Raw genomic sequence first — 278,493 nt, 5'->3', positions numbered from 1 at the left:
ATCGGTGAATTGGAGTCTCTTCATCCTCTTCACATTTCCTGCATCTATTGGTGTTTTCCACTTCCAATATCTGCATGTGTCTCCTGAGATGGCAGTGTCCCGTTAGTAGTCCTACCAACTCCCTCAGTGAGTTTCTGTCCATATCGAGTAGTTTCTTGGTTCGTCTAGGGTCTGGTCCTTTTATGAGTACTTTGGATTGTCTCATTCGTTTGAGAATCGCTAATATTGTGTATACCTTTAAAAAGTGATATATTCAGTTCTATGACATACCTGGTCACGCTTCCACTCACTGAACAGATGAATCAATAGAAATTTGTTGTGAGCAAATTTGGTTAAAGTTCAATTATACCTTACTTCTGGTGAAATGGATTGGACAGTTAGTTAAGCATGTTATATATATATATTTTTAATAATTCTGTCATTGATGAAAGGTCAATAATATCCAACCTGATGACCTCCAACCTTAGACAAGATTTTTACATCAGTTAATCATTATCTCCTCAATGAACATGGAATAAAAATTACACACACAAAATTACATAGAGGATGTGTTACATTTTTTTTGCATTTATGATAAACTAGATTCGCAGTGTGGGTTGTTATGAAGCGGTGTTAAGTCTTATTTAAAAGTAATTATTTAAAACACCTCTTCAGAACAAGTACCATTCATAGCATTAATTTTGATTAAAATTATAGAGAGCACGGTCTGGCAACAAATAGACCGCCGGGCAGTCTATTGTTTGTTTCCGTTTCCTTTCGCGGGGGACTCTGGAATTGTTACACGAGCGGGACGGCCGTGTAATGATCGCACAGTCAATTAGATTATAATTCATTTTTACCCTGGATGGGCGATCGTATTAAAAAAGTGTACATCAGTATTCCTGATGCGGGTTATTCGGTTCTTTTTTTACAAAAACCAAGTCGGTGCAGGCTCTATTAAATAAACGTCCGTATAATGGATGACCGTGTGTGTGTTCGTGAAGATCACAAATAATGTTCTACTGAAGTTTATATACGCGATCCCTTGCAAATCGTTATTCCGCGGACTCCGGGAAATGAAGCATTCACCTCAAGTGGCACGATACAAGCCGTATTTTTCTTAATAAGATACGGATAATAAAATCACAAGCCCGGACGGCACCCGCTCAAGTAATCTGCCGATCAGCTCAATGGATGGATTCGCTCCATTAATGTTACATAAACGATAGACCCGATACGCTCCAGAACCGCTTATCAGCCACCTTGTCGGAGACGCTGGACCCGTCTCCTGGACCAAAGCCCTGATGGTGCCAGCTCGATCTGTCTGGGACAGACCACCGCCGGCCGTATGGAAGCTCCCCGCTCACTTTCCGTAATTAAGTGGTTAATCAGTTTTAGATAGAATTAAGAACCAATTTTTGATCCCTGGGGGTAAGTGCCGAGTCATAATATGTAACATGTTTACTTAAATATATTCTCCATGTTTTATAATGTGCAAAAACAAAACTACTGCTTTCATTTCACTACAATCAGTAGAACCTGTAATCCTTTGTGTGCCCATGCCTTGGCGACAGTTTCATGCTCTGCCCATCCCGAACATTACTCGAGGACCGAGTATTGGCGCGCAGCAAATCTGCAAAGTTCGGGATGGCATTTAATATAAAATATGGCCGGTAACAATTGGCGCCTCAACGTGTTTTGGCTCGTGGTGATTGCATGTTGTGCTGATTTTGGTGAAATGTTTCATGATTAATTGACATAATATTGTATCACATATGTCAAGTGATTTGAATATTGTTTCATAACCTCAAATACACTCAGTATTCTTGTAACGATAATTCATAATTTGCGTTATTCTATGGTAAAATCTTGCGTAAACTTTCATCTTTCATGAAATCTATGATTTATCTATGCTTTTGTAGCTGTCAAATTTTATGTCAACACTAATTGGTAAACAAGATGATTATATGGGAGGTTATGTCAAACTGTCTAATTCATAATTATTTACGATTATTTTACGATGTCATTCACTTGTTTGATCAAGGCATATTTGCGTTTTATAATATTATTAGATTTTTACGCTAATATACATAATATTAAAAACATTTATGTCGGCGTTCTACAATACAAATTGTAAGTCCACATTACAATCGATATGCGTTTTAATTACTCGTAAGTCAACAAACACTCAATATTATTTATATACATACCTACGTCATTTTTTTTCGCCCAAATTAAATGATATCTTTGATTGACAATTACATTAGGCCGACGTTTAATAACGTTTCACAATATAATAGGGTGGTCCATTTTTCGCAATTCTCATTAGGGTGGAGCATATTTTTTTTAACAATTTTTTTTTGTTTTTTTTCACAATTGTACAATAGAAGTTGAGCTAATATTACGTCTAATGATACTACAGCCGTCAATGAAGAGTTTCTTTTGTTTTATAAACAAAAAAAATTAAATATTTATTTTTCTCTTCTTTTACTTCTTTCTTTCTATCTGAACATCAAAGAACGTAATCATGTCTTCACCAATACCAATACCAAATATCAATGGGGCTTCGAAGGAGGTTCTCATTAAAGAACTTAAAGACAGGAATATTGATCCATCGTCGACTTCTCATGAGTTACGTTTACAGGCGCGCGCTTATAATAAAGAGATTAAAATACCTGCTATAAGTGAAGTGAATTCTGAATCATCGGATTCTGAATTAGACGACACAACCATTAAGAAAGCCCACATAATTAAACAAACGAAGATTATTTATAGGGACTCACACTCAAATAACGTAGACGGTTGGAAACTGAAATATGACGGAAAAAGTAGTGTAAGGGAATTCTTACTATTAATTGAGGAGAAATGTAGGACAAAAAATTTTAACCAGGATCATCTTGTACGCGTTTTTCCTGATCTTTTAGAAGGTTTAGCACTCCTGTGGTTCAGGTCTATTTACACTCAGGATTTGAAATGGGACGATCTTTCAAAACTTTTGATAAGACAATTTGAAGCAAACGACCTTCAAACAGATCTTAAGGTAAAACTATTTAACATGACACAACCTAAAGGTATGTCAGTGCTAGAATTCACTCTCAGAATGAAATCATTAAACAATATGCTTGAAGCTAAACTACCGGAATTAGAACTTTTGCGGTTGGCAAAAAAAGCTTTATTGCCTATGTATACAAATTTACTAGTCTCAAGAGATATATCGACATTCGAGCAATTGACTACTCATGCAGGCAACTTGGAATCTTATGCATCACTGTCGGATGATTTCGTATCTTTCAACGTTTCTCAACCAAAAGTAGACTTACCTGTCACTAATAAACCGGAGAAATTTGATAGTACTGCTAGACAAACACCTAATTTTAATAATAATAATATGCATAGACACCAAGGTTATAACCAAAATCAGTACAGAAAACCAAATAACAACAATTATTCCAACAACTATACTAAAGTTAGTCTTGGAAACAGAGATAATAATTATAAATACAATAAACCGTCTTCTTCTACTTCTAACACATATACAAAAACTGCACACGAAAATTCTAGAACGTTTTACAATAAACCATTCTGTTCATATTGTAAACTATCGGGACACGTTATAGAAGATTGCAGGAAGAAAAATTCAAGGTCTAACAATCCTAAAGTGGGAGCTATCAATGACAAAGCTCATAAAAAGTCAAAAAACTAGGTCGGAGTCTCTCTTGCTACAAGCCGTCCTTGGCGCAGAGGAAAAGCGAGTGGGAGAGTTGGCTCCGAATAGTTGATAAATTTCTTTCATCCCCATCAACCGGAACAGTGGGCCCGCTGCCACGGGAGATGGCTATTGAAAATGATAACCGTCCTTATACTTATGTACATATTATAAATAATTTCTACAGTGGAATGCTAGACAGCGGCGCTTCATTGTCATGTCTAGGAGGCAATAGTTATAAAATTTTTAAGGAATTAGGTATTAAGTTAGTTAAAGTTAAGTTTAGTGTTTATACAGCGGACGGTTCAAACCAACCAGTCTTAGGGACAATGTCATTGCCGGTCACGTATAAATCATCCACAAAGGAAATTCTTTTCTACGTCATCCCGACATTGTCGCCTTCAATTATTCTAGGAGTTAACTTTTGGAAGGAGTTCCACATCGCACCGGAACTGTTTTCGAAAGCTACTCTTCCTGTTTCGGAAGGAAATATTAGTGGGTTGCGGGCTATTCGGCCAGCCTCATCCCTAACTATTGAAGAGAACAGGGAACTCTCTAAAATAGTTAAAAAATTCGAGTCAATTTCTTTTGAAAAAAAGGGGTTAGGTCTAACACACTTAGTTAAACACAAAATAATTACAACAGGACCACCCATCAAACAGCGGTATTACCCTCTTTCACCCGCACGGCAGAAACAATTAGAAACAGAAGTTGATGAAATGCTAAAATTAGGGGTTATTCAACCTTCTCGTTCACCATGGTCCAGTCCAGTAATAATTGTAACAAAAAAAGACGGAACAGCTAGATTCTGCCTTGATTCTCGAAAAATTAATAACGTCACGGTACGTGATAGTTACCCTCTTCCCTATATTGCGCGTATCCTAGATAAACTGGGCGGTGCCAGATATGTTTCCTCGATTGACCTCTCCAAGGCATTTTGGCAAATAGCCTTGGACAAAAAATCATGTGAAAAGACAGCATTTGTTGTTCCTGGGCGGGGCCTCTTTGAGTTCACTCGCATGCCGTTTGGTTTGAAAAATGCTCCTAGCGAATTACAAAGACTAGCGGATGCATTGTTTGGACCTGATTTCGATGATAATGTTTTTTGCTATTTAGATGACCTTATATTAGTATCGGAAGACTTGAAATCACATTTAAACTTGTTAAATCGGGTGTACGAACGTCTACGAGACGCGGGTCTCACCATTAACTTAAAAAAGTCAGAATTTTGTAAAGCCGAGCTTAAATACTTGGGCTATATGGTGGATTCCAAGGGACTTCGCACTGATCCAAGTAAGATAGATAGTATTAAAGATTTTCCTATACCGAAAAATGCTAAACAAATTCGGGCATTTGTTGGCCTGTGCGGTTACTTTAGACGGTTTATCAAGGGATTTTCAAGCATTGCAGCTCCTTTAACAAGTATTACTGGTTCAAATAAGGGAATTAGTAATTTTAAATGGTCACCGGAAGCTGAATCCGCATTTATTGCACTAAAGCAAGCACTTACTTCTGCCCCAGTCTTAAGTTGTCCAGATTTTTCGAAACCCTTCGCTATACACTGTGACGCAAGCTCCGTAGGCATTGGGGGGGTATTAATTCAAACTATAGATGGACAGGAGCACCCTATTGCTTATTTTTCGAGATGCTTAAACGTTCACGAACGTAATTATGGAATAACTGAGCGTGAACTTTTAGCCGTACTAGACTCCGTTACACACTTTAGACCATACATTGAAGGAACTCATTTTACAGTTGTAACCGACCACTCAAGCCTAAAATGGTTAGGTTCTCTGTCCAACCCCAGCGGTCGTCTCGCGCGTTGGAGTTCACGCCTATCCCAATTCTCGTTTGACGTAATCCATCGTAAAGGTACTCAACACATAGTCCCAGATGTCCTTTCGCGAATGGATCTTGCCGAAATCTCCATTATAGATTCAGGAAATATTCAAGATGAGTGGTATCAAAATATTTGGAAGGGTTGTCAAGAATTTCCCCAACGTTTTCAGAACTTCCAAATTCGGGAAAACGAACTATTTCGTCACACGAAAACTCGTTTAGCACTGTGTGAAGACACTGCGTGGAAAAAAGTAATTCCTCAAGAAAAAAGATTAGACATTTTAAGTAGTGTTCACGAGTCTATTCGATCTTGTCACCCCGGCGTTTTTAAAACTTATAAAAAAGCACAATTACGGTATTTTTGGCCAAATATGTACAGAGACATTAAACAATTTGTAAATCGCTGTACGGTCTGTAAGGCCCACAAAATCAGTACGGCCTCACCTAACGGTATTTCATCACATCCAAAAAAAGTTACACGTCCAATGCAAATGTTATCGTTGGATTTGGTAGGTCCATTACCGAGAAGTTACTCTGGTTTTACCGTTATTTTATCCTGTGTCGATGTTTTTTCAAAGTTTACCTGGCTGTTCCCGTTGCGCAAAGGTACCGCGCGAAGCATTGTGAAGAGTTTAGAAGAAAGTATCTTTCTTGTACATGGCGTACCGCGCACCATTGTTTGTGATAACGGCCGTCAGTTTGTATCCAAAGAATTTAAGGACTTATTAAATAATTATAATATACCTCCTCCGTTTTATAACTCTTATTATACCCCTCAAAATAATGTGGTAGAGAGATATAACCAAACTTTGGGCACCGCATTATCGATATTAGTTGAATCAGACCACCGTAATTGGTCAAAATTTTTACCACAAATACAATCAGCTATGAACAATTCCGTAAATTGCGCTACGGGTTTTACACCTTATTTTCTAATGCATGGTCGGGAGCAAATATTAGACGGTGATTTGCATCGTAACCCTATAGCTGATACGGAATCTAATTCACAAAATTGTACTAGTCAGAGAATCTACGCACAAAAATTAGAAGAACTGTCATCAGTTTATGAGCAAGTCTCAGATGCTTTACTAAAAGCTTATCAAAAAGGAGCAAACCATTATAACCTGCGGAGAAAACATGTTAGTTTTCAAGTCGGAGACAGGGTTTGGCGTAGAAATTTCGTCCAATCAAACGCTTTAAATTACTTTGCACAGAAACTAGCTCCACGCTTTGTGCAAAATATAGTCGTGAAGAAAAAATCAGACTTAATCTATACATTAGCAGACCTCAAAGGTAAGGAAACTGGTAACTTTCACGTGAAAGACATCGTCAAGTCAGAAAATATACCGGATTAATATGTTTCTGATAGTGCTTTGGTGGGTCTGGCCACCCTACCAAGTACTCTCAATTAATTAATATTTCAAATATTTTTCAATGCACGGGAGCACAAAGCGGCTTGATCACCCGAGTTGGAGCGACCCAGCATTATGACAGTCCTTAGTCCTGTCCTAGTTAATTTTCTTTTAGAAAATATAGAAATTTCGTAAAATGGTTAGTATAATCGGTAAATAATAGAAAGAAACATAATAAATTTAGTATAACACTCTAGTATCCTACTCGAGTTTGTTACACGACAATGATGTTGTTCAGATAAGCTTATAAGACAATAATTAAAAAAAAAAAAAAAAAAAAACGACGTGAAATATGGCTTTGACTAAACAAGTGAAAGTTAGGTAGCATGGGATATATAAACTGCCCAAATCTTGGAATGCACGGTGATACTTTCCCACTATCCCCGTATATTCTAGGTTTCTTAATATATACTTATGTGCATATTGTATACGTTCGCCCGTTACTTAGAAAGTGAAGATGTACCGGTCCAGTACATCTTTGTTTTCTAAGCAGTTTTAAAAATTTTATTATTAAGAATTGAATTTTACCAAATATATTTTTGTTTACTTTATTATAATTATCTTGTCATGTTTGGAAATGGTATACTTATGTTAGTACTCTTGATATTTTGTTTAATAATTTCATAGTAATTAATGATACAATTATAAGAGCTGGTTCAGCATATGTCTTTTCCTTAAATTCCTTCTATAACTTTAGTTATATTTAGTAAAAGTAAGTTTTATCTATAAATTAGTACAATAATACAATTTTCTACCAATTGCACCATTTACAACAATGGATGTATACAATTTTCGACCAATGGCTCCATTTACAACAATGGATGTATACAATCTTCGACCAATGACTCCATTTACAACAATGGATGTATACTACTACTAATTGCACCACATCTATAAGATTGGTTGTTGACAGTTCCACTCGATTAAACCACCTTACACACCTGCGTGTGTGTAAAGGTTAAAAGTTTTTTCTACTATTACGAAATAATGCTTTCCAAGGATGATTATTTTGTCTTATTGTATAAATTCTCTTCGAAAGACTTACCCAATAACCAGGTCAGGTAGAGTAGATAGAATTTCTTCGAAGTGTGTTTTATCTCCAACGGAGAAGTAGACTCAGTGAAAAGTGAGGGTTGGTTTACCTCCCTAAAAAAAAAAGTGTTGCCTGAGTGGCTTATCGCCCTATTAAAGGGCCAGTGAAGCTTTAACGCTTAAGTTGTTTAGATGTGTTGAGAAGAACAATAATATTTTTTTATATACCTACAGGTTTACCTACAATTTTGTTTAAGAATATTTTCCGTCACAGATGTAACGCTAACGGCAGTCTTCGACAATCGTCAATTTATCATCACCCGGTATTCCGATACTGTGGGTGCTTGCAGACTCCGTTCACGTAATATCTTCTAAAATTTGTAATTAAGTTACATTAATCTTAAGTTATCTTTAAGTTCTAGAATGGATGAATCGCAGGCTCAACCATCCGGCTGCACGCTCGATGGGTGCGATTGAAGCTGCGGCACACCCATTCATCATAAGTTTTGCTATCCAAATCGTAGATTTTGTCTTATTCCTTACTTATCTTACAAATTATGATGCTCATGTATAATTGTTGATTGTTTTTTTAGAAACCCAGAGGATCTTTTCAAGCTTAGTTATTGCAGTTGTAGTTTTTTTTAGAGTTGTATTAATGTTTGGGGACAAACATTTGTGTGGCGCGGGGGGTAATGTTATGAAGCGGTGTTAAGTCTTATTTAAAAGTAATTATTTAAAACACCTCTTCAGAACAAGTACCATTCATAGCATTAATTTTGATTAAAATTATAGAGAGCACGGTCTGGCAACAAATAGACCGCCGGGCAGTCTATTGTTTGTTTCCGTTTCCTTTCGCTGGGGACTCTGGAATTGTTACACGAGCGGGACGGCCGTGTAATGATCGCACAGTCAATTAGATTATAATTCATTTTTACCCTGAATGGGCGATCGGATTAAAAAGTGTACATCAGTATTCCTGATGCGGGTTATTCGGTTCTTTTTACAAAAACCAAGTCGGTGCAGGCTCTATTAAATAAACGTCCGTATAATGGATGACCGTGTGTGTGTTCGTGAAGATCACAAATAATGTTCTACTGAAGTTTATATACGCGATCCCTTGCAAATCGTTATTCCGCGGACTCCGGGAAATGAAGCATTCACCTCAAGTGGCGCGATACAAGCCGTATTTTTCTTAATAAGATACGGATAATAAAATCACAAGCCCGGACGGCACCCGCTCAAGTAATCTGCCGATCAGCTCAATGGATGGATTCGCTCCATTAATGTTACATAAACGATAGACCCGATACGCTCCAGAACCGCTTATCAGCCACCTTGTCGGAGACGCTGGACCCGTCTCCTGGACCAAAGCCCTGATGGTGCCAGCTCGATCTGTCTGGGACAGACCACCGCCGGCCGTATGGAAGCTCCCCGCTCACTTTCCGTAATTAAGTGGTTAATCAGTTTTAGATAGAATTAAGAACCAATTTTTGATCCCTGGGGGTAAGTGCCGAGTCATAATATGTAACATGTTTACTTAAATATATTCTCCATGTTTTATAATGTGCAAAAACAAAACTACTGCTTTCATTTCACTACAATCAGTAGAACCTGTAATCCTTTGTGTGCCCATGCCTTGGCGACAGTTTCATGCTCTGCCCATCCCGAACATTACTCGAGGACCGAGTATTGGCGCGCAGCAAATCTGCAAAGTTCGGGATGGCATTTAATATAAAATATGGCCGGTAACAGGGTCTTTGACAACAGGTGGATCTTTGACAAACCTCGATTTACAAAAGTTGTTAATAAAAGGAGTACACTAATGATATGCGATGAACGTTGAAGAATACTCTGCTATTCAGATCTAGTCACTAAATAAAGCAAAGATTGTTAAAGTGATGTTGTTATGATTGATACTTTTTACTTTTACAAGAAGGCTATAATAACATAACTGCCTATTAATAACAATTAAGATTGGCACAATACTTTTCTTCTGTAAAATTTTAAAATAATATTTTTTTATTACTTTTCCACTGAAATATCATCTCGCATGTTTGTGATAGCCCATATTGGCGTATAATATATATATATATATATATATATATATATATATATATATATATAAATAAATAATTGTTGCAATGCTGAAGGGGTAGAGGAAGGTTAGGATGTGCCCAGCTGTTCATACCCAGTCGCTAACTGGCGGCGATACTGAGTAAAGTCGTAAGGAAAAAAAAAATAAAAAAACGTAAGTAAAATAATAATAATTTTTTTTAATATCTCAGTATCTTAAATATTATGTTGCAAATAGAAAATAATTGCCATGATATGGAGGCATTCCAGGCAAGGAGGGTTGTTGCAAATTTCACTACGACACAGCTCAGTGGAGAAATTTTTGGCTTTCACATTAATATTTCAAAGCTTGATAGCTCATGATGGAAGGAATGAAAGTGATTTTGCAAGGCGAAAGTAGTAACAATGGCTCTGAATTTCCAAACAGAAATAGCAGCGCAAATTTCGCAAAGCTAGAACTCACGGTTCAAGGTTGTTTTTTTTAATTAAAAGCATATTTTCTGATTCAAAATAAACATTATACAAGTTTTCTTGTATTCAGGCTGAAACAGCAGTGCAAATTTCACTTTGCCGGAGCTCACTGCTGAACAGTTTTTTGCTGCTTCAAGTTTTCTTGTATTGAAACAAATATATCAGGCATAATTTCACTATGCCAGAGCTCAGTGATCAACTTTTTTTTTCCTCTTCAAATATCACACAAACACATGTTCTGGTATATTGTCAAAATTATAATATTTAATAAAGTTCTATTACATTCAGACAGAAATAGCTGGGCTAATTTCACAACGCCAGAGTCCTTTTTTTTACAATAACTCCACACAGGCAACCCTTAGGAAAAAAAATTCCTTTAGGACCTATATAATCTCTGGGGATGCTGTGTGGAGGCAATTTTTGAGGAGAGGAAAGAGTTAAAATGGGTCTTGACGAGACCCATGTTGTAGGAGGGATGAAACACAGAGGCCGGCAAATCGTTTCACAAGAACGAGTTGTAGAAGCGACCCGTTTTCATGTGACAAATGTCAATCATGTGTCCGATTATATCAAATGAGTCCATTTCATGTAACACTTCTCATTTTCTGCTATATTTATCAACATTAAACAAATTTCTGGGATTCAGATGAAAATTTCATGACCCCAGAGCTCGCTGTTTAATAGTTTTTCCTTCTCTATATAGCTCAAACAAATTTTCTTCTTCACAGTAATTGATTATGTATAATGGTTTGGATTATGTAAGTACTTATGTAAAATAGTACTTGTTAAAAATAAATAGGAGAATTGATATCACTAAAGTAATTAAAATTAGAACACTTTAAGAGAATTATTTGAACATTAAAACTAAAATATTGTTAGGAAGATTAATCTGTTATCATATAATATATATTGTCATTATTATTTGTGTGACAATTTGTTTTGTCAGTTAATAAAGGTCAGAATCGAAGTTCAGAGGAGGCATGTGGAAAACAAAACAAAAGCGTTTAATTATTGAAAAAATATTGAGTAGAAACAATTTTCTTATTATATTATATCTTTGGTCAAACTTTTTTGCCCAGTAGACCACTTGCCAAATATATTTTTTTCCGTAGACCCCCTGCCTGCCGAATATTGAATTTTCCTAAAACTATTAACGTCCCATGAGATAATCATTTATTTTTTTAGTAAAAAGATTCCTTTCCCTTGCCTGTCCAACAACCGGGTGGCGGTATAGTTCCTCTGTCTTTACACTGTGCAGACAGGGGCACCCTTGTGAAGTATTACACCAAATGAAAATGAAGCAGGATAAGCAACAGAATTTCTTTCTGTAACTGGCCCTACAGAACTGCCCCTTAAGTTCTTTGTCAGTGCTTATTTCGGTCAGTTTTTCTTGTCACATGATATCCGATTCTTCGACGTTCTATTTCCATAGTCTAAATGTCCTCAAACTTAGTTTTGAAGTCTGTGTGAAGTGCATTTAAATGTTGGACGTCATTATTACCCTGGACGTTTTTCAAAAACAAGTTGGGGAACTAGGAAAATTTGCGGCTTCCAATGTGCAATGTTTTACTTGAATATATTAATTCTGACGAGGAAAGGAACGTAGACTCTGTTTATGAAAAATAAAAATACAAATATCAAATAAGTAATTTCTCAGTCTATTATACTTGTGTTAGGTCTATTGTATCATTTACGGAACTCCTAAATGTTGACTTGAGGTAAATGGGAGTCCGCTCGTATGTACCCCCATTTGAATCTTGTGGACCCCAAATTTTTTTCTCACTGACATAGACCCCCAGCATGCCGATATCGATCCCTGGGGGTCCATATAGACCACTTTGGGAACCTCTGGCCTAGATCAAATCATGTAAGTCACACTTCTAATTAGTGCGCTTAATAAAAAGATATAAGTTCTTGAATTAAGTACTTATAGCATTGGGTAAAGCACTGTAATAAAAGTAATTTATTCATTTGTAATATTACATTGTGTGCGAACTTATGCGAATAAACATTTTTCTGGTCTGTTCACCGCTTTTAATATGAACACCACTCAAGAGACTCAAATCAATTGGACTATGCCATTCTCACTATGGTATGTTGTGAGGAAGGAGATGGGAAGAGAAAGGTGAGGAAGTGCCCTGCTATTCAGATCCAGTCACCAAGATCAACAGCCAACAAACTTTGGATATGCAAAATTACTCTTTAACTGTGTTTTTGGCAGAACTCAGCCACTAAAATACTGTTAAACTGTGTTTTTGGCAGAATTCAACCACTGCAATACTGTTCAACTGTGCTCTTGGTAGAATTCAGGCAATTAAAATACTGTTAAACTGTGTTTTTGGCAGAATTCAGCCACTAAAATACTGTTAAACTGTGTTTTTGGCAGAATTCAGCCACTAAAATACTGTTAAACTGTGTTTTTGGCAGAATTTAGCCACTAAAATCTAGGTTTTCAACAGCATCTGATGATTGTGTTAAGAGATAAAAAATAAAATTAATTGTAGGTATACCAGAAATCGTACGCCACTGATATCTTATTCTTCTCGGAACACAGTGGTACAAGTACAACCTTATCACCAAGTTGGTACAGGGAAGCCAGTCTCGCGTAGTGCTGTCAAAGGTCGGCAGTGACAAAGCCGTACCAATCTAACACCCGCAGTACGGTACAGTTCTATATCCGTATCTCGTTTAATAAATGTGCTTCAAACCGTTGTGTTCAATGTTGGTTGTTTTGTGAATATTTGCAAATGAGAATGGCAGAAAATGTGTTGACTTCATTCTGTTTAGTTTATAATAATAATACTAGTTGAAATATCACCTCATATGATTTTAAAGGAAAACGTTAGTTACCTACTATTTACGGCTAAGGTCAAATGCCAATTTGTTCAAAGTTATACTGTGTCAAAATTGATGTCTATATTAGAATATTCGGTTATACTATCTTGAAAGTGATATTCATATAATAGTGTTACATTATACAGTATTGAAAGTGATGTTCACATTAGAATGTTATGCTACGTATCGTATAATACTATGCTACATATCGCATAACTTATGGAAAGGAATGAAGCAACCGCAAGCGGCGTTTCGCTCGATTTACGGTTGCTTTGTTCCTTTCCTATAAGTTGTAGTTCAGCTTGGAAGTTCGGCTAGCCTTTTTATTGTATTTTATATAGGAAATAAATAGTCATTTATATATTTAGCATAAACAGCAATTATTTACAATATTAGACCAATAATGTTCCATTAATTCTAGTCGTTTATTCAATATTTGCACCTAAATGAGTATTTATAAATGACAACGAAATATAAAAGAAAAACATTATAAGGGATTACAAAATGTTATAAAAACAATTAAGGCGATGCACTACGTCGCGTAATATTTTAAATTGAGCCGCTATCAATAATAACCCTTACGTAGATGGCGATAAGGTTTAAATTCCCGCTTAACACCATCCGCCTGTTTTGATTTATGCAAGAAAAAAACATGGCCAAAAAGTACCTTTTATTTTATTTTGTGGATGTTCAGGCATAAATATTTAATTTTTTTTCGATCATTTTATAAATAACTCAATTTGTCACATTATACAATAAAATCATAACCGAAAATGGGTTCGTAAGTAGGAGATTTTGAACTTTAAAGCAGTTTTCATTAACCTTTACATAATTTTTTTCTGGGCTTATCTAAAATTATTTAAAAAATACTTGATTATTTCAAAGGCCAAGATGTATTCTACTCGCAGTATTTAATTAAAGCATCTGAAACATTTCTAGGCGACCAAATTTTCAAACCAAAAATACATGATTTTGCATTACTACGTAGTGCATCGCCTTAAATACAGTTAGTAGAAATACAATTTTCGCATGATTATAATAAAAACAATAAAATAAACTAAGATGATAGGATTATTTCACAAAATAAAAAAAGAAGTTATCAGTTTAGTAAGTTGCATTTTATATGTTTTCAAGTTACAGTTGAAAATGTGTACATCTCTAGAGGCATTGTGAGTTTTACGCACCCTTAGGTTATACTGTCTAGAAAGTGATCTTCATGTTATAATGTTAGGTTATACAATGGAAGATGCTCTGAGGAACTAGCGTCATTGATCCCTTCGGCACCGGTGCGTAGTCGGGATACACGCCAAACGCGCGCCCAACATTTGTACACGGTTGACATTTGTCACATGAGAACGGGTCGCTTCTACGATTCGTTCTTAAGTTCAACAGCTCGGCTGTGGAACGAACTGCCGGCCTCTGTGTTTCCTCCCTCCTACAACATGAGACTCTTCAAGACCCATGTTCACTCCTTCCTCTCCACAAAAAGACCCTCCACACAGCATCCCCAAAGATGACATAGGCCCTGAGGTAAATTATTTTCTTCAATGCCTCCTGTGTGGAGTTAATATATTTAAAAAAAAATGGTGCTATTTTTATAAAATATCTCCTGATAAAAATGAGTAACCGTTCAACTTAGCCGAGTTACGGTCTACCGGGAGTCGTATGAAGACTCATCCCTTCTGCAGACTGTTGGGAGCTGTTAGGATTGTTATTCGGACATTATTCACATTTAAAAAAAATATATAATATTTATTTACCTAAAGGTTGGAAGTTAAACAATGTGTTTTGAAGTAATTTCAGTCAACTTTCCGATATTTCATGTACATAAGTTTTCAATTATGAAATGACTAAAATTATGGAATATTTTTTTTATTTCTTGTTGTGATTCTCTTACCGTAGCTATGTTGGAAATCATTACAAGATAATTATTATTTTAGCATTATCTAGAAAACAGTTTAAAGTTTATACAAATAAAACACAGTATTATCTCATTTCAAGTCCAAAGTCATGATATCGAAGAGAAAGTATATATGAGAACAGCGTGCAATATAGTTTGTTGTGAATGAGGAATACTTGGAGCAGATGAGTTTGTGTATTTGGGAAGTTCTTGAGAGATGGGAAGGCTGATAGAGATATAAATGCAGGAAACTCTATTGATTGCAAAATAATTTGATTTTTGTTTCATTGAAAAATGGAATTTGATCACCTACAAATATTTTAAATGCTTTAATTAAATACTGTGAGTAGAGTACTGAGTGTTCCATGATAACTTCTCAAAATGACAATTCAACACACTTATACAAAGTGCTATAAAAACTAGGTTAAATAGTTAAATATATGTACCTAACCTATATAACCTAGTTTTTGTTTCAATATCATATACAATTACAATATTTGTAGGTACAGTTGACAGGTAAAAACATTTTTTGTTTTTAATGAGTTTTTATTATTCACAATGTACATTTGTTACGTATAATTTTTTTTATAAAATTAGCGACCGGTTTCGACACGTCCGTGTCATTAACTAGCTATTTTAAAACTAAATTTTTTTAAGTGCAGAAATATGGGGTTTTATTTAGTTTGGTTCTTTGGTGGGAGGGATTTGAGGGAGGGGGAGGTGGTTGAGGGGGAAACGGAGGGAGGAGTCACAATAACGGGGAACATTGTCAATAGAGGTGATTTGCAAGGTGCTATTATTTTATTTACTATATTAATGATTGAATTAATTTTTTTGTTGATTTCTAATGTTTCTAATGCGCACAAATTAAAATATTTATTAATGTTAGAATGTTTAAACTTAGTTTTATCCCGGTTGAAGCTATGGCCTGTCTCTATCAAATGATTAGCGAACTCGGAGAAATTATTATTTTTTAAACATAGTTCGTGTTCCCTAATTCTGAACTAAATAAAACCCCATATTTCTGCACTTAAAAAAAATAGTTTTAAAATAGCTAGTTAATGACACGGACGTGTCGAAACCGGTTGCTAATTTTATTAAAAAATTTATACGTAACAAATGTACATTGTGAATAATAAAAACTCATTAAAAACAAAAAATGTCTAGAAATTGTTACATAGTGAATGCCAAAGAAATACAAAAAAAAGGTAAAAACATGTCTAGAGTGGAAAGCTACCAAAATAGAACACTATTTTACATGTCTTCCGTATAATATTTGTACAGTTGACAAGTAAAAACATGTCTAGAGTGGAAAGCTACCAAAATAGAACACTATTTTACATGTCTTCCGTATAATATTTGTACAGTTGACAGGTAAAAACATGTCTAGAGTGGAAAGCTACCAAAATAGAACACTATTTTACATGTCTTCCGTATAATATTTGTACAGTTGACAAGTAAAAACATGTCTAGAGTGGAAAGCTACCAAAATAGAACACTATTTTACATGTCTTCCGTATAATATTTGTACAGTTGACAGGTAAAAACATGTCTAGAGTGGAAAGCTACCAAAATAGAACACTATTTTACATGTCTTCCGTATAATATTTGTACAGTTGACAAGTAAAAACATGTCTAGAGTGGAAAGCTACCAAAATAGAACACTATTTTACATGTCTTTCGTACAATATTTGTACAGTTGACAGGTAAAAACATGTTTAGAGTGGAAAGCTACCAAAATAGAACACTATTTTACATGTCTTCCGTATAATATTTGTACAGTTGACAGGTAAAAACATGTCTAGAGTGGAAAGCTACCAAAATAGAACACTATTTTACATGTCTTCCGTATAATATTTGTACAGTTGACAGGTAAAAACATGTCTAGAGTGGAAAGCTACCAAAATAGAACACTATTTAGACAATCACAGCGCCCTCAATTTTAAGTTACCGTCCAGATTACAATTTCCAGGATGCCTTGAGATTGAGTTAGTAACTCTAGAATTATGGTAGATAATTATTAAAAATATTTTTAGAATACCTTCATCGACGATTTGTGAAAGATTTTTAATGTTAGAGGGTGCGCGCGCTAATATTAAAAAGCATTGATAAGTTTTTTCCAAAAGAAATAAAGTATCAGGCCTATAAAGACAGTTTTAAAGTTCAAAATGTCCTACTTATGAATCTATTTTCGGTTATGGTTTTATTGTATAATGTGGCAAATTAAGTTCTAAAGAAAATGATATTTTTTTCTTGCATGAATCAAAACAAGTGACTGGTGTTAGGCGGGAATTTAAACCTTATCGCAATCTACATAAGGAGTATTTTTGTTAGTGACCTGATTCCAAATGTTACACGATATGGTGCATCGCCTATAAGTAGTCAAAGTGAGGCTAGCAGTCCATAGTGCAGTGCTGATACCAACCCTGAATTATGGCAGTGAGGCATGTAACTGTCCGAAATGGTGTAGAAAATCTGAAAAAATGCAAGGCTGAATAAATCGGAGTGAATAAGATTAAGAAAGGGACGCTTGGTTTGGACATGTGTGTTCGATTCCTGGGATAGCTAAATCCTCCATCATTGCACAAGCAATTTCTTATTAATTTTGTTGAAAAAGTTAACCCGAGAAAGTTTGTCATTCTCGATAATGAAGCAATTTAAAAAAAATGGTTGTTTGTCCTGCTTGAGCGTGAAATCTGGTTCAATCAACTCAAATGTGCTTTGAATTTGAGTATCATTTTTAAATTGGTTCCGGCTTTGTGAAGAATAATAATTATTCAGTTAAGCGATAATATAGGTTACATTATATCTGTAATAAAATATTTTGGCAGAAAATTGTTTAAATTAGAATTATAATATCCTGTGATTTTTCTCAGGTCTCCTTTAGTAATATAATAATATTATTAAGAGTTCAGTTCGGATAAATGCGGATTTTCTTAATGAAATATAAATTGTGACAGTGATAAAAAAGTGGTTTTAGACAAATATAAAACAAGTTCAACATTGCGTTGTTCCAAATGTCAGCCATTCAATTTTTGCTCCTGATTTTGGGTAAGTACAGTTTAATTATATTAAACAAACCATCACGCTGTTTCCTATCCACTCCTTTGTTCATTCACATTCATACGTCGTCTCCAGAGATGTGCTTTATTTCAAATAAATCCATTTCAAATGGAAATGCAAAATGCAAAATGGGTATTTTCCATTTTGCATTTTAAATGCTTTTCTAAAAACCATTTTGCATTTTAAACGCTTTTCTCAATGCATTTTCCATTTTAAATGCTTTTTTGCAACATTCTTCCTACTATCTCCACTCATCTTTTTTTCATAAGCCCCAAATATCAGTCGGTCCTCAACCTCACTATGAGAGATAATTTACATTTGTCAAGTTGCTCCCTGGTAGAAGCCCTGGCAATTGAGTGATACAATTACAAAAAATACTGATTCAAATACTGAACATGAGGCCATGACGCTGTAATATTAAATGTTAGATAGCAGTTTCTATGTTTTTACGTTCGTAACATTACTCCCGCGCAAATTTTTTGTAGTTTCATAATCGGTAGTCGTGGTGTTTTTGGATTTACCATCTTGTAATATGTTTGTTCTACATTCATGTCATTATTAAATGAAAAAACTCTATAATTATTTTAATTGTTTGACCTGAGAAACCATTTTGCATTTTCAATGCATTTTGAAAATGAGTATTTTGCATTTTGCATTTGAAATGCTTTTCTAAAAACCATTTTGCATTTTGCATTTTCAAATGGAAAAGTTTTGACCCATTTCCATTTTGCATTTCAAATGGTTTTGAATACCCATTTTGCACATCTCTGGTCGTCTCATACATATTCTTCTATTGTTATGACTCTTGACATGAGCCGACTAAATTATTTGATTCACTTGTTCATGCCATGTTGTCTTTCTCAAAACTTCCTTACTTTCTACTCTTGTTAAAAGCTTTTCTTTTTGCATTCGTTCCGTCTAAATAAATATAAATTAGCAAAAAATAGGTTAGGTTAGGTTAGTTGACTGAACGTAGTGGTGTCCTGTTTTAACTCGACCGCTTGGCATTTTATCTGTCTGTTACATTTCGTTTCCGGTTCATGTTGGTGGCCGTGTCGGATACTGCCTTTTCACCGGAGTTCGCGTGGGCGTGGATCTTTCTACGAGCTGTCAAATAGGAATAATCAATGTTATGGTGCCTACCTGTCTGAAAAAAGTTTGAAAAAAGAATTGTCTTTGAGATGTAATGTTTCTTTGTACTAATTTTACAATTTTTTATATATAATTATTAAGTAGGTATCTAAGATTCTACAGGGTTTTCCAATAAGAGGTGTTATTTTGATATTCAATCGTAAAAGATCAATGGTTTCGTTGCTTCTGTGGCACGTAGCGCCGTCTTGTTGAAAGTAAACGTTGTCCAGATCAATACCATCCAATTCCGGCCATAAAAAATCATTAATCATCTCTCGATAGCGCAATCCATTCACCGTTACTGTTGCTCCAGTCTCATTTTCGAAAAAGTAAGGTCCAATGACTCCGCCGGACCATAAACCGCACCAAACAGTCACACGTTGAGGATAGAGAGGCTTTTCAACAATAACTCTTGGGTTTTCCGAGCCCCAGATGCGACAATTTTACTTGTTGACGAAGTCACCGAGGTGGAAATGGGCCTCATCACTTAACAAAAAACACACTTGAAACATACTTTTACCGTAACTTTTACATTTGACAGCATCCGTGGTAGAGGGGTAAGACTCTCGCTAGAATTCTAAAGGTCGAGGGTTCAAATTCCGGCGTGTGCAAGTGAAATTGTGTTATTACAAAATGTATTCACCTAAAATAACATATAGTATACTAGCGACACGTTTCAGAGTTGAAGATACTCCCAGTATATCCCTGGTGTAAGACCAAAATTCAAATTTCGAAACGTTTCTTGAAATGGTTTTAGCCATCCTCACCCTCCTCTTTCCCATCTCCTTACCCGCCCCACTAGCTTCAGCATCACAAAGTAACCCCAATTGAGCATGCGTCTCACCGGTTGCAGACGGTTGGGAGCAGTTGAGACTCTTGTGCGGTTAACCATTTAAGATAGGTTCGAAAAAATTAGTTTTTTCCTTATCTGTAGTTTTTATTAATGTTTTTGTATCCTCATTTTTACTGGGCTAATAAAAAGATTTGTCAAAAAACCCATTTACCATTTTTGTATCATTTAGTCCATCGTGCGCGACTATCACAGCAGCAATTATGACATGAGACGTGAAGTTAGGTTAGTTTAAATTTGTACATCTCCTTAACATTTTTTATATCCACTCGAGCAATTTTTGGTGAGTATGCCAAGTTTGCAAAAACGTTTTGAGCGATCGCTTGTTATAATGTGCATAATTTATAGAACCTAAAAATATGGGATACACGTGAAATCTAGGTGGATTCATTGGCTTTAAAGCGCAGTAAGCAATTCATATGTTTCCATATTAATACTTTGAGGACTGGTAATAATTACATAATATGGTAAATGTATATATACAGGGTGTATCGGCAAGTACCCGACAAACTTTAACCAGCTATTCCTCAGCACATTTGGAGTAAAAAATGTTATGGGCGCTTTGCTGTCCGGTAACATTTTTTTTCCATTAAAAACAAAAAATTAAATTAAAAATCCACACTCCGTCACTGTCATTTGCATTATTTTTTCGTGTTCAACAGCTGTTATTAGCAAGTGGGTCAAAAAGTGTCCTCGCTCTTTCGTACACAATAAGTAATAATAGCTAAAAATGAGACGAATGGTGCCATGCCATTTCGTTGTGATTGTAAAAGCGCGCCAACGTAGGTACGTACGTACATTATTCAACGAAACTCGTACAAAATATTGCCAGATGGGTTTTCAAACTTTGACAAAGGATAAAACATTGGTGACATGTGGTGAAAATATGAATAGTAAATTTTTTATTTAAAAAAATGTTACCGGACAGCAAAGTGCCCATAACATTTTTTACTCCAAATATGCTAAAGAATAGCTGGTAAAAGTTTGTCGGGTACGTGCCGATACACCCTGTATATGACACGAATCCGCTCCAGTGGACATTCTGTTTTTCATGGAATCATTGGTTTAACTGAAACAATTTAGTTAATCATTTAAATTATTTCTTTCAGCGTGCTTTTCCATCACATCAGCCGATGAAACATCTCCCTCGCCGCTGTTTCGGCGGCCTGGCCAGTATGCTTATAGCTACGAGGCGCGCTCGGACGCTGGGTTCAGCGTTCCCGGCGGTGCACGCACGAGGTTCGCGCTAGCCGGCGTGCTTCTCGTTCGCGTTCCCACCAAGGGGCAGCCGCTGACGGTGCAACTCAAGGATCTCAAGGTTTGTCATGTAGATTTTTAATCTTTTAACTGCATCTTAAATGGCTTTAACCGTATTTTGTGACTATATCTGAAGAGTTAGATACTTCCCAGCCTTCTTTTTCCCCATATCCTTCCCTTCACCACTAACATAACTTTGGAGTAGTTGGTACTCTTGTGCGGAACTCACATATTACTATTATTTTTTTAATACTACTGAAGAAATTTAAATATACCATGAAAAGTATATACATATATAATATACAGGGTGTATCGGCACGTACCCGACAAACTTTAACCAGCTATTCCTTAGCACATTTGGAGTAAAAAATGTTATGGGCACTTTGCTGTCCGGTAACATTTTTTTTTTAATAAAAAATTTACTATTCTTATTTTCACCACATGTCACCACTGTTTTATCCTTTGTCAAAGTTTGAAAACCCGTCTGGCAATATTTTGTTCGAGTTTCGTTGAATAATGTACGTACGTACCTACGTTGGCGCGCTTTTACAATCACAACGAAATGGCACGGCACCATTCGTCTCCTTTTTAACTATTATTATTTAGTGTGTACGAAAGAGCGAGGACACTTTTTGACACACTTGCTAATAACAGCTGTTGAACACGAGAAACAATTCCAATGACAGTGACGGAGTGTGGATTTTTTTATTTTTTATTTTTTTTTTAATTGAAAAACAATGTTACCGGACAGCAAAGTGCACATAACATTTTTTACTCCAAATATGCTAAGGAATAGCTGGTTAAAGTTTGTCGGGTACGTGCCAATACACCCTGTATATGTCATGAAAAGTTACCAGTGAAATTTAAAAATACCTATGTTATGAAAAGCTGCCAGTGTAATTTAAATGTACTTATGTCATGAAAAGCTACCAGGAAAATTTAAATATACCTATGTCATGAAAAGCTACAAGTAAAATTTAAATATATCTATGTTATGAAAAGATACCTGTGAAATTTAAATATACCCATGTTATGAAAAGCTGCCAGTGAAATTTAAATGTACCTATGTCCTGAAAAGCTGCTAGTTAAATTTAAATATATCTATGTTATGAAAAGCTACCTGTGTAATTTAAAAATACCTATGTCATGAAAGGGCACTTGTACCGGTGATAATAATAGTACGCAGTTATAGACTAAATTTTAAGACTGTGTAATTAATAAAAAAAAATGTTGTTGATTCTTGGCCACTTTAGCTAATTTGGCCACATTTTGCCCAATTTGTAAAACGCGGATTTGAGGAGATATATATTTTTTTTAATTATTTAAAAAATTCTCGTGTATTCGTACCTGCGGTATTTATAGAGCTAATACTTTTATACAGAAAAATGATTTGACCGTTTTCAACAGATCTCTCATCTCTAGCGATACCATATCTACTGAAATTTCGGCAAATATCTACAGAAATTCGTATAAAATCTATCAAAATTTTTAAAATCTGCGGAAAATTTTGAATAACTACCAAAATTCTTAAAAATACACGGAAATTTAAAAATATGCACCAAAGTTTCTGAATACTGGGCAATTTTTTTCCGTAATTCAAATATTGGGGAATTATTTCCTCTAAAATTCGCTAGCCACTCCCCCCCATGGTTTCGAAAATATTGTGGGGAATTATTCATCTCCGAATTTCCAGTAATTTATATTATCATTTCCCCCCCATAGATTTGAAAAGATGCGGAGAATTATTCTCGTCTGAAATTCGCTAACTGAAATAATCCCGTGGATTTAAAAATATTTATGGGGAATTATTCGTCTCTCCTGAAATCTCTAGGCACCCTCCCCCCAATGGATTTGAAAATTTTGGGAATATCATCGCTGATCAAGCACCTGTTAATATTTAGACGACCTACCGATTTTGCCTCTAATCTACCGATTTTTTTCACCCAAATCTACCGATTTCAATTTTCGCCATATGGCACCACTACTCATCTCTTATCACACTTAGGGCCCGTTCCCACTTCCGTTTTCAAATCGGGGGCGGGTCCCGTTTTAAAATCGGATGCCCTAGTGGCTGTAGTGGATGTATGGAGCTGTTCACACTTGTCCGACACGATTTGAAAACGGATCCGACATTTTTTGTCGGATGGCTCGCCTACGCAGCGCGTCCGTTTTCAAATCGTGTCGGCACACGCTCGCTCATAGTGTTGTATGGAGCTGTTCACACTTGTCGTCCAGTCGTTCCGGCAGAGTCCCCGCCAAACCCCGACCCCTCCCCGCCCGCTCCCTGTCGCAAGGAAGCAGGCACGCTGCGTGCTTGTATTTGGTTATTTTGTTAAGTAAATAAATCAAAACTACAATAATGGATAAGGAAATAAATCCCGAAAATTTAATACCACTGGTCGAAGAAAGAGTATGGTAATATTTTATCTTTAACTAAATAAAAACAAAACACTTGGTGTACACAACTTTTGTACATCAAAATTTTTATTTTATTTTATTTAAGTTTACTTTTTTTAAAATTTTAAAGCTTTAATGAGATGCACGGAAGAGCGTATTAGTTAAATAAACACATAATAAAAAATATTTGAGTGTTTATTGTTTTCTTACTTTAAAATATCGATAGCCTTTCTTCAGGACAAATGCACTTTCTCAATTTTGTATTTTGATATGTTAAGCTCTCTGAAACTCATTCCAGTAGATGGTTAAAGGAAGTGATAGACATTCTCTTAAGCCATTAAGCGCCCTTGAGGTGATTTTTCATGGTGAAAACGGCGCTATATAAATAATCCATTCATTATTATTCTAAAATAATTAAAGAACTTTAGTTCATCACTTCTTAACTCACCAATTAACACTTGGAAAATTCCTACAGAAAATCATTCGGCTATGATTGGGTGTACTCAAATTTTTTTTTTCACTTTTTTCCTTCTATTTAATAAGTACCACATGACAACAAGAGCTTCATCGTCGTCCATTGCGCACCATTACTGAATAATGAGCAAATAACATGTTTTTGTTGAATCGACAATTATTTTTTTTCGTAGAGTATGGTCCGTTTTTAAAACGGATCCGTTTTTAAAACGGTAGTGTGAACAGGGCCATTGGCCGTCCGTTTTTAAAACGGGACCCGCCTCCGATTTGAAAACGGAAGTGGGAACGGGCCCTTACGAGAGTGGTTTATTTATGACACTTACCATACACTAATAAATTTAAAATAATGTCAGTTGGGAACAACGAACTTTTGATATATTATTTTCATCCTGGTTTGCCGTACCGTTAAAAAATCCCGTGAGGTTTATTTTATACAAATTCTGTTATGTATTATATATCAATGTATTCGTTATTAAATTCTCTGTTTATTTAAAGTTATAACAAAGTCCTAAAATTAAAAATAACACGTGAAAGTTAATTTAAATTTACACCTGTCAAAAAGTGTTATTTTTTAATGCAGTTTTTAATTTTCCATTAAAAGAGAGGTGTAATATCACGATATATGTATGTTTTTTTATTGGTTCAGTTAAAGTGATTCATTACAAAGAAATTGATACAAATTTTATTATTCTACGATAATTTTTAGTCTGATAAATTACGATTGAAAAATTATTTGTGAAAAACGAACAAGCGATTTTTGACTTTTAATTTGTTTTATTGAAGTATTAATGCGTAATATTATAAATATATCTTTTTAAATCTTGTTTTTAGTGCTATTGAATTGAATTGAATTTCACAGGATTGTGAATTTAATTTTTTTGTAATTATTCGGGATTATTGTTGGTGGCTAGTTAGTTCGTAACACTCATATACCTCTGTGTAATAACCCTCATATACCTTTATGTAATAATGTGACCTAACCCTCATATACCTTCATGTAATAATGTGACCTAACCCTCATACACCTTTGTGTAATAATGTGACCTAACCCTCATATACCTTCATGTAATAATGTGACATAACCCTCATACACCTTTGTGTAATAATGTGACCTAACCCTCATATACCTCTGTGTAATAATGTGATCTAACCCTTATTTCTTGTGTGAATGAACGAAATGCAATTTTGGAAGTGCAAATTAACCGACTTCCCAACGTCCGATCGAACTGAAACTCGGTAGATGGACTTGTTGTTGATCTTTTTTCAATATTCAGATTTATCTGTGTTCTTTTAAAATTATATATAGCATATTTATAAGCAGCAAGTTAGATATTAACAAATTTAAAAATAAACACTCTTCGTTCATCACATCCACCCCATTTTACCACAAATAATTATTTGATTTGTGTCGTTTCTTAAAATATTCGCAGAAGTTTGTGGATTTGCATATTTTTATAAAAATCAACTTTTGGTGACAATCACGCATACACACACGGACATATCAAGCAGTTAATCTGCAAAATAAATCTCAGTCCTATCCGATTGAGTTCACTTATTTTAGTCAATCCCTGGGGATGAGCAGTTGGCATAGCCCTGGCGTTGTGAGTTCAATTCCTCGCCTGCTAGGTCATCCATCACAACACAAGCGAGAGATTATAAAATATTGTCAGGTTATTCGTAACAAGCTTGGCTTTCGTAATAGTTGGCAAGCAGATTTTAGGAAAGCGTCATGATTGAAGCCGACTTCAGTCCAATAACTTTGAACCACTATCACTTACCACTTATAACTTGTAATTCCAGTACATACATCCCAATAGTTGGCGAGCAGAATTTAGGAGAGTGTCATGATTGAAGCCAACTTCAGTCCAATAACATTGAACCACTATCACTTACCACTTATAACTTGTAATTCCAGCACGCTACTTTAGCAGGCGAACAGCACCCCCAGGGCGATGAGTCGTTTTCGTACGCCGCACTGCCACCAGAGGCGTTGGCATTGTCGGAGCCGTTCCAGATGTCGCTGCGTGAGGACGGAACTGCGCACCCGGCGCTCATGCTGGCCGGACCCGAGCCGCTGTGGGCTGTCAACATGAAGAGGGCGCTCGCCACCGCTCTCCAGATGCACAGTCGGGAGATGCCGGGCGCTTTTAAAGTGGCTGAGGTTGCTAAACTTATTATGCATTCTTTTGTATTTACAAAATAAGGTTTCTGAAGTAAACCCATTTGATATAAAACAACTGTCGTAAATTTAAATTTAATCAAATTTGGTCTAATATTGGTAACATTTAGTTGGATTTAGTAAAATTTCGTTAAATATTATAAAATTTGCTAAAATTTAGTAAAAGTTGAGACAAATTAGAAATTATAAAAATTATTTTTTTTAAATACTTCCGATTTTATGTCCGGGTTAAATCTTCCCCACAGGAAAAACTTAACCCTTCCACACACTTTTCCACAAATTATCATCTAGTCAATCAACATTATGCAAGTGCATTATATAAGCAAAATAAATACAAAACAATACAAGAACAACACGTCAACTCACCAGAGATCAAATGGGAAAATAATTCACCGACTCCAGATATGTTCATATCAGAGGGTTCGGCTCGGTAGAACTCCTAACAGAGCCTATAAATCCTACTGATCCCTCAACATAAATATTTAAAAAATCTTTCGTTATCCTACATGTATTCAAAATGACCGACTTTTGCATCTTTAAAATTGTCAAAATTTAACTATATGTATTATTATTTATATAAAGGAGAGTGACTGTGGAGGGAGGTTTTCTCCGAGACTGATGTAATTTTGCACACTTGACCTTCAGCTAGTTTGTTATAAAATTTTGCCAAATTTGTAAAAATTCAACACAATTTTACAAAATTTAGCCAAAATTTAACCAAACGCAAAAAAAAGAGTTTATTGCATAAAAACGGATGTAATGTTGTTTGTTTCCAGCCGTGTCTCCATGGAATGTGCGTGGTGGAGTACACCTCCTCGGACGAGAAGAACGTGAGGAAGAGCAGCAACGTCCCCACGCTGGTGCCCACTGCTTCCCACAGGCTCTGGGTGTCCGTCATGACCAACGTTTGCACCAAGGACATTAAGGTTAGCATGCTAATCTTCAGTTACCCATTCTGCATCTTCTCCTTCTTCTTCTTCTCTATCTCCTTCTATTTTCCTCTTCATCTTTATTTACTTCTTCTTCATATTCTACTCTTCTTCTTATTCATTTTCCTCTTCTTCTTCATTTACCTCTTCTTCATTTTCATCTTCTTCTTCTTCTTCATTTACCTCTTCTTCATTTTCCTCTTCTTCTTCTTCATTTTTTTCTTCTTTTTAATTTAGTTCTTCTTCATTTTCTTATTCATTTACTTCTTCTTTATTTTCCTCTTCTTCTTCTTTTACTTCTTCTTCTTCATTTTCTTCTTCATCTTCTTCTTCATTTACTTCTCCTTCATTTTCCTCTTTTTCTTCTTAATTTTTTTCTTCTTCATTTTCTAATTCATTTACTTCTTCTTCATCTCAATTTCCATTTGCCACTTCTTCTTTGTATATTTGTTTTTGGTTTATCTTATATAGTGTTTTGTAATTTTCAGAATCCGCTAATCGGCAACTCCGAGAGATGGTATACTCTGGACGACGAAGGAATGACAAAACTCTCCTCATTCGGCTCCATACAAATTCACTACCACAAGCACATTCTCAAATCTTCTGTCAAGTAAGAAGTCATATAAATCTATTTATTTATCAAAATTACTGCTTTCTCCAAAAGCACAGTGTCCTCGTTATTATCAAATAAGTAATGAAGCAATCAAGTGTTCTAGTATTCACTACCTTACTTCTAGTTGGGAGTGCATTGTGCTGTGTGCTGAGTAGTCATTATTGATTTGGTTACTTAATTACCAATCTGCAGACAACTATTGAACAGATAATCAATTCCATTACACCCGTTTGGGGTCTAGGAGTCCAAATGTCAAATGCAAATTGGCGACATCAATTTTTCGTTCAAATCCGGTACAGAGCCTGCAGACACTTTAATAGTACACAACTGCTGACCCTTTACAAATCGCAAGTGCGCCCCACTGTTGCATTTGGCAGCCACCTCTGGTCTGGAGCCCTAAAATACCTGAAAAATTCCCTTGACTCTGTGCAGAAGAGGGCTGACCGTTTGATAGATTCCCCTACCTTAACAGGCGGATTGCAATCTTTAGAGCACAGGCGTCAGGTAGGTTTTCTGTTTTTGTGCTACCGGTATTAAAATGGAAGATGCTCCGAGGAACTAGCGTCATTAATCCCTTCGGCACTGGTGCATAGTCGTGAGACACGCCAAAAGTGCGCCCAACATATGTACACGGGTCGCTTCTACAACTTTTTTTTGAGTTCAACAGCTCGGCTGTGGAACAATTTGCCGGCCTCTGTGTTTCCTTCCTCCTACAACATAGATTCTTCAAGACCCATGTTCACTCTTTCCTCTCCTCAAAAAGACCTTCCACACAGCATTCCCAGAGATGACAAGGGCCCTGATGAAAATTATTTTAATCACGACCTCCTGTAGTAAATTAAGATTTAAAAAAAAATATCTGTGTCAGTTTATATCTGGGTGTTAATCCGTAAGGCATCCGTAATCACATGGGGTGATTTGGTCACTGCCACGTGGTGGTGGTCTACATGTCGAAAAATACATGAAACAAACGCAAAAACAATTAACCAGCTCGTAACTAGCTACTAGGTATTTTGAGATGGCAAAATAGACAGCAACTTGCTCATGTAACCGCCAATTTTGCGCATTTCACGTGACCATAATTGAACATGTTCTAATCAAATCTTCGCTATGTTTAAAAGCTGTTAATTGTGTTGCTCACAGCGAATCTCTTGTCACACGACTCGATTTCGTCGCCATTATTCAAACTAAGCGCTCCACGAGTGGCCGATGCTATTTTATTTTACATTAACTCCACACAGGAGGACAATGTGTGAAAAGGTCTTATTAACGAAAGAAAGCAGAGATAGTTTTGGCAAGGAAAAGGTATTAGGAGTGGGTAGGAATCTGAGTGTTATTGTGTCCAGGAGTGACAGACATAATAATCCATCCCTCCCACTGCGGCGCAAGGCAATGGCTCCAGAGGCTCCGACTGGAGAAGTCAAAGGGTCTCCCTCAACAGGGACCCAATTTTCATTTCATTAGACAACTGCTCGCATGCGATAATTATCTACATTGTCTATGGTTTTTCTATCATCGAGTAATAATCTACTAATTTTCGATAGAAAGCGTATTTTGGAATTTCTAATAGATAATTATCTATTACAAAGCAGTAGATAATTGGACTATTGGTTTTAGTAGTAGTTCAACTGTCAAAAAGTATTACTTTTACGGTTTGCGTGTGTCGTATTTTTGTTAATTATTATAAAAATGGTGAGTTTTGAAGATTTGACGCACATACAAGCGATCGAAGACATGGAACAGGCCGAATATTTAACTGAAAGGCCACCGAGAAATTTTTTTTCAAGAAATGATGCATTTAGTCTGAGTAATGAAAATTTTTCGACTATCTAAACAATTGGTGCTCAAATTAATTGATCTATTGTCGCCTACATCTTCAACGAACAACAATGTGAATTGAAAATTGACAGTCGTAAACATATGTATATAGAAAAATGTATCAAATCTATGGAGTTAAATACACGGGTTACCATATAAAAAAATAAAATTGGTACATTTTTATGTTGGTATAAATATCGGTTGTTTTACATTATCTACGACGGTCGAAAATACGCATTTATCGAAACAGTAGATAATTTATCGTGCGCGATCTTTGCATGTGAACAATTGTCTACTGAAATGAAAATTGGGTCCAGGCCTCTCCCAATACGGCCAGCCAGTGGGTTGGCACATCCACCGCCAAGACCTAAACAAACACATGAATCCTGGCACCCCTGCTAAGTCACTGGCTGAAGCGACTTTGGGTGACCTATGGTAGAGGTGTTGGCTATCCAATAAATGGCTCCTAGAGCGGTGGTTTTCGGTCGATTTATCTGATATTTAAAAATCTTATTTTTAATGAATTTATTAATCTTTTCCAGTCTAACTCTTGAACGGGTTGAATTCACCGAATCCCCCCCGCCAGCAGCTGCGCGTAACTTCCCCCTGGAGGTGAGCTTCGCTTTCCAGCCCCCTCCATCCGAAGACCCGACTGGTGCACGTTCCAATACCCCGCCTCCCCAGCGACTTGAGGAACTGTACACGGTGCTGGCGAAGGCAGCGCTAGGGCTCGAGCAACACGGGCCAAGAGACACGCTGCTAAAGGATAAATTACCTCTGGAGATACACAGGTAAACTTCAACAGTTTAAAAACAATATTACGTTCAATCGACACTGGTTTCGTTCCCAAAAACAGAATTATTACTCTTAAAATGTTCACAGTTGATGTTGGCTTAGTGAGAATGGGTGTGGAATAATCTACCTGCATCTGTTTTTCTCCTTATAAACCGCGATCCTCTTGATCCTCTTCAAGACCTGCATTAATAAATTACTTCCTACAACCCCTACCTTAGCCCGCCCTGATATAGTTTCCCTGTCTTTACACTTGACAACTCACATGTTCTTGTAAGGTGTTACATAAAAAATAAAATGCGGAAGTTGTTTTAATGTAAATACTGTACGGCAGTGCCAATCGTCTGTCTGGAACCAGTGCAGGACTATGGAATCGCCAATTTTTTTATAAAAATATCGCTTCCTTTAAAAAGCGTATATGTATGCAGATATTAAGCAAAAATCCTGTTGATTGTTAACAATAATAAACTTAATACTCTGTAACTATTTTTCATAATACCTACTTCTTTTTGTATGTAATTGTTGTGTACCTTTTATTTTTGTCATAATAATAACAAATTTACGTACATTAATAATAGCAAAAAAAAAAAAACAAATTATATATTTTAAATTACAAGAATATTACCTACTTTTATAAACCGCTAGAAAATGTTTTACACCACTGCCAACCGGTATGCTTCGAGTATGTTTGTAATTATGTTTTGTGTAATATTGTGACAATTATAATTGCTGAATGTACTGTAGCCTAAGCCCAAATAAGTATTTGCTGGTTGAACTCCTTTATACAATATACAATTTACTTATCGTATACGAATACCTACCTGTGTTGTGCCTACTTATGTCTTTCATGCTCAGCTTATTATTTTATTTACTATGTTATACTTCTTATGATGCTATATACTTGTTATAATGCTCCTGTATGATTTACCTTGCACGTCAAGGCGTGAACAAATTTTTTTATTTTTTTATTTTTTTTTATTTAACAATTTTTTTATATAAGATAATGTGTCCTTACTGGGGTACCCCGTTCTAAGGTCACATTGTACATGGTTATATGTTTGAAATATTATAAGTACATATGCTAAAATACTACATAGAAAATTAAAAAACAATATTTAGAGAAAAAATAAAACATAATACAAGCTTTAGTCTTTGTTGGGTTGCAAAATTATATCTATATTCTTCCTTCCCTTATCCATAATCCATTTCTTAATGTTTCTTTTGAAGTCAGTTATTTTTTTAATGTTTTTTATTTCAAAAGGGAGGACATTAAATAATTTTATAGAATAATACTGCATATTTCTTTGTCCAAAAGTTGTTTTAGTTGTAGGTTGGTGTTACATGTGTTGTAATGTGGATCTTGTGAGTCTGTCTGAGTTTGTCTGTGTAAAGTTGTCCTGGTTTTTGAATGCGTAAATTAGTATATCTTTTGCGTATAATTGTTTTGGTGTCATTACATTCAGGGTTTTAAAAACATAGTCGGTAGGAGTTCTGATGGGGATCCTAAGTATAATTTTTAGAATTGCCTTTTGTGTTACGAGGACTGGTTTTGTAGTGGAATCGCATGAGCTTCCCCATCCGATAAGACCATATTGTAGTTGAGATTGGGCTAATGCGTAGTAGATTTGAATTAATTGTTCTTTATCTAATATGTTTCTTATTGTTTTGAAGAAATAGGTAAGTTTTTTTAATTTGTTGCTCACATTTTCTATTTGGGAGTTCCAATTTAAGTTTTGATCAATAATTATCCCAAGGTATTTTATTGTTTGAATTTCAATCAATTTTGGGCAGTTGCAAGGAATTTCATGGTTCGCGGTTAAACAATTTTTATGAATTTTTATGTTTAGGTTTGAATTGACTTTATCTGTCTGTTTGTTGTAAATTTTGAATTTAATATATTTAGTTTTTGTATCATTTAATGTTAGTGAATTTGTATCAAGCCATTGTTTTACCTGATTCATCCCTTCTTCAGCTTTTACGAATACTGTCTCCCACGACTTTCCATGGAAGAGAAGAACTGTGTCGTCTGCGAAACTAATTACTGAGCCGTGACAGTTTAGATTACATAGATCATTTATATATATCAGGAATAAAATCGGCCCTAAGACACTGCCTTGTGGAACTCCGTATTGAATTGGTATTGGTTGACTTGATTCATTTTTAATCCTGACTAGTTGTGACCTTTCTGACATATAGCTTTGAATAAGATTCAGTTCACGACCTACGATTCCAATATTTTTGAGTTTTTCTAGAAGATATGTATGATCAATTGTATCGAAAGCTTTACATAGATCTAAAAATATTCCGATACACTTATTACCATTATCGAGACTATGTTTTATACTTTTTACAATAGAGGCGATGGCATCGGAAGTTCCCATATTTTTTCTAAAGCCGTATTGATTTTCAGATAGTATGCGGTTTTTTTCAAGATATTGAGTGAGCTGTTTCTTAATAACTTTCTCTACTATTTTTGAAATGAATAAATAAATAAATTTTGTCATGTATCACATTTAGCCATTCACATGTAATTTTGTAATTGTTATCATACCTACTAGTTTATTTCTCTTTTATTGCAATGAATTAACTCTACCTTAACTTATCTATTCACCTACCTACCTTTCATATTATGTTTACTTTTATTTTTATTTTTATAGTCTATCTTTTTCCATTGAAAATTGTTTCTGTATGTTATGTTATGTAAAAGCTTGTTATGTAAAAAACTTGTTATGTAAAAGCCCACCAGGGCGTTGAAATTAATAAATTAAATCTTTAAATTAAATTTAATAAATTAAATTAATTAATAAATTAAATTAATAAATTAAATTAATTAATAAATTAAATTAATTAATAAATTAAATTAATAAATTAAATTAATTAATAAATTAAATTAATTAATAAATTAAATTAATAAATTAAATTAATTAATAAATTAAATTAAATTTGAGTATGTTGTGAGGCTGAGTGCAGGGTTACTACTAATGATGGGTAGGGGAAGGAGATGGGGAAGAGAAAGGTTGGTGAGCACCTGGCTATTCAGATCCGGTCCTGGAGAAAGACCATCATTCAGAATCAAAACGTTGCCTGAAATTATTCCTTCTTTTGTTTTTGGGGACCGGATCTGAACACCTAGGTACTTTCCAACCTTCTTATGTTTCATCTCTTTCTTCTACCTGCTCCATTCAGCCTAATATAGTCCCTCTGACTCTGGACAATTGGGAGCCGTTGGGACAAAACAAAAGTCAATATTTAGACTTTAAAAAGATGACCCTGATAAAACTAAAGAACTTGGTAACAACTTAATCTTAAATTACTCAATAACATTTTTCCATGTTACAGGATAATGTCCATGATGAACTACGACACCCTGAAGGCGGCGCACGACGAACTTGACTTGGGCACAAGCTACAACCGCGAGACAATGCGCAACATCTTCCTGCAGGCCCTGCCGCAGTGCACCAGCCCCGCATCTGCGCTGCTCGCCTCGCACCTGGTGCAGAACGGCCGCGCCGGGGAGGCCACACTGCAGATGCTGAGGTCAGTCAATCAATCCATCAAACCGTCAATTCGTGTCTGCTGGCAGGTGTTCAAACAGCTGTTCTATTGAGCGTCTATAGGTCTTGTTGTGGATCTAACTTAAAATTGTAATATTTGTGTGACAGGAAGCTGCCGTTCAGCGTCCAAGAGCTGGGACCCAGCTTGCTAGAGCAGATGGAGCCGCTGTTGAAACTGGGACAGGAACACCCCGAGCCTGTGCGCCACGCCGCTATCCTGGCTTACTCCACCCTCGTCTTCCGAACCTTCATATCGGGGAGCTGTTCTCAGGATACCTTCGAGGAGTACGTTCAGATGTTCTTCTCCAGGTTTACGGGTGAGAATTTCTTACACCTCACACCTAAGTATAAAGAGCGGGGAATATATTGTCACCGGATGGGAAGACAATAGTTTGGAAGTTGTTGGATTATTCACCCTGTTTTGTGCTACTTGGCGATCTCCGGCCTTTTCTCCCGCCTTTACCACTCTTCAGTGGATAAAGCATCCTAAAAATGGGCATTTTCGTGGCGAAGCTCAGCTAGCAATGCTTTACTACATCGCTGTAGCGTGGCGCTATAGATTTAGTGAATAAACAAACGGTGAATATTTCATGAACACACCTTTCATTATCAACAGAACAAGATGCATCTCCATTGTCAGCCATTTACATACAAATTACTGTTGAAATGAATGACATCTGGTGCCTATTTTTAAAAAAAATTAGATGTCCCTAGCGAACTTTATATAGGCTGTGGCACAAATAATATTTCTGCATATTTAGTTTATTTTTTGGGCACTTGTGCCTATTTTTATTTCGCGTATTCACTTTCGTGGCAATCAATCCATCACACGTTCCAGAGAGTCCGGACTACGCAGATCGCCTCACCTGGCTGATGGGACTGTCCAATCTGCAGCTGCAGCAGGTGCGCACCTACCTGGCGCCCATCATCAGCGGCGGGCTGGGCAGCTCCCCGCACGAGCGCTTCCTCGCCTGCTGGGCCACCATGCCGCTGGCACACCTCTATCCGCAGGAGGTATCAATCAATCAATCTTTGTGTCTAATCAATCCAACCTGCACCTACCTGGGAATCATCAATCAATCAATAATCAATCAAATCAAAATACAGGGCTCTCTTACTAATCTGCTACCCCTAAAGCCGGGCAATTACCAATTAATGGAAGCGGCAGACTATAGTACGAAAATACAAATTACCTTAAAATCAAAACAGGTATTTTGTGAAAATAGTTCTTATTGTGAAATTCGTAATTTCTAGAATACACAGAGGCCAGGTGAAATGGTCAACTAAGCAAGCTAGGTATAGTAACTGCTTGTGTACCAGTAAGATAACTAGTGCAAGTGTACTTGGCTTTGCCCTCCAGCCTAGGCACATATTTTATAATAATAATAATAGTACATAATAAATTACCACATAATAAATTACCCTTCAGCAGAAATGCAGTGTAGTTACATTTACAAGATCTAAAGATAGATTTCTATTCCCATATCACATCAATTAAAATATATTAACATGCCAAAACGAGATTCGTGACCTTAGGGTGATCTTCGAAGCAATTGTCTCTTTCAAATCCCACATATATGACATTGTCTCCCGCGCCAACAAAATCCTTGAATTTGTTCTTCGTAATGCGACATCATTTACTAATGGAATTGCAATACGGAGAACATATGAATCACTTGTCCGCAGCATCCTGGAATACAGCTCCATTATTTGGGCCCCTTCTGAACAAATCCATATCTTAGAAATAGAAAAAGTACATAAAAGGTTTATGCGTTACCTGTATATGAGGGAATATACATACTATCCATTCCTGTATCCATCCTTGTTCTTAACAGGAATGCTCGATTTCAATACATTAGAAGCCCGCAGAAAAATATTTTTAGGCAAACACTTTTTTAAGTTAATCTCTGGTACAATACACAATCCGCCTATGTTGAAAGAGGTTAACTAACAATTATACTCGAGGGAGATCCCATGCACTCTTATATGCTCCGAAAGCGAGGACTTCTGCCTATCAGAACGCGCCAATAAACAGAGCGACTCAACTGCTTAACGATTCTGCATTAGCCATCGACATTTTCAATGTCACCTACAGACAATTCAGTAACTATCTTTTAACACATGTCACAAAATAGTAAAACTGCTTCTGTAAACTTTTTAATTTGTAATCTTCTCCATGATATATTGGTGTATAACCATTTTATGGAGAACATGAAAAAATAAATAATTAAATAATATACTGTGGACTTTTGAAGTTGACGTAGGAATACCGGCCAATTATAGAGCTTGATTTTGTGCTTCCAACCAGTTAAAAAAAAATCGGCAAATTAACCGCTCAGGCTAATTTCTTTGGTTTCGTGAACTAACAGCTATTACCCATAAAGTCAGTTTGTTCACTTTTCAGAACAGCTCCTATGGTCTCTTAGAAATCATTGTCTCCTTTACTGTCATAGTGAGAAATGTTTATTTTTTATTTTATTGATACATGATTTAGAGTACATGTAGTTTTTGTGATATTTCACCCTCCATGCTAGGGATGACCCTGTGTTATGGCGGGTGAATTTTACACTTTGCGGACATAGAATCTATACATTACTATAATATAAAAAAGAAAAATGATGTATGGCTAGTTTGGGTTGCAAGAAGAGGATGGAGAAGTTAAAGAATTATAAGAAGATGAAAAATTTGAGAGATTATTAGTAAATAGATCACACTTATTAATTATGTACATACTAATAAGAATATATGTATTATGTTTTGTCTGAAAGGTGATTAAATTGATAGAGTGTAGAATGAATGGGTATTGTAGTTGTAAGTTGTAATGTATTCCGTGTGTAAGGATCCATTTCGTAATTTGGTTTTTAAAGGAATGGGGTTGACTCACGGTTTTTAGGTTTTCAGGGATAAGGTTAAAGATTTTAGGAGCTAGGAAGAAAAATTGTCTTTGAGCTGACGTGGTATGTAGTGAAGGTACTTTGTAGTGACCGTTGGTTATTGTTCTGGTGGTGTAGTTGTGTTGTAAGAGAGTTTTGTTTTTATATTTGAACAGGAAATGTATTAGCGAAAATTTTAGGTGGAGTTGTCGTATGTTTAAGACCTTATATTCTATGAAGAGTCGAGTGGAGGGGTATCTTGTCGGTCGCTTGTTAATGATCTTAATGGTGGCAGAAAGAGAAAACGCTACACTTTATATTCAAATCTAGAAGCTGACTACAGACAAATTAAAATGAACTAAAGGTTTCGATCGCAATTTGAGAAAAAAATTATGAAACTTTGTGAAATTTATATAAATTATTTTTATATGAAACGGCAAAAAGTGAAGAGAGAGAGAGTAGTGTTCATAATACATTTGTCTAATAAACTTTGTGTTTTTTTTTCACTATTCATATTTTTAGTTCAGTGTTTAGACGAAAAAATGTAAGGTGAGCCATTTTAAACCTTTTTTATGTGTGCATTCAAAATTATCATACAATATAATAGTCATCACCCTTCAAAAACTGTATTTAGTTTTAAGATAACTTAAGAGATATTCTGTTTATTTGGATTTCATTGCAAAGCGGAAACACAATTTAATACCCCTGATTTCTCTGATCTTCCAACAGCGTGTTTAAGATATACAATGGTCGAATGATAATCGGAGAGTACGTACTAAACATAAACAATCAAATTGCCTACCAAACAATCGCAACAAATCGTTGAAACAACGCAATTGCAATGTACACGTCGAACCAATCAGAAATCGAAATCCATCCACTGACCAATCAATCAATCATTTGTTAGGTACACGATCTGTACTGGCCCATCCTGCAGAACCCCAGCGAGTCGCTTGAGATGAGGATCGCCGCTACCACCATGCTACTGATGGCCGAGCCGTCTCCCCATCGGCTGCTGTCGCTGTACTGGTTCATCTCCGCCCAGTCATCAGACCATCTCAAGCACTTCTTCTATACCACCATCAAGAGCATGGAACACACCACTTTTGACTGCTACAAGCATCTGTAAGGTCATCTTCTGTTTTTTCTTCAGCCGTTTGAGCAATTCTATTATAGTCATTCATCAAATTATTGAATTAATACAATTCCTCAAAATATTAATATGGAAACATATGAAAGTGTTTACTGCAGCTTAAAGCCAACAAATTCACCTAGATTTTACTGTAAGGAGACCATGAGGAAAATTATTTTTTCCTTCATCTTTCGGGATGCTGTGTGGGGGTACTTTTTAAGTAAAGGAAGAACAGGAAGTTCTGGGATGAAAAAAGATAGGAGGAATCTAGGGATCAGTGTGTCCAGGAGTGACGGACGTGTGATCTATCCCTCGCGCTGCGGTGTAAGGCGATGGGTCAGGAGAGACCAGTTGGAGAGGTCAAAGGGTCTCCCCAAACCAGCCTCTCCCGATCTGGCCCGCCGCGCACCTGGTGGGCACTTGGGGTGACCTATGGCGTGAGTGTTGCTTATCCAATAAATGGTTCCCGGGACTCACCTCCCAAATTGTAAAATACATTCTGTTATTTAATATTCTAAACATGGTAAAAAAAATTGTTGAGTTTTTTATTATTATTATTATTACTATGTAATGATTTGGCAGCATTCTGCTGATGCGCTCATATCTGATTTCACAACAAGTTTAACAGTAATTGAGTTGTTTTAAGTTTGAACTAAGTCCTTTCTTCTCTCCAAATGTGAATCCAATAGAGCTTTGAATTGATTTATATTTGTTGCATGGATGACATGTTGTGGGAGTTTGTTCCAAGCATCCACTACTCTATTTGCAAGGAAGTGTTTTCTAGGATTAGATGCAAAAGGCGTTTTGGTAATAGTGTCCACGGAGATTTATATTTTTATTAGTAGTGAAGATTTGTTGGATGCTAGGGCAACTGTAATGTCCAAATAAAAGTCTCGATCAAGTCACCCCTTTCTCTTCTTTCTTGTAAGGTTGGTAATCTTAGTTCCTTGAGTCTATCTTCGTATCGTAGATCTTTCAGAGCTCTTGGTATTTTGTCTCTGTACTCTCTCTAACAGATTTATATCCTTTGCGAAGTAAGGACTCCATATTTGGAAAGCATATTCCAGGAGAGGTCGCACATATGTTTTATATATTTTTAACATCATGTCCGGTGTTAGGTCAAGGAATTATAATAGTATTGTTTAGAAAATAATTTTTTTGTCTTCACATGAAAACTCTTTCAGATTGTTTTATTAATATTTGACAGGTAAGTTGCAGGTTCAAATCCTGGGGTACGTAGGAAATTTTTTATTAGATGTACTAGCTGTACCCCGCCACGCGTGGCTGTGGCTCAGTCTGTCTGTGCAGGTAGAGAAATAATTGCGCGTGTTGCTTTTATGTCCTATACATGGCGCTGTTTAAAAAAATTGAGTTTAAATGCTCTCCTGAAAAATAATCTATTTGTGACATTTGAGGTTTTTTCCGCAAGGTCTTCTTAGAAACCTTCTCTTATTTTTGAAGCTTTGTAATTTATCCTTTTTTAATCTTTATTTCCAGCGCGAAACTGGCCAGCTATGTGAGTCGCGTGGTGGTGAATCCTGGCCCTCGCTTCTGGGCCTCGGGCAACTATCTGATGGATGCGGCAGACCCGGATCGCGACATGGGCTCCATGCTGCACCTGTTCAGCGTGGCCGATCCCAACACCGGCCTGCCCAATGTGTTTTACTTCACGTTTATGGCGCACAATGCCGGCCTGATGTTGCAGGATTATGCCGTGAGTATAACAATATATATATATGTATATATATGTGCTGGAGTCATCTCCTGCATGAACCTGAGTCTTGAAGAGTGGACCGATGTTCAATTCAACTGGAAATATGAAGATAAACTCAAGGAACTAAGATTACCAATGAGAAATTGAGAGTTTCAAAATTTTATCTGGACATTATAGTTGCCGTGGCATCCAAGAAACTTTCACCAGCAAAAATATTAATCTACTTGGACACTAAAAAAAAAAAAATTTAATTAAATTAACCTTTTGCATCCAATCCTAGGAAACACTTCCTTGCAAATAGAGTAGTGGAAGCATGGAACAAACTTCCACAACATGTCATCCATTCTACTTACATAGAGTAGTGGAAGCATGAAACTAACTTCCACAACATGTCATCCATTCTACTAATATAGATTAGTGGAAGCATGGAACTAACTTCCACAACATGTCATCCATTCTACTAATATAGATTAGTGGAAGCATGGAACTAACTTCCACAACATGTCATCCATTCTACTAATATAGATTAGTGGAAGCATGGAACTATCTTCCACAACATGTCATCCATTCTACTAATATAGATTAGTGGAAGCATGGAACTAACTTCCACAACATGTCATCCATTCTATTAAGAGTAGTGGAGACATGGAACTAACTTCCACAACATGTCATCCATTCTATTATTATAGAGTAGTGGAAGCATGGAACTAACTTCCACAACATGTCATCCATTCTACTAATATAACCTATTTAAAGGTCCATTGAATTGAGAAGAAAGGATTAACTTATTTTAAAATTCAAAACTCAGAACATGCTTTTTCACATAATGCTGCTTTTCCGCATAACAGTTCAATTATCTTTTAAATAACTGTTTGATTCCTAAATGCAATAATAAAAATGTATTTCTGTAGGTCTACATAAAGGTTCAGGGCGTAGCGGGCAGTTTCCTCAACAAGGTGCGCCGGCTTAATGGGGACGCCGTCCGTCTGGACCGCCTGGTGAGCGCGCTGCGCGACGTGCGCGCCAGCACGCGTGTGCCCGCTCTCGTGCACATGGAGCTGCTGGTCAAGCACCAGGGCAAGACCGTCATGGCCCTGCACGTCAACCAGACCTCCTTCGACAAGTGGACCAGTGGGGACAGTAAGAATACTTTTACATCCACCATTCTAATCACTTGTTCATTACTACTGTGTATGCTGCTAAATAGGGTTATTGTCATCATCATCATCAAGGATGACAAATTGATAAGTGGGTTTATAGTAAAGAGTAGATTTCTCAGGGTTCACTGTGCGCCAAAATCTGCAATTCCTTGCCAGATTATGTCCGTGAAAAACAATGCATGAAACAGAGTTCTCAGAGCGTGGGCAACGTTATGCGAATCGTACTTATAAGGATGTAAAGAAAACAATGGATTCATTGTTTTCTCAACTAGCCTGACCCCCATAGAAATTGTTCAAAAAGTCATAATAAAAATAATACTAAAAAAAACCTCCAGACTTCCCCACTGAACGCGTATTCGATGGATTCAAAGTTCCCACATTTAAATACTTATTTATGAAAAATTCAATTATTCAAATTATAAAAGAAAAACTCATTCATAACTGAAAATCGATCCAGACTTAAATATATATATGCATACCCTAAATTACACACTTCTTTTGCCCAGCAACATTATACCCACCAAGGAAAACATTTATTTAATAAATTATCAGAAGAAATTAGAAGCATTAATGAAAAAAACAAATATTGAACTATATAAAAAAATATTTCAGGGAAATCGTTAACAAAAAAACTGATTCCCCTAGTTTCACTTGAAAATTCAATTTATCCTCCATAATAAATATTTTTTCTTCCTTCCAAATACAATAATTTGTATGGATTTTAATTTTGTAATTTTTTTAACTTTGTAACCTGTTATATTTTTTTTTTCGCAAATGTACACTCCTCTTCCATCCACAAGCAAATGCTTTTAATGGAAGTGTAGTATAAATTAAAACAGTATGACTTGTAAACATTGTATATTTATTGTAAAAAACACAAACAATAAACAAATACAAAACAAAATTGAATCAGTTAGAATTAGTAGATCATAGAATACAATGGGTTATTAAATGACTCAGCAATGGACCGTCTTGGTAGTTAGCCTATTCTATAAATCACTGATTAAGTACGCCGTTGTTGATTCTAACGAAGAAAACCATCAGGGAACGGTTTTTATCTTCGCTGGATGGCGCAGTCTTATTAATTATTAATCTAGTTTATTTATTTTTATATTACATTTAATTACAATAATGAGGTATTGCCCATCTCACTAGGTGTGTAACGCCTGTGTTGAGATGGCAATTTACAGAGTGGTTGTTAACTAGGTTTTAGTTTACATAATATTGTGAAAATGCCAGATAAAGTAAAATCAGTATTTTATTTTATTTTTAAATTATACAATTCAAGAATGAATGTAGCGAGAATAATTTTAAGTAATTAATTAATAAAATTTAAGTTTGACCAAAATGCATAGTATGTATACATATATGTATAATCGAAACTCGGTCTGGATATAACATCTCACAAAAATCTCATACGGCGATCTTGCTTTTACCACCACATCAGAAGGAACAGTTTGTTCTGTAGCATATTAAACGGAGACGCATATGCGTGATATCGTTGTTGATATTGTGTCTTCAATTTAACATCTACGCTGTTTTTCAGGCGATGTTCCGCTTGCAGCTCTCTTCGATGCAAGTTACAAAATGTTATTATGAGATGAGTGATTAGTTGCTGTCAAGCATTGTCTCGCAGTGATGCTATGTCTGGGAAGAAGTCCCCCAGAGCAATAGTATAATCATACATTTTGTTCAGTGGACATATATCAGCAAGATGGTCGTAGATTAACGCTTTCTTAATATTAGTGGGGTTTTTGTGGATTACTATTGTTTACGTAATTGGGTTCTCGGTATTCTGTACATGATGGTTACATGGAAACTAAGGTTTGTACGGAACATTCCGGTCCTTAGAGGATTGGAGTGCGTAGCGTGGTATCGCTTCTACGTACATAATCACACACTTCACCACAATAAACACATCTGCCCTGATGATGGACACTGTAACGATGTCTGAAACGTTGTCTAAGGAAGGAGGTAGCACAACATTGCAAAATAAATCACGATAATACTTTTGGCCGTGAAAATCTGAAAATATCATTTACAAACAATATATGTTACAATGTATTCCAGTTCGATGTTACATTTTTGATGGAAATGTTACTTTGTTAATTGTTTGAATTTCTGTTAAAGACCCTAACCTAATCTAACCTCACTAACTAAAGAGGCTTTTTTATTTTTTAATATATGTATTAGTCAGATCTGTCACCTCTGTGCAAGCTGGGTGAATGGTCTTTTTGAAGAATGGATGGAGTGAAACTAGATCCGTATTGTAGGAGGGAAGAAACACAGAAGCCCGAAAATGATTCTACAGCTCAGCTGTGGAATGTATGAAGCTACCCATTCTCATCTGACGATGAAAATGATGCTGTGTACAAATATTGCACTATTGCTCAAGATACGCTAGTTTAGATCAGAGCATTTTCTATTGAAATATCGGTAGAACAAGGTCAGCATTCCCACCTGACATCTGCGCTCCAAAGACCGCAATCTCATTCATTCAGTCACTCATTTCTTCCCATTGAGTCAAGGGTTTTTTCAGGTAATTGGGGGCTCCAGAACAGAGGTGGCTGCTAAATTCAACAGCGTGGTGTACTTGAGATCTGTACAGGGTCAGCAGTTGAGTACCATCTGCAGTATCTGCGGGCCCTGAACAGTACGCCCAACTTCTGAGAGCCAACTCAACTAAATATTAATTTTAATTTCAGTTACCAAGATGGTGAACAGTTTTCTACAAGCGGAGAGCCATGTTAACCAACAGACACTGGTGTATCCCACTCTGTTGACCAGCATCCTGCCGTCAGACCTCGGTAAGAACATACCAATTATTTTCTTCAGGAGTGGCATTAATGTAAAAAAGCCAGGAGTATGCGCCTCTGTTTGGGCGCACACTCCTGGCTCCATTCTCATTCTTTAATGTCTCTTTTGGCACCCCCTACTAATTCACTAATTTGGATATCCTACAAAGTTACTTTAAAAAGAGTGAAATATCATGACTTTAAAACAACTATTTATCACACAAACGCTGTGCAGATTTTTTTAACAATATTAGTTTTGCAAAAAAAAAAGCAAATTCGTGCTACAAGAATTGGTCTGAACTTTATGGCAATTCACCCTAAATCCTCATTTGGGCAAAGACATTATGGACGGGTTGTTTCGGAAAATTTTAACAATTCATCAAATTTCAACATTCATTTTTGGGTTCTGTGAAAGTCCAATCCAAGTTCTGTTATTATATCATTATAGGCTATTTGCTTGACAAAACTGAAATAAAAACAGAACTTGAAAAAATCTTTCACAGAACTTTAAAATGAACGTTGAAATTTGATGAATTGTTCAAATTCTCTGAAACAACCCATCCTATTTGTACCAGGCTCCACTTAAATTTAACCTTTCCTCATCTGTGGTGTGTATTTACTACACACTGCTTCTAATAACTTTAATAACTCTATAAATATAATAAATTCTGGGCTCAGATTTTAGGTATTCCTCCGTTATACATTTATGCACTGAATAAAAAAATAATATTTTACATCTTCTTCTTCGATGGCGCTACAGCCCATATAGAGCTTTGGCATCCTGCAACAGTCGCCTCCAACTCCTCCTGTCCTCGGCGGCTGACTTCCAGTTTGTCACCTGGAGAAGCTGTGCTGCATCCCCTCTTACCTCATCTTCCCACCTCAGTCTGGGTCTTCCCACTTTTCTCTTTCCACCTTGGTGACCACTCAGAATTCTTTTTGGGACGCGTGTATCCGGCATTCTCTGTACATGCCCAGCCCATCTCAGCCTGAGGAATATTTTACATAGTTTTCAAATTCAATTAAAAATTACAGATTTTTGTTAAAAATCGGGAACAAAAACACCAATACAATCAACCGTGTGACACTGTTACGCGAAATGACACGCTATTGATGTCCCGCTTTAGTTCACTATGTGAGAACATGAAAAAACCACACGTCCGCAGTTGTATTTTGATTTAGACCATCGATACCTACCACCGCATAGCTGTGTATTTGCCAGCCGCCAGCCAGTCGGTCGCGGACCTTCGTTAGATGTGGACCCCTCGCACGTTTTTTTAGCATCTGCTGATGGTTTTTTCATGTTTTCAGCAATTAAATTACAATTATTATATATAATAAACATAATCGATTAGCTATGAATATTAATATTTTTCCGATATTAAATCGCTTATTTTGAGATGTGTATTGACTACACAGCACCGGAACGCGTGGATTTTTTTAGCACAGTAAGGGAAAGGTTAATAGTCTTCCAGCTCACATAAAGTCGTCTAATTGCTTGTGTACATTTAAAAAGAATATTAAATAGTTTTTCTATTCGAGGATTTCTAACATATTCTTTCACCTTTGTCCTTTCTTTCTTTCTTCTCTCTTTTTAAAATAATAGTTTATAATATTTTTTCTTGTAATATATCAATGTATATGTATCATGGCCACCCTACTAGATTAATAGGTACCATGTAGGTAACCAATTTGTAGAAACGTTAATGTAACAATATTGTTCTATTAATATATAATCTTTGTGCTATTTTGTAAAATTATTAAACTACTTTCATCCTTCCATGCCTCATTGTCATACATATAACTGTGATTCATTGGAAAAGAAATAGCTCGTTTCTCTACCCTTTGAGGAAACCGAACCCATTGGCTTTGTGCAATGGTATTCTTCTTTCATTATCTGTTGTAACTAATAAAAACACTACATTTATTTTCAACAGGATTGCCCATACAAACGGACGTGATGCTGTCATCGCTGACTTCGATGAGAGGAAATTTGACACATGCAATGGCTGGGGAAGAAATCGCTAGGAAAAACGATATAAATTTCAGGTAAGAACAATTCTTTCCACACGTCTTTATCAGAATACATTGATACGCCTCTGTAATCCAAACCGGACAATCAGTTTAAAGCGGCTTGAAAGTGAAGAGTTGTGCCAAGTTAGCGATGGACTCATTTTATTAAGAGCGGGAGCCATGGTACCAGCTCAATATGTGAGCTCAGAGTCTATGAGCAATGAGAATACTGTGCTCGCCCAATACTGCTCTCCCGATACGGCTCCCATGGTACCAGCTCAATATGTGAGCTCAGAGTCTATGAGCAATGAGAATACTGTGCTCGCCCAATACTGCTCTCCCGATACGGCTCCCATGGTACCAGCTCAATATGTGAGCTCAGAGTCTATGAGCAATGAGAATACTGTGCTCGCCCAATACGGCTCCCATGGTACCAGCTCAATATGTGAGCTCAGAGTCTATGAGCAATGAGAATACTGTGCTCGCCCAATACTGCTCTCCCGATACGGCTCCCATGGTACCAGCTCAATATGTGAGCTCAGAGTCTATGAGCAATGAGAATACTGTGCTCGCCCAATACGGCTCCCATGGTACCAGCTCAATATGTGAGCTCAGAGTCTATGAGCAATGAGAATACTGTGCTCGCCCAATACTGCTCTCCCGATACGGCTCCCATGGTACCAGCTCAATATGTGAGCTCAGAGTCTATGAGCAAAGTGAATACTGTGCTCTGTGTTTTAAAAAAGACTCATCGTTACTGTGTAGCATCTACTAGGAAAACCTCAAACTCTCAATTGTTCTCAAAAAGACTCATCGTTACTGTATAGCATCTACTAGGAAAACTCTCAATTGTTCCCAAAAAGACTCATCGCTACTATATAGCATCTACTAGGAAAACCTCAAACTCTCAATTGTTCTCAAAAAGACTCATCGCTACTATATAGCATCTACTAGGAAAACCTCAAACTCTCAATTGTTTTAAAAAAGACTCATCGTTACTATGTAGCATCTACTAGGAAAACTCTCAATAGTTCCCAAAAAGACTCATCGCTACTATGTAGCATCTACTAGGAAAACTCTCAATTGTTCCCAAAATCAAGCTATTTTTTTTACATATTCCAGAAATCCTAAAATTCATTAATCCGAATTGGCTAGATTTTTAATTGTTCGGATTATATGGACTGTACTGTATAATTTTTTTTAATTGTAACTCAGAATGAAAGGATTTTTTAAATTAATTCTTCAACCACATGGAGACGGCTAAAACTCCTACCACGACTTGTGAAGATTATAACAAAAGTATAATTTTGACTTATTTTAGTACAATCTGCAAACTGGCTTGCTGCGTTACAGGCACACGTGTTTCGCACAAATTTCACATGTGTATGCAGTCTCGCGTTTTAGTCTTGAGAGCAGATATGACGCAGCTTTCTCGGTTGATTTTTCTCCTCTTAAATAACTTACCTTAGATTTTCCGGTGCATCTGGTCCAAGAACTCAATAACTTTTATCGACAAGCGCAAAAAGATGTACATGCTAACTATCACGGGGTCGTGTTGAGTATCGATTTTGAGTGACAGGACCACTATCTGAAAACCCTGGTCGATTCATTTTGACATTGGGCTGTAAATTAAAATATATATATATATAATATGAAAAAATGGGTCTGACATTCCACTTTAAAATATAAAATCAATATTTTACCGATAACGCGTGCGCCAGCATTACCACTCACCATGAACGCTCCCGGGCGACTGTTGATACCAAGTACGCTAACATAGGTAACTTGGAATCCTGAACGGTCGAGGTCTCTGTCAGACCAAACGTCGGTACTTAAAGGCTAAACTAATGTTTAATTTATAAACAAAATAAAAATACTTATTATTATTCCAGAACGTCTTCATTGGCTCTCATCAGTCTGGCTGCGTACAATCCGGTAGCTAATTCCTGGCACACTGCGGAGCTGGCACAGGTGATGGATCTGTACCTGCCCGCTAACTTCACCATCGCTCTCAACATTCCCTCCAAGACATTGAGGTTCGTACAATGGTTCATCTTCATCAAAATTGCGTATATGTATGTCTGGTTGGATTATATCGCAAAGCTCTGCAATGGCTGCGGTCCCTTGTGATCATTATTACTTTTTTTATTTTCTCCATCAACCATCTCTACAAATAATTTTCGAAGAGAACAAATGTACTCAGGTGATTTTTCTGTTGGGTCGGAACCTGTCGCATTTGTCAACCCTGCCATTAACCGCTATTTGTTTGCAGAACAAGTTGGGTGCAGCCCAGCGGTATTTTGGGCCCAGGAATGACGGCTTACTCTGCAGCCAGAGTTATCTACAAACCAGAGAAGGGCAACAAACAGGAACTCGCACTCAGAACTGGAAACAAGCCTTACAAAGTGAGTAAAAAGAAACATACAACATCTTATACATTTGAAGAATACTAATTCAGGTTAATTATATAACTGAATTATAATCGGAATTTTAATATGGAGACATATAAACTGCTTATTAGAGAGCCATTGAATGCATGAATAAGGCTCTAGATGCACTTGCACTGTTCGGGTGAAATTTCCTCCACAACGAGATAAACGAGATGTGATTTTGATATTTAGCACAAAGCATGTGAATAATACAACGAGGATACTACGATTGCACCTTCTTGCTATACGACACGAATTCGACTGTTGACTTGCGACAATTAACAATGCAACATAAAATCTTCTTATTTCCATGTGTGGGTAAGGCTGTTTTTAAGGAAGGAAATGGATAGTAAGTATGACAGTAGGTATATGATGGGAAAAATGATAGATATTATCCAAAACTGTTTCAATACTAAACACTGTCTCTCTTACACTTGTCTGACATCATATATCGCCAACGATGATGAAAGACAGTTCTGAACTTGAAATTGAAGCAAAGAACTTTTGGATCACAAAGCACCCACATTTCTTGTGTTATTTTTTATTCTGGGACACATACCTAACCTAACCTAACCTAACATAGTATAGACTGAGCGTAGCCAAGTCTGGTTTAACTCGATAATTTGGCTTTTCATCTGTCTGTAAAATTGTTTGTTAAGTTCCGGTTCCGGTTCAAGACGGTGGCCGTGTTGAATACTACCCTTTTGTCCTTGCAGAGTTCACATGATCGTGGTACCTACGAGTATGAACTGTCAAATCGGAATAATCAATAATCTGGTACTCACCGACCTGAAGAGTTTTGAATAACGAATTGTCACTGAGATGGTGACATTTCCTTGGATAAATTGTATAATTCGTTATTTGAAATTGAAAAAAATATATATATATATATTTTGTATTTATATCAATATGGATAAAAAATATCTAAAAAAATGCCCTTAAAAGTAGGTACTGTGTGTGTGGTTAACAGATGTAATAATTACAAACAACAAAAATACTACAAGTCGTTTTTCAGGATACCAAAAAAACTGAATTGTATTAATAATTGGCAGAACTCGTGCCACTAGGAGGCGCTAGTGTAGCATACTGCCATCAGAATGTATGGGAAATTGCAGAAGGTGGAGGTATTATTAATATTATAGGGTATTTGCCTATTCTCTTGTACAGGGTATGACAAGACGTTCCTGAAAAACCCTGTAAACAATAAAAATAAATCCCATTTGTATCTTGATTATAAATTTGTTTTTGGTTGCAGGAAACTGGTAATGGGTACACATTCATATGCGAAGGAACCTCCAAACCTCCCCAGCTATTGTGGCAAATTATCAACTCTCACAAATCCAATGCGGCGTAAGAATATTACTATTTTAATTGATAGACTTAAGGAACTAACTAACTTTAAAAGAAAGAAGAGAAATGGGTCACTTGATTGAGACTCTCAATATTTTATCTGGACATTATAGTTCACCACCAACACAAATGTACCTTTTGCATTCAATCCTAGGAAACACTTCCTTCCAAACAGAGTAGTGGAAGCATGGAACTAACTATGTATTACAACATGTCATCCATTCTACTAACATAGAGTAGTGGAAGCATGGAACAAACTTCCACAACATGTCATCCATTGTACAAACATAGAGTAGGGGAAGCATGGAACTAACTTCCACAACATGTCATCCATTCTACTAACATAGAGTAGTGGAAGCATGGAACTAACTTCCACAACATGTCATCCATTCTACTAACATAGAGTAGTGGAAGCATGGAACTAACTTCCACAACATGTCATACATTCTACCAATACAAACCTATTTAAAGCTCTATTGGATTCTTATTTAGAGAGAATAAAGGATTAACTTATTTTTAATTTAAAACAACCCAATTACTGTTAAATTATTGTGAAATCAGATGTGAGCGCATCAGCAAATGAGCAAATGCAAATGAATGCTGCCTGCTCGTTAAATAATTAACATACAAAGTAAAGTAGATTATTCACAGTTCTCAGAGGTATTCCAGTTCCGAGGCGGACTGTAGGTTTTTGTATGTTGCATTAGGATTTCCTAATATTCAGGGTTGATTTCCACAAAATAAAAACACAATGTTTGTTGACGGTGAGTCAAGTGTTGGTATTACTTCATAATTTTAATGATTTCGTCATCGTTATGTTTAGTTAGCTCTATTTTGATTTCGTTTTTAAACATTTTATCTTTACGGTGTACTTTAATTTGAAAAAGCATTATGTAGTTTTGTAGCATGAAAATTATTACTATATACCTATATGAAGTTTTCATAAACTTTAGAAGTCAACGAATTAACTCGTTGAGGCGTTTCACAGAAATTCATTTGTAACACTGTCATCAAATGGAGAATCAGTGCCATTTTGTTTTTTGAAAGTATACTTGTAATTTTTCATCAATAATTAATAAAAAAAATTGTTTACCACTTGAAAACTTCTGACTTATTACAACATATTGACAAATAACCACGAATACTGACGAATGTGCCAAGTGCCGATCGTGCAAACGGTCAGTTTCATTAAAGTAATGGCTTGCTTGTATTACCGGTTGTCATCTGTGATTGATATTTTAAAACCTATCTTTGATTCACCTACTCTACTGCAACTCATTCCCTTCAATATCCCCTCGCAAAGACTCAGAAATAATGAACTGCTCTTCCTCAACCATCATTCGACAAATTATGGATATTATTCACCATTGTCCAGAATGTGTAGACTGGTCAACTCAAGTCAAAACCTTAACTCTTTTGGGATAAGTCTGAATGACTATTGCCGGTCGCTAAACAAGTGACGGAATATTATAAGTGTCCTGTGGTCCTGACCCACGGCGTAGTCTTGACTTGATTCGACTTGTCACTTTATTTTCTTATATTATATCTACCTTATGTCTTTGCTTTCATGTACCTTTATCTACTCCTTTATTTTTCATTTTACTTTATTTGTGTTATTATTTTGTAATTTGGACGATGTTCGTTAATAAATAAATAAATCTTTGCTGTGAATGTAGTTAGATATACCAACAAAATGTAATTATAGCGGGTTAAGACGTTTCGATTTTAGTTGATCAACTCGACACTTGAAAGCAAATTGACAAGTGTGAGCCTTCTTCAAACAAAGTTGCTCAAGATTTTAGTTAGAAATCCTGTTGCTCAATAAAAGTTGGTCAGCTAAAATTGAAATATCTGAACCCGGTATAGGACACTTCTAATCTTGCAAATGTATTTGAATCTGTTTCAGTACACTTCCCTGGACCAGACCGTTGCTGGTGGCCCTCCACGCTGTGGCCCTGGCCGCAGTCCCGGCAGAAGGGTCCTGCTCCCTGGTGCTGTCTCCAAGCAGTAACGAGGAGGCCCCCGTGCGTACTGACCAGGAGTTAGAGCTCCTCCCCGCAGCACCCAACAAACTAAACTTTAGGACCGGTCTGATCAAGAGGTTCATTATGTTTTGATAATGAGACAGCATCGCTTGGTCGATGGGATACTGTCTAAATAATTGGCATGAACGCTCGTGGCTTAAACCCACTGTACTCTATTTTATCTTTAGTTATTTAATTTATAAGTAAAACAGTGCATAGATAAAATGAGTGATGAGTGAACAGTGTGTACGTTTTTATTTTTATTTATTTTTTATTTTTTATTACAATATACAGGAATTAGATACTTCATGTTGGGTAACTATGATATGTTTCCTTGTAATGTCTGTGGTATGTTTATTCCTTAATTACCAGGTGACGTATGTAGTATGTAGGTGTGTGTGTAATGTATGTGTGAGTGTTTGTGTGTGTGTGTGTCTGCATGTATGCGCATTGAACAGTTTAAATTATTGACATGATGCCGCTTTTGAATTTAGGCAGTGAATCCGAAAAAATGTCAATGTTAGAGTTTAGACAAATATTATTTATAGTATATAATTACAAGTTGTAAGGATAAGGACAATTACATGCTTAAATAGAGAACTAGAATCAATCACAGTCCATTTGTGGATCAATTTTCCAGTGTTAAACACTTTTTCCTCTTTCAGACGCGAGAACGATGGCGCCGTACTCTCCCGGATGAATGTAACGTGTCTTTTGGAACTGGGTGATAACCAGGCAAGAGCGGCCGCCAAATACGTTGGGTTGGATAAACCAGGCGCCGCAGAGTATAAGGTATACTTACCTACTGTATTATTATTTTTCTTCCTTACTTCCCTATTCATTTCCCTTTAAAGTAAAGTCTCTTTCATTAACCTTTCAGGCCTCTGGCATTTTGACATACATTTCTTAAAGATGCTGTCAGAAAGTCAGAGAATTTGTGTGTATTTCGACTTCTAAATAAAATTCGCCTTCAATTTTATTATAAGAGAATTTAAATATTAAAATTATGAAATCAAACATTGCAACAGTTTTAAAGATCGCTTACTTATGTTTTATCGTCTAAACACTCATCTAAAATTACTGATAACGAAAAAAAAAATACATAATTTATTAGACAAATATATTATGTATAAACATTACTGCCACCTCAATTTTTGTCGTTTCATAAAAAAAATGATTAATTAAAAAAAAACCAAAGTTTCATAAATTTTTCTCAAATTGCGGTCGGAACCTTTGGTTTCATGGACGAGTACATTTTAATTATTCTCTGATTAACTTCTATATTTTAATGTAAAGTTTGATATTTTTTCTTTCTAACCGAAATTCCTTGCAACTGTCCAACATTATACGAAATACCAATGATATAGTACCTAGAAATAATTATAGATCAAAACCTAAATTGGAACTCCCAACTTGAAAATATAAGCAACAAATTTAAAAAAACTAACCTGTTTTTTCAAAACATTAAGAAACATTTTAGATAAAGAACAACTAATTTAAATTGATTACGCCTCAGGCCAATCTTATCTACAATATTGTCTTATCAGATGGGGAAGTTCATGCGATTCCATTCTAAAACCAGTCTCCACAGCACAAAAGGCAATTTTGAAAATTATACTATCAGAACCCCGACAGACTAAGTTTTAATTCCCCGAATGTAATGACTCTGAAACAATTATATTATTCAAAAGCAGAATAACTTTGCACCCACAAACTCGAGTCGATTCACAACATACATTTCATATATTGTAGGTACATACACCTTGTATTGTAGGTAATAGGCATTAAAATCGCTTGACAAACAGAGTCTAGAAATTATCGATTTCAAGCACAAATCTGGCTTTTATTCATTTTGTAAACAATTTTATAAGAAAGCAAAAAATTTAATCAACTGTCACAGATAATCTTAGCTATAAAACTGTATTTTTTTATAAGTTGAATCCTTTACGCGTTCATACATTTATAATGAAAAAAAATTTTTTTTAGAAGCTTACATTTATTTATTGTTATTAAGTTTAATTTGTAAAACTCCATTTTATTTTTTTATTTTTTATATATTCAATAATATTGTTATTGGGTTTATAAAAACAGTTTATTTTTAAACAAGTTCTGCTGTGTAATTATTATTACGCGTGACAGCTGTTTCGCCCTCTGAAGGCATTATCAAACTGACAGTTATCAAACTGACAGTTTGATAATGCCTTGATTGAAGAAATCTTCACTACTAATAAAAATATAAATCTCCGTGGACACTATTACCAAAACGCCTTTTGCATCTAATCCTAGAAAACACTTCCTTGCAAATAGAGTAGTGGATGCTTGGAACAAACTCCCACAACATGTCATCCATGCAACAAATATAAATCAATTCAAAGCTCTATTGGATTCACATTTGGAGAGAAGAAAGGACTTAGTTCAAACTTAAAACAACTCAATTACTGTCAAACTTGTTGTCAAATCAGATATGAGCGCATCAGCAGAATGCTGCCTGCAATAATAATAATAATTAATAATAATAATAATTAAATTCATGATTTGTTTTTCCACAATTCCCATCGTTTGAGCCGTATTGCTTCACGCAAACGTTGCATAACTTCCTTGTAGTATTCCTTATTAACCGTACGACCTGTTGGCAAGAACTCATGATGCACCAACAGTGAGCAAAACCTTCACATTTGATCGAACTTGGCAACATCCTCTGCAACTTCCCTAATAGTGATTCGACGATTGTCCAAAACCATTTTCTTCACTGTTTCGATGTCTTTAAAGCGCTTGTACCACTTATAAACACTTTTTTGAGACAAAGTAGACTCGCCGAATGCCACAGTCAACATTTTAAGTGCGTTGAAGCACTTTATTCCATTCTTAATGCAAAATTTAATACATATTCTTAGATCCATTTTTTTCAAAAGCAAAAAATCGAAGAACACACAAAAACGTGACTAACCTTTCCAGTTGTTAAAAACAAACCACTAATCCAAAATGGCTGATAATGCTAACATATGTGTACCAACATAACAAAACAAAAAAGTTCGATAATCGAATGTACACAGCCCGCGAAAATTCAAAATTCAGCTTTTCTTTTGAACAAACCTCGTATATATATATTTTTTTTTTTTACAGTATTACCGCACAAGAGTCCCAACTGCTCCCGTCTGGAGCCAGTGAGACTATGGCATCCCCAATTGGGGTATGTTGTGAGGCTGAGGGTATTGGGGAGGGGAGGGAGATGGGGAAGAGGAAGGTGGGGAAGTACCTGGCTATTCAGATCTGGTCACCCAACACGGCTAAAGCCATTTCAAGCAACGTTTCAATTCTGAATGGTGGTCTTACACCAGGGCGATACTGAGAGTATCTTCCACTCTAATATATATATAAATAAAATTAATACCATCATCAATTTTAAAAGTAAAAGTCAAGTAAGAAATAAGTCTTATATTTGAGAGTTTGTTACGATATGGGTGTATTTATTTTTGTTTTTGAAAGGAGGAAAATCTAATATATAAAATTTCAGCCTGTGAATGTTTGCACTTGCAAAACTCGAAAATTAGTCAACCGATATCAACGAAAATTTAAAAGTTTGTTCTTATTAGTGCCAATTCGGCTGAGTTAATCAGGGCTTTATATAATACCACAAAAAAAAAAAAAAAAAAATATTGGTGCATTTTTTGTTTTTGAACTATTAGATACAAATATTTTATTAAAAAATCTTTCAGCTTCACAAATCCTAGTTTCATTATTATTTGTATGTCTGCACTAGTTATAATAACTCGATTCACTAGGTCTACTTGAGGGACGATTCCAGTTAATAATAATATTTGGATGATTTGTATAGCGGCGTTTTTGTACAAAATCACCTCGAGGGAACTGTACAAATTTATAGTATATTTCTACAAATGTACATCTAATAAAAGATAAGCAATTTTCCTTTACCTTAAAATTTATTACCTTTTTGCTGTCATCCGAGAGAAATGAAATCGCAGTCAGCGAAAAATATGTTAATTTTAAGGTTAGGGACAGTTGATACATTTTGAGTTTTGGAAATGCAAAACCTACTTAAAAGTACTTAAGGGTAAACGTACCATATGTTGTAATCTACATGCTCATAGACGGCATTAATTTAATTACTATTATATATTGCATACAAATACTATATTAAACCGAGGATTCAATCCAATATCGTATTTGGGTTTTTGTAAAGACAAAACTATTTTTATTCAAATTCATATTACACACAAGCTCTGCTTATTTATGGGGGTTCATCAAATACTTATATTATGTAATTAATAACTGTACTATATAATATAATATTTAGGTACATAATTGGTCATGTATACCTTATCAGAAAAGAGGAGCTCTTGTGCCTGATAAGGGAGCCACGATTCTTACTTAGATTCTAACTGATGTAAACTATATATATAATAATATGTATATTTTTTTACTTTAAATTTTTTTGGAAAAAAAGTTTGATTTTATTTATTTATTCTTGTTGGTTCGTAATACAGCGCAATTCGGAAGGGGGATTATTATAGTTTTTTATAGCTTGGTAAATATATAATGGTTTTGCATTTGAGTTGTTTTAAAGATTGGCGTAATAAATTGATTTCCATTTCTCATCAGTTTGTAAAATTCTTGATATTCTGTGTTATTTTTTTATAAAATTTATATATTAACGCCATCTACGAATGAGTAGATTATAATGTACGTTACGTTTACTCTTAAGTAAATTGAAAATAAATATGTTATTAATATTTTTCACAAAATATCAAAAGAATAATGAGTAATAATTATTTTGATATTTAGCATAAAAGATTTAATCTTTTTATATTCAAGTTTCGCAAAAATACCAGAGCAGGTTTTGCAACTGCACGACTCAATTCTGTTGTCATCTAAGAGAACTGGAATCGCAGTTAATGTAAAAGTCTTTACTAATTTTAAAGTTAAGGACAATTCCTTATCTTTAACCTATACAGCGCTACGCACACGCTCGGAAATGTATGAATATCACAAAATGTGTCGTGCATACCTGTTAATGTATACTGGAATATAATGTTAATATATCTATTCGCCACTCAGGACGGCCCTGTGAAGGCGCAGTTAGAGAAGTCCGCTCCGAGCGCCTATCCAGATGTTCACAACATCGGTATCGAATGTGGGCAGGATTATTAACGAAAGTGCTTGTGTCATTCCAGGTTTGCGTCGATTTGGAGGCAAAGCGCGGCCCGCTAGAGGTGCGAGCGGGGGTGGCTTATGGTGTAAGCGCGGTGCCTTGTCCCAGTGACAGCGAGATGAACCTTTCCCTGACCGAGCAGGAGACGGCCTTCCGCCTCAGCATTGCCGCCAAGAACGTAAGTTATCAATGCACGCAATTATCAAATGATCATTTAGAATTTTATGTAAGTGTCTTTAACTATTTATTATAAAATTCTACTGCCAGGTGCTTCCGCGTATCTCCAAAATAGCCGCCAGCGTGAACTCACTCCTGGAGCCGCTCCACACGCTAGCCGGCGGCGACAGCAGCGCGGGCCTAGAGGCCGGCACACTCATTAGCCGTGTGTTGGCGCGGGCGGGCCGCGGTAAGGCCAATGGCACCGCGTCACTGCCGCGTGATCAGGGCAGCACGGACCGGCTGTTGCAGCTACTGGCTGCCGCGGGAGCCTGGCTGATGGGACCCACAAATGAGATGAGATTGCTGGCACAACTGGGAGTCATCCGTAACTACTTTTTTTAATGTATCCAAAAAAAAATCTTATTTACATCTAGACATTAATAATTTTTTTTTTAAATAATGATATGATTTAATTTAATTTCATTCAATTATTCATCTATCAATTTAAATTAATTCTGTTGAATTTAATTTAGTTTTGTTGAATTTAGTTTAATTCAATTTTATTTTATTTAATTACATTTAACCTCTCAGGCTAATATATGTTGGCTTTTAGGAACAACTCATTTGGTCTCTTAAAAATCGTTGTGTCTCCTTTAACAGGAAGCTACAAGCCAAAAATGTGTATATTCTTGGTATACCTTATATTGTAGGTAATAGGCATTAAAATCGCTCGACAAACGGAGTCTAGAAACGTTCGATTTCAAGCATAAAACTGGTTTTTATTTATTTTGAAAATAATTTTATAAGAAAGCAAAAACTTAATCAAGTGAAACTGTCACAGATAATCTTAGCTATAACACTGTATTTTTTCAAAGTTGTTTCCTTTACGCGTTCATACATTTCTATTGAAAAAATGTTTTTTTTAGTAGTTTACATTTATATTCTTTATTGAGTAATTCATTTGTTTATTTGTATTCTACTCAAGCGATACTATAGAAAAACCTTTAATTTATCTAAAACATATTTTTGGTATTCATAATGTACACCAATTCGTTATAAAGATTAATCAAAGTGGTGATTTGGCATTAAGCTTCGCCTTAATATCATGGTAAGAAATGTGATCTAAACCGTGTTTGAAAGAGAAAAATTCACACTTTATATTCAAATCTCGAAGTTAACGACAGAAGGATTAAAATGTACACCCCCTTGAAACCAAAAGTAATGACCGCAAATTGAAAAAAATTAAAATTTTAATTATTAACCTCACTAGGAATAAATAGCCACTGTCGAGTTTTGTTATCTGTAATTTTACTTACATAAGCGTAAGGTGAGACTTTTTAAAAAATATTTTATGTTTGCATTCTAAATTTAAATCTTGAGAAAGGTATATGTTTATTTCTAATAATAATTTTGAAACTGTATTTCATCGCCTTTCAAAAACAGTTTTTAGATTTCGGATACGGTCAGAATTATTCAATTTATTTTGATTTTATTGCAAAGCGGAAATCGGATAGACTGTACCATAGGACTGAGGGGATATTTTCAATTCATTTATTTATTTACAATAAAAATACCTTTAAATACAGATTAAAACATTCTTTACAAAAAAGGATTACAAACAATTACACAGTGTAAACTAATATGAAATATTAAAATGAATGGTCGTTGATAAACAGATTAGATTTCAATACAAAAAAATGTGTCACTATGTCTTACACTCGTTCTCTAAATACTGTACTTTACGATTATAAGATAAAGGGCGAAACACTATCACGTGTAAATTCCGTAAAGGATCTCGGTGTCGTCTTTGATCCCGAACTGAAATTCTCTGGCCACATATCGCAGCTCACTCAGTCTTGCTACAAACTTCTTGGGTTCGTCATTAGGACATGCAAGCAGTTCAATAACCAAGATGCTATGTTAGCATTGTTCAATTTCATACTGAGAAGCAAGCTGGAGTATGCGAGCGATGTTTGGGCACTGTACCACCAGAAGTACATTGATATGTTAGAGCAAATCCAGAAGAAATTCCTCAGGTATGTCTATATGCGGACGCATGGAACCTATCCTAGGTTCGTGCACCATATCGACTTACTTGAGGAAACTAATTCTGTGAGTCTGGAAACTAGGCGGAAAGCAAGTCTAGCCATTACGTCTTTCAAAATTTGGAACAATTTTATCGATAGCCCATTCCTCTTGGGATGCTATGATTTATATGTACCAGACCACTACAGCTGAAGTCGATACCATGACCTATTCAGAGTACCAAAAGGCAAAACCGACGTACTGGCAAAGCATAGCATGACGAGGGGAGTGGTGCTGTTGAACGAACTAGCAAAGAATTTGGGTGTAAGTGACTGTTCTCTAAATGACCTAAAACAATTATCGAAAAGTCACTTAGCTAAATGCTGATATGATGTAAAATTGTACTGTAACTGGAATGAATGTTCTGTTGTACAATATATATGATAACAAAATTTTACAACTCAAATTTGCAATCAATTTTGACTATTTTCAAAAAATATGTTAAAAAATTTTTTTGTAAGTTTTTTCGATGCTATTAAAAATATCTGAAACATTTTAATTTAGTCTAATTTAATATCCAAGTAAATTTGGTTATTATTTATTTTGACAGCACCATTCTTTCTTGCATTATAATGTCACATAATAAGTTGGGCATCAAAATGTCACATACTTTAGTTTAGTAGGTGAAGATCACGATGATCTCGTTCAAGGGGGATTGTTGAGTAGTGAATTTACAAATAAGATAATTACTCTCAAACAACTTGGGCATTTAATTAATTTAAAATACTTGAGTATAACTGACAAATTTGTAACTACCACATTTTACCGAGTCACATCCTTTCTCCGTCTATCGATTCAGGATGACTTCATCCTTTAAGCTCGTTCCCCCAGGAACTCCCCGCGGGGCGTCCGCTATTTCCTTTTAAAGAGCTTTTCTGAATGGATCGGTTCGCTCGTGACGAGGTGATATGTAACCTTGCGTTCGGACATTCAAACGCCTTCGGCAAACTCTGGTCGTTGTGTGTCGATGGAATAATAACCCACACGTTACACAGCACCATTCTTTCAGCACTTATATGTATGGATCGGTTCGCTCGTGACGAGGTGATTTTTTTTTTTTTTTTTTTATAATTTTAAAAAAGAAAGACAAACATTCCCGGGTTACGAATAACCCAACAATGTATGAAAATCTCCTACTACCACCACAGAAAGCCGAAAATATTGCTTGTGTTGTGATGGAGGACTTAGCCAGCCGAGGAATCGAACACGCGACGCTCGGGTGAGACCCAAGCGCTATGCCCACTCAACCACTGACCGGTCGATATGAATCCTATAATTTCTATACTCGCTATATCCGATTTTTTGACAAAATGATCTGAGTATGACATCTTGTTCACATTTTTGCGAGCAACAAGAGGAGCCTAAAATTGAGTTTCAAAACCCTCCTTATCACAACCAAAAACCATGTTAAAACTGCGAGTGAGAAACCAAATCCGCTATATCATAGAGAAAGTTACTATCAAAACCCGCTATATCGCATTCAACCAATCACAAGCAGTTATTTTGCCAAATTACAATATGGCCGCCGCTCTGACGCCACGCTCGTGTGTCAAAATGATCTACGCGTGTGTTTCTAAACCCGCCATGTCGGCTCAGTTGACTTTCAAAAGCCTCTATATCACGAAGTGAGTATCAAAATCCGCTTTATCCATTTTATTTATCGAAATTACTTAATTATTGCTAGACATATATCTATAGAAAAATAAATGCTTTTCGAAATTTTATTACTCCAATTGATTATATAAAAAATTGTAATGCAATTACATATGTACGCTAGAGATGTGACAGTTTTTTTCGGTTTTCTACAAATCAATGAAAGTTGATATAGGGGGTATAGAAATTACACGACTCATATGTAACCTTGCGTTCGGACATTCAAATGCCTTCGGCAAACTCTGGTCGTTGTGTGTCGATGGAATAATAACCCACACGTTACACAGCATTCTTTCTGACAGATTCTAATACAAAATTAACAATTATCAGGAAGATAGCAATTACTAGGACACTGATGGAGATCTGTTGGCTTGAGTTTGGTATTATTAACATCATAATGACATTTCCCTGATAAACAGCGATACTCTGTAACTGTTTCGGCTAGTAGTGCCTATCTTCAATAGTCCCGCCGTAACATAGTTTCGATTTACCGAGGAAAGTTGATACACAATTAGATTTTTGGCATTTGGACGATATTATTTATTCAGCGACGATACAGTATCAGGTAACTGGTAATTTATTTATTTGTTGATGATGTCAACAGGAGAATGCCGCCTGACAAGAACCAGCCTAACAGACCTCCGCAACGAGGAGCAGAGAATCTCAGGGTCTGCCAACTGCACCCTGCTGCTGCTCGGAGATTGCACCAGGACGCCCCACTTCGCTCTGTTCATGCTGCCTTCCAAGGGGCTCAAGCTTAGACTATACACCGGGGGTAAGATACTCTCATTAATATCATCAGAAGAATGCTGCCTGTATCCTGCTGGCACGTAGGTACTCGTTGCTTTGAAAAGGCATTAGCCCAGCTAAGTGATTAGATCCAAATAGCTCGTCTCCTTCACTTCGACACTCCCCCCAGCGTCACATGACTCCATCCTATTGACTTCTTCTTGGGTATGCTCTGAATGAACCATCAACGGCTCAGTAGGGGTGTGCAAATTGTTTCATATATGTTGTTCAACATACCTCATTTGAGGACCTTTCAAGAAATGTATGTATTAACAAAACTTATTTGCATTGCAGGTAATTATGCGGACATAGAGAGTATTGGAGAGGACTTGACAGTGGCGGTGAACGGGGAATCAATCGATTGGAAACCAGAATATCAGTATCCTGATGGAGAGCAATTCTATGATTTCAAGTGAGTTTAAGAAGTTATCGCTTCTTTTCTGTTATTTTTATTATGTATTTCTGTCTCATGTCTCAGATGTCCTGCTTGCTGTTCACGTATAACAACGGGGCACGTGAACAGAAAGCTGTTGTTGTCACTATATCCTCTGCATTTTCAACAGTTCCAGGATGTTCGGACAACAACACGTTGTATGTGGACAGCAAGCCGGATTCATTGTTTTTGTTGCTATTGATATTGTTTTTACTGTTTTTGTTGTTGTTGTTATTATATCCTCAGCATTTCCAACCGTACCACCCGTCCAGAATGAAAAAGTCGGACAACAACATGCTGTATGTGAACAGCAAGCTGAATTGTTCTATCTTTCTAACGTGCTATCCTTATTATACAGGATGACAGAGCCGGACAACAACATGCTGTATGTGAACAGCAAGCTGGATTGTTCTATCTTTCTAACCTACTATCCTTATTATCCAGGATGACAGAGTTGGACAACAACATGCTGTATGTGAACAGCAAGCTGGATTGTTCTGCTGTATGTGAACAGCAAGCTGGATTGTTCTATCTTTCTAACGTGCTATCTTTATTATCCAGGATGACAGAGTTGGACAACAACATGCTGTATGTGAACAGCAAGCTGGATTGTTCTATCTTTCTAACGTGCTATCCTTATTATCCAGGATGACAGAGTCGGACAACAACATGCTGTATGTGAACAGCAAGCTGGATTGTTCTATCTTTCTAACGTGCTATCCTTATTATCCAGGATGACAGAGTCGGACAACAACATGCTGTATGTGAACAGCAAGCTGGATTGTTCTATCTTTCTAACGTGCTATCTTTATTATCCAGGATGACAGAGTTGGACAACAACATGCTGTATGTGAACAGCAAGCTGGATTGTTCTATCTTTCTAACGTGCTATCCTTATTATCCAGGATGACAGAGTCGGACAACAACATGCTGTATGTGAACAGCAAGCTGGATTGTTCTATCTTTCTAACGTGCTATCCTTATTATCCAGGATGACAGAGTCGGACAACAACACGTTGTATGTGGACAGCAGGCTGGGCGCGCTGAGCCTGCGAGTGTGGCGCCAGCAAGCCGTGCTGCAGTTGCCTGCAACGCAGCTGGACAGGGGTTGTGGCCGCTGCATGGATCCTAGCCAGACCTTCAAGAAGTGCTAGAAGACACGAGATATAGGACCAGATTGCTATAGACTCGTCTATATTCCTTTTTTTGGTATCAAAAAGTATATGCGTACTGCCAATGTATATTAAAATTATTATTTCAATTCAACATTGTCAATTTATTAGTATTTTTAACTTTTACGTAGACGTCTAAGGAATATCAATTCATGGAAGTGTTGCCAGCTTATGTCGACTTCTAATTTATTGCATTATCAATATCAGTCTGGCTATCAACAGCGCGACCATGCTCGGGAAATCATCGGTAGTTACGCTTATCGTTCTGATATTGTAAACTTATCGATTTCAATGTACTAAACCCCCTAGACAGAGTATTAGTGCGATTTTAAGGACGGGTTGTTTCGGAGAATTTAAACAATTCATCAAATTTCAAAGTTTATTTTCAAGTTCTGTTTTTATTTCAGTTCTGTCAAGCAACTAGCCTGTAATGATATAGTAACAGAACTTGAATAGGACTTTCACAGAACCCGGAAAAGAACGTTGAAATTTGATGAATTGTTCAAATTCTCCGAAACAACCCGTCCTAAATGATTGACATTGAAGCTATATCTAGCTAGAGTGAAGGGAAATTGCCTGGCAGCCATCTTGTATAACAAACTTTTGAAATGATTTATATTTAAAGTGATATAAAATTAGCTATTTTAATTTTATTTTTACTTAGTTAATGCATATCTAAAGGATTATGGTTTTTTAGGGGTATTTAATGAGACAGGGAATGGGACATGTCGTGATAAAATTAAGTTGGTAATTGCTTTATTTGTACATCTTTCCCCTCACCCCGTAGCTTCAAATTGTTCTGAATAGCTCTGTCTAGAGCCTTTTAAGTGAAGTACACACGTATATTCACACTCGAGCAGATCGACACAATTGGATATGGATATACCACCAAAACGCTCAATCAAATGGTAAATTTCTGTTTCACATCGAGAAAGAATTACATCCCCTGAACCTTTTTCACATTGAGTAGATCGCTCGAAATCAAACAAAAAAGCATTGAGCGAGAAGGCATACACATTGAGACATGTTCAAACGAGCGTGAAACCATGGAGCATGAACCAGCGTTGGTACAAACATTGGGTTCATGCTTTTACTTTGGTGTTTGATCCATCTCGTTGCTTTCATTTTAAGCAAATTGAACAATTGTAACGTGCTAATTTATTCTTTTGAAATTAAATGTTCCAGTTAAATAAATATATTTTTTTAAATGCGATTAGACAAGAGGTATAGAGTTTCATAGGAATATATTTTGTAACTATTTTAGTTGTAAATAAAGTAAAATGTTTATTTATAAACATAGGTACCAAAGACTTTTATTTTAAACCTTATTTTTTTTTTATAAACCTTTTTATTATCATTTAGCTTTTTTCACACAAGAGGTCTTGAGAAAAACAATTTTCCTCAGGGCTTAAGATATTTGGGGATGCTGGGTAGAGGTTTTTTAACAGTGTGTGTGTAACAAGAATTGTGCCCGCGCACATCACGAAGCACTGCAGTTGCAGTGTCAACCTTATTCATTCATTTTGCCTTTGGATATTACTTCTACTGGGTTTGTTAAACACAAAAATCAAAATGTCACTTTATCATGTTTGGTATTGTCTTCATGTTGGCTTTAACAAAAATGTATTTTTATTTATTGAATATTCTTGCCGAGGAAGATCTGGGATATATGTGGGTATGATTCCAGAGGTCCGTGTGTCCAGGAGTGATGGAATCTATCCTCCCACAGCCGTGCAAGGCATTTGGTCGTAAGAGTTTGGCTGGAGGAGTCAAAGAGTCTCCCTTGCCGGTGAGCAGATCCATCTGCCACCGAGACTTGCCTACCTCACCACATGAAACCGCCTCTAAGCTAATCCCTGCTAACTCTCAAACATTGTGAAACACTGTAATTGTAAGTATTTTGTATATATAATTGTTAAATAAGGTACCATTTCTTACTTTTGGATAGGTTTTTGAGCGATCGCTTGCTCTAATGTTCCAAATGTATAGAACTTAAAAATGTGGGATTAACGGTAAAACCTAAGTGGATTCATTATCTTTAAACCACAATAAGCAGTTTCATATGTTTCCATATAAGTATTTTGAGGAATGGTATGAATTAAATAACATGGATATAACATGTCACCAATTGCTAGAAGAAGGTGTCGATTCTCTGTAAATTCTAAATCCAATGACTTTTTTTAATAAAATCACATTATGATATTCTGGTCCGTGTTAAGACGGCCTATCAGCCCTCAAAAGGATAACCTTGAGTTTTGAGACACCCTGTATAGACACTCTTCTGAAACCATTCCTATGTTCCGAGTGCTGTAACTTTCTCAAGAAGTATTTCTTGATCTAGAATATAGGGAAATGCAATCTTGCGTACTCTGGGCTGAAACCATTCCCATGTTCTAAATGAAGTTTTAAATAAAAATCGGATATGTTTATCCGGGATACTATTTAGGTTACAAACCAACTCTTTAGAACTTTGTAATCATTCAAAAATATAGCTGCCATGGGAAATAATTAAGGAAAAATTAGTTGTGGGATAATATTTGTTTATTATTGGAATGCTTTTATGATTATCGGTGTCTTGTTCTGTTTCATGTTTCCTTTAGGTTTATTAACTTCTTCTTCAATGAAGTTTTATCATTAAAAAATCTAATTTGATAATTCAAATGTTTAGAGATGTCCGAAGAGAAACCATTCACATGTTCCCAATGTAACAAAGAAATCACTCACATTTTTGTTTTGTACCGTACAAGAATCCCAACCGTATGGAACCAGTGAACCAATTGGGGTATGTTAGGAGGAAGGAGATTGGGAAGAGGTAGGTGGGAAGGTGCCTGGCTATTCAGATGTCACCAAACACGACCAAAGCCATTTCAAAGAACGTTTCGGTAGCCTTTCCCAAGGGTATATTTCATCACAAGGAGTTCTAAAAAACATTTTCATCATATAGATACATCATTTAACACCATAAAAATTCCAAAAAATGCAGTACATTAAATATTTTTTAGATGGCGTACTGATTATTTAAAAAATAACACAAAAATCGATATAACTTTAAAAGGGTTGAATTGGACTACGACATTCTGGGTCGTTTGGATTGCAATGGCCTTCCCTCTCACCCCACTTCGTTTGAGCATGGGACACCTTGTATAAAGCTGCCTTTAGATACGTTAGTTTTTTTCCCGTAAGTCGTAAGTGCCTTGTGGCAAAATTACCAATAAAAACAACACTGTAATTCTCTTACCGTAATTTATAGCAAGTTTTTGGCAGGTCTAACCGCGTCTGCGTGAACTTACAGCCTTCTCACAGCTTATGAAATCAGTTTGATTAGTTGATACGCTTACCGTAAGAAAACGTACCAAAACGCGCCAATGCGAGATATCAAAAATTAAAAGACAGATTTTCATAGGATTTTTTATAAAATAAAACTACTTACTATAAAATCTGATTAATCGAGAGCCTTACCCCTTGACCATGGAGGCCTTCAAAAACCACAGTTGATTCCCATATTGTCACAAGTACCAAAAAGACTTTGTGACAATAGAAATTTCGAATACCGTACATAAACCCCAATTCTTCAATAATCTCAAAGCCTGTGTAATTATGGTATCCCCAACTGGAGAAAGTGACGCAGACGGAATAATCTGGAAGCCTGTGGATCTATGGCATCCCCAACTGCAGTAAGTGACGCAGACGGAATTATCTCGAAACCTGTGTAACTATGGTATCCCCAACTGGAGAAAGTGACGCAGACGGAATAATCTCGAAGCCTGTGGAACTATGGTATCCCCAATTGCAGTAAGTGACGCAGACGGAATAATCTCGAAGCCTGTGGATCTATGGTATCCCCAACTGGAGAAAGTCACGCAGACAGAATAATCTCGAAGCCTGTAAAACTATGGTATCCCCAACTGCAGTAAGTGACGCAGACGGAATATTTTACGTGGTTTCCCCAATTGGTTTATCTAGGTGGTGTAGGTGAAGGAAGTGGAATATGAATTAATACATTCTCAAACACACGGAAAAGGCGCAGAACACAAAGTTTGTTCTGCATCTATGGGCCAACCAATGCTTTAGATTACTATCCCAATGATATTTAGACGGAAATCCTTTAGCATTTTTTAAATTGAAATATTTTAGTATTGTTTAAAACCTTTAAGTTAATATCAGCTCAACCCGCTAATAGACAAGTGTACAAGTGCACAAATGCGTTGGTTTGGTCTTCTGACTTTCGACGTATTATTATTTATTTATTAACGGACCACGTCCAATTACAACACTTTACATGGGCCCAGGCGTCGCGAGTTCAATATAATGCTCTATTAAGTCCTCCATCATTGTACAATCAATATTTTCCACTTATATAAAAATGTGAAATATTTATACCAAGTCCTGTGTCCTCAATGTGTATCACTTGGCACCTAGCTGGGGCCCCCTCCGAGGTTGGGGCCTATGGAAAATATGATGTATTATTTTCCAGAGTCCTGCGTCTTCAAAGTGAACCATTTATGATTACAACCCTTATGATATCCTAACACTTCGATTCTACAAAAGATATCGTAATACATGTAAAAATGTAATACGTTATGCTAAATAAACATTCTATAAAAACAAAATTGATGAATGTAATAATGATTCACGTAAACTCTGGCAGATCATAAATGAAATAACTAATGCTAAAGCCTCACATAATGACAATAGCATTAAGGAATTAAACATTGATGAGATTCCCACATCTTTTACAGAACACCCGGACAAACTTCTTGACTTTATAAACAACTATTTTTGCAATATAGGCTCAAACTTAGCAAATAAAATTAAACAAAATTCAATTAGTACTATCGAAAATACAGTGAGGATTGACGATATAAATCAAGAAAACAGCCTCAATATTGTCAAGATAACAAGTGATGAAATAAGAAATATTATAGCCTCCCTAAATATAAATACTTCATCGGGAAATGAACTGATATCAAGCAAATCAATTAAATATCTACAAAATGAGTTAATCCACCCACTGACGTATCTTATAAATCTGTCAATATCAAATGGTATTTTTCCTGCTTGTCTTAAAATTGCTACGATCATTCCAATATATAAAAACGGTCCCAAAAATGATGTATCAAACTATCGACCAATTAGTATTTTAACTACACTATCAAAAATATTAGAAAAAGTTATAAAAAAACAAATGCTTACATTTTTGGATTCTAATAAAATATTATCATCTACGCAGTATGGTTTTAGGGAAAACCTGGGTACTGGTGACGCTATAGCTAATGTAACAAATACAATTATTAGAAAATTGGATGAAGGCAAAAAATGCCTAGCAGTTTTCATTGATCTTCAAAAAGCTTTCGATACCATTGACCACGAAATACTAATATAACCGAAACAACCCTAAACCTACTTAGAAGTTACTTAACGGGAAGAGAACAATTTGTACAAATTGGTAAAAGAAGGAGCAAAACTCTACCAATTAAGTACGGTGTCCCCCAGGGAAGCGTATTAGGACCTATACTATTTCTAATTTACATAAATGACCTTATGAATCTTCCCATCAAAGGAAACATAATGAGCTTTGCAGATGACACTGTAATTATATTCCATGAACATGATTGGACAAGCACATATAAGGAGGCTGAACATGGCCTAACTGTTCTTCAAAACTGGCTTAAAGCAAACTCCCTTACATTAAATGTGAATAAAACCAAATATTTAATTTTCTCCAAAAACAAAAGAGGACAACCAATGAATGAGCATATACTCAAACTACATGAATGTCAAAAAAAATTTCCTCAATGTTCCTGCTCGATTATAACTCAAACCAAAAGCATAAAATATCTTGGTATTGAAATTGACGATAAACTACACTGGGATTCACACATTGATCGAACTTCAAAAAAGTTAACTAAACTCATCTACTTCTTCAAAAAATTACGGAACATTTTGTCAGCTAGGGATTTAAAGAGAGTTTACTATGCTTTATGCCACTCCAAATTGGAATATGGAATAATAGGATGGGGCTCAGCAGTATCAAAACATATAAAACAGCTGAAGGTAACTCAGAATTGCATCATAAAGACCATACTAAAGGTTCCCATAAGGACGTCAACAAGAGAAATTTTTAAACAATTTGACGTTCCAAGCATACAGAAAATCTATGCCAAAAACATTTTGGTACAACACCTCAAAAATAATTCTCAGGAAAACACCTCACATACTCATAAAACCAGAGCCAAACAAACAGAGATACTAACTATACCAAAGTGTAACTCTACCTTTGGACAAAGAAGCTCTGAATTTTTAGCAGTAAAGGTATATAACAAACTCCCACTTAGTATCAAACAAATCAAAACAAAAAACAACTGCATTAAGAACATTAAATCTTGGCTTAAGGAATTACCGGAAAAAGAACTTACTAGCATATTTAAAACATCGTCGTAGAAGTTTCTGGAAACCCTTACCCAAAACATGGAGTCATACCATAGAAGTCGCTGAATAACTTATCCAAAACCTAGTCCCCCTCAGCACAGGATCTCCTAGTGAGGAGGACTATGAATATAATCAACATCTATTTTTTATATATATATTCTTATAAAAATTTTAAAAAAATGTATAATATAGGTACTAAATAAAAAAATAAAAAAATAAATAAAATTTTTCGAAGTATGCCCAAAGATTACATTATGTCTTAAGGCGATGCTCTACGTCGTGTAATATTTGAAATCGAGCCGCTATCAATAACAACCCTTACGTAGATGGCGATAAGGTTTAAATTCCCGCTTAACACCATACGCCTGTTTTGATTTATGCAAGAAAAAAACATGGCCAAAAATTGCCTTTTATTTTATTTTGTGGATGTTCAGGCATAAATATTTATTTTTTTTCGGATCGTTTTATAAATAACTTAATTTTCCACATTATACAATAAAATCACAATCGAAAATGGGTTCGTAAGTAGGAGATTTTGAACATTTAAAGCAGTTTTCATAGGCCTACAAATTATTTTTTTCTGGGCTTATAAAAAGACTTATCTAAAAAATACTCGATTATTTCAAAGTCCAAGATGTATTCTACTCGCAGTATTTAATTAAAGCATCTGAAATATTTCTAGGCGACCAAGTTTTCAAACCGAAAACACACGATTTTGCATTACTACGTATGGCATCGCCTTAAGTATATCTTAATAAATGACGGCCCTGTGATATAATTTATACCAAAACTACGAGGCTAGGGGCACTTCCCCGTGTATAATATTTTAGGACTCAGTAAAAATCAAGGAAATTATAATCAATTTTCAAAATGTGGATCGATCATTTTTCATTATAACAATTTTTTTATTCCAAAACCTAGTAAACATAATTATACAGACAATGTCCTCAATAATAAAGTAATTAATTAATTAATTTTTTTAAATGTATAAACATATGGAATATTAAAGTTAATAAATAGTTTTTGTTCGCATAAGACTCAATTCTTTAAAGAAACATAAAAAATACTATATTTTGTTGTTGATACAATAAATAATAAATACCCCATAATATCCATTAAACTATTGATAGTTTGGTAAAGAACACCATTTTGAACCGAAATGTTTCTTGAAAAAGCTTTAGCTATGTTTGGACTATGGTATTTCATCAGGGTGGTACTGAAAGCACCTTGCCACATAGAAGAATGGATGCCACGTTGTGGAAGTTAGTTCCATGCTTCCACTACTCTATGTTAGTAGAATGGATGCCACGTTGTGGAAGTTAGTTCCATGCTTCCACTACTCTATGTTAGTAGAATGGATGGTTGTGGAAGTTTAGTAATCTTTGTTCCTTGAGGCTGTCTTGACTATTCACTGTTTTGTAAAAAAAAATATTATTTATAGTGGATAATCTATATATTTAAGGATATAACTATGTTAACAAAGTTTAAATGTAGGGCTGAGTCAATCGATCACTTTACATGACCCACTGGCGTCGTGAGCAAGTTTTACACATGGAAACAATTGTCACCCGGGTACTTTCGTTTGACTTAGAGTACTTGGTAGCAGGTACTGTAACTGTTAGACCATGCCATACTTCTCAAATTGTATAGATATTGGGTACAAGAGGGTGGACAAAATAAATAATGCGTCATCATTGTTACTGTTAAATTACATGATATATTAGGAAGTTAACATTTTATATTTTATTTGCAGTTTTTGCACGTCAGTGAGAACATCTTAACTATATTAAAGAAAAACTTAACTACAATATACAGACATAATACAGAGAAGATTAAAAAGAGAATAATAATTCAATAATTACAAAGGAAATAAAACAGCAGAAGAGAGACATTCAAATAGAAGTTATAAATATGTAATAGAATGAAACGATTAATGAGAACCAACAACATTTCTCTAAGTAAATAAATAGATTCATTTTGTAATTACATTAATGACCCAATAATTTAATGACTTATTGATTAATTATAAACGGCCTTAGGCCCTTGAGACTTATTTAAAATTCCACAAATAATAAAACACAATGAAAGTACTCACAGGACACAAGTATTATTTCCCAAGTAAATAAATTCTTTAGCAAGCCATTGTAGATTTACCTTCAGGCTCGAGTAATTACCAAATAATTAGACATTGATTGTTGCCAAAAGTAACATGGTAACTAATGAAAGAAAATAAAATATATAATACATCAATATTCATCAACCTTTGAAATTTTATAAACTCTTTGCAAATCAACAACAAATACAATAAAATAAAAACCTGTATAAGTAATAATCTTTAACAAATCGTAATAACCTAAGCATCGTAAGAAACCAATTCCCCGACAAACTAAAACACGGAATCATAATCCCAATATATAAAGGAGGCTCTAGAGCGGACATAACTAACTATCCTCCAATACATACATTACTAAATACACTAGCTAAAGCCTTTGAAAAAGCTATTAATAATCAACTAATAGAATACCTTGAACAAAATAACATACTATCCCACAACCAATTTGGATTCAGGAAAAATAAAGGCACCTCCGAAGCCCTGGCAACAGTTACAGATTTTCTAAATGAAAACTTAGACAAGGGTTTAAAATGCATATCAATATTCTTAGACCTGTGCAAAGCATTTGATACTATCTCACACTCTAAACTATTACAAAAACTATCTAACATTGGTATAAATGGTAATGAACTTACTATTATTAGCGATTACCTGTCAAACCGAAAGCAAATTGTGAAAATCAATAACTGCAACAGCAATCAATTACCAATTAGCTACGGCGTGCCTCAAGGAAGCGTTTTGGGTCCTACCTTATTCTTAATATAAATAAATGAACTGAGTGGAAATGGGCATCTAAAGTCTCCCTGCAACCAGTTTGGATTTGGTCAGCGATAGATTCAAAACAAAGGGATTAATATCCAACCCAATGTTGAGAACCACTCCGGGTCTCGGTGGAAAATGGTACAATAAATGATTATCTAATAACAAAGTTCAAGTAAAAGAGCAAATAAATTATTTATGAACATTTTAAAATGCAACTTGTTTGGATTTAGAAAATGATTTATTGACATAAATAAATTCTCCTGAAATTACATAACACTGTTCATTATATTTACATTAAGTAAAAAAGACAAATCCTCTAAAATACAATGTATTGTTACCTGTATGCCTCATTATTTCTTTAAAAATAATTTATCCTTACATTGCTATATGTATGTCTTTTTTCATAACATTTAAATATAATCAAACATAATATAAATCAAATATAAAAAAAAACACAGAAATTATTTTGAAACCCAATTTAAATTAATTAAATCCATCAAAATACGATCTATAGAAATATTATTTTTAGTAAAAATATTTTATTTAATTCTATTTTTTATAATTAGTATTATTAAAACCCTGAAGAAGTGAGCGTTGCTCATGAAACATGTCGGTATTTATAAACAATAAAAGTGGTAAAAACTAATTTTATTAATTTCAAAAACTATAAAACTGCATTACAAAAAAACATCAAAATATTTTTTAAAAAAACAACCACACATTTTTTAAGCATCAAAATTTAGTTAAAATAATCAAAAAATATTTTTCAAATAATCCAAACATAAATTTCGTGGCTAAATTTTCTTTTCCTATGTTAACTATCAAAATCCCAAAACTCAATACAAAGCACACACAAAATACCCATCTCTATCTAGGTATAACATATTTTAACATCCTTCCATTATATCTAAAAAATATTGAAGATATTCAGGAATTTAAAATAAAATAAAAAAATTACCTAAAACTACTATAAAAGTGCATATCTTACTCTAATTATTATTTCCTTCAAATCTTGAAACTGTATTATTGATAAATCTTGCCTATTTTCTTACTTATCCCTTTGGTTTTGCAAATATATTATTTACTTACTTACATGATTCCATATAATTGAGCTAGGATTCACTCGCCAAACACAAGAGCTCGTCTCTTTATGGTGAGGAAAAGCTATTATTATTTACCTTTATTATTTACCTATTTAGTTTAGTTTAATTTCATAATGTTATCATTTAAGTTCAGTTTAATTTCATAATGTTATCATTTAAGTTCAGTTTAATTTCAAAATGTAATAATTTTAGACTTGTATTTCATTAAGAATCAACAGATAATGAGTTTTAATGACATTATATAATTTAATTACACTTATATAATCTTATAATTGTCCTTTCTTTCCATATTATTGTATGACTATCAATAGCTGCCATATATGTAAATGGCACTTGTGGCGTTAATTCTAAATAAATAACTCTCCTCAGAACAGACATTGTCTAGTGAGGCGGGGAAACAAAACTATGGAAGTAATAAAAAATCACAATTAAATAAAGGGCCGGGTTGCCGGCACTGAAACTGATAATACTTAATATGTAACTACCGATAATAACAACATTAACACTAACTAATCTGTCAATAACGTTGCACCGATATATTTGAATAGTACATTTCTGTCACCTAACTTATAGAACTGGTGACACCTAGTGAGGCAGGTAATGTAAAGGATACAATTAAATTATGTATGAATCAATTATGACGGCCTCGTGGTCGAGGCGTAAGGCTCAACTAGTAAAGCGGAGGTCGCTGGTTCAAATCCCGGCGGGCGCAGTCAATTTTATTTGATTAAATTTATTCATTTAAACAATATATAAATTATTTGCGGCGCATTCCAGAAAGGAAGATACTCTCAGAATTGAAATATTGCTTGCAATGGCTTTAGCCGTGTGTGGTGAATAGATCTGAATATTCTTTTTATAGCCAGGTACTTTCCCACCTTCATCTTAGCCATCTCCTTCCCCATTTCATTTTCAGTCTCACAACATTCCCCAATAAGGAATTTTCTTTTTTTATTAAAAAAAATACGGAAAATTAATAATGGCATATACCTTCTTATATTGTTGTTTTTATTGTACAAAACTGTAAAAATAATATTTCAATGCAATTGTTATGTGCAATGCATTTCACCAATAAAGGGCAATTTATCATTAAAAGTAAAGTAGCAATGTGCAATGAATTTCACCAAGGAACGTGATCCTGCGATGTACATATTATTTGTGTTATGTGCAGCCAGATAATAATAATATACACGACCATGTTAACTTTTCAAAAATGCCTTTTTTTTAATTTATTTAACGCTGTGTTAAGATAATTTATGTATTTGTTGTTAAATTAATATATATTATGAATGACTAAAGTTTAAGGCTGACGTTGTATAAGCTTACGGACATATTCAATATTTATTGAAATGCTTACTTAGATTATTTGATTAATATTGAATATCTCCTAAGCCAAGATGATAATCCATGTTACTTATGTGGATTGTCATCTTGGCTTCGGGAAAGAAAGCAACAATTAAACAGGAGTATACAATCTGCAAAATAACTAGATATTATGAATCCTGCCTCCTAATTTATGACGGTATTAAAAAAACTAAATTTATAAATATTTTCCATATAAGTCGGTACTAAAAATATATATTTTTAACAATAACTTACTATAACGCTGTATTCAAAATGAATATTGTGATATTTAATATAAAAAGTAAAGAGGTACCTCCAAACCAATAAGAAAAGTATAAAACATACTAATTTCCGCTATCTGTGAGTTAGTCCTCCGTGAGATCTGGTTCAATGAACTCAAGTACCACCAATAATATATATATATTTTTTAGTATAACAGAAAAAAGAATGCGTGAAGAATTCAGACTATTTTGTGATCTTTCACAGGTCTGCGCTAGTTAAAAACAAACTACTCACTGTGAACAAGTTCATATACCTAGGCTGGTCTATAAGTGACGAAGGATGCACTGATATATCATTCAATAGACTATCAACAACTGTCTGCCCACAGCGTATTCTGAGATGCTTCTGTCACGTCGCTCTCCAAACTGAGAACTCCAACCTGGAGAAACACTGGCAAAGTGTTTGTTTAGCAGGAGAAGCAGAAGTTCACCGATGCGATGGACTGACCAAATATCAGCTATGTCCGGTGTCCTTGGCTCTGCATGCAGCGCAGGACCACGAGGAGTCGAGTAGTCGAGTTCATCAGAGAAATGGTCACAATCCCCAGCAATGCGGCAACAACTGAACAAAACAAAAGGTCAAAATAAACCTAAGTACTTATATTAAAATCACAAAATGAGAGTTGATACTACTACCACTGAACTGACGTCACATTACTCTGCGGTGAGAACTTATCTAATTTTTTCAAAGACTTTGGAAAAACCAATTTAAGTGTATTTTTCAATGTATGTAGAAGTTGGTTATCTTTTGTAAATTATTTAATTAAAAATGGTAAATGAGTTAAAATTAATAATAAGCAATGTAACCTGTTTTAAATTATTAATTAAGCAAGAAAGTGTAACTGAGCAGGTATTCAAAATAAGTTATATAGTGTTGGTACTCGCACGTTATGTCCAGCGTCAGGGGGGGTTCAGGGTCATACATAGAATGTGGCTGCCATGAGATTGTTGCTCTCCTCAAGTGATGTCCAGTGGCGTAGATAGAATGTGACTGCGTTAAAAGTGTTGCTTCCCAAGTGATGTCCAGTGTTATAGATAGACTGTGGCTGCCTTGAGAGTGTTGCCCCCATCAAGTGATTCCCTGCAACAGATTGTTCGTATTTCAAATAAATATCTCGGAAGATAACATTTAACTAACAATGTTTATATAGTAATGATTAATATTATATCTACACATTTGAAAGAACTTTAATAAACTTAAAAGGTAGTAATGGTTGAAATGGTTGATTATCCAATGTGATTAGATAAGAACAGATATTGTTATAATTCATTTATGGATATTGTGTACATGAATAAATTACCTACGCATGCATTTTCGCCTCTTTATGAATTAAATAAAGAATCGAGTCCACCATGGAGTGCTGATACCAACCCTGATGTATGGCAGTTAGGCATGGAACTGGCAGATGAAGGATGAAGGCAGACTAAAAGTACAAATATGATTCCTGAGACTTACGTGTGGTAAAATCATGCACTACCGTGTTACAAATTTGGAGATCCGTAAAAAATACAAGGCGTAATGGATAAGATAAATAAAAGTAACGCTTAGAGCGGATGAACGAAGAAAGGAGTGAAAGGAGGATATATGGCGAGGAAGTGAATGGTAAAAGTAACGCTTAGAGCGGATGAACGAAGAAAGGATTGGAAGGAGGATATATGGCGAGGAAGTGAATGGTAAAAGTAACGCTTAGAGCGGATGAACGAAGAAAGGAGTGGAAGGAGGATATATGGCGAGGAAGTGAATGGTAAAAGTAACGCTTAGAGCGGATGAACGAAGAAAGGAGTGAAAGGAGGATATATGGCGAGGAAGTGAATGGTAAAAGTAACGCTTAGAGCGGATGAACGAAGAAAGGAGTGGAAGGAGGATATATGGCGAGGAAGTGAATGGTAAAAGTAACGCTTAGAGCGGATGAACGAAGAAAGGAGTGGAAGGAGGATATATGGCAAGGAAGTGAATGGTAAAAGTAACGCTTAGAGCGGATGAAGGAAGAAAGGAGTGGAAGGAGGATATATGGCGAGGAAGTGAATGGTAAAAGTAACGCTTAGAGCGGATGAACGAAGAAAGGAGTGGAAGGAGGATATATGGCGAGGAAGTGAATGGTAAAAGTAACGCTTAGAGCGGATGAACGAAGAAAGGAGTGGAAGGAGGATATATGGCGAGGAAGTGAATGGTAAAAGTAACGCTTAGAGCGGATGAACGAAGAAAGGAGTGAAAGGAGGATATATGGCGAGGAAGTGAATGGTAAAAGTAACGCTTAGAGCGGATGAACGAAGAAAGGAGTGGAAGGAGGATATATGGCGAGGAAGTGAATGGTAAAAGTAACGCTTAGAGCGGATGAACGAAGAAAGGAGTGGAAGGAGGATATATGGCGAGGAAGTGAATGGTAAAAGTAACGCTTAGAGCGGATGAACGAAGAAAGGAGTGAAAGGAGGATATATGGCGAGGAAGTGAATGGTAAAAGTAACGCTTAGAGCGGATGAACAAAGAAAGGAGTGGAAGGAGGATAGATGGCGAGGAAGTGAATGGTAAAAGTAACGCTTAGAGCGGATGAACAAAGAAAGGAGTGGAAGGAGGATATATGGCGAGGAAGTGAATGGTAAAAGTAACGCTTAGAGCGGATGAACAAAGAAAGGAGTGGAAGGAGGATATATGGCGAGGAAGTGAATGGTAAAAGTAACGCTTAGAGCGGATGAACGAAGAAAGGAGTGGAAGGAGGATATATGGCGAGGAAGTGAATGGTAAAAGTAACGCTTAGAGCGGATGAACAAAGAAAGGAGTGGAAGGAGGATATATGGCGAGGAAGTGAATGGTAAAAGTAACGCTTAGAGCGGATGAACAAAGAAAGGAGTGGAAGGAGGATATATGGCGAGGAAGTGAATGGTAAAAGTAACGCTTAGAGCGGATGAACGAAGAAAGGAGTGGAAGGAGGATATATGGCGAGGAAGTGAATGGTAAAAGTAACGCTTAGAGCGGATGAACAAAGAAAGGAGTGGAAGGAGGATATATGGCGAGGAAGTGAATGGTAAAAGTAACGCTTAGAGCGGATGAACGAAGAAAGGAGTGGAAGGAGGATATATGGCGAGGAAGTGAATGGTAAAAGTAACGCTTAGAGCGGATGAACGAAGAAAGGAGTGGAAGGAGGATATATGGCGAGGAAGTGAATGGTAAAAGTAACGCTTAGAGCGGATGAACGAAGAAAGGAGTGAAAGGAGGATATATGGCGAGGAAGTGAATGGTAAAAGTAACGCTTAGAGCGGATGAACGAAGAAAGGAGTGAAAGGAGGATATATGGCGAGGAAGTGAATGGTAAAAGTAACGCTTAGAGCGGATGAACGAAGAAAGGAGTGGAAGGAGGATATATGGCGAGGAAGTGAATGGTAAAAGAAGTCGGGAATGCCCGAGAAAGACACAGCACGATCAAGTAAATCAAAAACTCTTGTCAGGTCATGGTCAAGAGCCAGAATAACAAGAGTATATGAATGTGTATGAAGCAAGGAGTGTATAGCAAAACAGAGTTGAGTGGCGGTCTATAATCTCTGGGGAAACCGCGTGATGATTAACTAGTTAGTGACTCACCAGCGGGGGATCTGTATAAATCAGTCTTCCCGAGAGTACGATGTCTTGATCCTGGTCCTGATCCTTACACAGTCTCTTCATGAACTCAGCGCGGTACTCAAATGGAGGCAGGGCTTTAAGCAAACAAACAAACAAATAAATAAACGTTAACTAATATTTGATGATCATTCGGGTTTTGGAATGTAGATTTTTTGGGAAGGGAATTTGTAGAAGTTGTTTATTCAGGAAATTGTTTACTTTAGAGGCAGAGAAAATCAGGTAGATAATTCTCAAAGATAAGATCAGGATGTTGGCGAGCCAAGAAATGGTTCATTCGGTCATTATGTGCAGAAGATATAAAGTTCATTTTTAAAGATTCTGATCGTCATACTAAAAATGTTTCATTTGAATATTTTTTTTCATAAATATTGATTTAAAAACGATCTTAAACCACACACCCCGAAACGATGCCAACTCCCTCCCCTCGCTGTGATAGAGATATTTACTTCTGTCAAGTTGCTTACTGATATACGGGGCATATGACACAGAAAATGCCAATTTGACGTCAACGTCGCCAAATTCACGAACATGTCGTTTTAGCAGCAAATCAAAAATACCACATTTTAAAATGATACAGAAAATTATTGATATTGAAAATACCGTATTGTTGTTCAATCAGAGAGATGATTCATATAATAGAACGTTTATTTGTGAAGTTTGTTCGGAAAATTGTTAATTTATAAATTTTTTAAGGTGAATTTTAAAATCCCGCAAGAACTAGTATAGATTACCCCTTTTCAATGAATGCTTTGAAAGTACAAACGATTTAACCTTTTTGATTTCCGCTATTTAACTCAATGCCGACTGTTATTCCTACTGCAACTTGTAAACCTACCAAGAGCTGTATTATAATCTGACAAACTGCATTATTTTATTTCAGCGTAACAAATCACAGGCATTTTTTCAATGTGACCACCGCACAAGAGTATAAACTGCTTCCAACTATCTATAACCTGTGGGGCTATGGCATATACAATAAGGAAATGCTCTTAGGCTAAAGGTTAGTGGGAGAAGAAAGAGATGAGGAAGGTTGGGCAGTAACTAACTATTCAGATCTGGTAACCAAACATGGCTAAAACCATTTTAAGCAACGTGTCGAATATAAAAAAAAACATTTAAGAAAGTGAACTAAATACACAAGTTTAAAAAAGATAAGTTTACCTGTTGAAGCGAGTTGAGCAGGAGGTTCCTGGAGCATGTGTTCAGTGTTCAGTCAGCTAGTCAGCAGGCGCTGCATCTGCCTTGTCTCTTGCTTGGATTGCGTATTGCATAGACTGGCCAGGGTAGCCATAGCTTCACTATTCTACTAAATACTAACTTGTCACTGCTACAGACTGATGTACACTTTAGTGCATGTTTCATGGGGACATTCTGTTACAAGTGTTTTAACCAAGACCGCACTTGATTAGATTGTCATTATTACAGTGAATTCCTGGAGCATGTGTTCAGTGTTCAGTCAGCAGGCGCTGCATCTGCCTTGTCTCTTGCTTGGATTGCGTATTGCATAGACTGGCCAGGGTAGCCATAGCTTCACTATTCTACTAAATACTAACTTGTCACTGCTACAGACTGATGTACACTTTATTAATAAGATAATGAGTTTTATGTATTAAAATATTAGAGGACGGCTCACTTTATTTATTTAATATATATAATAAGGATATATTTTAAACCTCATAAATACTAATGTAGTTGGTTCTAACATTTATAACGGTTTTACTAAGCTCATGTTTTAGTATTCACATATTTTAAAAAGTTATTACTGTTCATGTTATTTTTATACAGCGCTTGTGGCAGTGCATTTAAAGACAACTATGGTGGTAGAGTCTTATGGGAGAGGAGATTCAATCTGTCGGGGTGGTTTCCTGAAGGCTGCGAAGAAGTTCAACCATTTCTTTATGTCCCCTTTCTTCCGCCCAAGAGAGAGCCGTCTTTCCATCTTTATCCTGATAGGAGACATCAGCATTGTGCTGCAGAAGGACCTCCACAACATTCACATGTCCGTTGTGAGTTGCACATGACAATGCTGTTATGCCATCATCATTTTGAGAGTTGACATCAACACCGCACTGCAGCAGGAATACCACTATCTCCGCATGACCATTAGCAGCCGCCTGGAGAAATGCAGTGTCACCATCTATATCCCTGGAGTTTAAATCAGCTCCATTCGACAGTAGCAGTTTGGCAACCTCTATATGTCCATTACTTGCAGCAAAGTTTAATGCAGCCCAGCCAGTATCATTCTTTGTGTGGATGTCTGCTCCTTTCAACAGTAGGATTTTAACGACCTCTAGATGTCCATTATGTGCAGCTACCATTAATGCAGTCGAGCCTATATTATTCGCTGAGTGGATGTCTGCTCCTTTCAACAATAGGAGTTCAACGACCTCTAGATGTCCATTATTTGCAGCTGCCATTAATGCAGACAAGCCTGTATTATTCGCTGAGTGGATGTCTGCTCCTTTCAACAGTAGATGTTCAACGACCTCTAGATATCCATTATTTGCAGCTGCCATTAATGCAGACAAGCCTGTATTATTCGCTGAGTGGATGTCTGCTCCTTTCAACAGTAGATGTTCAACGACCTCTAGATATCCATTATTTGCAGCTGCCATTAATGCAGTCCAGCCATTATAAATTGTTTTGTGGATGTCTGCTCCTTTCAACAGTAGATGTTCAACGACCTCTAGATGTCCTTTACTTGCAGCGTGTATTAATGCAGACCAGCCATCAACATCCCTTGTGTGGATGTCTGCTCCTTTCAATAGTAGGATTTTAACGACCTCTAGATGTCCATTATGTGCAGCTACCATTAATGCAGTCGAGCCTATATTATTCGCTGAGTGGATGTCTGCTCCTTTCAACAATAGGAGTTCAACGACCTCTAGATGTCCATTATTTGCAGCTGCCATTAATGCAGACAAGCCTGTATTATTCGCTGAGTGGATGTCTGCTCCTTTCAACAGTAGATGTTCAACGACCTCTAGATGTCCTTTACTTGCAGCGTGTATTAATGCAGACCAGCCATCAACATCCCTTGTAAGGATGTCTGCTCCTTTCAATAGTAGGATTTTAACGACCTCTAGATGTCCATTATTTGCAGCTGCCATTAATGCAGACCAGCCATTATAAATTGTTTTGTGGATGTCTGCTCCTTTCAACAGTAGATGTTCAACGACCTCTAGATGTCCTTTACTTGCAGCGTGTATTAATGCAGACCAGCCATCAACATCCCTTGTAAGGATGTCTGCTCCTTTCAATAGTAGGATTTTAACGACCTCTAGATGTCCATTATGTGCAGCTACCATTAATGCAGTCGAGCCTATATTATTCGCTGAGTGGATGTCTGCTCCTTTCAACAATAGGAGTTCAACGACCTCTAGATGTCCATTATTTGCAGCTGCCATTAATGCAGACAAGCCTGTATTATTCGCTGAGTGGATGTCTGCTCCTTTCAACAGTAGATGTTCAACGACCTCTAGATGTCCTTTACTTGCAGCGTGTATTAATGCAGACCAGCCATCAACATCCCTTGTAAGGATGTCTGCTCCTTTCAATAGTAGGATTTTAACGACCTCTAGATGTCCATTATTTGCAGCTGCCATTAATGCAGACAAGCCTGTATTATTCGCTGAGTGGATATCTGCTCCTTTCAACAGTAGGTGTTCAACGACCTCTAGATGTCCTTTACTTGCAGCGTTTATTAATGCAGACCAGCCATCAACATCCCTTGTGTGGATGTCTGCTCCTTTCAACAGTAGATGTTCAACGACCTCTAGATGTCCTTTACTTGCAGCTGCCATTAATGCAGACAAGCCTGTATTATTCGCTGAGTGGATGTCTGCTCCTTTCAACAGTAGGTGTTCAACGACCTCTAGATGTCCTTTACTTGCAGCGTTTATTAATGCAGACCAGCCATCAACATCCCTTGTGTGGATGTCTGCTCCTTTCAATAGTAGGATTTTAACGACCTCTAGATGGCCATTATTTGCAGCTGCCATTAATGCAGACAAGCCTGTATTATTCGCTGAGTGGATGTCTGCTCCTTTCAACAGTAGATGTTCAACGACCTCTAGATATCCATTATTTGCAGCTGCCATTAATGCAGTCCAGCCATTATAAATTGTTTTGTGGATGTCTGCTCCTTTCAACAGTAGGATTTTAACGACCTCTAGATGGCCATTATTTGCAGCTGCCATTAATGCAGACAAGCCTGTATTATTCGCTGAGTGGATGTCTGCTCCTTTCAACAGTAGATGTTCAACGACCTCTAGATGTCCATTATTTGCAGCTGCCATTAATGCAGACAAGCCTGTATTATTCGCTGAATGGATGTCTGCTCCTTTCAACAGTAGATGTTCAACGACCTCTAGATGTCCTTTACTTGCAGCGTGTATTAATGCAGACCAGCCATCAACATCCCTTGTGTGGATGTCTGCTCCTTTCAATAGTAGGATTTTAACGACCTCTAGATGGCCATTATTTGCAGCTGCCATTAATGCAGACAAGCCTGTATTATTCGCTGAGTGGATGTCTGCTCCTTTCAACAGTAGATGTTCAACGACCTCTAGATATCCATTATTTGCAGCTGCCATTAATGCAGTCCAGCCATTATAAATTGTTTTGTGGATGTCTGCTCCTTTCAACAGTAGGATTTTAACGACCTCTAGATGGCCATTATTTGCAGCTGCCATTAATGCAGACAAGCCTTTATTATTCGCTGAGTGGATGTCTGCTCCTTTCAACAGTAGATGTTCAACGACCTCTAGATGTCCTTTACTTGCAGCGTGTATTAATGCAGACCAGCCATCAACATCCCTTGTGTGGATGTCTGCTCCTTTCAATAGTAGGATTTTAACGACCTCTAGATGGCCATTATTTGCAGCTGCCATTAATGCAGACAAGCCTGTATTATTCGCTGAGTGGATGTCTGCTCCTTTCAACAGTAGATGTTCAACGACCTCTAGATATCCATTATTTGCAGCTGCCATTAATGCAGACAAGCCTGTATTATTCGCTGAGTGGATGTCTGCTCCTTTCAACAGTAGATGTTCAACGACCTCTAGATATCCATTATTTGCAGCTGCCATTAATGCAGTCCAGCCATTATAAATTGTTTTGTGGATGTCTGCTCCTTTCAACAGTAGGATTTTAACGACCTCTAGATGGCCATTATTTGCAGCTGCCATTAATGCAGACAAGCCTGTATTATTCGCTGAATGGATGTCTGCTCCTTTCAACAGTAGATGTTCAACGACCTCTAGATGTCCTTTACTTGCAGCGTGTATTAATGCAGACCAGCCATCAACATCCCTTGTGTGGATGTCTGCTCCTTTCAATAGTAGGATTTTAACGACCTCCAGATGGCCATTATTTGCAGCTGCCATTAATGCAGACAAGCCTGTATTATTCGCTGAGTGGATGTCTGCTCCTTTCAACAGTAGATGTTCAACGACCTCTAGATATCCATTATTTGCAGCTGCCATTAATGCAGTCCAGCCATTATAAATTGTTTTGTGGATGTCTGCTCCTTTCAACAGTAGGATTTTAACGACCTCTAGATGGCCATTATTTGCAGCTGCCATTAATGCAGACAAGCCTATATTATTCGCTGAGTGGATGTCTGCTCCTTTCAACAGTAGATGTTCAACGACCTCTAGATGTCCATTATTTGCAGCAGCCATTAATGCAGACAAGCCTGTATTATTCGCTGAGTGGATGTCTGCTCCTTTCAACAATAGATGTTCAACGACCTCTAGATGTCCTTTACTTGCAGCGTGTATTAATGCAGACCAGCCATCAACATCCCTTGTGTGGATGTCTGCTCCTTTCAATAGTAGGATTTTAACGACCTCTAGATGGCCATTATTTGCAGCTGCCATTAATGCAGACAAGCCTGTATTATTCGCTGAGTGGATGTCTGCTCCTTTCAACAGTAGATGTTCAACGACCTCTAGATGTCCTTTACTTGCAGCTGCCATTAATGCAGACAAGCCTTTATTATTCGCTGAGTGGATGTCAGCTCCTTTCAACAGTAGGTGTTCAACGACCTCTAGATGTCCTTTACTTGCAGCGTTTATTAATGCAGACCAGCCATCAACATCCCTTGTGTGGATGTCTGCTCCTTTCAACAGTAGGATTTTAACGACCTCTAGATGGCCATTATATGCAGCTGCCATTAATGCAGACAAGCCTATATTATTCGCTGAGTGGATGTCTGCTCCTTTCAACAGTAGATGTTCAACGACCTCTAGATGTCCATTACTTACAGCTGCCATTAATGCAGACCAGCCATCATCATCCCTTGTGTGGATGTCTGCTCCTTTCAACAGTAGGAGTTCAACGACCTCTAGATGTCCATTACTTACAGCTGCCATTAATGCAGACCAGCCATCATCATCCCTTGTGTGGATGTCTGCTCCTTTCAACCGCAGATGTTTAACGACCTCTAGATGTCCTTGCCTTGCAGCTGTCATTAATGCAGTCCAGCCATCATTATTTTTTGTGTGGATGTCTGCTCCTTTCAACAGTAGATGTTCAACGACCCCTAGATGTCCATTACTTGCAGCTTCCATTAATGCAGTCCAGCCGTCATTATCCCTTGTGTGGATGTCTGCACCTTTCTCTAACAGTACGGATACTATCTCATAGTGCCCTCCATGCGCAGCTAACATCAGGGCGGTCGAACCATCCTTAGATTTGATAGAACAAAACATATTGTAAATTCCAGAATGAGGAAATGCGACTGCCCCTTCAACAGTTTGATTATCATTTTTGATTATTCGTTCAAACTTTGCGGTCTTTTTTAGTCCCTCAAAGCCATTTTTCGAGGGATTTAGTAAATATTTCACTATATCAACATATCCTTCCACTGCTGCATAGTGCAAGGGATTCATTTCATATTTATCAAAGGACATACAAACTCCCTGTTCAGCGAATAATTTTAACAAAATATAATCTCCTTCCCTTGCTACGAGATTGATGGCAGTATCGCCCTGTCTATCAATGGCTATTAATAAGTGAGTGCGCTCAGTATTACTTTCAATGCCACTTAAGATCTTTTGCACGGTCCTGTAGTCTTTATCTCTCACTGCTGCCATAAATGAAGTGATTTCTTTTCTAACCTGTTCAGTTCTCATAAAGGCCTTGCTTGCATTAGTCAACGGCTGTATGCTTGAACAATATTTTCCAGATAATTCTTTATTTTTGTCGCCTCCCATGTCTAAGAAAGAAGCAAGCATAAGTTTAAGTTGAAATTCGTACGAACAGCTCTCCAAATTTTCCTTAATTTGTTTTACAATATTGTGATTCTCATTCTTCAATGCTATGTTCAGTGCGGTCCTCCCGGCCTTGTCTCTCGCTGCTATAAATTGGATGTAGGCTTCCTCAGATATCCTACAGCTCGGGCCACTCAGGAGGACTGCAAATGTGTGTATATTCTGTTCTTCAGCTGCTATATGCAATGGAGTTTTAACATAATCATGAAAGAATAGTAGACGATGTTCAAACCAGTGTTGGTACAATATCGGATTGTTTTCCAATATGTCGCTCCGTGGTGTTGACTTTTCAAGTTGTGTCTCTATAAACTTTCTGATTAAATAATACTCTGGTTTGAGCAATAAAACACAAAACTCACTTTTAACGACTTTGATTAGTTCATTTCTTTTTCTTCTCTGACTCTCTCCAAGCCATTGGACGAAGAAATCTGCGCAAAAGTACTCTTCAAAAGTGCGGTGAATGAAAGAAAAGGTTCCATCAATATTAGCCCGAATCAGCCCTAGTACACTTATGTCTTTCTTTTCTTCGTCGGATATAATTGTGAAACATTCTGCGGCGAACTTTGGGTTAAGGGACTGGAAAGCTTGGACACAATGGTTTTCCATTATTTTTGTGACCATATCATTTTGAAAGGAAGCCGGAAGACCTTTAACGAAATTATTTTTTTGCTCAAAGTATATTGATTTCTTAACTTCGATAAACTGTTTATACAAGTCATGCAGATTGGTGATTTTGCATAAGTTCTGTGCTGATTTAGGAGACACCACAGACTGTATGGCCTGCTGGAGGAACACTTCCGCCAGCATACGGATCTGCAGCGGGATGCCCATAAAGCTAGCTATGTCATTATGTAGCACTCCCTCCACCTCCTTCCTCAGCTCTCCGGCAAACTGGCGCAGTCCCCTCTTCCCCGACTCTCCGTGCTCTGGGAGTTCCAAGGCCAGGTGAGGAAGCCAGGAATTCATCATATAATCATCCTGTTCTGTTTCTGTAATTTTTTCTAATTCTGTAGAAAATTCTGACAATTCATTTTCAAGAAATTCTTGCGAGTGCACCCTTGTGGTGACTATTGTTTTGCAATTTGTGGTATTTTTTAAATATTTCAGAACCTCTAAAATTTTGACTTTGGTATTCTCTTCAGTTATTTCATCAAACGCATCCACTACAATACAAATCTGCATCGAACGATCCGATTCGAGGCAATGCTGCAAAATTCTGTGGAGAAAATCATCATCAGTAGGTAAACCCGAAGCACAAATCAAACACTTTGTAACCGATTGCAGGCTAAGTTTCGATAGTTTGGTGAAAGCGGAAGTCAAGGTGTGGTGATCGATTCTCAGTACCCAAGAGTCTTTGATGAGCTCTGATATGCGCGTCAGGCTGGTGGATTTTCCTATTCCAGGATCGGCTGCAATGATGGTCAGCCCCTTCATTGATTTGCTGAAGGCAACTTCCTCGATGGGGTCGCTGTTATCCCTGGTTATGAAGGGACGTAGGCCTTTCAGAGAGCCTTGGGAGTATTGCCAGACCAGACACGGACTGCCGCTAATCTCCAGCTTTTTAAAATAGTGTTTGTTGTACAATTCCTTTATTTTTTTATTACCTGTTTTCAATTCATGGGAACGATTTTTAATTTGAAAGTGATCTCTCGAGACAAATAGTTCCTCAGCTTCCTTGGATAATTTGAAGGAACTAACAAGTGTTAATTTATCTTCCACATTGTTGAATATAAATTTATCCTTATTTTCGCTGTAGTGAACGAATTCATCCACTGATTTAATTATAAAACGAGTGTGAAACTTCCTAGGCATGTAGAGGCCGCTATTGTAAACTTCCCTCAGGGTGAGGCCTTCTTCGCTTAAATAGAGCCAGTAGATTACTTTATCTGACTTCTCCCGACACTTTTCCAGAAACAGGTCCCGATCATCTTCTTTAGAGATGAAGATACTCCTCCGCGCAGCCTCCGCCCCCTCCCCCCAGTAGTCCTGGCTGAGCTGCTCTGGATCACTGATAACCAGCAGTGGTCCATCGGCCCCGCTCCTCTCCAGCAGTACAGTGAGCTTCTCTTTGTCCACAAGCTTGTTCACTTTCGAAAAGAGAGCTTCTAATTCACAAAGCTTTGGAAGTTTGATTGGGATTTTAATTCTATACTGGGCGTCCGTTGCGAGCTTCTTTAACATGGGCGAAATTAAGTCATTAATTTTATTTTGGACCAGTTGATCGTCTGATTTACAGTCATCTCCCAGTAATGTCAATAGGCTCAGTGTTTCTCCCCCTAATACTATTGCATTTCTTGTAAAAATTTCTTCTCTAGATGTAGGAACCAGGTCACTCAATTCAAATTTTTTTAAATATTTAGTTTTAACGATCAAAGTGAAATCCTTCAATAGTTGATAATTATTATTTTGCGGTAGAATGATGACGAGCTTCTTACGACTGCATTCAACTAAATTTGTTAAAAGTTTTTTGAATAGATCGTTCGGGAGGGAATTATCAGTTGGAGAAGCGAACTCAAGAACGAGTAGGTTATTAATAGTAATACTCTTCTTGTTTAAGGCTTTAATATCTATTTTATCAGCTATATCAGTCAGATTATCCCAACTAAGTGATGTGTGACAGTTGTCATCTTTCAAATATATTTGATTTTTATCTGTGATATTGGTCCTAAGCAAGATATTGTTTATTCTGGCAGCTTCAAATTTGGAATCATTTGTCATAATTTGTAAAACACGTTGTTCGGAATTTTCTAAGAATGTATTCAACTCCAAGGTGTCTTCGCAGTCCAGGATATTGGGCAATGTGCGGAGGTAGGCCTGGCCAGTCAAATACAATGGGGCCGATTTTACACTACTGTTCTGTTTCCCCACAGCCTCCATTATCTCTGAGGGACAAAAGCGAAAAATTGTTTAGTTTGTTTAATCATTTTCACCAATAGCTCCTTTGAATCGCAAGTAATCGTTTTTTTTCGATCACTAATATAACCAATAACTGGGAAATCTAGTTTGTCGAGATTTAGGGAAGACTGAATTTTTTTAATTTCCGACAATTCAATCATATGGCTTTGAAAAAAACTCATATTTTTAACAAATTTCAACTCCTCCATAGAAAATACTCCCAGATGACAAGTGTTTCCAAACCAAATATTGAATCTGTAATTTTTCGAAGATGGGTCAGTTCCGTCCTTCGTTTCTTTTTGTTTCATCGACTCTTGGTAAGTTCTTCTCTCAGCAAGTCCTTGTGGCCAATTCTCTACTACAAATCTCGTCCTCCCGTCACCGATGGCTTTGATTAAGGGATCTAAAGCATGGGCGTCCACATTGTAAAACAACGTGGCCTTCTTCGAGTCACTGGAGAGATCAAAATCTTTCATTGGGATGTGTTGTACATCTCCCACATGAAAACCAGTGCTGATTACCATATTAGGATTTGATAAGATGTTGGTAATATCTAATTCCTCTGTGAACATGGAAGGGTTGTAGCGGTCGTCAAAATCTCTTCGTATCTTTATTAAAATATCTTCAACCCCCGGACTCTCCAAGGCCAGCGTATGTGCATGGAGGCCTTCTTCAATGCTATTGATTTTACGGAAGTCTTCACCTTCCCTCTTCAGGTATTTAACGGTCAAGGTGGTAACCCCTGCCAGCCAGGCTCCCAACGAGTGTCCACTAAAGGACAAAACGAGGTGGCAGGGGTTTTCTTTATTATTTTTCAGAATTTCTTCCTTAACGTCATCAGCAAACGTGATTGCGGAACACATATGATTCGTGTAGAAGTTACAATATACGCCTTTCCCATCGACCCAGACAGCCCCCAACTCACTGAGTACTGTCCCTCGATGGGATATGACGATTTGCTGCAGCGACGGGCTCCAAAACGCACATCCGAAGTATCCGTTGAAGAGTTTACCCGTCAAAGAGCGGTTTTCTGCCGTGGTGAGCAGACACCAATCTCCAGTCAGTTCTAGCTTCTTCTTGCAATCGGTGTAGGCCAGCTTCGCGAAGTTGGACAACAATTGTTCATTGGGATAGGGCTCCATCGCCATTTTATCTCTGTTGTTTTCAATGGGACGAAATTTTTTGAGTATTTCTCGCCAGTTGGGAGAACTGTAAACCAAGTTTTGGTGTTTCAGCATGTTGAGGAGTCGTAAGATGTAATATAATGGATTTTCCGGAGATGGATTCTGCAAGATGGTAAACAATAGTCAGAGTTGGTTTTGTATTTACTAATAGACAGACAGACAGTGATCAAAATATGTAATTCCTCATACCTACCATCCTACTAACGATTTATCCATACAAGAGTACATGCACAGCAATACACTGAGCACACGTGTTATTATGTGGGTCTTAATGGTAGGTAAAATAAAGTTATTATTAAACTACTTTAGCTGTGTTTTGTGACAATCTGAAATGCAAAGTGCACCACGAACCATCTCTTCCTTGTCTTCTTTTCCTCACCACTAGTAATTGTCAAAAATACAGATCAGTGTGCCTCTTTTAAATCTAACCTAACCTGCTAAGGGACATAGTCAATATCCACATTAGTTTAGTTTTGGTCTATACCTACATTTGATTGCAAGCGTTGCAGTTTGTTTGGGTAGCGTTAGGACGTTAATTGGGTGTGGTCAGTTAGGTGAACATTTACTCGATTTGGCTTCAGTTTACATTTTAATGTTCAAGCATCACTTTATCAGGTGTAAATAATTCTTTATTTGCAATGATAAATATAATACATGCATATTATATTTATTTTGTTAAATTCTCTAAATGATAGAGAAAACCCTATCAAAATCCGTTGCATAGTTTAGAAGAACTAAGCGCACAAACAGAGAGACAGATTTTGAGATGATCATAATAATAAAATATGTAGGTACCTACTCTCTAAAATAAAAGAGGATTTTTATCCCCTTAAAAATATGCAATAATTATTCAAAATACTCATTTCTGATGCGTGTCATCTACGGTTTAATGAACTCTAGAACTAGGATATGCTTTGAATTCAAGTCTCATCATTTTCAAAATAGGAAGTGTTTGTTTGGAAAATTCACACAAGAGATGAAGTACCTACAAGACAGTTTTAACAGAAAATAATTATAATTGCCATTTTAAAAACTGGAACTGATTTGTCGAGAATCCAGACTATCCCCATTGACGTGGAATATTTAAATACCTGATGTTTAGGTACATCTACAGGTCAATATAAATTTTCAATGAACAACATGGTAAAGAATTTTTTGAAACATTATCGAGACCTTTCTTATTTTAATTAAAATGTTTTTTCTTCACAATTTTTTTTCTTTTTTTTACAAGGTTCGACGCATGTGGTAATTTTTTTCAATATAACGTTATTTCAGAGTATTCTATTTTGACCTAGTGAGGAGATGGCAAATATGATTTAGTACACACAGGAGGCCACGGAACCAATACACGTGCAAACAACTTGTGTGTTCTGGTTTCACTGGGCATTTCCATTCAAATTATGTTATATTATATTACAAATATTAAAACATGTTTTTAAAATTAATAAATTTTACTACCATTTATTTCATATATGTTTAGGTCTGACTGATAATTTATAGTTGGCTACTCTGACAAACATATACAGGGTGTATCGGCGCGTACCCGACAAACATATACAGGGTGTATCGGCAAGTACCCGACAAACTTTAACCCGCTATTCCTCAGCACATTTGGAGTAAAAATTTTATGGGCGCTTTGCTGTCCTGTAACATTTTTTTTCCATTAAAAACAAACAATAAATAAAAAATCAACACTCCGTCACTGTCATTCGCATTGTTTTTCGCGTTCAACAGCTGTTATTAGCAAGTGTGTCAAAAAGTGCTTCGCTCTTTCGTACACACTAAATAATAATAGTTAAAAATGAGACGAATGGTGCCATGCCATTTCGTTGTGATTGTAAAAGCGCGCCAACGTAGGTACGTACGTACATTATTCAACGAAACTCGAACAAAATATTGCCAGATGGGTTTTCAAACTTTGACAAAGGATAAAACATTGGTGACATGTGGTGAAAATATGAATAGTAAATTTTTTATTAAAAAAAATGTTACCGGACAGCAAAGTGCCCATAAAATTTTTTACTCCAAATGTGCTAAGGAATAGCTGGTTAAAGTTTGTCGGGTACGTGCCGATACACCCTGTTTATGTTTGTCAGCACGTTTGTTATATACACGGTGTCCGGAAACTCGTAGTACAAGCGGGAAACTGGAGAATCTACACCACATGGGGAACCCATAAAAACATAAATTTTTTTTTTGAGCATTTTCACAAAAAAAAAAAAAAACCAAAAAAAAATATTTTTCGGCTATTTTAGGGTTAAAGTTTCTTCTGGTGTTTAGGGTTGAACAACAGATGTTTTAACCCTGCAGAGCAGAAATATTTTATGATTACACCGGGTTAAATGAAGGGTGATTTCAAAATAATGCTTCAAATCCGAGTTTCTTCATTTGTTTTACTTTCAAATAGTTTTAATTAGTTGGGTACTTTGATCTTCAGTAATAATTTATAAGAATTTGATTAAAAAAAAAAAAAAAAAAAAAAAAAATCAACTTCTAACTCGATTTACTCGATAACGAAAGCTCAAATAAAAAAAAATATACTACAAAATCGACTCCAAATGTGATGTAGATTCACCAGTTTCCCGCTTGTACTACGAGTTTCCGGACACCCTGTATATTATACGCCCATATGGGCTTTTAAAAACGTGTACATAATAATTAGGTGGAACAGTAATCAAAACTAAAATTTCCTTTTAAAATTATATAAAAGCCAGGAGGAAGAAAAGTATGATGCTAACCTTAATTGTTATTATTACTGAGATATGTTATTTATAGCCTTCTTGCAACTATATTCCGTGCAGTTGAACACATCTACAAATTGTGGGAAACGGCGTGATGGTTAGTTTGATACAAACAAATTGAAACAATAAAATCAAAAAGGTTGAAACCTCTGAGTTACATTTTTTAAACTTGTTTAATAATTTCAAAAAACTAAAAAAATATATGTTCTCGAGTAATAAAATATTTTAGAAACAACAAAAGTAAAAAGTTTGCAAACCTCTGACTTCCGCATATTCTATTTTATTTATTAATTAATTTATTAACGCTCTTTTAGGGACTTTAGTAAAAAATATGCAGTACACATTTATTACACATAACTAAACTGCCAGTAACAATAGTTTGTATTTGTTTAGTGATACATTAAAGATGTCTACTGTCTCGGTATAATTAATTCCCTCCATAAGAATTCTGGGCAATGAGGAATACATTTGGTAGTTAGTCCCAGAATTTTTCTGCACTGAAATAAATCCCGACTTTTAGTATTACGTAGTGGAATCCGAAAGCTTATCAATGCAAGCAATTCTATTTTCAATCAACCAACTATCAAATGCATAATTTAGAATTTTATGAGAAATACCATCAGTCAGTGAAAATCCATCTGTCCGACAAATTAAGCATATTCATCTAATTTAGAAAAGGTATAGAAACAGTAAAATTTAACAGATTGAGCTCCTCTAATTTAACCGATTGAGCTCCTCTAATTTAAACGATTGAGCACCTGTAAATTTTATTTTTTCTATTTAAAAAATGGAAAATTTTGTCGTTGTTCTTTTAGTGTAATTAAAATGAATGAGAAAATATGAATTCTATTTTTATTTTTATCTAAAAAAATCTGTTTGAGAACCACTGAATTCTATTTAACATGGTAGTAATTCTTTCAAATTTATAGTTTAGGTATTTTTGAAACTTAATTTATGAATTCAACTGGCCAAATTGAAATATAACTGGGACTACGAAGACGGACTGTCCCATTGCACGACGCACAACATTGACTAAATATGCAGACGAGTCCACAAATTGAAATATAACTGGGACTACGAAGACGGACTGTCCCATTGCACGACGCACAACATTGACTAAATATGCAGACGAGTCCACAAATTGAAATATAACTGGGACTACGAAGACGGACTGTCCCATTGCACGACGCACAACATTGACTAAATATGCAGACGAGTCCACAAATTGAAATATAACTGGGACTACGAAGACGGACTGTCCCATTGCACGACGCACAACATTGACTAAATATGCAGACGAGTCCACAAATGTGTTAATCGAATTCCCTGTTTCCATATTTAGTAAACATACTTCACAAATACACAAACTGATCCACCTGCTCCGAGTATTCCTCAGCAACAACTATATTGCACTCTGTTTTCGTACTCTCTCTTTCAAACATCATTTCATCATTAAATCATTGTTCGTACGCAGGTACTTCGTTAATCTTGTGAAGTTTTAGAAGCAATTTAGAAAATAAAAAATCAACCCGTTTTTTCTATTTTAAAATTATCGAGAATTAAGCTTTCTTACCCAGGAACTGGTCAAGAACTCTACCATACTCGCCTAATGCCGATCATGTAGAACCGACATTTATTTCGTATATTAACAGCTGTAATTTTAACCAATTTCAGAGAAATGCGTATATGTCACCACGTGTGTACGTGATTGCCTCCAAAAGATGACAGAATTCATTGTCATCGACAACGAGTCTATCTGCCGAGTTTCAGCTGTATCGGATATCGGGAATTGGGTTAAATCCGCTTCCAAGATTTGCATTCATTCATTACCGAAAAAAAAGTTTAATTCAAATGCACGTATTCGAAAAATAGTGTTGGACATAATATTAATAGTGTAATTTATTTTCCATACTTCGTTGGTTCATCTATATGTATTATATCAAACAAAGGTAAAATATTTGAAAAAGTCGTAAAATCACAATTAATTAAGCACACTGTATTATTTTGATTGAAGTATATTGAATCAATTAGATACCATTAGTGCCACCTGTGAAGGTTAGGTTAGTTTAGGTTAGGTTAGGTTATATTAGGTTAGGTTATATTGTTTATGAAAGGTTCGCGCCTCCGCTATTTATTTATTGTCAGGTCGCCTCGACAAGAACAATTCTTGTATTGTTGCCTGTTGAATTTGTGTCAATGTATTTTGTCAACAGTTTTTTCATATTGTTGGGGACGGAAATGCACCGTCGCAACCGCGGAATGATAGGATTGGAAAGGTTCGGAATGCCGACTTACCTTTTATATTCTTCCACGGTTTTCTATGCTTCTTTGCGCTGGTTCACAAACAAATCACAAATTTCACAATGCGCGAGCTCACGATGGCTTTGATTTTCGACACGGTCGATAAAGGGGGCTCCGTAATCAAACGATGTTGACAGGACGAATATTTTAACTCAACTAAAGTTCAACTAAGTCGGCATAGGAGGTAGGAGTTGGAATCGATGGGCAACAATAATTTTACAGAGGAGATGTAGGAAAGGTAGGTAGCACGATGCTAGGTGCCAACACATATAAAAGGTTAGGTTTCCTTTAAAACGCTCTCTTGTTCAAAAACAACCAAAGGTTTCACCCTTCCTAAAGAGCCACAGGAGCCGGCCTGTATCTATCGTATTTCACCTGTAAAAAGTATTCACGTTGTGCAAAAAGGTATCTATTCTTTGTGAATAAAGTGATTCAGTTTGCTCTCAAAAATAACGGAGTTTAATTTAAAAGGACAATTTATAACACACATCGCATCAAATAAAATAATTAATTAATCATTCCACCAATTCGGCTTCAGAGAAAAATTAGGCACACAAGATGCAATTGCAAAAATAACCTCAACAATTTATAATGCTCTTGACTCATTTATTGAAAAATATTTCAATAAATGTTTAAATATATTCATAGACTTACGAAAAGCTTTTCACGGGATATGCCGCAGAAAACTAATAAAAACATAGATCATAAGGGAATCTAAAGAATCTAAACGACACCAACATGTAAAACTTAATAATTTGGAATCCCTCAAGGTAAAGAGTTAAGTCCATTATTATTCATTATTTATGTAAATGAAATGCTATCGATTCCGAAAACTGTAAAAATAATATAACAGGCCTTGATCTTGATCATACAAATAATATAACAAGCCGACGACACAGTCTTGATCATACAAATAATATAACAAACCGACGACACAGTCTTGATCATACAAAAAAAAACTGGAACGAAGCATATCGAAGCCCCAACATAGAAATAATTTTTTTTAAATTTCTATTTGTACTTGTGTGCATTTTTCAAAACATTTGGGCAAGTTTGTTAGAATGTAATTGTTGTATTTTTAGGATGGTTAGAGTCGATTGTTTTAGCTCTCTCCTGGTCTCTCCGACTTTAGCGAAGTAGTTGTTAAAAAAGTTGGCAATTTTAGCTGCTTCTTTTTTAGTCACTATTATTTCGTAAGTATATATTATTTGTTTATTTTTATAACCTTTCCCAATGATGTTATTGATTTTAGATCAGGCTGTTTTTATTATCTTTACAACTTTCCTTTTTTTTGCGCTTTTGCTTTTTTTTATCAAGTTTTCTTATTTTTTTTATATAATTCTAAAATGGTAAAATCGTTAGGTTGTTTTCGGGATTGATAAAATAGTTTTTCTTTATGAATGATGAATTATTATTGATGTATTCATTGGGTTGTCCAGGGTGTTTTTCTCTATGTTTTGATTTGAGTTGACATTTTTATATTTAGTCGCATTTAATATGTATTTATTTCCTTTCTCTAATAAATTAACCTAATCTGATTCAAATGGAAGACTTAATGGCTAACAAACTAGACAATAATTGTAAAATTCATATCAATATCCATGCACTGATTCCTGTAATTAAATTATCTCCAAAAATCTCAATGATACGTATCTTCACTATGTATACTAACATACGAAGTATGGAATATAAATTGGGATTAATTAATTCCAAAAATAAATGATTTAAATAGAAAAAAACAGGACCTTGATAGTGTTATCAGAAACCTACACTAATGACGCATCACCTTCTTATTACTTGCCAGAATATAATCATGTTAACATTAAAATAGTAGACTTTGTAATATTCGTACACAATAAGTTTAGTATTGTCACAGAAACTTAACACCTAATAGATTTAATGAACTGTTTCGAAATTAATTCAAACTTAACAAATCATACCATACCATATTGATTTCAAATATATATTATCAAAATTTAAAAATAAGCTATGCTTTATTGCAGGAGACTTTAACTTAAACATGAATGTGAATTTAGACATGATATATTAATTTTATGACTGAACTTAACTTCATATGGTATATAAATAAAAATACCGCACCCTTGTGATGATTTTGCACAAAAATGGCGCTATTTAAATCATCCAAATATTATTTATTATTAAATAAATGGTCACACTCCACACCTGGACAAATATTGATATCATAGATCTCCACAAAGTGAAAGTCAATTATATGGAAAACTAATGTAACTGATCACCATTCATGCATAATATGCTTTGTGATAGGTAATATAATTAAACCTAAATTATAATAATTAAATAACCAAATATCAACCTAAAGATGACTATTTTATCAGAAAAACTAAAAAAAATTAACAGTGGGTCTGTGATATAAACAGTGATGATACCGAAACGTTTTCAAACAACTTTGAAAAAATATTATCTCAGCAAATTAAAAACTCGATACAGAAACTATAAATCAAAACATAGATGTTTAAAGCCTTGGATCTTGACTTATAAAATCGATCAGAAATAAAAAGAAACTTTAGAAAATAGCAATAAAAAAGCCACAAAATGAAAAACCATACATTTTATACAAAAAAAAAAAAATTAACAACCAGTATTAAAAAAGTTAAGAGGAATTTTTCAAAAAGCAAATACTTTCTTCCATAAACAAATGTGAAAAAAAATTAATATGGGCAATTCTAAAAAACACAGAACATAAAGTACATTGAACACGAAACAAAATTATAGATGCTAATATCCAACCTGAACAATGTGCGAACATATTTAATTGATTTTTTGAAAAAATCTTGCCAGCAATATTTATAAAACTCTTATTCCAGAAAAGCAAGTAATCAAAAGATATTATCAAATTTTGAAACAACAGAATGTGAAATTTTCAAAATAATACAAAAAATCAAAGGAGGCGCATCTTAACATATTCTAAATACAAAACATGACAGGAGGTTCATCTTTACATATTCTAAATGCAAAACATGACAGGAGGTTCATCTCCCGGATTTGATTAAATTACAGTACATATTCTAAAACCCATGAAACTCCATTGAATAAAACCAAGAACACAATAATTTCACCTCTTTATAAAGCTGGAGACCCACAACAAGTAACTAATTATCGCCCTAAATTATCAAACGTAGGAAAGATCTTTGAAAAAAGTGTGAAAAAATAATTGGTCTATTTTCTAGAAAGTAATAAAATTCTACACAAAAATCAGTTCAATCGGTTTTATAAAATCAGTCTGCACACAAAAAGCTATTGCTAATGAAAATTCATACATTTACGAATCATTAGATATGTGTTGACTTCAAAAAAGCTTTTGATGGCATATCCAATCAGATTCTACCAAGAACATTAAATAATAATGGAATAAAAAAACAACGCAAAGAAATGCATTTCCGACTTCTTAAAAATCGCCCAAAAGTCGTAGAAATCAATCAGATCAAAAGTGATAAAGAAATATCAGACTTTGAAACCCTCCAAGGTACGGTACTCCGGACAATTCTTTTCACTATATATGTTAACGACGTTTGCTTTCAATCAATACATGGACAAATTACTTCATTCGCCGACGATACAATAAATGATATACCTAAAAACTTTGAAATTATCATACACAACAATTCCAAAACTCACAATAAACAACAACAAACATCAAATCAAATACGAAAGTGGATTGAAAATGAATATATATATATATTTTTAAGAAACAGAATTTTTTGTCAATAAAAACCCTATATTTAATAAACTACGCCTTAGTCCAATCAACTCTACAATAAGCTATCATTAGTTGGGGATCTGCATATAAAACTAACCTTTTCCAGACTTCTCCTTATACGAGAATAATAATTAAATCATATTTAAAAAAAAAACCAGCGACTTCCCAACAAAGCGCTTATTGGAAGCTTTTGAATGAACCTTTATGTAGAATTGTTGGGGAAAAGAAAGGTATTCCAGTTTTAGCGTGCAATAGACCTCAACGCTTTGGTGTAATTCTTTCTTCGTTCAATTACAAAGCACAATACGTCAAGTCAGCTTTAAATTGTTCTGATTATTTATCACGTGTACCGGTAGATGAGGCAGTCGAAGAAGATGTTTTTTATATTTATTCAAAAATAACAGTGTCATGCCAGAGATATCGAGGTATAGATGTCGAGGATAGGCTAATAACAGTGACATGCCAATAGATTTCGAGGATAGGCTAATAACAGTGACGTGCCAATAGATGTCGAGAATAGGCTAATAACAGTGACATGCCAATAGATGTCGAGGATAGGCTAATAACAGTGACATGCCAATAGATGTCGAGGATAGGCTAATAACAGTGACATGCCAATAGATGTCGAGGATAGGCTAATAACAGTGACATGCCAATAGATGTCGAGGATAGGCTAATAACAGTGACATGCCAATAGATGTCGAGGATAGGCTAATAATTCCAACTTATTGCATAGATCTCATCTGGGCATAGCAAAGATGAACGGGTTAGCTAGGGGCTATTTTTGGTAGCCGGGTATAGATAGTAAAATTGAACTTTTAGCGAGAAGATGCGAAAATTGGTCGGATATTCAACCATCACAACCTAAAAGTGAATTGACTCCATGTCCAATAACTGAAGAAATTTGGAGTAGGGTACATATTGAATATGTTGGGCCCATTGCAAATTAGTATTTTTTAGTGATTATAGATTCAACATCAAAATGGTTACATTTCGTGGAAATAAATTCACACAACTCGAATAAAACTATTAAAATTTTAAAGAGATTATCCAGTTATTTCGGGAGGTCACAGATAATGGAGTAGCCTTCATGTCGGCGGACTTCAAGCAGTTTTGTGAGATGAATAGCATCAAAGATTTAACTACGCCTGTTAATCATCCTCAATCGAATGGGTTAGCTGAAAATGCAGTAAAAACTTGGAATTTTTTTTTTAAAGAATATAAATAAATTCAGTCGGATTATGATGCGAAATTAGAAAGTTTTCTAATAGATTACAGGAATGCACCACACTGTACAACGGGTTTGGAACCAGCAGTTGTAATGTTAGGTAGGAAATTACGGTCTAACTTAAATAGTTTCGTATCGAGAGGGGGAGGAGATAAGGAAAATAGAATTAATAAAGATATATTATTTTAAAAGGAATAATAAAGAATCCAAGGGTTTTTCGATTAATCATAAAGTAATGGTTACAGATTTTAGAAACCTAAACAGTGATAAGTCAAAACTGTATGTGTAATGGGAATGGAACCCTAATAATTGTATCGCGTCTGAGACATGGAGAGTATCGTATAATGTAAAGTGTCAGCTACACTACTCGCTTCGACGCTTCGACGAAGTCCTCGACGAAGTTAGCCGAAGTTCGAAGTGCGTGCCCACACACTCGTGCAACTTCGCGAGTAACTCAGTCCAACCAGTCAGTGATTGGTTTATTTATGCCGTGACTCTTCGAGTCCTTTGACTCGGGCGCATTTACCGACAACAATCGGAAGTCGGGCGAAGCGAAGCGAAGTTGCCCGAAGCGAAGCGAAGTTCGTGCCCACACTATCGTATTCGGTCAACTTCGATCAACTTCGCGAGTAGTGTAGCTGGGCTTTAACGATGTCTCCAGCTTTGTGCCCGATGACAAACTATTGGGTGACTCTCTCTTACTTTCTAACTCCGGGGAACCAATGGCATGTACCTGGAAAGGTCGGCCCACACAGATGAACCAAACAAGCAGCAGGCAACTCGCAAAACAACATCATTAGGGAATTATACATATTTATGTATGCATGTATTATAATTAGTAATAAGAGAATCATGTTGGTTTAAGTGTGGAGGAATGTGGTGATCGTATGTTTGCGGATATGAAAGAGACCGCATGCCTGAGTGAGACAGCATGAATAGGAGTATAAATAGTACGTAAGTTGTCCATTGTCTCTCTCTTGTCACAGATTCAGAACAACAACCTTACATTATACATCTGATAGAATTAAACAACGTAAAAGTACCTACGTGTCTTATTTATCACAAATAATTAATCTGACTAATTCGTCGGCCACGACACATAATTACCCATAAGTAGTCATATAATTTGTACAGGCTGCCATGTTAATCTGTGAGAAATAGTTAGGATGCGGGCGAATTTTCCAATTAATGTTTTTTTACTGTCTGTGATTGAAACATGACATGAAACCGAAAGAGGTGGTAGATAAAGAGATTCTATTTCCCTAGAGTTAGTTCATTAGGAATCTTCAATGGCAAGATAAGGGTGTTGATGTAAATGGAAGAACATTTTAAGAAAACGTAGATCAATATAAATTTACTTGGGTCAAGTTTTGAAGTTTTGGTCAACTTAACAAAATTCTAAAAACACATAAAAACTCCCCAACAACTACGGATGCGTGTATTTAATGTATGTGATGCGCTGTTAGGGCTAACACAAACTCTAACCAAAATGTCCACCCACCATGCTGAGAAATTGAATGAAAACACACAAATGATTAAGGTACAAAAGTCCAGCCTACATATAAAACTCGATATCGCTATCGCTAAGTTTGTTTTCATTAGTACCAGTTGTATTAGTCATTAGTGGTTTCAATAGTAGAAGAAGTGGGGGACAATATCTCTGCATCCGAATGAGATAACATCGTGGGATACAGCACTGAATGGTGGTGCCGGTACGGAATATAAATATATAGTTAGGTCCGTATCAAAACTCTATTCTTTCAAGAAAGGCATTCAAATTGATACAAATATAATATCGGTGATTCAATCTGCTACATTGCAGTGTTTTTATACTTTCGTTTCAAACATATTGACTTTGGACTTATTTACATTCATCAAAACATTCTGCAAACACAGATTCTTCCATTTTGAGAAAGTTTCAGATATTATATTATATAGAAAGTAAAAAGATTATGCATCATTATGATTGATGCATCTTCCTTTATCCGGGAAGATGCATCTACCAGCTGTGCTACCAAAACACATGTAATAATAAACCAACCTGTCTTCTCGCCCTTCTCAGAGTATTCCACCGAACACAAATATATACCTACGCATCATTGAAGAAGATCATACTAACAAATATATACCTACGCATCATTGATGAAGATCATACTAACAAATATATACATACGCATCATTGAAGAAGATCATACTAACAAATATATACCTACGCATCATTGAAGAAGATCATACTAACAAATATATACATACGCATCATTGAAGAAGATCATACTATCAAATATATACCTACGCATCATTGAAGAAGATCATACTAACAAATATATACCTACGCATCATTGAAGAAGATCATACTAACAAATATATACCTACGCATCATTGAAGAAGATCATACTAACAGATATATACCTACGCATCATTGAAGAAGATCATACTAACAAATATATACCTACGCATCATTGAAGAAGATCATACTAACAAATATATACCTACGCATCATTGAAGAAGATCATACTAACAAATATATACCTACGCATCATTGAAGAAGATCATACTAACAAATTTAAACCAAAGATGAAACAGAACACAGAAAGTAAAAATATAATATTATAATAATAACATAGCATTTATATAGCGCAGTTTTGTGTTGTTTCACTTCAAGTAACAGTCTCAAATAGAAATGGAACCCAGGATCTTTGTCTTACCCGGACAATGTCTTTATCCACTCGACCATTGGAACCCAAGTACTATTCTTCATATTTGTCTATCTTATATTTCAAATTCAGTATTCACGATATTATCTTGCATCTAATTTTACCCATATTTTTGGCAGCTAATTTTTTAAAAAGTCACAAAGTTCTATTATTTGTTTTTCAACCTAGATAGTGTCTCGGATAAATTATATCAAATCCGATTTTTAATTAAATGGGATATCTATCGACTTTTTCTAAATGAATATTCATTTTTTATTGTAACAACTAAAGACTTGAAAAGTCAAATTTATACCCGTGAATGTAATAAATCATTAAAGAAGAATATAATACTAACAAATCTAAATGAAACATGAAAGAGAACAAGACACAGAAAATAAAAAGTTATCGGTCTTAACCGGGAATTGAACCCTGGTTTTCTGTCTTACCAGGACAATGTCTTTATGCACTTGACCATCGGGACCTAATTATTACAAGCCGTATTAGTCAATCTCATATTTCAAATTTAGAATTAACAATTTTATCTTGTTTTGTTTAGATTTGTTAGTAGTATTAACTTCTTCTTCAATGATAAATTACATTGATGGGTTCCAATAAACATTAATAACAATAATATAATGTTATTTACCAGCAGAGAGAGGGACTAGCAATTGGCGCTCCTACAAGCCCCCTTATCGCTGACATCTTTATGAATAACTTAGAAAACAATATTTTTGCTTCAAATTCACCTCTCTTAAAGAATATTTTACTATGGAGAAGATATGTTGACGATGTTTTTTGCATTTGGACAGGCACTGAAAGACAATTAAACTCTTTTCTTAAAATATTAAACTCCTTTCACAAACAAATTCAATTCACTGTAGAATTAGGTACAAACTTAACCTTGAATTTTCTAGACCTAACTTTAAGTATAATTAACAATAAATTTGAATTTAATATCTATCGTAAGCCCACGTATACTGATATTACAATTCACAATTCCTCCAACCATCCTATATCCCACAAACATTCAGCATTTCACTCCATGATTCATAGATTGGTTACCGTTCCGTTGAATAATAATAATTTTTGCAACGAATTATCCATCATTAAACAAATCGCTTTAAACAACGGGTATGATACAAAACTAATAGACAATATTCTTAATAAAAAATTGAAACAAATAGCATCAAATAAATTCCTATTTAACAAATCTTATAACCCTAATAATATAAATATAAATCAAACATTCCAATGGCGTAGAGTTCTGTATACAAATAACTTTTCTTCTTTAAGCGTTAAAAAATTCCCATCTGAAATAAAACCCGCTTTTTACACTAATAATAATTTAGGTAAATACTTAATTAATACTAAAGATAAAGACGACAAACTAAGCCACTCGGGCATATATAAACTTAATTGTAATGATTGTTCTGCTTTTTATATCGGAAAAACGGCCCGGAATGTCAACTTAAGAGTAAAAGAACATTTACGATGTTTAAACAATAATGCCTTTTCAGAATTCGCGAATCATTTAATAGAATCTAATCATTCATTCGATAAAATCTCGGGAACTAAAATATTGCATAAAAATGGATCTGGAATTAGATTAAACAACTTAGAAGCCCTTGAAATAAAAAAAGCAGTTAATAATAATTTAAATATAATAAATAACCAAATTAATTTATCTGATAGTCCCATATTAAATTTATTCCGCCGCTGAAACTGTTATTTCCTTCCCCCCCACCCTCCTCATCATCCTTAATAATTTGTCTCCACCTTTTCTATTTGCATCTCTTTCTATCTGTTTTGTATCTCTTTCACTCATTGTTTTCATTTACCTATATTTATATGTGCCTGTATCTAATTTGCTTTAGTTGATATTTAGTCCTGATGAAGCTTGGGACAAGCGAAACCCGGTTGGCTATTGTTATTAATTCAAAAATAAAGTGGTGTCTTACTAAGTGTATGTTTTTTCATTAAATAACTACCTAGTCAGTGGTCGAGATGCACATTCATATCACATACTCTTTCACGTGGATATGTTCCACGCAACACCGTGTAAAAAGTATTAAGTACACAGAACTCCCCTTTCATACGGTGGATATGTACTACAAGAATATACTTGTAAAAAAATTAATTCAGGAAATCAAAAGATAAAATTATTTATTGTATCTTAATTTTATTTTTAAAAATTACATAAAAATCGTATCAAAGATTATTCACTATCACTATCAGATAATAGACGAACCTGTCACGACACCAAGGAATGTGGCACCTTGTTATTTCGAAACCGTAGGTGAGTGTAGTGTATAGATAAGAGTGTTGATAAGAAAAATAGATAAAGAGCAAAATCAGATCATTTTCATACAAAAACACAATTTTTTATACGTTCTTAAGTTATGTTAAAAAGTATAAACCTATATTAGTTATTTTTTTATGTAGCATTTCCATATTCGCAGCACAAAGAGCAATTCTCGTGAGTTTTCCTGTCACTAATAAATGAATGCAAGTGGCTCATTGGAATTTCTTTCCACGTATTCTATATGTTACCAATGAAAAGAAGACAATAAATCAAGTTATTATTTTTTTTTTTTTCAAACTTCTGATTTCATGTCGGGGTTAAATCTTCCCCACAGGAAAAACTAAACCCTTCCACACACTTTTCCACAAATGATCATCTAGTCAATCAACACTATGCAAGAGCATTATATAAGCAAAATAAATACAAAACAATACAAGAACAACACGTCAACTCACCAGAGATCAAATGGGAAAATAATTCACCGACTCCAGATATTTTCACATCAGAGGGTTCGGCTCGGTAGAACTCCTAACAGGGCCTATAAATCCTACTGATCCCTCAACATAAATATTTAAAAAATCTTTCGTTATCCTACATGTATTCAAAATGACCGACTTTTGCATCTTTATATGTAAATTTTTTGATAGATCTAATACGCCGAAATGTTTAATGAGAGAGCTAGGTATAATGCCAGTAGCCGAAATAACGAATGGTAATATTTTTATAGTCTGAGAATGCCAAATTATTTTTATTTCATTTCCTAAATCTGTGTATTTTCTTATTTTTTCATTAACAGATTTTTGAATATTACAGGAATTTGGAATAGTGACATCAATGATTTAAGTTATTTTTTAAATTTTGTCTTGTATAACTATATCGGGTCTATTATGACTAATCGTTTGGTCTGTTAGTATAGTTTTATCAAAATATATTTTATAAAAATCGTTTTCTAAAAATGAATTTGGTTCGTATTCATAATATGGTACTATATTACGGCAGTCAATCATGTTATGTTTAGTTACCAAATTTTGGTGAATTATTTTTAAAACTTGATTGTGCCTAAATGTATACTCGGACGGTGCTAATATAGAACATCCCGATATAATATGTTCTATAGTTTCCGGAAATGCCAAACATTTTCTACACAAATCATCAATTTGATTTGTATCTTTGATTATATGCTTCCTATATTTTTTAGTGTTAATGACTCTATCCTGAATGGCAAGCATAAATCCTTCTATTTCTGCGCTCAACTCTCCAATACTCAACCATTTGTTTAATGAAAATTTGTCAACATACGTTTGGTTGAGATAATTATAGTGTTTTTCGTGTAAAATTTTATTTGACCAGGAATCTAATAATTCCTGGTTGGGATTTATAAAAATGTTGGCATTCTCATCGTATAAATTTAAAGGTGTAATATTTCTATCTGCCTTGGAAAATATTTTGTTCATTTCTGAACTATGAGCTTTCCTATGGAAAAAAAGTTATTAGCATTTCTACCTGATTATGTTTCAAAGAAGTTATTTTGACTATACCTCTACCTCCTAAATTTCTAGGTAAATTAGTTCGTTCTATAGCTGAATTTAGATGATGGCAATTAAACTTTGTTAGAGTAGTTCTAATTAATCTTTCTAAGTTATCTAAATCTGTATTAGACCATTTAATTATGCCAAATGAGTACGTTAATAGAGGTATTGCCCAAGTATTTATTGCTTTTACTAAATTTTTAGCAGATAGATTGCATTTTAAAATTTTCCTGATCCTAGTTTGAAATTTAATCCTAATATCATTTTCAATACTATTATGGTCTAATCTATTTGATTGTGGGTATCCTAAATACTTATAAACCTCATCCCTTTTCATACTAGTAGTTTGGAAATTTCTAAATATACTCTCGATCTACAATTTTGCCTTTCTCTATATGGATCTATTATGATTATTATTATTATCATTATAGAATGTGTTTCTCAATATAAATACTGAGGAAGTTGGATTGACGACAAATGGAATCCATGTCAAGAAGTACGGGTTCTTATTTGTGGAACGCTGTCAAGCTTGAACATCTTCCACGTCTTTATCTGTATTACACCATGACACACCCGCCGTTTCCTGCCCACTACACCACCAGTCCACTAAAATCAGCTTGACAGTAAATAGAAAAGACATACCTGAAGTAACTTCTCATTCCGAGAGGATTGGCACGATCACTGACTAGCCAAGTACTATGTAAGTGACTGAGAAATCACTTAAAGCGATGCCATACATAGTAATGCAAAATCATGTGTTTTTGGTTTGAAAATTTGGTCGCCTAGAAATGTTTCAGATGCTTTAATTAAATGCTGCGAGTAGAATACATCTTGGCCTTTGAAATAACCGAGTATTTTTTAGATAAGTCTTTTTATAAGCCTAGAAAAAAATAATGTAAAGGCCTATGAAAACTGCTTTAGAGTTCAAAATCTTCTACTTACGAACCCATTTACAGTTATAATTACATTGTATAATGTGGCAAATAAAGTTATTTATAAAATGATCGAAAACAAATTAAATATTTATGCCTGAACATCCACAAAATAAAATAAAAGGCACTCTTTGGCCATGTTTTTTTTTTGCATAAAGCAAAACAGGCGGATGGTGTTAAACGGGAATTTAAACCTTATCGCCATCTATGTAAGGGTTGTTATTGATAGCGGCTCAATTTGTAAAAATTACACGACTTAGTGCATCGCCTTAACAATATTATTTAAGTGTAAAAACAACAGATTTGACTGGTGGCGGTTTGTGGTCTTTTTTACTAGGGGTAAGTCAAAAGCTGAAACCAAACTAGACAAAGCGTAACACAATATTGCATTACCAGCTACTTATGACAATTAAGACAAAATCTATTCCAATTAAGTATTTTCACAATTTATTCCATTAAAATACATAAAATATTAAACATTTATAATATTGTTACAAAAATACCTAGCTCTTGAGTTTGGTGGAGTAGTAAAAGGTAATATCCTTGAGTGTATGATAGTACAGGATGTGCTAACATTATAACAATATAAATATGGTTCGAAATGAAGTTACTGCATTTTGTTAATGATATATTTCTACACCAATGTAGAGAACTAGCTCTTGAGTTTGGTGGAGGAGTAAAATTAATATCCTAGAGCAGTGTTCAGCAAAGCGTGTGCCGCGGCACACTGGTGTACCGTGGTCGTCAGTTGGTGTGCCGCGGAAAAAATTCAAGGTATTGTGAAGATAATAAGAAAGCAAATGGGAGCAGATGAGAGATAATATCACTCATGTCACTTCAGTTTCATACAGAAGTACGATAGCTTTCTTGCGGAAAAGTGCTATTTCGGATTTACGAGCTAAAACATGAGTCCCAGACGTTTTAACAGGCCAAGGGTTCAGATTTTGCTTCTGTGTTTTAAAAAGAAGAATGAGTAGTAAAACTTGCATATCTGGCGGACATTTTCACTCATTTAAATGAGCTCAACAGAAAAATGCAAGGCAGGAATTCTTATATTTTAACGTCTTCGGACAAAATTGAAAGCTTTCGCGCTAAGTTGGTATTATAGATTAGCCACGCTGTCAATGGTAGTGATGAATTGTTTCCAAATGTCATGGCTACCGATTCAGAACAAAAGGAGGCTTTGATAGTGAAACACTTGGAGCTATTAGCAGAAAAAATTAACTATTATTTTCCTAAGTGTAACCTACAACCTATAGGCTGGGTACGAAATCCACTCTCAGATAACATTTCCCTTGGACACTTACCGATAAACGAGCAGGAAGAATTCATAGTATATTCATAGGGCTAGTAGAGCTAGCCCATTTTTGGCTACATATAAAAAATGAGTTTGCTACTTTCAAAGCTTGCTGTTAAAATATATATCCATTTGCCACAACCTAATTATGCGAATTGGGATTTTCAAATCTCACTACTATTAAATCGAAAAAAAGAGAACACCTGAGGACGATCAATGAAGAGATGAGAGCAGCCTTATCAACGATTGCTCCAAATTTTGATCTTCTGTGCTCAGTTAAACAGGCTCACATTTCTCACTAAACATCTTTTCATATTAGGTATATTGATTTTAGTAATAAATAAACATTACATTAACATTCCTATTTTCTTTGTTGTACCTCTAAAATTTCTTGTTTTGATAGGTGTACCTTGAACGCAAAAAGTTTGCGGAACACTGTCCTAGAGTGTATGATAGTATAGGATGTGGTTAAGTTTTTTAAATATAATTTTACTTTTTTCTTGAATAATACCAAATCTGTTGTTAAATTCTTCGGGAAGACTATTAAAATATTGTACCCCTTTGTTACTGTAATTATTGTGTAGAAAATACAGGAATTTGGATTTTATATTTATATTAAGTTCTAATTGTTTCAATGTATTATCTTTGAATATGACATATTTAGATAATTATCTTTTTCGTTAGAGGAGTAGTCATTAGCAATGTTTAAATTAATATCTCTGATAATTATATTTTTTTAGTTTTATGATGTCATAATATATTTTTTAATTCTCATATGCAGGCAGTAAGAACCGAAGAATGCGTGCGATAAATAGCAAAGATATTAAAAGAATTATTCACAAAACTTATCTCCATATTTAATATTTTTACCAAGATTTATTTTCTACTGGTGACAACGTAAACATTTGATATGAAGATGACAACGCCGCTATTCTTCAATCCATAATTTCAGTTTTCAAAAACCTGCATTACCACCAAGGAAATGGTGCGACTCCACCAAACTAACCAATAAGAGAAATGCTCCTTTATCACTTAACTGGCGGAACTTTACTAATGTCTAAAACAACTAATTTCGGTAGATATTTGCGTCGTTTCAAGTAAAGGTTTTTTTAAAAGTAGGTACTAATTATTGTGTGTTTTTATGTTGGAATCATTATTCATGATGATGATCATTGTTTGTTATTATGTTATTTTTATTAACTTGTAATATTTATTGTGTTATTTTTATTACCTTGTAATATTATTGTTTGTTATTGTGTTATTTTTATTAACTTGTAATATTATTGTTCTCCTCGATACGGACTTAATTCGTAGTCAGGTTTATAGTTTAATTGTAATAAGTTGTAAATGTGAAGAAACAGTAAATAAATGGTGTAGAAATGGCTTAGCTGTTAGGAACATATGTAGTTAGCTGTAGATGATTGTTATTGAATTACTCCTATCCATTTTATTGTACGGGTATATAAGTGTGATTATCAGATTAGCTCCGTGGTCGAGGGGTAAGGCTCTCCACTAGCAATCCGGAGGTCGCAGGTTCAAATAAATTTTATTTGATTTATGTGTTATTTCACAATATATTAATTTCAAAATAATATACAGTATATTTGCGGCACGTTCCATAGTCCAAACCTAAAGTCAGTGGCGACATTGGTTTCCATTCAAATCTAAATAGAATACATATCAATCAATGTCCTTTATTCTATTACTATAAATAATTCATTTTAATACAACCGTAAATGAACCCTATCAAATATCCATAACACTATTGATAATTTGGTAAAGACCACCATTCTGAATCGAAACTTTAATTGAAATGGCTTTAGCCGTGTTTGGTTACCAGAACTAAATAGTCAGGTACTTCCACACCTTTCAGCCTCAACAGAAAGAAGAGGTTTTGTAGAAAGGAGACGGTTAACGTAGAGTTCCCGCGAGGACTCAGGCCATGGACCCATTGTGATATCTTCCACTTTACCTCATTCCTTTAACAGTAACAGTAGCGGCTTGCACTCTATCATAATATTGCCAATCTCTCCCTCTACCTACTGGAATGATCACCGAAGAGTTTACGAAGCAGTAGCGAGCGCAGTTCATGTTTTGGACAAATTTCAATACTCTGGTCAACATCCACGCTCTGTGCATGTTCCCGGTTGACGTTTCTTGATGAGCGATATGGAATTCGCTCGCACCACGTGACTTATGACTTTATTTAAAGAAAGAGATTGGATAAGTACCTACAAAAACTTGGTCTCCTGCAAAACTGGCTTCAGAGAAATTCCCTCACACTTTGAAACTAAATATCTGACATTTTCCATAACAGCCAGAGGAAAACCGTTGCTAGACTTTATCCTCAAATTACATACATGCAAAGGAATCTATCAACATAATCCAGGTTTATCATGCCTTTAATCCCATATAGCATACTCCAAAAGCAACAAATATCTTGGAATCGAAATCGATGAAAATCTCCCATGGAACTCGCCACATTGACGTAATTACAAAATACATATACTTCTTTTGAAATATTCATACACTCCCAAAATTTCAGTCAATATAAAAATAATAATTATCAATCGATAATAATATCATAGAAAATCAAAGCAAATAAAAGTATTAAGTAAAGGGACTGGGACACGGTCAAGCGGCTTGATCGCAAGCACGTAGTTTTTTTGTCTATTGTTGTCTATTGTTGTCTATTATTGTCTATGCTTAGCGGCTTGACAGCACGCATCAAGCCTCTCCGTCAAGCATGGCCACGCCTTCCTGTGATTTCGTGGTGGTCTATGTATATGTACTTCTATGCCTTCCTGTCATTTCGTGACTCGCGGCAAAATGGAATCTGTCAAAGACAAAACGTTCTTGGCTCTTACGTTAGCTTTATGTTTGAATAAAATAATAAAAAGAAACGAATTTGGTGTCAAGAATGGTACAAGTTAAGGTACCACTTTACCCATGAGCATTTGCAAAGTGTATTACAGGCTACAGCTATTTTTTGTATGAATATCTTGTGCGGTATTCATACAAAAAATATGTTTTCTCCATTGAAAATTCAGAAAATTATTTATTCTACAGTTTGATTATTAATGACCTTGAAAACCGCTGTCATAATTATTAAAAAATACTAAAATACTTCCAGAATTTTTAAATTAGATGGATTTCTACAAATTGAACACAAAAACATTAACTAAGTACCTATTTTATAACAATTTTATTCAATTTATATCATTGTTTATGATACGTGATATTTATTTGTCTATTGTCGTTTGTCTATTCCCACAAAAATATAAATTCGCATTAAGGCGACACAATACCCTGATAACGGGGATTTGCCCCGACGCTCACATTTTAATTATTTCTGATGAGCTTATTACTAAAATCTTAAATGTTTCTAGAGGGATTCGAAGGGATGCAAGTTATTTATATTTAAGATTAATAAAAACAGGACCTTACAATTAAATATATTATGTAAAACGATAAGTACATTTTATTAAATGTAAAATGTTGTAAGATAAGCGGCAAGTACCAGATTTTATTTTTCTAGACGATGAATTAGTAACTTCCCGACGACTCCCTCACAAAAGATTAGAGATTTTATTAATGTATTCATAAGAATTAATTAAAATAAAAACACTCGCGAAAATCCAATTTCTGGCCAGATACACGAAAGTCGACCGCCAGTACTTTAAAACTCTCTATTGTGCGTAGTATATTTGTGTGCGGGTTGACAAGGAGTTACTACGTATTGATTCAGACGCCGCGAAAGTTCCGGCCTGTAAGGTTGTGTGTCACCCGGCTCGTCGTTCCGGTCATTTCTTTTACGTATTTTTTTATTTAATCAAACGATTACTTTGAAATTTATTAGTGAAATTTTCTGTTTTTTATAATTTAACTTCTTCCTCAAGTGAGTAAAGGTTTTTTATAAAAATAATAAATATAAATATAAATAATAACCAATACAAAAGAATACATTATTAAATGCGTAAATGTGTAGGCACTTGAGAAAAAAGATGACACTAAAGTATTGTCGTTATGTTATTATGTATCATTTCTAGCCCAAGTAGACTTTTTTACTAATAATCTTTTTTTCACGACACTTCGACGCGACGCGGCTGTCTGTCCGGTTGTCACAACCAGCGGCACAGAATGTTATAGAGTGCCCCTTCACTAGAATCGTTTTCCTAGTTTTATTTATTTACGCCCTACTGGGCTTTTACATTAATTTCTAATTATACAGTCATGTTAGTTGTAACAATGGAATATCTAATAAATTATGGTAAAATAAAAGGAGTTTTTTTACTAAGGAGTGGTATTCTCTTAAACTAACTAACTAACTAACTAACTAACTAACTAACCATCACGCCGTTTCCCCGCAGGGGTAGGCAGAGAGGACGGACCGCCAAACAACTCGGTCTTGGCACACACTCCTTGCCTCATTCACATTCATACATCGTCTCATACATACTCTTCTATTGTTCTGACTCTTGACATGGCCCGACTCAAGTATCTGATTCACTTGGTCGTGCCATGTCTTCCTCGGGCGTCCCCGACTTCTATTCTCTTATATTTCAATAAAGTGTTTGTGAAGAGTTCGTTTCATTACTAATACTCCAGGGCAATTACCGATTCGCGATCGTAATTATTCCGGTAGTCCCAATTTTTTTATATGTTTTATAAACTGGTCCCCTGATGTAAAATCTGAGTTTCCGACCTTGGCACACCTGTGCTCGCGCCGCCATTTTGAAAAAAACCGGCCGAAATCGCTCCAAAATCTAGTTTTTCCAAAATATCTCATTCCCAATGCAAATTTCGGCTAAATTAGCCAAACAATTAAAGTAGAACATAAAATTACTTACTACTTTTGTGTAAACAATTTTCTTCAATCTCTAATAGGTACCGAGGTAGAAAGTCGTAAAGGTGCGTATATTTTTGAAAAAAACAAGTTTTTTGCGCGACTAGCTTTGGTTTTTTGTAAATATCTCGTTTCCAGTACAATTTTGTGAAAAAAATATTGATACTAATTTTGTAGAAAATAAAATAAATAGGTATTTAATTTATGTTTTTTAACTCTAATATGTATCCAAGCTCTTATCCACCAAAACCAGTTAAATTACCCAACAACAAATTTTTGAAATTCGAAAGTTTTTTTTCCATAAAACAAAAACTCTACATCGAAAGTTTTTCTCCATACAGACAATTAGACATATGTCACCTATAAAGTACCTAAAGTCATTCGAATATTAAAAAGAGTCATTAATCTTTTAAGTTTAGATTGTTAGATCATTTGTTGTAGATAGAATTGTGCAATTATCTCCCCAAGTTACTGCACTTACTTACGTTGAAATGATTTTCAAATTTAAGGTAAAATTGAACCAATTTATAATAAATCTCTTGGCTAATATATACTTACGTTTCAGTTAAATATGGGAAACAGAAGACAAAAGGAGTTTTATCCCGAACAAAATTACGGCACCAAGGAAAATGTTTAAAGGAATGGAGAAGGTACTACTTAAACACACACATAAAAATAGATCTTTGGGATACGTTTTTTACAGAACATAATTGTACAATGTCAGCTTAAATAATTTTATATATGTAGATATATACATATATACGCAGTCGATAAACTTCTGAGCATATTGAATTTGGAGTATAAGAAGTAAATTAATTTTGATTTCCGGTGACATATTTTTATTTTTACCGAAATGCATTTTTTACACCAAATAAGCTCAGGAATTGTTGGTGAAAGTTTGTCGGGCATGTCTTAATACATCTCTAAATAATTAGGGAATAGAGACAGTATAAATAATTAACAATATTTCTCATTTTAGGAAAAATTCCGCAAGACTTCATCCAGATAATATTGCAAATAATAAAGAAAATACGAGTATTGTGTTAAACACTATACCGACACTCAACATGGTAATTTTTTCACAATTTCTGGAAATATAAAGTAAATAATATTAATTTTATATGATTAAATAAGCGCTCTAAAAAAATTAACAAAAACTGACATTATTTTTCAGCACGGACCAGAGATGAATGAACCTGAAAAGTTTTCACTATTTGCTGGCTCTAGTTCTTATGACACTAACGTGCATGCCGTTTCCAGCCCCTTATAGCTAGGTCTGACGCAGGCATGACGATTGTTGTCAACTGATATGTTCTCACAACAATAATTGTTGAAGAAAAATAAAATTAAGGAATGAAATTTAAAACACTTTACCTCTGTTTCAATTTTTGGCCTGGTTTTGGTGGATTAGAGCTTGGATACGTATTAGAATTAAAACACATAAATTATATACCTATTTATTTTATGAAATTTTATTTTCTACAAAATTAGTATCAATAATTTTTACACAAAATTGTACTGGAAACGAGATATTTACAAAAAATCAAAGCTAGTCGCGCAAAAAACTTGTTTTTTTCAAAAATATACGCACCTTTACGACTTTCTACCTCGGTACTTAGAGATTGAAGAAAATTTTTTTCACAAAAGTTGTAGGTAATTTTATGTTTTACTTTAATTATCTAGCTAATTTAGCCAAAATTTGCATTGAGAATGAGATATTTTGGAAAAACTAGATTTTGGCGCGATTACAGCCGGTTTTTTTTAAATGGTGGCGCGAGCACAGGTGCGCCATGGTCGGAAATTCAGATTATACATCATGGGATCAGTTTAAAAAACATATAAAAAATTGGGACTACCGGAATAATTACGATCGCAACCCCCTTTTTGGCGCTATGTGTACTGGCCTATAATACGGAATCCCCAAATATATCGACAACATTCTCACATTTATAACCCAGATAACATGTAGGTACGTTTATCATCAACAAATCAATACAAAAACCGACCAATATCATATAACAACAAAGGCAAAGGGATATGGCAACAAAGAAAAAAAGAACAGGTATCCGCTAGTAAGCAGGGTGAAAAAATCAAAGGCAGAATAAAGAACACAGAAACAATGTGCAATTAATGCTTGCTTCTAGACTCAGCAATATACCACCTCTATCTATATTACAGCAGGTAATTTATACACTTGTATATACCCGTCTATACGTACTTATACGCTCGTGTGTATAATTCCAAAATTTGATTGAAAAGTGAATTAACATAATGTTTCTAATATTGTTTTTATTTCATCACGAAAATACTTAATATATCAATAATCCGATGCCGAAAGGACCGATTTCACCGGAGAAAAATTCTGAGCAAGTAATAACTGATTTAAACATATAATTTTATTATGAACGTATTGAAGTCGTAAAAAATTTTCAAATACATATTTCCGATACATATTGTTTTCAATTATATATCCGTAATAGAAATTTTAAACCGTTAAATATTTATGTTATAAACAGAAAGCCTACCTCAAACATTAACGAATTCTTAATGTATCATGAATCTATTTTAAATAACTGTACAGATGATACCCTTATCTTTGGTGATTTCAACATTGACATTCTTCAAAAAAATAATACATCTCTTAAATACATCAACACGCTAGACTCATACAACTGTTTCATATGTAACACATCCTATCCTACACGAGTAACAGATACCTCTACTTCTCTAATAGACCATATCATCTCAAACAGACAAAATATTTCCTCAACTATTGCAAATATAGATGCCTACCTAAGTGATCATAACATTTTGATATTAGATTACCAAAACAGCTTGAAACATCACACTAATAATAGAATTCATTATTTTTCAAACAACACCAAAACCGATAAAAACATGTTAAAAACATATGTAGAATCCCACAACTTTCCACACGAAACCACCAGTAATGCCAATGAAATCTATAATAATTTTAATGAATACATCAAAACAGCAATAAAATCATCCCAACATAAATCTGAGTTACGCATAGGAGACCAAAGGAGGGGTAATACTCCATGGTTTGATGCAAAATTAAATGCACTTATCAAACAGCGCAACAATGCGTTTAAAATCTGGAAAAAAAATCAGCAAAGTGATATATTCACAGCACTGAGAAATAAAACAAGAAATCAAGTTACTAACTATAGAAGATATGCTAAAACCAAATACTACAAGACTATATTTAAAAAAAAACTGCGTAATCCGCGACAGACATGGAAAATAATAAATGCAATTCTAACAAATAGCTCGACACCCCAGAAAGATGAAATTGAATGTCTTCTCATTGAGAATGAAGAAATAACATGCCCAACACAGATAGCTTCAACTTTTAACAACTTCTTTATATCAGTTGGGGAAAACTTAGCAGCTACAATTGCATCATATCCAGATGATTCTATCACTATAAACACGGATCAAAAAGCAATCCAGTCCTTATACATGGCCAAAACAAATAAAACAGAAGTTCTCAGTATCATCTCTCAACTAAAGTCTAATGCATCTCCAGGTTTAGATGGAATTACACCAGTGTACCTGAACTTTTGCAAAGATATATTAGCTGACCACCTTGTTTTTCTTATTAATCAATCCCTGAATAGTGGAATCTTCCCAGATCAACTAAAGATAGCAAAAATAATTCCGATTTACAAAGATGATTGCAAAAAAAATCCTTCTAATTACCGTCCTATATCCATCCTCTTTGTCGTCTCTAAAGTTTTTGAAAAGGTTATTAAGCTTAGGCTCACTAAATATCTCCTATCAAACAATTTACTCGCATCCCAACAGTATGGATTCAGAAACCAATCTAACACAAAATGTGCTGCCTTCGATTTTGTATACGCCCTCCAAAAGCATATAGACCAGGGTAAGCATGCTGCAGGCTTATTTATAGATTTAAAAAAGGCTTTCGATACGGTTGACCATGGGATACTACTAAAGAAGCTAGAACACCTAGGCATAGTAGGCACTCCCCTGAAGTTACTGTGTAGCTACCTCTCTAACCGACACTGTCAGACCTTTGTTGGAAAGGGGACAAGCAGCATGGGAACGATAAAATGTGGCGTGCCTCAGGGCTCCGTACTTGGACCATTACTATTTTTAATATATTTAAATGATATTGCTAAATGGGGACTTAAGGGTACAATACAACTCTATGCAGATGATACAGTGATTCTTTATCACAATAATGATTTAAACGAACTTGAAAAGGAAATGGAAAGTGATGTAGCTTGCCTGGCAAACTGGCTGCGATTAAACAAACTTAGCCTAAACATAAAAAAAACACATTACATACTGTTTGCAAATAAAAAAATGTATGTCTTAATATAAGTCTTGATAATAACCGCCTTGAAAGGGCTGATGTTACAAAATATCTTGGCCTTTTCATTGATTCACAACTCACATGGAATCACCAATTTAAACATGTTCTATCCAAAATTACTCATATAACTGGTGTTTTATATAGACTTCGCGGGTTACTTCCTCCCTCTCTATTAAAATCGATTTACCATGCTATGATTCACTCACATCTAATATATCTAGCCGGAATCTGGGGATTTGCTACAATAAAAATGATTTCAGAAGTCCAAGTCGTCCAAAATAGAGCCCTGCGAAATATTTTCAGTTTACCTTGGGACACACATGTCAAAGACATCTACAGAAACACCCAAATACTTCCTTTTAATACCATTCCCACTTTTGAAATAACGAAAACTATATTACAATTAATTCAACACTCGGCACATTCCAACACTACACTCTATTACAATTACGACGTACACCAACACAACACAAGAAATCACAACAAACTACATATACCAAAAATCAAATCAACAAAATATGGACTAAGATCCCTGGAATACATAGCTCACACAAAATATAATCAACTACCCAACGAGATCAAATGTGCAAGTCAATGTAAAAAGACCCAAACTAACATGCTCAAACTTCATCTTACTAATGACTATCTGAAATAATAATGTTGTGTATGTCCCATCATATGTCCATTTAATACATACAGCTATATGTTTCATGTAATGCGTATCACTCCCGCAATGAGTTTATTAACTCCTAGGAGTACAATGCTTTATATAATATACTATATTCTGTATTGTATACTTTTAATAAAAAAAAATTAAAAAAAAAAAAATTGACGTAAATAAAGTAAAAGTTTTGTTTACACAGGAAGAGAAGAAACCCGTTATTCTGGAAGGAAGGAGAATAGAAGACATATTTTTTCTTTAACTGTATTAAATAGAATTTCGCAGCACGACTCTTTTTATGATTGTAATTATCTAACTTAGAGATAGTTGAGCGTATACTTCGAGATGACAAGTTCTGGGAAGAAAAAATGCTTATTAAATTAACTAATTTTTAAATGGATTGCATTCTTGTCGAGCTTATCGATCCTGGAGTCACAAGGTCTATGAATGTTCGTGATCCTCCACATATCTTAGATATTGTATGTAAAGAACGTCAATTTGGAAATCGTCGTTTAGATTTCGACGAAATGCTATTTATTGAATAATTATTTTCGTTTTTTATATAAAATTATTTTTACTATTTCTAACTTATATTATAATAAATGATGGCCTTTGTACAAAAAAAGTTGCATTTATGCTTTTTACATTACATAATTATTTGTTTTATGTAACTTTTTGTAAACGATAATAATAAATATTGAAAATGACTGATATTTTATTTATCTTGTCAATATATTCAGATATAATTATGATCAGATATTATGAAAATGATTCGTGATTGAATACCGTATTGCTTTGACATCTGTCAACGAAGAACACGTCGGTTACGAGTCATAAGTTACTGCCTACCGTCTAGCAGTATGGTTACAGAAATCTGATAAGAATCATAAAATCATGAGCTCCTTCTGCAATAGGTAACGTTTCTATCGAAATTTGCCTAAAACATGCACATTCAACTTAATATTACTATTCACATAGTTTGAAAGACGCCCATTATTAAGCATTTCATGTTCAAACCTTACTCATGGGTACCATCTAGTGGATTTCATCGCTGCTCTGACTTCGAACTGTTCGTGGTGTCGGGTGTTCCACATTGCAACGTACTTCATTCCTCTGCACCCCGAAATATTATAATATTTAATTCGAGCGGAGCGCGTGTGAAACTAATTTGCTTCGCCCACTTAAATCGCGTTCACGCCCATAACTGATATTTTTTTAGGATCTTATTTCGTCTTAAGCCCCGCCGCAAGCACGTAGAATTGCACAATGCTTGCAAGCCAGCTTCGGTACACGGTCAAAATGCTTGTCACAAAGTGCCATAGACAATAAACTACGTGCTTGCGATCAAGCCGCTTGACCGTGTCCCAGTCCCTTTAAATTCAAGCGGCTCGAATTTTTGTATCACGTGTCATAAGTCACGTGGTGCGAGCGAATTCCATATCGCTCATCCAGAAACTCAATTGGGAACATTGATGTATGCGCAGAGCGTGGATGTTGACCAGATTATTGAAATTTGTCCGAAACATGAACTGCGCTCGCTACTGCCTCGTAAACTCTTCGGTGATCATTCCAGTAGGTGGAGGGATAGATTGGCAATATTTTTGGTGCACTACCTATTTTTTTGAGTGCAAGCCGCCACTGTTACTGTTAAAGGAATGAGGTAAAGTGGAAGATAGCACAATGGGCCCATGGCCTGAGTCCTCGCGGGAACTCTACGTTAACCGTCTCCTTTCTACAAAACCTCTTCTTTCTGTTGAGGCTGAAAGGTGTGGAAGTATCTGACTATTTAGTTCTGGTAACCAAACACGGCTAAAGCCATTTCAATTAAAGTTTCGATTCAGAATAGTGGTCTTTACCAAATTTTCAATAGTGTTATGGATATTTGATAGGGTTCATTTACGGTTGTATTAAAATGAATTATTTATAGTTATAGAATAAAGGACATTGATTAATATGTATTCTATTTAGATTTGAATGGAAACTAATGTCGCCACTGACTTTTGGCTTGGACTCTGGAACGTGCCGCAAATATACTCTATATTATTTTGAAATTAATAAATTGTGAAATAACAAATAAATCAAATAAAATTTATTTGAACCTGCGACCTCCGGATTGCTAGTGGAGAGCCTTACCCCTCGACCACGGAGCTAATCTGATAATCACACTTATATACCCGTATAATAAAAGGAATAGGAGTAATTCAATAACAATAATCTACAGCAATTCCACTTTATGAATCATATGGCGATGCCATTTATGTAGTAATGCAAATACATGTGTTTTTGGTTTGAAAATTTGGTCGCCTAGAAATGTTTCAGGTGCTTTAATTAAATACTGCGAGTAGAATACATCTTGGCCTTTGAAATAATCGAGTATTTTCTAGATAAGTCTTTTTATAAGCCCAGAAAAAAATAATGTAAAGGCCTATGAAAACTGCTTTAAAGTTCAAAACCTCCTACTTACGAACCCATTTCCGGTTATGATTTTATTGTATAATGTGGCAAATTAAGTTATTTATAAAATGATCGAAAAAAAAAATATATTTATACCTGAACATCCACAAAATAAAATAAAAGGCACTTTTTCCCCATGTTTTTTTCTTGCATAAATCAAAACAGGCGGATGGTGTTAAGCGGGAATTTAAACCTTATCGCCATCTACGTAAGGGTTGTTATTGATAGCGGCTCAATATAAAATATTACACGACGTAGTGCATCGCCTTAAACTAACTACATATGTTCCTAACAGCTAAGCCATTTCTACACCATTTGTTTATTTATTTACTGTTTCTTCACATTTACAACTTATTACAATTAAATTATAAACCTGACTACGAATTAAGTCCGTATCGAGGTCAAAGATAATATTACAAGTTAATAAAAATAACACAATAACAAACAATGATCATCATCATGAATAATGATTCCAACATAAAAACACACAATAATTAGTACCTACTTTTAAAAAAACCTTTACTTGAAACCGACGCAAATATCTACCGAAATTAGTTGTTTTAGACATGAGTAAACTTCCGCCAGTTAAGTGATAAAGGAGCATTTCTCTTATTGGTTAGTTTGGTGGCGTTACACCATTTACTTTGTGGTAATGCAGGTTTTGGAAAACTGAAATTTTTTCAAATCAGGATCGGTCACAGATGTATTTTTGCACTTTGGTAGAGTACAATAACTGTAGTGAAGAGATGATGTCATTTTACCTAGTGTTCTTCAATATTAAAAGCGGTTAAACTTAAGAATAAAAAATGTCTGGACTCTCGATAACGCCATAAAAAATACAGTGCCCGTTGAAATAAAGCGTAGTCTTTTTGTGACTCGTGACATCGCCTAGACAAACCACAGATTTGATGCGTTTTCAGGAGACTAGTACTAATATCTGTTAATAAATATAATAATAATCAAGGACAGAAGTTCCTTATTGTAATTATATAGACACGCGACAGCGGTTAGGTTAGGTTAGATTAGGTTAGGTTAGGGACACTGGTTGATGATCTGGCGTGTAGGTAGCACAGATCATCCAGGGAATATTATATTTCCCTATGAAAAATAATTTGTGGATTAATAAATTATCTCTGCAGGGAGAAAAATAACAAACCAGTCACCAAAATACAAATGAACAGAAAAACTCACCCAAGAATGGCATTCACACTTGAGGTCTTCTATTTTTGTCATCAGATTCGGTTTCAGGAAGCAATCAGCAATCACTTTGCATTTGCACTAGATAAGGTTATAACCAGCTCACAAGAGAGAAGAATTATTAATGTCTAAGATGAATCAGCATATTGATTTAATAACACACAGCCGAGATTTGTGACATCTTATTGTGACAAAAAATATGTTTCAGTCATTTTTGTCTTAAATAGACCTCTTTTGACGAAATATCACAATCTCAGATGAATCTACTGAACAGATGTAAAAGGTGACCGCAATTTGGTTATCATTCACCTGCAGAGAAAATACTATCCGAAATTGACAAGAGATGTCTCTTTATGTCCATTCTATATCTTAAAAATTAATTAATTAATTTATGTTTATATATTAAAAATAATTTTAAATTAAGTTTTAAATCTAATGCTTCTCCATACTCCCCGCCTTGGAAGTTCTCAGAACTTGCAAAGAAGTAAGAGAACAATGTACAAATAAATAAACGTCAAATCATTTCAAGTGACTCTATTCACATATAATATCCAAGAATTACGTCGGAAAGTCACCAAAAAAAAAGCTTTCAACAGAACGAAAAGTATAAACTTAATAAAGTTCAACTGACAAGAGTACAATTAACTGTAACGGAATATCATGGCATAGTCGGAGATAATTTGAACTACCAAAAAAAAAAATAACAAAAAATAAAAACAAAAAATAGAAGTAATCAAATTATTGAGTCGGAAGGGGATATAACTTGATAACCGGTCGTTTGAAGAACCCAAATCGTGTCTTCACCGTCGCAACGCGAACAATTTTGTCCAATCCGGGATGGACCTCAGTGATTACACCCAAAGGCCAGTTCAACGGAGGGGAATCTTCCTGTCCCACTAGAACGACAGTTCCGATCTCAATCGGATGATCAGGGGTAGCCCACTTCTGCCTGACTTGCAAGGTGTGCAGATACTCCACACGCCATTTTTTCCAGAAAGACTGAACCATACTATCCAATAATCGTTTGCGCTGAGCGAAATTAATTTTACTGCCCGTCGGGATAGATGCAGGTAAGTATTGTAATGGTGTAGTCATTAAAAAATGCGCAGGTGTTATGATTTCCGGATCAGGGTCGGAAGATACGGCTGTGAGCGGGCGAGAGTTCATTATGCACTCTATTTGCACCAACACAGTCTGAAGCTCCTCATAAGTGAGAAGCTGACTTCCGATCACTCGGTATAAGTGAGTTTTCATGCTTTTCACGTTAGACTCCCACATACCTCCGAAATGGGGTGCGCGTGGTGGAATCATTTTCCACTCGATACGACGCTTGGCGAGTTCTCGTTTTAACGCGGGCTCATATTCCGATTCAACTAAAAACTTGTAAAGGTCATCCAATTGTGCCTTTGCACCCACAAAATTGGTACCATTATCCGAATACAAGCACGACACAGGGCCACGCCGTGAAATAAAACGGCTGAAAGCAGCCAGGAAAGCATTTGAAGTTAAGTCAGAGACCAACTCAATATGAATGGCCTTAGTCACAAGGCATACAAACAGACAAATATATGCCTTCTGCGAATGTTGTCCTCTCCGACGAGCAAGCGTAATACGTAGAGGACCCGCGTAATCAACACCGGTGTGAACGAAGGCTTTTGCTTCAGTAATACGATATGAAGGTAAATCTGCCATCTTTGGCGTAGGATGTGATGGATTTGAGCGGAAGCAGCAGTTGCATTTCCGCACCCTTGCCCTAATAACCGTCCTAGCATCTAATATCCAATAGCGCTGACGTAATATAGACATAAGAAGTCCTGGACCGGTATGACAGTTCATGACATGAAAGTGATCTATGATAAGATTTACAACACAGTCATGTTTAGGTAGTAATACCGGATGTTTAACCTCAAAAGGTAAGTCCGATTTAGAAAGGCGTCCCCCGATACGTAACAAATTGTCCTCATCAAGAAATAAAGACAAACCCTGAAGCCTTTTGGAGTGGAATTTGCCTTTCTGAAGTGCAGCAATATCATTTGAAAAATGAGCATTTTGCACGGAACGAAGTACAGCCTTTTCAGCAGTTACAAGATTATTGACAATTCCAGAGGAAGGTGATATCTTTTTTATGAATCGGAGAATATAAACGACACTCCTTAGTAGTTTATCCCAAGTGGATATACGCTGGGCCAGTTCACCCAGAACCGATTGTTCACCCAGAACCATTGCAGTGAGCACATTAACTTTGTGTTCAGGCATTTCACCGGTATTGGTGGGGCGAAACGGTTTTACTGGCCATTCCAAAGGTGGGTGGCGAATCCATGATGGGCCGTTCCACCATAAATCATGTGAAACGAGTTGAGAGGGTAGCATGCCACGAGAAAGGCAATCGCTCGGGTTTTCACTACCGGCGACATGGTAAAAATTTTCCGGAGACAAATTTTCCTGGCACTGAGCTACACGATTGCTAACAAACACCGACCAACGATGCGGTGAGGAATGTATCCAGGAGAGCGCAATGGTAGAATCTGAAAACGCGTATGTTCCTGAAATAGAAAGACGCGCACGATAATTATCTTGCACCGTCCGTATTAATTTTGACATCAAAACTGCGGCACAAAGCTCCAAACGAGCGACAGTTGTCACTCTCGTGGGAGAAACCTTTGATTTTGCACACAATAACCTCACTGAAATATTTCCAGAGAGATCAGTGGTGTGCAAATAAATCACGCAGCCATAACCATTCATGCTCGCATCGCAGAAGGCGACAACGAGCACTGTACTGTCCTTTAGGACGCCAACATGGCGGGGGATTTTTACTGTCGAAATTAAAGGAAATTCCTGTGTGAGAGCCGAAAACCTTTGAATAACGCTCTCAGGGGGTATATCATCCTAACCAATGTTGCACAGCCATAGCTCCTTAATAAGTAATTTCGCATACAGAATGACAGGGGCGACCAAACCGAGAACATCGAACAAGCGGGCTACTATGGAGAGTATGTTCCGCTTCGTGCACTTCTCCTGAACATAAGAAGACGTAAAGAAGAAGCTGTCATCAGCTGGTTCCCACGAAAGGCCTAACACCTTAGCGGCATTGTTAGAACCAACAGTAAAGTCCACAGGGCTTCGGTGAGAATCTGGAAGATTCTCAAGTACCACTGAAGAATTACTAGTCTGTTGTGTATAAAGCTTCGGGCTTTTAGACACAGATGGCAGTGCTCGTAGTTTTAGCCTCCGACGACAGAGGGCGTCTCAGCTTCAGGTTAGGTTTCATTTGGAATCCCTCTGGCAGATCGAATCTAGCTAGTTCAGAGAAAGGTTGACGAACGCGGTTATATTGTACACGCGATATTCTTAATAAACCAGTTAATAACAAGTAACCTATTATTTACTGAAGAGGTATCTTCCATCCAAGGAGTGTTGGAAGTCTGTGGCAAGAAGTCCACGGCTGACTACCCTGAAGGGTAGAACATCACAGCTGGCGCAGTCGAAAGGATAACTGGAGAATTTTTTTTTTGTTGTCACACGGCAGCAAAATTTTGTCAACCGGGAACGTGAGGGCTAAGTCACGGGGTGACTTTCAATTGTGTTTTCCTTCGTGGAGAAGGGAGACAAGATTATCCAGGGCCGTGGAGGCCTAGGATCGACGATTTCTGTTCTAGGAATTAAGAGGCAATTTACCAGAGGACCATTTTAACAAAGGAAACCAAAGGAGGACCATTGCCAAGGCGAGCGGTGGACCTATTTGGAACAATAAAACATTGCCAGGACGTGCGGTGATTGCAGCATCTATCTACTGCCAAGGCGAGCGGTGGATAATAACAACTTTTGAAGGATTTTCTGGAAGATTGGCGGCGGAAAGAAGAGTTCCTGAGTTAAGTAGTTGTTTTTTTTGTTGGAGGTTATTGTTCCGGGTTTTGTTTTTTTTCTTGTGTGTTTTTATTGTGGTCTGTGCTTCATGTAGATATGGAATCGGGAAGAATTCCGAGTTTTAATCATCTCGAGGGAGATTGGTTCGTGTTTAAGCTTCGTCTAGAACAGTTTTTCGTTATAAATGATGAGATTAACGCGGATAAAAAAAGGGCGTTTCTGTTAAATCTTTTGGAGCCGGATACACTCTCTTTGTTGATAAATTTGTGTTTTCCACTTAGAGTTACGGACGTTTCATTTGAAAAATTATGGGCACTTCTTGAAAAACATTGCAGTAAAAAGCGTTCAGTATTCAAAGAACGCGAAGTATTTTTTTCAGCAAGACAAGAGGCGGGCGAATCCATTAAAAATTTTGGGGTTAGATTACGGTCTTTGTCAACTTATTGTGAATTTGAAGCTAGGTTGGAGAAAAATTTAGTAGATATGTTTGCCATTGGATTATTACCGGGTCGCATTAAAGACAAGATTTACTTGGAAGGGCTGAAATTGTCACTTAGCGAACTAGAGGAAATAGCTAATAGTATGTCAGTTTTAGACGTTCCAAATAATTCAGTTAAATCAGAGGTTAACATCATCAGTAAGAATTCTAGCAATAGGCATTTTTCTAAGGGCAATAAACAAAAGTTTGCCGCGAGTTCATCTGTAAACAAATCGACGTATACAGTACCATCGGGTGCGAAAACCCAGTGCCGAATTTGCAAGAAAACGGGTCATTGTTAGTACAATGACCCGTTTTTTTGCATGAATTTGCATGAATTAGTATTCATGCAAATTTCGCAATGCGAGATGCTACAAATGCAATGAAGTAGGTCATCTGCAAAAATATTGTGTGAATAATAACTTTTCAAATAGTGTAAATCCAATTGTTGAGGATTTTTGTTGTAATAATCATGTGATAGCTTCAATAAAACCGTTCACAGCAGACATTATAATTAACGACAAGCATTTTAGAGCGATGGTCGATTCGGGATCTTCGTTAAGTGTAATGCAGGAAGAAATCTTTAAGCGTCATTTTGGTTCATTAAAATTATTGGCGGATAACCGTATCATTACTGGGTACGCAGGGAATCCTTTGAAAGTTATTGGCAAAGTTATTTTTGACGTGAAGTTCAAAAATAAAAACAATAATGTTACATTTATAATTGTTGCGGGAGGTTCAGATCTAATTGTAGGTAGAGATTTCATGGATATTTTTGGGTTAGAAATCGCTTCAGTACAAAATACAATTAATTCGGTGGACCCTGAAGAGGAATATAAGGATAATTTTATTCGTGAATTTCCGGATGTTTTTACTGAAAAGCTGGGTAAATTTAATAAATTTAAGGTGTCTTTTAAGGTTAATAAAGATGCGAGTCCAATTTTTTTTAATGCTAGGCCGGTTCCCTTTTCAATTAAAGAAAAAATTGAGGCGGAATTAAAGTCTATGGTAAAAGACGGGATAATATCACCGGTAACGAGTAGCAATTTTGCATCACCGATAGTACCTGTCGTAAAGAAGAACGGTAACATTAGGGTTTGCGCTGACTTCAAAAGAAGTCTTAATCTGATTACGAATTTGGAAAAATATCCATTACCCAAGATAGAAGAGGTTATTCATAAGATAAGTTCAGGTAAATTATTTGCGAAACTGGATCTAAAACAAGCATACTGTCAGTTAGAATTGGAGGAACATTGTAAAAGATTTACATGCATTAATACGCATTTGGGATTATTCCAATTTAATAGACTGGTCTTCGGTTTTAAATCGGCACCGGCAATTTTTGCGAGAACTATAGCAAGTTGTTTGCAAGATTTAAAAGGCGTGGCATTTTATTTAGATGACATTATAATTTCAGGGATCAATGAGCGGGATCTCGAGAATAATATTCGCGCGGTGTGTAATCGCTTAAGAGAATGTGGTTTATGCGTCCATACGGAGAAATGTGAATTTTTTGTTAAAACAATTGATTTTTTAGGATACGTAATTTCGGAAAAGGGTATTCAACCTCAAAGTGACAAATTAGAAGCTATTAAAAAAGCACCGTATCCAGCAGATGTTCAACAATTAAAAAGTTTATTAGGATTTTTTAATTTTTATAGGAATTTCATTCCGAATATGTCTTCAATCTGCGAACCGTTACATAATCTCTTAAAGAAAAATACGAGGTTTGAGTTCGATCAGAGGTGTTCAGACGCTGTGGACAAGATTAAATGCCTAATGAGTAGTAATAGGATACTAACGAATTACTTTCCTAATTTACCTATTAAGCTATATACTGATGCAAGTAGCTCGGGGCTCGGAGCTTCCTTGTTCCATAGTTTCGCGGATGGATCATTGAGACCAATTGAATTTGCGTCTAGAAGTTTAACAAGTGCGGAAAAAAAATACAGCATCCTTGATTTGGAAGCTTTGGCTATTGTTTTTGGGTTAAACAAGTTTTTTCGCTATTTATATGGAAGAGAATTTACATTATGTGTAGACAATATGCCACTAATGAGGATTTTAGGAGAAAATAAACATATACCGGTGTTAGCAGCTAATCGGTTGCAACGTTATGGGATCATCTTGGCAGGGTTCTCATACAAAATTGAGTACGTCAAATCAGCTAATAATCATGCGGATTATTTATCGCGTTTGCCGTTGGAAAACTCAGAGGAAAAATCGGTAGACGATCTAGGTTCCGATTTCATAGGCTATATAGAAAAGTGTGAACACTTAGATGTAAAGCGTATAGTCGCAGCGACAGGCTTAGACCCAGAAATTCAAGGAATTTTAGGGCATCTTCGTAGAGGTTGGCCCAAGTGGGTAAATCGCGATAGTTTTTTATGGAAATTCTGGATGAAAAGGAATGAATTATCTATTGAAAGTGATTGTTTGTTTTGGCAACATAGAATTATAATTCCAAGTTCGCTTCAGAGTAAAGTTTTAGATTTGTTACACAGATCGCATTTGGGCATTGTAAAAATGAAGGGATTAGCCAAAGGTTATTTTTGGTGGCCGTCAATGAACAAGGACTTAGAGAAAATCGTTCAAAGTTGCAAAGATTGTGCAGCAGTTAGGCCGTTACCACCTAAGAGTCATTTATCAGTCTGGCCTAATTCAGGATCAGCATGGAAGAGGCTGCATCTGGATTATTGTGGGCCAATTTCGGGGAAAATGTTTTTAGTTATTTGCGACGCTTTCTCAAAATGGGTAGATTGTGTGGAAATACCGAAAGCAGACTCAAGTCATACGATTAATGAGTTGAAGAGAATTTTTTCAAATTTTGGGTACCCGGACTGTATTGTAACTGATAATGGAACCGTTTTTACTAGTCAGGAGTTCAAAGATTTCTTAGAGTATAATAATATTGAGTTTTTAACAACGCCAGTGCGTCATCCCCAAAGCAATGGGCAGGCAGAAAACTCGGTAAAAACAGTGAAGAATTTTTTAAAGAAAATTCTTGTTAATAACGTATTTAAGTCAAATTATAGAGATAGATTATATGAATTTTTAAGTGATTATAGAAATATTCCACATTCCACAACTGGAATTGAACCCTCAGTGCTAATGTTTGGTAGGAGATTAAAATCAACCTTTAGTAGCCTTTTACCTAAAAGTTTTGAAGGAAACGTAGCAACCTCGACAGAGAATTTAGCGAATGCGAATATAAATAAAGGTCAAGAAAATCAGTTCAGGAATTTCGGTGGGGTTGTTTGTAGAAGTTTTCAGATAGGTCAGAAGTGTTTAGCGAGAGACTTCAGACAAGTGAATAAATGTTCTTGGGCAAAAGGAATTGTTGAAAAAAGACTGGGAAAAAAACTGTATATTATTAAAATTGTGGGGACACAGATGTCGTGGAAAAGGCATATTGATCAACTGAGAGGATGTCCGCAGCACAGGGAGGAAGAGGCAGAGAGTGAACCTTTCGCGTCTGATATGACGAAATGCTGGGCAGATGAGGTTGACACGTCACTCCTTTTGAGAGATTTTAACCGGTGTTCTCTTGATTTCAGCTCTCCAGGGAGAAACAGAAGCCCACCACAAAATGAACCAGCACCATGGGCAGGACGACTTCGTCCCAGACGTCTTTGAAATGACCTCCAGGGAAAGAATCAGCTACTTATAGAGTCAACATCTTTTTGGAGTAGAGTCAGTGCTTAATGAATTATTTAATTTTGTGTGTAATGATATATTTTCAAATATTTAGTTCTTGATTTTAATAATATGGATTTTAGTGACATCTGTTTGCGATTGTATAGATTCGTGATTTTAAAAATAATACTGTAACAATGAAATATCGTAGACAGGTTTCTAGTTAGCAGGGGGAAGATGTTGTGTATAAAGCTTCGGGCTTTTAGACACAGATGGCAGTGCTCGTAGTTTTAGCCTCCGACGACAGAGGGCGTCTCAGCTTCAGGTTAGGTTTCATTTGGAATCCCTCTGGCAGATCGAATCTAGCTAGTTCAGAGAAAGGTTGACGAACGCGGTTATATTGTACACGCGATATTCTTAATAAACCAGTTAATAACAAGTAACCTATTATTTACTGAAGAGGTATCTTCCATCCAAGGAGTGTTGGAAGTCTGTGGCAAGAAGTCCACGGCTGACTACCCTGAAGGGTAGAACATCACACTAGTCCATTTTACCAAATCAAAGGCACCGGACTTAAACAACGAAATCAATTCTCGCGACAGACGTAAGGCACTGGGTTCATCTACAATAGAATATACCAGGTCGTCCATATACAACTTAGACTCTGCCATATTGGCAGCGTCCGGAAAATGTTGTCTCATATCCTGGGCCAACTGTCGAACAGTGCGCATTGCCAAGTATGGACTAGCTGTTAGTCCGAAAGGGACCCGATTGAATTGAAAGGTTTGTATGGGATCGTTGTCCGCGAATCGAAATAGAATTTTCAAATATTTGCGATGCTGACTTGGAACCTCAATCTGCAAATACATCTGCTTTATGTCTGCAGTAATAGCAATGGGAAAAAGACGAAAGTCTAACAGAAGCAAAAACAGATCGGCTTGCAAATTCGGACCAGTATAAATCACGTCATTTAATGACAATCCTGTATGTGTCTTAGCGCTCGCATCAAGTACAATCCGAGGCATAGGTTTATCCGGGTGAGTGACAGCGTGATGCGGAATGTAATATCCGTCATCGGTAATATCCGACCTTGAAACTTTTGCTAAATAACCGTTTTCAATGTACTCATGAATAACTTTATTATAATTCTCCCGCAAAGCCGGTGAATGTTTAAATTTTCGCTCCAAAGCCATAAATCGGCGCTGAGCAGTAGCAAGGGAATTACCCAATTGCTTCGGGTCTTTACAGAAAGGTAAAGCAACAGAATACCTTCCGTCGACGGTGCGAGAAATGGATGATATAAATAAATTCTCACATTCCGTCTCTTCCGGACTTAGAAATTGCATGTTGGGTATTTCCTCTAACAGCCAAAATTTTTGTACTAAGTCATTAAGCGCAAGTGCCGAAAATGACGTACTTGTATTAAGCACATTACTAGGGTAGTCACCCATTAACACAAAACCGAAAGTAGTCGCTAATGCCGGAGGTTCGCCGTTCCCAGATTCCACCCGGTTCCCTAAATAAATATATGGGAACAGTTGTGCACCTAATACTATATCCACGCATCCAGGAATATTCCACGTTAAGTCAGCGAGAGGTATACCCTTTAAGTAACTCATATCACCCTTGGTTATATAGTGATTAGGTAGCTGATCTGTAATACTGTCAATGACAAGCGCATAAATATTATATTTATTATTCGGGTACACGCGGGACTCAATGTCCAAATAAACGTAACCCAAAATTGGTTTGGATGCTGAACCGATTCCTTTTACAAAGGAATTGTTTAAAGGAATTATTGGTAAGTTGAGAACAGTAATTAAATTGTTCTGTGAACCGTTATCCATTAAGCACCGAACAATAACTTTATTTCCATTTTTACTCTTTGCGAATACTTGCGCGGTTGATAATAGAATCGTATTATGTGTCGCTTTCACAGAAAGGGAACATGAGTTATTTATGTTTAGCGGAGGTTCTTCTAATTGTGTATCACAATTTTCAGATGTCCCTGTAGATGTTCGCGACGTGTGTGCGTGGGTACTTGATGGAGTTTTAGCATTCTTATCAGCACTGCCAAAATGCAACAAAGTGTGATGACGTTTTTTACAAACCTCACAAGTTAAACCCGATTTACACGCGTTTATTGTATGCCCTCCACTAAGGCAATTTACGCAAGCATGTTTTGACTTTATAAATTCAAAACGCGCCTGTGAGGAGCTCATATTTTTAAATTTAACGCAATCTTCAATTGTATGATTAGTTTTATTACAAACAAGACAACAATTTGTGCGCGAAGCCGTAAACCGAGGTACATTTTCGTTGCTAGCAAGGAACGATTTAAAAAATTTATTAGAACGAAATGACGACGTGGTGGACAGTTTTTTACCGGCTTCATTTGAATTGCCTAAACGTTCTAAAATCTTAACCTGATCTTGAACAAACGAGACTAAATCGTCATATGTCGGAATCTCTTTATTCCTGACTGACAGCTCGAAAATCTGTGCGATTTGAAAATCAATTTTTCTAAATGCACAATGAAATAAGATAAAATCAGTTAAATTTTCAATCTCTAATTGTTTTAACGCTGCTACTGATGCAGAAAAATTTTCAATAAAAAATTCAAGACTGCCAGATGTATTTGTACAATTTTTTGCATCAAGAATATTATTTAAATAATGTGTGCCTAGTGCACGTTTATTTTGAAATTTGTTTACCAAAGCATTCCAGATTATATTGTATGTGTCACCTCCAGGTACAATGCCTGAAGTAACCTTTAAAGCGCCGTGTGTCAATTTACCAATTAAATATTGAACACGCTGGGCGTCGGTTAATTGTCTATTATTATGTACATTAGATTTGAAAGCTTGATAGAAAGTCGGCCAATTTCCCATTTTACCATCAAATGATGGTAATTCCAAAGGTGGCAATTTAATAATACAATGATCCCGCGAATCGTTGCGTGACGCGTTTTGAAGGTTAAATCGACTTCGTTTGACCTTTAAATAAATATCATCAAATGCATTTAATTGTTGGAAATCCGGTTTAAATGAGTCGTCCAAAGTCAACTGACGGTCGTTAAGTTTATCAATAACATTTTCAAACTGAACTCTCATGTCTCCAATCATATCCGACTTTACCATGAAATCTTCATTTTTTCTTGACTCGAAGGTATTTAAATTATTTGATAAATTATACAATTCATTCATCCGCAAAAAAAGATTTTCCTTTTTTGCCGTCAAAAGAGTCAACGTTCTATCCTGAATATCTCCAGAAACTTCTTCAGCAATTCTCGGCATTTTTAATGAGATGACAAAATATTCTTAACCAAAAAAGTATACAATAATGTTGTAAGTATTGTAAATTAGAATTCTCCAAAAATTACGACAATTCCAATATATTATATGTTTCGAATCTACCAAAGAATACGTAAAAAAACGAAACTAAATTCACTATACCTAAATAATATTAAGTAATTTGAGCTTTAATGAAATTTACCAAAAAAAAATACGCAAATTTCTAATGCTAGAAAAATTATTTATGTATGCTAGAAATTGGTACTGATAGGTACTTCTTAAATCACCAAAAAAATTACGTGAATAGAACTTCCATTTATCATGTGTCCAAATCTAAATCACTAAATATCAATTAATCTTCGCTAGCAATATATCCGAGCTACGTGGGACCAAAATTATGGTTGATGATCTGGCGTGTAGGTAGCACAGATCATCCAGGGAATATTATATTTCCCTATGAAAAATAATTTGTGGATTAACAAATTATCTCTGCAGGGAGAAAAATAACAAACCAGTCACCAAAATACAAATGAACAGAAAAACTCACCCAAGAATGGCATTCACACTTGAGGTCTTCTATTTTTGTCATCAGATTCGGTTTCAGGAAGCAATCAGCAATCACTTTGCATTTACACTAGATAAGGTTATAACCAGCTCACAAGAGAGAAGAATTATTAATGTCTAAGATGAATCAGCACATTGATTTAATAACACACAGCCGAGATTTGTGACATCTTATTGTGACAAAAAAATATGTTTCAGTCATTTTTGTCTTAAATAGACCTCTTTTGACGAAATATCACAATCTCAGATGAATCTACTGAACAGATGTAAAAGGTGACCGCAATTTGGTTATCATTCACCTGCAGAGAAAATACTATCCGAAATTGACAAGAGATGTCTCTTTATGTCCATTCTATATCTTAAAAATTAATTAATTAATTTATGTTTATATATTAAAAATAATTTTAAATTAAGTTTTAAATCTAATGCTTCTCCAGACACCGCGGCCGGGTTCGTTAGTTGGTTCAGTTCAAAAGATTCGCCTGTCTGATCGGAACACTCAAATTAATTTTAATCATCATTATCAGTTAATTTTTTGATATCTGGAAATCTGTTTTTTAAACAAAATAATATTAATAAAGATAATGAAGGCTACTGGTCGGCAGACCACGGAATTCTTCAATGGAATTATCTAGACTACAGTTATTCGTTGGTTTCTTTCATGCAGGTACTCGATGATGTAAAATTTACCAATTTTTGTGTAGGTACTTTCAATCCAGCTGCCTGCGAAAATCCCGGTCTGCCGGGGGTTTTTTTTCATCTACTAATCGACCCTTATCGTAAGAAACCATTTCCTTCCCAAACCATTTCCTTATGATGTAATTTTGTTGAAAAATTTCTTTCACTATTTCATGACCGTGCGGAACCCTCCAAGATGCGCACCGGAATACCAGCTTTTTAAAGGATTACTAAACGTCCAATCTCACTACAAGTAGTTTCATCTGTGTATCAGGTGATGAGGGGGTTTGTTATAACGGGATTTCAGTTGATTGTGAAATTTTTAAAAAATATGTAAAATAAAAAGATTGGGTTGCGACCGAGACTCGAACTCGGGACGTCCCTCTATCCGGGAAGACGCATCTGACAGCCGTGCTACCAAAACGTGTTTAACACATATTAGATTGTGAACGAGACTCGTACTCGGAATCTTCCTCTATCCGGGAAGAGGCATCTACCAGCTGTGCTACCAAAACGTGTTTAACACATATTAGATTGTGAACGAGACTCGTACTCGGAATCTTCCTCTATCCGGGAAGAGGCATCTACCAGCTGTGCTACCAAAACGTGTTTAACACATATTAGATTGTGAACGAGACTCGTACTCGGAATCTTCCTCTATCCGGGAAGAGGCATCTACCAGCTGTGCTACCAAAACGTGTTTAACACATATTAGATTGTGAACGAGACTCGTACTCGGAATCTTCCTCTATCCGGGAAGAGGCATCTACCAGCTGTGCTACCAAAACGTGTTTAATACATATTATTTGAAAATCATCGCCATTGTTTCAATAATCAAATGAAGCATAAAATTTAAAAAAAATAATAATTTAACAAATTATTAAAAGCAATAATTATTAGTCTGAAACACCCGCGGAAAAATCTCTCGAGATAAATAATGGTCACCAAACACAGCTAAAGCCATTTCAAGCAACGTTTCAATTCTGAATTATGGTTTTACACCAGGGCGATACTGAGAGTATCTTCCACTCTGGAACGTGTCGCAAGAATACTTTGTATTATTTTCAATTAATAAATTGTGAAAAAACACTAATTAATTAAATAAAATTTTCTTGCGCACGCCGGGAATTGAACCCGCGACCTTCGACTTACCAGTCGAGAGCCGTACCCTTCTACCACGGAGGACGTCTAATATCTATATTAGTACATATTGAATTATTTGACGGGTTTGAAATAATAATAATAATTTGACTACCGCATCTAAAAGAAACTCTACCTGTTTTGTAACCCTTATCAGAGGATTAGATGTTTATCACCAAATACAAATGACCCATATGTGCATATTTATAAAACTGATTGATAATCATTTTAATAATATTTAAATATCTACCAGTTCTATCTAGAAAAGATAAGAGAAAGACAAGTCACATTTTAAAAACCCAAAATTTTAGTAAATATTACATTTTAAAACCTACGACATTATCTATTTGAAATTATATTTGGTTTTCGTGAACGAATGAATAGAAGTGGAAATTAACCCACTTCCCAACATCCGAACGCGCTGAAACTCGGCAGATATTTGGTAGGTTGATTATCAGGAACCAATTGTAATGCAATATGAAAACATTATGGCTAAATTTGGATTTTTTAAATGTATTAATGACGTGACCCGTGAAGCCATACTGACTAACTATGTAACGGCTACATGTCTAGATCATATCTATGTAAGAGAGAGAGAGACAAATGAAATCAGCTCATGTGTATGTGAAACTATAATAGCGGATCACTACCTTATTGCAACAACGATGCGTTTCTCTACCTATGAGGCAGGTACCACCAATAAATCGCACCATACGAAATATACTGTAATATCGGAAAAAAAGTCGACCTACTTATTGAAATCACTGATTGGAATGAAATACTAAACATAACGGAACCTAACTTAATTTATGAAGAAATTAAATCGAAATTCAAATATATTTACGAAAAAAGTACTGAAACAAAATCACATACAAATAAACAGCGTAATAACCAAAAGGGCTGGATAAATTATAATCTCATTGAAAATATACAACTACGTGGCACATTATGGAGAAAATGGAAAAACACGCCTAACAATAAAATATATGAAATCGAATTCAAGAAATACAGAAATAAACTAAATAAAAAAATATTAAACACAAAAAAATATACTATAATAAAAAATTTAAACATTGTTTCAAGGACATTAAAAAAACATGAAATGAAGTAAATCAAGTATTGGGTAGGAAAAATAAATCCGATTGTGATGAAATCATATCTAAATATTTCTTAAATCCCCAAACTGCGGATGTGGTTGCAGAAAACTAATTCTTTGACGAGGGTGTAAATCAGTTATTGCACGAATGCAATGTTCGAGCGTCTGAGTTGAAGCAAGAACATTTGCAACATTCAATGTACCTACCAAGAGCTAATGCAGAACAAACTGAATGCATTATCGGAAGAATGAAAAATTCAAAGACACCGGGCGTGGATCTAATTCGCATGTATGATCTAAAAAAACATGTTAAATTATTTGGTCCTATAATTACTCACCTAATTAACAGAATTATTGACACAAGTCACATTCCAGCTGAACTAAAATGCAGCATCATAAGGCCCATTTTTAAAAATGGAGTTCACACCGTAATAAATAATTATAGGCCTATTTCCTTATTACCCGCATTAGAAAAAATATTTGAAAAATATATATCTATAAATTTGGATGGATATATAAATAATTTGGGCATTATTGATGAATGTCAGAATGGCTTCCAAAAACAAAAAAGCTGTGATAAACTGCTCGAAAAATTTTCCGAATTCAGAGCTTAACTCAAAAAAACATGTACTAGTATTATTTATTGATTTCTCAAAAGCTTTCGATACACTCAGCCATACACAATTAATCAAGGTACTCGAAATCATAGAAATCCGTGGTAAACTCCTATCATTTTTCAAAAACTATTTAACAAATAGAAAAATGTATTTATAGATTTTGAATGTAATGAGTAATTTTAGATTTATTAAATCAGGAGTGCCACAAGGGTCAATTTTAGTACCCAAATTATACATTATATATGTAATTGCCATGTCTAAACTTTAATAGCCCGTAGATTTATTTTTGCTGATGATACTGCACTAGTTGTCTCTAATGAAAACCCTGAAATAGCTATTCAAGAATTACAAATTGACTTTAACGAGCTACTTAAATGGTCTCATGATGTAGGACTAATTATTAATGTCAAAAAAACTAAATGCATGTACCTATATAAGATCACCGAGCTTGAAAATGAGGAACTTACCTAAAATAACTGCACATAATTTTGAATGTATATATAAAAAAAATGGATAATATTTGCTGCTGTGAAAAAATTGATTGTAGACAATAACTTTAAATAGGACAAAAGTGTGACCAAAATTTGTAACCAGCTCCGATGTTTGGCGAATAATTTTTATAAATTAAAATTTGTATTAAATCGATGTACTCTCAAACTTATATATTTCATTCTATGGTCGAATCAATACTTAGATATGAACTTGGGGACACTCGAGTAATATTAATATTAAATACATTCAAAATCTACAAACTGCTATAATTAAAAAATTGTTAAACCTAGCATTTACAAACAAAGAAACAACTTAAAATTACTGTATGGCTCTGAGGGCCTACTTCCAATTAAAGGGCTTCTCTGGTTTATTATAATTATGGATAATGCGGGAGAAAATGCGTCCAAAAAGTCATTGGTGCAAAGTCACAAAACAAGATTTACTGAAAAAAGGCCTAAAAATTCCACTAATATCAAATAAGTATGGTAGCAGAACACTTGACTATTTGATACCTGTGATTTATAACAAATTTAACGAAAACTTTAACTTAAAAAATAATGAGGAACCCTGCCCTAAACTGACAAAAAAGTGGTTAATAAATGAAAAAAACGTTTATCTATCCTAAACATTATATTTGGTATTAATATTTAAACTTAAGCTAATGTGTATCATGTTATAACATTAAATGGTAGAACCTACAGACAAGCTGATTGTCACAGCTTTGTGGGACTACCCATATCTTATATTGTATTAAATGTAATTATATTCAATTTAATAAATAAAAAATAAAAAAAATGTAAATTTGTTAGATGCTAGAAAAAGTGCTGGCCCTGACAACATTCCACCTGTGTTAATTAAAGAATGTCTAAACAGTCTATCTGTTCCTCTTTTTGTAATTTTTAACCAATCATTAAAGACAGGATGTTTTCCTAATATATGGAAACATAGTTTTCTTACTCTTATCTTTAAAAAGGGTGACAAAACGGATGTTACAAATTACAGACCAATATATATTATATCCAGTCATCGATACCTAAACTTTTTGAAAAAATAGTACCTACTTGATAAAATATATTTTATTCTTCTAGACATAAATAGACCCATGTACCCATATAACTTCTCCGCTTCTACTATTTTGTTTCGTTGAATCTTTTAAATTCATTATATGCGTGAGGATTCATTTTTGCCATTATTCCTTATTGCATTAATTTTTAAGTGTTTACTCTGATACAAAATGCTTGTATTTTATTTAAAGAAAGGCCCACTAGGCGTGTAATAAATAAATATCTGAGATATATGAGTAGGTACCTAGCTGGACTACAAAGTTCGAACCGCTGACTGCACATGCAATATCTGAGTAGGTACCTAGCTGGACTACAAAGATCAAACCGCTGACTGCACGTGCAATATCTGAGTAGGTACCTAGCTTGACTACAAAGTTCAAACCGCTGACTGCACGTGCAATATCTGAGTAGGTACCTAGCTTGACTACAAAGTTCAAACCGCTGACTGCACGTGCAATATCTGAGTAGGTACCTAGCTGGACTACAAAGTTCAAACCGCTGACTGCACGTGCAATATCTGAGTAGGTACCTAGCTTGACTACAAAGTTCAAACCGCTGACTGCACGTGCAATATCTGAGTAGGTACCTAGCTTGACTACAAAGTTCAAACCGCTGACTGCACGTGCAATATCTGAGTAGGTACCTAGCTGGACTACAAAGTTCAAACCGCTGACTGCACGTGCAATATCTGAGTAGGTACTTAGCTTGACTACAAAGTTCAAACCGCTGACTGTACGTGCAGTGAATACAATTTATAAAAAAGTAAAAAGAATATTTTATCAGAATCACAAATCATTTCATGTAATCTTTTGACCTTTTTGCTACAAACATCTACTTTAACATACATAATAAGAATGTGCTCGACAAACGTATATCGAAACCGCTCACACACGAGTGTGTCTCATTCAAATGTACATAATACATACCTATATTGCAGGGTAAGTGTTTTAGCTACCAATCACTAACGACTATATAAAAGGGACGCAATTACTCGATTATTATAAGTGTTATAACAATGAATTATATATTTGCGCCAATCTCATCTTTTAGTATCATTTGTCAGTACTAAAGTTACATACTAAACTAGGTTTTACATTGTTTGTAGCATTTCATTTTCAACATTAATGTCTTCATCTTATTACATGACACTCCCATCATTTCAATATTCAACTTAAATGTCTTTATCTTATTACGTGTTCATCTAATTACATGAAACTCCCACCATTTCCTCCCTACTACGCCGCCAAAAGTTAAAAGCAGGTTGATATCAAATATATAGACTTACTGAAGTAGTTGTTCTTCTTGCGAGGAATGGCACTATCACTGACTAGAACAGGTTTTTAATATAAGTGACTTGTGAAGCACTAAACAAAAGAAGTTATTAAAAAAACAATGGATTCAGAGGAAAATTCAAAGGTTTGGTAAACTATCAACGTCTGTAAGACTATTGATGGCGCATTATGAAGCACTTATCAGTTCTGATAAGTTATTTATCTATAAAACCAAGCCTGATTATTGATAGCACCGTCGGTGACTTTCGATATGAGAAATCAGCTTAAAAATTTTGAGATATGAAATAATTGAAAATGGGATTTCCATAAATACTGACTTTGGTAAGGCGTTTAGTAAAGTAAACAACAGAATATTATTACGTGAACCAAAATTTATTGTACAAGAAGTCGGGGATGCCCGAGGAAGACATAGCACAATCTAGTGAACCAAATACTTGAGTCTGCCATTATTATTACAAAGTGTGAGAATAACGGAACAGTACATATGAGACGATGTATGCATGTGAATGAGGCTAGGAAGACATAGCACGATCTAGTGAACCAAATACTTGAGTCTGCCATTATTATTACAAAGTGTGAGAATAACGGAACAGTACATATGAGACGATGTATGCATGTGAATGAGGCTAGGAAGACATAGCACGATCTAGTGAACCAAATACTTGAGTCTGCCATTATTATTACAAAGTGTGAGAATAACGGAACAGTACATATGAGACGATGTATGCATGTGAATGAGGCTAGGAAGACATAGCACGATCTAGTGAACCAAATACTTGAGACTGCCATTATTATTACAAAGTGTGAGAATAACGGAACAGTACATATGAGACGATGTATGCATGTGAATGAGGCTAGGAACACATAGCACGATCTAGTGAACCAAATACTTGAGTCTGCCATTATTATTACAAAGTGTGAGAATAACGGAACAGTACATATGAGACGATGTATGCATGTGAATGAGGCTAGGAAGACATAGCACGATCTAGTGAACCAAATACTTGAGTCTGCCAGTATTATTACAAAGTGTGAGAATAACGGAACAGTACATATGAGACGATGTATGCATGTGAATGAGGCTAGGAAGACATAGCACGATCTAGTGAACCAAATACTTGAGTCTGCCATTATTATTACAAAGTGTGAGAATAACGGAACAGTACATATGAGACGATGTATGCATGTGAATGAGGCTAGGAAGACATAGCACGATCTAGTGAACCAAATACTTGAGTCTGCCATTATTATTACAAAGTGTGAGAATAACGGAACAGTACATATGAGACGATGTATGCATGTGAATGAGGCTAGGAAGACATAGCTCGATCTAGTGAACCAAATACTTGAGTCTGCCATTATTATTACAAAGTGTGAGAATAACGGAACAGTACATATGAGACGATGTATGCATGTGAATGAGGCTAGGAAGACATAGCACGATCTAGTGAACCAAATACTTGAGTCTGCCATTATTATTACAAAGTGTGAGAATCACGGAACAGTACATATGAGACGATGTATGCATGTGAATGAGGCTAGGAAGACATAGCACGATCTAGTGAACCAAATACTTGAGTCTGCCATTATTATTACAAAGTGTGAGAATAACGGAACAGTACATATGAGACGATGTATGCATGTGAATGAGGCTAGGAAGACATAGCACGATCTAGTGAACCAAATACTTCAGTCTGCCATTATTATTACAAAGTGTGAGAATAACGGAACAGTACATATGAGACGATGTATGCATGTGAATGAGGCTAGGAAGACATAGCACGATCTAGTGAACCAAATACTTGAGTCTGCCATTATTATTACAAAGTGTGAGAATAACGGAACAGTACATATGAGACGATGTATGCATGTGAATGAGGCTAGGAAGACATAGCACGATCTAGTGAACCAAATACTTGAGTCTGCCATTATTATTACAAAGTGTGAGAATAACGGAACAGTACATATGAGACGATGTATGCATGTGAATGAGGCTAGGAAGACATAGCACGATCTAGTGAACCAAATACTTGAGTCTGCCATTATTATTACAAAGTGTGAGAATCACGGAACAGTACATATGAGACGATGTATGCATGTGAATGAGGCTAGGAAGACATAGCACGATCTAGTGAACCAAATACTTGAGTCTGCCATTATTATTACAAAGTGTGAGAATAACGGAACAGTACATATGAGACGATGTATGCATGTGAATGAGGCTAGGAAGACATAGCACGATCTAGTGAACCAAATACTTGAGTCTGCCATTATTATTACAAAGTGTGAGAATAACGGAACAGTACATATGAGACGATGTATGCATGTGAATGAGGCTAGGAAGACATAGCACGATCTAGTGAACCAAATACTTGAGACTGCCATTATTATTACAAAGTGTGAGAATAACGGAACAGTACATATGAGACGATGTATGCATGTGAATGAGGCTAGGAACACATAGCACGATCTAGTGAACCAAATACTTGAGTCTGCCATTATTATTACAAAGTGTGAGAATAACGGAACAGTACATATGAGACGATGTATGCATGTGAATGAGGCTAGGAAGACATAGCACGATCTAGTGAACCAAATACTTGAGTCTGCCAGTATTATTACAAAGTGTGAGAATAACGGAACAGTACATATGAGACGATGTATGCATGTGAATGAGGCTAGGAAGACATAGCACGATCTAGTGAACCAAATACTTGAGTCTGCCATTATTATTACAAAGTGTGAGAATAACGGAACAGTACATATGAGACGATGTATGCATGTGAATGAGGCTAGGAAGACATAGCACGATCTAGTGAACCAAATACTTGAGTCTGCCATTATTATTACAAAGTGTGAGAATAACGGAACAGTACATATGAGACGATGTATGCATGTGAATGAGGCTAGGAAGACATAGCTCGATCTAGTGAACCAAATACTTGAGTCTGCCATTATTATTACAAAGTGTGAGAATAACGGAACAGTACATATGAGACGATGTATGCATGTGAATGAGGCTAGGAAGACATAGCACGATCTAGTGAACCAAATACTTGAGTCTGCCATTATTATTACAAAGTGTGAGAATCACGGAACAGTACATATGAGACGATGTATGCATGTGAATGAGGCTAGGAAGACATAGCACGATCTAGTGAACCAAATACTTGAGTCTGCCATTATTATTACAAAGTGTGAGAATAACGGAACAGTACATATGAGACGATGTATGCATGTGAATGAGGCTAGGAAGACATAGCACGATCTAGTGAACCAAATACTTCAGTCTGCCATTATTATTACAAAGTGTGAGAATAACGGAACAGTACATATGAGACGATGTATGCATGTGAATGAGGCTAGGAAGACATAGCACGATCTAGTGAACCAAATACTTGAGTCTGCCATTATTATTACAAAGTGTGAGAATAACGGAACAGTACATATGAGACGATGTATGCATGTGAATGAGGCTAGGAAGACATAGCACGATCTAGTGAACCAAATACTTGAGTCTGCCATTATTATTACAAAGTGTGAGAATAACGGAACAGTACATATGAGACGATGTATGCATGTGAATGAGGCTAGGAAGACATAGCACGATCTAGTGAACCAAATACTTGAGTCTGCCATTATTATTACAAAGTGTGAGAATCACGGAACAGTACATATGAGACGATGTATGCATGTGAATGAGGCTAGGAAGACATAGCACGATCTAGTGAACCAAATACTTGAGTCTGCCATTATTATTACAAAGTGTGAGAATAACGGAACAGTACATATGAGACGATGTATGCATGTGAATGAGGCTAGGAAGACATAGCACGATCTAGTGAACCAAATACTTGAGTCTGCCATTATTATTACAAAGTGTGAGAATAACGGAACAGTACATATGAGACGATGTATGCATGTGAATGAGGCTAGGAAGACAAAGCACGATCTAGTGAACCAAATACTTGAGTCTGCCATTATTATTACAAAGTGTGAGAATAACGGAACAGTACATATGAGACGATGTATGCATGTGAATGAGGCTAGGAAGACATAGCACGATCTAGTGAACCAAATACTTGAGTCTGCCATTATTATTACAAAGTGTGAGAATAACGGAACAGTACATATGAGACGATGTATGCATGTGAATGAGGCTAGGAAGACATAGCACGATCTAGTGAACCAAATACTTGAGTCTGCCATTATTATTACAAAGTGTGAGAATAACGGAACAGTACATATGAGACGATGTATGCATGTGAATGAGGCTAGGAAGACATAGCACGATCTAGTGAACCAAATACTTGAGTCTGCCATTATTATTACAAAGTGTGAGAATAACGGAACAGTACATATGAGACGATGTATGCATGTGAATGAGGCTAGGAAGACATAGCACAATCTAGTGAACCAAATACTTGAGTCTGCCATTATTATTACAAAGTGTGAGAATAACGGAACAGTACATATGAGACGATGTATGCATGTGAATGAGGCTAGGAAGACATAGCACGATCTAGTGAACCAAATACTTGAGTCTGCCATTATTATTACAAAGTGTGAGAATAACGGAACAGTACATATGAGACGATGTATGCATGTGAATGAGGCTAGGAAGACATAGCACGATCTAGTGAACCAAATACTTGAGTCTGCCATTATTATTACAAAGTGTGAGAATAACGGAACAGTACATATGAGACGATGTATGCATGTGAATGAGGCTAGGAAGACATAGCACGATCTAGTGAACCAAATACTTGAGTCTGCCATTATTATTACAAAGTGTGAGAATAACGGAACAGTACATATGAGACGATGTATGCATGTGAATGAGGCTAGGAAGACATAGCACTATCTAGTGAACCAAATACTTGAGTCTGCCATTATTATTACAAAGTGTGAGAATAACGGAACAGTACATATGAGACGATGTATGCATGTGAATGAGGCTAGGAAGACATAGCACGATCTAGTGAACCAAATACTTGAGTCTGCCATTATTATTACAAAGTGTGAGAATAACGGAACAGTACATATGAGACGATGTATGCATGTGAATGAGGCTAGGAAGACATAGCACGATCTAGTGAACCAAATACTTGAGTCTGCCATTATTATTACAAAGTGTGAGAATAACGGAACAGTACATATGAGACGATGTATGCATGTGAATGAGGCTAGGAACACATAGCACGATCTAGTGAACCAAATACTTGAGTCTGCCATTATTATTACAAAGTGCGAGAATAACGGAACAGTACATTTGAGACGATGTATGCATGTGAATCACGCAAAGAATGTATGCCAAGACTCGGTCCGTCCTCTTTGCCTACCCCTGCGGAGAAACGGCGTGATGGTTAGTTAGTTAAATTGTTTTGGAGTAAGAGAGAGTAGGTATGTTATCTATTGGGAAAGTAATTTGTGGGTAGGATTCTAGAATTCTGAATTAATAACATATTTACAGATAAGATTAGAAAAGGTTTGGTAATAATATTACTGATAAAGAAGCCAGAGAGTCTTAAGAAACGATATTTTGATGGTTTTATGTAATATTTTATTGCAAAATAAATATTTTGCAATAATCTATTTATATATTATAAATTAAAAATAAGAGTTTTTAGTTAGTTTTAGCACCATGCTTGTGGGGTGGATTTAATTTTCCGAGATTGATGAAATTTTGCACACTTGACTTTCAAAGTAAGAGGAAGGTGACTGTACTCATAAGATTTAGAAAAAAACACCCCATCCCCTATTCCCAGCCGAAGCAGAATTTTGATAATTCATTTTGCACACTCGATGTTGATATCAAAAATATAAATACAATGTTTTCATAAAAATTTCCAAACTTCACACAACAAAAACAAAAAGATAAATGTTTTCATAAAATTTTCTCAATCCATTTTACGACCAGATTTCGATCAAAAAATATACGATTTTCAATATTTCTAGGAAGAATTTTTTATCAGAAAAACAACATGGGTAAATTCGAAACTTAACGTGATATCAAAAAGACAAATGTTTTAATAAAAAAATCATGACTCTTTTTTTACCAGTTTTCCGATTTTTAAATTTTCGGGGAATGTTTGCAAAATTCACATAATATAAAAGGACAACGTTTCCTGGCCTTTTCTCTTGATAATTTTCGCTGAAGAAATTTTTTCACAAAAATAAAATTTTTCACGATTAAAAAGTTCGCAACATCAATATCGAATAAAAAAATCATTAATAAACTTGTTTAACCAGACACCGTTTACCAAAGTAAAATATAAAAAATGAAAAGAAAAAATTTAACTTGTGAACCCAACTTCATTTACTTCCTGTTATGTTTTTTGTACCGGTGACTTTCCATCACCAGGATCGCCCATACTGTTTTTCCAAGGAACCGACTATTGTTGGAATTAGCTCCCTTTTGGAATCAGTTCCATTTAGAATCAGTTATTTTTGGAATCAGTTCCTTTTGGAATCAGTCCCTTGTGGAATCAGTTTCATTTGACATTAGTTTCTTTCGGCTTACAATTGGAGCTGATAAAATGAGTCTAAAATGATATATTACATTTATGCAAATGGTGACCTTGAATTTTACAGCTCTCACCGATTTCGCTAAAATAATATTTTACATTTATGCAAATGGTTAAATGAATTTTACAGCTCTCTAACCGATTTCGCTAAAATGATATATTAAATTTATGTACCTACTAAATACCTATTTACTAAATACGAATTTCTTTCCAAACAAACAAAAGACAAATGTAATTATTATTTTTATAAGCAATAATTGTTCGCCTGAAACACTCATCCACATTGAAAAAATCTCTTGATAAAAAATACATGACGCCAACGGGACTCGAACCCGTGTCCATTCGATTTCCGGTCGAAAGCTCTAACCACTGAGCTATGGCGGCTTATTTCTTACCCGAGAAAATATTCAATATATGCTAGTGTTTCATTCAACAATTACTGCTTTTTACATTTTTTCACCTGAGAACAATTTAACAATTTCATTCAACAAGCAGTAATTGTTGAATGAAACACTAGCATATATTGAATATTTTCTCGGGTAAGAAATAAGCCGCCATAGCTCAGTGGTTAGAGCTTTCGACCGGAAATCGAATGGACACGGGTTCGAGTCCCGTTGGCGTCATGTATTTTTTATCAAGAGATTTTTTCAATGTGGATGAGTGTTTCAGGCGAACAATTATTGCTTATAAAAATAATTGTTATCCTTTGTGCTATACATAAATAAAATCTTGTCTTTAAAAAACATTAATTTATCAAAAAAATAATAACAAATGTAATTATCATTAGTTGTTAAATATAACATTAAAACATATTCATGAGCATTTAAATAAAAAATGTGTAATAAGTGTTTTTTTTTATCAAAAGTATCCCTAAGAATTAAATCTATTTATTTTTAAATATATATTTAAGAATAACGAAAGACAAACATCCCCGAATTACGAATAACCTGAAAATGTTTTAAAATCTTCCACTACTATCGCAGTATGGGGACGAGGAGTAATAGGAGGGACTTTAGCCAGCCGATGAATTGAACTCACGACGCCTGGGTGAGAACCAGACGATCCTTGTTGTATGCTATTTCCACGTTTACGGTCATTTTATATATTATTGCTCTTATGATTTCCGTTTATTTTGAAGTGATTTTGATACATATTATAACAGTCCACGTTTTAGCCGTGTTTGCCGGCAAAATTCTTTGAGATAGCTCGGTATTATACCAAGTTATTTACTATTTCAATCAGCGAGGTTTTTGGTAATTTTGAATCACAAAATACCCATTTAAACCTCCGTAAGCACAGCGAATGAGCGAAGTAAGAAGTGTAAAGAGAATGTATGACGCAAATGCGAATGGTGGCAGAGATCGGGGACGCCCGAGGAAGACATGGCACGATCAAGTGAATCAGATACTTGATTTAGACCATGTCAAGTGGTCATTAGTCTTTACCCACAAAACAACCCTGGAAGACTACTATTTAAAAAAAAATTTTTTACACAATTTACAAATTTAAGGAAAAAAGTCCCGATAAACTACTTTTTAGCAGTTTGTCTAACGGGTTATTTACATTATAAATCTTATTATAGTGAGTTTACAGTTACATTTTTACAAATGTATAAAACCTAAAAATTAAAAATTTACAGAAACATAGCAAAAGAAAATTATGAAAACATAAATAACAATTTTAAAAGTCTTTAGAATAATATATAATTGTAAGCTAATACAAATGAATTGTTTCAGTGCGCCAAGTCTTCAGTAAGTTCACCAATTGTTTGTTTTGGGCACAGTTTTTAATTTCAGCAGGTAACATATTAAAACAACTGGGAATCATATACTTTAACATTCTTTGTCCATATTTATTTGTATGCTTAGGTACAATAAGTCCTTCATTAAAGATAAAACGATTATTATGATTGTGTTCTAGCCAGTTTATATATAAGGGGTTATTTCTGTGCTGAAATATAATTTTGTACCACAGAATTGCCCTCACTGAAAGAATTTTGAGACTCTGATAGAAGTATGGAATATTATGCTAATAATTTAATACTACTTCAGGTTATTACGGATTACGGTGTTTCCAAAACTTTATTTTATTCGCGATCCACCAACGGTTGAAGAAGGGATGGAGGGAGGAATATTCTCAAAAATATTGTATCTAAGCATTCAGGAAAGAAACCATGCACATGTCCTGACTGCAACTATTTATGATTTCATAACACTATCATTATCTAAAACAAAATATCCTATGCACTCTAAAAAACATATTCAGAATGAAGTGTTTTAATATCGAACAGCCATCTTTATTGCCGAAATTGCTTAAGGTCGTTAAGAAAGAAAACATTTGTGTTTCTACTATCTTGGTACGAGATCACCTATGGTAAGCATCAAAACACTTTCTTCTTATCAGTTTTATTCTTATACAATACAAACACAAATATTAGTACCACTATCAGCCTCAGGTGAAGTTTACTGGTAGGTACCAGATGAAGTGTCTAATCTCCCTTAATCAGTAGTGGAATTCCAGTACCAACCACTTCTGATCGACGACTGTCACAGCCTACTCTCAGATTAAGGGTCTAAATTCCAGTAGTGGTACTTCTCTATACCACTTGTGACAGACTACTGTCCCAGACTGTTCTTCCAGACTGCCTCTCGATGACTGACTGACCCCCGTACTCGGGGTATCTGTACCACTTGTGACAGACTACTGTCCCAGACTGTTCTTCCAGACTGCCTCTCGATGACTGACTGACCCCCGTACTCGGGGTATCTGCACCACTTGTGACAGACTACTGTCCCAGACTGTTCTTCCAGACTGCCTCTCGATGACTGACTGACCCCCGTACTCGGGGTATCTGTACCACTTGTGACAGACTACTGTCCCAGACTGTTCTTCCATACTGCCTCTCGATGACTGACTGACCCCCGTACTCGGGGTATCTGTACCACTTGTGACAGACTACTGTCCCAGACTGTTCTTCCAGACTGCCTCTCGATGACTGACTGACCCCCGTACTCGGGGTATCTGTACCACTTGTGACAGACTACTGTCCCAGACTGTTCTTCCAGACTGCCTCTCGATGACTGACTGACCCCCGTACTCGGGGTATCTGTACCACTTGTGACAGACTACTGTCCCAGACTGTTCTTCCAGACTGCCTCTCGATGACTGACTGACCCCCGTACTCGGGGTATCTGTACCACTTGTGACAGACTACTGTCCCAGACTGTTCTTCCAGACTGCCTCTCGATGACTGACTGACCCCCGTACTCGGGGTATCTGTACCACTTGTGACAGACTACTGTCCCAGACTGTTCTTCCAGACTGCCTCTCGATGACTGACTGACCCCCGTACTCGGGGTATCTGTACCACTTGTGACAGACTACTGTCCCAGACTGTTCTTCCAGACTGCCTCTCGATGACTGACTGACCCCCGTACTCGGGGTATCTGTACCACTTGTGACAGACTACTGTCCCAGACTGTTCTTCCAGACTGCCTCTCGATGACTGACTGACCCCCGTACTCGGGGTATCTGTACCACTTGTGACAGACTACTGTCCCAGACTGTTCTTCCAGACTGCCTCTCGATGACTGACTGACCCCCGTACTCGGGGTATCTGTACCCCTTGTGACAGACTACTGTCCCAGACTGTTCTTCCAGACTGCCTCTCGATGACTGACTGACCCCCGTACTCGGGGTATCTGTACCACTTGTGACAGACTACTGTCCCAGACTGTTCTTCTAGACTGCCTCTCGATGACTGACTGACCCCCGTACTCGGGGTATCTGTACCACTTGTGACAGACTACGCATTTAAATCGGAGCTTTAGTGCGGTCAGAGCAGGAGAATTGAGTTGATTTATGTGACAATAGAAATTTAAAAACATTAAGGTAATTCAAATGATTCGACGTTGGAACACATGGGATTGGATTCATATCCAATATAGACTAACTTGTAAAAAAGAGGTCATAAAACTCTTTCACATTTAGCTCCGTAACAATTGTTACATTGTGTTTTACCGTAAGTTGTTAGGAGGGTTACAAAAGTGGCTGAATGAAGGCATTGGAAATAGATGTAGGTAAATAAACAAAACGAAAAATAAAATCATTAAATCGTCGCTCTAGTTCGTTTTTGTCCAACAGACCATTTTTGGCGAAAGTATGCAGTTGTTCTCAGAAAGCATTTATTTATACGATACAAGTATAAGTAAAAAATATATTTTAATATGTTTTCAAGACGCAGTTAGTCTTAAGTCCACCAAAATTAAACAACACTTGGAACTAAATTAGGACTAAACATTTGGAATGAATTTTACTTTAAAATTATAATTTCTATCACTTTAAAATCATTTTAGTGAGCTAAGAATTGAGCTAATTTCATTGTACATGCTTTTTTCGTAAAAAAAACTTTGAAGCTCTATTTCTCCCGATTTACGTTTTGATCTGTTGGATAAAAACGAACTAGAGCGACAAAATGTATGAAAAATTATAACGTTTTTATTATCGCTCTGCAGTAAACACTTATTTTTTCTAAATCATAACTCTTGAACAAAAAAAAACAAAAGAACAGGTAAGAAACAAACGAACACACGAGGCATGTTAGGTACTAAATGTAAAAAAGAATAGAAACGCTTTCATTGTCATTCTTTTACGTTTTTGATAATAACTGTTTTGTTTTAAACGTTACAAGTACAATCATTTAACAAACAACCGCTTCGTAATCATCGGCTGCTGCTATATCAAATTTCCAATTCATTTTAACTCTGTAACAAACAAAAACAAAAAAATTCACTTCTTCAATAACGGCAAAACTATTCTGTTATTTACTGTTAAATTAAATCTATATCTCTTTAATAAATAGTCGTTAGAAATGTCAATACAAATTGCAAATAAATGCCGCCAACGGGAATTGAACCCATTCCTTCCGATGTCCGGTCAGGTGCTCTGAAACCACTGAGCTATGTCGGCTTATTTCCAACCCGCCAAATGATTCAATATGTACTAGTACCTCAATCAACAATTACTGCTTATTATATTTTTTCCACCTGTAAACAACCAACTTTATTTTTGTAGGAAAGGTTTTGTTAGTGCTAAATTTCTCACTAGATGGCGTCGAGATTTATGATATCTTCATTTATTGGTTAAATATTTTTGACATGACAAATAAAGGGTTTTCCAATAAGAGGTGTTATTTTGAATAGCCCGCTATTTCGGTAGATGTTACTTTTGAAGATGTCATTTTTTGACATTTGACAAGTAGAAACTACGCCATTAATAAAAATGGAACCATACACGCTGCAACAACGCATTGAAATTATTAAAATTCACTTGAGTGAATCAAATGCAAATCATCTTGAGTGATGAGGCCCATTTCCACCTCGGTGGCTTCGTAAACAAGCAAAATTTGTGCATCTGGGGCTCGGAAAACCCAAGAGTTATTGTTGAAAAGCCTAAATATAAATATCCTCAACGTGTGACTGTTTGGAGCGGTTTATGGTCCGGCGGAGTCATTGAACCTTACTTTTTCTAAAATGAGGCTGGAGCAACAGTTACGGTGAATGGTTTGCGCTATCGAGAGATGATTAATGATTTTTTTATGGCCGGAATTGGATGTTATTGATCTGGACAACGTTTACTTTCAACACGACGGCGCTACGTGCCACACAAGCAACGAAACCATTGATCTTTTACGATTGAATATCAAAATAACACTCTTATTGGAAAACCCTGTATTATTATTTTTTGGCGGCATTTATTTTTACTCGGGAGATATTTTCAATTTGTATTGATATTTCAGGCGACTAATGCTATGCATAAAAAACCTTGTCTTATAAACATTAGTTTATCATTAAAAAATAATACACGTGGTCCTCTCGCTGTGCTTGGCTGTTTGGTCTGTTAGAGTTATTTATTTATTTAAATCTTACGGCACAACATGTGCCATACATATGTATATGTAAAGTTAAAAGTTGTAAGTACAAAGTATTGTGAGGGCAAGAACTGTCTGCCAGCCTAAAATAATATTTTAATACGGAAACACTGTTTCACGGATGGCAACCCGACGTGAAACAGAGCTCGCTGCCAATTCATTACCGACGAGTATTCCTGTTTCTCCGATCTGACTTGGCGGTCGACATTTCTTGATTCCTACTAAATCCTTCTGATATTCAAATCGTGTAATAGTGTAACGTGTTTGCAATAAACTTAAATTATCAACTACATCTGTTTCACTTTATCATAACCTACACTATACACATTTATTGGCCGTTATACAGGTAAGTACACCCCTAGCCAAATTGGTGACCCTTCGACTCAGAACAATATACCGACTTTAGTATTTTAAAATCATTTTGCAACATTCCGTCACTGCCAAGGATCAGAAAAGAGAAACAGCAATCCCGGGCAAGATCAGTAAGTAAAATCCAATTCATATATCTCTTACAAATCAATTTTTTAATATAAATGCTAGTCCTAAATGTCCCGGTAATTTAAGGAAATATACACGTGGTATAGTTCCCATCAATACCCTATTTTGTCAATCAATCCCTAGCTTGAAATGTTTTACTATTTTTATGAAAATTAAGTGCGTGTTAAAATTAATTTCAGTGAGAAAGATCCTGAAATCAGGCTGTCAACAACGTGGCTAACCATGGCATCATAATCTTGCGATGAATTACAACCTACCCACTACAACCCACAACGGCAGCATCTACTCCCCGGACAAGGAAGATGACGCAACAATCCACGTGGACAACCTGCAGTTGAACAAGCCAACCTACCCACATATCTCAATCAAGTAACCTATATCACGATTTCTTATTGCCATTTTGCAAAACAATGAATTGTTCAGCATACCTACATAATCATGTTTTAGATGTACATTATTGTAGTGATATTAAGGTTATTGTCCAATAATTGCCAAACCTTACTTTGAGGTAATTTAACATCATACTATTTTGTAATAACAAATTTAAATTATTATTGCACTATATAATAATAGCGCCATATTTGCATATCGGTATTTCACAATAACTTACGTGACGCGGTTTGCGTCTTCACTAAAATACAATACAAACGCGAACTCGCTAATAACTTGCTAAGATATCCGGTAGATGGAATAGATTCTTACACAGTATTCTCTAGTTTTTTTTTGGATTTTTTATGTCTTGCATAACGTATTACGTAACATATCATTGGAAATGATCTCATCGGAAGAAACAAACATACCCGTAACATATTATTGGAAATGACCTCATCGGAAGAAACAAACATACCTTCATCGTTTCAAGAACCTGCAACAATTTCACAAGAAAAGTCGAACAATATGGAAGACCAACGCGCAGGACATTCGGAAGCAAACATACATCATGTATTTTACCAACAAATACTAAAGCTTCCCCTTCAGATGAAACAAATCAAACCAGTCATCAATTAGCCGTCATCAATTAGAGAGAAACACAAGTAATAATCCGCGCATCTTCATCGCGCGAAGGACAATATTCCCGGCTCTGCTCATGGACTCCATCGGGACATCATTGTAGCGCCCAGGTCCCGGGAATCATCCCTGGCCAGCCTACATCGGATCTGAACGCCCTGGTTCCAGCAATCTGACCAGCGCTTCATCCATACATCGCGACCACCACGAGGACATGCAACACCCTCACTGGTCCAAACAACTCCCGCTCAATCGCCTGCAAGGTCAACCGTACCTTCGGCCTTTCCGTCAGCACTGGCGTACTTGAAGAACCACGTTCTTCCCCAGTGCCTGATCATCATCGAGTCCGGTCACCAGCGCCCGGCGTCGACACACTGACCCGCGCTTGACCAACAAACCGCAAAGCAAACCATCGCCCGCACCCGGAGAATTCTATATCTGTCACATCATCTCTCAGCACGACTACCGCGTATTACCCACAAGCAATAACCAGTTTAAAAGCATCTTTCATGGCAAGTGGTGAGCAAAACTGGATGGAAACCCTCCCACTTATATTACCAGCCTGAGATCTACTGTTCGTGAGGAATTGAAATGTTCGCCAGCCAAACTAACTAATGGAAGAACTCTAAGACTCCCTTGCGATAATCATACATCTGTTCCAGACCCACCTGAAGCAAAAACAACAACAAGATCAGGTCGTCAAGTCCATTTTCCAATAAGTTACGGTACATACTAATGCATAAAAGACACAACTTTTCTTACACATAAATTTTCTGTAACTCATGATAGAAACAATGATTAAGAATCTACTCTTGCTATCGATTTAAAGATTGAATTCCATATACCAACATTTATATTCTCTAAATTAATGTTACAAACATATTATTTAAGCGTTCAGGTTCTTGATGAAAACCTGACCTTTCTTATTATAGTTACTTTGCAAATTACCACGTTTTTTATCATTTTATAAAAAACCTTATTACGGTGAATACTTTCATCCTTTAAAACCATGAAGTGATATCATGTAATCGCACAAAGTTACCTAGCTAACTTTTAACTTACCACATTATAGTGCAAACGCATATACATATATTTTCTAGGATAATTATCCATTTCGCTATATGCGACAACTTTTGTATAAATCTTGTTTAGAAATAACTTACCACTATATGTGATGACTATGTTATAAATATAAATACTTTTAACCATGCTACATCAAATATTCCCAATTATGCATCTGATGTAACATGCCGTTGAGACCTATATGTATTATTATTAATTTTTTTTTGAACCATTGTCATTTGTTCGTAAGAAAACATAGCCATTTGATAATATTATCAATACAAACACATTCTACGAACATATGACAGTTGTTTTTTGTTATATTTTTAGTTATCTTGTAACCTCCAAAATAGAGATTTAGATTTATGTACTCACAGCCATGCTATTGCTAAATGTACTTTTACAAAAACATTTAAATATGTATTTTTTTCTTTTTTTACACCTTTTTTTCCATAACACGGATATAAATAATTTTATAATATAGAGACATTAATAGTCGTTTCACTTTGTTTAAAGATTGAAGAAACACTTATGTTCATACTTTATACATTGATATCATGTTCCTATATTATAAGACAAATTTGTAGTTATTTAAATATGTAATAAATAATATTTAGAATAATCAACTTTAAAATAACTCAATAATTGACAACTCATGCTCCGAACACTGTTTGTAGATGCATTATTAAAAATATATACAAATGGAAATAGATTCCTACTTTTTATTTTTATAATTAACTTATGCTTAATTTCATAACATGCTCCGACAACACTGTTCGTAGATGCATTACCATATAAAAAGGTATAGATAAGTTAAATAATAACCACTTGTGTCAAATGTTGTAATACCATTTATTGTTTTCAAACATTAAAGTATTAAATGCACTCTGTTTGCAACTTTTGGTTTTGAAAATAAACACAAAAATATAAAATTTGTCGACGCAGTAAATGCTCCAATAAAAACATACAGTTCGTAGAGGCAGTACATGCTCCGAACATGTAATTATTTCAACATATTTTAAAAAGGATTTAACTTTCAAATAATGTATTATTAGTTATGTAGGAATTTGTTCATGCCAATGCGTTCACAAACATATAAATGTATTAGCCACAAAGTAACTTCACCATTTAAGATATATCTTTCTGAACGCATAGGCTTATGTTATTTTGCGATGACGTCACACATTGAATTTGTTTATATTATGTAACCGACGTCATGCAAATTTTGTGATATATTTTTTTTTAGAACCCCTAATTTTTTTCTTTTATGTATCGTTAACACTGGGGGGAAGGTATGTGGGGGCAAGAACTGTCTGCCAGCCTAAAATAATATTTTAATACGGAAACACTGTTTCACGGATGGCAACCCGACGTGAAACAGAGCTCGCTGCCAATTCATTACCGACGAGTATTCCTGTTTCTCCGATCTGACTTGGCGGTCGACATTTCTTGATTCCTACTAAATCCTTCTGATATTCAAATCGTGTAATAGTGTAACGTGTTTGCAATAAACTTAAATTATCAACTACATCTGTTTCACTTTATCATAACCTACACTATACACATTTATTGGCCGTTATACAGGTAAGTACCACTCTAGCCAAAGTATAAAGCGTAAGAAAATATAAAAATACAAAAGGTAAAAGAAAAAACATGTTAAAATGACGTATTAATGTAATGTAAGAATTATTTTCCTTTGATGCCAATCTGTACAAATCCATAAATAGCCGTTATCATCAAATTACTGGTGACTTGAGTAGCGGAGTTATCTATTTGTTGACAGAATAACAAAGTGAGAACTTTAGTAAGGGACAATATAAATGTAACATTATCAGATAATAAACAAGGCAAATACCTGGATCAAAAACAAGGAATACAAAAGACTTCACAAACATTTTTAATTCAGGATTTGTGGTTTTCATTTATGCATTACATATTATTACAAAATATAATAATATATTATCAAAACAAGATAGAATCTTATCAGAAAATTAATCAAAAAAATACATTTCTTTTAAATCGTACAATCGATCTTATAAGTAATTAATTCTCTTGTTGCAACTGTGTTTTTCAAAATTTTAATAATTGAGTGTGCGTTAACAGTTTGTATATATTATTATGTAAAATCGTAAACAACTTTAATTTACTTGAATGTCCTGAATTATTCAAAGGAAGCTACAAGCCAAAAATGTGTATATTCTTGGTATATATTATATTGTAGGTAATAGGCATTAAAATCGCTTGACAAACGGAGTCTAGAAACGTTCGATTTCAAACACAAAAAAGGTTTTTATTTATTTTGTATATAATTTTATAAGAAAGCAAAAAAGTTAATCAAGTGAAACTGTCACAGATAATCATAGCTATAATACTGTATTTAAAAAAAAAATCCTTAACGCGTTCATACATTTCTATTAAAAAAATATTCATTTTATTAGCTTACATTTATATTTTTTATTGAGTAATTTATTATTTTATTCGTATTCTACTCAAACGAAACGATAGGAAAACCTTCAATTTATCTAAAGCATATTTTTTGGTATTCATAATGTACACCAATTCGTTATAAAGATGAATCAAAATAATGATTTAGCATTAAGCTTCGCTTTAAAAGGAATTGAATTGAGAATACCTTCGCGGCACACGCATCTGTGAATTAGATTAGATTAAATAGCTTAGATTGTGTTCAACATAATAACATTCTTTCTGAAGTAGATATCTTCAATTGCAACGAAATTATCTCTTATTTTTTTAATGATAAACTAATGTTTATAAGACAAGGTTTTTATGTATAGCACAAAGGATAATAAATTATTATAAACGATAATTAGTCGCCTGTAATATCAATAGTCAAAAATTCTATAGTTAATAGTGAAAAAAAGTCAAAATATTGTCTCGACGCCATCTAGTGGGAAATTTGGCACTAACAAAGCCTTTCCTACAAAAATAATGTTGGTTATTTACAGGTGGAAAAAATACAATAAGCAGTAATTGTTGATTGAAGTACTAGTACATATTGAATTATGATTAATACTCTTAAGTAAAATCGTAAATATAAGTAGATTAATAAACGCAAGTAGAGTTATAAAAAAAAAATTGGAAGGAAAAATTTCAGCTTATCAAATTCAAAATGGCTTTTTGATGTGCAATTTTTATGTAGAATTTTAGATATGACGGTGGTTTCATTTTTTACACTTAACATTTATTTTTATACACATTTCATGTTTCTTTATGTATCTATAGGTATCGCAACCAGAGTTGAGTCGAACACAGATGCATTGCTTGAGTACAGCACGTTTCAAACTTTTAATTAGACTTCAGAAAAGAAAATTCCAGTGAAATTGAAAAAAAAATTAATACAGTGTCTCTGTCTATCGTTTTTGAAGGGTCTGGTTAAAAAAGCTTTGAATTCGGTAATATAGAAAAAATCTACATTCCTACTTGAAAAGTGTGCACGTTCAAGTTCACATGCAAGTGCGTGTTCGAATGTCTAACGATAGCTAATATCAGAAGAATATGGTGGTACAAATAATACAATGATATGCATATGTATATTATGTAGTAGAACTAATCATTATTATTTGACTTCTCCGTTCCATGATTTGGGCAGCTGTCCATTTATTGGTATCTCGGTGTTGGTAGGCAAATCCTGCAGAGCCTTCGTCAGTGCCTATGTCATCTTTGGGATGCTGTGAAGGGTGCTCCCACTGCTGTGCAAGGCAAGAGAGGTCAAAAGGCCACCCTCAACCAGTCTCCAACTTAGCCTGCCACTTGGGGTGACCTATGGCAGGGGTGTTGGTTATCTAATGACCGGTTCCCGGGGCGGTGGTACCCACACCCATCTCAAGTCAAGTCCAGTCCTCTTTGTGTACCTTTCTCTTCTCAACAACAGAGTTGTCTCAAAGTCATGGTTGATCGATGATAGAGATGAAGATGACTTTTCCCTCATTTCCACAGGAATTTGTCAAAATGATAAATGCGGTAGAACGATTATAATAATGATTGTATAATAATACAAATAATAAAAGAAAAAAAGAGAATGACTGAGCATCAAGAACCAAAGTCCCTGCTGAGCTCAAGACCGATAGGCAGACCGATAGGAGCCTGGGAAGGCCAAGGTTAAGATGGAGCGACAACGTCCTCAAAGATCTGCCTTGGAGCTTCGAAACTGGAGAGAGCTGGCGCGGGACCGAGATGAGTGGAGGAAGACTCTTGAGGAGGCCAAGACCCACCAGGGGTTGTAGAGCCAAAAGTGATGATGATAATAAAAGAAAAAAAAGATAGAAATAGATCTATCAAAAAATTTATATAAAAAGATGCAAAAGTCAGTCATTTTGAATACATGTAGAATAACGAAAGATTTTTTAAATATTTATGTTGAGGGATCAGTAGGATTTATAGGCACTGTTAGAAGTTCTACCGAGCCGAACCCTCTGATATGAAAATATCTGGAGTCGGTGAATTATTTTCCAATTTGATCTCTGGTGAGTTGACGTGTTGTTCTTGTTTTGTTTTGTATTTATTTTGCTTATATAATGCACTTGCATAATGTTGATTGACTAGATGATTATTTGTGGAAAAGTGTGTGGAAGGGTTTAGTTTTTCCTATGGGGAAGATTTAACCCGGACATAATGTCGGAAAAACTTATATAGCGCCGTTTTTGTGAGAAAATCAACTCAAGGGCGCTTAACAACTTAATTTATGCATTGATCACATAGACTTATAACTAATTACTTTTGGCGTATAACTTAGTTTCATAGATAGAGACTTATAATTAGTGGCTTATAACTAAGATTAATATCGAGTGATTTACAACTAAGACTTTTACCTAATTTGATGCAATGTATTAAATTAATTGGGGACTGGAAGAAATAAACGACACACCCTGGAAAATGATCACTCAAGAAACGATTGATGGACATTTCACCGTAGTAAGCGTAGTATTCATTCATTGCCACTTTCCCCTAAAAGCTGTTTCTCAGTGATGTTTCATTATCACGTCACTGAGGGAATTCTATGTATACATTATATGTAAAACAATGTGTTATGTTCGCTTCAACTCTAATTGCACAACCTATAATTTTGTGCAACTTTTCACTATTGGTGTGGTTTAAATTTTCGATTAATATTTTCAAATATTTATTTTCCTATATGAACCTCTCTTTCTAATGTGTGTCGTTCATGAGGAAGTAAGAGAGGTTGCAACTGAGTTGTCAGCGGTACGCCTTTACATACTATGGTGGATTTTGTTTATATTATTTTGTATTTTTAATGAACATACCGTTTAAATTAGTTGTAATATAATATTGATGATTCTGAATTTGAAATATGAGATGGACAAATATAACGTATGATAATTAGGTCCCAATGGTCTAGTCAGTCTAGTGGATATCTTTGGTTCGATTCCCGGTTTAGGCCGTTATCTTTTTATTTTCTGTGTCTTGTTCTGTTTCATGTTTCGTTTAGATTCGTTAGTGTTATCTTCTTCTTCAATAAAATAAATAATTGTTTGTTCAATGTTTTTATTTTTACTTTAAACACATATTTTTTGAATAATTGCTTTTTTCACTACCAGTGTTAAATATATGGAATCCACATGTATTGTTTCTCTACCAATCTTGTGATTATTTTTATTTATTTCTCTTTCTGGTATTAACACTTTTGGTTGTGTATTGTTTTTTTTTTTGCTAATGCACTGTAGCTGGGAGCAGCCATCTCTTGTACACACTGTACCGTGTTAAACTGTAGCTGTGAGCAGCCATCTCTTGTACACACTGTACCGTGTTAAACTGTAGATGGGAGCAGCCATCTCTTGTACACACTGTACCGTGTTAAACTGTAGCTGGGAGCAGCCATCTCTTGTACACACTGTACCGTGTTAAACTGTAGCTGGGAGCAGCCATCTCTTGTACACACTGTACCGTGTTAAACTGTAGCTGTGAGCAGCCATCTCTTGTACACACTGTACCGTGTTAAACTGTAGATGGGAGCAGCCATCTCTTGTACACACTGTACCGTGTTAAACTGTAGCTGGGAGCAGCCATCTCTTGTACACACTGTACCGTGTTAAACTGTAGCTGGGAGCAGCCATCTCTTGTACACACTGTACCGTGTTAAACTGTAGCTGGGAGCAGCCATCTCTTGAACAAACTGTACCGTGTTAAACTGTATTGGTCATTGGCTCTGGACTCGAGATTGAGTTCAACTCGTTCGTGAATGAATGATACTCTCAGTATCGCCCTTGTGAGAGGCACATTCCTTATCATAACACTACTGAAACAGAAGTTGTCAGTGATGGATTTAACACAAAGTCAAATCTTTACTAAAAACATAAGTTCAAATGTTACCACTTGAACTCAAACTTAGTCAAACTTATCCCACTTTTACTTAAATCGAAGTCTTACCACTTGAATATAATTAAAACCTTACAAGTAGATATACAGCTTTAACACTTTCACCCGAGTAAAGCGCCACTCAACTTTAGTATAAGCTTTTCTTACTTGTGTATAGCGCTTCTACCCTTGGAGAGTCTTGTGTATAGCGCTTCTACTCTTGGAGAGTCTTGTGTATAGCGCTTCTACCCTTGGAGAGTCTTGTGTATAGCGCTTCTACCCTTGGAGAGTCTTGACCGCCTCCCGTATTTTTCAGTTCGTTATGTCCAAACTCCATCACATTTGAAAATCCATCAAGTTCAACAATAAGCGCCATTTTTAATATTTTGATTCCCATTAAACATCGATTCTCGCCCCATTAAAACCGTGTTCGTTCAAACAGACTGATTGGCATTTAACCAAGACTGTTGACTTGTAGACTAACTAACCATCAAGTTGTTCTTCCGGAAGGGTGGGCAGAGAGAATAGTTCGCCACACAACTCTGTCACTCACATTAATTGTCCTTATATACCATTCCGTTACTCAGACTTGACATAAACGGACTCGGTTATTTGATTCACTCAGTCGTGCCCGACTAGTTCTACCATTCATACACTTGGTTCTTTGTTCAAAGCATCTAATCATCACTTTCTTAATCCTATTGACTTTGCTTGCATCAGCCTTTGACACAGCTAAACACGGTTTTATCCATAGAATAAAGAATAACACAAGAAGTAATATAATTTTTATGTGAAATAAAATAAAAATTTTATTTTAATTATTATTATTATTATTATTATTAATTCCAATTATAGGCCTGATTTCAGCTTATATTTCAATACAAAACTATGTGTTCACCATGATTACCAAATCCCGATAAAAAATCCAAATATATACAATTGGTTCCATGATAACTCAACACAGTGACAATTCAACACGCTTTTAAATGATAATTCATGATGAAAAAAAAAATTAACCTAACCTAACCTTCTTAACCCAGTTAATAAAGTTTTTGTTTTATCACTTTCCATGACTTTATATAACTTTTTACAGATGTGATGATTTATCCAGTCACCATACAATTAAATGTAAGTGTAAGAGAGACAGACCGCGTGCTAAATGGTTTAGAACCAAGATATACTAAGTCAGTTTCCATTCAAATTTGTACAGAAGGCACTTCTGATGTTATATTCTTTATTCTATGGTTTTACCACACACACGCCTCAGGGATATCAGTTTGATGGCCATCAAACTGAACACTTTGAATCACTCAAACCTTAGACTTACGTTGAATAGAATTGTGTATGAATCTAATTGAATTGTGTATCTATTTCAGCTTACCAGCAAAGTGCTGGAGAGCGAGCGGCCGCCGAGAGTTCCGGAGAGAGCGAACTGTCGGTAGGGGGACAACAGGACAAGCAAAAACGCAGTATGTTTGGTTTATTCAGGAAGAAAAAGCCGCGCCCGAATTCACACAACAACTAAACAAACAATAACTAAGGCCAGGAACAGCTATTGCATAAAAACATTTAAAATGCTTATTTAAGATTGTTTCATAAATACATACTGAGTTTAGGGTTTTTCTCAGCAATTCAAATGTAACGTCATCAAGTGGCAAATCAGTGCCATTTTGATTTTTTCCATTTTGAACATGTTAAAGGCTGATTCTAGATCCGTTTCGCTTTCGGACAATTTTTGATCAACAGAAGAGCACAACAAATGTGATGTTGTTATGCTTGCTTGTCACAATTTGACAATAATAATTTGAATAGAATGATTGTCTTTCATCTGCTAACTAAGTTCTCTATCACTGCACAAGCAACATCTTTCCACTATAATAATGGGAGTAGGAGGAATTCTGGGAAAGAAACAATAAAAAAGACCTTATTGGAAGTACTTACTTAAAACTGTAACAAAAGCATGTGTGTATTTGTTTAAAACAATGCTACTTTTTCAATATCTTTTCTGGGTCTTGCCATTAATTTTTTTTTTACAAGTGAAATCATATTTAATTTTTTTTTTATGTAATAATAATTATTAGTTTAAAGTTATTGCTGTCAGTATCACCCTGGCGCTCGGCCGCCATTGATACAACTTTGTTGAAAATGTTTTCAAAAAAATTTTCCAAAAACTTAAAAGACAAATTGCTTCCCTATTTTGTATCATATTAATTTAGAAATAACATTTTTTTAAAGATTTTCATAGATTTGCGTTATTAAAAAAAAACCAATTGAAGATAAATATTATTCCATTCATAACAAAGATGTCCATTTGTAAAAAATATTATTCTATTTGTAAAGAGGATGTCCATTTGTGAAAGAATGTTGTTCCATTAGTAGCGGGAATGTCATTTAAAAATTTTCCATAATTTTTTTTATTTTTTTATTTTTTTTTTATTAACTCCACACAGGAGGCCCTGAGGAAAATAATTTCCCTCAGGGCCTATGTCATCTTTGGGGATGCTGTGTGGAGGGTCTTTTTGTGGAGAGGAAGGAGTGAACATGGGTCTTGAAGAGTCCCATGTTGTAGGAGGGAGGAAACACAGAGTCCGGCAGTTCGTTCCACAGCCGAGCTGTTGAACTTAAGAACGAATCGTAGAAGCGACCCGTTCTCATGTGACAAATGTCAACCGTGTACAAATGTTGGGCGCGCGTTTGGTGTGTATCTCGACTACGCACCGGTGCCGAAGGGATCAATGACGCTAGTTCCTCAGAGCATCTTCCATTGTAATACCAATAGAACAAGGACAGCATACCTACCTGACGCCTGTGCTCTAAAGATTGCAGTCCGTTTGTTAAGATTGGGGAATCTATCAAACGGACCGCCCGTTTTTGCACAGAGTCAAGGGTTTTTTTCAGGTATTTAGGGGCTCCGGACCAGAGATGGCTGCCAAATTCGACAGTAGGGCGCACTTGCGATTTGTACAGGGTCAGCAGTTTTGTATTATTATCTCTATAAGTATCTGCGGGCCCTGTACAGTACGCCCAGCTTCTGAGAGGCCAGCTTTACTCTGGCTTCGATGGAGCCTCCGTACCTGAGCTGGTCACTTATAGTTACACCAAACATATCAATGAAAGGCCTGTTCGGAAGATTGCTTCCGTTGAAGGAGACTTGATTATCATTTAGATTCCTTTTAGACGTAATCAGTTTGTAACGTTGTTCGTAACCATTTGGGTCTCACCGTGACGTTCCAGGCACCGCCTCCAAACATGCGACTCATACGCGAGAAGATCACCGCACGAGCGGTTCCGCCGGAATCCGTATTGACGGTCGTTAATAATTTTGTTCTTTTCGAGGTATGTGAGCAGTTTGTCGTTGATCACGCGTTCCATCACTTTGGACAGAACTGATGTGATCGCTATGGGGCGGTAGTTGGCCTGGTTGGAGCGGTCACCTTTCTTGGGAATAGGGTGAATGACCGCTTTTTTCCAACCAGAGGGCACAGTGCCATACTTCACGGACATTTTGAACAGCTTTGTCAAAACTGGAACTATTTCCGCAGCACACCTCTGCAATACCAGGGCAGGCATTCCATCAGGTCCACTAGCTTTGTTAACATCGAGCCCCCGTATTACGTGGAGTACATCCCGATGCCGGATCCTCAGCTTTTTCATATGGAAGCCGCAGTGAGGAACCGACGGCGGAACAGCACCTCCGTCGTCGAGGGTCGAGTTTTTCGCAAACATTTTCCCTAATAAGTTAGCCTTTTCGGTGGCGGTGTTTGCTAGTGAGCCGTCAGGTCTGGTAAGAGGTGGCAAACTGGGTTTGCGAAAATTCCGACCTATTGAGCCCGCAAGCGACCAGAATGCTCTGCTGCCATGCGGGCAGGCAGCCAGCTTTTTGCTGATCTGCAGGTCGTGTTCGAATTTTGACCTATTAATGATTCTCTTGCATTCTTTTGCCGATTTTTTGTATGCTGATCTGCTTTCGGGCGTTCGAGATGTGTTGTAGGCTCGGTAAGCCGCGTTTTTTCGTCGAACTGCTTCGGAGCATTGTCGACTGAACCACGGCTTTGAGCCCACACCAGTTTCTTTAGTAGTCGATTGTATGAAGCCATCCATCGCCGATTTGATGACTCCACCAATCTCCTGGGCACATCTTGAAGGGTCCGAAGTCCGAAAACAAACAGCTGACCACGGAAAAGCGTTGAAATGGGCCCGCATACCGAACCAATCTGCTGACCTATAGTGCCACACTTAGGTATATTTTAAAGGTTAGTGGATAAATGTTTACTATATGCGGATGACTTCAAAATTTTTCATCCCGTGAATTCACAAGAAGACTGCAAAACTTTGCAAAAAGACCTACTCACATTGTCTCAATGGTGTATAGATAATAACATGGAATTAAATATTAGCAAATGTAATATCATCTCGTTCACGAGAAATGTCCGTAAAATTGATTTCCCTTACACGATCTGTGATGAAATCCTAAAGCGAGTAGACTCCATTAGAGATCTGGGAATCTTACTTGACTCGAAGCTAACCTTCAGAAACCATTACCAAAACATTATCAATCAGGCTAATTAAATGCTCGGTTTCATCACCAGAGTCACTAAATCATTTAAGGACACCAGTAGCTTCAGAATCTTGTACTACTCATATGTAAGAAGCATCTTAGAGTACGGCTCTGTGATTTGGTCACCGCATTATGCAATTCATAGCAGGAAAGTGGAGTCCGTTAAAAAAAAATACTTAAGAATACTAGCTTACAAATCTGGAGTACATCGGAATCTCATTAACTATGCTGAAAGACTTACTCACTTTAAAGAAGTCTCACTCGCCAAAAGAAGAAACATATCAGATATAATCTCTCTGTTTAAAATCATTAATAATGTATATGATTCATCTTTAATTAATAAAATTAACCTTAATATAAGACCGAAATCCACAAGAAACCCTGTAACCTTTTGGATAGATACTTGTCGTAGTAATACAAGTTTTTTCAAACCAACATCGAGAATGACTCGATTGTATAATAGATACTGCAATCTTCTAGATTTAGATATATTTTCAAACTCAATTAATACCTTCAGAAAGAACTTACACATACTTATATCTGATGATCTCCTCACTTTATTTAGCCATTTTATTATTTCATTTTCTTTACCAATCACCTACTTATGCATTAGCTCCACTATATATGATTCGTGCGTGCATATGTGTATACATGTTTGCATACAATATGCGCACAGTGTATACAGTTATGAGTGTGTTTGTATTTAAATGTGTATGTACGCATCTATGTATGTATGTGTGTATATATGTATGTATGTATTATATATTAATATGTATGCATCTTTCTTCCTAATAATTGATTTGGATCCTCCTTGTTTTTATACCCCTGAGGCGTATGTGTGGTAAAACCATGTATGATCGTGTGAGGAATGTATGGATATCCGCAAAGAGTGCAAGGCTGATGTAAGCGTAATGATTAAGATCAAGAAAGGGACGCTTAGATGGCTTGGGCATGTAGAGCGAATGAGCGAAGAAAGGAGTGTAAGGAGAATATACGATGCAAATGTGAATGGTAGCAGAAGTCGGGGACGCCCGAGGAAGACATGGCACGACCAAGTGAATCAGATACTTGAGTCGGGCCATGTCAAGAGTCAGAACAATAGAAGAGTATGTATGAGACGATGTATGAATGTGAATGAGGCAAGGAGTGTGTGGTGTGACCGAGTTGTTTGGCGGTCCGTCCTCTCTGCCTACCCCTGCGGGGAAACGGCGTGATGGTTAGTTAGTTAGTTGTTTTTATATACATTCTTGTAATTAAATTTATTAATACTGTAACTAACCAATTACTATTACACAAAGAATATTAGATGAATGTTGTGCTCACCTTTAATTAGAAACATCATTATAACCATGAATAAATGTAAATTACTGTTAAAATTATGTGATGTATTCTGTTGGCGAGCAAATAAATAAATAAAAATAAAAACTGCTTGGAATAACAGCGTTCTGTCTGATGCAGTAATGTTATGCGATAATGGGCTCTCGAGAGAGTTACTTCAGAGTTTATTATCGCATAACACTTCTGTACACTAACACTACTGCAGATATAATCAAACAATGACAAAGCCATTTGCCGCATTATCTGTTTTTAGTACTTACTTTTTGATGTATTTGTTTCTTGTTAAAAAATGTAATTTTGTTTCAATTTCATTAAATACTTATTATTACAATTAATCATTTTCATTATAACATTCCCATTGTGTCTATCCTAATCTATCAAACTGTCGTTTAAGATAGTAAGCTGAGGGTCCACACATCATCCCTATCCATTCCCTTCTCCACCATCCATCAAGTATTGGGAATGCCATTTTGGACACATGCCTCATATGGCGATAAGCTGTCTTCTGTCCGTGTTACATATGCTGTGGGCCAACTTCAAAAGGAGAACCGTGGAAAGGCTTCGGGTGCAATACAACAATGCATCCCGTATGATGTTCAGACTTGTCTTCAATGTTCACGGAAGGGCGAGTTACCGGATTTGCAGCTCTAATAAGGTGGCAGGACTGAGGGGAAGGATCAACAACTCCACAAATCAGTCCTTATCATTGAATCCCGTATGACTCCAGGATCGGGCATCGAGGAGGCGTTGGAGAAAGATGCTGGCCCCCCATAATTGAAACCCCCTCGAACCGCTCTAATAAAAACCAAGGTTTAAAGGAGAGGACAAACAACCCTGAAGATGTCCTTATCATGGAATCCCGACAGAGTCCAGACTCAAGCATCGCAGCGCACTGGAGAATGTTGTTGGCCCCGACAATCTAATGCTTAACGTCTTTTCTTGGTGTTGTTCTTATTATTTTATGGGATGTGTGGGATTGCACAATAGGGTGTATCGATTTTTAACTTTTTTTTTGTTTTCAAATTCCAAGTTGAATAAAAGTTGCTACTAGGTACCACAACTTACCACAAAAAGTTTTGTATTTAAAAAACAATGTTTAAGTCTCCCGCACAAGGCCTAAAGTTTTAATTTTTTTTTTAAATATCAAATTTTTTTTAAATTTAAAAAAATAAAATCGTAACTTTTGTGTTTATTCCAAGTTAAAAAACAGTAATATTAGGGCATAAAAATAAGTAGGAAACGATTTTTTTTTATAAAAAATGGATTTTTGGTCTCCCGCACAAGCCCTAAAGTTTGTTAATTTTTATGAAATTTTGTAATTTTGTGTACATATATGAACCATGTTTTTTTTAAAGTTTAAACCACCGGAATTAATTGTACTTTTCTTACAGAAGGCATAAAATGAGTTAATAATTATAATTAAACTTTTTTTAGATTATATAAAAAATTCTCGTGTCTTTATACAGAAAAATGATTTGACCGTTTTCAACAGATCTCTCATCTCTAGCGATACCGAAATTTCGGCAAATATCTACAGAAATTCGTATAAAATCTATCAAAATTTAGAAAATCTGCGGAAAATTTTGAATAATTACCAAAATTCTTAAAAATACACGGAAATTTAAAAATATGCACCAAAGTTTCTGAATGTTGGGCATTTTTTTTTCGTAATTCACATATTGGGGAATTATTTTTTCACGAAAACGAGTGGGGAATTATTTCCTCTCAACTACCCTTCCCGTGGATTTAAAAATATTTATGGGGAATTATTCGTCTCTCCTGAAATCTCTAGGCACCCTCCCCCCAATGGATTTGAAAATTTTGGGAATATCATCGCTAATCAGGCACCTGTTAATATTTTGACTACCTACCGATTTTGCCTCTAATCTACCGATTTTTTTCACCCAAATCTACCGATTTCAATTTTCGCCATATGGCACCACTACTCATCTCTTATCATACACATGTCATACACCATCATACCAACGTTGCCTGGTCTAGGGAAATTTCCCTAGATCTAGGGGAGAAAAAAAAATTCTAGGGAAAAGGGAAATTTTCACGAAATCAGCACAAATCTAGGGAAATTTCGTACTTTTTGGCAAAAAAAAATTTTACATGACAATATTATTGGGATTGCCAGTGAACATAAATGTATTTTCATTTTTTATTTTTGGGATTTCCAGGATTCTTAAATAATGTTGTACATAAATGAAGCAATGTTATTTTTAACACTGACAACTCAAAATTATATTTATGTTCCTAAAAATATTAAAACCGGGGACTTCTTAAAAGTTTCAGATTACGACTTTGTCTTTGATCATTACAATAAGAAATTATCTTCTCTCAGCTTTTCACTTTTGGCTTTCCACTTTCGGCAATTTCGGTTGGTTTACAGTGATTTTTATTAAGATTTCTGTTTTGAATTCAGTGGTAAGTACTTTGAAATTATTATTATCTCTTTCCAATTAATTAACATGTAAAACAGGGTTAGTGTAACACAAAGTTCAGCGTTCAGCTACTAAGTTTAGCACAACTTATACTATTATGTGTTTGGTATAAGTACACCCTGAATTTATAATATTTATTATAGGTCAACACGATGGAATATCAATGAATACAGCCCATCGATGCCTAAATCTGCAAAGCGTACATTTATCAAAGTTTGGAGGTGTTTTTTCACGAAAACAGCGCCTTACAAATATTATTATCATTAAAATAATAAATATATATAATATTATTTGACAAATTATTATTAGCGTTGTAATCTTCTACTTACCCGGTAAAACACAAAATTTCAGAATAAGGCATCGCTATGTTATGTATTGCTATTATATGACCTTAACAATTTACTCCATGCAAATGTATTTTCGTAAATATTGCCTATTCCGTCACACTTATCGAAAACAATACTTCGATTCAATTGAATTAAGAAATAATGAATATGTGAATGGGATAATGAATAAATTCATGTTAAATAGTAGGTATTGATTAATAGTGTTGCCACTGTCGGCCACTGTTGCCATATTAGAAAAATAATTGCCATATAAGAAAGAGAATAAAAAAAAACAGTGACTACGTACTGGTGTATATGTGGCGTATTTGGGTATTCGTGTATTTTTATTACTACAAATAATATATGAAAGTTATCAACAAAAACCAAGTACTTTTTTCAAAGCTCCCCCCCCCCCCCCCCCGGACGGACAGACGTTTTTAACTTACCAAGGTGGTACCCCCGGAATCTAGGGAAATCTAGGGAAATTTCGACTCCCAATATAGGGAAATATTGCAATCTGGACCTGGCAACGCTGCATCATACACTAATAAATTTAAAATAATGTCAGTTGGGATGGGAACAACGAACTTTTGATATAATATTTTCATGCTGGTTTGCTGTACCGTTAAAAAATCCCGTGAGGTTTATTTTATACAAATTCTGTTATGTATTATATATCAATGTATTCGTTATTAAATTCTCTGTTTATTTGAAGTTATAACAAAGTCCGGAAAAAATCGGTTTATGGGCGAAATTCCTAAAAAATAAAACTAGCTATTTTTATACTAACTTTGGGTCGGGGAATCCGTATCTGGAAGAATTAGGTTGGGGCAAGCAATATTAACTGAATTACACGACTTTAAAATTTTCGACCTTCAAACAATATAACTGGCCATTTTGAACGCTTTCTGACAATAAAACTAGTTATCTTTATACATCTTTATACTAACTTTGGGCCGGGGAATCCGATTCTGAAAGATTTAGGTTGGGGCAAGCAATATAAACTGAAATACACGACTTTAAAATTTTAGATGCAAACAATATACAACGCCATTTTCGATGCGCTTTTGACAATAAATCCATAGAAAAATAACCAAAGATATTACATACATACAGTTTTACCAAATCTCAAAAATATTTATCCCTAAAACTGAATCAAAAACCCCTAAAATCCCGCCAATTACTTGAAAATTCCCCTCCCCTTCGTAGCGCCTACTCGCGTCAAGGCAAGAAAACATCCCAGTTTTCAAGTAGTTTAGTGGCTACGCTAGGTTTGTGTAACTTGGTTTGTGATAGAAAAGAAAGTGCCCCCTTCGTAGCGCCTACTCGCGTCAAGGCAAGAAAACATCCCAGTTTTCAAGTAGTTTAGCGGCTACGCTAGGTTTGTGTAACATGGTTTGTGATAGAAAAGAAAGTGCCCCCTTTGTAGCGCCTACTCGCGTCAAGGCAAGAAAACATCCCAGTTTTCAAGTAGTTTAGCGGCTACGCTAGGTTTGTGTAACATGGTTTGTGATAGAAAAGAAAGTGCCCCCTTCGTAGCGCCTACTCGCGTCAAGGTAAGAAAACATCCCAGTTTTTAAGTAGTTTAGCGGCTAAGCTAGGTTTGTGTAACATGGTTTGTGATACAAAAGTGAATAAAATGTAAAAAAAATAATGGTAAATATGTATAAGCCCGCTGCACGGATAATACTTGTTTCCTTTGCCGCCATTTTTTTTTCAAATTTGACATTTGCGAAATATTGTTTCAATGTAAATACGCACGCATTACTTAGTTTACCCAAACTAACAACCTAATAACCTATTTTGTGCACGTAAATAGTTGTTTCTTGTAGTAATTATTGTTGAAATGAAGTGTACTTTCCATAATCTGCGGTTAAAAAGTCCGCTCACTTGGCTGAATACTTTACGTAAATGAATTAATGTTAGCAAAATTAAAATATAAAATGCATATTTTTTCGTCTCCCCCGACATAAAAACTCACCTTTCGTGAAAATAAAGCTAAATCTAACTGTTTGAATAAGAAATATTGCGTATTAACCGTGCAGCGGAGTAATACATAAATAATAAAATAATTACTGAAATTATAAACATGTTTTTTTACGTTATTGATATTATTGCTTACTGGCAACACTTAATTTTATATGGTGATATATCTTTGGTTATTTTTCTATGGATTTTATTGTCAACAACGTGTCGAAAATGGCGTATTGTATTTTGTTCTGAATCGAAAATTTTTAAGTCGTGTATTTCAGTTTATATTGCTTGCCCCAACCTAATTCTTTCAGATTCGGATTCCCCGGCCCAAAGTTAGTATAAAGATGTATAAAGATAACTAGTTTTATTGTCAGAAAGCGTTCAAAATGGCCAGTTAAATTGTTTGTGCGTCGAAATTTTAAAGTCGTGTAATTCAGTTAATATTGCTTGCCCCAATTTAATTCTTTCAGATTCGGATTCCCCGGCCCAAAGTTAGTATAAAAATAACTAGTTTTATTTTTTAGGAATTTCGCCCATAAACCGAAGTTTACCCGAAAAATTATTTGTGAAAAACGAACAAGCGATTTTTGACTTTTAATTTGTTTTTAAATTGAAGTATTAATGCGTAATATTATAAATATATCTTTTTAAATCTTGTTTTTAGTGCTATTGAATTTCACGGGTTTGTGAATTTAATTTTTTTGTAATTATTCGGGATTATTGTTGGTGGCTAGTTAGTTCGTAACCCTCATATATACCTCTGTGTAATAACCCTCATATACCTTAATGTTATAATGTGACCTAACCCTCATATACCTTTATGTAATAATGTGACCTAACCCTCATACACCTTTATGTAATAATGTGACCTAACCCTCATATACCTCTGTGTAATAATGTGATCTAACCCTTATTTCCTGTGTGAATGAACGAAATGCAATTTCGGAAGTGCAAATTAACCGACTTCCCTTCGACTTGTTGTTGATCTTTTTTCAATATTCAGATTTATCTGTGTTCTTTTAAAATTATATATAGCATATTTAAAAGCAGCAAGTTAGATATTAACAAATTTAAAAATAAACACTCTTCGTTCATCACATCCACCCCATTTTACCACAAATAATTATTTGATTTGTGTCGTTTCTTAAAATTTCTCAATTAAAAATCAGAGATTTTTGTTAAAAATCGGGAACAAATACACCAATACAATCAACCGTGTGACAATGCTACGCGAAGAGTGTGCGAGGAAATGACACGCTATTGATGTCCCGCTTTAGTTCGCTATGCGGGAACATGAGAAATCCACACGTCTGCAGTTGTATTTTGATTTAGACCACCGATACCTACGACCACATAGCTGTGTGTGCGCAGTCCAGCGCCTCTTGTGCCAGCCGGCCGTTAATTGGTCGCGGACCGTCGTTAGATGTGGACTCCTCGCACGTTTTTTCAGTATTTGCCGATGGTTTTTTCATGTATTCAGCAATTAAATTACAATTATCATCACTTTTGATATAACATATAATAAACATAAGCGATAAGCTATGAATATTCATATTTTTCCGATATTAAATCGCTTATTTTGTGATGTGTATTGACTACACAGCACCGGAACGCGTGGATTTTTTTAGCACAGTAAGGGAAAGGTTAATAAGACTACAGGTTTTTACATTGCTACTGTTCATGATGTTTGTGTATTAATTATTCTGTTAATGATTTAAGTACCTGAAAATCAAAAGTAATCAACCTCACTCAAAACCTAATATTCGGCAAAACTGAGAAAACTGTTTAAAGTCTTCAATATCATTAGCACCTTTTCAAATTAATATTCGGCAAAAGTTAGAAAACTGTAGAAAGTTGTAAAACTGTGTTATTATAGAGGTATTCGTTCATTTGAACATTTAATTGCTGGGATCGACTGGGATAAATATAATGGTAAAATTGTTGCCGCAGGCTCTTTAAAAAAAACAACACTTGATTTCAACTTAAACCTCTAATGCTACGTATACACCTGCGAGCCGAACTGCCGAACTGAACCTCAACTTATTGGGAAGAAACGAAGCAACCGAAAATGGCGCAAAACGCCGCTTGCAGTTGATTCGTTCCTTTACGGTTCGTGTTCCTGTTCGCAAATGTGTACTAGACAACTATTTGAGTTAGGGGTTTAAGTCGCACATGCACAAAATAGGTTTTTAGTGTGTTAGTTTGGGTTATTTTAATAATTTATGCTTATTTCCTAACCTTCAAACCTTACTTTGATTGAGAAAAAATGTAACTTTAATGCATCTTTTACTATCTCCCATGACATAGTTATTTCTTGTAGTTATTAAGTTGAAACCAAGTGCTATTTATATGTTTTTTGCATACTAAGCGTGCAACTGAATTCTACAAGTTTATCAATGTAATAAATGTCCATTTAATACAGATTTTTTTTTAAATTATTGAAATAAATATCACATTCTCTTATAAAATTGAATATTTTATTTACTAATAAAATTTCAATAACGAGATTATCCTTAAATAGTAGGTACATATACCTGTTGTAATAATATCCATTTAAGGTCAGTGGCTGAGTTGGCATAGCAGTTGGCATAGCCTGTGGCGTTGTGAGTTCAATTCCTCGCCTGCTAAGTCATCCATCACAACACAAGCGAGAGATTATAAAATATTGTCAGGTTATTCGTAACAAGCTTGGCTTTCGTAATAGTTGGCAAGCAGATTTTAGGAAAGCGTCATGATTGAAGCCGACTTCAGTCCAATAACTTTGAACCACTATCACTTACCACTTATAACTTGTAATTCCAGTACATACATCCCAATAGTTGGCGAGCAGAATTTAGGAGAGTGTCATGATTGAAGCCAACTTCAGTCCAATAACATTGAACCACTATCACTTACCACTTATAACTTGTAATTCCAGCACGCTACTTTAGCAGGCGAACAGCACCCCCAGGGCGATGAGTCGTTTTCGTACGCCGCACTGCCACCAGAGGCGTTGGCATTGTCGGAGCCGTTCCAGATGTCGCTGCGTGAGGACGGAACTGCGCACCCGGCGCTCATGCTGGCCGGACCCGAGCCGCTGTGGGCTGTCAACATGAAGAGGGCGCTCGCCACCGCTCTCCAGATGCACAGTCGGGAGATGCCGGGCGCTTTTAAAGTGGCTGAGGTTGCTAAACTTATTATGCATTCTTTTGTATTTATTATTATAAGGTTTCTGAAGTAAACCCATTTGAAATAAAACAGCTGTCGTAAATTTAAATGAAATCAAATTTTGTCTAATATTGGTAACATTTAGTAAAATGTAACGGACGTAGTTGACCATTTAATTTAATTTCATAAAAATTGTTTTACTTTTATAAAATGTCCCTACTCCACGCCACTGGCAAAATCACCACTCCCCGCCACTGGTCATTTTTGTCCAGTTTTCGGCCCAAGCGGCTTGAAAACTTTGACTCCGAATGGCTTCGATACCACATACGGCTTACCTGCCGCGTGGATCAATGTCCAGCATTTTTTCTATGTAAAATTTATATACAAAAATCAATTTTTAAACATTGCAAATATGTATATTTTACTTGTTCATCCCCTCGGCGGTAGTCAAATAAACACTATTTTCGATATACTACCGCTGAGGAGATATTAAAAAAGCTGTTTTTCACCCATATGTAAACCCATTTTTGAACAATATTTTTTAACTTTTTTGCGTGTACAAAAATCCAGGAACCTCGTAGCATAGTGAATCTTATCTCTTTCTGAGCGCTATGTTACGGGGGACCTCGGAAAAATACTAACTTAACATGTTTTACAAATTTGATCGCTTGAGATCATTTTTACACATTTATTTTACAAACATTTCTTATTTTTTGTCGTATCTTGACAAACAAAAAATCTAGTTGTCAAGATACACATCCCTATAACTTCTATGCTTTTAAACTATGTAATTATCATTCATGTAAGCGCTCAAAATCTTTTCTAACTCTCAAATTTAAGCGACTACTATCACCATTGCTACCGACAAAATGAATATGCAACAGTTTGTCGGAGGCTATAAACGCATTGTTGGCGCGGGTACAACCCCCCACCACTTTTGGGCTCCTAGCCCAATGTCGGGCACGAGTCAGGCTAATTAAATATAAGCAGCCCATAATTCAAAATAAATCAGTTCATCTTTACCACCAAAACCAAGCGTTTTATTTATCAACAAGTGACTCCTGCTCAACATCTGCCTCACCTCGCCAAGTCTGCTGCTCCAAGATCTTCTGGTGTTACCTCTTCGAGACCAGCCGGCCCTCCTTTGGAAAACCGCCAACACCAGAAGCGAGCAGAGACGAAAGCACACCCAGTGCCCACCATTCACCAAGCCTGGGTGCGGGAGGCAGATTTCATCACCAATATCAACTACAATCATCATCATCGGCCGTATAGGAGCATCTCATCGGTTGAAGACACGGTTTGGACCCGGCGCCTAAATCTACAGTCTTGTGCGGACTCCCTTCCAGTACAAGTGGTCCTTCGAGCCGGATCCTCACACGCCTTCAACCAGGATGTCTCCAACCTTACGGTCGAGCCGGATCCAAGACGATGGATCCTCAACACCATCTGCAGATGCCCTGGACGCTGGGTCTCAGGCCACGGCTGCGGTTCACGTCACGCCTGACGTAACCCCCATGCCCACGCCCAGCACTACTCCTGACATGGCACCACCTGCACATCATGACTCACCGCCCTCCACATCTCAAGAGGATGCGATGGAGTCATTGCGACAGCAGCTTCGCAGTCAAACCGAGCACATTGAGAGACTTAAAGCAGCTCTTCAATCAGCTCCAACAGCAGCAGCCCCTGCCCCTCCTGGACCTTCAAAGCTCCTGGAGAGGTCACCACCATCATGGACGCAGCCCGGCCAATCGAGCCCGGTGCCTCTGGTGGACCAGAGGTATGAGGAACCAGCAGCAGCAGCGCCTGCCCGATCTGGACCCGTACTCCTGGAAGGGTACCCTGCTCAAGGAGGACCCTGGCGCTTCCAAGGGTACAGCCCTGGATGGGTGCAGCCCGGCCAACCGAGCCCGGTGCCTCTGGTGGACCAGAGGTACTCAGCAGCGGCGCAGCCCAGGCCAGCCGGTCCCCCGCCCTCGTCACCCTGGCCCAATGCGGGGTGGCCAAACATGATGCAGCCTGGACCCTCTGGCCCCGTACCGCCCGCCCCTCTGATCGAACAGAGGCAAGCCGTACCTGAAGTGCCAGCCGGACCTGTACCTCTGGTGGACCAGAGGTACGCATCACGAGCGCAGCAAGAGCCAGCAGGCCCTGCGCAACCAGCACCCTGGACCATTCAGGGATGCCCAGTACTGGTGCAGCCTGGACCTCATGGCCCTGTGCTGCCCGTACCTCTGCCCCACCCGGGGTACCCAGCGCCGACGCCAGGATCACCTGCCGGACTGCTGGAGCAGTGGGACGTGCCATGGACACAGCCTGGACCACCTGGACCCTCTGGACCATCTGGACCATCTGGACATGTGCCGCCCGTACCACTGAGCGAACAGGAGTATGGCGTGCCGGCACGGCCAGATGGCCCGCCCACAGCCAGTACCAGCTCCATGCCGAGATTCCCGCCCCAACCTACGGCGGATGAGACGGCCCAACATACCAGAGCCTGGGTTCAGCATGATGGCAGTCCCATGGCTCAGCTGGCCTCCGCCCTGACAGAAGCCATCAGAGCTTCAAGGGCTCAGGACAGCCCCCGTCCCACAATCGAGGACGATCCACGAATGGCGGCCCTTATTGCCAGACAATCTATGGCCAAGGACCTGCCTCCATTCTCTGGAGATCCACTGGAGTGGCCCACCTGGAGGGCACAGTTTAACCAGTCTACCTCCACATGTCGGATGACCTCCAGTGAAAACTTGATCCGCCTACAGCGGGCCCTCAAGGGGAAAGCCCGAGAAGCCGTCGGCCCCCTGCTGATGGACCCTGCTCAGGTTCCGGAGATCCTGGCAGTCCTGGAGCAGAGATTTGGAGGGACTACCTCACTCGCTGCTCTGATGCTGGACAAGGTGAAGAAGCTGCCCCACCTCACAATTGAGGCTTCTCTGGAGGACATCGCAGACTTCTCTGGCACAGTCCAGAACCTGGTGGCATCACTCCGCTCCCTCAACAATGATGGCTACCTGACGAATCCAGCGCTGCTCAGTGACATCGCGGGGAAGATGCCGCCCACCTTGCGGTTGGCGTGGCTGATGGAAGTGCGGCACTACGAGGCCTCCGCTACCATCTGCCAGTTTGCCGCCTTCCTGAAAACCGTCGCGAACGCCATCCCAAAGTCCGGTTTGGTTGACCCCGCGAGGTCCCGCCCACGCCGTGAACATACGCTCGCCACAACGGAACAGTTTTCGCGCAAAAACGGTGCTAAAAAACGTGATACCTGTGAAAGTTCCCAAAATATGTCTGCCGCGTCAGAAAAGTTTTCGCGAAAAAACAATTCGAACAAAAGTGACACTTGTGACCACAGTTTAAACACGTCTGCCGCGTCAGAACGGTTTTTATCGCGGGAAAACAATGTTTACAATGACAGTTCTAGTGAAAAACAACATTTCGCGCAAAATAATCGAAAGCCCCAAAATTTGTCTGGTAATAATCGAATGCCCCAAATTTTGTCTGGCAATAATCGAAGCGGGGAAAAAGTGCAAAACAGTTACAATGAAGTTCGCGAGTTCGACAACCGCGCCGGGTGTGTTCAGTGCGGTGAAAATGGCCACCAACTTAGCGAATGTCGTACTTTCGCCGCGAAAGACATAAAAACCCGTTTTGTGACAGTTAAAAGTGCCGGATTGTGCCGAGTATGCCTCAATGGCAAACATTTTACCAAATTCTGCAAAGTTAGTGACTGGTGCGGAGTGGGGGAGTGCAGATACCCCCACCACCGACTTCTTCACAACCCGAACTATCGTGAAAATAACAATACAGTGGCAAACGTTCACAATATGTGACGCCACACCGAAAGTGCCGTGTTAAAAGTGGTGGGGGTCATATTGTCGGGCCCCAAGCGACAGATTAAAACATTTGCGCTTCTGGACGAGGGCTCAACTGTCACCCTTATTGATGCCACCACAGCACAGAAAATCGGCACAACCGGACCTACCCGTGAGCTACGACTACACGGAGCAAAAAATATGTGCTCAACAGACTTAACGTCCCGCCGCGTGCCAATCACTCTACGCGGCGCCGGAATCTCTGATGAGTACGTCATCAAGGCCAACACCGTCCAGCAGCTCAGCCTTCCTGAACAGAGGATCCACGGCCGCTACATCACCCCCACACTTCTCATCGGGCAAGACAATGTACACCTTATTGTCTCGAGGGAAGTGCGCGACGTTCGTGACTCTACGCGAATATTGTCACGGACGGCGTTGGGGTGGATCACCCATGGCGGAGGGGCCCCTGAACACGAAGCTGAGGCTACAACACTGGCCCTGCGCGAGGAGAGCCACAAAGACGACCTCATGAGTGATCTCATCAAACACAATTTTGCGATTGACTCATTGGGGATCACGTCCGCCTCTCGTGTAACTGCGCACATAGTACGTGCAAATCAGCTGATGGAAGATACAACCCATCAACTGACATCTGGCCGATGGGAAACCGGCCTTCTGTGGAAGGAGAATAATATCACACTGCCTGACAATCGGCAATGTGCATTAAAACGACTGTGGTCTCTGGAGAGAAAATTATCGAAGGAAAAGGACTTGGCAACCGCCTATGCAGCTAAAATCAACGGACTTATAACACAAGGCCACGCACGTGAACTTACGGATCGAGAGGTAGAAAAACCCTCTGCCCGCAAATGGTACCTACCGCATTTTGCCGTAGTGAACCAAAACAAACCAAACAAGATCCGTGTGGTGTTTGATGCTGCCAGCCGCTGCCGAGGGACCTCCCTCAATGATCAGTTGCTGACTGGGCCTGACCTGCTGACTTCATTGTTAGGAAACATACTCCGGTTTCGAGAGGGAAAAATAGCTCTCGCCGCCGACATCAAGGAGATGTTTTTACAAGTGAAAATCAAAAGTGAAGATCAACAGTCACAATTGTTTTTATGGAGACCAACACCTCAACAAGAACCACGTACTTACATGATGTCATCAATGATGTTTGGCGCTACCTGTTCACCAAGCAGCGCCCAGTACGTGCGAAACAAAGTGGCCCAGGAGAATTCTGCACTATTACCTGCTGCCGCAGCCGCCATCCAAACAAAGTTTTATATGGATGACTATTTGGATGCGGTCGATACCAAAACTGAAGCGACAGCACTCATCACTACTGTTGCCAAAGTGCTGTCAACTGGAGGATTCCACCTAACAAACTGGGCCTCTAACGACACTTCAGTGATGGCTACTATCCCGCTTATAGACCGAGCCAGGTCAGCCATCACCAATATCAACTACAATCATCATCATCGGCCGTATAGGAGCATCTCATCGGTTGAAGACACGGTTTGGACCCGGCGCCTAAATCTACAGTCTTGTGCGGACTCCCGTCCAGTACAGTAAAATTTTGTGAAATTTCATTAAATATGATAAAATTTGCTAAAATTTAGTAAAAGTTGAGACAAATTAGAAATTATATAAATTATTTTTTTAAATACTTCCGATTTTATGTCCGGGTTAAATCTTCCCCACAGGAAAGACTAAACCCTTCCACACACTTTTCCACAAATGATCATCTAGTCAATCAACATTATGCAAGTGCATTATAAAAGCAAAATAAATTCAAAACAATACAAGAACAACACGTCAACTCACCAAAGATCAAATGGGAAAATAATTCACCGACTCCAGATATTTTCATATCAGAGGGTTCGACTCGGTAGAACTTCTAACAGGGCCTATAAATCCTACTGAATCCAACATAAATATTTAAAAAATCTTTCGTTATCCTTCATGTATTCAAAATGACCGACTTTTGCATCTTTAAAATTGTAAAAAATTTAACTATATTATTATTTATATAAAGGAGAGTGACTGTGGAGGGAGGTTTTCTCCGAGACTGGTGTAATTTTGCACACTTGACCTTCAGCTAGTTTTTTTATAAAAATTTTCCAAATTTGTAAAAATTCAACACAATTTTACAAAATTTATTAAAAATTTAACCAAATTTAACCAAACGCAAAAAAAAGAGTTTATTGCATAAAAACGGATGTAATGTTGTTTGTTTCCAGCCGTGTCTCCATGGAATGTGCGTGGTGGAGTACACCTCCTCGGACGAGAAGAACGTGAGGAAGAGCAGCAACGTCCCCACGCTGGTGCCCACTGCTTCCCACAGGCTCTGGGTGTCCGTCATGACCAACGTTTGCACCAAGGACATTAAGGTTGGCATGCTAATCTTCAGTTACCCATTCTGCATCTTCACCTTCTCTATCTCCTTCTCCTTCTTCTTCTTCTTCATTTACTCTATCTTCTTCTTCTTCTATTTTCCTCTTCATCTTTATTTACTTCTTCTTCATATTCCACTCTTCTTCTTATTCATGTTCCTCTTCTTCTTCATTTACTTCTCCTTCATTTTCGTCTTCTTCTTCTTCTTCATTTACCTCTTCTTCATTTACCTCTTCTTCATTTTCCTCTTCTTCTTCTTCATTTTTTTCTTCTTTTTAATTTAGTTCTTCTTCATTTTCTTATTCATTTACTTCTTCTTTATTTTCCTCTTCTTCTTCTTTTACTTCTTCTTCTTCATTTTCCTCTTCATCTTCTTCTTCATTTACTTCACCTTCATTTACTTCTTCTTCATTTTCCTCTTCTTCTTCTTTTACTTCTTCTTCTTCATTTTCCTCTTCATCTTCTTCTTCATTTACTTGTCCTTCATTTTCCTCTTTTTCTTCTTAATTTTTTTCTTCTTCATTTTGTAATTCATTTACTTCTTCTTCATCTCAATTTACTTATACTTCTTAAGTTGCTACTTCTTCTTTGTATATGTATTTGTTGTTGGTATATCTTATATAGTGTTTTATAATTTTCAGAATCCGCTAATTGGCAACTCCGAGAGATGGTATACTCTGGACGACGAAGGAATGACAAAACTCTCCTCATTCGGCTCCATACAAATTCACTACCACAAGCACATTCTCAAATCTTCTGTCAAGTAAGAAATCATATAAATCTATTTAATTATTTATTTAACAAAATTACTGCTTTCTCCAAAAGCACAGTGTCCTCGTTATTATCAAATAAGTAATGAAGCAATCAAGTGTTCTTGTATTCACTAACTTACTTCTAGTTGGGAGCGCATTGTGCTGTGTTGCGTGCTGAGGAGTCATTATTGATTTGGTTACTTAATTACCCATCTGCAGACAACTATTGAACAGATAATCAATTCCATTACACACGTTTGGGGTCTAGGAGTCCAAACGTCAAATGTAAATTGGCGACATCAATTTTTCTTTCAAATCCGATACAGAGCCTGCAGATACTTTAATAGTACACAACTGCTGACCCTGTACAAATCGCAATGCGCAAATGCGCCCCACTGTTGCATTTGTCGGCCACCTCTGGTCTGGAGCCTCAAAATACCTGAAAAAACCCTTGACTCTGTGCAGAAGAGGGCTGACCGTTTGATAGATTCTCCTACCTTAACAGGCGGATTGCAATCTTTAGAGCACAGGCGTCAGGTAGGTTTGCTGTTCTTGTGCTACCGGAATTACAATGGAAGATGCTCCAAGGAACTAGCGTCATTAATCCCTTCGGCACTGGTGCATAGTCGTGAGACACGCCAAAAGTGCGCCCAACATATGTACACGGTTGACATCACATGAGAATGGTTCGCTTATACGACTCGTTTTTAAGTTCAACAGCTCGGCTGTGGAACGATTTGCCGGCCTCTGTGTTTCCTCCCTCCTACAACACAGATTCTTCAAGACCCATGTTCACTCTTTCCTCTCCTCAAAAAGACCTTCCACACAGCATTCCCAGAGATGACAAGGGCCCTGATGAAAATTATTTTAATCAGGACCTCCTGTAGTAAATTAAGATTTTAAAAAAATCTCTGTCAGTTTATATCTGGGTGTTAATCCGTAAGGCATCCGTAATCACTTGAGGTGATTTGGTCACTGCCACGTGGTGGTGGTCTACATGTCAAAAAATACATGAAACAAACGCAAAAGGGTGACCTATGGTAGAGGTGTTGGTTATCCAATAAATGGCTCCTAGAGCGGTGGTTTTCGGTCGATTTATCTGATATTTAAAAATCTTATTTATTAATCTTTTCCAGTCTAACTCTTGAGCGCGTTGAATTCACCGAATCCCCCCCGCCAGCAGCTGCGCGTAACTTCCCCCTGGAGGTGAGCTTCGCTTTCCAGCCCCCTCCGTCCGAAGACCCGACTGGTGCACGTTCCAATACCCCGCCTCCCCAGCGACTTGAGGAACTGTACACGGTGCTGGCGAAGGCAGCGCTAGGGCTCGAGAAACACGGGCCAAAAGACACGCTGCTAAAGGATAAATTACCTCTGGAGATACACAGGTAAACTTGTACAGTTTAGAAACAATATTACGTTCAATCGATACTCTTTTCGTTCCCAAAAACAGATTTTTTACAGAAAAACTTACGCTCGTTTGAAGCCGGTTATAAAAGGATATGAATAGTAAAAAGTATACATTATCATACATAATTGAACTGCCTTTCTTTTGTATTTGTTTAGTTATAAATTGAAAATGCTGACTGAAGGCAGATTACGCTGTAAGTTCAAAGCGTTTTACATAACTCCGTATTGGTCTCCATATAATCCCATAAAGACCTGTCACACCTAAAGAGATGATGTGTTATAATTGTTGACGTTGCGACGATATGCGCTGTGATCTGCTAGCCAGGCGATATTTGGAAATTATGCCAATGCAGGAGGGGGTCAGAACAATTTACAAAGTGCCGTAATTACGCGGCTGTCATCTGTCAAAGTGACAGATCCCATACAAAGAAATGATATTGGACAACAATCCCCCATTTGATATGACCCCTTATCCTGAGGAAGATTATAGCGTAGTGTGTCACCCCAATATATAATATGTATATGCCACGCCCAATTTATGCACGCATAATATGTGTCTAAGGTCTTAATAAAGTACTACGTAATGTAGGCATGCTGAGTCTGTTGTGCAGATATTTCAATGGAGCCTGCTCTAACAAAGCTAACAGAATTTACCCCCTGTTCACTAGTGCGTGCGTGTAAAATGTTCACAGTTGATGTTGGCTTAGTGAGAATGGGTGTGGAATAATCTACCTGCATCTGTTTTTCTCCTTATAACCCGTGATCCTCTTGATCCTCTTCAAGACCTGCATTAATAAAAAACTTCCTACAACCCCTACGTTAGCCCGCCATGATATAGTTCCACCTGTCTTTACACTTGACAACTCACATGCTCTTGTGAGGTGTTACATAAAAAATAAAATAAAAAATGCGCAAGTTGTTTTAATGTAAATACCGTATGGCAGTGCCAATCGTCTGTCTGTAACCAGTGCAGGACTATGGAATCGCCAATTTGAGTATGTTATGTGGCTGAGTGGAGTGGGTAGGGGAAGGAAATGGGGAAGAGAAAGGTTGGTGAGCACCTGGCTATTCAGATCCGGTCCTGGAGAAAGACCATCATTCAGAATCGAAACGTTGCCTGAAATTATTGCTTCTACTGTTTTTGGGGACCGGATCTGAACACCTAGGTACTTTCCAACCTTCTTATTTTTCATCTCTTTCTTCTACCTGCTCCATTCAGCCTAACATACTCCCTCTGACTCTGGACAAGTGGGAGCCGTAGGGACAAAACAAAAGTCAATATTTAGACTTTAAAAAGATAACCCTGATAAAACTAAAGAACTTGATAACAACTGTTGTGTATAAAGCTTCGGGCTTTTAGACACAGATGGCAGTGCTCTTAGTTTTAGCCTCCGTCGACAGAGGGCGTCTCAGCTTTAGGTTAGGTTTCATTTGGAATCCCTCTGGCAGATCGAATCTAGCTAGTTCAGAGAAAGGTTGACGAACGCGGTTATATTGTACACGCGATATTCTAATAAACCAGTTAATAACAAGTAACCTATGTATTACTGAAAGAGGTATCTTCCATCCAAGGAGTGTTGGAAGTCTGTGGCAAGAAGTCCACGGCTGACTACCCTGTAGGGTAGAACATTACAGCTGGCGCAGTCGAAAGGATAACTGGAGAATTTTTTTTTGTTGTCACACGGCAGCAAAATTTTGTCAACCGGGAACGTGAGGGCTAAGTCACGGGGTGACTTTCAATTGTGTTTTCCTTCGTGGAGAAGGGAGACAAGATTATCCAGGGCCGTGGAGGCCTAGGATCGACGATTTCTGTTCTAGGAATTAAGAGGCAATTTACCAGAGGACCATTTTAACAAAGGAAACCAAAGGAGGACCATTGCCAAGGCGAGCGGTGGACCTATTTGGAACAATAAAACATTGCCAGGACGTGCGGTGTTTGCAGCATCTATCTACTGCCAAGGCGAGCGGTGGATAATAACAACTTTTGAAGGATTTTCTGGAAGATTGGCGGCGGAAAGAAGAGTTCCTGAGTTAAGTAGTTGTTTTTTTTGTTGGAGGTTATTGTTCCGGGTTTTGTTTTTTTTCTTGTGTGTTTTTATTGTGGTCTGTGCTTCGTGTAGATATGGAATCGGGAAGAATTCCGAGTTTTAATCATCTCGAGGGAGATTGGTTCGTGTTTAAGCTTCGTCTAGAACAGTTTTTCGTTATAAATGATGAGATTAACGCGGATAAAAAAAGGGCGTTTCTGTTAAATCTTTTGGAGCCGGATACACTCTCTTTGTTGATAAATTTGTGTTTTCCACTTAGAGTTACGGACGTATCATTTGAAAATTATGGGCACTTCTTGAAAAACATTGCAGTAAAAAGCGTTCAGTATTCAAAGAACGCGAAGTATTTTTTTCAGCAAGACAAGAGGCGGGCGAATCTATTAAAGATTTTGGGGTTAGATTACGGTCTTTGTCAACGTATTGTGAATTTGAAACTAGGTTGGAGAAAAATTTAGTAGATATGTTTGCCATTGGATTATTACCGGGTCGCATTAAAGACAAGATTTACTTGGAAGGGCTGAAATTGTCACTTAGCGAACTAGAGGAAATAGCTAATAGTATGTCAGTTTTAGACGTTCCAAATAATTCAGTTAAATCAGAGGTTAACATCATCAGTAAGAATACTAGCAGTAGGCATTTTTCTAAGGGCAATAAACAAAAGTTTGCCGCGAGTTCATCTGTAAACAAACCGACGTATACAGTACCATCGGGTGCGAAAACCCAGTGCCGAATTTGCAAGAAAACGGGCCATTGTACTAATTCATGCAAATTTCGCAATGCGAGATGCTACAAATGCAATGAAGTAGGTCATCTGCAAAAATTTTGTGTGAATAATAACTTTTCAAATAGTGTAAATCCAATTGTTGAGGATTTTTGTTGTAATAATCAGGTGATAGCTTCAATAAAACCGTTCACAGCAGACATTATAATTAACGACAAGCATTTTAGAGCGATGGTCGATTCGGGATCTTCGTTAAGTGTAATGCAGGAAGAAATCTTTAAGCGTCATTTTGGTTCATTAAAATTATTGGCGGATAACCGTATCATTACTGGGTACGCAGGGAATCCTTTGAAAGTTATTGGCAAAGTTATTTTTGACGTGAAGTTCAAAAATAAAAACAATAATGTTACATTTATAATTGTTGCGGGAGGTTCAGATCTAATTGTAGGTAGAGATTTCATGGATATTTTTGGGTTAGAAATCGCTTCAGTACAAAATACAATTAATTCGGTGGACCCTGAAGAGGAATATAAGGATAATTTTATTCGTGAATTTCCGGATGTTTTTACTGAAAAGCTGGGTAAATTTAATAAATTTAAGGTGTCTTTTAAGGTTAATAAAGATGCGAGTCCAATTTTTTTTAATGCTAGGCCGGTTCCCTTTTCAATTAAAGAAAAAATTGAGGCGGAATTAAAGTCTATGGTAAAAGACGGGATAATATCACCGGTAACGAGTAGCAATTTTGCATCACCGATAGTACCTGTCGTAAAGAAGAACGGTAACATTAGGGTTTGCGCTGACTTCAAAAGAAGTCTTAATCTGATTACGAATTTGGAAAAATATCCATTACCCAAGATAGAAGAGGTTATTCATAAGATAAGTTCAGGTAAATTATTTGCGAAACTGGGTCTAAAACAAGCATACTGTCAGTTAGAATTGGAGGAACATTGTAAAAGATTTACATGCATTAATACGCATTTGGGATTATTCCAATTTAATAGACTGGTCTTCGGTTTTAAATCGGCACCGGCAATTTTTGCGAGAACTATAGCAAGTTGTTTGCAAGATTTAAAAGGCGTGGCATTTTATTTAGATGACATTATAATTTCAGGGATCAATGAGCGGGATCTCGAGAATAATATTCGCGCGGTGTGTAATCGCTTAAGAGAATGTGGTTTATGCGTCAATACGGAGAAATGTGAATTTTTTGTTAAAACAATTGATTTTTTAGGATACGTAATTTCGGAAAAGGGTATTCAACCTCAAAGTGACAAATTAGAAGCTATTAAAAAAGCACCGTATCCAGCAGATGTTCAACAATTAAAAAGTTTATTAGGATTTTTTAATTTTTATAGGAATTTCATTCCGAATATGTCTTCAATCTGCGAACCGTTACATAATCTCTTAAAGAAAAATACGAGGTTTGAGTTCGATCAGAGGTGTTCAGACGCTGTGGACAAGATTAAATGCCTAATGAGTAGTAATAGGATACTAACTAATTACTTTCCTAATTTACCTATTAAGCTATATACTGATGCAAGTAGCTCGGGGCTCGGAGCTTCCCTGTTCCATAGTTTCGCCGATGGATCGTTGAGACCAATTGAATTTGCGTCCAGAAGTTTAACAAGTGCGGAAAAAAAATACAGCATCCTTGATTTGGAAGCTTTGGCTATTGTTTTTGGGTTAAACAAGTTTTTTCGCTATTTATATGGAAGAGAATTTACATTATGTGTAGACAATATGCCACTAATGAGGATTTTAGTAGAAAATAAACATATACCGGTGTTAGCAGCTAATCGGTTGCAACGTTATGGGATCATCTTGGCAGGGTTCTCATACAAAATTGAGTACGTCAAATCAGCTAATAATCATGCGGATTATTTATCGCGTTTGCCGTTGGAAAACTCAGAGGAAAAATCGGTAGACGATCTAGGTTCCGATTTCATAGGCTATATAGAAAAGTGTGAACACTTAGATGTAAAGCGTATAGTCGCAGCGACAGGCTCAGACCCAGAAATTCAAGGAATTTTAGGGCATCTTCGTAGAGGTTGGCCCAAGTGGGTAAATCGCGATAGTTTTTTATGGAAATTCTGGATGAAAAGGAATGAATTATCTATTGAAAATGATTGTTTGTTTTGGCAACATAGAATTATAATTCCAAGTTCGCTTCAGAGTAAAGTTTTAGATTTGTTACACAGATCGCATTTGGGCATTGTAAAAATGAAGGGATTAGCCAAAGGTTATTTTTGGTGGCCGTCAATGAACAAGGACTTAGAGAAAATCGTTCAAAGTTGCAAAGATTGTGCAGCAGTTAGGCCGTTACCACCTAAGAGTCATTTATCAGTCTGGCCTAATTCAGGATCAGCATGGAAGAGGCTGCATCTGGATTATTGTGGGCCAATTTCGGGGAAAATGTTTTTAGTTATTTGCGACGCTTTCTCAAAATGGGTAGATTGTGTGGAAATACCGAAAGCAGACTCAAGTCATACGATTAATGAGTTGAAGAGAATTTTTTCAAATTTTGGGTACCCGGACTGTATTGTAACTGATAATGGAACCGTTTTTACTAGTCAGGAGTTCAAAGATTTCTTAGAGTATAATAATATTGAGTTTTTAACAACGCCAGTGCGTCATCCCCAAAGCAATGGGCAGGCAGAAAACTCGGTAAAAACAGTGAAGAATTTTTTAAAGAAAATTCTTGTTAATAACGTATTTAAGTCAAATTACAGAGATAGATTATATGAATTTTTAAGTGATTATAGAAATATTCCACATTCCACAACTGGAATTGAACCCTCAGTGCTAATGTTTGGTAGGAGATTAAAATCAACCTTTAGTAGCCTTTTACCTAAAAGTTTTGAAGGAAACGTAGCAACCTCGACAGAGAATTTAGCGAATGCGAATATTATTAAAGGTCAAGAAAATCAGTTTAGGAATTTCGGGGGGGTTGTTTGTAGAAGTTTTCAGATAGGTCAGAAGTGTTTAGCGAGAGACTTCAGACAAGTGAATAAATGTTCTTGGGCAAAAGGAATTGTTGAAAAAAGACTGGGAAAAAAACTGTATATTATTAAAATTGTGGGGACACAGATGTCGTGGAAAAGGCATATTGATCAACTGAGAGGATGTCAAGAGCATAGAGAGGAAGAGGCAGAGAGTGAACCTTTCGCGTCTGATATGACGAAATGCTGGGCAGATGAGGTTGACACGTCACTCCTTTTGAGAGATTTTAACCGGTGTTCTCTTGATTTCAGCTCTCCAGGGAGAAACAGAAGCCCACCACAAAATGAACCAGCACCATGGGCGGGACGACTTCGTCCCAGACGTCTTTGAAATGACCTCCAGGGAAAGAATCAGCTACTTATAGAGTCAACATCTTTTTGGAGTAGAGTCAGTGCTTAATGAATTATTTAATTTTGTGTGTAATGATATATTTTCAAATATTTAGTTCTTGATTTTAATAATATTGATTTTAGTGACATCTGTTTGCGATTGTACAGATTCGTGATTTAAAAAAATAATACTGTAACAATGAAATATCGTAGACAGGTTTCTAGTTAGCAGGGGGAAGATGTTGTGTATAAAGCTTCGGGCTTTTAGACACAGATGGCAGTGCTCTTAGTTTTAGCCTCCGTCGACAGAGGGCGTCTCAGCTTTAGGTTAGGTTTCATTTGGAATCCCTCTGGCAGATCGAATCTAGCTAGTTCAGAGAAAGGTTGACGAACGCGGTTATATTGTACACGCGATATTCTAATAAACCAGTTAATAACAAGTAACCTATGTATTACTGAAAGAGGTATCTTCCATCCAAGGAGTGTTGGAAGTCTGTGGCAAGAAGTCCACGGCTGACTACCCTGAAGGGTAGAACATCACAACAACTTAATCTTAAATTACTCAATAACATTTTTCCTTGTTACAGGATAATGTCCATGATGAACTACGACACCCTGAAGGCGGCGCACGACGAACTTGACTTGAGCACAAGCTACAACCGCGAGACAATGCGCAACATCTTCCTGCAGGCCCTGCCGCAGTGCACCAGCCCCGCATCCGCGCTGCTCGCCTCGCACCTGGTGCAGAACGGCCGCGCCGGGGAGGCCACACTGCAGATGCTGAGGTCAGTCAATCAATCCATCAAACCGTCTATTCGTGTCTGCAGACAGGTGTTCAAACAGCTGTTCTATTGAGTGTCTATAGGTGTTGTTGTGGTTCTAACCTAAAATTGTAATATTTGTGTGACAGGAAGCTGCCGTTCAGCGTCCAAGAGTTGGGACCCAGCTTGCTGGAGCAGATGGAGCCGCTGTTGAAACTGGGACAGGAACACCCCGAGCCTGTGCGCCACGCCGCTATCCTGGCTTACTCCACCCTCGTCTTCCGAACCTTCATATCGGGGAGCTGTTCTCAGGATACCTTCGAGGAGTACGTTCAGATGTTCTTCTCCAGGTTTACGGGTGAGAATTTCTTACACCTCATACCTAAGTATAAAGAGCGGGGAATATATTGTCACCGGATGGGAAGAAAATAGTTTGGAAGTTTTTGGATTATTCACCCTGTCTTGTGCTACTTGGCGATCTCCGGCCTTTTCTCCCACCTTTACCACTCTTCAGTGGATGAAGCATCCTAAAAATGGGCATTTTCGTGGCGAAGCTCAGCTAGCAATGCGTGACTACATCGCTATAGCGTGGCGCTATGGATTTAGTGAACAAACAAACGGTGAATATTTCATGAACACACCTTTCATTATCAACAGAACAAGATGCATCTCCATTGTCAGCCATTTACATACAAATGACAGTTGAAATGAATGGCATCTGGTGCCTATTTTAAAAAAAAATTTGCTGACACTAGCGCACTTTATATAGGCTGTGGCACAAAAAATATTTCTGCATATATAGTTCATTTTTTGGGCACTTGTGCCTATTTTTATTTCGCGTATTCACTTTCGTGGCACTTAAATCAATCAATCCATCACACGTTCCAGAGAGTCCGGATTACACAGATCGCCTCACCTGGCTGATGGGACTGTCCAATCTGCAGCTGCAGCAGGTGCGCACCTACCTGGCGCCCATCATCAGCGGCGGGCTGGGCAGCTCCCCGCACGAGCGCTTCCTCGCCTGCTGGGCCACCATGCCGCTGGCACACCTCTACCCGCAAGAGGTATCAATCAATCAATCTTTGTGTCTAATCAATCCAACCTGCACCTACCTGGGAATCATCAATCAATCAATAATCAATCAAATCAAAATACAGGGCTCTGTTACTAATCTGCTACTCCTAAAGCCGGGCAATTACCAATTAATGGAAGCGGCAGACTATAGTAAGCACATACAAATTAGCTAAAAATGAAAACATGTATTTTGTGAAAATAGTTCTTATTGTGAAATTCGTAATTTCTAAAATACACCGAGGCCGGGTGACTGGTAAAATGGTCAACTAAGCAAGCTAGGTATAGTTGCGTGTGTACGAGTAAGATAACTAGTGCAAGCGTACTTGGCTTTGCCCTCCAGTCTAGGCACACTGGGGACTTCTGAAGTTGACGTAGGAATACCGGCCAATTATAGAGCTTGATTTTGTGCTTCCAACCAGTTAAAAAAAATCGGCAAATTAAACGGTCAGGCTAATTTCTTTGGTTTCGTGAACTAACAGCTATTACTAGAGATGGCAAAATTTCGTTTTAACTAAAAACGCGAAAAAATATTTATGGTTCGAAAATAGGGCATTTATAAGTTTTCTTTGCGTTTCAAGGCATTTGAAAGTGTTTCCAGTGATTTCTATTTCGCGAATTAACGCGAAAAACGTGATTTTGGCCGTATTTCAGCTAAATTATTCTATTTAGCGAAATAGGCGCGAATTTCCCGAAAATACCGGGTATTAAAATAATATGTGAGAATTTCAAAAAATCTATATTTATCAGCGGAAATAATATCAGTGCCATTTCCATTGTTTTTTCTATTTACCTGTATTTCAAATATGCCTACTTTATTTCATTTTTGAAGCCTGTCCTACCTCTTTTTACAATTTTGTTACTATTTTATGAGTAAATATTTAATATTTTAATTTATACTTTACACTGAATTTAAACGCTTTCCGAGAATATAGCGTATTTCAGAAGTCAAAGAACCATACAAATTGGAGAAGCTGATACAGTAATATTTAGTCCAGTACAACTAAAGAAGAATTGAGAAAAATGCATAAGGAAGGTAGTTTCATGTAAATGTGCAGGGAAAAGTATTATGCCTCCTTTTTATCATTTTTGGAAGCCTTTCCTACGATTTTTTATAATTCTGTTTCTATTTTATGTGTCAAAATTTAATATTTTTGTACTGTAGGCTAAAATTGCTTTTTGACATTACACAATTTGTGCGAAATAAATTACGCCTATTGATGTTAATCGCAATCTGCATTTGTTGTGTTTGTGTTCGACCCGTACTTAGAGTTTCCTTCCTTATTCATTTAATATTAAAATTAATTATTTATAATCTTTCACATGGAAATACTTGCAAATGAAGGTTAAACATATATTTTACCAAAAATACTTAAAATATGCGCTAAAAACATTCAGGAAATACATTTTTTTCTATTTTACTACAAAACGCGAAATTATGCCTCAAAATGCTATAAAACGCTAAATTTCCAATTTTTAATGCTAAAAAATCTGAAAATTAATGCTAAATTTTGCCATCTCTAGCTATTACCCATAAAGTCAGTTTGTTCACTTTTCAGAACAGCTCCTATGGTCTCTTAGAAATCATTGTCTCCTTTACTGTCATAGTGAGAAATATTTATTTTATTGATACATGATTTAGAGTACATGTGGTTTTTTGTGATTAAATTGAAAGAGTGTAGAATAAATGGGTATTGTAGTTGTAATGTATTCCGTGTGTAAGGAACCATTTCGTAATTTGTTTTTTAAAGGAATGGGGTTGACTCGCGGTTTTTAGGTTTTCAGGGATAAGGTTAAAGATTTTAGGAGCTAGGAAGAAAAAGTTTTTTTTTTTATTTTTTTTTTATAGTGAATACCTCACAAGAGTCCCAACTGCTCCCGTCTGGAGCCAGTGAGACTATGGCATCCCCGATTGGGGGATGTTGTGAGGCTGAAGGTAAGTGGGGAAGGGAAAGAGGAAGGTGGGGAAGTACCTGGCTATTCAGATCTAGTCACTAAACACGGCTAAAGCCATTTGGAGCAACGTTTCAATTCTGAATGGTGGTCTTACACCAGGGCGATACTGGTAGTATCTTCCACTCTGGAACGTGCCGCAAATATACTATATATTATTTTAATTAATTAATTGTGAAATAACACAAATTAATCAAATAAAATTTATTTGCGCACGCCGGGTTCGAACCCGCGACCTTCGGAATGGCAGTCCAATGCGTTACCACTGGACTATGCCGGCCGTGTCTTTGAGCTGACGTGGTATGTAGTGAAGGTACTTTGTAGTGACCGTTGGTTATTGTTCTGGTGGTGTAGTTGTGTTGTAAGAGAGTTTTGTTTTTATATTTGAACAGGAAATTGATTAGCGAAAATTTTAGGTGGAGTTGTCGTATGTTTAAGACCTTATACTCTATGAGGAGTCGAGTGGAGGGGTATCTTGTTATATGATCTAAATGGTGACAGAAAGAGAAAACACTACACTTTATATTCAAATCTAGAAGCTGACTACAGACAAATTAAAATGAACTAAAGGTTTCGACCGCAATTTGAGAAAAACTTATGAAAAATTGTGAAATTTATATAAATTATTTTTATATGAAACAGCAAAAAGTGAAGAGAGAGAGTAGTGTTCATAATACATTTATCTAATAAACTTTGTGGTTTTTTTTCACTCTTCATATTTTTAGTTCAGTGTTTAGACGAAAAAATGTAAGGTGAGCTATTTTTAAACCTTTTTTATGTTTGCATTCAAAATTATCATATAATATAATAGTCATCACCCTTCAAAAACTGTATTTAGATTTAAGATAACTTAAGAGATATTCTGTTTATTTGGATTTAATTGCAAAGTGGGAACACAATTTAATACCCCTGATTTCTCTGATCTTCCAACAGCATGTTTTAGAAATACAATGTTCAATATGCCTGAGGCCTGGGGGGGGGTTGGTGTGCAGGGTTTTCCAATAAGAGGTGTTATTTTGAATAGCCCGCTATTTCGGTAGATGTTACTTTTGAAGCTGTCATTTTTTTACATTTGACAAGTAGAAACTACGCCATTAATAAAAATGGAACGATACACGCTTCAACAACGCATTGAAATTATTAAAATTCACTATTATTAATTATTAGAATTCCATCGAAAAATCATCTTGAGTGATGAGGCCCATTTCCACCTCGGTGGCTTCGTCAACAAGCAAAATTGTCGCATCTGGGGCTCGGAAAACCCAAGAGTTATTGTTGAAAAGCCTCTCTATCTTCAACGTGTGACTGTTTGGTGCGGTTTATGGTCCGGCGGAGTCATTGGACCTTTCTTTTTAGAAAATGAGGCTGGAGCAACAGTTACAGTGAATCGATTGCGCTATCGAGAGATGATTAATGATTTTTTATGGCTGGAATTGGATGGTATTGATCTGGACTACGTTTACTTTCAACGAGACAGCGCTACGTGCTACGTGCTACACAAGCAACAAAACCATTGATCTTTTACGGGAAAAGTTTCTTTGAATATCAAAATAACACCTCTTATTGGAAAACCCTGTAGTTGTCGGATACCTTAAGAGATATTCTGTTTATTTGGATTTCATTGCAAAGCGGAAAAACAATTTAACACCCCTGATTTCTCTCATCTTCCAACAGCGTGTTTAAGATATAAAATGGTCAAATGATAATCGGAGAGTACGTACTAAACACAAAAAATCAAATTGCCTACCAAACAATCGCAACAAACCGTTGAAACAACGCAATTGCAATGTACACGTGGAATCAATCAGAAATCTAAATCCATCCACTGACCAATCAATCAATCATTTGTTAGGTACACGATCTGTACTGGCCCATCCTGCAGAACCCCAGCGAGTCGCTTGAGATGAGGATCGCCGCTACCACCATGCTACTGATGGCCGAGCCGTCTCCCCATCGGCTGCTGTCGCTGTACTGGTTCATCTCCGCCCAGTCATCAGGACATCTCAAGCACTTCTTCTATACCACCATCAAGAGCATGGAACACACCACTTTTGACTGCTACAAGCATCTGTAAGGTCATCTTCTGTTTTTTCTTCAACCGTTTGAGCAATTGTATTATAGTCATTTATCAAATTATTTAATTAATACCATTTCTTAAAATATTAATATGGAGACATATGAAAGTGCTTACTGCCGCTTAAAGCCAACGAATTCACCTAGATTTTACTGTAAGGAGACCATGAGGAAAATTATTTTCCTTCATCTTTCGGGATGCTGTGTGGAGGTACTTTTTAAGTAAAGGAAGAATAGGAAGTTCTGGGATGAAAAAAGATAGGAGGAATCTAGGGATCAGTGTCCAGGAGTGACGGACGTGTGATCTATCCCTCGCGCTGCGGTGTAAGGCGATGGGTCAGGAGAGACCAGTTGGAGAGGTCAAAGGGTCTCCCCAAACCAGCCTCTCCCGATCTGGCCCGCCGCGCACCTGGTGGGCACTTGGGGTGACCTATGGCGTGAGTGTTGCTTATCCAATAAATGGTTCCCGGGACTCACCTCCCAAATTGTAAAATACATTCTGTTATTTAATATTCTAAATATGGTAAAAAAAAATGTTGAGTTTTTTTTTATTATAATAATATTGTTTATAAAATAAATTTTTGTCTTCACATGAAAACTATATCAGATTGTTTTATTAATATTTGACGGGTAAGTTGCAGGTTCAAATCCCGGGGTACGCAGAAATTTTTTATAAGATTTACTAGCTGTACCCCGCCACGCGTGGCTGTGGCTCAGTCTGTCTGTGCAGGTAGAGAAATAATTGAGCGTGTTGCTTTATGTCCAACACATAAAAGCAACACGCGCAGTTTAAATGCTCTCCTGAAAAATAATCCATTTGTGACATTTGAGGTTTTTTTCCGCAAGGTCTTCTTAGAAACCCTCTCTTATTTTTAAAGCTTTGTAATTTATCCTTTTTTAATATTTATTTCCAGCGCGAAACTGGCCAGCTATGTGAGCCGCGTGGTGGTGAATCCTGGCCCTCGCTTCTGGGCCTCGGGCAACTACCTGATGGATGCGGCAGACCCGGATCGCGACATGGGCTCCATGCTGCACCTGTTTAGCGTGGCCGATCCCAACACCGGCCTGCCCAATGTGTTTTACTTCACGTTCATGGCGCACAATGCCGGCCTGATGGTGCAGGATTATGCCGTGAGTGCTGGAGTCATCTCCTGCATGTACCTGGGTCTTGAAGAGTAGACGGATGTTCAATTCAACCGGAAATATGAAGATAAACTCTAGGAACTAAGATTACCAATGAGAAATTGAGAGTTTCAAAATTTTATCTGGACATTATAGTTGCCATGGCATCCAAGAAATCTTCACCAGCAAAAATATTAATCTACTTGGAGAATTTTTTTTTTTTTTTAATTAAAATTAACATTTTGCCTCCAATCCTAGTAAACACTTCCTTGCAAATAAAGTAGTGGAAGCATGGAACAAACTTCCACAACATTTCATCCATTCTACTAACATAGAGTATTGGAAGCATGGAACTAACTTCCACAACATGTCATCCATTCTACTAATATAACCTATTTAAAGGTCCATTGAATTGAGAAGAAAGGATTAACTTATTTTAAAATTCAAAACTCAGAACATGCTTTTTCACATAATGCTGCTTTTCCGCATAACAGTTCAATTATCTTTTAAATAACTGTTTGATTCCTAAATGCAATAATAAAAATGTATTTCTGTAGGTCTACATAAAGGTTCAGGGCGTAGCGGGCAGTTTCCTCAACAAGGTGCGCCGGCTTAATGGGGACGCCGTCCGTCTGGACCGCCTGGTGAGCGCGCTGCGCGACGTGCGCGCCAGCACGCGTGTGCCCGCTCTCGTGCACATGGAGCTGCTGGTCAAGCACCAGGGCAAGACCGTCATGGCCCTGCACGTCAACCAGACCTCCTTCGACAAGTGGACCAGTGGGGACAGTAAGAATACTTTTTTTTTGGTTTGACAAACTGGGATGTTAAAAGATTTTACATGTGACTGTCTCAAGGCTCTAGTGCTTATTCGTTCTTCATACATATGGGTATTTTTAAATTGATGAAGCACATAGTTGACTGTGCTATCTCTGTTACCTTGCCCATGACAGCGTAAATCCAAGAGTGAATCCTTCCGGAAACGGAATCCGCTCGACTCGTTCCTCCAGTGTTGCCCTACTCATCCACTGATTAATTAATTAATTAGTTCGGATATAATTAATTGAGTAAATAACAATTATAATATTTACATTTATTATTAACACTGCTTCATAACAATGTCCTTGTTAGGTAGAAGTCTGAAGTGTAGTTATGTGCAATCGAAGGACCGTTGATTATGAAACCACTGTACCAAGGAGAAAATGTCTCAAGGGAACGAAGAAGGACTCACCGGGTATGTTGAAGTATAATTCTCCTCTTCATCCTGTTAATCTTCACAGCCATCGTTTACAAATAGCAGATTATGATTCACTGTATATTGGCATGCGCAGTACTCACAAAAAAACGGTTCTCGCTTTTATAGTAACGAGCAGCGGAAAGCGAGCGGCAAAATTCAATAGGCGATAGTTTTATTTCTGCAGAAAGGTGGCGAGCGGGGCGAGAAGTAGTCAGGAGCAGTAGCGGCCAGTTAATAAGTGCTGTCAAGTGCCTAACAACCAACAAAATCTCCCACATGGCTAATCGAAACTCGGTCTGGATATAACATCTCACAAAGATCTCATACGGCGATCTTGCTTTTACCACCACATCAGAAGGAACAGTTTGTTCTGTAGCATATTAAACGGAAACACTATGCGTGATATTGTGTCTTCAATTTAACATCTACGCTGTTTTTCAGGCGATGTTCCGCTTGCAGCTCTCTTCGATACAAGTTACAAAATGTTATTATGAGATGAGTGATTAGTTGCTGTCAAGCATTGTCTCGCAGTGATGCTATGTCTGCGAAGAAGTCCCCCAGAGCAATAGTATAATCATACATTTTGTTCAGTGGACATATATCAGCAAGATGGTCGTAGATTAACACTTTCTTAATATTAGTGGGGTTTTTGTGGATTTCTATTGCTTCCGTAATTGGGTTCTCGGTATTCTGTACATGATGGTTACATGGAAACTAAGGTTTGTACGGAACGTTCCGGTCCTTAGAGGATTGGAGTGCGTAGCGTGGTATCGCTTCTACGTACATAATCACACACTTCACCACAATAAACACATCTGCCCTGATGATGGACACTGTAACGCTGTGTGAAATGTTGGCTAAGGAAGGAGGTTGCACAACATTGCTAAATAAATCACGATAATACTTTTGGCCGTGAAAATCTGAAAACATCATTTACAAACAATAAAATGTATTCCAGTTCGATGTTACATTTTTGAAGGAAATTTTACGTTTGAATTTCTGTGAAAGACCCTAACCTAATCTAACCTCACTAACTAAAGAGGCTTTTTTATTTTTTAATATATGTATTAGTCAGATCTGTCCCCTCTGTGCAAGCTGTGTGAATGGTCTTTTTGAAGAATGGATGGAGTGAAACTAGATCCGTATTGTAGGAGGGAATAAACACAGAAGTCCGAAAATGATTCTACAGCTCAGCTGTGGAATGTGTGAAGCGACCCATTCTCATCTGACGATGAAAATGATGCTGTGTACAAATATTGCACTATTGCTCAAGGTACGCTAGTTTAGATCAGAGCATTTTCTATTGAAATATCGGTAGAACAAGGTCAGCATTCCCACCTGATATCTGCGCTCCAAAGATCGCAATCTCATTCATTCAGTCACTCATTTCTTCCCATTGAGTCAAGGGTTTTTTCAGGTAATTGGGGGCTCCAGAACAGAGGTGGCTGCTAAATTCAACAGCGTGGTGTACTTGAGATCTGTACAGGGTCAGCAGTTGAGTACCATCTGCAGTATCTGCGGGCCCTGAACAGTACGCTCAACTTCTGAGAGCCAACTCAACTAAATATTAATTTTAATTTCAGTTACCAAGATGGTGAACAGTTTTCTACAAGCGGAGAGCCATGTTAACCAACAGACACTGGTGTATCCCACTCTGTTGACCAGCATCCTGCCGTCAGACCTCGGTAAGAACATACCAATTATTTTCTTCAGGAGTGGCATTAATGTAAAAAAGCCAGGAGTATGCGCCTCTGTTTGGGCGCACACTCCTGGCTCCATTCTCATTCTTTAATGTCTCTTTTGGCACCCCCTACTAATTCACTAATTTGGCTATCCTACAAAGTTATTTTAAAAAGAGTGAAATATCATGAATTTAACACAACTATTTATCACACAAACGCTGTGCAGATTTTTTTAACAATATTAGTTATGCGAAAAGAACACAGCAAATTCGTGCTACAAGAATTGGTCTGAACTTTATGGCAATTCACCCTAAATCCTCATTTGGGCAAAGACATTATGGACGGGTTGTTTCGGAAAATTTTAACAATTCATCAAATTTCAACATTCATTTTTGGGTTCTGTGAAAGTCCAATTCAAGTTCTGTTATTATATAATTATAGGCTAGTTGCTTGACAAAACTGAAATAAAAACAGAACTTGAAAAAATCTTTCACAGAACTTTAAAATGAACGTTGAAATTTGATGAATTGTTCGAATTCTCCGAAACAACCCATCCTATTTGTACCAGGCTCCACTTAAATTTAACCTTTCCTCATCTGTGGTGTGTATTTACTACACATTGCTTCTAATAACTTTAATAACTCTATAAATATAATAAATTCTGGGTTCAGATTTTAGGTATTCCTCCGTTATACATTTATGCACTGAATTAAAAAATAATATTTTACATAGTTTTCAAATTCAATTAAAAATTAGAGATTTTTGTTAAAAATCGGGAACAAATACACCAATACAATCAACCGTGTGACCAAAGATATTAGAAGAACGAGATGTGCTATGCGCAGTTCGTACTGAGTGGAATTGTTTTGCCGAGTGTCGCCGGTTTTGTTCACCAATACTACTGCACACCTTCGCTTACGCTAAGGCATCGCTAAGGTATCCGCACTAATACATAGAACAGATTTCTGTGCGTACACGTCCCGATACCGTTCAAAGTACCCTAATTAGGTAGTACTCCGGCTACGGTCCGGCGGCCAACGTAGCATATCTCGTTCTTCTAATATCTTTGCGTGTGACACTGCTACTCGAAGAGTGTGCAAGGAAATGACACGCTATTGATGTCCCGCTTTAGTTCGCTATGCGAGAACATGAGAAATCCACACGACCGCAGTTGTATTTTGAGTTGGACCATCGATACCTACGACCGCATAGCTGTGTGTGTGCCAGCCGACAGCCAGTCGGTCGCGGACCGTTGTTAGATGTGGACCCCTCGCACGTTTTTTTTGCATCTGCCGATAGTTTTTTCATGTTTTCAGCAATTAAATTACAATTATTATCACTTTTGATATAAAATATAATAAACATAATCGATTAGCTATGAATATTAATATTTTTCCGATATTAAATCGCTTATTTTGAGATGTGTATTGACTACACAGCACCGGAACGCGTGAATTTTTTTAGCCCAGTAAGGGAAAGGTTAATAGTCTTCCAGATCACATAAAGTCGTCTAATTGCTTGTGTACATTTAAAAAGAATAGACATTAAATAGTTTTTCTATTCGAGGATTTCTAACATATTCTTTCACCTTTGTCCTTTCTTTCTTTCTTCTCTCTTTTTAAAATAATAGTTAATAATATTTTTTTCTTGTAATTAAATATCAATGTATATGCATCATGGTCACCCTACATCTACATGTACTACTACTACACATTATTCTGTAATGAATTGGCTGGAATTAGATTAATAGTTGCCATGTAGGTAACCAATTAGTAGACACGTTAATGTAACAATATTGTTCTTTTAATATATAATCTTTGTGCTATTTTGTAAAATTATTAAACTACTTTCATCCTTCCATGCCTCATTGTCATACATAAACTGTGATTCATTGGACAAGAAATAGCTTGTTTCTCTACCCTTTGCGGAAACCGAACCCATTGGCTTTGTGCTATGCTATTCTTCTTTCATTATCTGTTGTAATTAATAAAAACACTACATTTATTTTCAACAGGATTGCCCATACAAACGGACGTGATGCTGTCATCGCTGACTTCGATGAGAGGAAATTTGACACATGCAATGGCTGGAGAAGAAATCGCAAGGAAAAACGATATTAATTTCAGGTAAGAACAATTCTTTCCACACGCCTTTATCAGAATACATTGATACGCCTCTGTAATCCAAACCGAACAATCAGTTAAAAGCGGCTTGAAAGTGAAGAGTTGTACCAAGTTAGCGATGGACTCATTTTATTAAGAGCGGGAGCCATGGTACCAGCTCAATATGTGAGCTCAGAGTCTATGAGCAATGAGAATACTGTGCTCGCCCAATACTGCTCTCCCGATACGGCTCCCATGGTACCAGCTCAATATGTGAGCTCAGAGTCTATGAGCAATGAGAATACTGTGCTCGCCCAATACTGCTCTCCCGATACGGCTCCCATGGTACCAGCTCAATATGTGAGCTCAGAGTCTATGAGCAATGAGAATACTGTGCTCGCCCAATACTGCTCTCCCGATACGGCTCCCATGGTACCAGCTCAATATGTGAGCTCAGAGTCTATGAGCAATGAGAATACTGTGCTCGCCCAATACTGCTCTCCCGATACGGCTCCCATGGTACCAGCTCAATATGTGAGCTCAGAGTCTATGAGCAATGAGAATACTGTGCTCGCCCAATACTGCTCTCCCGATACGGCTCCCATGGTACCAGCTCAATATGTGAGCTCAGAGTCTATGAGCAATGAGAATACTGTGCTCGCCCAATACTGCTCTCCCGATACGGCTCCCATGGTACCAGCTCAATATGTGAGCTCAGAGTCTATGAGCAATGAGAATACTGTGCTCGCCCAATACTGCTCTCCCGATACGGCTCCCATGGTACCAGCTCAATATGTGAGCTCAGAGTCTATGAGCAATGAGAATACTGTGCTCGCCCAATACTGCTCTCCCGATACGGCTCCCATGGTACCAGCTCAATATGTGAGCTCAGAGTCTATGAGCAATGAGAATACTGTGCTCGCCCAATACTGCTCTCCCGATACGGCTCCCATGGTACCAGCTCAATATGTGAGCTCAGAGTCTATGAGCAATGAGAATACTGTGCTCGCCCAATACTGCTCTCCCGATACGGCTCCCATGGTACCAGCTCAATATGTGAGCTCAGAGTCTATGAGCAATGAGAATACTGTGCTCGCCCAATACATACTGCTCTCCCGATACGGCTCCCATGGTACCAGCTCAATATGTGAGCTCAGAGTCTATGAGCAAAGTGAATACTGTGCTCGCCCAATACTGCTCTCCCGATACGGCTCCCATGGTACCAGCTCAATATGTGAGCTCAGAGTCTATGAGCAATGAGAATACTGTGCTCGCCCAATACATACTGCTCTCCCGATACGGCTCCCATGGTACCAGCTCAATATGTGAGCTCAGAGTCCATGAGCAATGAGAATACTGTGCTCGCCCAATACTGCTCTCCCGATACGGCTCCCATGGTACCAGCTCAATATGTGAACTCAGAGTCTATGAGCAATGAGAATACTGTGCTCGCCCAATACTGCTCTCCCGATACGGCTCCCATGGTACCAGCTAAAGATGTGAGCTCAGAGTCTATGAGCAATGAGAATACTGTGCTCGCCCAATACTGCTCTCCCGATACGGCTCCCATGGTACCAGCTCAATATGTGAGCTCAGAGTCTATGAGCAATGAGAATACTGTGCTCGCCCAATACTGCTCTCCCGATACGGCTCCCATGGTACCAGCTCAATATGTGAGCTCAGAGTCTATGAGCAATGAGAATTCTGTGCTCGCCCAATACTGCTCTCCCGATACGGCTCCCATGGTACCAGCTCAATATGTGAGCTCAGAGTCTATGAGCAATGAGAATACTGTGCTCGTCCAATACTGCTCTCCCGATACGGCTCCCATGGTACCAGCTCAATATGTGAGCTCAGAGTCTATGAGCAATGAGAATACTGTGCTCGCCCAATACTGCTCTCCCGATACGGCTCCCATGGTACCAGCTCAATATGTGAGCTCAGAGTCTATGAGCAAAGTGAATACTGTGCTCGCCCAATACTGCTCTCCCGATACGGCTCCCATGGTACCAGCTCAATATGTGAGCTCAGAGTCTATGAGCAATGAGAATACTGTGCTCGCCCAATACTGCTCTCCCGATACGGCTCCCATGGTACCAGCTCAATATGTGAGCTCAGAGTCTATGAGCAATGAGAATACTGTGCTCGCCCAATACTGCTCTCCCGATACGGCTCCCATGGTACCAGCTCAATATGTGAGCTCAGAGTCTATGAGCAATGAGAATACTGTGCTCGCCCAATACTGCTCTCCCGATACGGCTCCCATGGTACCAGCTCAATATGTGAGCTCAGAGTCTATGAGCAATGAGAATACTGTGCTCGCCCAATACTGCTCTCCCGATACGGCTCCCATGGTACCAGCTCAATATGTGAGCTCAGAGTCTATGAGCAATGAGAATACTGTGCTCGCCCAATACTGCTCTCCCGATACGGCTCCCATGGTACCAGCTCAATATGTGAGCTCAGAGTCTATGAGCAATGAGAATACTGTGCTCGCCCAATACTGCTCTCCCGATACGGCTCCCATGGTACCAGCTCAATATGTGAGCTCAGAGTCTATGAGCAATGAGAATACTGTGCTCGTCCAATACTGCTCTCCCGATACGGCTCCCATGGTACCAGCTCAATATGTGAGCTCAGAGTCTATGAGCAATGAGAATACTGTGCTCGCCCAATACTGCTCTCCCGATACGGCTCCCATGGTACCAGCTCAATATGTGAGCTCAGAGTCTATGAGCAAAGTGAATACTGTGCTCGCCCAATACTGCTCTCCCGATACGGCTCCCATGGTACCAGCTCAATATGTGAGCTCAGAGTCTATGAGCAATGAGAATACTGTGCTCGCCCAATACTGCTCTCCCGATACGGCTCCCATGGTACCAGCTCAATATGTGAGCTCAGAGTCTATGAGCAATGAGAATACTGTGCTCGCCCAATACTGCTCTCCCGATACGGCTCCCATGGTACCAGCTCAATATGTGAGCTCAGAGTCTATGAGCAATGAGAATACTGTGCTCGCCCAATACTGCTCTCCCGATACGGCTCCCATGGTACCAGCTCAATATGTGAGCTCAGAGTCTATGAGCAATGAGAATACTGTGCTCGCCCAATACTGCTCTCCCGATACGGCTCCCATGGTACCAGCTCAATATGTGAGCTCAGAGTCTATGAGCAATGAGAATACTGTGCTCGCCCAATACTGCTCTCCCGATACGGCTCCCATGGTACCAGCTCAATATGTGAGCTCAGAGTCTATGAGCAATGAGAATACTGTGCTCGCCCAATACTGCTCTCCCGATACGGCTCCCATGGTACCAGCTCAATATGTGAGCTCAGAGTCTATGAGCAATGAGAATACTGTGCTCGCCCAATACTGCTCTCCCGATACGGCTCCCATGGTACCAGCTCAATATGTGAGCTCAGAGTCTATGAGCAATGAGAATACTGTGCTCGCCCAATACTGCTCTCCCGATACGGCTCCCATGGTACCAGCTCAATATGTGAGCTCAGAGTCTATGAGCAATGAGAATACTGTGCTCGCCCAATACTGCTCTCCCGATACGGCTCCCATGGTACCAGCTCAATATGTGAGCTCAGAGTCTATGAGCGATGAGAATACTGCGCTCGCCCAATATGCCTCTCCCGTTACTATATAGCATCTAATAGGAAAACCTCAAACTCTCAATTGTACCCAAAAAGACTCATTGCTACTATATAGCATCTACTAGGAAAACTCTCAATTGTTCCCAAAATCAAGCAATTTTTTTATAGATTCCAGAAATCCTAAATTTCATTAAACCGAATTGGCTAGATTTTTAATTGTTCGGATTATATGGACTGTACTGTATAATTTTTTTTTAAAATTAAACTCACAATTAAAGGATTTTTTTAATTGATTCTTCAACCACATGGAGACGGCATAAAACTCCTACCACGACTTGTGAAGATAATAACACAAGTATAATTTTGACTTATTTTAGTACAATCTGCAAACTGGCTTGCTGCGTTACAGGCACACGTGTTTCGCACAAATTTCACATGTGTATGCAGTCTCGCGTTTTAGTCTTGAGGGCAGATATGACGCAGCTTTCTCGGTTGATTGTCCTCCTCTTAAATAACTTACCTTAGATTTTCCGGTGCATCTGGTCCAAGAACTCAATAACTTTTATCGACAAGCGCAAAAAGATATACATGCTAACTATTACGGGGTCGTGTTGAGTATCGATTTTGAGTGACAGGACCACTATTCGAAAACCCTGGTCGATTCATTTTGACATTGGGCTGTAAATAAATTTAAAAAATATATATAATATGAAAAAATGGGTCTGACATTCCACTTTAAAATATAAAATCAATATTTTACCGATAACGCGTGCGCCAGCATAACCACTCTCCATGAACGCTCCCGGGTTGATGCCAAGTACGCTAACATAGGTAACTTGCCAAACGACAGTACTTAAAGGCTAAACTAATGTGTAATTTACAAACAAATTAATAGAAATACTTACTATCATTCCAGAACGTCTTCATTGGCCCTCATCAGTCTGGCTGCGTACAATCCAGTAGCTAATTCCTGGCACACTGCGGAGCTGGCACAGGTTATGGATCTGTACCTGCCCGCTAACTTCACCATCGCTCTCAACATTCCCTCCAAGACATTGAGGTTCGTACAATGGTTCATCTTCATCAATATTGCGTATATGTATGTCTGGTGGGATTTGATTATATCGCAAAGCTCTGCAATGGCTGCGGTCCCTTGTGATCATTATTACTTTTTTATTTTCTCCATCAACCATCTCTACAAATAATTTTCGAAGAGAACAAATGTACTCAGGTGATTTTTCTGTTGGGTCGGAACCTGTCGCATTTGTCAACCCTGCCATTAACCGCTATTTGTTTGCAGAACAAGTTGGGTGCAGCCCAGCGGTATTCTGGGGCCAGGAATGACGGCTTACTCAGCAGCCAGAGTTATCTACAAACCAGAGAAGGGCAACAAACAGGAACTCGCACTCAGAACTGGAAACAAGCCTTACAAAGTGAGTAAAAAGAAACATACAATATCTTATACATATTGGTTGAGAGCCATTTGAAGAATACTAATTCAGGTTAATAGGCCACTTGCATGGATTTCATAACGACTTGGAAAAAATCGTGTGGATAGATCTTTTTACTAAGATTACGAAAATGTTAGTAAAATTTTGTAGAAATGTACATTTATTTTTGTTTTTAAATAAATAAATCCATTATTTGGGCTCGTGTCGTCACTACATGAAAATGTCCCGTCTACTGAAAATGTTCCTATTAATTTTGTAAAATTCCACACTGATTTAATTTTTTTATATGGCATCACTTTGATTTCAGGCGAATTTTTGAATTCGTTCACTAGATTTATTGTTTGTTCTCTGCGAACTTTTCATTTGGTTTGAATTTTTGACAGATGTGAAGAGAACCCCGTACAATTTAGATGTCGGTACGTGTTTTAGAGGTATAATGGTTATGGTGCTGATTTTATCAAAATCAAATTTTATAATATTCTTATTATTATTATAATTTACAAGTACAAGTATATTACATTGGATTTATTAATATAGACGTTGTACATTATAATGATTTATGATCAATCGATAATGATAGGATCAGGGAAAAAAATATTTATGAGATGTAATATTTTTGGTATGCCTCGTTATTCTGCTGTGTCATTCGTGTGGAAAACGTTATTTTTTTTAAAATGATTTTCGGCTATGTAATCATTGTTTTTTCTCACCTATAATATTATGTCCCGTCTTTCCGGTTTATAAAAAAAGGTCTGATTTTTCGGATTGAAATTTTCAAAAAATCTCCAGGGTTTCAAAAATACGATTAAAAAAATAATAATAATACAGAATGTCTTAGAATATTTTCCTTAACCGGAAAAAAAAATTAAAAAATATGATGCAAGTGGCCTATTATATGAATGAATTATAATCGGAATTTTAATATGGAGACATAAACTTCTTATTAGAGAGCCATTGAATGCACCTATACAGGGTGTCCGGGGGTAAAGTGCGCTAACTTCTACATGATGGTAGAACTAATAAAATAAATGTCTTTTTTTTAAATTCCAATGTTTATTTTCCCATACAAACAATTCTTTTTTTTTACCTAAAAACTACCTTAAAATGTTGAAATTTAAATTTAAAATGCTATTTATCTTTTTTGCTTGTACGTACCATCATAATATCTATACTATAATATACAATCTCCCCCGGAAGTTAGCGCACTTTACCCCCAAACATCCTGTATTTGCTTGTACCATCATAATATCTATACTATCATGTAGAATCTCCCCCGGAAGTTAGGGCACAGAAGGTTACAGAAGAATATTATTGTTGCCATTTTACTACAAAACTACTGCCCAGTGTTTTTTTGTAGACATTTTTGTTTTATTTTTAGTGCATTTGTTACTAAAATTTTGTCTATTTTTGCTACCGGCCTCGACACAACCGTGTCATTAACTTTTAATTTGTGGTTTAAATTTTTTTTTTATTATATTTAGTTTACTTATATGTAGTTTTTAAATGATGTAATTGAAAAACTGCACATCTTAACACAGGAATGCCCTTGTGAGATGTCCAGATTATGTTAAAAACTATTTTTTTAATAAATAAATAAATTCAGAAGATGTCAGTTTCACACCTTTACAAGAGATGCGAAACATCTCTTGTTAAAGTGTGAAACTAAGTTAGCTTTGTAATTTATTGAAGATTCCAAATGGTAAAACATGGTTTTGCGGGAGTCTTGCACTAGAAGATACCTCAAATAATGACCTGGAGGGAATTACGACTGAAGCGTACTTTCGTACATCGATGACTGGGGCACAGATGTCGTTGTAAGTTGTTAGGTGAAGACTGCGTAATGTGTGCGCTAGGCCATTGTTATATCATGTCAGCATTTCCAAGAGTTTATGGCATATCCGGCTCGAAGGACCACAAACAATGTAACGTGTTCTATTACACGTAAATCAAATCCATAATAAAATAAGACAGTAAAGAGCTCATTCAATTGGTTTTGAATGAATCACGGGAAAAGTGGAATGAAGGAAACAGCCTACCTGGAATTCCCATGAATCCAGGCAATAGGGCTCTCGATGCACTTGCACTGTTCGGGTGAAATTTCCTCCACAACGAGATAAATGAGATGTGATTTTGATATTTAGCACAAAGCATGTGAATAATACAACGAGGATACTACGATTGCACCTTCTTGCTATACGACACGAATTCGACTGTTGACTTGCGACAATTTACAATGCAACATAAAATCTTCTTATTTCCAAGTGTGGGTAAGGCTGTTTTTAAGGAAGGAAATGGATAGTAAGTATGACAGTAGGTATATGATGGGAAAAATGATAGATATTATCCAAAACTGTTTCAATACTAAACACTGTCTCTCTTACACTTGTCTGACATCATATATCGCCAACGATGATGAAAGACAGTTCTGAACTTGGAATTGAAGCAAAGAACTTTTGGATCACAAAGCACCCACATTTCTTGTGTTCTTCTTTATTCTGGGATACATACCTAACTTAACCTAACCTAACCTAACATATTATAGACTGAGCGTAGCCAAGTCTGGTTTAACTCGATAATTTGGCTTTTCATCTGTCTGTAAAATTGTTTGTTAAGTTCCGGTTCCAGTTCAAGACGGTGGCCGTGTTGAATACTACCCCTTTGTCCTGCCAGAGTTCACATGATCGTGGTACCTACGAGTATGAACTGTCAAATCGGAATAATCAATAGTCTGGTAATTCATTATTTGAAATAAAAAAAAACTTTTTTAAATTTTTATTTTTTATTTTGATCAATATTGATAAAAAATATCTAAAAAAATGTCCTTAAAAGTAGGTTCTGTGTTTGTGGTTAACAGATGTAATAATTACAAACAACAAAAATACTACAAGTTGTTTTTCAGGATACCAAAAAAACTGAATTGTGTTAATAATTGGCAGAACTCGTGCCACTAGGAGACGCTAGTGTAGCATACTGCCATCAGAATGTATGGGAAATTGCAGAAGGTGGAGGTATTATTAATATTATAGGGTATTTGCCTATTCTCTTGTACAGGGTATGACAAAACGTTCCCGAAACACCCTGTAAACAATAAAAATAAATCCCTTTTGTATCTTGATTATAAATTTGTTTTTGGTTGCAGGAAACTGGTAATGGGTACACATTCATATGCGAAGGAACCTCCAAACCTCCCCAGCTATTGTGGCAAATTATCAACTCTCACAAATCCAATGCGGCGTAAGAATATTACTATTTTAATTGATAGACTTAAGGAACTAACTAACTTTAAAAGAAAGAAGAGAAATGGGTCACTTGATTGAGACTCTCAACATTTTATCTGGACATTATAGTTCACCACCAACACAAATGTACCTTTTGCATTCAATCCTAGGAAACACTTCCTTCCAAACAGAGTAGTAGAAGCATGGAAATAACTTCCACAACATTTCATCCATTCTACTAACAGAGTAGTGGAAGCTGGAACTAACTTCCACAACATGTCATCCATTCTACAAACATAGAGTAGTGGAAGCATGGAACTAACTTCCACAACATGTCATCCATTCTACTAACATAGAATAGTGGAAGCTGGAACTAACTTCCACAACATGTCATCCATTGTACAAACATAGAGTAGTGGAAGCATGGAACTAACTTCCACAACATGTCATCCATTCTACTAACATAGAGTAGTGGAACCATGGAACTAACTTCCACAACATGTCATCCATTCTACTAACATAGAGTAGTGGAAGCATGGAACTAACTTCCACAACATGTCATACATTCTACCAATACAAACCTATTTAAAGCTCTATTGGATTCTTATTTAGAGAGAATAAAGGATTAACTTATTTTTAATTTAAAACAACCCAATTACTGTTAAATTATTGTGAAATCAGATGTGAGCGCATCAGCAAATGAGCAAATGCAAATGAATGCTGCCTGCTCGTTAAATAATTAACATACAAAGTAAAGTAGATTATTCACAGTTCTCAGAGGTATTCCAGTAGGTTTTTGTATGTTGCATTAGGATTTCCTAATCTTCAGGGTTGATTTTCACAAAATAAAAACACAACGTTTGTTGACAGTAAGTCAAGTGTTAGTGTTACTTCATAATTTTAATGATTTCCTCATCTTTATGTTTAGTTAGCTCTATTTTGATTTCGTTTTTAAACATTTTATCTTTACGGTGTACTTTAATTTGAAAACGCATTATGTAGTTTTGTAGCATGAAAAGTATTACTATATATATGAAGTTTTCATAAACTTTAGAAGTCAACGAATTAACTCGTTGAAGCGTTTCATACAAATTCATTTGTAACACTGTCATCAAATAGAGAATCAGTGCCATTTTGTTTTTTGAAAGTATACTTGTAATTTTTTCATCAATAATTAATTTTAAAAAAATGTGTACCACTTGAAAATTTCTGACTTATTACAACATATTGACAAATAACCACGAATACTGACGAATGTGCCAAGTGCCGATCGTGCAAACGGTCAGTTTCAATTAAGTAATGGCTGGCTTGTATTACCTGTCGTCATCTGTGATTGATATTTTAAAACCTATCTTTGCTGTGAAACTGTGAACAAAATGTAATTATAGCGGGTTCAGAGGTTTCGATTTTAGTTGATCAACTCGACACTTGAAAGCATATTGACAAGTGTGAACCTTCTTCCAACAAAGTTGCTCAAGATTTTAGTTAGTAATCCTGTTGCTCAATAAAAGTTGGCCAACTAAAATTGAAATATCTTAACCCGGTATGGGACACTTCTAATGTTGCAAATGTATTTGAATCTGTTTCAGTACACTTCCCTGGACCAGACCGTTGCTGGTGGCCCTCCACGCTGTGGCCCTGGCCGCAGTCCCGGCAGAAGGGTCCTGCTCCCTGGTGCTGTCTCCAAGCAGTAACGAGGAGGCCCCCGTGCGTACTGACCAGGAGTTAGAGCTCCTCCCCGCAGCACCCAACAAACTAAACTTTAGGACCGGTCTGATCAAGAGGTTCATTATGTTTTGATAATGAGACAGCATCGCTTGGTCGATGGGAGACTGTCTAAATAATTGGCATGAACGCTCGTGGCTTAAACCCACTGTACTCTATTTTATCTTTAGTTATTTAATTTATAAATAAAACAGTGCATAGATAAAATGAGTGATGAGTGAACAGTGTGTGCGTTTTTATTTTTATTTATTTTTTATTACAATATACAGGAATTAGATACTTCATGTTGGGTACCTATGATATGTTTCCTTGCAATGTCTGTGGTATGTTTATTCCTTAATTACCAGGTGACGTATGTAGTATGTAGGTGTGTGTGTAATATATGTGTGAGTGTTTGTGTGTGTGTGTCTGTATGTATGGCGCATTGAACAGTTTAAATTATTGACATGATGCCGCTTTTGAATTTAGGCAGTGAATCCGAAAAAATGTCAAGTTTAGACAAATATTATTTAGAGTATATAATTACAAGTTTTAAGGATAAGGACAATTACATGCTTAAGTAGAGAACTAGAATCAAATACAGTCCATTTGTGGATCAATTTTCCAGTATTAAACACTTTTTCCTCTTTCAGACGCGAGAACGATGGCGCTGTACTCTCCCGGATGAATGTAACGTGTCTTTTGGAACTGGGTGATAACCAGGCAAGAGCGGCCGCCAAATACGTTGGGTTGGATAAACCTGGCGCCGCAGAGTATAAGGTATACTTACCTACTGTATTATTATTTTTCTTCCTTACTTAAGTAAAGTCTCTTTCTTTAACCTTTCAGGCCTCTGGCATATTGACATACATTTCTTAAAGATGCTGTCAGAAAGTCAGAGAATTTGTGTGTATTTCGACTTCTAAATAAAATCCGCCTTCAATTTTATTATAAGAGAATTTAAATATTAAAATTATGAAATCAAACATTGCAACAGTTTTAAAGATCGCTTACTTATGTTTAATCGTCTAAACACTCATCTAAAATTACTGATAACGAAAAAAAAATACATAATTTATTAGACAAATATATTATGTATAAACATTACTGCCACCTCACTTTTTTGTCGTTTCATAAAAAAATGATTAATTAAAAAAAAACCAAAGTTTCATAAATTTTTCTCAAATTGCGGTCGGAACCTTTGGTTTCATAGACGAGTACATTTTAATTATTCTCTGGTTATCTTCTATATTTTAATGTAAAGTTTGATATTTTTTCTTTCTAACCGAAATTCCTTGTAATGCACAACATTATACGAAATACCAACGATAAATTACCTAGAAATAATTATTGATCAAAACCTAAATTGGAACTCCCAACTTGAAAATATAAGCAACAAATTTAAAAAAAAACTAACCTGTTTTTTCAAAACATTAAGAAACATTTTAGATAAAGAACAACTAATTAAAATTTATTACGCCTCAGGCCAATCTTATACCCGAGCGTTAGTGTTATTCAGATATAGTGAAAACGAAAAAATGACTAATCCGCGGATTAGTGCTTAGTCAGAACATAATCAGAGATAGTGAAATTCCCCCTAAGTTTTAAATTCCCCAAATGTAATGTCTCTGCAACAATTATATTCAAAAGCAGAATAACTTTGCACACACAAACTCGAGTCGATTCACAACATACATTTCATATATTGTAGGTACATACACCTTATATTGTAGGTAATAGGCATTAAAATCGTTTGACAAACAGAGTCTAGAAACGTTCGATTTCAAGCACAAACCTGGCTTTTATTCAATTTGTAAACAATTTTATAAGAAAGCAAAAAATTTAATCAACTGTCACAGATAATAACCGACTTCAAAAGAAGTATTAAGATGTGAATTATAGACACGCGAAGGAAGAATATGTATAGATAAAATGTCGCAACATAGCAAAGATAAAGTATAATTAACATTCTAAAAAAACTTTATAATTCTCACAAATAACCATATACAATTTGATCTTGGAACATGGTACCCAAGAAAGGTAACATTCTTTCACGTTTGTTCAAAAGAATAGGTGAATTTCGAATTTTTTCGAAAAGTATTTATTTTTTCATCAATATCTATTTTCTCCCCTTCAAAGTAATCCCCCTCAGACATAATGAACTTATGCCAGCGCTTCTTCCAATCCTCGAAGCACTTCCGGAATGCGCTTTTCGGTATGGCCATCAGCTCGTTCTTCGATTCTGACTTTATCTCATCAATTGTGGCAAAACGCTTTCCTTTCATTTGGTCTCTTCAGTTTCGGGAATAGGAAGCCAAATCTGGTGAATACGGTGGTAGAGGCATGATTACGATGTTGTTTTTGGCCAAATGATCACGAACAAGCATTGATGTGTGAGCTGGTGCATTATCTTGATGCAAAATACAAGATACAAAATTGACCTAACACCGGACATGATGTTAAAAATATATAAAACATATGTGCGACCTCTCCTGGAATATGCTTTCCAAATATGGAGTCCTTGCTTCGCAAAGGATATAAATCTGTTAGAGAGAGTACAGAGACAAAATACCAAGAGCTCTGAAAGATCTACGATACGAAGATAGACTCAAGGAACTAAGATTACCAACCTTACAAGAAAGAAGAGAAAGGGGTGACTTGATCGAGACTTTTATCTGGATATTACAGTTGCCCTAGCATCCAACAAATCTTCACTACTAATAAAAATATAAATCTCCGTGGACACTATTACCAAAACGCCTTTTGCATCTAATCCTAGAAAACACTTCCTTGCAAATAGAGTAGTGGATGCTTGGAACAAACTCCCACAACATGTCATCCATGCAACAAATATAAATCAATTCAAAGCTCTATTGGATTCACATTTGGAGAGAAGAAAGGACTTAGTTAAAACATAAAACAACTCAATTACTGGCAAACTTGTTGTGAATTCAGATATGAGCGCATCAGCAGAATGCTGCCTGCTCATTACATTATAATAATAATTAAATTCATGATTTGTTTTTCCACAATTCCGATTTTTTGAGCCGTATTGCTTCACGCAAACGTTGCATAACTTCCTTGTAGTATTCCTTATTAACCGTACGACCTGTTGGCAAGAACTCATGATGCACCAACAGTGAGCAAAACCTTCACATTTGATCGAACTTGGCAACATCCTCTGCAACTTCCCTAATAGTGATTCGACGATTGTCCAAAACCATTTTCTTCACTGTTTCGATGTCTATAAAGCGCTTGTACCACTTATAAACACTTTTCTTCACTGTTTCGATGTCTATAAAGCGCTTGTACCACTTATAAACACTTTTTTGAGACAAAGTAGACTCGTCGAATGCCACAGTCAACATTTTAAGTGCGTTGGAGCACTTTATTCCATTTTTAACGCAAAATTTAATACATATTCTTAGATCCATTTTTTTCAAAAGTAAAAAATCGAAGAACACATAAAAACGTGACTAACCTTTCCAGTTGGTAAAAACAAACCACTAATCCAAAATGGCTGATAATGCTAACATATGATAAACATATCGTCGCTCTGAAATCAAACCGGCATATCTGCAAAATGCTAGTTTTTCACCAGAGCGCTTTAAAGATTTCGCATATGATATTTTCCTTTTAACGTCCGTTTGGTTCACCTCAAAGCCACCTTATGAATGAATAAAATTTAGACGAATACTGCTTATTGAAGTAGTAGTTGCAAATAAATCGAAAATTGCTTAAATTAAGAGTAAAATGCAGATATGCCAGTATGGCTTTAAAATCAGTGTAATATTTGCATTTGTGTCAAAGTGGCTTCTTCTTTTGGAACCTGTTTTAGGTATAAAAAAAAGATAATGTTTTCAATGAAAAAATAATTTATTGCTTCACAATTTTTTTACAAACAATTAACATAAAACTGCTCTTTCCTTTGCTGGTAACTTCAATGTTTCCCAATCGTTTATGGAAATCTGAATAAATTGACGGTATTATCCCGGCGGTAACTAACTTTAGGATACCATTTTTCTTCTTCTCATCAATGGTCTCTTGGAATAAGCTTGCATCAGAACAGGATTCACGCTCCCATTGCCCCGTTTATTCATTTTCTTCGCCTCCTCCCAGGCATGTGATCCGTAGGATGTTTTGAAGTAAAAGTTGCCGTCGTCTTTAATTACTTTAAACATTCGAATGTCCAAAATGGGTAAAATTACCTGGGGGTCCTTCAGAGCTTTTATATCAAAAAGTCCACATGACTCAACTCATGAACCAGGTAAGGCTTGCCACTTTTCTTTGTCGTTTTCATGGCCATGGCGTATTGGGAAGGTAAGTATATAGGTCCGCTTCGGAGTGTTCTTTTAACTTATTTTTGAATGGTTGAGTGAGCCGAATCCACCTTGTTTTGGGTGTGGCCCTTTACTAAAAATTTGTGAGTGATAGATTTTATGTTGTTTACTGTTGTAACAGCATATTTGTACATTGCCATCATAAAGTTATTTTTTTGTTGTCCACAACAATTATCGTTGTAAAAGACAACGTCTATTGGACAGTCCGCTTTGTCATTTAAATGTTGCAGTCATTTCTGCACACCGCTCCCAATCTCAATAACGCTTCTTTTTCTCTGTGTTGGTTCAATCTTCCACGGGTTTTAGACTCGTATTCCTCACCGCAGTTTCGCATCTTTCAGTTTATTAAATTTGCCTATTTTAATTTATTTTTTTAACCGGGAGTAATTTTACCCGGGTCAGACATTTTGGCATATATGCCGGTTTGTTTTAGTTGAGGCTGCTATAAACGATTTCGTTTAGTGCAAACCGGATTATCTGCCAATAAGCCATACAATAAGTCATATCTGGGTAATAATAAAAATGTACTATTGTGAGATAATTCAGTTTTACTTACATGATGGACGCATTTCCCCCTTGAAAGTTTTGAAGCAACTGGCGTATTGTGGAATAGGTCTGTCTTCTGCTAAAAAAAGTGGCGATTCCCGCGTAAATGCATACCGGCCCAACGCCATCTGACAGATTTTTATTCAACTATACGACATGCCGGTTCGACATAATAATAGAAGGGAAAAAAAGAAATTTTTTGACACCAATAACTCAAAAGCTCCATTTTTGCACATATGCCGGTTTGATTTAACAGCGAAGATATGTATACCAACATAACAACAAAATAAAAGTTCGATATTCGAATGTACACAGCCCGCGAAAATTCAAAATTCACCTTTTCTTTTGAACAAACCTCGTATATAATAATATATATATAAATAAAATTAATACCATCATCAATTTTAAAAGTAAAAGTCAAGTAAGAAATAAGTCTTATATTTGAGAGTTTGTTACGATATGGGTGTATTTATTTTTGTTTTTGAAAGGAGGAAAATCTAATATATAAAATTTCAGCCTGCGAATGTTTGCACTCGCAGAATTCGAAAATTAGTCAACCAATATCAACGAAAATTTAAAAGTTTGTTCTTATTAGTGCCAATTCGGCTGAGTAAATCAGGGCTGTATATAATACCATTAAAAAAAAATTAAATAAAATTCATGTCCAAAAAAATATTCTATTTGAAAGTTTGTTAAAATATTGGTGCATTTTTTGTTTTTGTACTATTAGATACAAATATTTTATAAATAAATCTTTCAGCTTCACAAATCCTAGCTTCATTATTATTTGTATGTCTCCACTAGTTATAATAACTCGATTCACTAGGTCTACTTGAAGGACGATTCCAGTTAATAATAATATTTGGATGATTTGTATAGCGGCGTTTTTGTACAAAATCACCTCGAGGGAACTGTACAAATTTATAATATATTTCTACAAATGTACATCTAATAAAAGATAAGCAATTTTTCTTTACCTTAAAATTTATTACCTTTTTGCTGTCATCAGAGAGAATTGAAATCGCAGTCAGCGAAAAATATGTTAATTTTAAGGTTAGGGACAATTGATACATTCTGAGTTTTGGAAATGCAAAACCTACTTAAAAGTACTTAAGGGTAAACGTACCATATGTTGTAATCTACATGCTCATAGACGGCATTAATTTAATTACTATTATATGTTGCATACAAATACTATATTAAACCGAGGATTCAATCCAAAATCGTATTTGGGATTTTATAAAGACAAAACTATTTATTCAAATTCATATTGAGTATGTACGGGCTAATTTTCTTTTTTTATATTTATATATTTAATTTGTTTATTATTTTAATATAGATCATATGGGTTACATTAATACATACATATTTTTCCAAATATAATATTAAGGGGGTATTTCACTATGTCGGGCTAAATATCTGACTAGCTATCCGTTGGCTGGCTTTAAAGATCAGAATAACTTCGTTATTCAACGGCGACCGTTTCACCATTGTTTCGAGCTTCCGGATAGATAACACTCGAAATAGTCTGGCAACATCGCAAAATGTTTGCAGTTAGTCCATCTACTGCCACGGCTGTCATGCGTCACAGTCCGCACACCGCGAAGTGTGCATTTTTTTGGTTATGTTATGTTGATTATCAGGTCATTTTAGATAGATTCGTGTCGAATTAATACATTGTTTCTTATTTTGAACACAATCAAATAATTCAGGATGGATCATACAAGCATTCAAATTCATTCTACAAAATTCGACTCACTTCTCAGCTGTTAAACTCGGAATGTTTTGACGCCATCTTTGATTCGAGGAATAGCGCCTAACGTGAAGTTCGAGCACTGATTAGTCAAATCTAACTTTAACCCGAGCGTTAGCGTTATTCAGATATAGTGATAACGAAAAAATGACTAATCCGCGGATTAGTGCTTGGTCAGAACATAATCAGAGATAGTGAAATACCCCCTTAGGTTCATAATTGGTCATGTATAACTTATCAGAAAAGAGGAGCTCTTGTGCCTGATAAGGGAGCCACGATTCTTACTTAGATTCTTAAATGTAAACTATATATATATTTTTTTACTATATATTTTTTACTATAATAATTTTTTTACTATAAATATATATTTTTTTACTATAAATTTTTTTGGAAAAAAAGTTTGATTTTATTTATTTGTTCTTGTTGGTTCGTAATACAGCGCAATTCGGAAGGGGGATTATTGTAGTTTTTTATGGCTTGGTAAATATATAATGGTTTTGCATTTGAGTTGTTTTAAAGATTGGCGTAATAAATTGATTTCCATTTCTCGTCAGTTTGTAAAATTCTTGATATTCTGTGTTATTTTTTTCTTTTAAAGCATGACTTTGCAAAAAGTGGATTTTTTATAAAATTTATATATTAACGCCATCTACAAATGACTAGATTATAATGTACGTTACGTTTACTCTTAAGTAAATTGAAAATAAATATGTTATTAATATTTTTCACAAAATATCAAAAGAATAATGAGTAATAATTATTTTGATATTTAGCATAAAAGATTTAATCTTTTTATATTCCAGTTTCGCAAAAATACTGGAGCGGGTTTTGCAACTGCACGACTCAATTCTGTTGTCATCTAAGAGAACTGGAATCGCAGTTAATGTAAAAGTCTTTACTAATTTTAAAGTTAAGGACAATTCTTTATCTTTAACCTATACAGCGCTACGCACACGCTAGGAAATGTATGAATATCACAAAATGTGTCGTGCATACCTGTTAACCTTCCAGCGGGCGCGCTGTCGTAAAATTTACGACAGACGCGCCTTATCGCTTCCCCCACTCTTACCACGATATGCTAGAGTCAAATCAAATGTCAATCATTTACCGCAATATATGTGCTGAATTACGGGATCAAAGTGAATTACGGTCGGTCAGTTGAACCGATAACAGAAGAAGAAAATAGAAGCTTTCCAAAACGCGGTGTTTGTCGGTTATGTGCACTGGATAAGAAAAGATCCTCAGCATCAATGAAATTTTGCCGTTGCAAGTCCTTTACATGCAAGAACCATTCTTCAGATGAAGTGGTTTGTAACAATTGTAAGGATGAGAATTTTGATTCTGACTAAATGAATCGATAAAATATTTGTTTTGAAATATTAACATGTTTAGAGTGTTGCTTCGTTTTATTTTGAGAAAGTCAAATAATTTATTTTTTTAAGTGCTGCCTATTATCATTTTTCATAACCTTAAAGAAATTCCCTAACATTTTTATAAAGAAAACACCACTTACATGGAGAAAACTCGATGACGTAAAATTTACGACAAGCGCCCGCTCAAGGGAAATTTCTCAACGCGCCCGCTGGAAGGTTCTCCACTCAGGACGGCCCTGTGAAGGCGCAATTAGAGAAGTCCGCTTCGAGCGCCTATCCAGATGTTCACAACATCGGTATCGAATGTGGGCAGGATTATTAACCAAAGTGCTTGTGTCATTCCAGGTTTGCGTGGATTTGGAGGCAAAGCGCGGCCCGCTAGAGGTGGGAGCGGGGGTGGCTTACGGTGTAAGCGCGGTGCCTTGTCCCAGTGACAGCGAGATGAACCTTTCCCTGACCGAGCAGGAGACGGCCTTCCGCCTCAGCATTGCCGCCAAGAACGTAAGTTATCAATGCACGCAATTATCAAATGATCATTTAGAATTTTATGTAAGTGTCTTTAACTATTATTTATTATAAAATTCTACTGCCAGGTGCTTCCGCGTATCTCCAAAATAGCCGCCAGCGTGAACTCACTCCTGGAGCCGCTCCACACGCTAGCCGGCGGCGACAGCAGCGCGGGCCTAGAGGCCGGCACACTCATTAGCCGTGTGTTGGCGCGGGCGGGCCGCGGTAAGGCCAATGGCACCGCGTCGCTGCCGCGTGATCAGGGCAGCACGGACCGGCTGTTGCAGCTACTGGCTGCCGCGGGAGCCTGGCTGATGGGACCCACAAATGAGATGAGATTGCTGGCACAACTGGGAGTCATACGTAACTACTTTTTTTAATGTATCCAAAAAAATACAAATCTTATTTACATCTAGGCATTAATAATTTTTTTTTTAAAATAATGACATGATTTAATTTAATTAAATTCAATTATTTATCTATCAATTTAAATTAATTCTGTTGAATTTAATTTAATTTTGTTGAATTTAGTTTAATTCAATTTTATTTTATTGAATTACATTTAACCTCTCAGGCTAATGTTGGCTTCTAGAACAACTCATTTGATCTCTTAAAAATCGTTGTGTCTCTTTTAACAGGAAGCTACAAGCCAAAAATGTGTATATTCTTGGTATACCTTATATTGTAGGTAATAGGCATTAAAACCGCTTGACAAAAGGAGTCTAGAAACGTTCGATTTCAAGCACAAAACTGGTTTTTATTTATTTTGAAAATAATTTTATAAGAAAGCAAAAAAGTTAATCAAGTGAAACTGTCACAATTAATCTTAGCTATAATACTGTATTTTTTAAAGTTGTTTCCTTTACGCGTTCATACATTTCTATTGAAAAAATGTTTTTTTTAGTAGTTTACATTTATATTCTTTATTGAGTAATTCATTTGTTTATTTGTATTCTACTCAAGCGAAACGATAGAAAAACCTTCAATTTATCTAAAACATATTTTTTGGTATTCATAATGTACACCAATTCGTTATAAAGATTAATCAAAATGGTGATTTGGCATTAAGCTTCGCCTTAATATCACGGTAAGAAATGTGATCTAAACCGTGTTTGAAAGAGAAAAATTCACACTTTATATTCAAATCTCGAAGTTTACCACAGAAGGATTAAAATGTACACCCCCTTGAAACCAAAAGTAATGACCGCAAATTGAAAAAAATTAACATTTTAATTATTAACCTCACTAGGAATAAATAGCCACTGTCGAGTTTTGTTATCTGTAATTTTACTTACAAAAGCGTAAGGCGAGACTTTTTTAAAAATATTTTATGTTTGCATTCTAAATTTAAATATTGAAAAAGGTATATGTTTATTTCTAATAATAAATTTGAAACTGTATTTCATCGCCTTTCAAAAACAGTTTTTAGATTTCGGATACGGTCAGAATTATTCAATTTATTTGGATTTTATTGCAAAGCGGAAATCGGATAGACTGTACCAGAGGACTGAGGGGATAATTTCAATTAATTTATTTATTTACGATACAAATACCTTTAAATACAGATTGAAACATTCTTTACAAAAAACTATTACAAACAATTACACAGTGTAAACTAATATGAAATATTAAAATGAATGGTCGTTGATAAACAGATTAGATTTCAACACAAAAAAATGTGTCACTATGTCTTACACTCGTTCTCTAAATACTGTACTTTACGATTATAAGATAAAGGGCGAAACACTATCACGTGTAAATTCCGTAAAGGATCTCGGTGTCGTCTTTGATCCCGAACTGAAATTCTCTGACCACATATCGCAGCTCACTCAGTCTTGCTACAAACTTCTTGGGTTCGTCATTAGGACATGCAAGCAGTTCAATATCCATGATGGTATGTTAGCATTGTTCGATGGCATACTGAGAAGCAAGCTGGAGTATGCGAGCGATGTTTGGGCACCGTACCACCAGAAGTACATTGAAATGTTAGAGCAAATCCAGAAGAAATTCCTCAGGTATGTCTATATGCGGACGCATGAACCTATCCTAAGTTCGTGCACCATATCGACTTACTTTAGGAAACTTATTCTGTGAGTCTGGAAACTAGGCGGAAAGCAAGTCTAGCCATTACGTCTTTCAAAATTTGGAACAATTTTATCGATAGCCCATTCCTCTTGGGATGCTATGATTTATATGTACCAGACCACTATAGCTGAAGTCGATACCATGACCTATTCAGAGTACCAAAAGGCAAAACCGACGTACTGGCAAAGCATAGCATGACGAGGGGAGTGGTGCTGTTGAACGAACTAGCAAAGAATTTGGATCTAAGTGACTGTTCTCTAAATCAGTGCTCCGCAACCTTTTCTCACCTACGACACACCAAATTTCTTCCTAGAATTCCGCGGCACACCGAAAGCTAAAATATATAGGTATTAAATTGATACACAAATTTTACAATAATTTCTTGTTTTTTTTATTTTAAAAGTATACATACTTTCATATAACTATAAAATTTTTAATTAATACAAGCGTTGAAAAATATGCTCACATAAATATGTCGTTGAAAATGGAATGCTTTGACGGAAATGCAAGGATAATCTTTTTTAACGTAAATCCAGAAAACATCTTCAGAGAAGTGAAGTTTTAATGTCATGTCATTATTTAAATCTGTAAATTCCTCTCGAATTTGCAGAGGCAGTGCTTCTGTAGAATTTATTGCATTGGTTGTAAAAGGATTTCGAATCCAATCGTATTGTTCCGTATTAATGGAATAAAAATACTGACCAAATTTGTGCTGAAGCATACTTAAATGTTGTTGGACCAGATCCACAGTTAATTGTTTGTTTTCAATTGTACTATGGTTGGTCCTTTGGTACATTTCCAAACATCCTTTTTGCAACTCTTTCTGCCATAGTTCGTTATTAAGTTCATTCTCGAATATATCAGCCATGTATGCAAGTTTGGCTATCCAGTAATTATCATCGAGGTGCTTATATAGTTCGGGCATATTTTGATTTAAAAGAAACTCACGCATCTCGTGACGAAGCTCAAACAATCTAACCAAAACTTTGCCTCGGGATAGCCAACGAATTTCAGTATAAAACAATAAGGATTTATATTCGGCTCCCATTTCTGCACAGAGTATTCCAAAGATTTGCGAGTTTAGGGCTCTTAATTTAATTATGTTTACGATTTTAATGCATTCATTCATCGTGTTCAAAAGTTCCTCTGGTAAATTTTTGACCATCAATGCTTCGCGATGTATGCAGCAGTGTGTAAATTGTAACGTTGGATTTTTTTGTTTTACACAAGAGACAAAACCCTTTTTACTACCCGTCATTGCCGCCGCGCCATCTGTGCAAACAGCAATGCAATTGCTCCATTTAATATTATATATTTTGAAGAAATCATCGGTTACTTGAAAAATTTCTTCACCGGTAGTTCGTTTTGAACCTCCTTACAAAATAAATAATGTTCTTTAATAAAGTCACGTCAACGAAACATACAATAGCTATCAACTGTGCTTTATTTTTAATGTCGGTTGTTTCGACGATCTGAAGCGCAAATTTTTCAGCCAATAACAGTTTTCTAATCAGTGCTCCTAATATATTGTGAATACGTCTTTTAACAGTATCGGCAGACAATCAAAAATAGACAATATTATGAAAAATATTTTGTAATTGTGTATTAAATACGTAATGATATATTGTAAAATGTCAAATACATTGAATTTGACCGCGGCACACCTGTGTCCGGCTCACGGCACACCAGTGTGCCACGGCACACCGGTTGCGGAGCACTGCTCTAAATGACTTAAAAAAATTATTGAAGAGTCACTTAGCTAAATGCTGATATGATGTAAAATTAAACTGTATGTAAAATTGTACTGTAACTGGAATGAATGATCTGTTGTACAATATATGATAACAAAATTTTACAACTCAAATTTGCAATCAATTTAAACTATTTTCAAAAAATATGTTAAAAAATTTTTTTTTAAGTTTTTTCGATGCTATTAAAAATATCTGAAACATTTTAATTTAGTCTAATTTTATATCCAAGTAAATTTGGTTATTATTTATTTTGACAGCACCATTCTTTCTTGCATTATAATGTCACATAATAAGTTGGGCATCAAAATGTCACATAATTTGTTTAGTAGGTGACGATCACGATGATCTCGTTCAAAGGGGATTGTTGAGTAGTCAATTTACAAATAAGATAATTACTCTCAAACAACTTGCAATTTAATTAATTTAAAATACGTGAGTATAACTGACAAATTTGTAACTACAACATTTTACCGAGTCACATCCTTTCTCCGTCTATCGATTCAGGATGACTTCATCCTTTAAGCTCGCTCCCCCAGGAACTTCCCGCGGGGCGTCCGCTATTTCCTTTTAAAGAACTTTTCTGAATGGATCGGTTCGCTTGTGACGAGGTGATATGTAACCTTGCGCTCGGACATTCAAACGCCTTCGGCAAACTCTAGTCGTTGTGTGTCGATGGAATAATAACCCACACGTTACACAGCACCATTCTTTCTGACAGATTCTAATACAAAAGTAACAATTATCAGGAAGATCGCAATTACTAGGAAACTGATCTGTTGGCTTGAGTTTAGTATTCTTAACATCATATTGACATTTCCCTGATAAACAGCGATACTCTGTAACTGTTTCGGCTAGTAGTGCCTATCTTCAATAGTCCCGCCGTAACATAGTTTCGATTTACCGAGGAAAGTTGATACACAATTAGATTTTTGGCATTTGGACGATATTATTTATTCAGCTCTGTATCAGGTAACTGGTAATTTATTTATTTGTTGATGATGTCAACAGGAGAATGCCGCCTGACAAGAACCAGCCTAACAGACCTCCGCAACGAGGAGCAGAGAATCTCAGGGTCTGCCAACTGCACCCTGCTGCTGCTCGGAGATTGCACCAGGACGCCCCACTTCGCTCTGTTCATGCTGCCTTCCAAGGGGCTCAAGCTTAGACTATACACCGGGGGTAAGATATTCTCATTAATATCATCAGGAGAATGCTGCCTGTATCCTGCTGGCACGTATCATATAATATCATCAGGAGAATGCTGCCTGTATCCTGCTGGCACGTAGGTACTCGTTGCTTTGAAAAGGCATTAGCCCAGCTAAGTGATTAGATCCAAATAGCTCGTCTCCTTCACTTCGACACTCCCCCCAGCGTCACATGACTCCATCCTATTGACTTCTTCTTGGGTATGCTCTGAATGAACCATCAACGGCTCAGTAGGGGTGTGCAAATTGTTTCATATATGTTGTTCAACATACCTCATTTGAGGACCTTTCAAGAAATGTATGTATTAACAAAACTTATTTGCATTGCAGGTAATTATGCGGACATAGAGAGTATTGGAGAGGACTTGACAGTGGCGGTGAACGGGGAATCAATCGATTGGAAACCAGAATATCAGTATCCTGATGGAGAGCAATTCTATGATTTCAAGTGAGTTTAAGAAGTTATCGCTTCTTTTCTGTTATTTTTATTATGTATTTCTGTCTCATGTCTCAGATGTCCTGCTTGCTGTTCACGTATAACAACGGGGCACGTGAACAGAAAGCTGTTGTTGTCACTATATCCTCTGCATTTTCAACAGTTCCAGGATGTTCGGACAACAACACGTTGTATGTGGACAGCAAGCCGGATTCATTGTTTTTGTTGCTATTGATATTGTTTTTACTGTTTTTGTTGTTGTTGTTATTATATCCTCAGCATTTCCAACCGTACCACCCGTCCAGAATGAAAAAGTCGGACAACAACATGCTGTATGTGAACAGCAAGCTGAATTGTTCTATCTTTCTAACGTGCTATCCTTATTATACAGGATGACAGAGCCGGACAACAACATGCTGTATGTGAACAGCAAGCTGGATTGTTCTATCTTTCTAACCTACTATCCTTATTATCCAGGATGACAGAGTTGGACAACAACATGCTGTATGTGAACAGCAAGCTGGATTGTTCTGCTGTATGTGAACAGCAAGCTGGATTGTTCTGCTGTATGTGAACAGCAAGCTGAATTGTTCTATCTTTCTAACGTGCTATCCTTATTATACAGGATGACAGAGCCGGACAACAACATGCTGTATGTGAACAGCAAGCTGGATTGTTCTATCTTTCTAACCTACTATCCTTATTATCCAGGATGACAGAGTTGGACAACAACATGCTGTATGTGAACAGCAAGCTGGATTGTTCTGCTGTATGTGAACAGCAAGCTGGATTGTTCTATCTTTCTAACGTGCTATCTTTATTATCCAGGATGACAGAGTTGGACAACAACATGCTGTATGTGAACAGCAAGCTGGATTGTTCTATCTTTCTAACGTGCTATCCTTATTATCCAGGATGACAGAGTCGGACAACAACATGCTGTATGTGAACAGCAAGCTGGATTGTTCTATCTTTCTAACGTGCTATCCTTATTATCCAGGATGACAGAGTCGGACAACAACATGCTGTATGTGAACAGCAAGCTGGATTGTTCTATCTTTCTAACGTGCTATCCTTATTATCCAGGATGACAGAGTCGGACAACAACATGCTGTATGTGAACAGCAAGCTGGATTGTTCTATCTTTCTAACGTGCTATCTTTATTATCCAGGATGACAGAGTTGGACAACAACATGCTGTATGTGAACAGCAAGCTGGATTGTTCTATCTTTCTAACGTGCTATCCTTATTATCCAGGATGACAGAGTCGGACAACAACATGCTGTATGTGAACAGCAAGCTGGATTGTTCTATCTTTCTAACGTGCTATCCTTATTATCCAGGATGACAGAGTCGGACAACAACACGTTGTATGTGGACAGCAGGCTGGGCGCGCTGAGCCTGCGAGTGTGGCGCCAGCAAGCCGTGCTGCAGTTGCCTGCAACGCAGCTGGACAGGGGTTGTGGCCGCTGCATGGATCCTAGCCAGACCTTCAAGAAGTGCTAGAAGACACGAGATATAGGACCAGATTGCTATAGACTCGTCTATATTCCTTTTTTTGGTATCAAAAAGTACATGCGTACTGCCAATGTATATTAAAATTATTATTTCAATTCAACATTGTCAATTTATTAGTATTTTTAACTTTTACGTAGACGTCTAAGGAATATCAATTCATGGAAGTGTTGCCAGCTTATGTCGACTTCTAATTTATTGCATTATCAATATCAGTCTGGCTATCAACAGCGCGACCATGCTCGGGAAATCATCGGTAGTTACGCTTATCGTTCTGATATTGTAAACTTATCGATTTCAATGTACTAAACCCCCTAGACAGAGTATTAGTGCGATTTTAAGGACGGGTTGTTTCGGAGAATTTAAACAATTCATCAAATTTCAAAGTTTATTTTCAAGTTCTGTTTTTATTTCAGTTCTGTCAAGCAACTAGCCTGTAATGATATAGTAACAGAACTTGAATAGGACTTTCACAGAACCCGGAAAAGAACGTTGAAATTTGATGAATTGTTCAAATTCTCCGAAACAACCCGTCCTAAATGATTGACATTGAAGCTATATCTAGCTAGAGTGAAGGGAAATTGCCTGGCAGCCATCTTGTATAACAAACTTTTGAAATGATTTATATTTAAAGTGATATAAAATTAGCTATTTTAATTTTATTTTTACTTAGTTAATGCATATCTAAAGGATTATGGTTTTTTAGGGGTATTTAATGAGACAGGGAATGGGACATGTCGTGATAAAATTAAGTTGGTAATTGCTTTATTTGTACATCTTTCCCCTCACCCCGTAGCTTCAAATTGTTCTGAATAGCTCTGTCTAGAGCCTTTTAAGTGAAGTACACACGTATATTCACACTCGAGCAGATCGACACAATTGGATATGGATATACCACCAAAACGCTCAATCAAATGGTAAATTTCTGTTTCACATCGAGAAAGAATTACATCCCCTGAACCTTTTTCACATTGAGTAGATCGCTCGAAATCAAACAAAAAAGCATTGAGCGAGAAGGCATACACATTGAGACATGTTCAAACGAGCGTGAAACCATGGAGCATGAACGAGCGTTGGTACAAACATTGGGTTCATGCTTTTACTTTGGTGTTTGATCCATCTCGTTGCTTTCATTTTAAGCAAATTGAACAATTGTAACGTGCTAATTTATTCTTTTGAAATTAAATGTTCCAGTTAAATAAATATATTTTTTTAAATGCGATTAGACAAGAGGTATAGAGTTTCATAGGAATATATTTTGTAACTATTTTAGTTGTAAATAAAGTAAAATGTTTATTTATAAACATAGGTACCAAAGACTTTTATTTTAAACCTTATTTTTTTTTTATAAACCTTTTTATTATCATTTAGCTTTTTTCACACAAGAGGTCTTGAGAAAAACAATTTTCCTCAGGGCTTAAGATATTTGGGGATGCTGGGTAGAGGTTTTTTAACAGTGTGTGTGTAACAAGAATTGTGCCCGCGCACATCACGAAGCACTGCAGTTGCAGTGTCAACCTTATTCATTCATTTTGCCTTTGGATATTACTTCTACTGGGTTTGTTAAACACAAAAATCAAAATGTCACTTTATCATGTTTGGTATTGTCTTCATGTTGGCTTTAACAAAAATGTATTTTTATTTATTGAATATTCTTGCCGAGGAAGATCTGGGATATATGTGGGTATGATTCCAGAGGTCCGTGTGTCCAGGAGTGATGGAATCTATCCTCCCACAGCCGTGCAAGGCATTGGGTCGTAAGAGTTTGGCTGGAGGAGTCAAAGAGTCTCCCTTGCCGGTGAGCAGATGCATCTGCCACCGAGACTTACCTACCTCACCACATGAAACCGCCGCTAAGCTAACCTCTGCTAACTCTCAAACATTGTGAAACACTGTAATTGTAAGTATTTTATATATATAATTGATAAATTAGGTACCGTTTCTTACTTTTGGATAGGTTTTTGAGCGATCAAATGTATAGAACCTAAAAATGTGGGATTAGACATTTAGGTGGATCATAGACATATGAATATTAGTAGACCTGCCCTAAGTGATTAAAAGCGTATTATTCCCCACTCCCCATACCGGTTCCATTGGAGCCGGCTGGGCTCGCGTATAGCTTCCCGTGAATCTTGAGAATGTGACGTCATCATTCTTGTTCGAACTAGCGTCGAGCTATGGTCGAGGGATTTTACGAAATAACACGGCAAAATGGTTGCTTGTGGTATGAAAACTTGTAAAAATAGATGTGAAAAAGAGAATAAACCCAATTGTCGTATTACATTCCATAAGTAAGCATTATTTTACTTTATTTTAAGCTTATTCACACCGTATTATATGGATCAGTTTTAGAAACATATACTATCACATCACAATGTAGCGATTCTCAAGTGTGCTCATCGTTGTTTATTGGGGTAAGTAAATTATGAAACATTTGTAAAAGTGTCTTAACTAAATACTCTGAAACTAACTACGACTCTGAAAATAGAAGAAATTTACTTTGCAGAATTTGGACTTCGCAAATTAGTTCATAACGTGGCGAGTAATTTGCGCTCCCATGTAAAAATGTCTATTCATTCAAAAGCAGATTTTACTTTTAAGAACTAAATGGTGATATTATAATGCGAGATACCTATATCCTGTCAGATTGATTTATTGACGAATCACAGTCAGCTTTACCCCCTTCGTTCTTCAACAGTTGATTTTACCCCTCACCTTTAATTTCTAGTCTATATATTCTTATGTCTGTGAGGTGGATTCATTATCTTTAAACCACAGTAAGCAGTTTCATATGTTTCCATATAAGTATTTTGAGGAATGGTATGATTAAATAACATGGTACATGTATATTTATATATATATATATATATGTCACCAATTGCTAGAATAAGGTGTCGATTCTCTCGAAATTCTAAATCCAATGACTTTTTTTAATAAAATCACATTATGATATTCTGGTCCTTCTTAAGACGGCCTATCAGCCCTCAAAAGGATAACCTTGAGTTTTGAGACACCCTGTATAGACACTCTTCTGAAACCATTCTTATGTTCCGAGTGCTGTAACTTTCTCAAGAAGTATTTCTTGATCTAGAATATAGAGAATTGCAATTATAGAGCTGAAACCATTTCCATGTTCTGAATGAAGTTTTAAATAAAAATCGGATATGTTTTTCCGGGATACTATTTAGGTTACAAACCAACTCTTTAGAACTTTGTGATCATTCAAAAATATAGCTGCCATGGGAAATAATTAAGGAAAAATTAGTTGTGGGATAATATTTGTTTAATATTGGAACGCTTTTATGATTATCGGTGTCTTGTTCCGTTTCATGTTTCCTTTAGGTTTATTAACTTCTTCTTCAATGAAGTTTTATCATTAAAAATCTAATTTGATAATTCAAATGTTCAGAGATGTCCGAAGAGAAACCATTCACATGTTCCCAATGTAACAAAGAAATCATTCACATTTTTGTTTTGTACCGTACAACAATCCCAACCGTCTGGAACCAGTGAATCAATTGGGGTATGTTAAGAGGAAGGAGATTGGGAAGAGGTAGGTGGGAAGGTGCCTGGCTATTCAGATGTCACCAAACACGACCAAAGCCATTTCAAAGAACGTTTCGGTAGCCTTTCCCGAGGGTATATTTCATCACAAGGAGTTCTTAAAAACATTTTCATCATATAGATACATCATTTAACACCATAAAAATTCCAAAAAATGCAGTACATTAAATATTTTTTAGATGGCTTACTGATTATTTAAAAAATAACACAAACATCGATATAACTTTAAAAGGGTTGAATTGGACTACGACATTCCGGGTCATTTTGATTGCAATGGCCTTCCCTCTCACCCCACTTCGTTTGAGCATGGGACACCTTGAATAAAGCTGCCTTTAGATACGTTTGTTTTTTTCCCGTAAGTCGCCCACGTAAGTGACTTGTGGCAAAATTACCAATGTAAACAACATTTAAATTCTCTTACCGTAATTTATAGCAAGTTTTTGGCAGGTCTAACCGCGTCTGCGCGAACTTACAGCCTTCTCACAGCTTATGAAATCAGTTTGATTAGTTGATACGCTTACCGTAAGAAATCGTACCAAAACGCGTCAATGTGAGATATCAAAAATTAAAAGACAGATTTTCGTAGGATTTTTTATAAAATAAAACTACTTACTATAAAATCTGATTAATCGAGAGCCTTACCCCTTGACCATGGAGGCCTTCAAAAACCACTGTTGATTCCCATATTGTCACAAGTACCAAAAAGACTTTGTGACAATAGAAATTTCGAATACCGTACATAAACCCCAATTCTTCAATAATCTCAAAGCCTGTGTAAATATGGTATCCCCAACTGGAGAAAGTGACGCAGACGGAGTAATCTGGAAGCCTGTGGATCTATGGCATCCCCAACTGCAGTAAGTGACGCAGACGGAATAATCTCGAAGCCTGTGGAACTATGGTATCCCCAACTGGAGAAAGTGACGCAGACGGAATAATCTCGAAGCCTGTGGAACTATGGCATCCCCAACTGGAGAAAGTGACGCAGACGGAATAATCTCGAAGCCTGTGGAACTATGGTATCCCCAACTGCAGTAAGTGACGCAGACGGAATAATCTCGAAGCCTGTGGAACTATGGTATCCCCAGCTGGAGAAAGTGATGCAGACGGAATAATCTCGAAGCCTGTGGATCTATGGTATCCCCAATTGCAGTAAGTGACGCAGACGGAATAATCTCGAAGCCTGTGGATCTATGGTATCCCCAACTGGAGAAAGTCACGCAGACAGAATAATCTCGAAGCCTGTAGAACTATGGTATCCCCAACTGCAGTAAGTGACGCAGACGGAATATTTTACGTGGTTTCCCCAATTGGTTTATCTAGGTGGTGTGGGTGAAGGAAGTGGAATATGAATTAATACATTCTCAAACACACGGAAAAGGCGCAGAACACAAAGTTTGTTCTGCATCTATGGGCCAACCAATGCTTTAGATTACTATCCCAATGATATTTAGACGGAAATCCTTTAGCATTTTTTAAATTGAAATATTTTAGTATTGTTTAAAACCTTTAAGTTAATATCAGCTCAACCCGCTAATAGACAAGTGTACAAGTGCACAAATGCGTTGGTTTGGTCTTCTGACTTTCGACGTATTATTATTTATTTATTAACGGACCACGTCCAATTACAACACTTTACATGGGCCCAGGCGTCGCCAGTTCAATATAATGCTCTATTAAGTCCTCCATCATTGTACAATCAATATTTTCCACTTATATAAAAATGTGAAATATTTATACCAAGTCCTGTGTCCTCAATGTGTATCACTTGGCACCTAGCTGGGGCCCCCTCCGAGGTTGGGGGCCTATGGAAAATATGATGTATTATTTTCCAGAGTCCTGCGTCTTCAAAGTGAACCATTTTCGAAGTATGCCCAAAGATTACATTATGTCTTAAGGCGATGCTCTACGTCGTGTAATATTTTAAATCGAGCCGCTATCAATAACAGCCCTTACGTAGATGGCGATAAGGTTTAAATTCCCGCTTAACACCATCCGCCTGTTTTGATTTATGCAAGAAAAAAACATGGCCAAAAATTGCCTTTTATTTTATTTTGTGGATGTTCAGTTTTATAAATAACTTAATTTTCCACATTATACAATAAAATCATAATCGAAAATGGGTTCGTAAGTAGGAGATTTTGAACATTTAAAGCAGTTTTCATAGGCCTACAAATTATTTTTTTCTGGGCTTATAAAAAGACTTATCTAAAAAATACTCTATTATTTCAAAGTCCAAGATGTATTCTACTCGCAGTATTTAATTAAAGCATCTGAAATATTTCTAGGCGACCAAATTTTCAAACCAAAAACACACGATTTTGCATTACTATGGCATCGCCTTAAGTATATCTTAATAAATGACGGCCCTGTGATATAATTTATACCAAAACAACGAGGCTAGGGGCACTTCCCCGTGTATAATATTTTAGGACTCTGTAAAAATCAAGGAAATTATAATCAATTTTCAAAACGTGGATCCATCATTTTTCATTATAAGAATTTTTTTATTCCATAACCTAGTAAACATAATTATACAGACAATGTCCTCAATAATAAAGTAATTAATTAATTAATTTTTAAAAAGAAACACTTTTTGCGTGTTGCGCCAATCATTTGTAGACGGGTGTATAAACATATGGAATATTAAAATGAATAAATAGTTTTTGTCCGCAAAAGACTCACTTCTTTCAAGAAACATAAACAATACTATATTTGGTTTTTGATTTAATAAATAATAAATACCTCCATTAAACTATTGATAGTTTGGTAAACAACACCATTTTGAACCGAAATGTTTCTTGAAACAGCTTTAGCTATGTTTGGACTATGGTATTTCATCAGGGTGGTACTGAAAGCACCTTACCACATTGATTGTTGTGAGGTTGAAGGAACTAGGAACATTAGGAATTATATGATTGCTTTGGGGAGTATCTGGCTATTCAGATTTGGTCATTTTAGTTAACATTCCGATTCTGAATAGTGGGTCTTTCACGGCGATACTTAAAGTATTTCTATGGTAAAAACAGTAACATAAAAACACTAAATATATTTTACTATTATTATTGGATGAGCAGACAGCTTTCTGCTGATGCTTTCATATGTGATTTCACTATAACTTTACAATAATTGAAGTTGTTTTATATTAAAATAGGTTACTCTCCTACTGAGAATCCACTGGAACTTTAAATAGGTTTATATTAGAAGAATGGGTAGCACGTTGTGGAAGTTAATTCCGGCTTCCACTACTCTATGTTAGCAGAATGGATGACAGGTTGTGGAAGTTAGTTCCATGCTTCCACTACTCTATATTAGTAGAATGGATGACATGTTGTGGAAGTTAGTTCCATGCTTCCACTACTCTATGTTAGTAGAATGGATGACATGTTGTGGAAGTTAGTTCCATGCTTCCACTACTCTATATTAGTAGAATGGATGACATGTTGTGGAAGTTAGTTCCATACTTCCACTACTCTATGTAAGTAGAATGGATAACACGTTGTGGAAGTTTGGTAATCTTAGTTCCTTGAGGCTGTCTTGACTATTCACTGTTTTGTAAAAAAAAATATTATTTATAGTGAATAATCTATATATTTAAGAATATAACTATGTTAACAAAGTGTGAATGTAGGGCTGAGTCAATCGATCACTTTGCATGACCCACTGGCGTTGTGAGCAAGTTTTACACATGGAAACAATTGTCACCCGGGTACTTTTGTTTGACTTAAAGTACTTGGTAGCAGGTACTGTAACTGTTAGACCATGCCATACTTCTCAAATTGTATAGATATTGGGTACAAGAGGGTGTACAAAATAAATAATGCGTCATCATTGTTACTGTTAAATTACATGATATATTAGGAAGTTTACATTTATATTTTATTTGCAGTTTTTGCACGTCAGTGAGAACATCTTAATTATATTAAAGAAAAACTTAACTACACACATAATACAGAGAAGATTAAAAAGAAAATAATAATTCAATAATTACAAAGGAAATAAAACAGCAGAAGAGAGACATTCAAATAGAAGTTATAAATATATAATAGAATGAAACGATTAATGAGAACCAACAACATTTCTCTAAGTAAATCGATTCATTTTGTAATTACATTAATGACCAAATAATTTAATAACTTATTGATTAATTATAAACGGCCTTAGGCCCTTGAGACTTATTTAAAATTCCACAAATAATAAAACACAATGAAAGTACTCACAGGACACAAGTATTATTTCCCAAGTAAATAAATCCTTTAGCAAGCCATTGTAGATTTACCTTCAGGCTCGAGTAATTACCAAATAACTAGACATTGATTGTTGCCAAAAGTAACATGGTAACTAATGAAAGAAAATAAAATAGATAATACATCAATATTCACCAACCTTTGAAATTTGATAAACTCTTTGCAAATCAACAACAAATACAATAAAATAAAAACTTGTATCAGTAATAATCTTTAACAAATCGTAATAACCTAAGCATCGTAAGAAACCAATTCCCCGACAAACTAAAACACGGAATCATAATCCCAATATATAAAGGAGGCTCTAGAGCGGACATAACTAACTATCGTCCAATACATACATTACTAAATTCACCATCTAAAGCAGTGATGGGCAAAGTACGGCCCGCGGGCCAAGTCCGGCCCGCCAGGCTAGTCAATCCGGCCCGCGACATTGTTTTGAATAACCCTACCACAATTTACCAATTGAACAAAATGTATTTTCTACGTAGATAGAATAGAATACTTAACGGTTTCCTTATCATTGTGTTTTAAGTACGGTATTATTGCATCTAATATTAGTTTGCACACAACCTCGCGCTTTGCAGATCGGTAGCATGGCGATGTGAAGTGCAATGCGTGTGTTTTCTACTATGAAGCTTCGCAAAAACAGTGTTAGAAACCGATTGACTGACCACCATTAAGCTTCACTACTGCGAATCAGCTCATCCCAGTTTTTACCAGATTATGATAAACTTTTAGAAGCTCAGCCACAGTTTCATCTGTCACATACGACTTCATACTCTTCTAAAGAATAATTAATTTTTGTTACTTTTTTACCATTTTAGCATATAATGTACTCAATATTATGCATGATGTAAAAATTAAAAAATAAAGTGCTTATATCACTTATAAAAAATTATTTTATTAATTTTTTTTCCGGCCCGCCTAGATAATTTTTTTTATTTTATCTGGCCCTTTCCTTAAAAAGTTTGCCCATCTCTGATCTAAAGCCTTTGAAAAAGCTATTAATAATCAACTAATTGAATACCTTTAACAAAATAACATACTATCCTATGGGATACCGATTTGGATTCAGAAAAAATAAAGGCACCTCCGAAGCCCTGGCAACAGTTACCGATTTTCTAAATGAAAACTTAGACAAGGGTTCAAAATGCATATCAATATTTTTAGACCTGTGCAAAGCATTTGATACTATCTCACACTCTAACTAATCTAACATTGGTATAAATGGTAATGAACTTACTATTATTAGCGATTACCTGTCAAACCGAAAGCAAAGTGTGAAAATCAATAACTGCAACAGCAATCAATTAGCTACGGCGTGCCTCAAGGAAGCGTTTTGGGTCCTACCTTATTCTTAATATAAATAAATGAACTGAGTGGAAATAGGCATCTAAAGTCTCCCTGCAACCAGAGTGGATTTGGTCAGCGATAGATTCAAAACAAAGGGATTAATATCCAACCCAATGTTGAGAACCACTCCGGGTCTCGGTGGAAAATGGTACAATAAATGATTATCTAATAACAAAGTTCAAGTAAAAGAACAAATAAATGAAGTATGACCATTTTAAAATGGAACTTGTTTGGATTTAGATAATGATTTATTGACATAAATAAATTTTCCTGAAATTACATCACACTGTTCATTATATTTACATTAAGCAAAAAAGACACATCCTCTAAAATACAATGTATTGTTACCTGTATGCCTCATTATTTCTTTAACAATAATTTATCCTTACATTGCTATCTGTATGTCTTTTCTCATAACATTTAAATATAATTAAACATAATCACAACATTATAATTTAAATCAAATATAAAAAAAAACACAGAAATTGTTTTGAAAACCAATTCGAATTAATAAAATCCATCAAAATACGATCTATAGAAATATTATTTTTAATAAAAATATTTTAATTTCCAAAACTATAAAACTGTATTAAAAAAAAACAGCAAAATAATTTTAAAAAAAACAACCACATATTTAAGCATCAAAATTTAGTTAAAATAATCAATAAATATTTTTCAAATAATCCAAACATAAATTTCATAGCTAAAATTATTTTCTTTTCCTATTTAGTTTAGTTTAATTTCATAATGTAATAATTTTAGACTTGTATTTCATTAAGAATCAACAGAGAATGAGTTTTAATTACACTCATTGAAATAGTTGAAGTGAAGTGACAGAAGAAATCTTTTTATATGAAAATGTAAATTATCAGTTGAAGTCCTGATATATTAATATTGATTCACTTTCATAAGATCAACGTTCCCTAGAATGTATTATTGTAACAATCATACTACGGTTTCGGGCTATAATTCAGTTATTAATAGATTACACACCACTGGTAACTCGTATGCTATTTTAGCTGATGTTTTTAATATGCCTCGAAAGAAATATAAATCTGTTCTGATTAAATATTTTAGCAGTGCTTGTAATGCATTACATTTTTTTCTTCTTTATATCTTTTAATTACTTTGTACTGATGTTTATTCTTTTTATTGTTAACTTATATAATCTTATAATTGTCATTTTTTTCCATATTATCCTATGATTATCAATAGCTGTCATATATGTAAAAAGCACTTGCGGCGTTAATTCTAAATAAATAAATAACTCTCCTAAAAGAACAGACATTGTCTAGTGAGGCGGGTAAACAAAACTATGGAAGTAATAAAAAAAACAATTAAATAAACGGCCGGGTTACCGGCACTGAAACTGATTACTGTATAATACTTTGTTATTATTTTTCCTTGAAATATGTATTACAGATGTAAATAACAACTTTAACAATACCTAATTGTACATTTCTGTCACCTACCTTATAGAACTGGTTACACCTAGTGGGGCAGGTAATGTACTATTGCGCTGTATTCAAAATCAATATTGTTATATTTAAACATAGCAAGTTTCTATTTAAAATAACAATATACTTCCCAACCAATAAGAAAAGTATAAAACATACTAATTTCCGCTGTCTGTGAGTTAGTCCTCCGTGAGATCTGGTTCAATGAACTCAAATACCACCAATAACATATATAGTTTTTTAGTATAACAGAAAAAAGAATGCGTGAAGAATTCAGACTATTTTGTGATCTTTCACAGGTCTGCGCTAGTTAAAAACAAACTACTCACTGTGAACAAGTTCATATACCTAGGCTGGTCTATAAGTGACGAAGGATGCACTGATATATCATTCAATAGACTATCAACAACTGTCTGCCCACAGCGTATTCTGAGATGCTTCTGTCACGTCGCTCTCCAAACTGAGAACTCCAACCTGGAGAAACACTGGCAAAGTGTTTGTTTGGCAGGAGAAGCAGAAGTTCACCGATGCGATGGACTGACCAAATATCAGCTATGTCCGGTGTCCTTGGCTCTGCATGCAGCGCAGGACCACGAGGAGTAGAGGAGTCGAGTTCATCAGAGAAATGGTCACAATCCCCAGCAATGCGGCAACAACTGAACAACAACAAAAGGTCACAATAAACCTAAGTACTTATATTAAAATCACAAAATGAGAGTTGATACTACTACCACTGAACTGACGTCACATTACTCTGCGGTGAGAACTTATCAAATTCTTTCAAAGACTTTGGATAAACCGATTTAAATGTGTTTTTCGATGTATGTAAAAGTTGGTTATCTTTTGTAAATTATTTAATTAAAATATGGTAAATGAGTTAAAATTATTAATCAGTATCGTAACCTGTTTTAAATTATTAATTAAGCAAGAAAGTGTAACTGAGCAGGTATTCAAAATAAGATATATAGTGTTGCTACTCGCACATTATGTCCAGCGTCAGGGGGGGTTCAGGGTCATACATAGAATGTGGCTGCCATGAGATTGTTGCTCTCCTCAAGTGATGTCCAGTGGTGTAGATAGAATGTGACTGCGTTAAAAGTGTTGCTTCCCAAGTGATGTCCAGTGTTATAGATAGACTGTGGCTGCCTTGAGAGTGTTGCCCCCATCAAGTGATTCCCTGCAACAGATTGTTCGTATTTCAAATAAATATCTCGGAAGATAACATTTAACTAACAATGTTCATATAGTAATGATTAATATTATATCTACACATTTGAAAGAACTATAATAAACTTAAAAGGTAGTAATGGTTGAAAGAGAATAATATATCTAAATCTTATTTAAGCAATGTGATTACTGATTAGATAAGAACAGATAATGTTAAAATTAATCAATGGATATTGCGTACATTAATAAATTACCTACGCATGGATGTTCGCCTCTATATGGATGAAATAAGTAATCGAATCAACCATGGAGTGCTGATACCAACCCTGATGTATGGCAGTTAGGCATGGAACTGGCAGATTAAGGATGAAGGTGGACTGAAAGTAAAAATGTGATTCCTGAGACATACATGTGGTAAAATCATGTACTACCGTGTTACAAATCTGGAGATCCGCAAAGAATACAAGGTGTAATGGATAAGATAAATAAAAGTGACGCTTAGAGCGGATGAACGAAGAAAGGAGTGGAAGGAGGATATATGGCGAGGAAGTGAATGGTAAAAGTAACGCTTAGAGCGGATGAACGAAGAAAGGAGTGGAAGGAGGATATATGGCGAGGAAGTGAATGGTAAAAGTAACGCTTAGAGCGGATGAACGAAGAAAGGAGTGGAAGGAGGATATATGGCGAGGAAGTGAATGGTAAAAGTAACGCTTAGAGCGGATGAACGAAGAAAGGAGTGGAAGGAGGATATATGGCGAGGAAGTGAATGGTAAAAGTAACGCTTAGAGCGGATGAACGAAGAAAGGAGTGGAAGGAGGATATATGGCGAGGAAGTGAATGGTAAAGAAGTCGGGAATGCCCGAGGAAGACACAGCACGATCAAGTAAATCAAAAACTCTTGTCAGGTCATGGTCAAGAGCCAGAATAACAAGAGTATATGAATGTGTATGAAGCAAGGAGTGTATAGCAAAACAGAGTTGAGTGGCGGTCTATCATGAAACCGCGTGATGATTAACTAGTTAGTGACTCACCAGCGGGGGATCTGTATAAATCAGTCTTCCCGAGAGTACGATGTCTTGATCCTGGTCCTGATCCTTACACAGTCTCTTCATGAACTCAGCGCGGTACTCAAATGGAGGCAGGGCTTTAAGCAAACAAACAAACAAATAAATAAACGTTTACTAATATTTAACTAAATACTGATGTACTAGGACTATGAAAATGAAAATGCCAATGTGACGTCGCCAAATTCACGAACAAGTCGTTTTAGCAGCAAATCAAAAATGCCACATTTTAAAATGATATGGAAAATTTATTCGTCAACCTAAAAATAAAATAAAACTGCTGTCACAATGGTATTTTTTTCGAGAATAACAAAAAAACAGTGAAAATACCGTATTGTTGTTCAATCGTAGAGATGATTTATTCAGGAAATGTTTTATTTGTGAAGTTTGTTATTCGGAAAATTCTTAATTTGTACATTTTAGAGGCGAATTTTAAAATCCCGCCAGAATTATTATAGATTACCCCTTTTTAATGAATGCTTTGAAAGCACAAATGATTTAACCTTTTTTATTTCCGCTATTTAACCCCTAGCAGTTTGTTATTCCTACTGCAACTTGTAAACCCACCTATAATCTGACATACTGCATTATTTGGTTGCAGTGTACCAAATCACAGGCATTTTTCAATGTGACCACCGCACAAGATTATAAACTGCTCCCAACCATCTAGAGTCTGTAGGGTTATGGCATATACAATAAGGTAATGCTCTAGGGCTGAAGGATATTAGAAAAAGTAAGAGATGGGGAAGGTTGGGCAGTAACTATCTGTTCAGATCTGGTAACAAAACATGGCTAAAACCATTTCAAGTAACACGTGGAATCTCGAATTAACATCTCGGAACATTCCAAAGCGGAAGATACTCTCAGTATCGCCCTTGAGAAAGACCACCATTTAGAATTGAAAGGTTGCTTGAAATGACTTAAGCAGTATTTTGTGAGCTTTGAATAGCTATGTACTTCCATTTCCCATTCCCTTCTGTTTCACATTGTATCCCAAATGAGGGAGTATATTCAGCTAAAAGCTAAACAAAAAAAATCATTTAAGAAAATGAACTAGGTGCGCAAGTAAAGAAAGATAAGTTTACCTGTTGAAGCGAGTTGAGCAGGAGGTTCCTGGAGCATGTGTTCAGTGTTCAGTCAGCAGGCGCTGCATCTGCCTTGTCTCTTGCTTGGATTGCGTATTGCGTAGACTGGCCAGGGTAGCCATAGCTTCACTATTCTACTAAATACTAACTTGTCACTGCTACAGACTGATGTACACTTTAGTGCATGTTTCATGGGAACATTCTGTTACAAGTGCTTTAACCAAGACCGCACTTGATTGGATTGTCATTACTTTTTAATAAGATAATGTATAGTTTTTATGTGTTAGACTATCAGAGGACAGCTCATTTTATTTATTTAATTTTGATATGTTTTATTATTTCACTAGGGTATATTTTAAACCTTAAAAATGCTTTAATATTGATCTAACGTAGATGGTTCTAACATTTATTAGGGTTTCACAAAGCTTATGTTTTAGAAACACATATTGAAACGTTATTATTTTTTGTGTTTATTTAAGTCCTTCAAAGTTTAAATTGTAGTGGAGGGCTGGTAGCCCTGCCCTTAAAGACTGTTGTCACGATATGGTGGTACGGTCTACAAGACTCACTCCATCGGGTTAGCTTCCAGGTGGCTGCGCAGAAACGCAACCACTTCTCCGTGTCCCTTTTCTTCTGCCCAAGAGAGAGCCGTCTTCCCATCACTATCCTGACAGGAGACATCAGCATTGTGCTGCAGAAGGACCTCCACAACATTCATATGTCCTTTTAGAGAAGCCCATGACAATGCTGTTCTGCCATCATCACGCTGAGAGTTGACATCAACACCGCGGTGCAGCAGAAGTACCACCATCTCAGCGTGACCATTAGCAGCCGCCTGGAGAAGAGGACTATCACCGTCTAGATCCCGGGACTTTAAATCAGCTCCATTCGACAGTAGCACTTTTGCAACTTCTAGATGTCCAAGACTTGCAGCAATGTTTAATGCAGTCCAGTCATTATTATCCCTTATGTGGATGTCTGGCCTTTTCAACAGTAGGAGTTCAACAACCTCCAGATGCCCATTACTTGCAGCTGCCGTTAATGCAGACAAGCCTGTATTATTCGCTGAGTGGATTTCTGCTCCTTTCAACAGTAGATGTTCAACGACCTCTAGATGTCCTTTCCTTGCAGCTGCTATTAATGCAGACCAGCCATCAACATCCCTTGTGTGGATGTCTGCTCCTTTCAACAGTAGGATTTTAATGACCTCTAGATGGCCATTATTTGCAGCTGCCATTAATGCAGACCAGCCTGTATTATTCGCTGAATGGATGTCTGCTCCTTTCAACAGTAGATGTTCAACGACCTCTAGATGTCCTTTACTTGCAGCGATTATTAATGCAGACCAGCCATCAACATTCCTTGTGTGTATGTCTGCTCCTTTTAACAGTAGATGTTCAACGACCACTAGATGCCCTTCATATGCAGCGTGTATTAATGCAGAGAAACCTGTATTATTCGCTGAGTGGATGTCTGCTCCTTTCAACAGTAGATGTTCAACGACCTCTAGATGTCCTTTCCTCGCAGCGTGTATTAATGCAGTCCAGCCGTCATTATCCCTTGTGTGGATGTCTGCTCCTTTCAACTTTAGATGTTCAACGACCTCTAGATGTCCTTTCCTTGCAGCTGCCATTAATGCAGACCAGCTTGTATTATTCGCTGAGTGGATGTCTGCTCCTTTCAACAGTAGATGTTCAACGACCTCTAGATGTCCTTTACTTGCAGCGATTATTAATGCAGACCAGCCATCAACATCCCTTTTGTGGATGTCTGCTCCTTTTAACAGTAGATGTTCAACGATCACTAGATGCCCTTCACACGCAGCGTGTATTAATGCAGAGAAACCTGTATTATTCGCTGAGTTGATGTCTGCTCCTTTCAACAGTAGATGTTCAACGACCTCTACATGTCCTTTCCTTGCAGCGTGTATTAATGCAGACCAGTCTGTATTATTCGCTGAGTGGATGTCTGCTCCTTTCAACAGTAGATGTTCAACGACCTCTAGATGTCCTTTACTTGCAGCGATTATTAATGCAGACCAGCCATCAACATTCCTTGTGTGTATGTCTGCTCCTTTTAACAGTAGATGTTCAACGACCACTAGATGCCCTTCATATGCAGCGTGTATTAATGCAGAGAAACCTGTATTATTCGCTGAGTGGATGTCTGCTCCTTTCAACAGTAGATGTTCAACGACCTCTAGATGTCCTTTCCTTGCAGCGTGTATTAATGCAGTCCAGCCGTCATTATCCCTTGTGTGGATGTCTGCTCCTTTCAACTTTAGATGTTCAACGACCTCTAGATGTCCTTTCCTTGCGGCTGCCATTAATGCAGTCCAGCCATCATCATTCCTTGTGTGGATGTCTGCTCCTTTCAACAGTAGATGTTCAACGACCTCTAGATGTCCTTTACTTGCAGCAATTATTAATGCAGACCAGCCATCAACATCCCTTGTGTGGATGTCTGCTCCTTTTAACAGTAGATGTTCAACGACCTCTAGATGCCCTTCACACGCAGCGTGTATTAATGCAGAGAAACCTGTATTATTCGCTGAGTTGATGTCTGCTCCTTTCAACAGTAGATGTTCAACGACCTCTACATGTCCTTTCCTTGCAGCGTGTATTAATGCAGACCAGCCTGTATTATTCGCTGAGTGGATGTCTGCTCCTTTCAACAGTAGATGTTCAGCGACCTCTAGATGTCCTTTCCTTGCAGCGTGTATTAATGCAGACCAGCCATCAACATCCCTTGTGTGGATGTCTGCTCCTTTCAACAGTAGGATTTTAATGACCTCTAGATGGCCATTATTTGCAGCTGCTATTAATGCAGACCAGCCTGTATTATTCGCTGAGTGGATGTCTGCTCCTTCCAACAGTAGATGTTCAACGACCTCTAGATGTCCATAACTTGCAGCTTTTATTAATGCAGACCAGCCATCAACATCCCTTGTGTGGATGTCTGCTCCTTTCAACAGTAGGAGTTCAACGACCTCTAGATGTCCTTTCCTTGCAGCTGCCATTAATGCAGACCAGCCATCATCATCCCTTGTGTGGATGTCAGCTCCTTTCAACAGTAGGAGATCAACGACCTCTAGATGCCCTTCACTTGCAGCTTGTATTAATGCAGACCAGCCATCATCATCCCTGGTGTGGATGTCTGCTCCTTTCAACATTAGATGTTCAACGACCTCTAGATGTCCTTTCCTTGCAGCTGCCATTAATGCATTCCAGCCATCATCATTCCTTGTGTGGATGTCTGCTCCTTTCAACAGTAGGAGTTCAATGACCTCTAGCTGCCCTTCTCTTGCAGCTTGTATTAATGCAGACCATCCATCATCATCCCTTATGTGGATGTCTGCTCCTTTCAACAGTAGGAGTTCAACGACCTCTAGATGTCCTTCACTTGCAGCTTGTATTAATGCAGACAAGCCATCATCATCCCTTGTGTGGATGTCTGCTCCTTTCAACAGTAGATGTTCAACGACCTCTAGATGTCCTTTCCTTGCAGCGTGTATTAATGCAGACCAGCCATCAACATCCATTGTGTGGATGTCTGCTCCTTTCAACAGTAGGATTTTAACGACCTCTAGATGGCCATTATCTGCAGCTGCCATTAATGCAGACAAGCCTGTATTATTCGCTGAGTGGATGTATGCTCCTTTCAACAGTAGATGTTCAATGACTTCTAGATGTCCATTCCTTGCAGCGTGTATTAATGCAGTCCAGCCGTCATTATCCCTTGTGTGGATGTCTGCTCCATTCAACAGTAGGTGTTCAACGACCTCTAGATGTCCTTTCCTTGCAGCGTGTATTAATGCAGTCCAGCCGTCATTATCCCTTGTGTGGATGTCTGCTCGATTCAACAGTAGATGTTCAACGACCTCTAGATGGCCTTTCCTTGCAGCGTGTATTAATATGTCCATAACTTGCAGCTTTTATTAATGCAGACCAGCCATCAACATCCCTTGTGTGGATGTCTGCTCCTTTCAACAGTAGGATTTTAACGACCTCTAGATGGCCATTATCTGCAGCTGCCATAAAAGCAGACAAGCCTGTATTATTCGCTGAGTGGATTTCTGCTCCTTTCAACAGTAGATGTTCAACGACCTCTAGATGTCCTTTCCTTGCAGCTGCTATTAATGCAGACCAGCCATCAACATCCCTTGTGTGGATGTCTGCTCCTTTCAACAATAGGATTTTAACGACCTCTAGATGGCCATTATCTGCAGCTGCCATAAATGCAGACAAGCCTGTATTATTCGCTGAGTGGATTTCTGCTCCTTTCAACAGTAGATGTTCAACGACCTCTAGATGTCCTTTCCTTGCAGCTGCTATTAATGCAGACCAGCCATCAACATCCCTTGTGTGGATGTCTGCTCCTTTCAACAGTAGGATTTTAATGACCTCTAGATGGCCATTATTTGCAGCTGCCATTAATGCAGACCAGCCTGTATTATTCGCTGAATGGATGTCTGCTCCTTTCAACAGTAGATGTTCAACGACCTCTAGATGTCCTTTCCCTGCAGCGTGTATTAATGCAGACCAGCCTGTATTTTTCGCTAAGTGGATTTCTGCTCCTTTCAACAGTAGATGTTCAACGACCTCTAAATGTCCTTTCCTTGCAGCGTGTATTAATGCAGACCAGCCATCAACATCCTTTGTGTGGATATCTGCTCCTTTAAACAGTAGGATTTTAACGACCTCAAGATGACCATTATCTGCAGCTGCCATTAATGCAGACAAGCCATCATTATCCCTTGTGTGGATGTCTGCTCCTTTCAATAGTAGGAGTTCAACGACCTCTAGATGCCCTTCACTTGCAGCTTGTATTAATGCAGACCAGCCATCATCATTCCTTGTGTGGATGTCTGCTCCTTTCAACAGTAGGAGTTCAACGACCTCTAGATGCCCTTTACTTGCAGCTTGTATTAATGCAGTCCAGCCGTCATCATCCCTTGTGTGGAGGTCTGCTCCTTTCAACATTAGATGTTCAACAACCTCTAGATGTCCATTACTTACAGCTGCCGTTAATGCAGACCAGCCTGTATTATTCGCTGAGTGGATGTCTGCTCCTTTCAACAGTAGATGTTCAACGACCCCTAGGTGTCCATTACTTGCAGCGTGTATTAATGCAGACCAGCCATCACTTTTTTTTGTATGGATGTCTGCTCCTTTAAACAGCAGGAGTTCAACGACCTCTAGATGCCCTTCACTTGCAGCTTGTATTAATGCAGACCAGCCATCATCATCCCTTGTGTGGATGTCTGCTCCTTTCAACAGTAGATGTTCAACGACCTCTAGATGTCCATTATTTGCAGCTGCCTTTAATGCAGTCCAGCCATCATCATTCCTTGTGTGGATGTCTGTTCCTTTCAACAGCAGGAGTTCAACAACCTCTAGATGCCCTTCACTTGCAGCGTGTAATAATGCAGTCCAGCCGTCATTATCCCTTGTGTGGATGTCTGCACCTTTCTCTAACAGTACGGATACTATCTCATAGTGCCCTCCATGCGCAGCTAACATCAGGGCGGTCGAACCATCCTTAGATTTGATAGAACAAAACATTTGGTACATTCCAGCGTGTGGAAATGCGACTGCCCCTTCTTCAGTTTGATTACCATTGTTGAATATTCGCGGAACGAAATTCAATGTTGTTTTTTTTAATCGTTCAAACATTGTGGTGTTTTTTAGTTTCTCAAAGGTATTTTTCGAGGGATTTAGTAAATATTTCACAATTCCAACGTTTCCTGCCTTTGCTGCACAGTGCAAGGGATTCATTTCAGGTTTATCAAAGGACATACAAACTCCTTGTTCAGCAAATAATTTAAATCTCCTATCACTTTCACTTGCTACGAGATTGATGGCAGTATCGCCATGTAAATCAATGGCAATTAAAAAGTGAGTGCGCTCAGTATTACTTTCAATGCCACTTAAGATCTTTTGCACGGTCTTGTAGTCTTTATCTCTCACTGCTGCCATAAATGAAGTGATTTCTTTTCTAACCTGTTCAGTTCTCATAAAAGCCTTGCTTGCATTAGTCAACGGTTGTATGCTTGAACAATATTTTCCAGATAATTCTTTATTTCCCATGTCTAAGAAAGAAGCAAGCATAAGTTTAAGTTGAAATTCGTACGAACAGCTTTCCAAATTTTCCTTAATTTGTTTTACAATATCGTAATTCTCATTCTCCAATGTTATGTTCAGTGCGGTCCTCCCGGCCTTGTCTCTCGCTGCTATAAATTGGATGTAGGCTTCCTCAGATATCCTACTGCTCGGGCCACTCAGGAGGACTGAAAATGTGTGTATATTCTGTTCTTCAGCTGCTATATGCAATGGAGTTTTATCACAATCATGAAAGAATAGCTGACGATGTTGAGACCAGTGTTGGTACAATATCGAATTGTTTTCCAGTACGTCGATCCGTAGTGGTGACTTTTCAAGTTGTGTCTCTATAAACTTTCTGATTAAATAATACTCTGGTTTGAGCAATAAAACACACAACTCACTTTTAACGACTTTAATTAGTTCATTGTTTTTTCTTTCCGGACTCTTTCCAAGCCATTGGACAAAGAAATCAGCACAAAAGTACTCTTCAAAAGTGCGGTGAATGAAAGAAAAGGTTCCATCAATATTAGCCCGGATCAGCCCTAGTCCACTTATGTCTTTCTTATCTTCGTCGGATATAATTGTGTTTGTGAAATATTCTTCGGCGAACTTTGGGTCAAGGGACTGGATAGCTAGAACACAATGCTTTTTCATCATATTTGACCATAAATCCATTATAAAGGTTGTCTGTAATGTTAAGTTGACTTTTGTCTTCTGCTCAATATATATTGATTTCTTAACTTCGATAAACTGTTTATACAAGTCATGCAGATTGGTGATTTTGCATAAGTTCTGTGCTGGTTCAGGAGACGCAGACTGTATGGCCTGCTGGAGGAACACTTCAGCTAGCATACGGATCTGCAGCGGTATGCCCATAAAGCTAGCTATTTCTTTACGTAGCACTTCCTCCACCTCCTTCCTCAGCTCTCCGGCAAACTGGCGCAGTCTCCTCTTCCCCGACTCTCCGTGTTCTGGGAGTTCCAAGGCCAGGTGAGGAAGCCAGGAATTCATCATATAATCATCCTGTTCTGGTTTTGTAATTTTTTCTAATTCTGTAGAAAATTCTGACAATTCATTTTCAAGCCATTCTTGCGAGTGCACCCTTGTGGTGACTATTGTTTTGCAATTTGTGGTATTTTTTAAATATTTCAGAACCTCTAAAATTTTTGCTTTGGTATTTTCTTTAGTTATTTCATCAAACGCATCCACTACAATACAAATCTGCATCGAACGATCCGATTCGAGGCAGTGCTGTAAAATTCTGCACAGAAAATCATCATCAGTAGGTAAACACGAAGCACAAATCAAACACTTTGTAACCGATTGCAGGCTAAGTTTTGATAGTTTGGTGAAAGCGGAAGTCAAGTTGTAGTGATCGATTCTCAGTACCCAAGAGCCTTTGATGAGCTCTGATATGCGTGTCAGGCTGGTGGATTTTCCTATTCCTGGATCATCAGCAATGATGGTCAGCCTCTTCCTTGATTTGCTGAAGGCAACTTCCTCGATGGGGTCGCTGTAATCCCTGATTATGAAGCGACGTAGGCCTTTCAGAGAACCGTGGGAGTATTGCCAGACCAGACACGGGCTGCCGCTAATCTCCAGCTCTTTAAAATAGTGTTTGTTGAACAATTCCTTTATTTTTTTACTACCTGTAATCAATTCATGGGAACGATTTTTAATTTTAATGTTATCTCTCGAGACAAATAGTTTCTCAGCTTCCTTGGATAATTTGAAGGAACTAATAAGTGTTAATTTATCTTTCACATCGTTGAATATAAAAATATCCTTATCTCCGCTATAGCGAACAATTTCTTCCATGGATTTAATGACAAAACGAGTGTGGAACTTCCTAGGCATGTAGAGGCCGCTATTGTAAACTTCCCTCAGGGTGAGGCCTTCTTCGCTTAAATAGAGCCAGTAGATTACTTTATCTGACTCCTCCCGACACTTTTCCAGAAACAGGTCCCGTCCATCTTCCTCGGAGATGAAGATTTTCCCCCGCGCAGCATCCGCCACCTCCCCCCAGTAGTCCTGGCTGAGCTGCTCTGGATCGCTGATCACCAGCAGTGGTCCATCGGCCCCGCTCCTCTCCAGTAGTGCAGTGAGCTTCGCTTTGTCCACAAGTTTGTTCACTTTTGAATAGAATGTATCTAATTCACAAAGCTTCGGTAGATTGTTTGGGATGTTAGTTATATGCTGGTGGTCTGTCACGAGGTTCTTCAAAATGGATGAAATCAAATAATTGATTTTCTTTTGAACCAGTTCATCGTTGGATTTACAGTCATCTCCCAGTAATGTCAATAGGCTCAGTGTTTTTCCCCCTAATACTATTGCATTTCTTGTAAAAATTTCTTCTCTAGATGTAGGAACCAGGTCACTCAATTCAAAATTTTTAAAAGATTGAGTTTCAACGATCAAAGTGAAATCTTTCAATAGTTGATAATTATTATTTTGCGGTAGAATGATGACGAGCTTCTTACGACTGCATTCAACTAAATTTGTTAAAAGATTTTTGAATAGATCGTTCGGGAGTGAATTATCGGTTGGAGAAGCGAACTCAAGAACGAGTAGGTTATTAATAGTAATACTCTTCTTGTTTAAGGCTTTAATATCTATTTTCTTAGCTATATCAGTCAGATTATCCCAACTAAGTGATGTGTGACAGTTGTCATCTTTCAAATATATTTGATTAAAATCAGTGATTTTGGTCTTAAGCAAGATATTGTTTATTCTGGCAGCTTCAAATTTGGAATCATTTGTCATAATTTGTAAAACACGTTGTTCGGAATTTTCTAAGAATGAATTCAACTCCAAGGTGTCTTCGCAGTCCAGGATATTGGGCAATGTTCGGAGGTAGGCCTGGCCAGTTAAATACAAGGGGGCCGATTTTACACTACTGTTCTGTTTCCCCACAGCCTCCATTATCTCTGCAGGAAAACAGCGAAACAATTGTTTAGTTTGTTTAATCATTTTCACCAATACCTCCTTTGAATCACAAGTAATCGTTTTTCTTCTTACATTAATCTCAACAACTGGGAAATCTAGTTTGTCAAGATTTAGGGAAGACTGAAATTTTTTAATTTCCGACAATTCAATCATATGGCTTTGAAAAAAACTCATATTTTTAACAAATTTCAACTCCTCCGTAGAAAATACTCCCAGATGACAAGTGTTTCCAAACCAAATATTGTATCTGTAATTTTTGGAAGATGGGTCAGTTCCGTCCTTCGTTTCTTTCAGTTTCATCAACTCTTGGTAAGTTCTTCTCTCAGCAAGTCCTTGTGGCCAATTATCTACTACAAATCTCGTCCTCCCGTCACCGATGGCTTTGATTAAGGGATCTAACGCATGGGCGTCCACATTGTAAAACAACGTGGCCTTCTTCGAGTCACTGGAGAGATCAAAATCTTTCATTGGGATGTGTTGTATATCTCCCACATGAAAACCAGTGCTGTTTACCATATTAGGATCGGATAAGATGTTGGTAATATCTAATTCCTCTGTGAACATGGAAGGGTTGTAGCGGTCGTCAAAATCCCTTAGTATCTTTATTAAAATATCGTCAACCCCCGGACTCTCCAAGGCCAGCGTGTGCGCATGGAGGCCTTCTTCGTTGCTATTGATTTTACGGAAGCCTTTACCTTCCCTCTTCAGGTATTTAATGGTCAAGGTGGTAACCCCTGCCAGCCAGGCTCCCAGCGAGTGTCCACTAAAGGACAAAACGAGGTGGCAGGGGTTTTCTTTATTAATTTTCAGAATTTCTCCCTTAACGTCATCAGCAAACGTGATTGCGGAACACATATGATTCGTGTAGCGGTTACAATATACGCCTTTTCCATCGACCCAGACAGCCCCCAACTCACTGAGTACTGTCCCTCGATGGGATATGACGATTTGCTGCAGCGACGGGCTCCAAAACGCACATCCGAAGTATCCGTTGAAGAATTTACCCGTCAAAGAGCTGTTTTCTGCCGTGGTGAGCAGGCACCAATCTCCAGTCAGTTCTAGCTTCTTCTTGCAATCGGTGTAGGCCAGATTCACGAAGTTCGACAACAATTGTTCATTGGGATAGGGCTCCATCGCCATTTTATCTCTGTTGTTTTCAATGGGACGAAAATTTTTGAGTTTTTCTCGCCAGTTGGGAGAACTGTAAACCAAGTTTTGGTGTTTCAGCATGTTGAGGAGTCGTAAGATGTAATATAATGGATATTCCGGAGATGGATTCTGCAAGATGGTAAACAATAGTCAGAGTTGGTTTTGTATTTACTAATGGACAGACAGACAGACAGTGAGCAATATATGTAATTCCTCATACCTCCCATCCTACTAACGATTTATCCATACAAGAGTACATGCACAGCAATACACTGAGCACACGTGTTATTATGTGGGTCTTAATGGTAGGTAAAACAAAGTTATAATTAATTTACTTTAGCTGTGTTTTGTGACAATCTGAAAAGCAAAGTGCACCACGAACTATCTCTTCATTTTCTTCTTTTTCTCACCACTAGTTATTTTATTATTTAATTGATTGCCAAAAATACAGATCAGTGTGCCTCTTTTAAACCTAACCTAACCACATTAGTTTAGTTTTCTTAGTCTATATCTATATTTTGTTGCAAGCGTTGCAGTTTGTTTGGGTAGCGTTAGCACGTAAATTAGGTGTAGTCAGTTAGGTGAACATTTACTCGACTTGGCTTTTGTTCAAGCATCACTTTATCAGGTGTAAATAATTGTTCATTTGCGATGATAAATATAATACATGCATTTTATATTTATTTTGTTAAATTCTCTAAATGATAGTGAAAACCCTATCAAAATCCGTTGCATAACGTGAACATGAAGAACATGGTAAAGAATTTTTTGAAACATTATCGAGACCTTTCTTATTTTAATTTAAATGTTTTTTTCACAAAAATCCATTTATAACACTTGTATAAGGTTCGACGCATGTGGTAATTTTTTTCAATATAACGTTATGTCAGAGTATTCTATTTTTACCTAGTGAGGAGATGGCAAATATGATTTAGGAGGCCACGGAACCAATACACGTGCAAACAACTTGTGTGTTCTCATTTCACTGGGCATTTCCATTCAAATTATGTTATATTATATTACAAATATTAACATGATTTTAAAATTAATAAATGTTATTACCATTTATATCATATATGTTTAGGTCTGACTGATAATTTATAGTTGGCTACTCTGACAAACATGTATATGTTTGTCAGCACGTTTGTTATAAATATTATACGCCCATATGGGCTTTTACAAACGTCTACATAATAATTAGGTGGAACAGTTATCAAAATTAAAATTTCCTTTTAAAATTATATAAAACCCAGGAGGAAGAAAAGTATTATGCTAACCTTAATTGTAATTATTACTGAGAAATGTTATTTATAGCCTTCTTGTAACTATATTCCGTGCAGTTGAACACATCTACAAATTGTGGGAAACGGCGTGATGGTTAGTTTGATAGAAACAAATGGTGGGAAACGGCGTGATGGTTAGTTTGATAGAAACAAATTGTGGGAAACGGCGCGGGCGTGATGGTTAGTTTGATACAAACAAATTGTGGGAAACGGCGTGATGGTTAGTTTGATAGAAACAAATTGTGGGAAACGGCGCGGGCGTGATGGTTAGTTTGATACAAACAAATTGTGGGAAACGGCGTGATGGTAAGTTTGATAGAAACAAATTGTGGGAAACGGCGTGATGCTTAGTTTGATAAAAACAAATTGTGGGAAACGGCGTGATGGTTAGTTTGATACAAACAAATTGTGGGAAACGGCGTGATGGTTAGTTTGATACAAACAAATTGTGGGAAACGGCGTGATGGTTAGTTTGATACAAACAAATTGTGGGAAACGGCGTGGTGGTTAGTTTGATAGAAACAAATGGTGGGAAACGGCGTGATGGTTAGTTTGATAGAAACAAATGGTGGGAAACGGCGTGATGGTTAGTTTGATACAAACAAATTGTGGGAAACGGCGTGATGGTAAGTTTGATACAAACAAATTGTGGGAAACGGCGTGATGGTTAGTTTGATACAAACAAATTGTGGGAAACGGCGTGATGGTAAGTTTGATAGAAACAAATTGTGGGAAACGGCGTGATGCTTAGTTTGATAAAAACAAATTGTGGGAAACGGCGTGATGGTTAGTTTGATACAAACAAATTGTGGGAATCGGCGTGATGGTTAGTTTGATACAAACAAATTGTGGGAAACGGCGTGGTGGTTAGTTTGATAGAAACAAATGGTGGGAAACGGCGTGATGGTTAGTTTGATAGAAACAAATGGTGGGAAACGGCGTGATGGTTAGTTTGATACAAACAAATTGTGGGAAACGGCTTGATGGTAAGTTTGATAGAAACAAATTGTGGGAATCGGCGTGATGGTTAGTTTGATAAAAACAAATTGTGGGAAACGGCGTGATGGTTAGTTTGATAGAAACAAATTGTGGAAATCGGCGTGATGGTTTGTTTGATTCAAACAAATTGTGGGAAACGGCGTGATGGTTAGTTTGATAGAAACAAATTGTGGGAAACGGCGTGATGATTAGTTTGATAGAAACAAATTGTGGGAAACGGCGTGATGGTTAGTTTGATACAAACAAATTGTGGGAAACGGCGTGATGGTTAGTTTGATGGAAACAAATTGTGGGAAACGGCGTGATGGTTAGTTTGATAGAAACAAATGGTGGGAAACGGCGTGATGGTTAGTTTGATAGAAAAAAATTGTGGGAAACGGCGTGATGGTTAGTTTGATACAAACAAATTGTGGGAAACGGCGTAATGGTTAGTTTGATAGAAACAAATTGTGGGAAACAGAGTGATGGTTAGTTTGATACAAACAAATTGTGGGAAACGGCGTAATGGTTAGTTTGATAGAAACAAATTGTGGGAAACGGCGTGATGGTTAGTTTGATACAAACAAATTGTGGGAAACGGAGTGATGGTTAGTTTGATACAAACAAATTGTGGGAAACGGCGTAATGGTTAGTTTGATAGAAACAAATTGTGGGAAACGGCGTAATGGTTAGTTTTATACAAACAAATTGTGGGAAACGGCGTAATGGTTAGTTTGATAGAAACAAATTGTGGGAAACGGCGTGATGGTTAGTTTGATACAAACAAATTGTGGGAAACGGAGTGATGGTTAGTTTGATACAAACAAATTGTGGGAAACGGCGTAATGGTTAGTTTGATAGAAACAAATTGTGGGAAACGGCGTGATGGTTAGTTTGATACAAACAAATTGTGGGAAACGGAGTGATGGTTAGTTTGATACAAACAAATTGTGGGAAACGGCGTAATGGTTAGTTTGATAGAAACAAATTGTGGGAAACGGCGTAATGGTTAGTTTTATACAAACAAATTGTGGGAAACGGCGTAATGGTTAGTTTGATAGAAACAAATTGTGGGAAACGGCGTGATGGTTAGTTTGATACAAACAAATTGTGGGAAACGGAGTGATGGTTAGTTTGATACAAACGAATTGAAACGATAAAATCAAAAAGGTTGAAACCTCTGAATTAAATTTTTTAAACTTGTTTTATAATTTCAAAAAATTAAAAAAATATATGTTTTCGAGTAATAAAATATTTTAGAAACAACAAAAGTAAAAAGTTAAAAAGTTAAAAGAGAACCTCTGAATTCCGCATATTCTATTTTATTTATTCATTAATGTATTAACGCTCTTTTAGGGACTTTTACGCGCGAATAGTAGAAAATATTCAGTACACATTTATTACACATAACTAAACTGCCAGTAGAAAAAAAAAAATGAAAAAAAAAGAAAAAAAACTGCCAGGCATATAAGAAAGCACCCCAATATGGTAATTATTATTTATATGATGGTCACACTTATTTAATAGCAACACCGGCCGCTCGGGTCACAACGGTCCGACCGGGGGAGTCGCTATATGCACAGCGACTAATCGACAGTGGGCGTGGCCAACATATCCGAGCATACCCGTCCCGAAGTGAAGTATAGGTGTAAAGGGACACTTTCTTTTGAATCACAAACCATGTTACACAAACCTAGCGTAGTTCTAAAAAGGTTTGTTTACATTATATTATTACAACGCCATTTCTGACGTTTCGTTTCACACCTCGGGTGTGCTCGGATATGTTGGCCACGCCCCCTGTCGACTAGTCGCTGTGCATATAGCGACTCCCTCCGACCGGACACAAGGTATATTTATGGGACACAATAGCGACGGCCGCGGCAGCCCCACTCTGTTTTTGAGCGTCTAAGAACTGACACGTTGTTACTTGTGTAGAATCACTTTCGCTTATAAATGTTAAACGTACCTTCGTTGAATAAATAATTAAACGTGGAAATTTCTTTTTACTTCTCCGAGTCAATGGCCCTGCTATTGCAAGTAAATATCCATGGCAATCCACATCCTGAAACCTTCCACAAATAGTTTGTATTTGTTTAGTGATACATTAAAGATGTCTACTGACTCGGTTTAATTATTTCTGGGCAATGAGGAATACATTTGGTAGTTAGTCCCAGAATTTTTCTGCGCTGAAATAAATCCCGACTTTTAGTATTACGTAGTGGAATCCGAAAGCTTATCAATGCAAGCAATTCTATTTTCAATGAAGCAACTATCAAATGCACAATTTAGAATTTTATGTAGAAATACTAAGTCAGTGAAAATCCATCTGTCCGACAAATTAAGCATATTCATCTAATTTAGAAAAGGTATAGAAACAGTAAAATTTAACAGATTGAGCTCCTCTAATTTAACCGTTTGAGCTCCTGTGAATTATATTTTTTCTATTTAAAAAATGGAAAATTTTGTCGTTGTTCTTTTAGTGTTATTAAAAAAGGAAAAACTATGAATTCTATTTTTATTTTTATGTAATATGTGTGAAAAATATGTGTGAGAACCTCTGAATTCTTGGTTTAACATGGTTGTAATTCTTTCAAATTTATAGTTTAGGAATTCTACAATCACTTTATCAGTTGTAAATAATTCTTTATGCATATTATATAAACCCTCCGGAAGAAATTCTCTAAATGATGGTGAAAACCCTATCAAAATCCCTTGCGCAGTTTAGAAGAACTACAACACAGACAACGTACCTAATACCCACAGTGTGCACGCCAAAAATCGCTCCGCAAATAATATTCAAAATTAATAGTTTATACATCGAATTTAATAAAAAAGACATTGATAATCGCATAACTGTGTAACAGTAGTGAACTTCTTTACTTTATTTAAATAATAACGGCATCGTTATATACATTTTTAAGTGATTTTAAAATCTGTGAAGTGAGCTTGTACAGTGCAGTGTTGTTGCCTGTAATAACCACTCAACATCAGAATACCTAACATTTCTAAGACTCACAGCACTAATATAACAGTATAATCGCAGCTCCCGCTATATCGGTGGTGGCTAAGCGGTTTAGAGCGGCAAACGTCACTTGCTTCAAGCGCAGTCCCAAGGGAACGGAGTTCGCTCCCTGCCCTAACCTAACGGCTTTTTTTATTTTAAAATAAGTCGATTTTAGTACACCAACCTTCTACATAAATTAAAACGCCATCTAGGTGCAATACGCCAAAAACACATTAAGATGAACAGGCAAAAGAAAACCACAAAAAAGGCGCCATCTAGCGATTCGGAAGAAGACTATCACACTAGCAAAATGATGAAATTTATGGAAAAAAAATTTGAGGACTTATCAGAACAGTTAATGAAATCTTTTAACGAACAACTGAAAAATGAACTCAGAGAACTTAAAAAGTCTGTGGAATTCTGTTGTAATAAAATTGACGAATACGAAGAAAAAAATAAAATCAAAGATAATTTAATTAAACAATTACAATCAGATAATAAGGAAATCAAAATGCAATTGAACAAAATGGAACAATTTCAAAAACAAAATAATATTGAAATACAAGGTGTTCCTTTCAAAGAGAATGAAAACTTACCTAAAATAGTTCACAATATATTGGAAACAATAAAATGCGAAACTGAATTACCTAAAATAACAAACACATATAGAATTAAAAACAGAAACCCATCAAGTAAAAATCCAGGGATAGTAGTTTCTTTTCAAAACAAAGAAAGTAAGGACAATATTTTAACCCAGAAAAGAAAATATGGTACTTTGTACCCAAAAAATATAAATTTTTCTGAAGATTATAAAAACATTGTTTACATTAATGAACAATTGTCACAAAATAATAAACACCTCCTATTTCTGGCGAAATCATCAAGACTAGGCTACAAGTTTATCTGGGCAAAAAATGGTAACATAATGATGAGAAAAGATGAATTAGCCCCAATCATCCACATAAGGCAGCCGGAAGACATTCCCTCCGAATAAATAAACAAGTGACCATAATACATGTATAAATACTTCATCATTGTTCAAAATGTCTGATGAAAATTTTTTGCATGAAAACTTTATATGTAAAAACACAAGTGAACTAAATAATCATTTTAAAAATGTTAATTTTTCAGTTCTAAATATGAACATACGGAGTTTAAGAAAGCACTTTGATGAACTCTGTGTCCTAATCGAAAGTCTAGATTTTTCTCCTAGTATTATTATATTAACAGAGACACAGATGAAAGAGGTAATACCCTATAACCTGCCAGGATATATAACCATTTCATCTAAATGCAAACATACTGGACACGATGGAGTCACGGTATTTATGAATAATTGTCTCATGAAAACTGCTTTCGAGATTTTAGATTTTAAAACAGCAAATGCTATTAAATTAACATTTAACCATAACAATTATAATTATTTGCTAATAGCTATCTATAGATCACCTTCACTAAATGAAACTCTCTTCAATAACGAACTTAATTCGCTTTTAAAAATGACTAACAGAAATAACTTCAACTTCGCAATATTAACCGGTGATATCAATATAAATATAAATGAAAATAACAAAAGAACAAACTGTATAAATGAGTACTTAGATTGTTTGTCGTGTGCTGGATATCAGTCTTACATAAACTCACCAACCAGAGAAAATTTGAATAACTCCACGACTCTAGATCACATATTTGTTAAATCACACAAACACTTTAAAACAACATCTTCAACTCTAATAACAAACATTACTGATCATTACCCAACATTTTACGGACACAACATCTTAACTGCAAATTCAAAAGAAAATTCTGAAACAGTTGAAAAAAATAATATTAATTACCTCACATTAAATAATCTACTTCTTTTGGAAAATTGGGATCAAATTCTATCAATTTCAAACCCATATTCAGCATTAGAATCGTTTTATAAAACTCTCCAAGAATATATTTCAAAAAGTACAAATAAAATTGTTATATCTAAGAGAAAATATAAAAAAATTAAACCTTGGATAACTGTAGGAATAATAGTCTCCATTAAACAAAGAGATAAACTATATAGAGAGATGCTAAATTATCAAAGAGCCTGTCAAAAAAACAATGTCAGAACAATGTCCTTCATGAAAACAAAATATTTACTGTATAGAAATTTACTAAATAGGTTAATAAGAAGTTGTAAAAAAAAATACTATGGTGAACAAATTGATAATGCAAATAATGATACCAAAAAAACGTGGAATATTATTAACGAAATAACGAATAAAAAAAGGATAGCATCAACTGAGGTTAAGGAGATTAAAATAAATAACAATATTATAACTGACAAATCTGACATTGCAAATAACTTTAACAACTTCTTCACAAATGTCGTAGACCAAGTACTTGAATCATCCAGTAAGATTGCTAATACAGCGCCCGTTGACTCATCTCTGCTTTTGGTACCAACAAACAATTCAATTAACTCATTAGATTATTTTACACCTATCACAACTAATGAAATTGAAAAACACATTGACAGCCTAAAACCAACAAATTCTTCAGGAATTGATAATTTATCAGGTAATATACTAAAAAAAATAAAACAATATATTTTAACTCCTTTACAACATATTTATAATATATCCCTAAAAGAAGGGTATTTCCCAGAACAATTTAAAATCTCCACCATAATACCAGTTCACAAATCGGGTGACACGCACATATTAGACAATTACAGACCTATCTCCTTAGTTTCAAACCTTTCAAAAATATTTGAAAAATGTATCAAAAATAGAGTTATGAAATACCTAGAACAAAACAATATTCTGTCCGAAAATCAATATGGCTTCAGAAATAAATTAAGCACTGAAGATGCAATATTCGATCTGACAAAAAATTTATACACATCTGTTGATCAAAATAAAAAAAGTCTAGCTATATTTTTAGACTTAAGAAAAGCGTTTGATACTGTAAATCACAATCTACTCATAAAGAAAATTAATCAAATAGGTTTCAAAAAAGATGCACTAAAAATTCTCACTCACTATCTCAAAGACAGATTACAAAAAACAAAAATAGGGAACTTTTATAGCACAGAAACAGTGATAAAAAATGGAGTACCACAGGGGACTGTGCTTGGCCCAATTCTGTTTCTAATATATATTGATGATTTATGTAATGTTGTAATCCCTGGTAAAATTGTATCTTACGCTGATGATACAGCAATAATAGTAAATGGAAAATCCTGGCCTGAAACTTTTTTAAATGCAACAAAATGTATTTCATATGTCTTATCATGGCTAACTTGTAATAGACTTTTCTTAAACTATAGTAAAACATTTTACCTAACTTTTTATAAAAACAGTAAAAACAAACCTCCCAATAACCTTAAAATTAGACTACATAATGCTAACTGTAATAAAGTAACATGCACCTCTTGCTTTGAAATTGGAAAAATTGAAAAGATCAAATATTTGGGTATATATATTGACACAAATTTAAACTGGCAACCACAAATTAATAACACCGTTTCTAAATTAAGATATCTGACGTACATATTTTATAGACTTAAAGAAGTACTCGATGTTGACAAATTGAAAATGATTTATTTTTCTCTAGTGCAATCCTCAATTATGTACGGTATATTAGGATGGGGTGGCGCACTAGATACATTTATAAAACCACTACAAATAGTACAAAATCATATTATCAAGGTTATATATAATAAAAAGAGGACATTTTCGACTGATCAATTGTACAAGGAATCTCAACTATTCAATCTCCGTAAACTATTTTTACTTCAAAGCCTGAAATACGTCATGAAAAACCAAAATAAATTTCAAAAATATGAACCCAAAATCAACTTTAGAAGAAATCATGTATTTTATACCCCACAAACCAATACCAAACTAATGCAAACTCATAGTAGCTTTATTGGACCTCGCACTTTTAATCTACTACCAAAAAAAATTCAAGTAACAACTAAACTAGCGCAATACCAAAAAGAATTAAAGTTGTGGCTGTACAATGCAAATGTTGAAGCATTATTCATTTAATTTTTACTTTTTTCTATTTTGTTTCTGTATAGTTATTATTATTTTATTTTGTGTTCTTTTAATTCATATATATTATCTTACAATCTTTATTTTTACTTTGATTTATTTTTAATATGCTCCTCTTGCACAATCTTTTAGAATAACTTTAATTATAATCCTACCGTTTTTCTTTATTATGCTTACTGTTTTTTATTTTATTTTTTCTGTTATATATTTTTAGGTACAAAAATCTAATGTATTAAATTATATTACCCACGCACAGGCTGCGCCTTAGTGGGTTCCCTTTCATATTATTAAAAAACTTGTATTGTGAAATATGTAAATTGGGAAAAAATAAAGGAAATAAAAAAAAAAAAAAAAAAAAAAAAAAAAAAAAGCGCACAAACAGACAGACGCGGATAGCGCAGATAGATTTAGAGATGACAATAATAAAATATGGAGTTACCATTGATGTACTATAATATTAGTCTATGGTAGGTACTCTTTAAAATCTAAGAGTATTTTTATTATTTTTGAAAATATGCAGTAATTATTCAAAATATTAATTTCTGATATGTGTCGTCTGTATCTGTAACTACCGTTCAATGAACTCTAGAACTAGAATTTGCTTTTAATTTAAGTCTCACCATTTTCAAAATTGAAAGTGTTTTTAAAGAATTAACACAAGCGGTGAAGTACCTACCTACATAATATTTTTAACAGGAAATAATTATAATTGCCATTTTAAAAACTGGAACTGATTTGTCGAGAATCGAGACTATCCATATTGACGTGGAATATTTAAATTCCTAATTTTTAGTTACTTTTCTGAAAGGGACTCCCGCTTTGTATTTTTCGTCGAACAGAGATCGTAAAAGTGTCAGCTATTCTTCTAAAATCTTCTTTTGATAACGAACACTGCCCCCTTCAACACAATAGGGAAGTTGCGTGGAAAATATTAAAACTTTAAAAAAATATTGTCTTGTGGATCAACAAGTACTGATTCTGAATATATTTATATTTGTATATTTTAATACTTAAAATTAATTAATCGTTCTTAAAAAATGGTTAAAAGGCCATAATACTCGCATAATAACGCTTCATGATTGGTCGAAAGAACTCTGACGTCAACTGTACGGAACTCTTTGTTTATGGTGCATCTCTTTCTGTTACATGCATACTTTGCCAACAAGAGGGAGAGGTTCTATAGGCTGAACAGTTTTGTATGGTTTTGCTTGCTGTCTGTGGACGAACGGTTGTCTTTTTAGTGTTAACGATCATTTTAAAGTTTTAACTCAAATTAGGTAAATGTATATTTCGTGTCCGTAATATACAAAATCTATTTCAAAAAACTATATAGCATGTCCGTAATCGGATATATTCAAGCACAGTCCAACAACCTACCAATAGTTGATTCTGACATGTTGATATTATATTTAAAAAATAACAACAGTATAATGCAATAATATTATTACATTATTTACGAAAGTATACTTGTAAATATTGCAGGAGATGACTGTTTAAAACACTTGCACACTAATATATTTGAATAAAAATATTGTTGAATTTGATCCACACAGTATGTAGGTACAAAATATATAAATAAAAAATCCAAAACATTTTTTTTCTTTCAGCCGACTACTGTTAATGTGTAGTCAATTTAAATAGCTTTATCAAAATGTTCCCCTACTTGATGAAAAACTTCAATAGGGTATGCTTATATATTGAAATTGATGTACTAAATATATCAACAACATTGTAGTATTTGTTTCCTAGCTGTTGAATCCGTCGCATAGGAGTGTGATATTGGGACGTTGAAATAGAATTGCTACAATAATATGGTAGGTACTGTCTTGTAACCGACCTGCTTGGAGTATGAAAAGAGATTACATATAATAAATCAGGGGTATCAAACAATGAATTAATGATTTTATACAAACAGGTTTAGGAATGCCCGTTTTAAAATTTACAAATCTCAAAAAAAATATTTTGGATTGAATGTTGCATGTGAATGAACCTCATAATTTAGGGATCAAAACCGTGGAATTGTATTCTACATGACTCCTTATTAGTGACATATATAATGTGTTTACAGTATTGACATTATTGAAATCACTAGATACCCAATAAATCCCAACATTTTCAAAGCTTTGTTGGTTATTATTTCGATATGCTAGATAAAGTTGAGTTTCGTGTCAAACCAAATACCCAAGTCATTAAAGGCGGCGATACACATGCCTGTAAAATGGAACAGTAGCTTGCATGCATGTTAATGACATGTACAAGTTACTGGCGCAATGAGAATACACATGCAAGTTAAACTTGCATGCAAGTTGCGTCCTTGCATGCCTGTATTTGCAAGACGTATACACATGCCAGTCATTAGACAGTACGTGTCTCAAATCACTCTGAGACTGAGTAGTCTCAAGCTTTTTGGCAATGGAAAACATTCGAAGTGAAGCTACTGGCATGCCCGTACCTGTCGCGACGTTTACACATGCCGGTTTCATAGCCCCCCTCGTCCCCTCCCTCAACTTGCATGCCAGTAAATCAAATGTTGTGCAATCTACTTGCAAGGCAGGTACAGGCATGCAAGTAAGCGTGTACACATGATAGTAGCTGGCATGTGCAAGGAGCTTGCATGCAAGTGTGCCAGCTACAGGCATGTGTATTCCCGGCTTAATTTCCGAGACAGATTTTTTTTAATTTTTTTTTTTATTATTTTAATATAGATCATATGGGTTACATTAATACATACATATTTTGCAAAATATAATATTTAGGTTCATAATTGGTCATGTATAATTTATCAGAAAAGAGGAGCTCGTGTGCCTGATAAGGGAGCCACGATTCTTACTTAGATTCTATGTTATAATATTATGTTATGTGTAAAATATATAATATATATATATATATATATTTATATGTATATATTTTTTAATATAAGTTTTTTTGGAAAAAAGTTTGATTTTATTTATTTGTTCTTGTTGGTTCGTAATACAGCGCAATTCGGAAGGGAGATTATTGTAGTTTTTTATGGCTTGGTAAATATAATGGTTTTGCATTTGAGTTGTTTTAAAGATTGGCGTAATAAATTGATTTCCATTTCTCATCAGTTTGTAAAATTCTTGATATTCAGCTACAGATACTAACGACATTAATGGAATAATAAAAACAAAAATTGGATTCTTTATTCGATAAAACCTCATAATTTGACATTTGCTTATGTTAAGTTGCAAGCGGTTATCACGACACCATATATAATAAATCTCAACAAGTTATGTGACTTATAGTTATTATGTAACATTTCCAGCAAATATCTAACAGATAACTTAAATTAAACTGTCGTACTTACATCAAAGTGATATTTGCAGCAATATCTTGCGGAATTACAAGACAGAACCGAATTTTGAATCACATCTCACCATTTTTTACCAGTACAGCATTCCTGGGAACAGCGATAAATTGTTTATCGGATGCAGTAATGCCTGTATTCTTACAAATCTACATTTTTGAAGGCTTTGTAGAAAATACGATAGCACGCAACTGACAGCGAGGCGGCTAACGACGAAAGTTGAAGTTCATGCCGGGCAGATCGACTCTAACAAAACTTTCTTTATTCGAACATATTATATCATGTTCACTTGAAAATAAATCCCAAGTCGACCATTAAAAGTATTATTTGACAAAGTAAACCGTAGAATTTTTCTCGTAGAGGGTAAATTATTGGAATGGATAAAGATCTACCTAACTTATATAATTCTACAAGTAAGAAATAATTCTAACCTTTCATACAAATTCATGGCCACTAGTGGTGTACCTCAATACTTCAGGATCCAACGAAAACGTTATTATATTTTCTGAAGACTTTTTTCGATATTGTGTGAAGATTACAAATATATAAATTTACGAAAAAAATAAAATCTTAAAATTGTAAGAACGGACAGTTTAAATGAGAAAATTGTTCGGGAAATCAGGCAGAAAACGGGTCCGGAAATTGTGGAAATTATTTTATGTGAAATTCGCCGTGTTGGGAAATTTTTATTTTTCTAAAAAAAAAATTTCCCGAAAAATTGGAAAATATGTCATTTTAGGTCCGAATTTTTTTTGGAAAATAAATCGGAAAATGGGTCGTGTATTATTTATTAATAAGAAAAATGTTAATTGTGTATGGCCAAGATCACCCCTAATGGGTGAAAGCCAAAATAAAGAAATACATTCTATATATGGGGTATTTTTAATATTAAATTTGGATAATTTTTGTAATCTAAGATTTAAAAAGAAATTTTAGTAAAAAATGACAAAATAGGTCAGAAAATGGGTTGGGAAATTGTTTACGTTTTTGAAACCGAGAAATGCAAGTAGAAATACTTTTCATTTACTTTTTGGCTTTTTCTCATCGGAGTGTTGTTTGAAAACAATTTTTTTTAAATAACAGAGGGCACCACTTCCGTCTACGACAATCAAAAACTATTCAGGCTTTGAGATACTAATACTATTCACCTGAAAACCACCACGTTTATTTTTGTAGGAAAGGCATTGTTAAATAATACTAAATATCCTACTAGGTGGTGCGGGATATACACGGTGTCCGGAAACTCGTAGTACAAGCGGGAAACTGGAGAATCTACACCACATGGGGAACCCAAAAAAACATAAAGTTTTTTGATTTGAGCATTTTCAAAAAAAAAAAAAAAAAAACCAAAAAAAAAAATTTTTCGGCTATTTTAAGGTTAAAGTTTTTTCTGGTGTTTAGGGTTGAATAACAGATGTTTTAACCCTGCAGAGCAGAAATATTTTATGATTACACCGGGTTAAATGAAGGGTGATTTCAAAATAATGCTTCAAATCCGAGTTTCTTCATTTGTTTTACTTTCAAATAGTTTTAATTAGTTGGGTACTTTGATCTTCAGTAATAATTTATAAGAATTTGATTAAAAAAAAAAAAAAAAAAAAAATCAACTTCAAACTCGATTCACTCGATAACGAAAGCTCAAATAAAAAAAAAATATACTACAAAATCGACTCCAAATGTGATGTAGATTCACCAGTTTCCCGCTTGTACTACGAGTTTCCGGACACCCTGTATTATATCTTAATTTAATGGTGAAATATATATTTTATTTTGTTTCTGGCTTTCATCATTCAAACCCTCATTTCAAATTATGAAGAATAATTCGGATAATAACAAAGCGAATTTATATATTAATTTTGTTTACATTACTGATAAGGCTTGATAGAAGAGGGACAACCAAAAAATATGTGATCTAAAATTCCCACTTGTAGAGCACAGAATTACAATCTGGGGAGTCAAGCACGTGAAGTTTATAAAGATGGGAAGGAACGGAACAATGTCCAATCCTCCAAAGTCAGGAAATTTCAATTATGGAGAGATGGGGGAATTGTTAAAACCACCGTTTGGAAATCACTTGGATTGACTAGCAATGTGCCAATACTCCGGAAAAATCGTCAGATAGGGGAATGTGGTTTACGAGGGCCACAAGGGATTGGATACTCCTTGTTTTGCCAAGGAATCCGCAATATCACCCACGATGCCAACATGTCCAGGAATCCAAATCAGAGTTACGGTTTTTCCAGAGTTTAGATTGGATCGACTTGTTTTTAAAGATAAACTCATGTTTACAAGACAAGGCAAAGCACAAAGCAATAAGCGATCATTTTTAGACGGTTGGATTCCCGTCGGCGGCATTTATTTTTTCTTGGAGGATTTTTGCAATTTATTTGGGTGTTTCAGGATAATAATTATTGCTTATAATGATTTATTATCCTTTATGCCTTGCATTAAAAAACCTTGTCGTGTAAACATTAAAAAAATAATTGATGATTTGCTTGCAATTTCGTTTAAACAACATGTGGAAGGTAAAATTCGTATTTCGGAACCGGCCCAGTGTAGCTGTATATTATGTATAGATAAGAGAAAGAGATAAAGAGCTACATATGATAATTAAAAAAACACAATTTTGTATAAATTATGTTAAAAAGTATATTAAAACTGAAGTAGGTTTTACATTTTTTTGTAGCATTTCAATCTCAACTTTCATGTCTTCATCTTATTACATAACACTCCCACTCCCACCATTCTAATATTCAACTTTCGTGTCTTCATCTTATTACATGACACTCCCACTATTTCAATATTCAACTTTCGTGTCTTCATCTTATTACATGACACTCCCACTCCCACCATTCTAATATTCAACTTTCGTGTCTTCATCTTATTACATGACACTCCCACTCCCACCATTCTAATATTCAACTTTCGTGTCTTCATCTTATTACATGACACTCCCACTCCCACCATTCTAATATTCAACTTTCGTGTCTTCATCTTATTACATGACACTCCCACTATTTCAATATTCAACTTTCGTGTCTTCATCTTATTACATGACACTCCCACTCCCACCATTCTAATATTCAACTTTCGTGTCTTCATCTTATTACATGACACTCCCACTATTTCAATATTCAACTTTCGTGTCTTCATCTTATTACATGACACTCCCACTCCCACCATTCTAATATTCAACTTTCGTGTCTTCATCTTATTACATGACACTCCCACTCCCACCATTCTAATATTCAACTTTCGTGTCTTCATCTTATTACATGACACTCCCACCTTTTCAATATTCAACTTTCATGTCTCCCATCTTATTTCATGACACTCTCACCATTTCCTGCCCACTACTCCGCCAAAAGTTAAAAGCAGGTTGATAAAAACTATGAAGTGGAATATACAGGGAACAACAAAATGTTTATTAAAAAAAGAAGAAATAGAATATTGACAACTAATTAAGTAAAATTGTCTCAATTTTTAATTAATTGGTATTCTTTTTTGTTTATCTAAAACTCGCTACAATACAAAATATTATTCACTTAACATATTTCTATAAATAATCATTAAAGACACTGGCTTCATTTCTATTATTGAATTCTCACACTATCACAATATTCTACATCAACGCACGAAAACCACGGCAACTCTATTTAGAGGAGAACTGGCGCTTACAACGTCAACTAGAAGAATATAATAATAACGTGATTGGCAGTTGTGCCTACAATAAGTGGATGTGGAAGGAATCTTCCAATATAAACAATGGAGAAAGTCAACTTGGTTCCTAGATACAGCGAACATGAAAGAAATGTTTATCCAAATGGAAATGAAAAGAGAAGACCAGAACAAGTTATTTCTGTTGGGGGAGAATCGCCTGCAAAAACCAAACAGTTTTTACCAAACAATCGAAGTTTATTAGCGCGCAATACGGAAGAAGTGACGCCACTGCTGATACTGAGAGAATCATTTGTGTTTCCCACTACTTCGTCTCCAAAAATACTGCTGAAGTTATCCAAATGGCACAAATGGAAATCATTCAATTGCTGTACAAGCTGCAAGCTTCATTCTCTCAGCCGATGAATAAAAACACAAAAGGCGTGATAAACTTTAAAATAAAGATTGTAATAAATAATAAGAAACCAGATAAGGTTCAGACAAACTCAATTAAAGAAGAGTCACATGAGAGACAGTAAAAAAAATAATACTGATTCCTGAACATGAACTACATACATGTAAACTTGATAATGGGTTAGAGGGCCTGAAGGTCGCCCGTTAGGTACTTGACAAGAGATTCATTCATTAATTTTTCTGATTACCTTAACGATCGCTTGATGTCGTGAAGACAGGATTTTTAATTCAAGACATCGACAACATAGCCGTACCTCTCAACGACAGAGTGTTTCTACTGTTGAATTTTAACCCAATAAATACGCAAACAACTGGCCCAATCAGTTATCCGATGACTTTCGTCAAGTTGTTTCCTTGCGAATCCTTCCCCAAGGTACCCCCGGGAGGAAACCGGCATTTTACAGTCGATCGTGTCCAGTACAGAATGTTTGTTGAATTCATAATACTTATTCCAAATATGTAACTAGGGCTGCCACCTCTCCGGGTTTGACCCGGAGCCTACGGGTTTGCATGGTGCATGTCCGGGCCACGGGTTTAACATCAATATCTCCGGGTCAGAATCGTCAGTAGCGAATCGACAGACGACCATCACGGTAACTGTCTGACTGAGTGAAAGCATGATGAATTTAAACATAGAGTTTTTGAGGCCTTCTGATCAGGATCAATTAAAAAAAGAAGCCAATGAAGTTTTCAGGAAAACTCTTGAATACATAATGAAATATTATGATTTTGAGGATTCTGTTTTCAAAATATTTTTGCAAATTCGATCTAACAAGTGCAGTAATTTACGAAGATACTGTGGAAGCTGTCGAATCACTTGGTTTGAAAAATGTCGACGAAGATAAACTTTATGACGAGACCCGAAAATGAAACCAAGTATTTCCTCAGTTCGTACAATCTAGTGATTCAACATTGCCTGTTGATTTACGATGGGTTTAGTTATTCAAAGTCACCTCAACCTTCACCGAACTGCCAAAAATAATTGGAAATTTTGTCGATCGCTATAAGCAATGCTTTTGTTGAACGCGTCTTTTCTTTAATGGGAAATTTGTGGACAGACGAACGAAACTGCTTGTCAGTGGACATGGTGAAGGCAGAGTTAATTGTGAAGATTAATTACTATATGAATTGCCAAGTATTTTTGAAGTTTTTGAAGAAACCTGAGCAAGAAAAGATGTTTAAACAATCCCTTCAGAATGAAAAATATAGTTTTAAGTGTCAAGCTTGTCCAAGTCAGTTTAGCACTACCTAGGTTATTTATATTTAAAAAAACATTACCAATGGTAATTTACCAGGTCATTTTGCCTTAATTAAATAATTCATACTAAAAAAGTTTTATTTTAATAAAAAAACTATATTTCTAAAATCTCCGGGTCTACTGTTTTTGAAAGGTGGCAGCCCTATCTGTAACGCATTATTATATTATCAACACTTCGGCTTCTTCCATAAATAGGAATGACGCTCATTACTGACTATAAATATTCCGCAAAAAAATCGCTGAATTAAAATATCGGATGCTATTGTTAGAGGTTTTTTGACTTATTCTAATTTGAAATCAACCGTGTTTTAAATATATCTAGTAAGTAGTATATATATAGTTTAAATATATTTCACTAGTGTATGAATGCAAATCAAAGTGAAAATTAACCCGATATCTGATCGAGCTGAAACTCAGCAGGCAGACTCGTGGTTGATGATAAAACATTCTATTTGGGTGGCATACACACGCGAATGTATGTTGAATGACACCGCAGCAGTTAATATACGAAATAAATGTCGGTGCTATCCAATCGGGATTGGGTTCAGTTGTTAGCGCAGTTGACTGCAGTCTCTGGGGAGGAAGATTCAATCTTCAGTAAAACCAAATCAAATGTATTTTTAAATAATCCATTAATAAAAACAGATTTTTGTAGGTAGTAAAAAAAAACTTTGTTACTGGTCGCTAAACTAAACTAACTAACTAACCATCACGCCGTTTCCCGAAGGGGTAAGCGGAGAGGATGGAACTTCACTCACTCTTTGGACAATCGTATTTAAAAAAAAGCAACACACCCAGCGCACAGTGGTCCCAAATCCCGATCTAGCTAGACAAAAATATTTTTTCATGGCATTTGATACAAAAGGGTCACAATGTTATAAAAAAAATACTTAAAAAAATTTACATTTATTTTAGCCATTGTTGCAGATTTTTTAAAACAAAATTAATTACTAATAAAATGTCCATAGTATAATAGTTCGGTTAAGTCATAACGAAGCACTTATTTTAAGTTATTAGTTAAAAATATTTTTTTAACATAATATAAGAACAAAACCGAATGACATTTTTTGTTTATGAATTACTAGCCGAGTTGCCATCGTCACTATTATTAAATGCTAATGTTCCAACATTGGCTTTGTTAACAGACTTCTGTATTTTCTTCGCTAGAACTTCTGGAATCCATAATAATTTTAAGAAACCAGTAGGTAAGACATTGCAATGTGTTGTTGATATTTTGGCAGCATCCCGTTTTCCATGTGACCTCAAGTTGATTTGAGTAGTATGAGAGAGTTCTTGTGGACTTCGAGATTTTCTTGTTTTGCTTTTTGACGAGCATAAACCAAATTTTTTTTCTGGTCTACCATGTAGTCTCTCATCACGCGTCTCTACAGGAAGAATAAATACTATGTTAAGCCATTTTGCGTGTTAAAACTTCAATTTTAAAGTACTTCTTCCGACTTCAAACCATTTTCAAAATATTAATATAAACGAAGGGATTTTTTTCTTAAGTAAACTATCCTCGAGACTTTAAAAACTGTTTTTCTTCAATAAATATTTTAAATGTTCATAAACACACTGCCGTATTGCAGCACAATTCAACTTTGACGTGCCCTTTACTTCTAGAATGTCCAAAATATCTAAACAATAGACTGTAGGTAGAGGCTCTGTAAAAGACAAAAGAGCAAGTTTGAGCAAACAAATTTTATAAGATATTATACATAAAGAATGGTTTTATATGAAATTAGTTTCGTTTGGTGGTACAAATCGGTACACGATTTTGAAAGTTTAATTAAACTTTGGAAAATAATTTTAAATATTGATACTTTTTTCACGATTTTTAATTAATAATTAAGTAATGTTGAATAGGCAAATTATAAAATAATTAAATTAATTTGAAAGAACATACCATAGACTTCAATTTTTGTATTTACGTAATTTCTCTCCGATTTCAAATAACAACACTAACGATCGAACAGCGTGCACACCCGAAAGCGTCCGACCGCTGGGCGAACGATTGGCACATCCAAAGTGTCGTGTTTACAACGTCGCCACGTATCGCGCGTATTGTTTTAAATTTTTTATCGATGTGAACATAATACTATGGACATTTTTCAATGTTGTGAGAATATTTTTGTACATAAATAAAAACATCGTTGAAATCTTTTTGTCTAGCTAGTTTCCTCAAAGGGGACCATAGTGCAGCGGTAAAAATGGGTTATTTACGGTTGGTTAGTGGTTAAAGCGAAGTTTAATGCCAATTCACTATTTTGATTAATCTTTAGAACGAATTTATGTACATTATGAATACAAAAAAATATGCTTTAGATAAATAAAGTTTTCCTATCGTTTTGCTAGAGTATAAGACAAATAAAATAATAAATTACTTAATGAAAAATATAAATGCAAACTACTAAACTATTTTTTCAATAGAAATGTATGAACGCGTAAAGGAAACCACTTTTAAAAAATACAGTTTTATAGCTAAGGTTATCTGTGACAGTTTCACTTGATTAACTTTTTTGCTTTCTTTTAAAATTATTTACAAAATAACTAAAAACCAGTTTTTTGCTTGAAATCGAACTTTTCTAGACTGCCTATTACCTACAATATAAGGTATACCAAGAATATACACATTTTTGGCTTGTAACTTCCGCTTAAGTAATGACCTGGTTAAATAAGTACCTAATAATTAGATTAATTATTAACTTGTGATATGCTTACCTATAGATAGCGGCGCGGCGGTTGGTTGCTTTTGTGCTTGCTTCTTCTTTTAGTCCAGATTAGATTTTAACTAAACGAACTTCACAAAAAATCAACCGGTCAACGAAGAAGCAATGAAATCTTTATAAAAGTATTCACAAATAACGTTATTATTGATTCTAATATTAATCGATAAAATGAACTGATGGAATCTGACTGGTAAGTTGTAGATAGCTTCACCCACTGGCCACGAGTGACCAGGAGAAAGAGGACGCGTGTTAATAAGTTTTTGCAGTATCAGTGATGGTATGCCGAAAAAAATAAATATCCCCAGCTTTTTCGCCAAAACACTGAGATTTCTTAAAAACTCCCCAGATTCGAGAAATTCGGTAGGTACATCAACCTTGAAAAAATAGGCAAAATACCGGTTAAAACAGGCGCAACAGCTATCGACGAGCGGGGCAATACTTTTTTTCCATTTTCAATAATGTTTTATTTCGTAATATTTAGACTAACACAATCCTTATCGTGATAAAAAACACTCGGTCAAAATCATATCTTGGTGTAATCCGCACTGGGCGCCGAATTGTCAAGGCGCTGATAATACCTTACAGCCCTAACACAAGGAATGGGTTCACTGGGGGTTCATCTTGGCATGGCTCCTATCAGCAGGGCCGGCCTTGGAGCAAACCGCACTGGGCGCCGAATTGTCAAGGCGCTGATAATACCTTACAGCCCTAACACAAGGAATGGGTTCACTGGGGGTTCATCTTGGCATGGCTCCTATCAGCAGGGCCGGCCTTGGAGCAAACCGCACTGGGCGCCGAATTGTCAAGGCGCTGATAATACCTTACAGCCCTAACACAAGGAATGGGTTCACTGGGGGTTCATCTTGGCATGGCTCCTATCAGCAGGGCCGGCCTTGGAGCAAACCGCACTGGGCGCCGAATTGTCAAGGCGCTGATAATACCTTACAGCCCTAACACAAGGAATGGGTTCACTGGGGGTTCATCTTGGCATGGCTCCTATCAGCAGGGCCGGCCTTGGAGCAAACCGCACTGGGCGCCGAATTGTCAAGGCGCTGATAATACCTTACAGCCCTAACACAAGGAATGGGTTCACTGGGGGTTCATCTTGGCATGGCTCCTATCAGCAGGGCCGGCCTTGGAGCAAACCGCACTGGGCGCCGAATTGTCAAGGCGCTGATAATACCTTACAGCCCTAACACAAGGAATGGGTTCACTGGGGGTTCATCTTGGCATGGCTCCTATCAGCAGGGCCGGCCTTGGAGCAAACCGCACTGGGCGCCGAATTGTCAAGGCGCTGATAATACCTTACAGTCCTAACACAAGGAATGGGTTCACTGGGGGTTCATCTTGGCATGGCTCCTATCAGCAGGGCCGGCCTTGGAGCAAACTGCACTGGGCGCCGAATTGTCAAGGCGCTGATAATACCTTACAGTCCTAACACAAGGAATGGGTTCACTGGGGGTTCATCTTGGCATGGCTCCTATCAGCAGGGCCGGCCTTGGAGCAAACCGCACTGGGCGCCGAATTGTCAAGGCGCTGATAATACCTTACAGCCCTAACACAAGGAATGGGTTCACTGGGGGTTCATCTTGGCATGGCTCCTATCAGCAGGGCCGGCCTTGGAGCAAACTGCACTGGGCGCCGAATTGTCAAGGCGCTGATAATACCTTACAGTCCTAACACAAGGAATGGGTTCACTGGGGGTTCATCTTGGCATGGCTCCTATCAGCAGGGCCGGCCTTGGAGCAAACTGCACTGGGCGCCGAATTGTCAAGGCGCTGATAATACTTTACAGTCCTAACACAAGGAATGGGTTCACTGGGGGTTCATCTTGGCATGGCTCCTATCAGCAGGGCCGGCCTTGGAGCAAACCGCACTGGGCGCCGAATTGTCAAGGCGCTGATAATACCTTACAGTCTTAACACAAGGAATGGGTTCACTGGGGGTTCATCTTGGCATGGCTCCTATCAGCAGGGCCGGCCTTGGAGCAAACCGCACTGGGCGCCGAATTGTCAAGGCGCTGATAATACCTTACAGCCCTAACACAAGGAATGGGTTCACTGGGGGTTCATCTTGGCATGGCTCCTATCAGCAGGGCCGGCCTTGGAGCAAACCGCACTGGGCGCCGAATTGTCAAGGCGCTGATAATACCTTACAGTCCTAACACAAGGAATGGGTTCACTGGGGGTTCATCTTGGCATGGCTCCTATCAGCAGGGCCGGCCTTGGAGCAAACCGCACTGGGCGCCGAATTGTCAAGGCGCTGATAATACCTTACAGCCCTAACACAAGGAATGGGTTCACTGGGGGTTCATCTTGGCATGGCTCCTATCAGCAGGGCCGGCCTTGGAGCATACTGCACTGGGCGCCGAATTGTCAAGGCGCTGATAATACCTTACAGTCCTAACACAAGAAATGGGTTCACTGGGGGTTCATCTTGGCATGGCTCCTATCAGCAGGGCCGGCCTTGGAGCAAACCGCACTGGGCGCCGAATTGTCAAGGCGCTGATAATACCTTACAGCCCTAACACAAGGAATGGGTTCACTGGGGGTTCATCTTGGCATGGCTCCTATCAGCAGGGCCGGCCTTGGAGCAAACTGCACTGGGCGCCGAATTGTCAAGGCGCTGATAATACCTTACAGTCCTAACACAAGGAATGGGTTCACTGGGGGTTCATCCTAACACAAGGAATGGGTTCACTGGGGGTTCATCTTGGCATGGCTCCTATCAGCAGGGCCGGCCTTGGAGCAAACCGCACTGGGCGCCGAATTGTCAAGGCGCTGATAATACCTTACAGCCCTAACACAAGGAATGGGTTCACTGGGGGTTCATCTTGGCATGGCTCCTATCAGCAGGGCCGGCCTTGGAGCAAACCGCACTGGGCCCCGAATTGTCAAGGCGCTGATAATACCTTACAGTCCTAACACAAGGAATGGGTTCACTGGGGGTTCATCTTGGCATGGCTCCTATAAGCAGGGCCGGCCTTGGAGCAAACCGCACTAGGCGCCGAATTGTCAAGGCGCTGATAATACCTTACAGTCCTAACACAAGGAATGGGTTCACTGGGGGTTCATCTTGGCATGGCTCCTATCAGCAGGGCCGGCCTTGGAGCAAACCGCACAGGGCCCCGAATTGTCAAGGCGCTGATAATACCTTACAGTCCTAACACAAGGAATGGGTTCACTGGGGGTTCATCTTGGCATGGCTCCTATCAGCAGGGCCGGCCTTGGAGCAAACCGCACTGGGCGCCGAATTGTCAAGGCGCTGATAATACCTTACAGTCCTAACACAAGGAATGGGTTCACTGGGGGTTCATCTTGGCATGGCTCCTATCAGCAGGGCCGGCCTTGGAGCAAACCGCACTGGGCGCCGAATTGTCAAGGCGCTGATAATACCTTACAGTCCTAACACAAGGAATGGGTTCACTGGGGGTTCATCTTGGCATGGCTCCTAAAAATACAAATCACTACAGTTACAGTGACCGGCGTCTACTGGTTTTGACAAGTGGCGTAAAATTCAACTTGCGCAAGGCATCGTTCGGTTCATGGCCGGCCCTGGGAATTACCTGCTTATTCAGATCTGATCACCATACACAGCTAAAGCCTGAGCTTATTTTACACTCTTGAAAGTGTTTATTTATTTCATAAATTTTATTTGTTTATTTTATTTAAAACTTAGATATATAATACAATAATAATCCTGGTTATATGATTTGAGGATATACGCACATAAGAAATGCTTTATATGATGTGACGATATACGCACATAAGAAATGCGTTATATGATTTGACGATATACGCACATGAAATGCGTTATATGATTTGACGATATAAGCACATAATAAATGCGTTAAATGATGTGACGATATACGCTCACGGGAATTGCGTTATATGATTTTTTCTTATTGTTGTAAAATTATCGCTTCGATCTTACTTTGTCAAAGCATTTCAAGACAACACTTTCATAGGCAAGTAGAATAATACAAAGATATTAGGTTGCTTTTAAAAGAAAATATATGTACATAAATACCTTATTGTTTATAATTATATTTGACCAATTTATGTAGCGCCGTTTTCGTGAAGAATCATCTCTTGGTCGCTGCTGCAGTAAAAGTGATGAAACTGCGCTTTTTGTTCATCAACTTAGTTCCTTCAAAACATTCAAGAGAATTTTTTACAAATCTCGCCACTGATCATCTATGAAACTACTTGCTGGACATTTTCAATGGATGGTGATTTGATAACCTTGGATATGAAAAAATTCCCCGAGGGATTTTTTTCTCCCGAGATATAAGGAAATTTCACAAAACATTACATTGCGGCCTACAGATGACGTGGTGGCTTATTTACACAGATGTAGAAGTGGTATATTTGTCTGCTGATATCGTTGGTCGATTGCCGCCGCCATCTTTCAAATATCCAAGTTGAAACTGCGTGGGATATAAATAAATATATTATAGTCTATTGAGTGCGAGTTACAATCCGCAGTTTGTTCAAGTCTGGAATTTGGTAAATACACGAGCGTAAGCGTAGGTTAATTTTAGGCACCAACTTTAAATTGTTATTCGTATAACATGATCTGTTGTATCTGGTTTTTTACAAATAAATCCAATTATAAGATTCCTAATATAATTTTGCCATTTTCTTTTGTTTGATTATATTGTTTTATTATTAATCTTATATTTATTCTAGAACTTAAATAATGACCTACCTAATCTAGTACTTATTTATTTTTATATATACAAAAAAGGCTTTTTACATAGAAGTGATACATGATGCAGTGTACATAGGAGAATATCTGTATTATACAGGAGATTCTGACAATAAATAGATGTAATCCATTGTAAAGAAGGTACAAAATACACAATTGTAAAATTGTGATTGCAAGTATAATGAGAAAATATTAAGAAATAATTTAAAAAAAAACTAAATATGAAGCAATATTAGTAAAACGTAAGAGTAACATAAAGTAAAAAAGAAATTACAACAACACTACATATAAGACAAATCATTAAAACTAATTTACCAACGCTACTCTAATTTGTAGGATTCGACAGTGTTGTTATAGATTATGCATAATTCTATAAATGGAGTCGGTAAATATATCAATAGCACCCCCATACTTGTTGCCCAGATCTTGCATCCTATTAGTCAGTGAGTGTGTCAAATAGTTGGTCGTGTATGTATTACAGAAGAATACATTAAAACACTACTAGCATTTGTTAATGCATGCTTAGAAGTTGACACTCGAATGTTATTTTAATGATTGCATAATGTGGGTAATAAATAAATAAATAAAATAAACAATAAATTTGTCGGTACCAACAATTTTATATTTTCTTTCACTTTATTATGTACTTAAAAACCGACACTTGAAATTTTTACTAATCCTTAAATTAAAATCTTAATTTTGTACAATTTCATATAATGTACACAGTGTCCGGAAACTCGTAGTACAAGCTAGTAGAAACTCGTAGTAAACTGGTGATTTTTTTTTGTCATAATAATAGAGAACAATTTTTATTTATTTTTTATTAAAATAAATCAAAATGTCCGGTCAAACTTAAAATTATTCATAAATTGCTTGTTCATAGATGGCGATAATTTCAGTATTTTAGAAAGAAACACTTTTTGCGTGTTGGGCCAAACATTTGTAGACGGGTGTAAAAATATACGGAATAGGAAAATGAATAAATAGTTTTTGTCATAAGACTCATTTTTTTAAAGAAAAAACATAAATAAATAC

General features: G+C 36.4%; 6 protein-coding genes and 2 non-coding genes across 15 annotated transcripts; 3 read left to right on the top strand and 5 right to left on the bottom strand.

Moving 5' to 3' along the window:
- The first annotated feature begins 13,103 nt into the window (after nt 1-13,103).
- On the top strand, nt 13,104-64,550 carry LOC149414209 (uncharacterized). Of its 3 annotated transcripts, none has more exons than XM_089644294.1 (25): nt 13,104-13,175; nt 18,124-18,298; nt 21,401-21,609; nt 26,335-26,580; nt 27,375-27,524; nt 28,016-28,137; nt 30,501-30,749; nt 34,090-34,287; nt 34,413-34,621; nt 35,143-35,318; nt 38,085-38,302; nt 39,807-40,023; nt 40,935-41,163; nt 43,889-43,990; nt 45,916-46,027; nt 47,884-48,027; nt 48,264-48,396; nt 49,676-49,770; nt 51,677-51,871; nt 52,460-52,586; nt 56,987-57,142; nt 57,232-57,508; nt 61,466-61,636; nt 61,945-62,062; nt 63,075-64,550. In XM_089644294.1, exons 2-25 carry the CDS (start codon nt 18,265-18,267, stop codon nt 63,235-63,237), a joined length of 4,050 nt encoding a protein of 1,349 aa, XP_089500420.1. In that variant the 5' UTR covers nt 13,104-13,175; nt 18,124-18,264; the 3' UTR covers nt 63,238-64,550. The 3 variants fall into 3 exon arrangements, with proteins under 3 accessions (XP_089500420.1, XP_089500422.1, XP_089500421.1); XM_089644296.1 differs by having other exon boundaries at nt 13,105-13,170; XM_089644295.1 differs by having other exon boundaries at nt 13,126-13,233.
- Nucleotides 64,551-73,905: 9,355 nt separating this feature from the next.
- Nucleotides 73,906-81,152, bottom strand: LOC149414208 (uncharacterized). 5 transcript variants are annotated; one of them, XR_016304157.1, is made up of 5 exons: nt 80,065-80,498; nt 78,865-78,977; nt 76,593-76,711; nt 76,175-76,368; nt 73,906-75,849 (listed from the first exon to the last, which is right to left on the bottom strand). XR_016304157.1 is itself a non-coding variant. In XM_089644349.1 (4 exons), exons 1-4 carry the CDS (start codon nt 80,099-80,101, stop codon nt 76,317-76,319), a joined length of 321 nt encoding a protein of 106 aa, XP_089500475.1. In that variant the 5' UTR covers nt 80,102-81,152; the 3' UTR covers nt 76,064-76,316. The 5 variants fall into 5 exon arrangements, 1 of the variants encoding a protein (XP_089500475.1); XR_016304159.1 differs by having other exon boundaries at nt 76,589-76,711; nt 80,065-80,497; XR_016304158.1 differs by having other exon boundaries at nt 75,835-75,849; nt 76,169-76,368; nt 80,065-81,152.
- Nucleotides 81,153-147,597: 66,445 nt separating this feature from the next.
- Nucleotides 147,598-147,670, bottom strand: TRNAS-GGA (transfer RNA serine (anticodon GGA)). Its single transcript has one exon. It is a non-coding gene; the product is annotated as a tRNA-Ser (tRNA).
- A 166-nt stretch (nt 147,671-147,836) lies between these two features.
- Nucleotides 147,837-147,909, top strand: TRNAS-GGA (transfer RNA serine (anticodon GGA)). The gene has a single exon. It is a non-coding gene; the product is annotated as a tRNA-Ser (tRNA).
- Nucleotides 147,910-153,954: 6,045 nt separating this feature from the next.
- LOC149414205 (uncharacterized) lies at nt 153,955-229,119 on the top strand. Its single transcript, XM_089643871.1, has 26 exons — nt 153,955-154,082; nt 154,890-154,984; nt 163,493-163,585; nt 168,407-168,465; nt 175,677-175,922; nt 181,968-182,117; nt 182,763-182,884; nt 184,010-184,258; nt 190,966-191,163; nt 191,289-191,497; nt 192,028-192,203; nt 196,016-196,233; nt 197,151-197,367; nt 197,916-198,144; nt 200,176-200,277; nt 202,289-202,400; nt 206,896-207,039; nt 207,280-207,412; nt 210,570-210,664; nt 212,238-212,432; nt 213,006-213,132; nt 220,710-220,865; nt 220,958-221,234; nt 225,716-225,886; nt 226,243-226,360; nt 227,693-229,119. The coding sequence occupies exons 1-26, from the start codon at nt 153,955-153,957 to the stop codon at nt 227,853-227,855; spliced, it is 4,182 nt and encodes a 1,393-aa protein (XP_089499997.1). The 3' UTR covers nt 227,856-229,119.
- Nucleotides 229,120-235,410: 6,291 nt separating this feature from the next.
- LOC149414204 (uncharacterized) lies at nt 235,411-242,352 on the bottom strand. 2 transcript variants are annotated; one of them, XM_089644348.1, is made up of 5 exons: nt 241,805-242,352; nt 240,687-240,799; nt 239,910-240,032; nt 239,472-239,665; nt 235,411-239,144 (listed from the first exon to the last, which is right to left on the bottom strand). In XM_089644348.1, the coding sequence occupies exons 1-3, from the start codon at nt 241,839-241,841 to the stop codon at nt 239,910-239,912; spliced, it is 273 nt and encodes a 90-aa protein (XP_089500474.1). In that variant the 5' UTR covers nt 241,842-242,352; the 3' UTR covers nt 235,411-239,144; nt 239,472-239,665. The 2 variants fall into 2 exon arrangements, with proteins under 2 accessions (XP_089500474.1, XP_089500473.1); XM_089644347.1 differs by having other exon boundaries at nt 239,914-240,032; nt 241,805-241,935.
- A 9-nt stretch (nt 242,353-242,361) lies between these two features.
- LOC149414203 (uncharacterized) lies at nt 242,362-245,741 on the bottom strand. The gene has a single exon (XM_089644346.1). The coding sequence runs from the start codon at nt 245,724-245,726 to the stop codon at nt 242,370-242,372; it is 3,357 nt and encodes a 1,118-aa protein (XP_089500472.1). The 5' UTR covers nt 245,727-245,741; the 3' UTR covers nt 242,362-242,369.
- On the bottom strand, nt 245,677-272,959 carry LOC149414202 (uncharacterized). Its single transcript, XM_089644345.1, has 2 exons — nt 272,741-272,959; nt 245,677-252,132 (listed from the first exon to the last, which is right to left on the bottom strand). The coding sequence occupies exon 2, from the start codon at nt 252,082-252,084 to the stop codon at nt 245,677-245,679; it is 6,408 nt and encodes a 2,135-aa protein (XP_089500471.1). The 5' UTR covers nt 252,085-252,132; nt 272,741-272,959.
- Between the last annotated feature and the right edge of the window lie 5,534 nt (nt 272,960-278,493).

The sequence above is a fragment of the Hesperophylax consimilis genome, chromosome 20 (genome assembly GCF_061612785.1).
Source record: "Hesperophylax consimilis isolate HC1 chromosome 20, BYU_Hcon_1.0, whole genome shotgun sequence".
Taxonomy (NCBI): domain Eukaryota; kingdom Metazoa; phylum Arthropoda; class Insecta; order Trichoptera; family Limnephilidae; genus Hesperophylax; species Hesperophylax consimilis.
This window is presented reverse-complemented; position numbering and strand designations above follow the sequence as displayed.

Bases quoted from the DNA above. Each gene is read 5' to 3' on its own strand.
- LOC149414209 (XM_089644294.1), top strand. From the start codon at position 18,265: ATGTCAGCCATTCAATTTTTGCTCCTGATTTTGG. The intron at 34,288-34,412 runs GTCAGTCAATCA...TTTGTGTGACAG, and splicing joins GCCACACTGCAGATGCTGAG to GAAGCTGCCGTTCAGCGTCC. The intron at 57,143-57,231 runs GTAAGTTATCAA...TTCTACTGCCAG, and splicing joins TCAGCATTGCCGCCAAGAAC to GTGCTTCCGCGTATCTCCAA.
- LOC149414208 (XM_089644349.1), bottom strand. From the start codon at position 80,101: ATGCTCCAGGAACCTCCTGCTCAACTCGCTTCAACAG. The intron at 78,978-80,064 runs GTAAACTTATCT...GTTTGCTTAAAG, and splicing joins TGCTCAACTCGCTTCAACAG to CCCTGCCTCCATTTGAGTAC. The intron at 76,369-76,592 runs GTAGGTAATTTA...AATCTGTTGCAG, and splicing joins AAAGAGGCGAAAATGCATGC to GGAATCACTTGATGGGGGCA.
- LOC149414205 (XM_089643871.1), top strand. From the start codon at position 153,955: ATGAATTACAACCTACCCACTACAACCCACAACGGCAGCATCTACTCC. The intron at 154,985-163,492 runs GTCAACCGTACC...TATCTATTTCAG, and splicing joins CCCGCTCAATCGCCTGCAAG to CTTACCAGCAAAGTGCTGGA. The intron at 226,361-227,692 runs GTGAGTTTAAGA...CTTATTATCCAG, and splicing joins GAGCAATTCTATGATTTCAA to GATGACAGAGTCGGACAACA.
- LOC149414204 (XM_089644347.1), bottom strand. From the start codon at position 241,841: ATGCTCCAGGAACCTCCTGCTCAACTCGCTTCAACAG. The intron at 240,800-241,804 runs GTAAACTTATCT...GTTTGCTTAAAG, and splicing joins TGCTCAACTCGCTTCAACAG to CCCTGCCTCCATTTGAGTAC. The intron at 239,666-239,913 runs GTAGGTAATTTA...AATCTGTTGCAG, and splicing joins ATAGAGGCGAACATCCATGC to GGAATCACTTGATGGGGGCA.
- LOC149414203 (XM_089644346.1), bottom strand. From the start codon at position 245,726: ATGGACATATTAATACACGCTGCAAGGAAAGGCCATCTAGAGGTCGTT.
- LOC149414202 (XM_089644345.1), bottom strand. From the start codon at position 252,084: ATGCTGAAACACCAAAACTTGGTTTACAGTTCTCCCAACTGGCGAGAA.